Source organism: Festucalex cinctus, chromosome 3 (genome assembly GCF_051991245.1).
Source record: "Festucalex cinctus isolate MCC-2025b chromosome 3, RoL_Fcin_1.0, whole genome shotgun sequence".
NCBI lineage: Eukaryota > Metazoa > Chordata > Actinopteri > Syngnathiformes > Syngnathidae > Festucalex > Festucalex cinctus.
This window is the reverse complement of record NC_135413.1, coordinates 16,897,362-17,171,594: the sequence shown is the minus strand read 5'-3', so window position 1 is coordinate 17,171,594 and position 274,233 is coordinate 16,897,362. Positions and strand designations below refer to the sequence as shown.

At 40.2% G+C, this 274,233-nt stretch overlaps 19 protein-coding genes, 1 long non-coding RNA gene and 74 other non-coding genes across 113 annotated transcripts in view; 12 read left to right on the top strand and 82 right to left on the bottom strand.

Moving 5' to 3' along the window:
• Positions 1–3,137: 3,137 nt before the first annotated feature.
• Positions 3,138–13,359, bottom strand: gal (galanin/GMAP prepropeptide). 2 transcript variants are annotated; one of them, XM_077518038.1, is made up of 7 exons: positions 13,214–13,359; positions 12,895–12,975; positions 11,194–11,248; positions 8,032–8,103; positions 4,923–5,009; positions 4,641–4,712; positions 3,138–3,770 (listed from the first exon to the last, which is right to left on the bottom strand). In XM_077518038.1, exons 1-7 carry the CDS (start codon positions 13,298–13,300, stop codon positions 3,709–3,711), a joined length of 516 nt encoding a protein of 171 aa, XP_077374164.1. In that variant the 5' UTR covers positions 13,301–13,359; the 3' UTR covers positions 3,138–3,708. The 2 variants fall into 2 exon arrangements, with proteins under 2 accessions (XP_077374164.1, XP_077374165.1); XM_077518039.1 differs by lacking the exon at positions 8,032–8,103.
• An 11,769-nt stretch (positions 13,360–25,128) lies between these two features.
• pard6a (par-6 family cell polarity regulator alpha) lies at positions 25,129–36,860 on the bottom strand. Its single transcript, XM_077516220.1, has 6 exons — positions 36,469–36,860; positions 33,109–33,331; positions 31,178–31,467; positions 30,374–30,499; positions 27,577–27,773; positions 25,129–25,468 (listed from the first exon to the last, which is right to left on the bottom strand). Exons 1-6 carry the CDS (start codon positions 36,583–36,585, stop codon positions 25,213–25,215), a joined length of 1,209 nt encoding a protein of 402 aa, XP_077372346.1. The 5' UTR covers positions 36,586–36,860; the 3' UTR covers positions 25,129–25,212.
• Positions 36,861–42,473: 5,613 nt separating this feature from the next.
• LOC144015838 (uncharacterized) lies at positions 42,474–47,292 on the top strand. Its single transcript, XM_077516217.1, has 2 exons — positions 42,474–42,872; positions 44,911–47,292. The coding sequence occupies exons 1-2, from the start codon at positions 42,779–42,781 to the stop codon at positions 46,347–46,349; spliced, it is 1,533 nt and encodes a 510-aa protein (XP_077372343.1). The 5' UTR covers positions 42,474–42,778; the 3' UTR covers positions 46,350–47,292.
• Positions 47,293–48,142: 850 nt separating this feature from the next.
• Positions 48,143–54,811, top strand: LOC144015840 (uncharacterized). Of its 2 annotated transcripts, none has more exons than XM_077516219.1 (2): positions 48,143–48,573; positions 51,609–54,811. In XM_077516219.1, the coding sequence occupies exons 1-2, from the start codon at positions 48,468–48,470 to the stop codon at positions 52,613–52,615; spliced, it is 1,113 nt and encodes a 370-aa protein (XP_077372345.1). In that variant the 5' UTR covers positions 48,143–48,467; the 3' UTR covers positions 52,616–54,811. The 2 variants fall into 2 exon arrangements, with proteins under 2 accessions (XP_077372345.1, XP_077372344.1); XM_077516218.1 differs by having other exon boundaries at positions 48,143–48,594.
• A 4,613-nt stretch (positions 54,812–59,424) lies between these two features.
• On the bottom strand, positions 59,425–59,496 carry trnad-guc (transfer RNA aspartic acid (anticodon GUC)). The gene has a single exon. It is a non-coding gene; the product is annotated as a tRNA-Asp (tRNA).
• Positions 59,497–60,599: 1,103 nt separating this feature from the next.
• Positions 60,600–83,189, top strand: LOC144015836 (CD82 antigen-like). The gene is made up of 9 exons (XM_077516214.1): positions 60,600–60,746; positions 65,242–65,314; positions 67,817–67,889; positions 72,732–72,856; positions 75,476–75,550; positions 77,923–78,021; positions 78,512–78,685; positions 80,532–80,615; positions 81,978–83,189. The coding sequence occupies exons 1-9, from the start codon at positions 60,616–60,618 to the stop codon at positions 82,053–82,055; spliced, it is 912 nt and encodes a 303-aa protein (XP_077372340.1). The 5' UTR covers positions 60,600–60,615; the 3' UTR covers positions 82,056–83,189.
• Positions 83,190–83,691: 502 nt separating this feature from the next.
• LOC144015835 (uncharacterized) lies at positions 83,692–88,618 on the bottom strand. The gene is made up of 2 exons (XM_077516213.1): positions 88,231–88,618; positions 83,692–85,278 (listed from the first exon to the last, which is right to left on the bottom strand). Exons 1-2 carry the CDS (start codon positions 88,334–88,336, stop codon positions 84,023–84,025), a joined length of 1,362 nt encoding a protein of 453 aa, XP_077372339.1. The 5' UTR covers positions 88,337–88,618; the 3' UTR covers positions 83,692–84,022.
• A 3,548-nt stretch (positions 88,619–92,166) lies between these two features.
• Positions 92,167–93,283, top strand: LOC144016790 (protein FAM180A). Its single transcript, XM_077518108.1, has 3 exons — positions 92,167–92,577; positions 92,791–92,852; positions 92,936–93,283. Exons 1-3 carry the CDS (start codon positions 92,457–92,459, stop codon positions 93,281–93,283), a joined length of 531 nt encoding a protein of 176 aa, XP_077374234.1. The 5' UTR covers positions 92,167–92,456.
• Positions 93,284–95,055: 1,772 nt separating this feature from the next.
• On the bottom strand, positions 95,056–114,961 carry LOC144015834 (DNA-binding protein RFX7-like). 2 transcript variants are annotated; one of them, XM_077516211.1, is made up of 9 exons: positions 114,547–114,961; positions 111,784–111,817; positions 108,567–108,652; positions 107,950–108,072; positions 105,806–105,922; positions 105,305–105,389; positions 105,015–105,225; positions 102,859–103,154; positions 95,056–100,734 (listed from the first exon to the last, which is right to left on the bottom strand). In XM_077516211.1, exons 1-9 carry the CDS (start codon positions 114,672–114,674, stop codon positions 97,696–97,698), a joined length of 4,119 nt encoding a protein of 1,372 aa, XP_077372337.1. In that variant the 5' UTR covers positions 114,675–114,961; the 3' UTR covers positions 95,056–97,695. The 2 variants fall into 2 exon arrangements, with proteins under 2 accessions (XP_077372337.1, XP_077372338.1); XM_077516212.1 differs by lacking the exons at positions 108,567–108,652; positions 111,784–111,817; positions 114,547–114,961 and adding an exon at positions 108,163–108,556.
• Positions 114,962–122,960: 7,999 nt separating this feature from the next.
• Positions 122,961–124,292, top strand: LOC144015833 (uncharacterized). Its single transcript, XM_077516209.1, has one exon. The coding sequence runs from the start codon at positions 122,982–122,984 to the stop codon at positions 124,290–124,292; it is 1,311 nt and encodes a 436-aa protein (XP_077372335.1). The 5' UTR covers positions 122,961–122,981.
• A 369-nt stretch (positions 124,293–124,661) lies between these two features.
• Positions 124,662–128,034, top strand: LOC144015832 (uncharacterized). The gene has a single exon (XM_077516208.1). It carries the CDS (start codon positions 124,662–124,664, stop codon positions 127,917–127,919), a length of 3,258 nt encoding a protein of 1,085 aa, XP_077372334.1. The 3' UTR covers positions 127,920–128,034.
• A 2,670-nt stretch (positions 128,035–130,704) lies between these two features.
• Positions 130,705–142,757, top strand: LOC144015831 (transcription factor 12-like). 2 transcript variants are annotated; one of them, XM_077516206.1, is made up of 12 exons: positions 130,705–130,913; positions 133,191–133,290; positions 134,663–134,802; positions 134,881–135,004; positions 136,275–136,345; positions 136,709–136,805; positions 136,928–137,001; positions 137,881–138,057; positions 138,683–138,800; positions 138,875–139,022; positions 140,392–140,621; positions 140,689–142,757. In XM_077516206.1, the coding sequence occupies exons 1-12, from the start codon at positions 130,833–130,835 to the stop codon at positions 140,829–140,831; spliced, it is 1,503 nt and encodes a 500-aa protein (XP_077372332.1). In that variant the 5' UTR covers positions 130,705–130,832; the 3' UTR covers positions 140,832–142,757. The 2 variants fall into 2 exon arrangements, with proteins under 2 accessions (XP_077372332.1, XP_077372333.1); XM_077516207.1 differs by having other exon boundaries at positions 130,706–130,901.
• A 507-nt stretch (positions 142,758–143,264) lies between these two features.
• Positions 143,265–158,558, top strand: LOC144015826 (cingulin-like protein 1). Of its 4 annotated transcripts, none has more exons than XM_077516203.1 (19): positions 143,265–143,606; positions 145,966–146,845; positions 147,900–147,964; positions 149,224–149,329; positions 149,413–149,508; positions 149,592–149,740; positions 150,334–150,475; positions 150,544–150,756; positions 150,831–151,037; positions 152,023–152,127; positions 152,212–152,364; positions 152,449–152,619; positions 154,216–154,368; positions 156,064–156,153; positions 157,040–157,123; positions 157,385–157,509; positions 157,679–157,787; positions 157,856–158,019; positions 158,109–158,558. In XM_077516203.1, exons 2-19 carry the CDS (start codon positions 145,994–145,996, stop codon positions 158,182–158,184), a joined length of 3,060 nt encoding a protein of 1,019 aa, XP_077372329.1. In that variant the 5' UTR covers positions 143,265–143,606; positions 145,966–145,993; the 3' UTR covers positions 158,185–158,558. The 4 variants fall into 4 exon arrangements, with proteins under 4 accessions (XP_077372329.1, XP_077372326.1, XP_077372328.1 ...); XM_077516200.1 differs by having other exon boundaries at positions 147,873–147,964; XM_077516202.1 differs by having other exon boundaries at positions 143,266–143,606; positions 147,873–147,964; positions 149,224–149,323.
• Positions 158,559–158,687: 129 nt separating this feature from the next.
• On the top strand, positions 158,688–163,208 carry aqp9a (aquaporin 9a). Its single transcript, XM_077516205.1, has 6 exons — positions 158,688–158,830; positions 159,820–159,946; positions 161,085–161,222; positions 161,533–161,651; positions 162,032–162,249; positions 162,723–163,208. The coding sequence occupies exons 1-6, from the start codon at positions 158,753–158,755 to the stop codon at positions 162,937–162,939; spliced, it is 897 nt and encodes a 298-aa protein (XP_077372331.1). The 5' UTR covers positions 158,688–158,752; the 3' UTR covers positions 162,940–163,208.
• LOC144015829 (uncharacterized) lies at positions 161,331–164,164 on the bottom strand. Of its 2 annotated transcripts, none has more exons than XR_013282806.1 (3): positions 164,038–164,164; positions 162,706–162,903; positions 161,331–162,253 (listed from the first exon to the last, which is right to left on the bottom strand). It is a non-coding gene; the product is annotated as an uncharacterized LOC144015829 (long non-coding RNA). The 2 variants fall into 2 exon arrangements; XR_013282805.1 differs by lacking the exon at positions 164,038–164,164 and adding an exon at positions 163,629–163,813.
• A 1,677-nt stretch (positions 164,165–165,841) lies between these two features.
• Positions 165,842–184,648, bottom strand: LOC144015827 (disintegrin and metalloproteinase domain-containing protein 10-like). Its single transcript, XM_077516204.1, has 16 exons — positions 184,451–184,648; positions 182,470–182,620; positions 180,028–180,146; positions 178,788–178,946; positions 178,220–178,320; positions 176,493–176,642; positions 174,652–174,744; positions 174,361–174,544; positions 172,769–172,932; positions 172,484–172,667; positions 171,213–171,363; positions 170,941–171,124; positions 169,800–169,908; positions 169,497–169,717; positions 168,973–169,099; positions 165,842–168,054 (listed from the first exon to the last, which is right to left on the bottom strand). The coding sequence occupies exons 1-16, from the start codon at positions 184,515–184,517 to the stop codon at positions 167,873–167,875; spliced, it is 2,346 nt and encodes a 781-aa protein (XP_077372330.1). The 5' UTR covers positions 184,518–184,648; the 3' UTR covers positions 165,842–167,872.
• Positions 184,649–185,170: 522 nt separating this feature from the next.
• fan1 (FANCD2 and FANCI associated nuclease 1) lies at positions 185,171–191,876 on the bottom strand. The gene is made up of 13 exons (XM_077516199.1): positions 190,494–191,876; positions 190,282–190,422; positions 189,650–189,851; positions 189,341–189,574; positions 189,124–189,255; positions 187,905–188,013; positions 187,704–187,823; positions 187,475–187,639; positions 187,247–187,403; positions 187,076–187,179; positions 186,810–187,004; positions 186,562–186,690; positions 185,171–186,483 (listed from the first exon to the last, which is right to left on the bottom strand). Exons 1-13 carry the CDS (start codon positions 191,590–191,592, stop codon positions 186,346–186,348), a joined length of 2,925 nt encoding a protein of 974 aa, XP_077372325.1. The 5' UTR covers positions 191,593–191,876; the 3' UTR covers positions 185,171–186,345.
• A 1,277-nt stretch (positions 191,877–193,153) lies between these two features.
• apba2a (amyloid beta (A4) precursor protein-binding, family A, member 2a) lies at positions 193,154–206,185 on the top strand. 2 transcript variants are annotated; one of them, XM_077516197.1, is made up of 12 exons: positions 193,154–193,273; positions 195,259–196,420; positions 196,958–197,062; positions 198,207–198,246; positions 198,376–198,515; positions 198,649–198,735; positions 198,817–199,002; positions 200,180–200,359; positions 200,436–200,648; positions 202,257–202,376; positions 202,494–202,634; positions 205,529–206,185. In XM_077516197.1, exons 2-12 carry the CDS (start codon positions 195,452–195,454, stop codon positions 205,598–205,600), a joined length of 2,253 nt encoding a protein of 750 aa, XP_077372323.1. In that variant the 5' UTR covers positions 193,154–193,273; positions 195,259–195,451; the 3' UTR covers positions 205,601–206,185. The 2 variants fall into 2 exon arrangements, with proteins under 2 accessions (XP_077372323.1, XP_077372322.1); XM_077516196.1 differs by having other exon boundaries at positions 198,370–198,515.
• A 286-nt stretch (positions 206,186–206,471) lies between these two features.
• Positions 206,472–211,613, bottom strand: duox2 (dual oxidase 2). Its single transcript, XM_077516195.1, has 9 exons — positions 211,505–211,613; positions 210,678–210,758; positions 210,429–210,595; positions 210,281–210,338; positions 210,064–210,198; positions 208,384–208,591; positions 208,102–208,316; positions 207,835–208,028; positions 206,472–206,693 (listed from the first exon to the last, which is right to left on the bottom strand). The coding sequence occupies exons 3-9, from the start codon at positions 210,573–210,575 to the stop codon at positions 206,682–206,684; spliced, it is 969 nt and encodes a 322-aa protein (XP_077372321.1). The 5' UTR covers positions 210,576–210,595; positions 210,678–210,758; positions 211,505–211,613; the 3' UTR covers positions 206,472–206,681.
• Positions 211,614–211,653: 40 nt separating this feature from the next.
• Positions 211,654–263,826, top strand: duox (dual oxidase). 2 transcript variants are annotated; one of them, XM_077516194.1, is made up of 32 exons: positions 211,654–211,816; positions 245,475–245,639; positions 245,838–246,025; positions 246,462–246,663; positions 247,125–247,291; positions 247,479–247,542; positions 247,689–247,785; positions 247,932–248,022; positions 249,227–249,329; positions 249,408–249,580; positions 249,664–249,839; positions 249,903–250,021; positions 250,115–250,252; positions 250,327–250,440; positions 251,493–251,695; positions 251,775–251,960; positions 252,043–252,268; positions 252,978–253,071; positions 253,148–253,323; positions 253,408–253,477; positions 253,611–253,652; positions 254,940–255,118; positions 255,189–255,419; positions 256,761–256,860; positions 257,255–257,304; positions 257,398–257,525; positions 257,636–257,789; positions 258,672–258,904; positions 260,910–261,068; positions 261,786–261,941; positions 262,940–263,068; positions 263,142–263,826. In XM_077516194.1, exons 3-32 carry the CDS (start codon positions 245,861–245,863, stop codon positions 263,262–263,264), a joined length of 4,248 nt encoding a protein of 1,415 aa, XP_077372320.1. In that variant the 5' UTR covers positions 211,654–211,816; positions 245,475–245,639; positions 245,838–245,860; the 3' UTR covers positions 263,265–263,826. The 2 variants fall into 2 exon arrangements, with proteins under 2 accessions (XP_077372320.1, XP_077372319.1); XM_077516193.1 differs by having other exon boundaries at positions 257,255–257,525.
• Positions 213,859–213,930, bottom strand: trnag-ucc (transfer RNA glycine (anticodon UCC)). Its single transcript has one exon. It is a non-coding gene; the product is annotated as a tRNA-Gly (tRNA).
• Positions 214,336–214,407, bottom strand: trnag-ucc (transfer RNA glycine (anticodon UCC)). Its single transcript has one exon. It is a non-coding gene; the product is annotated as a tRNA-Gly (tRNA).
• Positions 214,751–214,822, bottom strand: trnag-ucc (transfer RNA glycine (anticodon UCC)). The gene has a single exon. It is a non-coding gene; the product is annotated as a tRNA-Gly (tRNA).
• Positions 214,988–215,059, bottom strand: trnag-ucc (transfer RNA glycine (anticodon UCC)). The gene has a single exon. It is a non-coding gene; the product is annotated as a tRNA-Gly (tRNA).
• On the bottom strand, positions 215,226–215,297 carry trnag-ucc (transfer RNA glycine (anticodon UCC)). Its single transcript has one exon. It is a non-coding gene; the product is annotated as a tRNA-Gly (tRNA).
• trnag-ucc (transfer RNA glycine (anticodon UCC)) lies at positions 216,436–216,507 on the bottom strand. Its single transcript has one exon. It is a non-coding gene; the product is annotated as a tRNA-Gly (tRNA).
• trnag-ucc (transfer RNA glycine (anticodon UCC)) lies at positions 216,675–216,746 on the bottom strand. The gene has a single exon. It is a non-coding gene; the product is annotated as a tRNA-Gly (tRNA).
• Positions 217,094–217,165, bottom strand: trnag-ucc (transfer RNA glycine (anticodon UCC)). Its single transcript has one exon. It is a non-coding gene; the product is annotated as a tRNA-Gly (tRNA).
• On the bottom strand, positions 217,570–217,641 carry trnag-ucc (transfer RNA glycine (anticodon UCC)). The gene has a single exon. It is a non-coding gene; the product is annotated as a tRNA-Gly (tRNA).
• trnag-ucc (transfer RNA glycine (anticodon UCC)) lies at positions 217,748–217,819 on the bottom strand. The gene has a single exon. It is a non-coding gene; the product is annotated as a tRNA-Gly (tRNA).
• Positions 217,985–218,056, bottom strand: trnag-ucc (transfer RNA glycine (anticodon UCC)). The gene has a single exon. It is a non-coding gene; the product is annotated as a tRNA-Gly (tRNA).
• trnag-ucc (transfer RNA glycine (anticodon UCC)) lies at positions 218,606–218,677 on the bottom strand. Its single transcript has one exon. It is a non-coding gene; the product is annotated as a tRNA-Gly (tRNA).
• trnag-ucc (transfer RNA glycine (anticodon UCC)) lies at positions 219,071–219,142 on the bottom strand. The gene has a single exon. It is a non-coding gene; the product is annotated as a tRNA-Gly (tRNA).
• Positions 220,190–220,261, bottom strand: trnag-ucc (transfer RNA glycine (anticodon UCC)). The gene has a single exon. It is a non-coding gene; the product is annotated as a tRNA-Gly (tRNA).
• On the bottom strand, positions 221,310–221,381 carry trnag-ucc (transfer RNA glycine (anticodon UCC)). The gene has a single exon. It is a non-coding gene; the product is annotated as a tRNA-Gly (tRNA).
• Positions 221,548–221,619, bottom strand: trnag-ucc (transfer RNA glycine (anticodon UCC)). Its single transcript has one exon. It is a non-coding gene; the product is annotated as a tRNA-Gly (tRNA).
• trnag-ucc (transfer RNA glycine (anticodon UCC)) lies at positions 222,021–222,092 on the bottom strand. The gene has a single exon. It is a non-coding gene; the product is annotated as a tRNA-Gly (tRNA).
• Positions 222,642–222,713, bottom strand: trnag-ucc (transfer RNA glycine (anticodon UCC)). Its single transcript has one exon. It is a non-coding gene; the product is annotated as a tRNA-Gly (tRNA).
• Positions 223,107–223,178, bottom strand: trnag-ucc (transfer RNA glycine (anticodon UCC)). The gene has a single exon. It is a non-coding gene; the product is annotated as a tRNA-Gly (tRNA).
• Positions 223,285–223,356, bottom strand: trnag-ucc (transfer RNA glycine (anticodon UCC)). Its single transcript has one exon. It is a non-coding gene; the product is annotated as a tRNA-Gly (tRNA).
• Positions 223,512–223,583, bottom strand: trnag-ucc (transfer RNA glycine (anticodon UCC)). The gene has a single exon. It is a non-coding gene; the product is annotated as a tRNA-Gly (tRNA).
• Positions 223,751–223,822, bottom strand: trnag-ucc (transfer RNA glycine (anticodon UCC)). The gene has a single exon. It is a non-coding gene; the product is annotated as a tRNA-Gly (tRNA).
• trnag-ucc (transfer RNA glycine (anticodon UCC)) lies at positions 223,929–224,000 on the bottom strand. The gene has a single exon. It is a non-coding gene; the product is annotated as a tRNA-Gly (tRNA).
• trnag-ucc (transfer RNA glycine (anticodon UCC)) lies at positions 224,871–224,942 on the bottom strand. The gene has a single exon. It is a non-coding gene; the product is annotated as a tRNA-Gly (tRNA).
• On the bottom strand, positions 225,286–225,357 carry trnag-ucc (transfer RNA glycine (anticodon UCC)). The gene has a single exon. It is a non-coding gene; the product is annotated as a tRNA-Gly (tRNA).
• trnag-ucc (transfer RNA glycine (anticodon UCC)) lies at positions 225,525–225,596 on the bottom strand. Its single transcript has one exon. It is a non-coding gene; the product is annotated as a tRNA-Gly (tRNA).
• On the bottom strand, positions 225,703–225,774 carry trnag-ucc (transfer RNA glycine (anticodon UCC)). Its single transcript has one exon. It is a non-coding gene; the product is annotated as a tRNA-Gly (tRNA).
• Positions 226,118–226,189, bottom strand: trnag-ucc (transfer RNA glycine (anticodon UCC)). Its single transcript has one exon. It is a non-coding gene; the product is annotated as a tRNA-Gly (tRNA).
• Positions 226,356–226,427, bottom strand: trnag-ucc (transfer RNA glycine (anticodon UCC)). The gene has a single exon. It is a non-coding gene; the product is annotated as a tRNA-Gly (tRNA).
• trnag-ucc (transfer RNA glycine (anticodon UCC)) lies at positions 226,534–226,605 on the bottom strand. The gene has a single exon. It is a non-coding gene; the product is annotated as a tRNA-Gly (tRNA).
• Positions 227,009–227,080, bottom strand: trnag-ucc (transfer RNA glycine (anticodon UCC)). Its single transcript has one exon. It is a non-coding gene; the product is annotated as a tRNA-Gly (tRNA).
• On the bottom strand, positions 227,187–227,258 carry trnag-ucc (transfer RNA glycine (anticodon UCC)). Its single transcript has one exon. It is a non-coding gene; the product is annotated as a tRNA-Gly (tRNA).
• On the bottom strand, positions 227,424–227,495 carry trnag-ucc (transfer RNA glycine (anticodon UCC)). The gene has a single exon. It is a non-coding gene; the product is annotated as a tRNA-Gly (tRNA).
• On the bottom strand, positions 227,602–227,673 carry trnag-ucc (transfer RNA glycine (anticodon UCC)). Its single transcript has one exon. It is a non-coding gene; the product is annotated as a tRNA-Gly (tRNA).
• Positions 227,839–227,910, bottom strand: trnag-ucc (transfer RNA glycine (anticodon UCC)). Its single transcript has one exon. It is a non-coding gene; the product is annotated as a tRNA-Gly (tRNA).
• On the bottom strand, positions 228,313–228,384 carry trnag-ucc (transfer RNA glycine (anticodon UCC)). The gene has a single exon. It is a non-coding gene; the product is annotated as a tRNA-Gly (tRNA).
• On the bottom strand, positions 228,934–229,005 carry trnag-ucc (transfer RNA glycine (anticodon UCC)). The gene has a single exon. It is a non-coding gene; the product is annotated as a tRNA-Gly (tRNA).
• Positions 229,399–229,470, bottom strand: trnag-ucc (transfer RNA glycine (anticodon UCC)). Its single transcript has one exon. It is a non-coding gene; the product is annotated as a tRNA-Gly (tRNA).
• Positions 230,519–230,590, bottom strand: trnag-ucc (transfer RNA glycine (anticodon UCC)). Its single transcript has one exon. It is a non-coding gene; the product is annotated as a tRNA-Gly (tRNA).
• On the bottom strand, positions 231,318–231,389 carry trnag-ucc (transfer RNA glycine (anticodon UCC)). Its single transcript has one exon. It is a non-coding gene; the product is annotated as a tRNA-Gly (tRNA).
• Positions 231,783–231,854, bottom strand: trnag-ucc (transfer RNA glycine (anticodon UCC)). Its single transcript has one exon. It is a non-coding gene; the product is annotated as a tRNA-Gly (tRNA).
• trnag-ucc (transfer RNA glycine (anticodon UCC)) lies at positions 231,960–232,031 on the bottom strand. The gene has a single exon. It is a non-coding gene; the product is annotated as a tRNA-Gly (tRNA).
• trnag-ucc (transfer RNA glycine (anticodon UCC)) lies at positions 232,433–232,504 on the bottom strand. Its single transcript has one exon. It is a non-coding gene; the product is annotated as a tRNA-Gly (tRNA).
• trnag-ucc (transfer RNA glycine (anticodon UCC)) lies at positions 233,054–233,125 on the bottom strand. The gene has a single exon. It is a non-coding gene; the product is annotated as a tRNA-Gly (tRNA).
• trnag-ucc (transfer RNA glycine (anticodon UCC)) lies at positions 233,519–233,590 on the bottom strand. Its single transcript has one exon. It is a non-coding gene; the product is annotated as a tRNA-Gly (tRNA).
• trnag-ucc (transfer RNA glycine (anticodon UCC)) lies at positions 233,697–233,768 on the bottom strand. Its single transcript has one exon. It is a non-coding gene; the product is annotated as a tRNA-Gly (tRNA).
• On the bottom strand, positions 233,924–233,995 carry trnag-ucc (transfer RNA glycine (anticodon UCC)). The gene has a single exon. It is a non-coding gene; the product is annotated as a tRNA-Gly (tRNA).
• trnag-ucc (transfer RNA glycine (anticodon UCC)) lies at positions 234,163–234,234 on the bottom strand. Its single transcript has one exon. It is a non-coding gene; the product is annotated as a tRNA-Gly (tRNA).
• On the bottom strand, positions 234,341–234,412 carry trnag-ucc (transfer RNA glycine (anticodon UCC)). The gene has a single exon. It is a non-coding gene; the product is annotated as a tRNA-Gly (tRNA).
• Positions 235,283–235,354, bottom strand: trnag-ucc (transfer RNA glycine (anticodon UCC)). The gene has a single exon. It is a non-coding gene; the product is annotated as a tRNA-Gly (tRNA).
• trnag-ucc (transfer RNA glycine (anticodon UCC)) lies at positions 235,937–236,008 on the bottom strand. The gene has a single exon. It is a non-coding gene; the product is annotated as a tRNA-Gly (tRNA).
• trnag-ucc (transfer RNA glycine (anticodon UCC)) lies at positions 236,115–236,186 on the bottom strand. Its single transcript has one exon. It is a non-coding gene; the product is annotated as a tRNA-Gly (tRNA).
• trnag-ucc (transfer RNA glycine (anticodon UCC)) lies at positions 236,768–236,839 on the bottom strand. Its single transcript has one exon. It is a non-coding gene; the product is annotated as a tRNA-Gly (tRNA).
• On the bottom strand, positions 236,946–237,017 carry trnag-ucc (transfer RNA glycine (anticodon UCC)). The gene has a single exon. It is a non-coding gene; the product is annotated as a tRNA-Gly (tRNA).
• On the bottom strand, positions 237,421–237,492 carry trnag-ucc (transfer RNA glycine (anticodon UCC)). Its single transcript has one exon. It is a non-coding gene; the product is annotated as a tRNA-Gly (tRNA).
• On the bottom strand, positions 237,599–237,670 carry trnag-ucc (transfer RNA glycine (anticodon UCC)). The gene has a single exon. It is a non-coding gene; the product is annotated as a tRNA-Gly (tRNA).
• trnag-ucc (transfer RNA glycine (anticodon UCC)) lies at positions 237,836–237,907 on the bottom strand. Its single transcript has one exon. It is a non-coding gene; the product is annotated as a tRNA-Gly (tRNA).
• On the bottom strand, positions 238,014–238,085 carry trnag-ucc (transfer RNA glycine (anticodon UCC)). The gene has a single exon. It is a non-coding gene; the product is annotated as a tRNA-Gly (tRNA).
• trnag-ucc (transfer RNA glycine (anticodon UCC)) lies at positions 238,489–238,560 on the bottom strand. The gene has a single exon. It is a non-coding gene; the product is annotated as a tRNA-Gly (tRNA).
• Positions 238,962–239,033, bottom strand: trnag-ucc (transfer RNA glycine (anticodon UCC)). Its single transcript has one exon. It is a non-coding gene; the product is annotated as a tRNA-Gly (tRNA).
• On the bottom strand, positions 239,583–239,654 carry trnag-ucc (transfer RNA glycine (anticodon UCC)). Its single transcript has one exon. It is a non-coding gene; the product is annotated as a tRNA-Gly (tRNA).
• trnag-ucc (transfer RNA glycine (anticodon UCC)) lies at positions 240,223–240,294 on the bottom strand. Its single transcript has one exon. It is a non-coding gene; the product is annotated as a tRNA-Gly (tRNA).
• trnag-ucc (transfer RNA glycine (anticodon UCC)) lies at positions 240,698–240,769 on the bottom strand. The gene has a single exon. It is a non-coding gene; the product is annotated as a tRNA-Gly (tRNA).
• Positions 241,113–241,184, bottom strand: trnag-ucc (transfer RNA glycine (anticodon UCC)). Its single transcript has one exon. It is a non-coding gene; the product is annotated as a tRNA-Gly (tRNA).
• On the bottom strand, positions 241,818–241,889 carry trnag-ucc (transfer RNA glycine (anticodon UCC)). Its single transcript has one exon. It is a non-coding gene; the product is annotated as a tRNA-Gly (tRNA).
• On the bottom strand, positions 241,996–242,067 carry trnag-ucc (transfer RNA glycine (anticodon UCC)). Its single transcript has one exon. It is a non-coding gene; the product is annotated as a tRNA-Gly (tRNA).
• Positions 242,233–242,304, bottom strand: trnag-ucc (transfer RNA glycine (anticodon UCC)). The gene has a single exon. It is a non-coding gene; the product is annotated as a tRNA-Gly (tRNA).
• trnag-ucc (transfer RNA glycine (anticodon UCC)) lies at positions 242,472–242,543 on the bottom strand. Its single transcript has one exon. It is a non-coding gene; the product is annotated as a tRNA-Gly (tRNA).
• On the bottom strand, positions 243,304–243,375 carry trnag-ucc (transfer RNA glycine (anticodon UCC)). The gene has a single exon. It is a non-coding gene; the product is annotated as a tRNA-Gly (tRNA).
• trnag-ucc (transfer RNA glycine (anticodon UCC)) lies at positions 243,482–243,553 on the bottom strand. Its single transcript has one exon. It is a non-coding gene; the product is annotated as a tRNA-Gly (tRNA).
• Positions 243,957–244,028, bottom strand: trnag-ucc (transfer RNA glycine (anticodon UCC)). Its single transcript has one exon. It is a non-coding gene; the product is annotated as a tRNA-Gly (tRNA).
• Positions 244,431–244,502, bottom strand: trnag-ucc (transfer RNA glycine (anticodon UCC)). The gene has a single exon. It is a non-coding gene; the product is annotated as a tRNA-Gly (tRNA).
• On the bottom strand, positions 244,855–244,926 carry trnag-ucc (transfer RNA glycine (anticodon UCC)). The gene has a single exon. It is a non-coding gene; the product is annotated as a tRNA-Gly (tRNA).
• A 6,413-nt stretch (positions 263,827–270,239) lies between the features above and the next one.
• The window catches only part of tjp1b (tight junction protein 1b), a 112,893-nt gene continuing 108,899 nt past the window's right edge, over positions 270,240–274,233 (top strand). For 9 of the 10 annotated variants that reach the window (XM_077516190.1, XM_077516191.1, XM_077516178.1 and 6 more), the window contains exons 1-2: positions 270,240–270,770; positions 272,176–272,287. In XM_077516190.1, the coding sequence (XP_077372316.1) occupies positions 270,326–270,770; positions 272,176–272,287 (557 nt within the window). In that variant the 5' untranslated portion in view covers positions 270,240–270,325. The remainder of the gene's footprint in view (positions 270,771–272,175; positions 272,288–274,233) is intronic. The other variant, XM_077516189.1, reaches the window with a different exon arrangement.

Genomic DNA, 274,233 nt, shown 5'->3' with positions numbered 1-274,233 from the left:
GGGCTGCGGCGGCAGCGGCACAGGCGAAGCGGCCAGGGGCTGCGGCGGCAGCGGCACAGGCGAAGCGGCCAGGGGCTGCGGCGGCAGCGGCACAGGCGAAGCGGCCAGGGACTGCGGCGGCAGCGGCCCAGGCGAAGCGGCCAGGGACTGCGGCGGCAGCGGCCCAGGCGAAGCGGCCAGGGACTGCGGCGGCAGCGGGCCAGGCGAAGCGGCCAGGGACTGCGGCGGCAGCGGCCCAGGCGAAGCGGCCAGGGGCTGCGGCGGCAGCGGCCCAGGCGAAGCGGCCAGGGGCGGCGGCGGCAGCGGCACAGGCGAAGCGGCCAGGGGCTGCGGCGGCAGCGGCACAGGCGAAGCGGCCAGGGGCTGCGGCGGCAGCGGCACAGGCGAAGCGGCCAGGGGCTGCGGCGGCAGTAGACAAGGTTCCGGAGCGAGAGGCTGTAGCAGGCGAGGTTCAGGGGCGAGAGGCTTCAGCAGGCGAGGTTCAAGGGCGAGAGGCTGCAGCAGGCGAGGTTCAAGGGCGAGAGGCTGCAGCAGGCGAGGTTCAGGGGCGAGAGGCTGCAGCAGGCGAGGTTCAGGGGCGAAAGGCTGCAGCAGGCGAGGTTCAGGGGCGAAAGGCTGCAGCAGGCGAGGTTCAGGTGCGAAAGGCTGCAGCAGGCGAGGTTCAGGGGCGAGAGGCTGCAGCAGGCGAGGTTCAGGGGCGAGAGGCTGCAGCAGGCGAGGTTCAGGGGCGAGAGGCTGCAGCAGACAAGGTTCAGGAGCGAGAAGCTGCAGCAGACGAGGTTCGGGGTTCTGAGGCCAGTCCGACCCTTCACCCCAGTCGCCACGGTCCAAAGCCATCAACTCTTTTATCTCTGCAATGACTCGGGCGATGTCTTCAAGCCTCTGCCAGGTCTCCAAGTTGGACACTCCCGCTGGGTCCATGCTGGCCGAAGTGTACTGTCACGACGTGAAGAGGTAGGACCCAGACGCAGGATAAGGTAGGCCACAGAGGCAACAGGTTTTATTGCCGGGCAGCAGCAGTCTCCTCTCACACTGAGAGGAGAAAGGGGGAATCAAAAAGGTGGAGAACAAAAAACGCTCCACTGGGGAGGAAAAAACAGGCAAAAGGTATAGGGGACAACAAAAGGCGCTCCGCTAGGGAGGAAAAAGGCTCAAGGCAAAAAGGGGTAACTCAGGGCGCTCCGCTGGGGAGGACAAGGCACAAAAACAAGACAAGGCACAAAAACAAGGCAAGGCAAGACAATACAATAAGGTACCGGGAACAAGGACTCGAGGACTGTGGGACGCTTCCATGCACTGACTGTGTGTGACACTTCGGCACAGAGGGGAGGAATCAGGTGGCTTTTATGTCCGGGTTGATTGGGAACAGGTGGTGGTGATCATGGGCGTGGACCGGTAATCAGTGAGCTGCAGGAAGGGTAAGTGACCTGGGGTGAGAGGAGAGTTAGGGTTTTCAAAGTAAAACAGGAAACATGGATAACAAAAACAAAAGCATGGGCCGTCACGCCGGTGGCGGCGTGACAATCTCTGCTGCACAGCGCTGTTGGGTGTTTGTTAAGATTCCATGCTCAAAAGTGTGCCAATCTGAGATTCAAACACACAATTTCAAAATTGCGAGTCACATCACTTGTCCATTTTGTATTATATTTTTGTATTGCTACCATATTATATTTTTAAAAATTACATTTAACTTGTTTGCATATCAATAGTGACATCTATGCAGCACCTGCTCACCCTATAACGTAGGAAATTACACAAGTAAAAATGTTTTGTGAACTTCGGGTTTCCCTGAAAATGTGTGTGAAGAATCTTTTCGGAATTTTGTCAAATTTTGAGGTAAGGCGAAATTTCTGATTATACTAGTACAGATATATGCAACTGAAATGATGGAGGGGGCCACATTTTTTTCTTCAGCGCTACTGCAGCGCCACCTAGGACCACCCACTTCCCAACCAGATGGATGAAAAAATGCTATTTTTAATACAGTATAGAAAAAAAATATATGTGACAGCCCACAAATCGAGAAAATGTGTTTTAGTTGATGTTCTTTGAAATACATTGGGAAAATTAGGTATTGCTTTTTTAAAACACCAAAAAATGCTTTTTAAAAAAAATGCTGATAAACCTCCACTATCACTTTTTCACAAGAAAAACATGGGTTGGCTCCACCAAAAAAAAAAAAAAAGCACTTTTTAAAAAAAGAAATGTTGGTAAAGATATTTGGAAAAGGAATGATGCAACTTTCACCATACTTTACAACTGTTATGTTGTGGATGAGGTGGGACCCAAAGGCTGAGAAACCAGGCAGGAAGAGGACTGACAAGAAAGAGAATAACTATTGAGTGTCACTAAATAAATGACTGGATGGATGGAACGTGGACTGACAGGGCATGACGTGAGGGAGGAAGACTTGACTTAGCATGACGTCAAAGGCTGGAGTAGACGTGGAGACTTGAGGAGCCGTGGAGACTCGAGAAGACGTGGAGACTAGGGGAGGCGTGGATAAACTTGACCAGACTTAGATAAACTTGACCAGATTGAGATAAACTTGACCAGATTGAGATAAACTTGACCAGACTTAGTTAAACTTGACCAGACTTAGTTAAACCTGACTAAACAGCAACAAAGCACCACACCAGGACAAGACAAAGGAAGGTAATGCTCCCACGACGTGTGAAACAAACACCACTCCCTAAATACAACACTAACGAGCCACTAACAATACACAGCTGGGAAACACAGCAGGCAGAGGGCACCAATTAGCAACACACACTGGGAAGGGGGATGACACACAGGTGCACCTACTCAGACATAACGAGACAGGGGAAACACACAAGAACACCAGACAACCAACACTCTCACCAAAATAAAACAAAAACCCAAACCAAACAAAACTGAAACATGACAACAGCGAGCCTGATGTTTTGATGATTGTGAGATGTGCCTTTTTATTGTCCGTAACTTTGTGTGTTCTTTAAAACAACAACTCAATTTTGGTTTAATCTATGCATACATATAGTTAACCAATTGTTGTATGGTGTATCCAGGCAGACTTTTGCCAACTTCAAACCTCTAGCAATGTAATTTGAAGAGCATCAGTTTTTGCAGTGATGTCAACCAATGACAAGCATTCATGATGTGGTATGGTATGCATTTATTTGAACTGGGACAGTGCACAACAACACATTGACCAAGACAAAATCAGGAAAGATGCTTGGTGCCAGTGAATCCATAACCAGCTGAGTTACTATAGCATAAAACCAGGTTAAATAAAATATATGTCACATCAGACTAATTGACTCTCATGTTTCATGTTCATGTTTAATATTGTTCTTATTAAAGCTTCAAATGAAGTTTAGATCAAATTTTGTGCCCAGTTAATACAGAAATTCGGGTCATTATTAAGAGTAAACATAAATATCGAAATTGTTTCAGAATTATAATTTTTTGTTGCATTACTTTCTTAGCCTAATTAGCAAATCTTTATATCAATTAAACAAATGCAATGCGGTAAAAGTTCCAAAAAGCATTCGGGTCTGCCAGGACATAATAATATCATCAGCTTTGCACAAACAAATTGTAATGTGATGCTAATGCCATTTGTTTTGATATTACATTTGACGTAACTTTGGACATCCCTGTTGAATAGTTAACAAAAAAATCTTTCAGCAAAACAAATTGTTGAGTGGCTAGCAGAGGGTGACGTGGCTATGGGTTAGCCATTTCATCTGATGTCACAGAAGAAGTCAGGCTTTGCAAGGCTCCCATTTCTGCAAATTATAAGAAGAATGGAAAACAGACTATTATTGGTTATCTAAACGTGTGAAGCTATATTTGAGAGTATGATCTAAATCCATATTTTAATCATCATTAAAAAAATAAATAAATACCTAACTGAATCAGCACCAATCTGGAAATTGAGCAGAATTAACTAAGAGTGATTTGAGTTTATTGTCTGTGATAATCTGGAGCCCCTGCAGGGGCACCATTTCTGTTTTTGGACTCTTTTTCAAGAGAAAGGATGAAAAGTCTCTTTAAACTAGACTAAGTGCAATTTCCGGAGAAATTGCGTGGGAATGCTGAGAGCTGAATGTCAAGAGCTGAATGCTAAGCTGAATGCTTATAAAATAAATTGAAAGATAAATTATGTGAAAATTACAAAGTTTTAATTGAAGTTGAAAGATAAATGAATAAAAAGAACTGAGCAGTATCACAGAGTTGATAATGATGTTCAAGTTGTATATATGGACGTGGGCATGGAAAGTGGGACTTAGAAAAAGTTGAATGTCAGTCCTATTGAAAATGAATGGGGAAAAGTTTGTAAACAATCTGGTAAATTATCCAAATGTTGAAGTCACAGTTTCTCGTAGTTTGGCGCCCAAATGAACGGTGATAATGAAGTTTGCTCTCATTTGTGTCTTTCAGTTGGTGGCTAGGCGGTCGTTTGAAGAAAAAGATGGAAGGAAAAGTTTTGAAAAACTGAAAAGGAAAAAGCAGTGTGGACCCTCGAGTTGCGGTGTGCAACTGTCCGATATTTGGAGACGCGCTTATAAGACTGTCATGGGCGTGCGTGGCCCACAAACTTTCCGGGCCTCGCAGACAAATGTATCCAACTCCCTTGGTAGAGACAATATGAATACCTTTAAATTTGAGGTATGTCAGGAAGTCAATGACAGTGTGCACGATGTCTTCCTCCGCTTTCTTTTGGCCACCTGGGAAAATAGATCAACAAATGACCACATTCACATCATTGGGTCAACAAGGAGACAAATTCATTGTACAGATGGTGAAAACCATGTCGGAGCATTACAAACAAAAACATTTTTTCTTCAGAACAACACCCACTGTTTTGAATTTGGTGGTACCATGCATGGATGGAAATTGCAAAGTCATACCTGCTAAATGATGCATAAAACACGAACCTGCTTGGAAGTTTTCCTCCCAGTCCATATCTCTCTTGCCAGCAAGACCAGCCTTATCTCCCAATATCTTGTGTCCATCTATACCATCTGGACAAGAGTAGAGTTGTTTGTAGATGTTTGCAGCCACATACGCTTTAACAATTTAAGTGCAGTTTTACAGCCAGAAAATGAACAACATGATCCACTATTCTATCACTCCGGATTCATGCCGACCAAACTTAACGTCCAGGAATCAGGTCCAGGTTACTTTTTATTGGTAAAGTAGTTGGACAATTACTGTGCATACAGTAATTATTGTTGTTTTTATTATTTGAGGTTAGACTCCTGTTTTATTAAATACAACACTTTCCTATTGCCTGAAAAGTGTTCCTTAAATAACATTTTGATTGATTGATTGATTGATTGATTGATTGATTGATTGATTGATTGATTGATTGATTGATTGATTGATTGATTGATTGATTGATTGATTGATTGATTGATTGAAAGCAGCCAAGATGCAATTTAATTTGAAGATATATCATTGAAAACTTACAATATGTTCCTGTAAATAATAATAATATGTCAAAATTTTGCAAATTAAAAATACAAGCATGCCGCAAAAGAACTTGAAAATACAAAGCAATATTGTATTGTAAGCAATTAGTACAACTAATAATTGTGAAGTGAATACTCTTAACGAGCTTCTGAAAATCTGGCCCCACCTTATCCCTCCAATTTTATTGTGGGAATGCTTCAGCATTCCCACAATATGTTATTGTGATTTTTATCCTCCACACTTTTTTTTGCCATGTAACAACTCCCACACGATACTTCAGATTTACACTGTTCAAATTCCAACTTAATTAAAAAATTCACGCCTCCCGGGGTATATATCATCTGATTCCACATTACTTAGAATATTCGCACAATTTAACGTTAAATATCAACTTTTCCCCATTCATTTGGGACAGACAGTGACCTTTCTCTCAGTATCATTTTCCATGCCCACTTCCATACATTTAACTTATAATCATTACCAGGTATCGGATACTGCTTGGTTGGTAAAGTGCATTGTCCAGTAACCAGGAGGTCATAATTTCATAATTTATTTATGCATTCAAATCTTAGCATTCAACTATTAGCGTTCAGCTTTCAGCATTCCCAAACAATTTCTCCAGAAATTGCACTTAGTCTAGTAATAATAAATCACTTTTTTACTGCTCATATACAATTTTATGATCGTAAACAGTCGACAGTTAGGTAAGGTAGCTGTTGTGCTGAATTGTAGGATTTGTAGTTTGTTTGTCATCAGCACTTCACATTGCAGCATTAAAAAATATATTGTGATGTATTAGGTCTAGTACAAACGTAAGGATTTTTTTGTTTGTTTAGTTCTATTTTTATTTGTTACAGACATCACGCATGAATATAAAACATCAAGAATTTTAAGAATTTTGAACCTACTGTGTGGTTTGCTCCGATAATCACAGCACACTTTGATAATTTAAATCAGGTATGTTGGAGGAGGGAAACATCTAAACATGCAGGACAGGGACCCTCGTGAACCTCGTGATGACCCTTGACCTAGATCTTTTGCCACTATGGCAGAGGTCTAGCTAACGGAATACAATTATGTATCAAATTTGAGGGGGAAAAAAAGGAAAACAGGTTTTCACAATAAGAGCAGACTCCAGTTTGCCGTCACACGCTGCACTCATACTGCCAAGGAAATTGTAATCATTGTATTACACACATACAGCAACTTACATACTTCATTGTTTAAAAAAAGAAAAAAAAACACCTTACTATACATGGTCATTTTCTGTACATTGTTTAAAAAAATTAAACGCCTTACCATACATAGTCATTTTTAAAATAAAAGCCTTAATATACATACTATTTTTTTTTTTAAATAAACGTCTTGCTATACATGGCTATTTTTTTTTTTTTTTAATAAATGCCTGATTATACATGGTTAGCTTTGAAAAATTGTCTTACTAGACAGTTTTTTTGTTTGTTTAATATATGCCTGACTATATAGGGTCATGTTTTAAAACAACTCCATGGTTGTTTAAAAAACACCTGACTATACATGATCGTTAAAAAAACAAACAAACAAAAAAACAACAAAAAAAACGCATTACTATACATGGTTGTTTAACTCTTTGACTGCCAAAAACGTTTAATAACGATAAGTAAAATCGCGATGTATGCCGCCATAAACGTTAAATGACGTCAACTACGTTTTTTTTTTTTTTTTTTTTTAAAGAAAATAAATACAGCAACACTTTCACTGGTCATAGTCGTCACCAACCCTGTTCTGAGCACTATCCTCATCCTCCTGGACATATACGTGCTGCTCTCAGTTTGGTGATAGATTTTCGTCCACATTGCAGCGGCTAGTTTCAGTTGTGATATAGCAAGGGAACAAACGGCACAAATGTCTCAACTAGCCTCTACACTGATGCTCTTGTGATTTCTTCACATGCCAATGCATGGTGCAGGGACCTCCGGTCTTCTTCATATTACTGTATTAACACGGTTTTAACATCCTTTGGTGTCTGTCTGTAATATCTTAGTTCAGCTTTAAAATGTGAATGTGACCAAAGTCACTCACAGACAGCAACAGTGCTATAGAGAACCCAAGCCAAAACAGTTTTGAAAGAAAAAAAAAAAAAAAAAAAAAAACGTGCAAAAAATAGCATTGAGGCTAATAAAAAAATTGGAAGTCTGCATGATGCCACCACTGTAGGTTGTGGACTGAAGAAGTGCCGACCAAATATGCTACAGAAGTTGCACCATATATCATTTTATACTTTTGTCCAAACCGGACAAAAAATGGTCACGTCGTGAAACGTGGAGAGAATGAGATAATCCTTGACTGAAGCAATTACCAATTCACTAGGAAATGTTCGATGCTAATTTTCCCTCCCACTCCCACTTTGGCAACAGCCAAACTGAGCTTATTACTCAGTCAGCATTAACAGAATATAGAAATATTTGTTCAAAACACATACAGGACATCATGTTTGTATGGATAAGATCAGAAAGCAATGACAGCTGCGACAGGATGTTTCAATGGAGCAATTCCTTAAGGTCCTGCAGACGCTGTATGTTTCTATCTTACATTGAGTGATCAGCTCGTCTCTGCCTCTGGCACTGGGTGAATCCTTTATCTGAATTAGGTGATCAATCCGACCTGTAACACAGGATGAGGCAGGGGGAGCCTTTACGTGAGCTTCACATATGCACAAACATGCTCACATTTAAGGGTGAACTGGCCAGAAAGAGCATTAACATTTGTAGTGGTGGATTTCTCATCTGGAGAAGACGGCAGGTTTGCCACATTCCTAGTGACACCTATTGGTCACACTGAGTATAGCGTGGAGTATATTCGCGTGTTGGGATGAAAATAATCGCCTAAATCATCTTTCAGATTTTTCAGGAAAAACAAAAAAAAAGAACCATTTGCATCATGAGGAGATGATTTAGGCAAAAAAAAAAAAAAAAAAAGCAAACAAAAAATGACAGGCAATTATTTTAAGAGGGTAACGGTGCGTAAGGAAAGAGAACAGTAACAGTAAACAAGATAAAGACAAGAAACACACCAGCAACACCCTCTATTTTGACTGTGTAATGAACAGTAGAACCAGAGTTTCATAGAACCATACTGATGGCTTAAATCACACTTTACGTCTCCCTTGTTAATGGTATAGTACCAAGTACATGTCTGATCTAATCACAGAAATGATCCAGTTTCAATATTATAGACATGTAGATATTGACACTTAGTTACTATGTTAGATATTACAAACGTAAAAACATCAGCAGTCTCTATTTGACTGTGACAACCCTTGTGACTGATATAGGCACACTGCTACAATTCCTTATTGATAATCCGAGAGAGGTTGTTTTAATTAGGTGGGTAAAACAAATGGGGACCCACACATTACCGTAATGTTTGTTATCCATTTGTCGTAAATTGACCACATAACTAACAGCCAGAGGTGTGCAGAGGCTTTTTGAGGTTTTGAATAGGGGACATACAGAAAATAAGCATGAACCACGCTCCAGAAACATCCTTTGCTGTGTAACTCAATGCTTTGTACCTTGACTTTGTTCCTTGACCACATCAAAACCCCAGACCGTCAATCCTCTTTTCACAATGGATTAAATAGAAATGCTGCTAATCTAGTTCACCCCCACAAAAGACACCGATTAAAATTTTGGAATGTGTTTGAATTCATTCACTCATTTCACTTTTGTTGTCACGTTCGTATAAAAGTACAATGCCCATTCCAATGAAATGAACTATGCTGTGGCCTGGCACTCTCTCAGCCCAATGTCTTGAAGAAAAGAAAAAAAAAAAGCACAATGTAAATCACACCTAAAACGTAAACACATACAGTACCATACACCAACACATATGCAGTCATACATATAGCTGAACACACTGCCTGAAGATTAAAAAAAGAAGAAAAAAAAACTGCCCCTAAAGAGAGAGGTCTGAGCCTGAATACTTTGTACCTGATGGTACTAACAACTTTCCTTCTAGAACGAGCGTTTAAATATCCTGTAGGGACTGTAGGCCAAATGATTTATTTATTTATTTATTTATTTAGTTTTTAGCTGACGGTACTACTCTAGTAAAGGCGTGTATGCTCATGTGCTTTGATGGTTGTTCTCAAACCAAACTAGTATAGACCCAGAAATGTATGACCAGGGAAAAGTGAGGAAGCACTGTATTTTAAAGTCGAACGATTCAATTCGCTTCATTTTGATATACTTCACTAGCATCGTTTAAATAAAAATAATAATAATAATAATTCCAGTCCAAACCAGTGTTTGAGTTCTTCTGACTAAAACGTAACAGGTCTCTGGAAATACTTCATAATTAAGTCTACAGGTCTTCAGTTGTTCAAACATGCAATTTAAAAAAAAAAAAAAAAAAATTGGTACAAGCAAAATAGCAGTTCTCTTGAGACAACGACAAGGTAAAAAAAAAAAAATTAGACAGGTTAAAAAAAAAAAAGCTGTAAAAACGTGAGAAAATTAAGTTGACTGTAACATGATTTAAATACTCTTGGTACAATGCAATTTGGCTCAGCATCTTTTACAAACTGCACAGATTAAACTGCACAACTTGAAGTGTCACAGAGTCCACATAAGTGACGTAATCCCTGGGGAGGCTCCTCCCACCTGTTCACAGCGGGCATAGAACCAGTTCAGCTAATCTGGGAATTTAGCAATGTTGTTTGTAAACCCACGTTATTATATTATTATTATAATTATTTCTAATCAATTAGCTAATAAAGTCATTCCACTCGCTACACTAAATATTAACTTGAAAATTACAACAGAAAATAATGTGAAAGCCCCCTTCAGTAAAGTAACAAAGTAAATATAATGTAATATGAATGACATAAACACAGTATATAAAACAATTGACTATTATTGATGTACATCATTTATATAATAGATACCACGCATAGAAAAAGATTGCAATTACTGTAATTACAATTGCAAGATGTGATGGCATTATCAACTACTGCAAATAATGTAGTTACATGTACTCATTCTCGGTCTAAAAAATGTGTTATCGGTACAGCAGGCATTATGTTTATCCTTAACCATTTACTAACATGGAATGGCCATTCACACTCACTTTCAATGGGCAACGTAAAATTTTTTAATAAATAAATAAATAAATAAATAAAAGAAATAAATAAATGAAATATAAAAAATTAAGAATATGTGAGGAAAGTGACTAAAAATAGTTCGTAGACTCATTACAAATTCACTGACCATGTCAGTGCAACAGTTCAAACACATCATATTACTGAGAACTCAAAAAAACAATATTTTAAAATGGAGTGCAAATTTCTTTTTGAGACAGTCACGCCTCTCATACACAAGGGAATATAACATGAAGAACCGCTTGCAAGCATAATTTAGACATCAAATCAATTTAGACACCCTGATTGAATTGTAAAGTATGTGCGTATAAATGTACCGGTAGGTGGATTATAAACAAATCTTGTGAAAAATATTAACTTTTTGAACGTTCCCATTACATTCATTCTTCTCTCAGCCACAATGAAAATTCCTGATTAGTAGTCTTCCGAGGGAGTATGGCAAAAGCGATAGTTCAGTATTCCTTTCGAATATAAGTACTTTTATATACTGTAGGATATTTTGATTCTTCTAAAATCCTTAAACCTTTCATGCAACTACAAAACTAAAATTTAGTAGAGTGTAATAATATGTGGAACATTAAGTTTGTACTTACGGGGACCTAAAAGGTAGCCAGCACTATTGAGAGTCCATCCCCTCTTCTCCTTTGCCTGCAGTGCAGTACAGAAAACAAGCAAAAGGGCAAAGTCAACGCCAAAATATTTTTTTACAATAATATATTTGATGCAGTCACACTAGTGTAAACACAGCATTCTGATTAATATTTGCATTTGTGGAATATGAATTAAGCTGCAAAATTCACCTGTTTTTATCCATCTCAGGTTGGCCATTTTGCCACTTGTTGCTGAAAATGACATCACAGTTGGTGAGGGATCAGGTAACGACCAATCACGCTTCACCTGTTTTTTTGTTTTTGTTTTGTTTTTTAGTTTGGTCATGTGACATTTGCAAACTGAGCGCTTGGGCACTGTGATGTCACTTTTAAATGAAGGCAAGTGGGAAAATGGCCACCCCCTGAGATGGATATAAACAGGTGGATTTTAAGCCAAATTTATTTTCCACAAGTGCAATGTTAAAAATGTATTCAAACCCAAAAATGTATAAATATGTTTTTTAATACTTTGTCCTTCACGCCCAAAAACGTATTTATATATTTATATGTTGTTGGGTTTTTTTAAATGTTTTTTTTTATGCAAGGGCATACAGGGGGCTTTGATGCAGTTTCTGACATGAAGAGGTGGCTTAAAGCAATGGTAGTGATTACAAAAACGGCCAGAAGGTGGCAGCAGAGTATGATAGGTCAGGCAGGGCCATGTTGCAACAACCTTTTTTTTTTCTTTTTTTTTTCTTTTTTTTTTTTTTTTTTATAACAGTGTTTTCACCAGGAATGTGAAAGAGGAGACTCTAATCTTTCTGTTGGTATGTTTCATGTTTTTATAGCAATAGAACACAATATTCTGTGGGCCTTGAAAAATCAGTCAAAATCCAATAAAACAGCTGTGAGCGAAGGGGTTGCTTCAGTCAAAATGGAATGAGTTACCATAATCAGAATGCCGTGTTAGACTGGTGTTGACGCATCAAACATATTTGAAAATTTTGGGGTCGACTTCTGCTTTAAGCTTGTTGGGTAGACTCAGCATGATTTCATGATAGACTACTTTAAAGTTATTGCTGAAAAACATCGTTGACAATTCTCGACATATACTGTATGTAACAAAAGTTGATCTAGAGACTTTTGTTAGCTGTTAAAAGATTTTATTAATTAAAAAACAATTATCATTGCTGATTACTTGATAGGTTGAACCATTTTTAAACAGGAATTTGATTTCAAATTGAAGTCACCTTTTAATTAATTACCAAAATGTATTGTGGGCTTTTCCGAGATGTCTGATATTAATCAAGTATAAGAAATCAAAACATTATACCGGTAAATGTTATTTCTTTATACTGGTGTATTAGCTACTATATAAAAAGACATCCTCAAACTGGCAGCAAGCAAATTATTTATTATTATTATTATTATTATTATTATTATTATTATTATTATTATTATTATTATTATTATTATTATTATTTATCATTAATGTCAGCTGTGGCATGAACCTAAATTTGGGTGGGTGCGGTAAATTTGTCAAGCACTGCATAGATATTTATATATTCCTACAAGCAATTCATGTGAATTGTTAATGTAGTCTCAAATTGGCTCCCCCCATTTTCACTTCTGAGATTGCAGTAAATATAAAAATACTGATGAATTAATTTATAAATAAATGCCATTAATTGAAAAACATCTTACCGCAATCACCAGCCCGATGGTCTCATAGAACATTGTGCAAAAGACGAGAGACACAAGCAAAATCCCAATGGACCCCTTCATCTAAAGAATGAAGTAAAGACCTCAGTAACTAATCAATAATCAAAAGAACATCTATATATATATATATATATATATATATATATATATATATATATATATATATATATATATATATATATATATATATATATATATATATATATATATATATAAATCACAATAAATCCAACTATGAAAACTCTAGATTGGCCTCTATATAGAATAAGAATGAAGCAACTTTTACAAAACAATAACTTACCTTGTATATGCCGGCAACACAGTCTCTCCTCCCTGAAGTTGCTGTATGTGTGAACACTTTGACGTCGAGATGAAATGGGCACTTCATACACCTTTTATTGTCCCCCAGCTCACCCTGGCTTCAGTCCACCTGCGTCAGCAGCCCGCCCCCCTCAGACAAGAGAAAGCAGAATGAAATTCAATTACATCATGTAATGCCCGGATCCGATTTTTCTTTAGCCCCCTCCCTCAGAGACATTGGATTAAATTTGAAAATGAGGGAAATGTTTTTCTTTCATCACCTTTCATTCTATCAGCAAGCTTGTGTCACAAATCATTATTGGGCATTTTCTTTTTACTTTCTTTTTGACTTAAGCTCTTTATTTGGTTGGGCTTAGAAAGAATCCTTATGAATCAAATAGTACATCGTTTTATGTGGAGCTTTTAATGGAAAGAACCCCCCCCCCCCCAAAATCATTTTCAACTTTGGTGGATTTGCAATGTGGAATCAATTTTCAATTCAATTTATAAACCAATAAATCATTGTTGACTAAAATAATACACAATTTGCAAATGAATGTGAGTCCTGGATTTGTTTTCATTAAAAAAAGATAGATCAACATATTCAAATAAATTACTTACTTTGACAGCATGAATGCTCATCCTGCGTCAGTGCTTCACAAATTCCATTTTTCCAATTTCCACATTTTATAATCAAACAAAGGTGGCAAAGGTGGTGACTGGTTAGCACGTCCGCCTCCCAGTACTGAGGACGCTAGGTCGAGTCCAGGCTCCGGCCTTCCTGGGTGGAGTTGTCATGTTCTCCCCGTGCCCGCGTGGGTCTTCTCCGGGTACTCCGGTCTCCTCCCACATTCCAAAGACATGCGTGGCAGGTTAATTGGGTGCTCCGAATTGTCCCTAGGTGTGTTTGTTTGCGTGGATGGTTGTTCGTCTCTGTGTGCTCTGCGATTGGCTACCCCTGACAGCGTTCTGCGACACGAGTTCTGGTCCGGTGTTGGACGAGAGGAAAATAGTCCGGCAAGTTGGCTGGGGTCACCTAAATGAAGTGTTTTTCTTCAAAAAAAACAACATTTTGTGCTCAAAAGAGTGATGCATTTGCACACAAAACTCCCTCCTGAAAAAAAGTCAGACTCCATTAACGCCAGGCACTATTTTTCTGTTTGTTCGTATCACTGCGCGGCGCCCTGCATACAGCTGATAGACGCGCACTAATCTACAAGTTGTTTGTCTTTTCGAAGGCAGAAGGCGCGCGGATCAGCTGTCTGCACCGCATCGATCTGCTGTAGGAGGAAACCGAAGTACCCACGCAGGCATGGGGAGAACATGATAACTATATACAGTGCTCAGAATATATGAGTACACCCACTTTGCAATGTTTTTATTCGAAATCTTAATGAACAATTTTCAAAACTTTGACAAAATGATTTCTGTAGAATATGCACTTAACTTACAACATGAAAGTAAGGTTGTAATATAATGCATAGATTACAAAATCTTCAGTTTAATCAAATTAACTAATGCAAAAAAAAAAAAAAAAAAATGCATCCCACAACAAAAATGACTACGTGTCGTATTTTCTATGACCTCCATGACTGTTATGGATAGCAACTTGTCTGTTAGGCCTGGAATTAACAAGTTGTCAGTCTTTTTCTCAGGGTCTATGTATTACTTTTTTGAGGGTACTAATTAACAAATCATGTTTGCAATCAATGGTCCAAATTTGTAGGAGTATTTTGTAGTGTAGTGTCCCATAGAAAATCTTAATTCTGAAAGGAAACTAAAGGGGTTCCTACAAATCTGTACATTGCCTTCTCGTTCTTTTTTTTTATCAGCAGTGGTTACTCGGAACTGCCATTTTCTGTTTTGTCTCTTCTGCATTGTTGAGTCATGAACACTCACCTTAACTGAGCCGAGGGAGGCCTGCAGTTCTTTAGATCTTGTCCTGACTTTCTTTGTGATCACCTGGATGAGTCGTCACTGTGCTCTTGGGAGAAATGTTTGCAGGCCAGCCGTTCTTTGTTTTCTTTGTTTGTGGATAATGTCCAGTCAAATTATGTGCAAATGGTGTGCATTTGGTCTTGCTCCAATTTGGAGCATTCTGCTCTCCTTATTTCTGATAGTAAGTTTAAGTTTTTTTCCCCTGAGTAATATTATCTGGTTTGTTAATAATTTTTTGCAACCTACTACATTTTGTCGTGCTGTATGTTCATTAGTATAGATTTTTTTTTTTGTAAATAGTTTTACACTTTAACTGTTTTGTAGCATTTTTGTTCCCAAGTTTGTGGTCTGTTTGACTTCACAATTTTATTTGTTAGTTAGCTTTTTGTAATAAAGACAATTGAAGCTTAGAGACACTCGATTACTACTTTGGGGACCGATCTGTCACACATATAACACAGTTTGTCAGTGGTTCTGTTTAAGTATTTTCTTGACTGAACTGCTCTGGAGGTAATCAGCCTTGGCCGTGGTCAGTGAAAATGAAGTAATCTTCCCCAAAAAATGTGACTAGCTACATTTAATTCATGATTTAACAAGGAGTGCAAAGACTTTTTCCATACAGGGCAAGGTAGTTTTAAATGGTACCCCTGCTCGCTTAATAAATATTAAACATTAAAGTGGAGAAACTATGTGAGGTGGAGAAAAAGGAATTTGAGAAGAGGGCAACTACTTAATATGTGTGTGTTTTACATTAATTATAGAGCACACTTTGTCTGTGTAAACATGTAAACGTTATACATTCCTATCTGGTTGCAATGCACTAAATAATTGTACACATGCTGGAGAAGTGCTAGCAAGCATGTACTGTAATGCGTAGTGAACAGACATCCTTTCATTTCATTTCATCCTTTTTTTCCCCCCTGGACAAGTACATGTTTTGACACCTTCAAAAAGCATATCAAAAGGATTTGTAAATCACTTTTTATTCATTTTTAAAAAAACGAATTATGTTCCACAGTCTGCTGTGGCAATCATAACTTAGCTAAACATGCATATTTCGATCTAATGTGAGCTTGCTGATAAACACAAAAACAACACAACCTGTAGATTTCTCAAAAAGGAACCTTCCTCCTCAAAGTTCACAATAAAAATGACAATTGTTTTTTTTTTTCATCTGTCATATCTGTATTTTTTTTGTGGGGGGCAAATAGTGTGTTCTGGAAAGGGTAGAATATTGTAAAATGATTTTCATTTGTAGCTCTCAAAAATAGATTGCTTAACTCATTCACTGCCTTTGACAAGTATACTTGTCAATTGTATTTTTTAGAGCGGTGCTAAATGGGGGCGAATCTGAGCATGCTCCACTGTAAATATCAAACTTGGAAACAACTTTACTGATGCCCAACCACCGGTAGATGACATCATTGCCCCATTTTATAGGAAATAAACACAGTTTCAGAGTCCATGGGAGAAATGGCTGTATTTTGGCAAACCTACATTTTTCTGCTGTCAATTATAAAAGAACGGGACGGGACAAAAAGTAGGGAGTCTATTCTGTTATTTGGTAGATTCGGTTTATATATAATTATTGAATGGAATATCACGTGAGTATTGGAAATGTAAAAATTTTCTATAATGACTGGCAGTGAATGAGTTTTAAAAGTGGATGAGAAATCTGAGGCATTAAAAGGAAGTTATGTGTCATATGTTTTCTTTGCTGCCCTTAAAATAGTTCATTTTAATACAAAATTGTTTTATGTCATGCTTAACCATTGACTCATTGTGTTAATCACGCTTACAGTAGAGGTTAATAGACAGAAGGGCAGAGCAAAAGAAGCATCCTAATTAAATTTCTCGAGTAAACTGTTGCAAGTAAGATATTCACAATGCAATTAGTATAATTAACTGTAGCTGTTGCCTGCAATGGTCAAAATATGTGTGGAGGGTCCAATTTCTTGGAAAATCTCATTCCATATTTGCTGTCAGGCATAATGGTGAAATTGACTCATGTGGCAGTTAAAGGACAATGAGAATACAGTTGAAATGGGACAGTTAGTACACCTGTCAAATTAAAATGACTACACGTTGTTTTACATGAAAGAGTTCATGGGCTACATTCCTGGGAAATTGGGAGGTAAAAATACAAATGTTTTTGTCATGATTGGGTCATGCAAGGGTTATGTTTGGGTCATGACCGTGAGGTCAAGTGTCTGTTTTGAACTGATGTAACCATCATCTGGTTTCAACTGGAAAAACGCTATGTGATGTCAGGAGCTATGTGATGTCAAGAATCTTTAAAGGGGCACGATGCAAGATTCAGAATTTTTGCACATTTGCAAACTGGCGAAACGTGGAATGGACCCCAGCGACATGCACACGGCCAGGAGCGTGTGCGACTTTTCGGGCACGAGCAAACCTCCAAATTAATCAAACAAACGTAAACATGGAGCACAACGCCATTTTCATAGGCTTAATAATGTCTACAGAGCTAAGAAACGTATTAATCTTCAAGTTACTTTGTATGTGAAAGTCATTTTGAGTGGCAAAAGCTTACGTAATTGCAACCTTCCAAACATAAATAGTGCATCCCGTGAATCCGATGACATTGAGGATAGCAGTGCGTTTCATCCCCAGGATAGCTCTTAGCTCTCTCCACCTGACGAATGCTGCTCCTATATTTATCCGCGTCCTCCCGTGACGATGGTCTGAAAGTTTTTTTTTACTTCTCCTTGTCTTCCGTGGAGTCTGCATAAGGGATTGAGACGTATCGGGTGCAGGTCTCTTCAAGTCCATCTTGAATTAGCTTTCCTGTCCGTGAAGTTGCGTGAACAATGGCGAGAGCTAACAGGGACAATAGCGTGCACGCGCATGACGTCATGCTCAGAGCAAAAGCTAAAGTTTCCGGCCCGAACAATCCAACAGCAACAGTCATTGTGCCACAGTCGTGCCTCCTGTCCATTATACAAGTCTTAAAACATGTGCGGGTGAAAAATATGGTTATTTTAAGACTCAAATTTGAGTCCAATCTTGCATTGTGCACCTTTAATCCCTTTACTTGGTCAACAGCCAATCAGATAATTCCATGTCAGTCCTGTTACCCACATGTCTAGCCACAGCCAATCCGATCAATTGACTGTCTATTTAAGACAAACCGAGAAGTGTGTGTTTGTCGGATTATTACCACTGTTCCTCTGTGCATCTCCGCAGTCCAAGGGGGCTTGGCGTCTCAGGATGTGAATAAAGAGTTAAAATCTTATTTGTGTCTGCACTTTTGGGATCCAACCTCAGATCATAACAGTTTTGGTTAATGTCTTATCCCATATAAAATATCACTATGGAATCATCAGCCATGATTTTATGACACATGCACTCCGGAATTACACAAGCCCTTCAAGGCCTCCGCCCTTGTGTTGTGTTCGTGGTCTGGCTTACTTCACGTTTGCTTTTTTTGTCAATGCAAACCCTATTGTAGGCTTGAATTTCATTAGAATGACATTTATGAGGTGGATGTCATGCACTGTAAATGAATGACTATTGAACATGTTTTTTTCAGGGTGGGTTGTGGTGCAGAACAGCTGTTATTTTCGTTGTAGAATTTCCATATGTTATCAACTCAAGTCAATTTTTATTCTCAATTTTATTCCAGCGTTTTACTGAGAGAGACACTTAATGGAACTGAAGGGGAAATTGCAAGATTATGTTTTCAAATTCGGAATCATGTTTTTGCTACATTACATGGTATGATATCCATCATTTGGACACAACCTTGGTCTTTTTTACTTCTCTCTTTACACCCACTTGGTAAAAAATATTAGATTCAAATAAAACATATTTTTTAGATAGAGTGTATATTTAAATATTTTAAAAGGGCAGACTAACCCAGAGAAAGAAACAGACAGAAATCCAAAAAGAAAATTTATGTTTGAAAACTGGACATCACCAGAACTTGACAGGATCTGCACTGAGACAATAAGCAGATATTCACAAGAAAATACTTCTAATAACTAAATGATTTTTTTGTATAAAATATCGGTATTAGTATCTGGAACGTAAGGCTGTTCATCAGCATTTGTGGTTATTTGATTGATGAAAATACAAAAGAGCATGTAAGATAATACCAAAAAGAATCATTTTGTGATGTGCTCTCTGTCTCCTCATCTACCCTCAACTTCAAATGAGCACAAAGAGCAGCAGAGGAAGGCAACAGGCACTTTCCTCTTTCAAAGCGCAGAGATCTTGCTGTGAAGAAAAGGAAAAGGGTGTGCCTCATGAGCTATTACAGCACCATTGACTAGTCCGGGAAAAAAGACACATGGCCACAAAACAGCTCCACCATGCAAGGGCTTTGACTATGTAGCCTTTGTAAGATAGCTTGTATTTTTTTTTTTTTGGGTGGGGGGAAATAGGCAAAACCAAACAAACGGTCATGAAAAGTACACAACCAGTTTCTGAATTGAAACATCTAGTATCCAATCCATATATTGAAATAAATATAGTTTACTGATGTTATGTATCAATCAAGGTTGATTGGAAAAAGTCATATAAATGCGGGCTCAGGTGAGGAAAATACAATTTGTATTTATTTACAAATAGAAACACTACAAAAAAAAGCTTGCTAGTGAGTCACAATCACAACTAGGGACAAATTTGTCACTCCACCTAACCTACAACGCATGTTTTTCGGAATGTGGGAGGAAACCAACGAAGCACGAGGAGAGCATTCAAACGCCACCCAGGAAGGCCAAAGCCTGGATTTGAACTCACATCCTCCGCAATGGGAAGCAGACGTGCTAACCAGTCAACCACCATGACACTAGAAAAAGCAGATAATGTTAAAGAAAGTCCTTATTGTTTAGTTTTGAAGCCCAAAAGTCCCCCTGCAAATTACAAAATAAAATACAAACAACTTACCCCAAATTTAGGATTAATTTACAATAAATTAACTAAATTGCAGGGGGAAAAAAAATGAAAACTTGAAGTTTCAGTCTTTGTTGAAAATAAATTGAAATGACAAATTATACAGATTAAATGTTTATTAAGTGTTATGCAAGACACTATATAAGTTGTGGACTGAATAATACAGTCAAAGTAAATATATTACGTTAGTGTACATAAATAATATACTTATATACAACGTGCATTATAATGTATGTTAAGCATTTAAACATGTCAAATTATAGAAACCTCTCTCTCTCTCTCTCTCTCTCTCTCTCTCTCTTCCGAGTACAGTTTACTCGATTTTAGCACTTCTAAAATTAAACACATTAACTGACTAAATCTTAATTATTAATTTTATTTAAAATCTATCAACATTTGCTGTAAACACATTACACATAAGAAAACAAAGTAGCACATTGAAGTACACCTAATGTTTTTAATTAACTGTGAATACTTGAAAAAGAAAATAGTAAATAGAATTTATGAAACCAAGGTAATATCTACAAGGGCAAAAAAGTCAGTTTTAACAGTGTACATACTAATATTCAACCTCTTCTATTCTGTTAAAGATTCTCAAGAAAGCAGTTGCCAGACGGTTTTATGATTTTCTGCAGAGCATCAATGTATTTGTACACTTTCTAGGTTTAGAATTTGCATTCCACTAATGAGCCTAAATACACCACTTGGTAGTCCAACCCCAAGTATATTCATGTCACAGAAAAAGTCAGCCCTGAAATTATTCACGTCACTCTATCGCCCAGTTCTGGTGCAAATTACACTTAATAACTCATCATTTAGGTCATCTTCAAAAGGAAATGCCAATTAGATTGTAAGTATGATTATGAGTTATTTGGAAGCGTAATAGCTCGTTTTCTTTGAAGGGCCATGCCATTAAAAATAATAATAATAATAATAATAATGTACTGGGCTAAACTTGTCTTCACTAATTTTCTTCCATTGTCAGGACATTCCTATTGAATACTGCATGTACAAGAAACAACACAGTGGTCTGTGTGTCTACTTACTTGTCTTTTATTTGTAGTACACTTTTCTGTAAACAATCAAAGGCTTTATAACTGTGGATAAAGGTGATTGGAACTGTTGTGTTTGTGTTATATGTCTTATAGTTAAGACTAACCTTATTATTCCCACAATGGGGAACTTCTTGAATGGAATTATGGAAATGAATAAACTTTTCCATGATATTCTGACTACATCTATACACCGATGCAGCTGGTCTAACACAATATTGATGAGTTTGAAGTAAGCGCCACACACTGCAAAAACGGATTTTTTTTTGCACTTGTAGATATTACCTTGGTTTCATAAATTATATTTACTATTTACTATATTTTTTTTCAAGTATTCACAGTTAATTAAAAACATTACGTATATGTCAATGTGCTACTTGATTTCTTCTGTGTAATGTGTTTACAGCAATTTTTTAAATACATTTTAAATGAAATTAATAATTAAGATTTACTCAGTTAATGTGTTTAATTTTAGAAGTGCTAAAAATGAGTCAATTGTACTTGAGAGAGAGAGAGAGAGAGAGAGAGAGAGAGAGAGAGAGAGAGGGAGGGAGAGAGAGAGAGAGAGAGAGAGAGAGAGAGAGAGAGAGAGAGAGAGAGAGAGAGAAGTTTCTTTATTTGACATGTTTAAATGCTTGACATAGGGCAGTCGAGTGGTTAGCACGTCCGCTTCCCAGTTCTGAGGTCTCCGGTTCGAGTCCAGGCTCGGACCTTCCTGGGTGGAGTTTGCATGTTCTCCCCATTCCTGCGTGGGTCTTCTCCGGGTACTCCGGTCTCCTCCCACATTCCAAAGACATGCATGGCAGGTTAATTGGGCGCTCCGAATTGTCCCTAGGTGTGCTTGTGAGTGTGGATGGTTGTTCGTCTCTGTGTGCCCTGCGATTGGCTGGCAACCAGTCCAGGGTGTCCCCCGCCTACTGCCCAGAGCCAGCTGACATAGGCGCCAGCAACCCCCGCGACCCTTGTGAGGAATAAGTGGTAAAAGAAAATGGATGGATGGAAATGCTTAACATACATTATCATGCACGTTGTATATAATTACATAATTTTTTTTTATTATTATTTACATCAACCACTAATATATTAGTGTGCTTTTATTAATGTAATCATTACTGAATTATTTTTCATGCTTATTGCCATCCAGGAAACATAGAACTCCATCTAAGATCGCCAGGCTTTTCGTTCTGGCTCCCTCTGTTGGTCAATTTGTATTTTGTTGTATTTCATGGTTGGGTTTTTACGGAAGTGACCAATAAACCTGATTCTGATTCCTAAAGGAACCGCGTTACCCTCTGTGGCACATCAAAACCTGACTGAAGTTTGGATGAAACATCGTAAACACAAAGATGAGTTTTGGGATGAGACCAAAGTTGAGTTTTTGGGCAGACGAGCCTTGGCTGTTTGAAAAATGAAGGGCAAGCTTTCAACCCTAAATACAGTATACTTTTCCCACAGTGAAGCATGCTGAGGGAAACGTATCACTGAGCTGCATAAGGACAGTAACATTGTTCATGTACATGGTACCATGAAAAACATATGTATTTATGCTGGTTAAGTTGTAGCTTAGCCTTTCTAACAAAATAGACCCAAAGCAACAGTTGTCCACGAGGTTGTGCAATGTCTAAAAACGTTCAGACCACATTTCTGTTGAAAATCTGTGGAGGTACAGCAGCTCAAAATGAGGGTCCATGCTCAAAGCCCAATCAGTTTGAATACATTTTTAATTTACTGTCAAAGTATGGACTTAGATCACATGGAAGGCATGTGCTAAACTGCCACAAGAGATTGTGGATCATAAAGGCTAACTATTATTTGTCAGACAAAATAGGAATGTCTTACCACCTCATGGTCACTCATTTAGAAAAAAAAAAGTATCCATTGGGGTCACAGCGATGATGTGCACAGGGAGAAAAAGGAAGTGAAGGCAGTGGCTCACCTGCTACTGAACTATGTGCAACAACTAGCTTATCTATGACATTTAGTGCATGTACCAATGTTGCTGCATCCACCCCTCTTTTACAGAAGTTACAGAAGTTAGCTGAAATGATGTTTTTAAATAGCTTGCAAAGGTTTTTTCAGAAATGCATACAAACAATGAATAAGATTCATCTAGATCACATTTTTAATTTCACATAAACCTTCAGAGGCCTGTTTCTAAATGGAAACATTTTTAATTTTCAGAATTTAATATACATTATTCATAAAACACTTTGTATACAGTTACACAGCTAACATCTGTATTTTCTTAGTTTGTCCCAGTCCCATCACACCACAGAGGTTAAAAAAAAGAAGATTTATGTACTCTTTATTATAGAAACAATATGGCTCCCCCACTTTAACAAAAATACTATTTATAAGGGTTGGGAGATGTAAGAGGGAAAAAAAATCACTTGATTACACAACATTTTGACCAAACAAACATAAAAAAAAAAAAAAGTAGAAGAAGAGAATTTGCCAGTAGTAGACTTGACCATTCAAGAATAAGGGATAATTGAAACTAAATGAATGTAGATGTTAGCTATGGATGTACAGGTACTTACTTGCTGTGGATGAAGATTGTTGAAGCTTTACTGAGTCAACCAACTAAAGGTAAGTCTAGTACTCGGTGTGCTTGTTTTAGGCTTCTGCATTGACTTCAAATGACACAGTATCCTATTATCAGAGTTTTTCTTTAATCTCACTCATCTTCTTTTATAAGGGAAAAATCATTGTGATAGCGGTTTTGGGTCAGTAGACACAGAGTTGCTAACTCATACGTCATCTGAGCGCAGCCATGAGGTATCTCCTACACTTTGCTGTGCAGCCAAATGCTCACTGTTTTACACCAGTCTGCATAATAATTCATCATCACCGTCATCATTTCAAATGCATTTGAAATTATTTTAAAGTGTTTTAGGATCATAATTTGTGGGTTATTTGTAGGGATGTAACAATATTCAAATGTCATGATACGATATCACGATATGAAGCTCACGATAGTAGTTATCACGATATTGTGGGGAAGTTGGCGACACAGGTCACAATATTGTAAAAAAAAAAAAAAAAAAAGCTAATACTAAAAAAAATAAGCACAATTATGTGCTTTTGTACGTAACATCAATGTTATGTTGTTGTTATTATTATTATTAATATTATTATGTTTTATTATTATTATGTTTTATTATTATTATGCTATTGTTATGTTAATGCACACACACATTGAGTTCCTCCACATATTGACTTACTTCACAGGCATATTACGTTCCCCTTCAGCGTAGATTTTAAACAAAGAAGGGCCAAAACATGCCCTGTTAAAATTAAACTGCACTAAAAAACTAGCCACCAGAGGGTGCTGGAACTGCACAAATGGAAATCAACCTGACTTTTTTAACATATGTGTTGCATTTAAAAATTTAAATATCATGAACATGACGACGACGATACTGTGGCAGTTTTAATATCACAATATCACGATATTGCGTTTATCGTTACATCCCTACTTATTTGTGGTTTAAACTATTGATAAGCAATCATAACACAAGCGTCAATTATTCACAGAAATTTTCTTTTCGTGGCCAGCTCGGTCCTAGTCCCAAGTGACTAGAGGAGTCCACTGTATATGTTTTTATGTTTCATTCCACTTTTCATATTTAAAATTCAGCCTACACATCTGTATGGTCATATGACAATAGTTAACAACCATACATATACTGTATACTGTAATTAATGGCTGCTAAGTGTCTGTCATACAAGTTTATGATGCACCCTGGCCAGCATGGTAAAAGAAGAAATTAATATTGCTGCCGATGATATAGGTTTGGAACAGGTGTCAGCGAATCAACCGCAGGCACCCATAAAGATTTTTTTATACAGTATATATATATATATATACATATATATATATATATATATATATATATATATATATATATATATATATATATATATATACATACATATATACATATATATATATATATATATATATATATATATATATATATATATATATATATATATATATATATATATATATATATATATATATATATATATATATATATATATGTATGGATGTATGTTATTTGACAGTCAGATAAATTCATGTCTGTATTCACAGTGTTATTATGTTGCCACCCTCTCTCATGCTCCGTTGAATGCTGTGACCTGCGTGGCCGTTTTGGTTTGATGCCATGTATTCAGGCATGGAGACGCTCTGTTGAAGGGCTCTAACCACGGGGCTGCTGTGCAATCTTTCACTGGTGAGGTTCGTATTGTGTGGTTGATAGAATGTCAAACAGTCACTTTCCAGGATGAGGTCACCTTCATCATCCTCTTCTTCATCGCTGTCACCTTCTACGATGCTGTTGCTGAAAAATATGACACGACCGACACATCATTAACAGAATTATGCTACATAAACAAGGTGTAAGCACATAGTTCAAATGAGTACAAACTATTATATAAGAATGATAATAGCACTTGCCCAGAAAACAGACCACCACCCTTCTTTAGTCACTGCATACTTGATTGTGTAGAATCCCAGACTCTCAACTAGGTGCACATTTGTAGTTGTATTCAGAATAATAGCAGTTTGTTTAAAAAAAAAAAATAGTGCAGAAAACTAAACTACTAAATGAACTCCCAGCCATTTTCACTGACTCAACCCCCTTCACTCCTCGCCGTTTTACTGGATTTTGACTGATTTTGCAAGGCCCACAGAATATTGTGTTCTATTGCTATGAAAACATGGAACCTACCAAAATAAAGATTTGAGTTTCTTCACTCATCCGGAAAAAAACGTATATTTGTATCTGTTTCCGTTTTGCAATTAGCATTAGAATATAGCTAAGATTCACATTCCTGGTGAAAACACTGACAAAAAGAGCTTGTTGCAACATGGCCCTGGCTGATCTCTTATACTCTGCTGCCACCTGTTGCCCATATTTTTGTGAGAACTAGCATTTATTTAAGCCACCTCTTCATGTCACAAGTTGCATCAAAGCCTTCTGTATGCTCTTGCATAAAAAAATGTGTAAATAAGTTTTTGGGAGTGAAGGGCAAAGTATTAAAAAACGTGTTTACACGTTTTTGGGTTTGAATGAGTTAATTACTTATGGTAGCCTTTGTTTTCAAAAATTCAAGCGTAGTGGCAACACTATAGATTATATTCCAAAATGTTTCTATAATTAAAACTCTTTGACTGCCAGGCGTTATAAAAACAAAACAAAAAAATCCACAGTGCCAGCCGCTTTTGAGCATTTTAACTCATCTTTCAAGGCTAAAAGAATATTGTTTGCCTTTACAACATATACAATGTGGCTACGAAATGAAAGATCGCATTCCATTCATTGGAATTTTACTAATCATCATGAAACGTCTTTGGCAGTCAAAGAGTTAAGGTTGTTGCGTCATGACTCATGTAATTGCTATGTCTAAATACATTTGTTGGTTTACATATTGTTTTGCTCCTGGTGCTTTATCAGTGTTTGAATTTGTCAATATGGAAGGAGGAAAGCTTTATCTACACTGCAACAAAGGTCTGTTCATGCGAGGAAGGCGACCCCAAGTGGACAACAACAGTACTTGTATCCTCACATAATTTGACAGTAACAACACCCTGTACAAATATTTCGGAACACCTTTTTCTCTTCTTAACTCATTCACTAGCAGCCTAGTTAAAATGAGGTATATCTATCCATGTGGTCTTTTTTTTTATTTTTTTTTTTATATTTTAACCAACATGACCATAAGGGAGGGTAGGAACGTAGATCAACCGGTAAATCTTCTTGACAGAGTTTGCATCACAGCAGACACTGCACCGATCCGCCTGTTGGCTCGTGAACAAGACCCCAAGATACTTGAACTCCTCCACTTGATGCAGGATCTTATCCCCGATCCGGAGAGGGTACTAAACCCTTGTCCGACTCCAGATTTGGAGGTGCCGTTTTTCATCCCAACCACTTCACACTTGGTTGTGAACCGCTCCAGTGAGAGTTGGAGATCACGGCTTGAAGAAACCAACAGCACCACATCATCTGAAGACGCAGATATAATGCTGAGGCCACCAAACCGGGACAACTCAACAGAAATAATTCTGTCCATAAAAGTTATGAACAGAATCGGTCAAAAAGGGCAACCTTGACAGAGTCCAACGCTAACTTCGCTGGAAACAAAATCAACATGTGTTCCGGGCATGTCCGACCCGCGGGCGTTTCCTGGGACGACCCAGGACACGCTGGAGAGACTATGTCTCTCGGCTGACCTGGGGACGCCTCTGGAGCAGCAAGACGAAGTGGCTGGGGAGAAGGAAGTCTAGGCTTCCCTGCTAAAATGTTGCTGCTCCCGTGACCCAACCCTGGATAAGCGGTAGATAATGGATGGATGGATTTTACCCAAAATTCCAACTGTAGTTTGGAGATGTGTTCATCAGTAAAACAACTATTAAGATTCTTTAAATTAAATTTTCATGTCAAACCTTGCAGTGATGGGAGTGCTGTGAGAGGCAGGACTCGTTGAATCATGTGACAGAGCGGAGCCTGTAGATCCATTTGAGCCAAAAGAACCCGAATTCCCTGTGGTTTTACTCCCTCGATGCATGACATTGTTCCTCTGGTTAGCTGGCTTTACAGTCACTATAAGATTGTGGCTGTTGGCCACCATCATGTCTGTCACCTGAAATGAGATGGGAAGAAAGGATACAAACAAGCTGGCTTGTGACTGTCGATGAACAGGTTTGGCATTTATCGGAATGCATACTTTACTCTTTCCACTGTGATTTTATCTTTCAGCATTAAAGCTGACAACTTTAAACTTTGGCATTTTGGTCTTTGGTTGATTTTGCTGAGAGTTAATCCATTTACTAGCTGGGTTTACTGTATCGAGCAGTGATTCTGAAATTGGTGGCACGGGGCTCCTGGTGGTACGCAAAATAATAATTGGTTATTGTTATGCTCGAAACAACGCAGTTGTGTTATGCAGTTGTGATATGCAGTTGTGATTTATGTGTATGACTCACTGGGGGAGTGGAGGGGCGGGAAGAGAGGAACCAGAAAGAGTGTGCGGTCAATAACACACATTGACTGACTGTTGTGGGTAATAAAGTACAATACTCGTTTAATCTTGTTTTGGCATGATTACAACAGACTATCATTTGTTTTGAAATGAAGAGTTTGCCCCCCTGGGGAATTTAATTACCCTGGTAATTGTTGTTGGTGGAAAAAGGCCCGAACTGAATTTTACCAAGGTAAACTGAAAAATTCTCCAAAAGTTCTGACGATGGAAAAAACCCTATAGTGATAAACAGCTTAAAAAAAAAAAAAAAAAAAAAGATGAAGGGGGGGGCGCTGTAATCCAAACATTGTAACCACAAGCACGTAGTTGGCCTTATTTAACTAGCTGAACTTGCTAGCGCCACTGAAAACTGTACATACCAGCATAAAGTTACCATTTTAGTTTAAAAAAAAAAAAAAAGTGCTATAAAAGTTAAAGTTTTAAAGCTTTAACTCACTTTAACTCCAGATTTAAAGCTTTAAAAAACATCTTTAAAGCTTTAACTCACTTTAACTCCAGAGTTAAAGCTTTAAAGTAGGGGCTGTTAGTTTAATTAATGGGTTAATTACATTAGTAGTGCGTTAAAAAACACACACAAATGATCATGAATCCGCAAGCATTTGAAATTTAGCCCATTGAGGCACCCGTAGGCTGGACATGGACACAAATGTGGCACAGGCGAGCAAGGCAAACTTACTTGGACCTAGATCTCCCAGAGCCGTCATTTTGACGGTTGTATTCATTTCAATGTACGTCTTAAACATCGCCGGGCTTCCATCGTTAGCACCATTTTGCAACTGTCATTCAGCACGGAGGCTTTGGCTTTGGATGTAGGCTATATTAGCTACTCAAAACAGCGAGTAATAACCATATTAGGCTCAAAATGACGGCTCTGGGAGATGTAATTGTTTTGCTTTAAAGCTTTAAAACTTTTAACTTTGATAGCACTTTTTTTTTTTTTTTTTTTTACCAAAATGTTAATATTATGCTGTTATGCAGTTTTCAGTGGCGCTAGCAGGTTCAGCTAAGCTAAATAAGGCTAACTACTTAATGGGCTCTTTGCACAGCTCGACTACTTCCTGAACTGAATACTACGTTTTTGTTTACTGTCTTTCATGAGAGGACAAACTGATTAATCCAGGTGTGTCTGGCCAATGTTGTTGTAGTTACTGAGATCAGGCACACCTGGATTAATCAGCTTGTCCACTCATGAAAGACAGGAAATGAAGGACTGGTGTTGAGTTCAGGAAGTAGTGGATTTGTGCAAAGAGCCCATTGTTTTAAAATTCTGGTAGTGCTCATGGTTAATTATCATGTTTATTTATCAAAAGAACAAAGACGGGACTATTAACAAGAACGCAGTGTGATTTGTACCTTCTGTAAAAAAAAAAAAATAATAATAATAATTTCATATCACAGAAGTAGCTCCAGCCTGACTTATCATCTCTTTCACTCACAGGTAACATCATACAAAAGAAAAGGGCAGCCTTACACTCAAAAAATGCAAACAAGCTTGTTTGTCTGAGCAACTTGCTCAAGGACTCAGAGAGTTAGTTGTCTGTTATCAGATCCTGTAACCTAGCTTGGAGTGGATTTTGATTTGAGGAGTTGATACTGTAAGACCCAGTTTTTCTTTTAGGTTTGAGTTGTTATGACCCAGATATTGTAGCTTTTGATTTTTGTTAACCTCTCCTTCTAACCTCTAAATTTTCCCGATTAGCAGTTTGTTAGTTTAGCTCAAAAATCACCACAGCTATTATCAGTTAAGCTCATTCCATCCATACGCCGAACCTCAGCTTGTGAAAGCTTAGATTAAATTTTGTTCAAATCAATTTTGAACAAAATTGAAGTTTAGATTATCTTTTAAAGTAATGCTTGGCCTAATTGATTTGTTGATGTGCTTAAACTTTTTCTTTTGAATTTCATTTATGAAGCACACTTCAACAATAAAAATGTGGATTTCACATCTTCTCTTCTTGGTGTATTCAATTGATCACCGGTAGTCATGTACTACAATTTTGTAATGCCCTAATATTCGAATTCTTTATTTAGGGAACTTCAGCAGATATGAGATTAAAATTGCTTAATTAGATTAATTAACTAAAAATCCTGTAATTAATTACATTAAATTGACAGCACTACTTTAAAGCTTTAGCTTTGACAGCACTAGTTGGAATTATTGTGATATTTCTGAATAATTTTGTGCCATTAGTTGCAGTTACCTGGTCTAATGATTTTCCCGTAACATCAATACCATTGACCTCTAGAATTTCATCGTTAACTCCCAAGAGCCCAGTGCTCTCTGCAAGACCACCACGCACAAGGCGGGATATGAACACTCCTGGAACCTATGGCAGAGAGAGAGATAAAGTAAATAGAACAGTAAAAAGACAAATGTGGACATCAATCTCCACCAAGTGATAACAAATTATATTGTTCACAGCTAAGGAAGGCTTTAGAGGGCTTTCTGGCAGTTGGACTCATAAAAAAGGTCAAACAATGTATTCTGATATCACATGTTGGCCCAATTGAAATGTGCTACGCCATCTAATCAGTGCAGTATGTTAACTCAACTCCCAGCCATTTTTAAAGAGGAATCCCGTTCGCTCCCGGCTGTTTTACTGGATTTTGGCTGATTTTGCCAGACCGACGGAATATTGTCTTCTATTGCTATAAAAACATGGAAGCTACCAAAAGAAATATTAAAGTCTCTTCTTTCATCAGGAAAAAAAAAGTATGTTTCTATCTGTTTCCGTTTTGCAGCAATTAGCATTAGAAGAAGGCTAAGTTTCATCAGTTTTCACAAATTTATTTAAAATTGGAAGTAATTGAGCTTTTTTTTACATGGCCCTGGTTGCTCTCCTTTGCTCTGCTGCCACCTGCAGGCCGTTTGTGTAATAACTACCATTTCTTCAACCGTTCTTTGCAGTTGAGAGGTCTTTTGTATGCGCTAGCATAAAATACATAAAAAACGTAATAATACGTCTTTGGCAGCAAATGAGTTAATATAAACTGATAAAGCTTACCTTTTCTACACCATAAGGCGTCACTCGCATACTGGCCCCATCTCGAATGTAGAAGCCCAGAGGTTTATGGGTGCCGTGCTTGTGGAGCCGTACGCGGCGATGTGTCTCAGGTAGGATATCCACGTCAATAATTGACGAAATTTGACGGAAGTTCTGTGGTCGGCCAATCATGAGACTCATTTTGCTCTTTGAGTGGTTAGACAATGAGCCAGTGGGACGTAGTCCTGTCAAACCCAAGCCTTTTTTCCGCCTCTGGAGGGAGTTGGTTGCAAAAACTACAGGTTCATCCTCTTTATGAAGACACAAAAAGATGGGAATAATTATTAGTATTTCAAATCATACTTGCTATTGGCTAATGGTTGTTGTGAAAAAGACAGAGAGCTGCTCCAATTAATTTAGAATCAGGCGTGTTCTAATTGAGGTTATGGAAACATTAGAAACAGCTCCTTTTGATGCAATACTATAGCCACAACAATGACCATATTGTTACATTAACACCGCTCTGACAAAACTGGCCGTTATGAACTTCGAAAAGGCAGAACGTTTGATCCAGCTCTTGTTGTGGATATCATTGTACTGTGCAAGTGGTCAGACTGTTGATGCTAGTATAGCAGTGTTTTCAAACTGACTGAGCGAGCCAGTCAGGATCGTGCTAAAACTTCAAAAACAGTATGACTGGTTGGATTAGTTTGGTTAGACAGGTATGTTTTTAAGTGCAACATGTCAAGTGGCTGCCATCTGATATAATTTTCTAAAAAAACAAACAAACATTTAAATAAACTTTTTTCAAACGCCTTTAAAAACAATGTCATTTTTAATCAAGCTGACACTTTATAAAGTCAGACTATAAAGTGGCAAATTCGCAAGTGTTTTTTCTTCGAATATTGCCCCCACCCTCTGACAAAAAATATTTATACGTGGCTCTAATCGTACTCCGGAACCAATCACCCGATCTTTTTTTTTTTTTTTTTAGCCTTCCCAAACAAATTCCGCATTTTGACAGACTATTGTTTTAGTTGAGATTTATCACTTTGCTTATTTTGAAGGTGTATTACCAGCAGTAGTCTTGTTTATAGTAGAACAGTCATTTAATGCAAGTGCATCTCAATAAATAGGAATAATATATAAATCTTCCGTATTACAGAAGTTCAATTCAAGCTATGAAAACATGACACTATTTTGTTAGTGTTCTATAAATTGTTCCTCTAAAGAGTGAAACAAGTTGAATAATTGGTTGAAATAAAACATTTTCATCACAATTAAAAGACGTAATGACAATATCAAGTATTGTTACTCAGTAACGGCGAGTATTTAAACGTAATACCTGTACTCGCACTCCATCTGAAAAAAGTGGTATCAGTGCATCCTTTATAAAAACTATTCTTTTTTTTTTCTTTTTTTTGATGTCGCTGCATGATTTATTAAGGAAATGTTATCAAATGCACAGCCCTTGTTTAGAGTCTGTATGAAATGATCAACTTCTGTATGCCATTTAAAAAAAAAAAAAGTCCAGTCTATAGAATACTGTACAGCGGTCCCTTGCTACTTCATGGTTCACTTATCACGGATTCAGTACAGTATATCGCGGATTTGTATTTGGGTCTGAGATTCACACATTACGGGGTTTATCTTGGGTTTTACCTCAATATTTAGTGGTGTTTTCAAAGATTATTAATCCCACAACCTCCCCGCCGCCAACCCGCGCCGCCCCCACTCCTGCCGGATTTACTGTATTCTTTATTTATGTTGCTATTTTTCTGAGTGTTTCTGAGTGTTTTCTGAGTGGGGACTTTGTGGTGACTTCGTTATGGCTCAGTGGATGCATAACTCGCCCCCCCCAAAACAAAAAAATAAAATAAACCTCTCATATCATACCACATCCACCCGCAAAAAAGTGAGGGAACACTGTACAATTATTACTCTATCCTTACCTTTCCTGGTTATAATAATGCGAAGCAAGGGATTTGCTGATGAGACAGCTTTGTGGAAGTTATCATCATTGTTGATTGGAAGAAGGTCTCCATGGTCATCTGCGTATCCCAATAACATATCCACTTCAGGGATGTGATGGATAGTTTGGAGGAGGCTGTAGAACTCTTGGAAGCCACCTGGACAGTTCCTCTTGAAAGCAAAGCGACGATATTCTGCATCAAACTGCAAACAACATTGAACAGCAAGAAATTATTTTCAAGAGGAAGTCAACTCAAAAACATTTCTTTAGAATATGTTGTAGGTGCCCCCCACTGGTCTGATTAATATGAGGAATATGTGGAATATGAGCAGAAAAATACACCGGATTGTATCCATGTCAAGGGGCGGCCATTTTTTTTTCTTTCTGTCTTTTCACTCACTCATACAAACACGCACACAATCAAACACGGTCTCCCAGGCGGGGAAGCGAACCCACGCCGAGTGGCACCGAAGGCAAGTGACGGTTCCTCTCCTCCACCCAGAGCCCGGGGGCGGCCATTTTGCCACATGGTGTTGACTGACAATGACATCACAGTTGCCCAGGCCAATCATGGCTCAGTTTCAGAAAACAGTTGAGCCGCGATTGGTCATTGCCTGAGCCCTGAGCAAATGCGATGTAATTTTCAGTCGACAGCAGCTGGCAAAATAGACGTCCCCCCCGAGACAGTAGCGTACCGAGAGATAACTCAAAACTAATCCAAATCTTGCGAGACTTTTAGAATTTGAGTTAAAAAGCTGAAGGATTCACTTTTGACAGACATTTTGTCTTTTCGTCCACTTTTTGGGATAGGCCTACTCTAAAGTGCATTTGTATGCACACAGAGGATCAGTGAAGGGCAAACCAAAACCAAAAGTTATGATGATGAAAACACAAGAGAATTGGAAAAGGAAACCACACAAACAACACACAAGCTGTCTGTGTGACGTTATACTTTAATTTTCACTTGTGTGAAAAGTGTAGTGTTTATGGTTTAACATTTTGATCGTGCTGTCAAAGTTAATTCATTACAAAAAAAAAAATTCCATAAACCATCATCTTTTCAGGTAGTTAATAAAGGTTTTATGGTGGCGACAGTTTGGGCTACAATTTGATCACCATGGTAAATGTTTGGTTTTTTTGACAGTCGACTAAATTGAAGTTCAACCAGAACCATCGTTGTAATCATTATTTAATTTATTCGTTTTTAGCATCATCTTCAATACCAAGAAACAGAAACAATGTGTAAATGTCTTTTTTTATTATGCTCTTGTAATTATGATCACTCAACAGAATACTCAATTTACACTATGATGTATATTTTTATTGCGCATTGGGTTTGGTTTGGTGTGGTTGTAGTAGCAGCCATTCCACACGGACGCAGTTGTTAGCAGTCAACTGTTTTTTTTTTTTCCAGGTTTTCTCCAGAGCTTCTCTTTACAATTGTAATTTCCTTTGTCAGCTGGTTTCAGGCTCATTTGTATAGCGCCGCATCTTCTTTGGCTTTTGCTGAGTTTGGCAGTGAACGAGGCTGCCAGGTGAAGGTTCAAAGACACCCCAGTAAGTGGGCTCCTGTTACTCTGGTAAATCGAGGTTCTACTGCATTCTTCTTTTATTTGCGGTTGACACATCTTCCCAATGTTATTGAAATTGTAATCCATTCATCCACCCATTTTCTGAAACCTTTATCCTCACTAGTGTTTGTATATACTTTGTAATTTACATGCTGAGAAGAATATGTTGCTAGACCAGAAGGCCCCACCCCAAAAAGATTGTCATAGCATTTTTGTTTACCCCTTCTTGTTTCCATTCCTCTATATGGCAACAGGAAATGACTCTGAATTACAGAGGGAGAAAATTAATACATTTCTACAAAGAGAATGACTGAAATATTGAAAGACCATGTGGGTTATTTTCCTGATTAGTTTATAAGTGTGTTAAAGGAGAAGTCAACCCCCCAAAATGGTTTTGACAATATGTTCTTTGCAGCCCCACTAGTCTAAATATAAGCATTTTGGTTGAGTTAAGCAGCAAAATCCAGCCATTTTTATCCATCATAGGGGACGGCCATTTTGCCTCTTGTTGTCGACTGAAGATGACACCAAAGTTGCTCAGGTCTCAGGTAACAACCAATCACAGCGCAGCTCCAGAAAACAGGTGAGCTCTGATTGGTTGTTACCTGAACCCTGAGCAAAATTGATGTCATCTACAGTCGACAGCACGTGGCAAAATGGCCGCCCCCTGAGATGGATAAAAACAGCTGGTTGATGCTATTTTCTATTAGCATGTCATTGGGATTTTTTATTGACTTCAAATTATGTCTTGTATTTAAATATACAATGTAGGCCTACGTAAATATTTCTTTTGTTTGTTTCATTTTACGCTAAATCTCCAACTGGGGTGACATCTTAAAGCACGTTCCGGAAGGGCAGAATCACACATACCATGTTGGCTAAAGAGTCACCGCCTGTTTTGTGTCGTGTCTAAGTACACATAAACAGACACTGCAGGTAAAGTGACATTGCTTAATAAATAGAGCGACACTTTTGGGTCACACCGTGTGTGTGTGTGGGGGGGGGGGGGTGGCCACAGGCAGGTACTGATTGAAAACTGAAAATAGTGAGGCTTATTTAATGGACAGGCCCACAGTCTGATACACTGAAAGAAGAGCCAGTTTACCCACAATTTTGGAGAGTTTTTTAATATAATGGCATTGTTTTTAATTCGTTCAAATTTGGCAGACTTAACACTTTGTGGTGTGGAAAATTTACAAAATAGAATATATAAGAGGGTGTTTATAGAGCAGAATATCAAAATTAAATTCAATCCAATGGATGAATTTGAATTGACCCCACCCCACAACGATGCTGAATTGAATCTGAATTGCAGGAAGTGGAACTGAATTCAATGTGTATATATACATATACAACCGGTCCATTAATGTCCGACATTCGGGGCGATTATTTCAAGTATAACAGGCTATACCAATTGCAATTACATTGTAACCCTGCAATAGGCTATTGTGAAGCTAGGGAGGTGATGATGAAATTGAAAATGAACACATGTTTGTCAAAATATGGACTGGATTGATTTTCAAACATTAAGGGACACACACTATTTGGCCGCTTGCCGAAGTAGTCTAGCAAAATTGTCTCAATCATGTTCAAAATATGCTCAATAAACCTGCCTCGGATATATAAAATGTAGTGTATGTTTACCTGTTTATGAAAGGAAAATATAAACAAACAGCCATCTTTTCTAAAACAGCAATCAGTGCATGCATCCAATTGTTTCCATGTCATCAAATATAAGTCGCCCGACATCATTTACACCGATCACTCACTTTACTTTTGACCTCCACCACGCTGCTGTCCGTGGCTTTGAACGACGTCTGTTGTTGCAGTCGTGACATTCTTCGCTCGGGCTGGAAGACAAACTGCGGCACTGCGGCTGAAATCATTCAGCAATATGACAGTTGTTTTCCTCGTCCGCTCGGGTTAAAGCTATTCCGACACCGACAGGCGTTAAGGGAGTCCTGGCGAAATTCACTTGTCATAACAGTCGCCTTTTGGTTTCTCGTGGTAGATAATTGTGTCGGAGGCTGATAAAATGAAATCCATGGCAGGCGAGACAGGTGGGATCTTCTGAATTTAGGGTATGTGATGCGAGTCGAGCCGAGACACCGGCGATGTGGGTGCACCTCCAATCGTAGAAGGCTGTCGGCGGAGGGCGGGGCATGGTGGAGGATGACGGCAAACGTTCATAACAATGGCATGCCAACCCTCTGCTGCTATTCGGAGAATTCCCTTCATAACCACAATACACCTGTGTGGTATTTGCGTGTGTGCGTGTGCATGTATTAGAGTGAGATTCAGAAAGAGAGGGAGTGATGAATCATTAAAAAGAATCACAAACATTGTCAGTACAGTATTGTAAAATGTATTGTAGTTTATAATTAAAAATTATCAAGGTGTAAATTCACCTCACATATGTGCTACCTTGGATATTTTTCCAACCCCCCTTCAGTGGCATGTTTCTGTGTCAAGGTGTGACAGGTGTTGTGTCGAAGAACAGGTTCTTTACGATGCTAGGCTTCTTCATTTAGTCTAGGCTGGCCCCTGGTCAAACATGTTAGGGTGATTTTTTTTTCATAGTGTTTTTCATGTAAGGGTTTAAAGGAGAGTTTAAAAAAAATGGTACATCACAGAACAAATTTGCCCACTTGTTTGGGATATTTCGTTATGATCCAATAAATTAGGGTTGAACTTTTTGACCAAAATTCCAAAATAATCAGGTTGATCCAAGTTTTCATCAAGGGGGAAATACAAATACAAAGTACTTGTGTTTTTACACAAGTTCCATTCACTGACCTGAGACATGGCACAGGTACGAAAATTTAAGCCACATGCTGTCCAGGCACCACATAAATATATACTAGCACTGAGTGACCCAAGTTAATATATATACAGGACTGTCTCAGAAAATTAGAATATTGTGATAAAGTCCATTATTTTGTGTAATGCAATCAAATAAGCAAAAATGCCATTCATTCTGGATTCATTACAAATCAACTGAAATAGCTTTTTATTATTTTAATATTGCTGATTATGGCTTACAGCTTAAGAAAACTCAAATATCCTATCCCAAAGTATTATATTTCTTCAGACCAAGTAAAAAAAAATGCCATAATCAAAAATATAAAAAAAATAAAAGGCTTGCAATATTTCAGTTAATTTGTAATGAATCCAGAATGTATGACATTTTAGTTTTTTAAATTGCATTACAGAAAATAAAGGACTTTATCACAATATTCTGAGACCGTCCTGTACACATATATATATATATATATATATATATATATATATATATATATATATATATATATATATATATATATATATATATATATATATATATATATATATATATATATATATATATATATATATAATTTGTTTATTTGCTGTGACTCTTCGTCACCTATCACAGTGATCACACGAGTCATCAATTATTTACCGACGTTTAGTTTAGTTTCCACTGTATGATTTCCTCGTCAGCAGTACGGCTGGAAGTTGTCATTTTGAGAGCTGCTTTCCCAAAATTTGAATAATTTGTTTGCTGTCCTTGACCGGACACATCTTTCATTGTTAACTCCATGCAGCACTCTGTGCTCGATTTTGTTTTGTCTTAAATTGTTGGTTGGTTGGCGTATTTGTTTCATAATTGGCACTTGTTGCATGATGTTCTGTGCTTGTCTGATTGTTCTGTGATGTATGTATAAATGTTCAATGAAATAAATAAAGAATACAAAAATAAATAAATGCTTCAATACATACTACCAACAAACATTATGAATGCAGCCCATAAGTAGGTTATCTGAAATAGAAAAAAATTGGTCACATTCTGAACAAACATTCCTTCTTGTTAAAACGGTGACGTCTGGAATGTTGTTAAGCTTGTCTAACATTCAGTCATCTCAAGTCACATGGATTCCTCCCCCTGCCACATCTGTCAAAAAAAAAAAGAAAAAAAAAGTTATTTTATTTTATTTTAGTTAGCTTCCCAGTTCTGAGGTCTCCGGTTCGAGTCCAGGCTCGGACCTTCCTGGGTGGAGTTTGCATGTTCTCCCCGTGCCCGCGTGGGTCTTCTCCGGGTACTCCGGTCTCCTCCCACATTCCAAAGACATGCATGGCAGGTTAATTGGGCGCTCCGAATTGTCCCTAGGTGTGCGTATGAGTGTGGATGGTTGTTAGTCTCTGTGTGCCCTGCGATTGGTTGGCAACCAGTTCAGGGTGTCCCCCGCCTACTGCCCAGAGCCAGCTGAGATAGGCGCCAGCAGCCCCCGCGACCCTTGTGAGGAATAAGCGGTCAAGAAAATGGATGGATGGATGGATGGAAGGAATCAAAATGCTAAATTTGGTCAACTTGTGCTGATGTTCATCAGGTTTGGAAGGTTACTTCCAATAGACTACAGTACAGTACAATACAATACAATGCAGACACACACTCTTTAAGATATTGGGACAAATTTAACCCAAATTATTTTATTTGGGTGACCCAACACATTCCTATAAAGTTAGACCGACCAAGCTCAAGGTTATTTTGGATCAGCAGGCCTGGGTTATGGGAGTAACTAGCTATGTTGTGTTGCCATAGTTTATTATACAATTGGTCAAATATGACTTCATTGCTGGGTCAATGACTTCACTGCTTTGACTCTGACTTCGTCCCTAGCAGGGTCAACTGTGTCTTTGCTTCTCGGTCAAATTTGACTTTGCTGTTGAGCCAAATTTGACTTCGCTGTTGGGTCAAAGGTGACTTTTCTGCATGGTAAATCTAATGTGACACCAAAAATGTTGTGAAAATAATGGAATAAATTGTTAATTCCACTTTTCTGGGACCCTTATGGCCTAAACATCACACGTAGAAGCTCACACTGCTATTTCTAGAAAAGTGTTTTTTGGAGTTAGCATTTCTACTTATAAACATTCAATAAAATGGTTGTTAAAGGATTTCGCCCAACAAGCAAATATCATCCATTATTGTTATTACACATACATGGGAGTCAGGCTGCAACTAACAATTGTGTTAGCACGTCCGCCTCCCAGAGCTGAGGACACAAGACTGAGTCCAGGCTTCGGTCTTCCCGGGTGGAGTTTGCGCGTTCTCCCCGTGCCTGCATGCGTAGGTCTTTTACGGGTACTCGGGTCTCCTCCCACATTCCAAAGACATGCATGGCAGGTTAATTGACGCTAGGTGTGCTTGTGTGTGTGGATGGTTGTTCCTCTCTGTGTGCCCTGCAATTGGCTGGCAACCGGCTCAGAGTGTACCCCCCCCTCTGCTGCCCAAAGCCGGCTGTGATAGGCCCCATCACCCCCGCGACCCTTGTGAGGAGTAAGTGGTTATTAAGAAAATGGATGGATGGATGGATGGATGGATGTTTCTTTTGCTTGTTTGAACGTTTTTTGAGGTGAATAGCGTCACCCAGCCTATCAATTGTGTTTACTAGCGACTCACTCGCATCAATAGACCCTTCCAGTGTGACGTCACATTTAAGTGCGCCCCTTGCGGTGGAGGGCAGGGTGTCAATGCGAGTGAATTAGAAAACAATCAGTGTGACCTAGAAAATAGGTCAAACAGTTGATAAATCAGCGACCAATGCTATGGTGAACTTGTGCGCGGCCGGCGGATGCTCTATGGCTCAAAGAGAGATGAGACTGTTTTTTCGGCTGCCGGCAGCGATTCTAAACCAGACGGAAGACAGTTGAGGAGTGAATGACGAGCACGGTGGCTAGCGTGAAACTCCGACGCAATTGCTTTGCACCCACAAGTACGAGGATATGCTTAGATCATTTTATATCAGGTAATTTTTCTCTTTTTCATATACATTGGGTAATAACATTAACCTGTGATTGTAATTTACAGGCAGACGTGATGTATGTGCCATATTATCTTTAGTAAAACAGTCATACTTTTTTTTTGCATAAGTATTAATAATTTTGAACAAATAGTTAACTATTTAACATGATTATCACAAATAACGCTTTACCTCGGACTTGATCTCTGCTGAGGAATGTGTTGTAAATGTGCGGGCTGTTTGTTAGCAGCTAGCAAGCTAAGATAGCTTGAAGACTTCGATATACAGCAAGACGACTATATCCGGACACAAACGATTTAATGAATGACAATTTACACCATGAAAGTAGTGATTGACGTACTGTTTCAATCAAAAACATCATACTTCCACTTCCACTTTGTCTTCCAACAAACTCATTTTTTTTGTAGCTAGCGGCTCCAAAACGACTGGTTTCAGTCGCGGTAATGGGAGTGTCCAACTCGGGACACTTGACATATTTCCCACCTTTTAACGAAAACGCTCGCTGAAAATCCAGCCCTGTACATTCATTTGTTATGGGATGTTTGCCCTCCGGGAGGTACAGCGGAAGCTAAGCAGTGACATCAGCTGGAAGGGTCTACTCTATAGACTATTCTGAAATGGATTTGCCTTGACTTGGTGAGCGGATTGACCAGTCAGATTTTAGGACATGCCCACCAAACTTTGATGGACAGTGACCCTGAAATAATGAAATAGATAAATAAATAAATAAATAAATAAATAAATAAATAAATAAATTTACAAATAATCATCCATCCATCCATTTTCTGAACCGCTTACCCCTCACAAGGGTCGCGGGGGGTGCTGGAGTCTATCTCAGCTGGCTATGCCACATTTAATTGATACATGAAACATTTAATTAATTCATTCATTACACTTTCATTTAATTATTTAATTATTTAAGGTTCTTCTATTTGTTTTCAAATTTCTCAATGGTCTTGCCCCACCTTATCTCGCCGAGCTCTTGCACCCCTACACACCTGCCCGGTGCCTCAGGTCAGGAGACCAGACTCAATTGGAGGTATCGAGGGCTAAGCGGAGGCATAGTGAGATCGAGCCTTTGCTGTTGCCGTTCCCTCCCTTTGGAACGACCTTCCTTTAAATATTAGGCAATCCCCCTGTTATCCTCTTTTAAAACACGTCTTAAAACACATCTGTATTCTTTGGCTTTTGGCGCACCATGAGACTTGTTCTTGGTGTTTTGTGGTGTGTATGAGGTTGATGTTTAGTCTACTGATTTATGTATTTATTTATCTATCTCTTTATTCACTACTTCTTATTTATTTACTGATGTAAAATATATTTACTTGTAAAAAAAAAAAAAAAAAAAACTTGTATTCGCACTTCAAAATGTTTGCTTTGTTCTTGTTTACTGCAAAACTAACATTTATGTTTATGTACAGCAGTTTGTATACAGCAATGCCTGTTCTTAAAGCGCTTTATAAATAACGTTGAGTGTATTTATTTATTTAACGTTGGCACTTTTGGTCTACATATACAGCTTGTAGGCAGTTAGTATAAGGCCGGAGGCAGGAGCGTAAGGTTTGTGCCGAGGTGGTCACTATTTTTTTTTTAACAAGTTAAAAAATAAATAAATTAATTAACAGGTGGACGGTATGTGCTGCTTTGAAAACCACCTTTTTCTTTTATCGCTCAGTTCCTTAGACCACCAATATTAGATTTGGTCGAAGTATCTTTTGTTGAATTACAGTTATAATTTATACATGCATTGAAGGCAAGTTGTAAAATATCTGAAGTCCTCTTGTTTAGAGAGAGAGAGAGAGAGAGAGAGAGAGAGAGAGAGAGAGAGAGAGAGAGAGAGAGAGAGAGAGAGAGAGAGAGAGAGAGAGAGAGAGAGAGAGAGAGAGAGAGAGAGAGAGAGAGAGAGAGAGAGAGAGAGAGAGAGAGAGATTTGTCCATCCGTAGTTGCCATAGATTTCACGTGACTTTGACAGAAGCTAAGCTACTCCGTTCCAGCCAGGAATTTTACGTAGCCACAGGCAAATTTAATAATTTATCCTGAATTCGTCCTGAACGAACTATCGACACTGTGCCTCCGTCACTTTATTTTAAGTCAAACATAATTGCTACATATGGTGACTGATTCAATCGTATCAGACAGTGCTCGTCGAAATCTCTCGGCCACGTTTATTTTGTCGCTTGCTAGACGCCAAAAAAGGAAAACGCGTTTGTAACCGACAAATTGGCTCAGCAGACGCCAATTGTGAGCGTAAAGTGTCGCGAACATCGTGTGAAAATGTTTGCAATAAAGAACGATGAGGCGCTTTGTGGAGCACAAGAGAACCAGCGACAACGCCAACTGCTGGAAGCTGTTTGCAAGCAGCCTCGAGGTGTGTTGAACAGAACAACTTTGTCACGCGTTTAATCAACACTTTTCAACAATATGTTCGTATGTATTTTGAAATTAATTAATTAATTCATCTGGGAACCTTGTTACGTTACAATTACAGTTTTTCCTCAGTCTCTTGTATTTTTTTTAAAATTGCAAACAGACAACACTTTCTCAAACATCAACATCAAAAGATAATCAATACAATATCAATAGCGTAAAAATATATAGGAAAAAGGGAGAAAAGAAAAAACAGCAAAATGCACATACTAGGAGCTTTAGAAGTTATAAAATATATTTAAATTAGAGCACTATTATTATTATAATTATTATTATTAACATTATTATTAATTAACTATTGTTATAATTTACAGGACGACCAGGCAAACGAATTCTCCCTACACTTGTATCTTTTGGAGCCAAAAAACAACAACTAAAAAAAACAGCATTATAATTATCCAGCCGCTTTTGGCTTTTGAAAAACATACACACACCAGACAGGATGGCTCCAAACACCTGAGCATAATCTCCAGGAATCACCTGGATAAGGTATTCTTTTGTTTGAAACAGTACGTCGATCACTACTTTTACTTTCACGGTGTAAAATTGTCATTCATTAAATGGTTTGTGTCCGGATATACTCATCTTGCTGTATGTATATCAAAGTCTTCTTAGCTTCTTAGCTGCTAACAAAACTGACCACACATTTACAACACATTCCTCAGCAGAGACTCACGCCTGAGTTAAAATGTTGTGATAAATGTGTTAAATCGTTAACTTTTTGTTCAACATTACTTGAATCCTTCAGCAAAAAAAAAAAAAAGTATGAATGGTTGTTTCACTAAAGATAATTGGCACATTCATCATGTCTGCCTAGAATTTACAATCAGAGGTTAATATTATCACCCACTGTGTATGAAAAAGAGAAAATACCTGATGTCAAATGATCTGAGCATATCCTGATTCCTCATACTTTTTGTGGGTGCAAAGCAGGGGCGTCATAGGTTTGCTAGCCACCATGCTGTCTTTGTCTGAACTCCTCACTGTCTTCTGCCTGGTTTAGAATCACTGCCGAAGAACGATCTCATCTCTCTTTGAGCAACTAAAGCATCCGTAGGCCACGCACAAGTTCACCATAGCTTTGGTCGCTGATTTAGCAACTGTAGGACCTATTTTCTAGGTCACACTGATTGTTTTTTATTTCACTCGCATTGACGCCCTGTCCTCCACTGCAAGGGGTGCACTTAAACGTGACGTCACTTGAACATGATGTCACACTAGAAGGGTCTATTAGGGCCACGTATAAAAATATATATTTTTAGAGGATGGGGGCAGTACTCCAAGAAAAAAAAACACGCAAATTTGCCACTTGATAATGTCACAAATTTAATAAAGTGGAACATTTGTAAGAAAAAAATAGTAAATTTGCGAGTTTATAGTTTTTTTTTTTTCCTCGGAATATTGCTCCCACCCTCTATTTTATATATATATATATGTGGCTTGCTCTAATACGCCATCGTACTTTGGTACGTCTTTAAGATCAGAATTGAATTTATCAGAACTACTTGTTCAATTTTGATGTCACTTGAAAACAGCAAATAGCAGTTTTTCCTGAAAAAAAGCTGTATGCAAATGATTGTGTACAATTTTCTGTTGTTTTCTTACAATATCAGTTGCTTATGTTATGTCATGTTGATCAAAATGTATTCTGAGTTAACCCTTGTCTTACACCTTGACTCCACAACATTTTTTACACTATTTCATCGTATAAAATTTGCAAAATACAAAATGGTTGAACAAGTTACAATACGTCAAGCATATTTCTATACATTGCCAGTAGACTTTTTTTTTTTCTTTTTTTTTTTCCCTAGGCAAATATTAAATTTTACTAATCAAGAATCAAGTCAGCCAATGACCAATCCGTTTTCTGAAATTGGTGTTTTCATTCCTAATATTCAATGTTCATATATGACTATTTTTTATGTCCGGGGCAATCAGTACTCAACTTTACCAAACCATGTGTATCTTGTCTCCTGCAGACATCAGTGAAAAACATCTTTGTCCCGAGCGGCAGGAGCCACAGTTACCTGGCGTGAAAGAGGAGGAGGACTTGGAGCCTGTTCAAATTAAAGAAGAGGAGCAGCCACAGGCTCCCAACGTAAAAGAAGAGGAGCAGCTACCACCATACATTAAAGAGGAGGAGGATTTCACAGAGTTGCCCGTGACTGGTGTCCATTTGCAGACAGAAGATGAATATCAATATGAAGAGAACAAAGGGGCGGAGCCTCCAAGCAGCAGCTCAAGAGAACAAATAACAGGAGATGATGAGGACCACCATGGAGGATCACAAGCAGACAGCTGGTTAGCTCCAATGTCTGATGGTGAAGACACATCACACTCTCCTCACATTGATGACTTTGAAAAGTCTGGCGGTGATGTGACATGTCACACTGACAGCAAACGTTGGACATGTTCTCAGTGTGGAAAAACGTTTGGCTACAAGTCTCAATTGAGAAAACACGTGATTGGCCACACTGGTGAGAAATCTTTTGCCTGCTCAGTTTGTGCTCAAAATTTCTCTCAGAAGGGAAACTTAAAAATGCACACAAGAACCCACACTGGTGAGAAACCTTTTTCCTGCTCAGTTTGTGGTCAAAATTTTGCTCGCAAGGGAAGCTTAAAAAAACACACAAGAACCCACACTGGAGAGAAGCCTTTTGCCTGCTTAGTTTGTGGTCAAAATTTTTCTCAGAAGGGAAACTTAAAACTGCACATGAGAACCCACACTGGGCAGCCTTTTGTTTGCTCAGTTTGTGGTCAAAGTTTCTCTGAGAAGGGGAGCTTAAAAATACACACGAGAACCCACACTGGAGAGCAGCCTTTTGTTTGCTCAGTTTGTGGTCGGAAATTTGCTCTGAATGTAAACTTAAAAATGCACACAAGAACCCACACTGGAGAAAAGCCTTTTGCTTGCTCAGTTTGTGGTCGTAAATTTGCTCTGAATGCAAACTTAAAAATGCACACACAAACCCACACTGGTGAGAAACCTTTTTCCTGTTCAGTTTGTGGTCAAAATTTTGCTCGCAAGGGAAGCTTAAAAATACACACAAGAACCCACACTGGAGAGAAGCCTTTTGCCTGCTTAGTTTGTGGTCAAAATTTCTCTCAGAAGGGAAACTTAAAACTACACACGAGAACCCACACTGGAGAGCAGCCTTTTGTTTGCTCAGTTTGTGGTCAAAGTTTCTCTGAGAAGGGGACCTTAAAAAAACACACAAGAACCCACACTGGAGAGAAGCCTTTTGCTTGCTCAGTTTGTGGTCAGAAATTTGCTCTGAATGTAAACTTAAAAATGCACACAAGAACCCATACTGGAGAGAAGCCTTTTGCCTGCTCAGTCTGTGGTCAAAATTTTGCGCACAAGGGACACTTAAATAGACACAAAAGAACCCACACCGGAGGGAAGTCTTTTTCCTGATCAGTTTGTGCTCAAAGATTCCCAAGAAATGCTAATGCTGAGCGGCACACGTGTGCTGGTGAGAATAGCAGTGATTAATGAAGCTTTATATGGTAGCCATGTATTTCCTTCAGAGGACCTCACCAGTTGTCAGCGTTTTGGAGTACAGTGTTCCCTCGTTTTCCGCTGGGGTTAGGTTCCAAAAAATACCCGCAATAAATGAAATCCGCGAAGTAGTTAGCTTTATGTTTTACAATTCTTATAAATGTTTTAAGGCTCTAAAATCCCCTACCACACAATTTAGACACTTTTCTCATTGAGGCATTTACATGTTCTCACATTTCTCTCTTGTTCAATCATTGATAATGTTCAAACCTTCATAAATTTTATAAATTGGGTATATTACTGCAAAGAAATATGCAAAATTGCACTTAAAAAAAAATCCGCGATACAGCGAGACCGCGAAAAGTGAACCGCGTTATAGCGAGGGAAGACTGTATATTTTCATCATTGTTTCTTATGAGTAGGCGTGCTCAAAAAAAATCGATTCAGCAATATATCGCGATATTAGTGCTCACAATTCTCAAATCGATTCAATAGGCAGCCAAATCGATTTTTAAACATCCATTTTTAATGGAAAAATGTTCAACAAAACGTTTTACTTTGGGTTATGATCTAATTTATGAATTTACATGTTTTGTACTTGTATTGTGTGTTGTATGTGTCTTACTCTTGACTTACCCTATTTTGAAATTGAATTTGTATTTAAAACGTAACATAAGCCTGACAAGGGGTTGCAGATTAAAACTGACGGCTATAATCTGGCATGTTTACATGTAAATGTCCATTCATATGTGCTGTGCTGTCACTATTGAATCGTTAATAAAAATGTAGAATATCATTAGGATGAGTATTTGATTTGACAGCATCAAAATTTATTAGTAAGAATCCAACGGAAATCTTTGTGTACAGTACTCCTACTAAAATTAAGTGTATGTCTTTAAAATAAATGTGTATTTGAATCACAGATTACATTGTTTAAATGTTTGTAATAATTGTATATGTTTCAACAAGATTTTTGAGAATGCACTACTAATATCAATTAGCTTGAAGTATATGTAATTATCAAACAAGTCAACTCAATTTTGTTGGACAGTAACTTATGTTAGAAAAATCAAGTACCGTCCGGATAAAATGACATCATTCCCTGGAGGCAGGCATGGCAGGGCATGCGCAGATGTGTTGGCGTGCAGAGCGGATTTCATTTGAGCATCAACTTAACCTGACCGTAAGTATTTGATTTTTCATTCCATGAATGGATGGAAGTGTGTAATAAAATCAAAATATCTATGCCTTGTTCACATTGCAGCCCAATTCTGATTTTTTTTTAACCATAAAGCATTAAGTTGACATTTGTGGCAGCCCGGCAGATAGTTTATTTATTCCAGGAAGCAATGACGTGACGTCATCTTTATTAGACGTCTCAAACTCTCCATACGTCGCCTCATTTCCCCAAAATATTTTTACCTTCTCCGCTCTCACTACTCTGGCGATATGAGACGAAACGGCACGGACTTACATGTAAATCCATGTGATAAGGTGAGCCGTAACACCACGCAGGACCATAATGTATACTTGTCACTTTCACGTCGTGTTTTGGGTGTACATCACTCAATTACGGAGCCCCTAAGGTGACATGGTAGGAAAAAAAACAAACTTTGCGTTCCCTCGCAGACATTTTTGCATTCCCTCGCAAAGATTGCGAAACACGAGATTTGTCCAACTGGTGTTACCGTCGATTGACATCACGTGACTGAAGATGCTCCATTCCAGGCTGCTTTTACTTAGCAACACGCGGCACAAATCCATAATTTATAATAATTCATCCTGAATTCGTAGTGAACGAAGTGAAACATCGATACTGTGCGTCCTTCACTTCGTTGAAGTCAAACATAACCGCTACATTTCGTGTCTGGTTTTTCGTATCAAACAGTGCTTAACTACATCTCTCGGCCCTGTTTAGCTTAGCGTATTTTAGCTTAGCTTGCTAACCACCAACAAAGGAGGTCGTTTGTTGTTGATAAATTGTCTCAGCAGACGCCAAGTGTGAGCGTAAAGTGTCGTGAATATCGTGTGAAAATGTTCGCCATAACGAAAGTAAAGTCCGAAGAAGAGCTTTGTGGAGCACAGGAGGAGAACGAGCGACAACGTCAACTGTTGGACGCTGTTTGTAAGCAGCCCCAAGGTGCGTTGATGAACAGAGCAGGTTTGTCGCTTGTTTAATCAATACTTAAAAACTATAGGCTGTACCTGTATTTATTTGGAAATGAATCTTAATCCGATCACTTTGTTTACAGTTTTTCTCAGTCGCTTTCTCAGATCAGAATTTAATTTCTCAGAACTAGTGATGGGCATTACAGTTCTTTTACGTGAACTAAATCACTAGAATCAGTTCATTTAAAAGAACCGTTCAAAAGTTTCGTTCACCGAATCGTTCACCCTCCACCTCCACCCTCACCCGGACGTAGTGACAAGATTTAAAAAAAAAAAAAAAAAAAAAAAAAAGAATTTTTTTTTTTTTTTTTTTTTAGAAAGTTAGTTTTTTATATTCAACTGTAATAATTTTAATAATAATTATGATGCTAATAATAATGATAATAATAATAATTACAGTAGACGACACCCACAGTACACAGAGAGGATAGTAAATCCTTTAAAGATATCGCCAACAACGTCATCTCCCCGCTGCTACAGCGCGGGGCACACCGTCATGTGCTGGTGAGAGAGAGACTTGTCACTCGCTCTATTTTGTTTTTATGCGTTGGCCCCCAGCCCAGTACGTGGACTGACACCACGTTAGCCGTTAGCTTGGAGAAACATGATAATAAAAGCTTGTCCCCGCCAACACGGAAGTAGTGGCGTTTCTGTGGGTAGTTCCTTCTTTGGCAAATCGTGAATCACTCATGGCAAGACGACAATCACTCACTCACTGAACTGGTATGGAAGTACGTTCACTCAATGAATCATACGCGAACGGGAAATGGAGGTAGCACGTTCACTCACTGACTCGTTTGCGAACCGAAAATGGCAACAGCCGCAACACTCATTCACTGAATCGTTCGTTCCTGAACCGGAAATGGCACACTGACTCATTCGCTTACTCAACCGGAAATGCCAACACACTCATTCACTGAATCGTTCCTGAACCGGAAATGGCAACACGTTCACCCACTGACCGTTCGCGAAGACGTGAACGGGAAGCTTCCTCAGTGACTCGTTCCTGAACACCAATAGTGAGGCTGCATGTGTAGTAAAATCCCGCCCACACCTGACGCTAGCTTCTGATTGGTCGTTCGCGAAGACTGACGGCATGAGCGTGGCTGCTCTCAAATGAACTGAGAAGAGAACGAATCACTTCAAGAAGTGACCCGTTCACTCATGTTCACTGAAAAGATTTGTTCTAAAGAACAAATCGGTCGTGACTGACACAATACTACTCAGAACTACTTGTTCAATTTTGGGCGGCACGGTTATGAGTGGTTAGCACGTCCACCTCCCAGTACTGAGGACTCGGGTTCGAGTCCAGGCTCCGGCGTTCCTGGGTGGAGTTTGCATGTTCTCCCCGACCCCGTGCCCGTGTGGGTCTTCTCCGGGGCTCCGGTCTCCTCCCACATTCCAAAGACATGCATGGCAGGTTAATTGGACGCTCCGAATTGTGTCTGGGTGTGGTTGTGCGTGTGGATGGGTGTTCGTCTCTCTGTGCCCTGCGATTGGCTGGCAACCAGTTCAGGGTGTACCCCGCCTACTGCCCAAAGCCAGCTGAGATAGGCTCCAGCACTCCCCGCAACCCTTGTGAGGAATAAGCGGTCAAGACGATGGATACTTGTTCAATTTTCACATCACTCACATTCAAAGCCCCCTTTTTGGTCAAGCTGTAGGCAAATCATTATGTACAATTTTCTGTTGTTTCCGACTATATCAGTTACTTATAAATATGTCATGTTAATCTAAATGTATTCCGAGTTGAAGCTTGTCTAACACCTTGACGCCACATTTTTACATTAGTTCATTGTAAGAGTTTGCAAAATGGTTGAACAAGTTGTTATAATACATCAAGTATATTTTTTTACATACAGTATCCAGTAGCCTTTTTTTTTTTCTAAAGGTTAACCTTAAATGAACGCAAGACTTACGAAAAACTAATCAGCTATTCTGTGAAATGGTTAATTTCAACTCTTCCCAGAATAAAATTGTCAATTTATGTTGTGTGATTCTGATTTTATAGCACTTTTTATGAATATATTTGCATTAAATACTGTATCGGCCATTTTGGACAGTCACATGATCATCGTGACGTATCGTATGCGTAAAATATACATTGAATAACATGGCTACCAATGAAAACAAAGAGACTAACGAGGAATTATCGTGTCCCACTGTGGACATCAAAGATGGAATTACACCTTATGGCAAAGAAGCACTTCTTTCAAAGCAGTACAGCCACGGAGCATTCGCCAAAGATTTGTCTCCAACCGAAAGCCGGATGAAACTGGCAGATCCACCCGGCCGGCGAAGTGGATGGTAAACATTCGGGTGACTTTTACTCTGCCAGGCTAAGCTACATGTCGTGTGCTATTCATGTCCGGAACAATCTGTGTTACAGCAGTTCCAGTTATGTGGTTATTTCTGGAACAAAATACATATAATTTGTCAGCTTTCTTATTCTTTCTAGTGCTGTCAAAATTAATCGATTATATCAAATTAATCAACTATTTTTAAAATTGAGTAATCGTTTGGAGCCATTTTTTTTATTTATTTAAAATTGTCCGAATCCTCTGATTTCAGCATATCAACAGTAATTGTTCACTGATTTATGTAGTCCTTCAAGGAAGAAGAAAACTGATTATATCTTCTGTGTTTAATCAAAATTAGGCAATTGCAAACATCTGTTTATTCTCTGGAAAACAATGATCAAACTGGTAACATAGTACATCATCAATCCCCATTTTAAAAAAAAAAATCACTATATGAATACTAAGTAAAGACTAATAACTGGTTAATAAGCAGTAATCATGGGATTTTTTTTAAATACACTTTAATGCAAAATTAAAATGTATCTTATTAGTAAATTAATCGATTGAATAATCGATAGATTCATCGATTCTAAAAAATATTCGATAGTGACAGCACTAATTCTTTCACTCATGCAGCCCATCTGATAATCTTAAATATATAACATCACAATGAAGTGATTTGACCAAACCATCTTGTGTCCTGCAGACACCAGTGAAAAATATTTTTGTCCTGAGCGGCACGAGCCAGAGTTACCCGGCGTAAAAGAAGAGGAGGACTTGGAGCCTCTTAAAGTTAAAGAAGAGGAGCAGCCACAGCCTCCCAACATTACAAAAGAGGAGCAACTGCCACCATACATTAAAGAGGAGGAGGATTTCACAGAGTTGCCAGTGACTGGTGTCCATTTGAAGACTGAATATGAATATCAGTATGAGGAGAACAAAGGGGCGGAGCCTCCAGGCAGCAGCTCAAGACTGCAAATAACAACAACAGAAGATGAGGACCACCGTGGAGGATCACAAGCAGACAGCTGGTTAGCTCCAATGTCAGATGGTGAAGACACGTCACACTCTCCTCACACTGATGACTATGAACAGTCTGACAATGATGTAACATGTCACACTGACAGCAAACACTGGAAATGTTCTCAGTGTGGAAAAACTTTTGGCTCCAAGACTCAATTGAGAAAACATGTGATTGGCCACACTGGTGACAAACCTTTTGCCTGCTCAGTTTGTGGCCAGAGTTTCTTTAATAAGGGAAGCTTAAAAATACACACAAGAACCCACACTGGAGAGAAGCCTTTTGCTTGCTCACTTTGTGGTCAAAATTTTGCTCAGAAGGGAAACTTAAAAATGCACATGAGAACCCACACTGGAGAGCAGCCTTTTGCTTGCTCAGTTTGTGGTCAAAATTTTGCTCGGAAGGAAAACTTAAAAATGCACACAAGAACCCACACTGGTGAGAAACCTTTTGCTTGCTCAGTTTGTGGTCAAAATTTTGCATGGAAGTCTAACTTAAAAATGCACACAAGAACCCACACTGGAGAGAAGCCTTTTGCTTGCTCAGTTTGTGGTCAAAATTTTCCTCACAAGGGAAGCGTAAAAAGACACATTCGAACCCACACTGGAGAGAAGCCTTTTGCCTGCTCAGTTTGTGGTCAAAATTTTCCTCACAAGGGAAGCTTAAACAGACACATGCGAACCCACACTTGAGAGAATCCTTTTGCTTGCTCAGTTGTGGCCTAACGTTCCCTTGAAAGCGAAACTTAACGATCCACACAAGAACCCACACTGGAGAGAAACCTTTTGCTTGCTCAATTTGTGGTCAAAAATTTGCTCTGAATGAAAGCTCAACAATTCACACAAGAACCCACACTGGAGAGAATGATTGTTCCTGCTCAGTTTGTGGTCAAAGATATTCAAGTACAAAGCTTAGAAGCATAAGTGTGCTGGTGAGAATAGCAGTGATGAATTGATATGATCTCATATATAAATTTACATTTAAAATGGTGCGTAAACTGCCCTGCGATTGGCTGGCAACAAGTCCAGGGTGTCCCCCGCCTACTGCCCAGAGCCAGCTGAGATAGGCGCCAGCACCCCCCGCGACCCTTGTGAGGAATAAGCGGTCAAGAAAATGGATGGATGGTGCGTAAACATTGACTAGCAGTGAATGAACAAATGATCTGTGTCTTGTATGTCTTGATTTATCCTATTTTGAAATTGAATTTGAATTTAAAATGTTACATCAACCTGACAAGGGGCTGCAGATTAAAACTGACGGCTATAATCTAACCATATATTAACGCAGATTAATCACTCCATTAATTTTTACCATAGATGATCCTTTAGCTGACAGAGGATGGTTACGTTAAAGGTAGCATAGGTTGTGTTTGAACAGTAAACATAACGACATGCATTAAAGTAAAGCATTTAATAAATGTTTGTGTATGATATTCAGAATATTTGTTCCTGTCAGTGTCAAACTATTGGGGCACATTTTTTTTTTTTTTTTTTTTTTTTTTTTTTACATTTTAAATTATGCAGGTAATTAACTGATGCAGTGTATAAAAAATGTTGAAGACGTCCTTGCAACATTAAATGTCACATAACAGGTGCTCTTTAAATTTTGGCGGTCAAAAAATGTTGATTAAAAAAGCCTTTTTAATTACGTGATTACTCGTGATTAATACTTCTAAGATGTAATTAATCTGATAAAAAAAAATGTAATCGTTTGTCAGCTCTAACATATATACATATTAGGGGTGTTAAAAAAAATCGATTCGGCAATATATCGCGATACTACAGCTCACAATTCTTGAATCGATTCAAAAGGCAGCCGAATCGATTTTTAAACATCCATTTTTGATGCAAAAATATTCAACAAAACGTCTTACTTAGGGTTAGGATTCACACCTTAAGGATGAAAGAATGTTATATTAATGGAGCATTAAGCCATAATATTTTTTATTTCAATGCTGTTAACACATGAAACAGATACAATGGCTCACAGTTAAGACTATATAAGGCAATTCACACCCCTAATACATATATATAAGGGGTGTGAATTGCTTAGTACCTGACGATTCGATTCGTATCATGATTTATCCCAATATGAATCTATAAGTCAATTATTGTGATTTTTTTTTTAATACCAAAATTTTGAAAATATTAATCAGTAAATTTGCACACTGTAAGATTTATGTGAAAATGTATTTATTTATCTGAAACTTTGGTCTTATAACTGTGAGGCACTGCATTTAACAAACAATCTGTTGCAAACAGTTTCATGTTTGAACAGCATTGAAATAAATTATTAAGGCTTAATGTTCCATTAATATAATGTTCTTCCATGCTTAATGTGTGAACCGTAACCCTAAGTAAGACGTTTCGTTGAATATTTCTATTGATAAATAAATTCGGCCTCATATTTCTTTCTTCACTCGCCTACTTCTTATTAATTCACTGATGTAAAATTTATTTACTTGTTAAAAAAAAAAAAAAACTTGTACTGTACACGCACTTCAAAATGTTTGCTTTGTTCTTGGTTTGTGTAATGTACAGCACTTTGTATACAGCAATGCCTGTTCTTAAAGCGCTTTATAAATAAAGTACATAGATCATGTTTTGTGTACGCAGTTCAGGTTTTGTGTACGTAGATCACGTTTATTTATTTGTGTGTGTTTATGGGATTTTGGCATGATTCCAACGCCATACCCCATTTGGTCCTGATGCTGCGTCATCAGTAGGTGAATTAGTAGTCGACTGTAAAGCGATTTGAGGGCCTCACAAAGTGGAAAAGCGCTATATTAATGAAGTGCTATTTACCTTCTCCAACTTCATCTTCTCAGGTGTCAGTCATGTCTTGTTTTTACTTGGTTTTCTTGCTTTTTTTTTTGCTTTTTTTTTTGCTTTTTTTTTTTGCTTTTTTTTTTTTTGTTCTTTCTGTCTGTGGACTTTGGCACGGGAAACATGACTTCTGAAGAGATATAAACCAAGTGAGTAGAACAACCAGATTCTGCATTTTATGAGTGCTGAGGAGGGTAACAGGAACCTATTTTTTTCTTATCCATATATCTTTTTATTGTCGAACGTTATTTCTTTGCTACGCGCTTACTTTGTATCTGATCCCTGGATGTGTCGGGATGGACATGATATGCTGCATTGATGAAAAATGTTGAGGATGTCGAATTTACAACTTTATAATAGCACTGTACATTAACTAAACATGTTTCCTCTTCGTCAAAATACAGTTTAAATATCTATATTTTATTCTCCAAACGAATCGTCCTTTTTTTTATTTTATTTTATTATTTTTTTTATTTATAGTTGTTTGTGACACGAGATTTGTCCAACTGAAGTCGCCGTAGATTTCACGTGACGCGAGTGTCTTCATTCACATGATTTTCACTTCGATATTTTTTTCATTATGATATATGTTCACATTTAAAGATATGGAATGATACAATATGAATGCTAACACTTAAATGTTATTGTCATCTAATCAGTGTCAGTTCACACTGTCAAGAAAGGTTGCCTGCAGAGACTTTTAAATTCCAGCAGGTGTATGTATTCAGTGACACAGTATCAACAGTATCAACAGTGTGTCATTGTGTCAACACGCTTCACAATGCCTCATTCTTATGTGCAGGTAGAGGACCCTCTTGCAAGGTGGGAAGGTGGAGAGGTCAACAGAGACACCCTTCCAGCACATAAGAAGGTTTGTCAACTTCCAGGATTGTGGCTTGACGAGGACTCGAGCATTACTCAGAGATTGTGGATTTCATATAAACAAGTAATGATGTCAGTCAGAGCTCAAGCCGTCAAAATTGCGGCTCTGTGAGATCTAATAAGTAGTTTTAAAATTCTGATAGACGAAGTGTTAAAGCAAGGAGTGGCCCCTGTTCTTTTTGAGTGGGTTAAAGATTTAGGATTAGAGTTTTACATCACATCAAACAGTGCGTTCCATTGAAGTCTCCACGCACCTGAAGGTTGGGTCTGGGTGCATTAATACGTCGAATGCGGAAGTGCTTTGTGCATAATGGAGAAGAACGTCATCCAGTGGACGTGCAGTTTCTTGGTATTCACCACGCAACATTATTTTGACTACTTCCAGTCATTCATAAATACGAAAGATCAGCAGATTCTTTGCATCTCAGATCTCACGTTGAGAGCTCAGCTTATCACCGCAGTCCTCACATTCATGATCAGAAACTGCCCTCTAGTGTTCAATATGGACAGTTGCAGCCAACATTTTTCAGAGCTTCAGCCATTTCTATTTTTTATTTTATTTATTTTTTTTAACTTTACTAAAGCTATATTGATGAGTTTGGCAGCTCAGGGCATTGAAAATGCTCCTACAGCCCTCTCAATTAACTCAGTCAATAAATTGACATTTTTCCTCTTTGTTGATAAAAGAAATCTAAGTTGGGAAACAAAATGAGTCTTCCAAAACGTGATTTACACTGGCCAATGTTTGCAGGTCCATAGCAACAGTGCCTTTGTCTATTAATAATCTTGTGATGTGTTGTGGTTTCAGTGACATCCGTCACCTTAATAGAGATTGCCAAGCTTCCCAACGCTGCCACACTGCTGCTTCTCAGCATTCTTCTTTCTGATGGTCACCTTGGCTTACTACTACCACCTGGGCCGCAAGCCAAAGAAGATCTGAGCTGATATGCTTGCTACATGGATACAGGCAGTGGACAGCTGAGCAGTCGAGCACAGATCATAAAAAGTGATTGCAAGGTTTTGAGCTTGGTTGGAGTATTATATGTTGCCAGTGGGATGCACTTCTCCATACTTCATCCGTCCAAAGAACCTAGCTTAGTGTTACCCGTAAATAGTCAACAAATGAGCATATAAGACAGTAAGGAAAAATCACTCGAATGCAGTTATTGTAAAAAAAAAAAAAAAGTTTATAATCAGCGAAGTGCTATACAGAGCAGACTGGCACAATATTTCCAAATTTACAGTTAGGCTATTGTTATTCCATAAAAGCCTTGCCTTTAGTTTAAACTAAGCTGCCACCATCACTGCATCATTACCCTCATTGGGTATATTTGTAAATAAAAGTACATATGGTGGCATTGTGAAGTGGACATGACACTTGTTCAGTTTTCTCTCAAGTGCAATTTTACTGATTTCAACAACTTGTGTCTATAAATGTCATGCATGTGATAATTCAGCAGTCCGGAAATCGCTATAGAGTAGCAGCCAATGAACCAAACGCATAAATAATGTCCACAGTGGTGGATGTGAAGTGAACATCTTTAAAAAAAAAAAGAAGAAAAAAAAGTTTTTATTTGGTGCACTTGGAACTTGTGTGCTTTTTTTTTTTAAACGGCTATTTAGCAATTTTACTCCTCCCTCCATTCAGTACAATTGTACCTCCCAGTTATTTGCCGTAATTCCTGTTCTGTTCAGGTTTTCTGAGCTCATTTTCCACACATTAGGCTCTGGCAAGTCAACAATCCAAAAATTCAACTGAAAGCAAAGCTTAAATTTGTTAATATACACAAGGTGGTCCCTTGATCACGCCCCAGATGGGAGTAGTCCTGTGGTCTGAGTGATTGCAGGTTTGCAGTTGCATGTTCTGTAGTCAGCACACGTGCTTGTTACTCGTGTCAGTCTTAACTCCAGATAGGGAATACGTGGGTGAGGTCTGCTTGACTCCTTTAAAATAGTAATTATCTCTTACCAATGTTTAATTAGATACAGTTCTCCCCAGCAACAGTGTGCTGAAGCCTAGTCTGTCCTTACTAGCATGCTAATTAAGGGGTTGGAGAAAAAACAAAATGTCATTCCATTTCCACCTAAAGGCCTCAAATCATCAGACTTGAAATGTTCAAAGGTCTGTGGAGTGTGTCACCTAAAGGCAAATTGGCTTTTTTTCTTTTTTTTCTTTTGGAAGGTAATATCAATAAGTAGGCCAACTTATCTCCTCCTGGTTCACCTCCATCCATCCATCCATCCATCCATCCATCCATCCATCCATCCATCCATCCATCCATCCATCCATTTCCTTGACCGCTTATTCCTCACAAGGGGCGTGGGGGGAGCTGGCACCTATCTCAGCTGGCTCTGGGCAGTAGGCAGGGGACACCCTGGACTGGTTGCCAGCCAATCGCAGGGTTCACCTACATTACTCCAAAATGTCACTTAAGTTGAGTGAAAGATTAATAAAAGTGTTTAAGTCTGATACAGTTCTGACCTACAGTACATTATTCTGCTCTAAATTCCCGTTTCAACTTGTAGCATTGTGCATACTGTGTAGTGAAAAGTGCAATATGAACAGAAATTGGATGTAATTGGTCTAAATAGATGAATGTCCTTCCAAACAGCCAACAGCTACATGTGCATTATTACATAAAAATAAATGGATTGGTGGATGGATGAAATAATCAAAACCATGTACAGTATGTATAACTGAGTTCTTAGGTATTCTAAATATTGTACATTATGCTAATAATGCAAAAACAATTCTATATAAAATTAAGACTAGCATATATTACTAGCAGACAATTCCATATAAAATTAAGACTAGCATATATACTAGCAGACAAAAGACTATATCATATATGGCACATTAGCTAGCATGGAGCTGTGGTGGTTTGATCTCGGATGGTTAGCCTAGTCAGCCACTCTAGAAATTAATGATTGAACATTTAGGTCAATAAATTCAATGATTTGGACAATTAAGAGGTGATATCTGTGTGAATCCCAAAAGCCTGAACTTGAACCCGAGTCCTCAGAACTGGGAGGCGGACGTGCTAACCACTCAGGCCACCGTGCCGCCCGCGGTCATATCCATTAGTGATTATAACAGCAGCCCGCCCTTTTGTTTAGTGCGTGGCTTTGTGGTGTAGTGAGGTGGCTGGGGCATTTGGTTCAGATGTCTCCTGGCACCTCCATGGAGAGATGTTCCGGGCATGTCCCACCGGCGGGAGGCCCGGGGATGACCCAGAACACGCTGGAGAGACTAGGTCTCTGGGCTGGCCTGGGAACGCGTTGAGATCCCGCCGGAGGCACTGGTTGAAGTGGTTGGGGAGAGGGACGTCTGGGCTTCCCTCCTAAACCTGCTGCCCCCTCGACCCGACCGGGAAAAGCAGTAGTAAAGATGGTTGGATGGATGGGTTTAGTGCGTATTTCCTATTTCATTAGCATGTAAGAAACGTGTGTGGTGGGGGTTGTTTATAGGCAGAAAGCACCTTATGTAGCCATGCATTCTCACCATGCTTGCGTACAGTATCTGTGTGTACATGACAAATCAAGATGGTTGTAAGATTACAGGACAGCCTCAAATGAATGCAATCCTAATTATGTTTATGATTTGATTTGAGCAATTTCATACCAATCCTCGGAGGGTGGGATTAAAAACACCAATGGGCCAAATGTGGCCCAGGGGCCGAAGGTTGCAACATTGCAAGCATCTGTAAAGTTTAGGGTCTCGTAATCTTGGAAACGCTGGGTATGTAGTATCCAAACACAAATGGAGAAAAGAGAAGAAAAAAAAAAAATGTTAACTCCCCGTCGGGGAATCGAACCCCGGTCTTCCGCGTGACAGGCGGAGATACTGTCCACTATACTAACGAGGAAGTTGACTTCATCATAATGAATATCCCTTACATTTTGTCAACCGTTTTTTTTTTTTTTTTTTTTTTTTTTTAACACAATTTGGGAAAAATCAAAGTAAAATGTGAAATGTGAGTCGTTGCTGTATGGCGGTGCATGGAGTGGAGTGGGTTAAACCAAGTCGGCCACGCGGGGGAGTGCTCGTGTCTGTGAGCAATGTGAAGGCGTGAAACTGATCTGTATATAACTGGATAGCTGTAGGCCAAGACCTTTGAACCCGCGAGGCCGCCATATTACCACTCCCAAAAAACGTTTCTCGGCATATGATCCAATACATTTACATTATAGTATCGAAGATGGAGAACATTTGACACAGTACTTACTTAGAAGAAACAGCATGATTTAAGATGTTTTAAATTTGTTAAACATAAAGAAGAGGACTTAAGACATTTTACAACTTGCCTTTAAATACCTCTATAAATTATATGCTTAATGTTGTTTACAGGAGGTATATTTGTTTAAATTAAAGAATTATACCTGTAATTCAACAAAAGATGCCTCTGACAAATCTAATATTGGGGTCTAAGGTACTGAACGATAAAAGAAAAGAAAAAAACGGGTTTGTTCAAAGCAGCACATATTTTAACACGTTAAAAATTAGTGACCACCCCAGCCCCCGGCCCTACACTAACGGCCTACGAACTGTGTATGTCTAATCTGTACGGATACTGTTCTGCTCACGAGATGGGAACAAGATGGGCGCCTTGTCGCTTGGGCTATCGGCTATCCAGTCACATATTCAGATCAGTGGAAAATGTATCAGGGTTCACCAATTGCGCTCCTTGAGGTCCAGAGTCTTGCTGGTTTTTGATGTTTCCGCCCACTAGCACACCTAATTCATATAATCAGCTCATCAGCATGCCTGATAACAATCCTGATCTTTAGTCTTGGGTAGGTGGGAACATCTAAAACCTGCAGGACTCTGGATGTTGAGGACCGGACTTGGTGAACCCTGGTTTATAGTAATCTGCTCGAGAGGTGAGAGTGGTAAGATGGCCGCCCAGTGGCTTCAACGGCTTGCACGCCCTTGTATGGACTAGCGGTTATCCAGTAATATATACAGATCAGTGTGGTTAGAACTCATGTCTCAGGACGCGCACACGCACGAGAGTGTAGCACAAGTTCCCACCATCAAACAAGCAAGCAGTTGGGAGAGTCACACGACGCTTATCCGAAGACTGTCGACAAAACTTGGTGATTTCAAACAAACTACGTAAGTGAGATTGTTGGATTGTATCTGGCTAATCATCGTTTTAAATGTGTACTGAACTCTGCAGTTTATTTGTCGTATTTTCGTCCTTCCCTGCGCGTGAATGAAACTTTTTCTTTTTTTTTCTCCCAATGCAAACACGTTGACTTTTCAAAATGCTATGTTCTCGTGAGAAAAAACAAACAAACAGTTGAAGCTCTTTTAACCAGACGCAAGATTATTAAACTCAACAAGAATGGAATTCTTAAAAAAAAAAAAAATCCCCTTCGCATCATGTTGATTGGCAAATAACGGTTTTTTTTATGCCTTAAAAACTAAACTAAACAAAAAACAAGCAAAAAAAAAAAGTTTTTTATTTATTTATATATTACTGTTTTTTTTCTTCTTCTTTTTTTTTTACTGAAAATAACGAACAAACCACTTGGTTTGACAGCACAGTTATCAAGCTGGATTCATTTATTCAACTGTTTTAAGATTACAATGTTTTTCTTTAAAAACACAATTGATACATTGATACATATTGTTAAATTAAACCCTCTTAATTTAACAATGGCTATTGTTGGTGATGTGGACATATATTGTGTCATACTACTAATTTTTGTTTTTCTAACGCCTCTTTCATGCTGCTCTTTGTCATACATGAGTGCAGTTTTGAAAGAGGTGAAGCGTGCGTGATGCATTTCTACAGTGTGGCACTGGCCTGACAATTAAGGCTCAGTTGGTTTGGGAAACTATATATATATATATATATATATATATATATATATATATATATATATATATATATTATACTACCCACCTACAGTATTTCCTTTGAGGAAACAGCAGTTTACAACACAACAAAATAGGGTTCCTGCTTCAGTGGGTGTTTTTTTTTTTTTTTTCCTTCACCCCCCCATTTTTTCCCGTTATCGGGGTTGACAAACAGAGTCAGAGGAGGAATCTAAACCATTATTCCAGTTTTGAAATTGTGTGAGAATGTAATGGCAAAACTTCTCGTAGATGCTGCCTGAAAGCGCCCCCCTTAACACCACTGATGCATCTGATGAATCATTGTCTAGAGACGAATATCCCATGACATCACATCCTTTAACATCCTCCAGATGACTACAAAAGCCTTTTGTCGCTACCTGCATTGATGCTATCTTCGTCTTTCAATGGCTTACCCTGTTTAGGGTCACCGGGAAGCTGGACTCTGTCAGTTGACTTAGTGAGAAGCTAACCCTGAACTAGTTGTGAAACTACTACAATTACTATATCAATGAAGATAACGACCGACTACAGATGTGCTAAAGCAGGATTCTAACTGTATTAAAGGGTTTATTACCAGAGTAGTGGAGGAGAGTCATACCAGTGCACAGGCTTGACAGATGTTTAAATGGGTCAGATATTGATATAACAGTAGTGGATGATGGTAGGTCAAGACCTATTGCCTTCAGGCCTGTTTTTAATCCGTGCCGGGTCCATTAGACATACTGCCATCTGCCACTCGTGCTGCTTATGATACAGGGTTCGGGAACCTTTCAAAACAAAGGCACAGGGGAATTGTTAGAAGTTGTTGCAAAAAAAAGTTTGATTGGTGCATCTTGTTTCTTATTTGTATGGCATTTAGAAGGGAGAAAGGTCCCTTAAAATGAACTTTAAAAGCACATATTTCAGCAGACCACATCCTCCACTCTTAACCACTATTGAAGAAATCTATTTCTAAATATTGATGATGTCTTAATTACATGGCAGAGGAACTAACAGACTCGTCATTTCCTGCGCTCTACTTTTTTTTTTTTTTTTTGGTTGAAGCTACACCGGTAACCTATTTAATGTGTTGCGTTATGTTTTTGGAGGGCTGTTTTCGGGAATGGGCCCTGTCTACAAACAATGTGAATCATAGCTAAACCATTTTTAATCTACTCTACTGCGGTCCATCAAGCCACAAAGAAAATCTTCTTTTAAGGATTATATACTTGCATGACTATCAGTTGTGCGATGAAGGCTTTCTATGCCAGGGTTCAGCACAAAATTGTCACTATTTGGATCATCCGGCTCAACTAGCTCGCAGATGCTCTTTTTTTACAAGTCAAATGGTGGGTTTAATAAGCCTTGACTTCAACCCGTCAGCCCTTTTTCTTTTCGGATATTGTTGATGTGGTAATTGATGTGTTGAAGGTCTGTTGTAATAACGTATCTGAAAGGAATAATAAACAAAGTAAACAAATGTTTTATGGTGATTTATAGATTTGTTTACCCAAAAAAGTACACATTTTCTGACTTGTGTTTTATGACATTTTACCACTGAAAATTATGACCAGTCAGTAAGTGACCACAGCCCATGGCGCTGAAAGTCGAGGCAAAATCATAAGCTTGTAACACGATGTTGACCCCTGTAGGACGAAGCTCCTTGGATCCTACAACTTGCAGAAAGTTTCATTCAGAATTGGCAATGTTTCTCTTACTCTAATAGCATAGCGTAGTTGGCTAAGTGATATTTGAACACTTTTGGAAACCAAGACTGACCAATACAACAAAAGAAAGGGCCAGTTGCTGTAATTGAACATTTCATTTGCTAATTACAGTTATCTTATTTTTTATTTTTTTTAAATGGCCTACACAAATGTAAAATAAAAAAAAAGGGGGGGGGGCACTCTAAAAAAGAAAAAAGAACACATTATTATTATTATTATTATTATTATTAATTAAGCACATTGTTTTTATTTATTTGTTACGGAAGCGTAGAGTTGCCAATGTGGCGTAAACATTTTTGGCTGGTGAGTATGTTTGAACATACTCACAAATATGTTTGAACATACTTGCAAATATGTTCGAACATACTCGCAAATACGTGCGAACATACTTGCAAATATGTTCGAACATACTCGCAAATACGTGCGAACATACTCGCAAATAGCTTGTAAAACTTGTAGGCTACATGCTACAAAGTTAGCATACCTTCCCATAATGCCACGGGGTATTATTTGCGCATGAGCGAGTAAAAACAAAACCCTATTTTTTTAGGCATTTGAGCCACATTACCAATTTATTCGAAAATTAAGTAGACAAAAAACAGTGTTCATTCGTAACTTTTATGATTTATTATGTCTGCCGTGCATGATATAGGTTTGTCATTTTTCGCCCCATAATGCAACAGGGTATTGTGCTTGCACAGTTGAGGACCACAGCAATCGAAATATGCGAAAATAATACCCTGTGGCATTATGGGAAGGTATGCTAACTTTGTAGCATTTAGCCTACATGTACATTGGAACATATTTGCGAGTATGTTCAAACGTATTTGCGAGTATGTTTGAACGTATTTGCGAATATATGTTTGAATGTATTTGCGAGTATGTTCGAACATACTCGCCAGCCAAAAATGTTTACTCCACATTGGCAGCTCTACGTTTCCGTAATTTGCTACCATGAGAGTAATTTAAAATGATATAGATAATTAACTAACAGAATTGACATGACTTTCCCTTTTCCAAACAGTTAATCATCTAATTTGAAAACTGTTGGCATCAAGGCATGCCATTTAATAGATTACCACATTGACTTTAACAAGTCATGTGTTAATTATTCGCTGTAAAGCTTAACCAGCCATACATTCGAGATCAAAGATTTTGTGCCTTTGAAATGAATGCTTGTACTTTTGATTATTAAGTTGTCTCTTAAGTTACCCAATGTTCACAGTTAACCACAATGATGGCTAGTTATATTTTTTTGTTGTGTGTGCTCAGTGAAGGAAAAGGCCTGGCTATGTATGGCAAATATTTATTTAGCACTTTTGGAGCACTGCCTTCTCATCCTGTCATTAGGTTGCTCCATAAAGTGTTCCTACTGTTTTAAGTTTGATGTGGTGGTGGTCTTCTTGCCTACGGCTGTTTCTCAGAAGGAAAGTATTGCTCATAGACAAGCTACTCAGATGCTGTCATACATGTAGACTTGCGCAGTCACGCTTATGTGACTGTGACAGAGAGTAGCAAACAAGCTGCGAAGCAGATGTCACCGTAACATGTCCTAACTTTGTATCGTCAGATGACTTTGGTTCCACTTTTTCAGGCTTGTACGTCATCTAGTCACACTGTTTACTGTTTTGCAAACTTGTTGCAACAAGTAAACCCAGCTTGCATTTGCTTTTGATTACATTAGCATGCTTCTTCACCACACTGTCTTCTTGCTAAGCTAGATCTTAGGGTCTTTGTCAAGAATCAACAAAAACATATCTTTGGACATGTCTGACATAAACAAAGGTGACTTGACTTGATCTCAGAATTTGTCAGAATGAGATCACACCACAGGCCCAGTATGAGATCAAAACTTTTTGTGAGTCTCTTTGGAAATTGAATCTGTGAAATTTTCTGTTCTTACAAACATGGCTTGACCTTCTCCAGGGTAACTGCCTTTGTATAATTATCTGTTTTGCATCTGTCTTTTTAAGTTTCTTGCTCACTCTGGCAATCCAAAATTAAATGTAACCGCTGCACTGTTTACTTTTGTCTCGCAGAATCGCAACCATGACGAAAGGATGCATCACTGTCACCAAGTACTTTCTCTTCCTCTTCAACCTAATCTTCTTTGTAAGTAACCACATATTCACCACCTCATTTGTTCCTGTTTCACTTGGTTTTTACTGGGACTGAAACGATTTATGATTATGTTTATTGTAACTGTACTGTATTTAGCATGTTTAGGAACTAGCTGTCAACATTGAAGCGTTAATTAATCACAAACAAGTATTGCATTAATCATGTATTAACGCAGATCAATCACACTAATAATTTGACCACAGATTATCCTTTACCTTGACAACGGATGGCTACGTTAAAGGTAGCACAGTTCGTGTTTGGGCCATAAACGTAACTACATGCAGTAAAGTAAAGCATTTAATAAATGTTTGCGTATGACATTCAGAATATTTGTTCATGTCAAATTATTGGGGTCTTTTTTTCCCATTTTAAATTATGCAAGTAATTAACTGGTTAGAAAAATGCTGAAGACGTCCTCATAACATTAAATGTTGACAGAATTAACACATAATGGGTGCTCTTCAAATTTGGCGGCCAAAATATGTTGTATAAAAAAAAAAAGCTTTTTAACTCATTCGCTCCCAGCCATTTTCACAGAAAGTAGTAGCTGTAAGTAGAAGCTGCATCAAAGCCTTCTGTGTGCTTTAGCATTAAAAAAACAACAAATAAATACATCTTTGGGACACTTAACATAAAAAAACAAGGTATTTTACGTTATTGGGAGCAAATTAGTTAATTAAGCGATGAATCATGATTAATCAAAATTCTAAGATTTGATTAATTAAAAAATGAAATCGTTTTGAAAACTCTAGTAGGAACACGGTGTTGCCTCCATGTTTCGATATTTAAAGTATTTAGAGCTCCCTGAGACTCTTCCAAAAAAGACGCTGGTCACAAATCTTGTGACTTAGTTGTAAGTTATTGGAGGCTTTTAAAGATCACTGCCAAGGTCAAGAACTTCTGGCAAGGGGATCCACCATTGTTGTTGTTGTTGTTGTTGTTGTTGTTGTTGTTGTTGTTGTTGGTAGTGGTGGTGGAGGTTTTCGTATACGGTCACACAAGAACAACAGCGTCTTTGTCTTTTTTTACGGCGCTTAAAAAAAATGATCACGTCTGGGCTCCCAGAATGTAAGTTTCATGTAGACAAAACGGAAAATATAAACAAATCCTTTGCAGATATGCTCTAACTCGTTTCCACGTGGACATGGTCTTTGGTCTTGGGCAGACATTTGTTTGATTTTGAAACTAAACAAGACAAGATTGTTGGCGCACCAAATGTTCCATTCGGCTTGCCTGGCGGGGAGCGTCTAAAGCACAGCAGATGGTTTATTAGGGTTTATTGCCACCTCACTCTCAAAGGGCAAATGAGCTCTCTGAGGATGTCTGGACTATTCAAATGAGTTTGTATTCCTCAAAGAAAGCTTTTGATGTATGTCCACATGTACATTTTAGTGGAACCCAGGGACTGGTGGGCTAATGATGACCGCCGGGGGCTCAACAGTCCCACCAAATGAACACCTCTTAACCAGGGCTCTAATTATTGTTGACATGCTGTGGAGGGGTTCCGCAAGCATTCATCTACTCCCCCCACCCCCAAACGCTGTGCCCCTCAACTGCCCAACAAGAACCATAATCATCACATCAAGAGCCTGCTCTGAACCTCATGACCTCATTAGTAGTGTTCAAGAGGTGTATGGGGCGGTTACACACAAATTCTTACCGAATTTTACTGAAGGGATCATCATAGCATGAATACACAAGACCTACGATATACTGTACACCAGGGGTGTCAAACTCATATTAGCTCAGGGGCCACATGGAGGAAAATATATTCGCAATTGGGCCGGATCGGTAAAATTGTAAAATAATTTGTAAAACATTGCCGTCAATTACATGCAGATTTTCGCTATTTGTGGGCCAGCCCTAAATTGTGGGGCGCATCTGTACAAATATTGTCCTAAATTTTTTTTGCATAAACCTGTATATTGTTCACTGATTGTGTGCCGGGTGCCGTTAATGAAGTTATACGGACGTTAATCCCTGTCATATGTGTAGTTGAATGTGTCTTATTCAGCATGTTTGTGTTTGATTCATGTTTTTATTTTTTAAACAAACTAACTTTAAATTGTGTTTAAAATAACGACATTCAGAGCAATTCCATGTACAAGATGCATTGCTCAACTGAGACTTACTTGTGTAATTATGAATTTATAAGCTTTGATTGTGGCCGGCTGATTAATTGGGCCGACAGTCTTTTTTTTTTTTTTTTTTTAACTTTACAAAACCATCTCGCGGGCCGGATTAAACCCCATTGCGGGCCTGATCCGGCCCCCGGGCCTTATGTTTGACACCCCTGCTGTACACTGTACTTTAGCATCACATTTAGAATAAAAAGGCACTGAATCTTGTGTAGCTTTAGTACTGTTTTTAGTCTAGATGTAACTGCCTGTATAAACAAGAGGTGCCTCTCTAGAAGGCACCTCAACAACAACTATTTCATTTCAACTGTAATCTTTGATAGCTGACTCTTCTCTACTGTATTTACCTTTGCAGGTCTTTGGAGCGTTGATCATGGGCTTTGGACTATGGGTTCTATTTGATAACCAGAGTTTCATTGCTGTTCTGCGTAAGTGCCTTAACACACGCACGCACAACTTCTAACCGCCATGACCTAGCGTGATAATGCTCTGTAAACATTTAGCACATTTGACCCCATTTGTCTGACTGCCTGCTCTGTGCACATATGTGGATCGCCTCACAAGTGGTTTATTGCAGAGGAACATGTAAGAATGTTCACACAAAAAAACATCCATGTGAAACATGAGGACTTCTTCAGGTCTCCTTTTTATAAGTCACATATTTTAGAAAAACGCATAACATAGTCAGTCAGCTGAGTGAACATCTCACCAGTTCAAGACATTGCAAGTTGTTTAGTCTTATGCCAGAGAATAACACCTTATTTCCATACGCAGTTGTACCTTGAATCCAGCAGCTCTCAACACAGTTTCACATCCCCACAGATGTTCCACAGTTTTATTTCTACTCAAGGACCTAAAGCTTCCACAGAGTTGCAAACAGGAACGTTATCAGCACAATGATAGACAACAATGTTAAAAAGTATAATGAAACCAAATGCGAGCATTGCCTGACAGGAAACCAGGATGCAAAGTCATCTAGTATAAATCTCCACATCTATGGTTTTGTTACATTTGTTCCAGATGTATTTTTTGCTTAGAGTGGCAAAGTTTGCCTCCCTTCTCAGTTGAAATTTTACTGTCTACACATGTTATGGTTTGAAATGTAAATATAGGATTTTTTTTGTATGTGTATCACCTGTGCTTGCATGCTAGTTTGAAAGTTCTTACAATGTCTGTTGTCAGAAATGGTGGTCTTACCTTGCTGCGGACGCTGACTCGGTTTGAGAGTCAATATTGTTTTCCATTTAAAATCAATCACCAAGAGTTGTCTGTTTCCAATATTGCACATATAGTGCGATTAGTGCTGTTGTTTTTGTGCATGAATGTATTTGGAGCCGTGAATAACAGCTGTAGCGACTACTTCCTGTTCGTGACATGCCGACACCCCCATGTAAACAAAACCCCTTAAAATGCACGAGTTTCAAAAACAGTCATGACCAATAAACAGGCGGAATGAAATTGCAGCACAACAGCGTTTATTCGGGTTTCACGCTGGCCACAGTGTGACAACGTGTCGGCAGAAAAAAATTCCATTAAGGTCGTTTCATTTTGAGTCCACGAGGTACATGAGATGCGACGATTTATAAACTGTACTTAATCTTGCGCTTCTGCTGGAATTACTTTAGAAAATAAAACATGTTAAATTGGTTCACTTGAAAATACGAGCGTGGTGTCCAATTTTATTGGAAGCGAACATACAATAAAATATGGATACATAATTTCATGCTAATTGTACACATTATTTAATTTTTTTGTGTGTGTATTCATGAGCATGAGTCAGCAGGATTTGAAAGGCGTTCACCTGCAGACATTTTGTATCTTGCAAACGGCTCGCCAGTTGATGGTGTCCACTGTCCACCATGAACCTCAAACGCAACGACCATATATGTGAGCGATTGTTTCTGTCTGTTCATTCAGAGGTAATTTTCTGCGTACTTACTGTATGTTCCCGCAAATTAAGCTTTAAATAAATTGCCTTGGGTGTTTTTCTATTTATTCATTTCCAATTTATTTCCCTATTTATTTGACTCTCTTCCTATTGTAAATCTTAACCGACTCTAAAACTGAGTATTTGGTCGCTCTCGAAACAGTCAAATTTACTCTACAGAATTTACTGTGTATTTGTTATCCCTTCAAGAGCAAGCAGCACTGTTTTGATAATCCATCCGTTCTTTCCAAAGATAGTAGTGACCCTTCATCCCTGATGCCCCAAGGACATCCCATTCTATACTGTCTTTGTGACCTCCATACATTTTTCAACACGTTTGCCCTCTCGCCGTAGAATACTATCCTCATTGAATGTATCATGCTGCTGTGCATACGAAAACAAACTTTGAAAAAAGAAAAAAAAAAAAAAAAAGCTTTGTGCAGCTATGTTTATTGATTCGCAGTTTTCTCTGGTTGCACCATTGCTGGAGCATAAACAGGATCTCTTTGTCTTCAGTTTCCATTCATTATCCGCTGTATAAATAGGCATGTGTCGCTGCTTCAATAACTAGAGGCAAATAGACATTGGGAATGTTTTGGTGTCAAAAAGCATTTTCTCGACTTCCCTCACAAACACGACTTTCCATCTCCACAGAGTGCAGCAAAACACATTTTCCGACATCCTGTACAGAAATAAATTTAGAAATCCAAACTTCATGTAATTATTTATAAGGATGTACAACCCTCACTTTTCCCTGACTGTATACATGCTGGATCACAGGTTGTATTTACAGAAGGATTTGCAATGCCAGTCTATCCTCCCTCAGCCATTTTCTCAAAAGTCCCCATAACACGTGGTGCAAGTTTGTGAAAACCACCAAAACTATTTAGAGGAGACTTGCCTGGAAGCGAGGCGCAATGCATTATGGAAGAGTGTAGTAAGAGGCCAAGAAGTTTCTGAACTGAGTTGTGTGCATGTTTTTAGCACCGAAGACAGCAGGAAATGTATAAAATATATATTACCCCAGAGATTAGATACAACTGGGAAAGGGCCTAAGAGGAAATACTTCACAAAAATTTTTTTTTAAACTTTTTCTTTTAACTCATTCACGCCTAACCCCCTTCGCTCCCGGCTGTTTTCCTAAATTTTGACAGATTTTGCAAGGCCCACAGACTATTGTGTTCTATTGCTATAAAAGCATGGAAACTACCAAAAAGAAAGATTAGAGTCAGGGGGGGAAAAAGTATATTTCTATCTGTTTCCATTTTACAGCAATTTAGCATTAGAACATAGCTAATTTTCATCATTATTCACAAATCTCTTTCAAACAATGGGGAAAAGAACTTTTTGCAACATGGCCCTGGTTGATCTCATATAAACTGCTGCCACCTTCTGGCCGTTTTTGTAATAACTACCATTGCTTCAAGCATTCTCTTCGGTTCAGAGGCTGCATCAAAGCCTTCTGTATGCTCTATCATAAAACAACATAAAAAACATATAAGTATGTCTTTGGGAGCATATGAGTGAAGAAGAGACGCACATCATCCAGTAAAATTTATTTTCTTGTATTGGGAACAGGAAATAGATGATTTCTACAGTCATGATAAAGTGCTACCCACGTTTTATTTTTTCCACGCATGTAATCCTCAGCGGTTGAATGTCTTTGTGCTTTATTGAGCTTCTTGGAGAGGTTGTTTTAGGAAAGATTCAGCAATCTGTTGCTTTGTAGGTGCAAATGCCAGTGTTCTGAAAGAACTTTGTTTGCATCGTGTTGCCAAAAAGACTTTTGACACCTTGCAGTTATCTCGCAGTTGAAATGCTTATTGCCACACTAATATCTTTAAGAGCGTCGAACTTTTAGTTTTTACCCTCAACATAAATAAAAATGAAGCTTTTCTGGGCGATAAAAGCATCCAGTAAAGATATGCTGTAGTATATGTCAGTGATTTGTGTGGGAAGATTTGTGTTAGTCTTGTATTACCGATTTAGACTATCATGCTTATTTTCATCATGTCTGCCTTAATGAAACGAGCACACAACCATGTAAAGCATCAGCAGATAATTTCCAAGAGTTGGATATGTCGTCGCTTGCCAAGAAGCAACAAAGCGCAGCCGTGGATGAGTTGTTGCAGCTGCCAGGCGCTTCTCAATGTTGTGCAGTGAATTATCTGCTTCTGAACAAAGTTTGTTCCACTCTGGATATATTCCACGGTTCTCTCTCTCCTTTTTTTTTTTTTTTTTTTTTTTTTTTACACGGATAACACATGGCCATGTTTTGGCTGCCGTTTATCTCCTCTGCAAGCCTTCAATCTTCCATTTCATTCCCCCACCGTTGCAAAGAGGGCAATCAATTCATCTCGCCACATATTTTTCTTGTCTTGGTTGAACTTTCTGCTGGCTGATAATATTAGAGAAATGTTTTTTGGGGAGAAGTATTTCACTCTTAAGTATTTCACTCTTCACTCTTTGGTCAAGGAAGATTATTATTTTTTTTGCTAAGTGTGACTAGGCATATCAAATTGGTGTGCGTGTGAATAAGGACTACGTCTGAAAAAAAATAGAAACTTCTGTGGTTATATCCGGAAAAACAAAATGTTTACGTTGTGGCCAGGGTGATAATAGTTTTTGAATTTTTCATTTTAGTTTTAAATTTAGTCAGGGTCGTTCTGTTAGTTTTGATTAATTTTAGTTGTTTAATAAATGTTTCATTTTAGTTTAGCTTTAGTTAGTTTCAGTATTAGTTTTAGTTTTTTGTTTTTTTATATATAAAATGTTTATGACTTGTGCGCAATATTTAAAAAAAAAACAACACCATGGGAGTGACGTCATCTGAAGGTACTTTTCTATTGGCTGCTGCTAGATGATGTCACTTCTTTATGACACACTTTCAAACGTGCTTATTCCAGTTAATATCCTAAATAAATCTACTTAAAATCACATTTAAAATCATCCCCAAAGGCTCATGTATTAAATTCATTACCAAAGCCTAAAACAAAGGACATTTTTGCTATAGTTTTATTGTAAACATAAAATGTAGTTTTTTGTTGTTGTTGTTTTGTTTTTTGTTTTTTTTGTAGTTTGTTAGTTTAAATTTTTTTTAAAAGCATTTTCGTTTTTATTTTATTTTCTTAACGAAATTGTTTTTTGAATTTTAGTTTTTTCCGTTAGTTTTAATGAACTAAAATAACTTTGGTTGTGGATGCTTATCTCCCAATGACATCCAGCACAGTTTGGTTGCTGACTGAGTACTTACAACTTAACTAGTTCTTTTTTTTTTTTTTTTTTTTTTTTTTTTTTTTTTTCCCAACTGTCATAGCAACTCTTGTTTTTCTGTTTTCTCCAGAGGAATCGTCAGACACCGTGAAAGTGGCTTCCTACATCCTCATCGGAGTGGGGTCCTTGTCGATGGCCATGGGCTTCTTTGGCTGCATTGGAGCCATCTACGAAATTCGTTGTCTTCTTGGTCTGGTGAGCAATTACAGACAACATTCACTTGGAGCTCAGACACTAACGGGACACGTATGGTTCCAGAGACAGAGAGATTATTATGATGTAAGATTAGAGGTCGAATGATTAATTGACAACAAATCGATTATTAAATTAATCTATAATTGCTTTTGATAATCGACTAATAGTTTAGATACCTTTTTGTCATTTAAAATTGCCTAAATCCTCAAAATTTCAGCTTTTCAAAAGTAAATATTCTACAATTTCTGTAGTCCTCCATGGAAGCAGCCTGATTATCTTTGTGTTGACTCATAATGAAACATTTGCATTTCCTTGGGACGTCAATCATCGACATCTTTTCAAGAGTTGGATCGATCACAGTTACAGTGTGGCGATGTCGCAAATTGCAGCTCATCAAACCACACATACAATAAGTTTTACATGCGATGAAAATACACTTCTTTGTTTTAAAGGGATATTTCACTTATTTAGCCCATTATAAAAAGATATTTTGTCTATACGCTCAGAAAATTATAATATTGTGATAAAGTCCATTATTTTCTGTAATTCTCTGTTTTAATATTGCTTATGACATTTTTTTAACTTGGCCTGAGGAAATATTCTAATATTTTGAGATGGGATATTTGAGTTTTCTTAAGATGTAAGCCATAATCAGCAATATTAAAATAATAAAAGGCTTGTAATATTTCAGTTGACTTGTAATGAATCCAGAATGTATGGCATTTTTGCTTATTTAATTGCATTACAGAAAATAATGGACTTTATCACAATATTATAATTTTCTGAGACAGTCCTGTAATTAATTTGATACTTTCATTAGTTTTCACGTACAATTAGTACCTTTAAAAACACATTTTGCAACTTGCTGTCAACTGAAAATGACATCACAAGGGCTCGGGTAACCAATCACAGCTCACCTGTTTTCTAGGTTTGGTCATGTGACATTCACAAGCTGAGCTGTGATTGGTTACCTGAGCCCTTGTGATGTCATTTTCAGTCGACAGGTACTAATTGTACATGAAATGAATTGTACATGTCTATGGCAAATTGTCCTCTATTCTACTCAATTCAACTCATCTGGAGAGCGATTCTCCGTGACAAAGCAACAGCAAATCGTTCATGAAATGCTGACTGTAATCTCTTATTTTTATGTTGCCTTTGGTTTCTTACTCCAAACTCAAATGTGAATATCAACAACTAGCAAGCTGTTTTCTTGTCTGGTGGCATGATGAAAGCGGGCTCTCCATGAGCATCCATGGTCAGCCTGAGCAAGTCATCTTAGTCATTTAACTTCCTGTAATTCCCTTACATTGCTCCCTGATACTGAAATAGAAAAAAACTTTAAAATACTGTTGTTGTTCCCCATATTTGACCGCAGTAGTTAATCATCCCTGCATTTTGTTCACTACTGTTATTTCAAGCTATTGTTAGAACAGAAGTTGCACATTTCCTTGCAAGAATAATGCTTGTAATTGCACCTGCTTCAAGTCCACATGCCTGGTTAAGAACACTTGACAAATGTTTGCTGACACTAAAGCCAATAGTGTCTGTACTTTTGTATGCTTGTTGCAGCATGTGTTGACCGTCGGTGTGTGGAGGGACAGGGATAAAAGCTAGTAAGCTGTATAGTATTTTTTTTTCCTCTTCTGTTGACCATTAATTGTAGAGCTGCTATTGACCTACTTCTTTCCCCAGTGACAGTGAGCAGCTGCTACAGAACCTCCAAACAATTACACAAACGTAGCACAAGCGTCAGACATAATGTGTAAAACAATGTTCCACGCAATTAAAAATTAAATGTGAAGATGTCTGACAGTCTTTAAAGCAGGGGTCTCCAAGTTCGGTCCTCGAGAGCCCCTATCCAGCCTGTTCTCCATGTCTCCGTCCTTCAGCACAGCTGAATCTAATGATCAGCTAATCAGCAAGCTTTGCAGAAACCTGATAACGATCCCGATCATGAATCAGGTGTGTTAGTGGAGAGAAACATGGAAAACAGGCTGGATAGGGGCTCTTGAGAACCGAACTTGGAGACACCTGCTTTAAAGGGATACTTGAGTAATTGAGCCATTTTCAGCAGTAAAACGTCAATATTTTGTCTATAATTAATGTAGTAAGTTGGTAAGTTGGTATTTTTCATGTACAATTGATACCTTTAAAAAGTAACTGTTCTACTTGCTGTCGACTGATGATGACGTCACCTGTGCTGAGGAAGTCGGTAACGACCAATCATGGCTCAGCTTAATGACCAAACCCAGAAAACAGGTGAGACATGATTGGCCGTTACCTACTTCCACAGCAAAGGCGATGTCATCATCAGTTGACAGCAAATAGAAAATTACTTTTTAAAGGTATTAATTGTATATTAAAAATAATGAAGTTATCTAATTCATTCTGGGAAAAATATTAACTTTTCACTGCTGAAATTGTTCAATGAGTCAATGGTCATGGTCCCTTGAAAAGTGTTATATAATCTAAGATGTTGTTGTTGTTATTAATATTATTATTAATATTATTATTATTATTATTATTCCTCTCTTGGGTTTCTTGGTTATAATTTTGCTTGACTCTTGAAAAGGTCTCAGTTGAAAGTTGTTCTCTCCATCTCCTCATCCCCACCAGTACTTCACCTGCCTCCTGCTCATCCTCATCGCCCAAGTGACCGCTGGCGTTCTCATCTACTTCCAAAGAGATCGGGTGAGACGCTTCCTTCTGTATGCTTTGAGCATCTATCAGCCTTACTTAGAATGATACCCGCCACCTTACCCTCCCTTTGCTGCATCTGTGGGTGTTTGTGCTTCCTCATGTCACAGCTGTGAGCGTAAGCCTCCCGCTTCCTGTGGTGAAACACTGTTTCATAGGGCGACAAGTGGAAAGTCACAGGATGTTGTTCTACTAATGTGATTTTGGAGGCTTTTGGTAGGCCAGGTGATGTGGTGGAAAATGCAGTGGATTGTCATTGCGCCTTCACCTGGCTTTTTCGTTTTGTTTGATTTAATGATATACCAATATGGGGTTTTTTTTTTCAAGGCCGATACAGATCATTAATAGTCAAGGAGACCGATACCCAATATTTCATGCCGATACTAATTTGCAATGAAAGAGAAAATATTAGTGCCCACATTTTTTAAAATTGCATAAAGAAGTGACAGCTTTGTTTAATTTTTTTTATTTATTTATTTTTTTTGGTTTAAAAATTCTAACAAAAATTGCAGGAAGCCGACAGGGTCATCAGCATGTATTAAGTCAAATTAAAAACTAAGCAAGTAAAAAAAAAAATAGTTCCAATTAAGATTTGTATTGTAAATGTTTTCCAAAATTTCAACATGATTTCTTAATCTTAATCTTATTGTATGTTTTTCCCGGCTGATAATCGGTCTATCGCTAGTTTGATGGTCATGTTTAATATATATTCATGTAAAGTATTTAAAAATGACTTAAACTCATGCCTTGTCTGAAGTTGTTCTTGAGAAAAATAATCGCCCAAAGTCTTTTTTGCAGCACAGTGACCCCTAGAGGGGAGAGCTGCAACTTACTGGCTTACTTGAACGTTTTCAAGTTGTCATTTACAAAAACAGAAACCTAATAATACATACATAAGTAATCCTCACCATTCACCTGATTATGAGCTCATTTTTAATTTTTTATGTTTGCAACCTGAAGATGATCTCGTCATGTGTGACATATGATCAGAGGAACTAAAGTGTAAATATTGTCAACGTTAGATAAATACCAATTAACATAATATCATTCCACACAGCATCAAGAACTTGAACAACGACATGGGGGGTGAAAAACATCACACTGGCGTGTAACTTGTGAGGCACCTGCAAGCACAGTTGGTCAAAAATAGATGAAACGCGTCATCCTTCCATATGCAGAAGCAGTGTTAATTTAGCCACTTAACCACCTAGTCACCCAAATAGCACATGGGGAACTGTTTGATCGCTATACAGCTAACCATCAGGACTACTAATACATAACATTTATCCGAATCAAGTGAAAACAGTCCGTACCTCATTAATTTAGACGGAACTAAAATAACCAGCCATAGTGTCTTTGCGCGGTGTGCGGCGGGTGTTGTATCTAAACACTCCCAGGCCAACTGACAACTTTCCTTCTCTGTACACGTGCGCGCGGCCCCATGAGCCTGGACATGCTCCTTGTGTTTAAGGCTCACCACAGGGCAGGGCGGTGCCCTCTTTCCCAGAATAGGGCGAGGTTATATCTCCAAAAGAGCTCTGAAGGCTCCAACGTTGCCACAGTTCTGTGATCTTGCACACAAGCAGGCCTATTTGCAGCTTTTCAGTGCAGCCTGACGACCCGCAACACCGTACTAATAAAACATTTAGATCACATATATGACATAAAGACATGGGTGTGTTATGTTTCTTTGCCATTCAGAATAAATTATATGCATAGTAAATTCTGTAGTCAATCTGACTCTATTTAGAGATTTTAGAGGAATATTTACACTTGAAAGAGAGTAAAATAAAGAATTGGGAAAAAAAAATGAAAATGACTCAAGGTAGGAACGAACTCACAGCCAATCAACTCCCTGAGCCACGTAACTCCTGTTTTTTGCTAATCGCTCATGTCAGCTGCAGCTGATTCCATGATTGCATGGATTCTTCCTAACTCCAACAGACCAAAAACAGTTTTTGGTCTCTTGAGGAAAAGCAAAGAGTTGAAGGAGCGCAGCTCAGGTGGTAGTGTGGCAGTCTCTCAAGCTGAGAGTTGTGAGTTTGGATTTTTTTTTATGTTATTTTCTTTCTCTACAGCGAAAATACCACAGTGTGTGGCCTACGGTTGTACCAATAAGTATAAAATAAGTGTTGGGGAATCTCTAAATGCAGATTTCATCAGTGGGCATGTGAATATATTTTTCTCTCATTTTCCGAGTGCTACTCAAAGATTGGTCTGCATCATCAGAACCAGCTATAAATAATACTCTGAATGGTTGATGCAAACAATGAAGTTTGTGCTTTGCTGTATTTATTTTTCAATATCACATCAGGAACTATGATTGTTAATTAATAAATGAATGTTCTTTTTGTTGTTTTTACTAGTTGAAACATGAGATGTCCAACATCATTAAGGGAATGATCGTCCACTACACCGGCCAGAACAAAACCACGGAGCACACTTGGGATTACATCCAGAGGACGGTCAGTTCATGATGATGGTGATGATGTTTCCAACTTTGTAAACAGTTTTTTTTTTTCGTTTTATTTTAGTTCCTAGTCATTCCCCACTGTCATCTTTGTTTTTCTTTAATATTTTAGATTTAAAACTACAGTTTTTAGTACTAATGTCATTTTTCCCCCCAGATATTCCTTCTAAAATGCTGTATAGCAAAATACGCACCAAACATCTAACGTGTTGATTAAAAACTGGTTCCCAACTGACGTTTTGCAAAAGAACAAACACAGTGTCTTGGTGGCAGCTCATTGAGACGCTCCTCTCAATGCACACAGTATTGCGTCCATTACTATAATAAGTTGAGCTTACACCTTCACTGAAGGAGCTGGAATATGTGAAAAGTGTGGAAAATGACACATGACAACCTTATCGAAAACGAGGTGTATTTTTGTCGAGCTTCAGAAAATGCTCAACTTCCCACTCGGCTCCTCTCCTCCGTCTCCTCTCTCGTCACAGATGCAGTGCTGCGGGTGGACGGGGCCTGGCAACTGGTCCGACAACATGCTGATCAAGAACAGCTCCCAGCACCTCTATTCGTGTTCCTGTCGCAACGAGTCCTTGCCTGGCACCGACGTCAAGGTGGAGGGCCTGTGTGAGCACTTGTCCTCAGAACTTCCCATCTACCAAACGGTACAGCTGCCCTCTACGATGTTTGTAAGACCTCGGCTTGCTGAGTCCGCTGATCATTTCAGACTTTTCCATGTTTTTGCTGCTTTGCTCTTACCGATGTTTGCTTTTGGAGTTTTTATTGGCTCAAGTTGTCCTGCACATCCGCTATGGCTAGCTATTTTTTTTTCCTTTCACTCAATGTCTTCATGTTATATCATAACATAGGGCTGGGCAATTATAGTTATTTGTATTTCTATTTTTAATTGCAAAAGTGACATTTTTCTAAAGGTGATCACTTTTTTTTCAATTCTGAAAAGGTAAAAACATTGATAAGAATTAATGGCTGGGAGAAAAAATGTGTCAAAGTAGTTTTGTTACGTTCTGAGGTTGGATCCCAAAAGTGCAGACTCTTTATTCACATAACATCGAGAGGCGTAGAACAAACATGACTAGACGAGAAACAATGACAATGCATCAAGAATCAGGAGACGCCAAGCCCCCTTGGGCTGTGGAGATGCACAGAGGAACCGAGGTAATAATCCGACAAACACACACTTCTCGGTTTGGCTTAAATAGACAGTGAATTGATCGGATTGGCTGTGGATAGACATGTGGGTAACAGGACTGACATGGAATGATCTGATTGGCTGTTGACCAGAAAAAGAGATTAAAGATTCTTATCATTCTTGACATCACATAGCTCATGACATCACATATCTTAAAACCAGTTGAAACTAGATATCGATTACATCAGTTCAAAACAGACACTTGACCTCACGGTCATGACCTAAACTTAACCCTGGCGTGACCCAAACTTAACCCTGGCATGTCCCAGTCATGACAGGTTTGGTATCAGGAAAAATAAAGCAAATCCCAGAAGAGAAATAAATCAAAATTTGAACAGTAAACTCAGGACCACACAGTGAAGGAATCAACATCAGCATTTTGATCCTTTTTTTTTTTTGCTACATACATACCATATATCCGTAGCACTGTCTCCTGTTGTTCTCTTGTCAACCAATTAATGGACTGCAATTAACTACTACTTTAAAGTGGTTAAAGTGGTAGTCAAGTCAAAAATTGTATTTACAGAATCCCCCTAGCCTAAGCACAGTATTCTGATTAATATTGCATTTATGGAACATTAAGCACAAAAAGCCATCTGTTTTTATACCTCTCAGGGGCGGCCATTTTGCCTTGTACAGCCACTTGCACTTGACTGAAAATGACATATCGCCTAAGGGGTCTGGTGACAATCATCAAGGCACATCATTTTTCTGGGCTTGGTCATGTGAGGTTCTTAAGCTGAGCCCTGACCAACTGTGATGCCATTTTCAGTTGACAGCAAGTGGCAAAATGGCCGCCACCTAAGTAGAATAAAAATGGGTGGATTTGACTTTTTAAGTCATATTCCACAAACACAATAGTAATAATACCACATTTAGACTAGTGTGGGCTCATAGAAGTTATTGTAAAAAAATAAATAAACAAACAAAAAAGGGACTTGACTTCCCCTTTGTGCTGGTTGTTATTGTTATCGATATATTGTTGTTAATGTCACCTTTTTTTTTTTTTTTTGACAGTGGAAATGTGACAATGAAATCTATGTCCGCTTGAGTCACTTGTCGTTTTGAAGGCTAATTTTAGTGTTGTGGTCATCACATGTATAAGTCGGGAAAGCCGTGCCGTGTTGCTAACTGGTCTGCGTGTTGCCAAAGTCAATAGTTGTGTTTTGAAACAGGCTCTGCTCATGTCCGGGTGGGATTACATTGATGTGCTGTGTGTTTGACCACCCTTTCCCCCCACCTTTGTTAACTTTTTTTTTTTTTTTTTTGTCCTCTGCTTCCTCTTCCACTTGCCTCCTCAGGGATGTATGACCAGTGTGGAGAAATGGCTCCTGGAGAACTGTGGAGTTATTCTGGGAATATGTGTCGGAGTGGCAGTCGTGGAGGTATCCATGTTCTCCTCATAGTAGTTATGAAGGAAATGCTAATGAATCTTGCTCCTGTGTATTTGAACTCTTTGACTGCCAGCCATTTTCAGAAAAGATCACTTCATAGTGCCAGCTGATTTACAGCATTTTGACTGATGTTTCAAGGCCCACAGAAAATTGTGTGTTAGGACTATGCAAACACAGAAACTAGCAAATGAAAGATTGAAGTCTCATCTTTCATCAGAAAGGAAAGAGTGTTTCTATCTTATTCCGCTTTTCCGTAATCTGCAGTAGAAAACAGGTTGGTTTGAGCGAAATTCCGTCTTTTGGGCGAAAAGTCTGAGAAGAGAGGCTTTTTGTGAAAATATGTATTTCATGCACATCTTTGATTTTGGCACTGTTGTTTTTTGTCTTTTGTACACCACAAACACCTGAAAGAGTGCTTTCCTTCGATAAAACACTAACACCGACAAAAAAAAGTGCTTTTTGATGGTATATAATTTATTTACAGTAAACAGTATAACAATTTGACTATCTTGACAAACTATGTGAATTGTATATTCACATTACCGGTAGTTAGGCAACAGTTGTTATTGTGTACATCAGCACGTTTACACCCGCTGTTTGTCAGCTCTACACAAACGTTTGACGAACTAGTGAAAGCTAGTTAACGAGCTAGATCTCAGAATGTTAGCGCTTACCTTAGCATATTTCTGGCTGGATCTGAGGATGTTGATTTGCTGTCTAATCAGATTCTTCACGCTCGGATTGTTTCCACTCCTCCAATGACGAGTTGGACTGAGCATAGAATGTCTTTGACTCGCCGAGCATCGTCTGGGATCAACCAAAGCCCGTGACGCCAACCAGATAGTCACTGCTTCAAAACAGCAGCCACTATCGTCACACCTCCCACTCTTCCCGTTGGGGGTGGGTTTTTTTTTTTTTTTTGTTTATTTATTACCGTTACTTAAAACAATTTAAAGTGGGTTTAATTTTCATTGAGCTGATTTTCTATCGTACTGCAGAGTGGACCATCTAAAGCACTTTGGAAGAATAAAAGTGAATGTATGTAATAATATGTGGAAGTGTGGTAGACTTTATTTAAGCCCGACCGTGAATGGCACAGTGAATAGCGCTGTACACTCTTTGCCTTACACTAAAGTGATAAATATTGATTTTCAAATTCTAATCAAATTCATCTGCTGTAGACATACCACCAGTGCTGTCAAAGAAAATGACATTTCACACCTGAAGAGGGAGCCCTTGAGTAGAAAAAAAAAAATGTTGCTGCCAAAATGACTTATTCCATTTAAAGTCATGTGTAAGCCAATATATTGCAAGACACTTTTTACACTTAATTGTCACTGCTTTGCCCCACAGCTTCTTGGCATGATCCTCTCCATGTGTTTGTGCAAGAGTGTCGTCCAGGAGGATTATACCAAAGTACCCAAATACTGAAGTGCCACTCAACAGACGTGTGCATGGATGGAGCCCTTTCCTCGCTCACTCCCTATCTTACATTCTTATGTGCAGACACATTGCACACATACAGGCAGAAGACTCCTGCATTTGAGCTCCTCCTGCCTTCTTGCCTGTGCAGATTTCACACTCATAATTGACACTTGTTGGTCCAGTACACAAGTTACCGTTGTTGTCTTATTATAATAATGATAATTATTATTATACTGTTTATGTATTTTTAAAGGAGACATTGTCAGACCTTTTCTTATTTTTTGGAGTTGAAGTTTATTCAATTGAAAGGATGCAAATGCTCAAGTATGCGTAAAAAATTTTTTTTTGTATGTTTTCTTTGCATTTCCTTCCGCTGACCTCAATGAAGCGCTTAACTGAGTAAACCAGAGAGAGAGCACTTTATTTAGAGTTGATGGAGCCGAGACACCAGAGACTTTCCTCACCTCGGAGCATTGAGAAGAATGGGAGATGAGAGAGTGCGAGTTGGCGTGTGTGGATTTAAAGCCCACTCTGTGATCCTGCAGCTTCTATTCCCGTCACCGTCGGGTGGAGGAGAAGAAACAAAACAAAAAGATCAGGCAGGCTCGCTGCAGTGGAGCGACCAGCCTCCTCCACCCTTGTTCATGCTCGGCATCACAGAATCAGCCTTGTTGAGCACGTCTGCCTGGTAACCGGTTAGTTGTATTTACAAAGGAGGCTTTCTGCATTTTTAATGGTAAAGAAGTTAGTGAACTGACAGACTTTTGACTCTGACCTTTCTCTGCTTGGTTTTTATGAGCCTTATGAAATGACCCATTTGACAGGTGGATGACACCTGTTTAACACTTATTATACATGTACTCATAGCCATCTCTTTGTTTTCCTGTTCATTAAAATATATATATATATTGCTAACCTCTAAATGTTGCTATTATGAGTTGATGCATTTCAAATGTTATGTTTCTTATGGCAAATTGTAACAATAATTTAACTTAAATGAGATGAAGGCTTTTTACTGTTTAAATTGTTTTTTTTACACTTTGAAAGAAAATGGACCAAATTTGTTTTGTGGATTTGTAAGCCATGTTTGAAAACAATTTTACTCTGGTAACTAGAATTAAAGGCGAATCCACGACTGTGTGCTTTTGTGTTATTTCTGTGTGCTCTGAATTGTACAAATTGGGACCAGTAGGTGGCAGCGTACACTGGGACAAAACCGATGCTAGAGATAGTCTGGCCAACTGAAAACACGGACGCCCTATTACTGGGTGTGCCCTCAAGCTTGTAGCGCATGATGGCTATCTTTTGCGTACAAAACAACTTTCACAAAATAGGTGTACAGTTTTGTTTTGTTTTGTTTTTTAAAGATTTTCCCCTTATTTAAATTTTTTAACCTTTGATGTATTTTACAAGCCGATAATATAAGGAATACACACTCCATGTATATCATACAGCAGGGGTGGTGAGATGCTGCTGGTTTTGGATATTTCCCTTCTTCAACACAGCTGATTCATGATCAGCTCATCAGCAAGCTCTGCAGAAACCTGATAACGAGCCTGTTAATTGGAATCAGCTGCACTTCGAGTAGGGAAATCTGCAAAACCTGTAGGACACCGGCCCTCGAGGACCGCAGTTTGCCACCCCTGTCATATAGGCTATTACTAGTATATATATACTTTTTTTTTTTTTTTTTTTTTTACTGTACATGGATTTTGATTTTCAAATGACGGGGACGCTACAGAGACAAGAACATTAGATTTAGGTTGAAGAAGTGTGACCCCTCCGCCCCAATTTCTTTCTGCAACTCGGTGAAATCACGAAATATTGGCCCCACCATGTAACAAAAACAAGAACATACATGCACACGCGCACACACATTTAATCACTGCTGTTCTCACCCGCACACTTGTGCCTTCAGCTCTGTCATTTGTTGAGAATCTTTTACCACAAAGTGAGCAGGCAAAAGGCTTCTCTCAAGTGTGGGTTCTTGTGTGTTTTGTCAAGCTTACTTTGTGAACAAAATTTTTCCCACAAACTAAGCAAGCAAAAGGCTTCTCCTCAGTGTGGGTTAGCGTGTGAATTTTTAAGTTTCCCTTCTGAGTAAAATTTTGACCACAAACTGAGCAAGCAAAAGGCTTCTCTCCAGTGTGGGTTATTGTGTGTACTCTTAAGGCTCCCTTCTGAGAAAATGTTTGACCACAAACTGAGCAAGCAAAGGGCTTCTCTCCAGTGTGGGTTCTTGTGTGACTTTCTAAGTTTCCCTTCTGAGCAAAATTTTGACCACAAACTGAACAACCAAAAGGCTTCTCTCCAGTGTGGATTCTTGTGTGAATTTCTAAGTGTGATTTGAGTGCAAATTTTTTACCGCAAAATGAGCAAGCAAAAGGTTTCTCTCTAGTGTGGGTTCTTGTGTGAACTTCTAAGATTGGCTTGTGAGCAAAATTTTTACCACAAACTGAGCAAGCAAAGGGCTTCTCTCCAGTGTGGGTTCTTTTGTGTTTTGTTAAGCTTACCTTCTGAGTAAAATTTTGACCACAAACTGAGCAAGCAAAAGGCTTCTCCCCAGTGTGGGTTAGCATGTGAATTTTTAAGTTTCCCTTCTGAGTAAAATTTTGACCACAAACTGAGCAAGCAAAAGGCTTCTCTCCAGTGTGGGTTCTTATGTGTCTATTTAAGTTTCCCTTCTGAGCAAATTTTTTGGCACAAACTGAGCAGGTAAAAGGTTTCTCACCAGTGTGTATAATCACATGTTTTCTAAAGTCACACTTGTTGCCGCAAGTTTTTCCACACTGAGAACATTTCCAACATTTGCTGTCAGTGTACCATGTCACATCATTGTCAGACTTTTCATAGTCGTCAGTGTGAGAAGAGTGTGATGTGTCTTCACCATCTGACATTAGAGCTAAGCGGTTGTCTGCTTGTGATCCTCTATGGTGGTCCTCATCATCTTCTGTTATTTGTTGTCTTGAGCTGCTGCTTGGAGGCTCCGCCCCTCTGTTCTCTTCAAATTGATATTCGTCTTCAGTTTTCAAATGGACACCAGTCACAGACAACTCTGTGAAATCCTCCTCCTCTTTAATGTATGGTAGCAGTTGCTCCTCTTTTTTTATGTTGGAGGGCTGTGGCTGCTCCTCTTCTTTAATTTGAAGAGGCTCCAAGTCCTCCTCCTCTTTCACTCCAGGGAACTCTGGCTCTTGCCGCTCAGGACAAATATATTTTTCACTGGCATCTGCGGGACACAAGACGGTTTGATAAAGTCAATTTATTGTCATGTTATATATTTAATAAGCCTGCACGATACACGTTTGAACATCGCAATCGCGATGCGCGCTAGCCACATCACAAGATGTGCGATTTTTTTTATTCTTATTTTTTTTTAGAGCAGTGGTGTCCAAGCTACGGCTCGGGAGCCATTTGCGGCCCGCCGTCCATTTTTCAGTGGCCCGCGACATATGCTAAAAATGGCATTTAACTCAGTTCAAATAAAATAAACAAAACAAAAATGTTTGGAGATGGTCAAAGTAAGAAGGGAGGGTATGGAAAAACAGGCGCCATTAAAGGTTATTTTAGTTAAGTAAAACTAATGAAAAAACAAACTAAAATTTAAAAAAAAATATTGTTACCGAAATTTAAAAAAAAAAAAAATGAATATGCTTTTTAAAAAATGAAAACTAACAAACTACATTTTATGTTTACAAAAAAGTAGCTATAATTATAGCAAACGTCTTTGGTAATTAATTTAATGCATGAGCCTTTGGGGATGATTTTAAATGTGATTTTTTTTAGTGGATTTATTTTGATATAAACCGGAATAATGACGTTTGAAAGTATGTCACACAGAAGTGACGTCATCTAGCAGATTAAAACATATTCACACTTTAGTATTACTTTCATATTTAATTTAGAAGACATTGAGTACCGTATTTTCCGCACTATAAGGCGCACATAAGAGCAATTTTTTCAAAAGCTGACTATACGCCTTATAACTCATTTGCTCCCAAAAACGTATAAATACGGTCTATTATAAATGTTTTAAGTGTCCCAAAGATGTATTTACACGTTTTTTTATGCTAGAGCATACAGAAGGCTTTGATGCAGCCTCAACTGCAAAGAACGGGTGAAACAATGGTAGTAATTACAAAAACGGCCAGAAGGTGGCAGCAGAGTGTAAGGGATCAACCAGGACCATGTTGAAAACAAGCAGTTTCCCCACAATTTTAAACAGATTTGTGAATAATGATGAAACTTAGCTATATTCTAATGCTAATTGCCGCAAAACAGAAATGTCCTTTTCCTGATAAAAGAAGAAACTAATCTTTTTTTTGGTAGGTTCCATGTTTTTTTGTTTTTTTTTTAATAGCAAAAGAACACAATATTCGGGGGGGAGAGGCTTGCAAAATCAGTCAAAATCCAGTAAAACAGCCGGGAGTTTAAGGGGACTGCTTCTGTAAAAATGTCTGTGAGTGAATGAGTTATAAAGTTTGACTGACCTATCTGACTGTTTTGTTGACATTCCCTTTAGCGCAGCGCCATCTAATGGATGCATAACGTAACCCAAGCCTATACTGTAGCACCTTATATATGGAAAAAGTTTTTAAATATGTCATTCATTGAAGGTGCGCCTTATAATGCCTTATAGTGCGGAAAATACGGTAATATTTTCTTTCAACCAATCTAGTCACATGCACTGAAATGTAATATGTGACTTTAGAAGTATTTGGGAGCAAACAGTTAATTGTGCTTTGAGCCAAATTCATGTCATTTGCCTCTCTGTTGATCAATTTCAATGTACTGGTATCTTAATTGAAAATAACTCACTTGATGACAACACAGTTACCTTTTTTTTTTTGCATAGTTTTTCGTACACTGTAGACAATGTGTAGATATTAGGGCTGGGCATCTTTGACTGTCTCACGATTCGATTCGATTACGATTTTTGGGTCTACGATTCGATTCAGAATCGATTTTCGATTCAAACGATTTTCGATTCGAAATTCTTTGATTGACAAATGATTTCTGCTTCAATTTACAGATATGCACAACATTGTCATGATCTGCTCCAGTCTGCCTTGCAAGACAAAATGACAAATAGAGACATTAAAGTGGCTTTTTTTTTTTGTTTAAACATTTATTAATTTTGTATTGTAAGTGCCTTTTTCCACAAAAAACAGCATGTGGGCTACAACTGCCTTTTCCCCTTCTTCATTTCTAATTTAAATAAAATCGATTTTTGGATATTAATATCGATTCGATTCATAAATGAGAATCTCGATTCTTTTATGAATCGATTTTTTGGCACACCCCTAGTAGATATATATTTATTTGTTTAATTTTATAAAAATGATTCATATGTTTGTGTACAATATTAAAATACTGACGTAAATAACACTTCAAGTCTAATTATTACTTTAACTTTTACACAGTATTTTATTCCTTTCATATCTGTCCATCTTCTAGGGCAGGGACGGATAAACTCAGTCCTCGAGGACTGGAGTCCTGCCGGTTTTGGAGGTTGCCCTCTTCCAACACAAACTGATTCCAATCAACAGGATCGTTATCAGGCTTATGTAGAGCTTTCTGATTAGCTGATCACGTCAACTGTGTTGGAGAAGGGAAACAACCAAAACCTGCAGGACTCCGGCCCTCGGGGACCGAGTTTGCCCAACCCTGTCCTAGGGGCTAAGCCCTCCCTTTCCATAAAACCTAGTGACGACCCTGGCCCCACCCCCTCCACACACACGCGCACACCCAGTAGTATCTTTGTGGGGCCATCTCAATGCCTTTCCCTAACCTCAACCATCAAAAATCATTGCCTACCCCTCCTTATCCTAACCTCAGCCATAACCCAATTCAAAGCTAAACTGTAAAACCAATTAATAATAGTAATTAGAATAAAGAGTAATTTCTTCTGCAGCCGGGTCTGCAACTCGGTGAAATCCCGAAATATTGGCCCCACCATGTCACAAAAACAAGAAAACACACACGCGTCTTCATAGTGATGTAAACATTGGACAAGTAGTTCTGAGAAATTCAATTCTGATTGGAGAAATGTACCAAAGCGACTGAGAAAAACTGTAAACAAATTGCTCGGAGTAAGATTAATTTCCAAATAAATACAGACATAGCCTATTATTGAAAAGTATTGATTAAGCAAGTGAAAAACATTCTGGGTTCAACACACCTCGAGGCTGCTTGCTAACAGCGTCCAGCAGTTGACGTTGTCGCTTGTTTTCCTCTTGTGCTCCACAAAGCTCCTCTTCGTACTTGACTTTCGTTATTGCGAACATTTCCACACGATATTCACGACACTTTATGCTCACACTTGGCGTCCGCCGAGCCAATTTGTTGATAAGAAACGCGTCTCCTTTTTTGGTGGCTAGTAAGCTCAGCTAAGCTAAACAGCGCCGACAGATTTCGACGAGCACTGTCTGATTACGAATTTAGCCAGAAACGAAATGTAGCAGTTATGTTTGACTTCAATAAAGTAGTGAAGGACGCACACACAGTATCAATGTTTATTTAGTTCGCTGAGTACGAATTCACTACGGTCGTGTGCGTCTGTGCGAGAAGTGACGCTGGCACGGAGAACGACATCTGATTTTCAAAATAAAAGATCAGGTTTCAAAAATAAAATTGAATTCAAACGCAGTTGAAATTACATTATTATTATTATTATTATTATTAACAGTTTAAAAGATTTTTCACTAGAGCACAGCACCAATTCATGTTTCACTTGTGGGGTGAATAAGTTCCATGACCTGGTATTGAGCAATAACATTGATATCTATATTAATTTAAAACGAAGGAAAGGCTGAAATGGAGAGAAATTTCCGCACACCCGCCGCTTATGAACAAACAACAGCTGAGGTTTGTTCCCAGGGCTGCCTTTATCTACTCATAGGCCCCAGGTCTAACCGTCCAATATGCGAAACTTGATGTTATACAAATGTATTCATTTCTTCAAAGTAAGCAAAGCAATTCTGGTTGGTTCGATACAAATCAAATGTCATGATGAAATGTGCTCTGCAGCAATTTGCAGCCTGCATGCGTGTACGACTCATTTTCAACATCGCACAAAAATGGAAGTGTTAATTCCTTTTCCCCTCTCCAGTGACACCTCGCCGTGGTACAGAGACTGAACAGGCAGATTCTCGTTTCGTTGCTTCCGCGCAAACTTTATTTTAGCTTTTGTGCTCAGAGCAAGCGCCTCAGCTGCCAACACCGCCCCCCTGTGCCAAATTGCGGAACTGCAGCTCTATCCCCCACAATACCACATGGGTCAAGCTTGGCACTTGGCAGACGTGCTCACAAGTTAGCCACGACATTCATAAACAATAGGGGAGCCCTAATGCAAGTATTTCAATGTATTTGCTTCACATTGACGAATTAGTTTATGCGAAGATGTACACTGATGAAGTGAATTGTTGATGTCAGTCATAGCTCCAAGATTAGGTGGCTGTTTTTATTATTAATATTATTTTTTGGAGTTGCATTAAATGTCAATGTTCGCTTTTTTCAGGGTGCAGATGACACTTTTTTTTTTTAGGGATCAGGCAGTTCTTGCGATGGTTACGTGACCTATCGTGCAAGGTCACACTGCATGCCCTTCTGAAATAAATTGCTGGAGGGGGCACCTGCATGGGACTACACCAAATTTTGATGGGGCTGTCGCGCCACCCCCGCGAGATTCTCACCTTGTTGCTGTTGTGGTGGGTGCGCGAAAGCGAACAATGTTACTTCTACTCCAATGTCAAGAAAACGTGGAAGGTGGCTCAGGACGACTGTCGCGACCGTGACGCCCACCTGGCCAGCTTGCAAACCAACTGAGAGGTTGAGGCGCCTCCCTTCGTCTTGCTTGGAAAATAATGAATTTGTATGCATTGATTGATTTCTTGCAGAAGTTTCTGTATTACCTGTATAAGGATCGGAAAACTTTCTGGGTCGGCTTGAGGAGGGACGAGCAGGTGCAGTGATTGACTAGTATCGGTGGACGGACAGAAGTCCTGTGACTTATGTCGGCGTGTAAGTGGCCTGTCATGCAGTTAGAACGCGCGAGCAGCAGCAGCAGGTGCCACAAATTCACTGTAACAAGTTTGACCCCTCTTAAACTAAAAAAGAAAAATGTAATGTAATCAATAATTATTCACTTGAACCACTTGTTGTTGTTTTTTGCCTTGATCCAAAATATTTTAACATTTTAAGTACTGAACCAAATTACCCTAGCTGTGTTGAATAGATATTACTTTCAATGATATGCTGATTTCAATCCTTTCTACAGTGTTGGCCCAAATCCAAATCTTCCTCTTTCTCACTTGTCACTAAAGAGATGAAGATGATGATTTACGGAACATTTGCTGTCTGTGCACGCAATTGTTCTGCAGGCTTTAAAGGGATCGTTCGGATTTTTTGACATGAATCTCAATTTCATCCTCACCTCCAGTGTGTGCGATCAGCACTGACTTACTGACAGCGTTCTGCGACACGAGTTCTGGTTCGGTGTTGGACGAGAGGAAAATAGTCCAGCCAGCTGACTGGGGTCACGGAAATAAAGCGTTTTTCTTCTAAAAACAATTTGTATTCAAAAGAGTGATACAATTGCATCACAATACTCCTTTTCTGGGAGGAGGGAAAAAAAAAAAAGAAAAGAAAAGAAGAAGTTAGACGCCATTACCGCCAGGCACTTCTTTTGTAGTGTTGTCCAGATTAATTAATTACGCTGATTTGTGTTTGGAAGTTACGTCCTTGAGCTGAGTATATTGATTGTAAAGTACCACGGAACACACAATTTACACCTTTTGAGCAGAAAAGGGAGAAAAAGAAAAAAAAAAGCAAACTAGTTCATACTTGTTCACATTTTTACCATGAATTACTACATTTGCCAAATACAGGATGTCCCAAAAATAAACATTTTGTTGGCCATTGCTTATATATTTTATTTTGATTTAGGTGTTTACTAATATAGATACAAATACGAGTTAAGTTAAAGAAAATCATTTTAATTAAATGCTTTACTAGTTTACTTCATCCCTTTACCCCGCCCCCTTAACTCAAAACACTTGATTCTTCTGTGGAGCTCCTGCCCGAGTAGGTCTCGCTCCTTGGATGCCCTTCAGCACCGTTTGGTTCTCTTGGGCCCGGCGCACCAGGTAGGGCAGCGTGTCGTCCACAGAGCCGCACGGGACCGACTTGTACACAGCATAACCCTCCTCCTTGGCTGTGGAGCACCTCAAGTGAGGGAAACGTGATCACACATCATCTGACCAAAACACGCTGAGACGCTTGCTTTGTCTATGCCCAGTTCTTAAACCCTGATGATAAATTCATTAAAAATACACTGCATTAAAAACAAAGTAAAAGATAACTCTCACATTCTACTTTTAAATGATGAATGTAATGCCAACATTGACTCACCATTTGGCCGCCCACCTCACAAATTCTTCATTGTGTGTGGCAATGTTGTAATGTTGCGGGTCTTGGGCGATGAGCCTTAGCATCACCTCCAATAAGCTGTTGAGTGGCAGCATTATGCAGTTGTTTTTCCTCAGCTGGAACTGGGTCCTTAGTCAAGAAATTATGAACATTTAAAAATAGCAGTTAGTCGTAGCGGGCGGCACGGTGGGCGAGTGGTTAGCACGTCCGCCTCCCAGTTTTGAGGACTCCGGTTCGAGTCCAGGCTCGGACCTTCCTGGGTGGAGTTTGCATGTTCTCCCTGTGCCCGCGTGGGTCTTCTCCGGTCTCCTCCCACATTCCAAAGACATGGATGGCAGGTTAATTGGGCGCTCCGAATTGTCCCTAGGTGTGCTTGTGAGTGTGGATGGTTGTTTGTCTCTGTGTGTCCTGCGATTGGCTGGCAACCAGTCCAGGGTCCCCCCGCCTACTACCCAGAGCCAGCTGAGATAGGCGCCAGCACCCCCCGCGACCCTTGTGAGGAATAAGTGGTAGAAGAAAATGGATGGATGGACAGTTAGTGTTAGCTAGCGCAAAACCTTCAAGCTTCTGCTTGAAACAAAACAGGAAAAGCCCGCTACAACATCTGACATTTATTTGGGGTTAATCAGATCCAGTTTAAATGGTGGCAGGTGTGTGGTGACTGGTGACTCCCATTTAACGTGAGTTTTAATGTGATTGGCTAATTCTGAACACAGCCACATCCTAGTTGGGTGTGCGCAGTTTTGCAACCACATTACCTTAGTTATTTTTCTATATTTTCACAATGAAAAGTCAAGGGGGTTAATATTAATTCTTCTACCTCGATTACTTCTGCAGAATTTGAACACTTTGGATGAGAAAAGCAAGATCCAAAATATTGCTGTTCCGCATCACGGCCATCTGGCTTTGGATTCCTTTTTCCAGGGAGGAAAAAAATGTGTGGTATTCTGACAGAGTTTCCTCTGCCTGAACTCACGAATGGACAAGCGAGAAGGGAGAAGGATGCAGTATAGTGTCATGTTGGAAATGAAGATGAAACTCCAATTAAGAATTTGGCAGCTGGTCATCATGTGGATGTGTTTCGACCAAGCACTGCAAGGTAAGTTGTCGTTGGACTGAATCTTTCAAGATGTACTGAGACTGAGTTGACGTGCATGAAACAGACTGAAAAACAAGGATGTTTGTAGTTTAGAATAACGGGCTTAATTATTAGTATGTTCTTGAATGCACCACCATTTTTATGTACTGCAATTTAAAAATCATATATATTTGTTTGAAATGAACCAAGCAAATTAAGTATTTTCTGCTTTAGATTCATCTGCAGGTAAAAGTCCAAGTGGCTCGTCAGTTGTTGATGCAAACCTGATGTTCGAGGTACCGTTGCCATGCTACATTTCAGTGAATTACAACTCTCTGGTTCCATTTATCGCAAGTTGTTTCTTCATCCCTTCTCGCAGTTTTTGCTGGGCGGTGTGGAACTCAACCGGGACAACAACATCATCCTCCTTGATGAGGAGATGGCATCGATGAGGCCTGGGCGGGCCTTCCTCTCGCAGATCAACGACAACATTCCCAGGAGTCTGAGTTCCATGGAGCAGATGCTGGACATGCTGAAGAGTCACGGGAAGCAGCCGCTGACTCAGGATCAGTTTGAGAGTCTGATCTTGAGCACGGTGCTCTCGGCGCACCGGGCCAGGAATCAGCATCAGCCCGAGGACCGGGTGGCCTGGGGCGATGTGCTTCTGCAGCTCGCAAATGTCACCGTGCATGAGCTACGTGGAAGTTATCTCTTCAATTACGTGTAGAAATACAATAAACAATTCATTTGGATGCAGAAGATTTGGCTTGTATACTTTCACTATGACGATCTTCCATTTATATAAATGGTATGTTCAGATTTACAGTATCAGCCATGCAGGCAATTTAAAAAATAAATAAATAAATAAATATATATATTAGGGGTGTTAAAAAATCGATTCGGCGATATATCGCGATACTACATCGCGCGATTCTCGAATCGATTCAATTTAAAAAAATCGTTTTGTTTTGTTTTTTTCGTTTTTTTTTTTTTTTTTCGTTAAGAGCTCAGAAATTGTTCATTCGGTAGTCTTACCGATTCAACGTCTTATCATCATTGCCTTTTTTTTTTTTTTTTTTTTTTTGTGTGTGTGTGAATCGATTTTTAAACTTCCATTTTTAATGGAAAAATATTCAACAAAACGTCTGACTTCGGGTTAGGATTCACACCTTGAGCATGGAAGAATGTTATATGAACGGAACATTAAGCCTTAATATTTTATTTTAATGCTGTTCAAACATGAAACAGATTACAACCTCTATAAGACTGAAATTTCAGATAAATAAATAATACATTTTCATATAAATCTTACACTCTACAAGCTTACTGATTAGTATTTTCTAAATTTGAATGAAAAAAATCGCAACAATCGACTTATAAATTCGTATCGGGATTAATCGGTATCGAATCGAATCGTGACCTGTGAATCGTGATACGAATCGAATCGTCAGGTACTAGGCAATTCACACCCCTAATATATATATATATATATATATATATATATATATATATATATATATATATATATATATATATATAGAAGTAGGGCTGAACCCTTTAGAAAAATAATTGCATTTTCCCTCCTCAATATTGCGATTTTATGTGATGATCTTTTTTTCAATGTAATATTCCTGTTTATTTTTAACAAACAAGTAATACATTTAATAATCTAATTGGCATTACAAGAAATACTACCAGATTTAACTTTAAATAAATAAAACCTCCAGTTTCATAATGGTGCCTTCCATTGTTCATAATGATTGATCATTATGGGGAATGTAAGGAGCCCCTATAGGTGACATGGTAAAAAACAAACAAACAAAAAAAATATTTGCGTTCTCTGACGACTATTCTTAGTCGACAGCAAGTGGTAAAATGGTCGCCCACTGAGATGGATAAAACGGGTGGATTTTGTTGCTTAATTCATATTCCACAAATGCAACATATATCAGAACACCACGCTTAGTTACTATTGGGGCTATACAAACATATTGTTAAGAGGACATTTTTGTGTTTAGTTCCACTTATTGTGTCGTTTTTGGTCGTTTCGCACGTAAAATAACAAAGATACGAATTACAGACATAACATTTGACTGCTTTACAATACTTTGATATTTGCAAGAGTAAAACAAATGACAGAACTTGTTTGAATGTCATCATCTTTGTTTTATGTTATGATGATTTAATTGGAAGAAAAACGAACAAAATATGGCCCAGTTTTTGCTGATTTGAAAAGGGCTCAGATCAACTGATTAGATTTGTTCCTAGGCCCTAGAATACTTTATTTGGCCTCAATTTTTAGACACCCAAACATTTTCTGATACGTCCATGTATTTCTTGATGTACATTGTGTTTTGGGCTTTAATATCTTTGTCAAAACAGATGCAACGCTTGCATTGAAATCTGAAGAAACATACCCATAATATCGTAGTCAATCCACCAATGCCACCAATCATACAATTTGATTTGAATGTATAGCAAAAACAGCACTCAAAACAATTCTTTAAAAAAAGTTTATTGGCTTTTAAAACCACTTTAAAAATCTCACCAGTGAGTACTTTCCATTGAAGAAAACAAAACAAAACAATGCGTTTGCAATATTAACAAGCTACTGTACATTAAGCAGTACACCAGACAACACCACAGAGGAGTTTTTTTTTTTCTTCTTCTTCTTCTACCGGTAGAAATGAATTAAAGAGTAAAACAGAGTTGGAGCCGGGTCAGTCAAAGGTAAAATTACTGCTTGATGTACCTCAGAAGAGGTGCATTTCATTTCAATTCATACATCAGTGCCTTTAAGAAAAAAAATACAGGAACATGTCTTCACAACTGAACTTTGAGACGTGTATATATATATATGTAAAAAACAAAACAAAACAGTAAAACTGTCATCAACGTAAGACAACAGAACAATGTTAACTTAGTAAACAGCAAACGACAGAAGTAGCTGACAAAACTGGCACTGCCTGTCTGGTTAACAGAACCTGCCCACATCACAGCAGACAGTGGTCACCGAGAATATATAAAGTACAACAGAAGACGTCACACATGCGTGCGTACAATCATTTATCAACAAAATGAGCACGTAGGTTTTTAAAGGTTACGTTTTTTTCCACCCCTTCAATGCTTCATATTCTCATGTATGAGAATGCGTAAGAAATGTGTATCTCACTGAGATTAATGCACATTTTGCTACAAGAGAATTAGTCATTTTCTGACAGTTAATTTCATTACTCACCTTGTCATAAAAAATATTTTCTTTTATGTTGTGGGCGTCCATCGTTACATTTGTCCGTTAAGACGTGGCAAAGGCGTGTGTCGTAAAAATTTAGTGCAATAATGACAACCTCCGAAGTTTTGTTGAAACATGAGCGAATGTTCTTATCCAGTGTCTGCTGAAAGGCTTTGGCGCAAAAATGTTTGCAACAAGCTAACAGTTATCGCGACTTTCCCCCACCCTCTCTTGTTGAAATCACACACCCTTCTGCTTCTCCTCCTCAAAAAGTCAAATAAAATCAGCAAGCAAAGACCAGACAGCATTACTTTTACGACACTCTAAGCCAGAAATGTAACACACAACATACAGTATCTTGCCGACTATACATCTGTTAAGCTTTTTTTTTTCCTTTTAAATGACACATACTTAGCTATAATGATGGCCATATTATAGTGTCCGGATACAACAAATCTCTATGTATCTATCCTATTTACAAATGGAGCTTAAACATGACTTATACAACATTGACAATTGGCAAAAACTCAAGTAAGCCTCCTACTGTATCACATAGTAGTGACGGTTTCAACATGCTTTTTGCAGGTCCATGGTTACTTGTTGGCTTGTGACCACTTCCCCAATATACATACTGTACATAGAATTGATGTAACTGAATCCTTTTCCTTAGATGCAATAAAAGGTTTCCGTATGACCACGTGTAATAATCTCTTTTCCAAATCTTTGGTATGGAAATAAGGCTGGATCGCACATTTCATTCCAGGTGACATCAACGTGTGTTTTCTGCCTCTTGGCTTTCGTCGCTTAGCCTTCTCCAAACCATTGACTATTTTATTTCTATTCGACCATGCAAAAAACAAACAAAATGAAAACCTAATGAAGTAAAGCGTGCTTGCCATTGGTTCTGTGACGGTATATCAAATTCACCTAAAAGCAACGCACAGTGTAATCGCTAGCCTGTACAAAAAAGAAAAAAGAAAAAAAAAATCATCTACACTGTAACACTGCAAAACAAACAGGTGAAGGAATAGTGCTGAAAATATCAAGAGTAACAGCTGACTTGATATGACGAAGACGCTCTGGATGGTTCTATCGTAACATTTGTCTATGTACAGTCTCTCATAAGATGGCATAAGGCCTTGGACAAAAGGAATAAGGCAGCCAGTTGTTGATTCCTTTCAAAGTTACGTCCGACAAGTGGCCTGGAATCCCATCGTCTCCCTACCGTTTCATCTACTCCCTTTAGAAGTTATTCAACAGTACGAGTGTAGGCTTTTCAGAACGAAAAATGTCAACAATGCTCAGGCGTCAATCAGTTCTCCACTGATTTGGTTTACGATAAAGTAGAAAGAATTTGTCAAAAAATTCAGCACCTGGCAGCCTGAACGGCTACCCTTTTTAATATTTCGATATGGCAGGCAAACGTCCAACAAGCGACACAACCACCGTTTTATTATCTACATTTGGTTGAACTGCACAGACGGAAAATAGTTCATAACATTTTTGGTGACGTCATATTGTGCCAAATCTCACTTCCAAGTGTTTGTTCAGTATTGCATTATTGATTTGTTCTAACATGGAAGATGGATTTTTCTCCAAATGCTCACACACAACTGCATGCTGAGCTACTTCAGTCTTCAATATCATTTCATTTAGCAATTTCATTTCTGATTGTAGAAATGGGATGGTGGGAAACGGGAACAAGGGGGAAGAAGGGTAACGGAACATCCGCAGAACAAGAGAAAAGGGTAAGCCTGGCACTTTTTTTTTTTTTTTTTTTAAACAAACCCAACGGCAAAAGTCCAGACAAATCCCAACGAAGTGTAGTTTCAAAAACAGCTATACGAGATACGCACCAAACGAACGAGCGACACAGAACAGAAGTGTTCGATAACCAAATGTTAAGATCAGCCCAGCATCTCGACTGTAGTCGGCTGGTCTTTGCTCTCCAGCCAATCGAAGCCGGAGTTCACAGTATCACTGCATATCTGCTGAAACAGCGGGTCGTTTTTCAGTTCTTCCAGTGTCGAGTCTTCATATTGTTCCTGCTGCTGATTGGGGTCGAACAGCAGGTTGGTGTCCAAGGTGTTAAGGTCAGTGATGCTACTGGACAGATCTGTGGTCAGTCGGATGTCGCTTGAAAAGTCGGACGCCACCGCGTTAAGCTCCGAGGCCACCTGGCCCACCAGCTGCGAGCTGGGGTTGAGGGTGTCGTCCCCCAGCAAGTCCTTGACGGTGTTGTTGAAATCCAGCTGCTGCTGCGCATCCTCCGCCTCCTGCTGCGTCTGCACGGGGATCTCCTGGAGCTGCTGTTGCTGGTCCGGCTCACCGGCGCCCTCTTGTGCTTGGCTGTCCCCAACGGAGAAGCTCACTTGATCCCCGCCGGCGTTGGCGAGGTAGCCGAAAGCCGCCGGGCCGGAGGCGACGGGCAGCGGGGTCTGGTGCGACGATCCCACGGCGAAGGCCGGAGCGGTTTCCAGGATTTGCGTGAGATTCATGCGCGCCGTGTAGTTGGACGGGAGGTTGTTGACCCCCAGCCCGCGGACCGACTCGTCCCCGTCCGCCTCCATCTTGCTGAGAAGGACGTTGGTGATTTTGGCGGTGTTACTCGGGCCCTGCACGGGAAGCAGCTCGCTCTGCATCATGATGCTCAGCGGCACGGACTGGCTGCGTTGGACCATGCTGTGGACGGAACCGGCGGATTGGGTGTTGGACAGGATGCTGAGCACTTCGGAGGTGATGGCCGAGTTAAACGGCGAGACGACGGTAAGGGTGGCGCTGGAGGTATTGGCGGTGACGGCGGTCGGTAGACCGGTGTTGCCGCTGGAATTCCTCTGGCGCACGGCGGGGCTAACGCTGCGGCAGCGGAACGTTGCGGATGCTGACGAGGTCGGCGCCTTGTTGTCCAACGGTGCCGGCACGGCGAAACTCTCCTGCTTAGTGGGCGTGGTCACGGCAGCGACGGGGGAGATGGGCGTCAACGTGCCGAAATGAGCCGAATCCGGCCTGCATTGTGGTTGAAACGACTGGCCGGGTATGGCAAAAGCATGCGGTTTACGAAACTGGTCGTCGACCAGGTCCTGGTAGCTCGGCAGGAGTCCGATGCTGTGATTGGACAAGGGGCCGGCGGAATTGCTGTTGTAGCGGTTGTTGATCCACTCCAGCTTAGCCTTGTCGGGATGCGTCGCCATCGGCCTCTGCATGGGCTTGACGGGGCTGCTGGAGACGATGCTGACGTCGTGGTAACCGGTGATGCTGGAGTTGATGGGCGTGAAGGCGAAAGGGTTCCGGCACTCCACCGGGCTCGGGGGCACGCTGCTGCTGCAGTTGGACAGCGGCGTGCTGATGGGGGTGTGGCGACCCAGCGCGCCGTCCACGGGGGTGATGGGAGCCAAGCGGGAGCAGGGGCTCTCCCTCGTCAGGCTGTGGCTCAGGGTCATCTCGGACGTCGGGGTGGGCGTGGGGGTCGGCGTGGGCGTGGGGGTTTGCACGGGGGTGGTACTGCCGTGGACCGAGTGGTAGAAAGCCGCGCCGGTTTGGTGGGCGCCGAGGGCGGAGCTTTGGCCGGCTGCCGGCTGGCCTTGGAGGGAGACGTCCACGCAGCTGCTAAAGAGACCCTTCAGCTTCATCTGCTCCTCCATCTGGACCAGCTCCTCCACGATGCTGTCCTGCGTCATGTCGTCGTCGTTGAACGGGAAGTAGTCCATGTTGGACTGAGAGCCGGCAAAGTCCACCATCTCCTGCGCCAAGACCAGCTGGCCCGGCGTGTCGGCAGGTTGGGCGATCAGCGAGAGCTGCTCCACAGGGGCCTGCTTGGGTATCTGCGCGTCGAGCTGACCTTCCTCCCATATTGTGCTCTTGAGTTCGCTCATCGCAGAGGCGTTGCGTGCTCCTGAGTTGTCCGCGGCGATCTGCTGTTGATCTTCTCGTTTCGCCTGCGGTTTAACGACCGTCGGGGAGCCCTGGATGTGCGCAACGGGCGAGTCGGAGAGCGCCAGGATCTGCGGCGGGCCCACTTTCGCCGTCGCTTTGCACGGGGCGCTTTCCGGCCGGGCTGGCGTTCCCGGTCGCGGGATCCTCTTCGCCGCAGCGCCAATTCCGGGTTTGGGATTGTCGGCCGCAGCGAGCGGCTGCTGGGATATAAAAACTCGCTTGACGGGAATCACGTGAGACTCTCCGGTCGGGCCCGTGCGCTTTCTGGGACTCTTGGCGTCTGCGCAAGGGTCTTTTGAATGCGGAATACTGATAGCGGAACCGCTAGCAATTGGGTTGTGATTATCAACAGTCAAGTACAAGGTGCTGTCATGGCAGTTAATGTTATTGCTGTCCTGAATCCCAGCTACAGCTACCGAAGTGGAAAGGGAGTCACTCCTCATCCTCGAGACCTTGTCCGGTCCCGGAGAACACTTAACAGAGAAGCTTGGCTCACTCGCAGCCCGGAACTTTGCCACTCTCTCCTCGTTAGCCTTCTCCGCAGCGTCAGACACCTTGATGTCAGCGGAGGGGGTAAAACTGGAGGCGACAGCTCGGACTGCGGCAGTCAGGCTCGCACCTTGTGACTCGTCTAAGGAGGCGGGCCGTACGACGGCGCTGCTGCTGGTAGCGCTGCCGCTGCTGGGGGCCAACGCGATGGCCGTCATCTTGACCACGTTGACTGAGCTAACGTGGGGAGTGGGCATCACCGTTTTGATGGGGCTGTTGGTAATGAGCAGGGTGGGAGGGGACCGGAGCGTGATGGCGCTGGTGGCGGAAGGCTTAGGTAGGATTTGAGCGTACCGGGTGCCGTGCCGTGCCAAACGGTCCGCCACGGGACTGGCTGGGATGTTTTGTGGGGTTTTGGGGGGTTGTTTCAGTGACTGGGTGACCACTAAGTTCACGGGTAGAACTTTTCCCTCTGCTGTTCCGACGGGGCTCGGAGAAGTCATTAGCTGCCTGCTTCTCTGTACCTGGGAGGACAACAAAACACAGCGGTATCTTGCCTTACTTCATTTTACTTGTGTATAAAATCAAAACCTGGCAATTTTGCTATCAAATTATTAACTGAAAGGGATACATGATTCATTGAGCCATTTTCAGCAGCAATACGTTAATATTTTATCTAGAATGAATTTGATAACTTCATTATTTTTCATGTGCAATAAACTCATTCACTCCCAGCCATTTTCACAGAAGCAACCACGCCCCTCACTCCCGGCTGTTTTCCTGGATTTTGATTGATTTTGCAACGCCCACAGAAATTTGTGTTCTCGTGCTATAAAAACAAGGAACCTACCAAAAGAAAGATTAAAGTCTCTTCTTTCATCAGGGAAAAAAGTACAGTAAGTAAGTTTATCCGTTTTGCAGCAATTAACATTAGAATATAGCTAAGTTTAATCATTATACACAAATCTGTTTAGAGTTGTGAGTGTTTGAGCTTTTTTCAACATGGCCCTAGTTGAGCTCTTTTGCTCTGCTGCCACCTGCTGGTTTTAGGACAAACTCACTACCAGAAATGAAGACAAGCCCTGATCAGTAAATTGAGAAGTAGTTTGATTGTTTAAATCCTGTATTTAAAAAGTGCCTTTTCCAGAGTGAAACCGGCATACTGGGCCTTTAAACATTTAAAATAGAACACATTTATACATTTTTGAGAGCAAATGAGTTAATACCTTTAAAAACTAAATTTTCCACTTGCTGTCAAGTGAAGATGACACCACCTGTGCTGAAGAATTGGTAACGACCAATCACGACCCACCTATTTTCTGGGTTTGGTCAGCAAACTGAGCCATGATTGGCCGTTACCCGTTTCCTGCACACAGGTTCTGTCATCTACAGTTGACAGGAAAAAAAACGAAGAAAATCTTCAGTTGACAGTAAGTGGCAAAATTAGATTTTAAAGGTATTAATTGTACATGAAAAATAATGAAGTTATCACATTAATTTATCTTCTTACTATTGAAAATGGCTGAGTTCGTCAAGTATACCTGTAAGGCAGGGGTGTCCAAACTTTTTCATCAGAGGGCCACATACGAAAATAAAAAAAAATAAAAATAAAAAAAACCCTGAAGGATGTAAGGGCCACTTTGAATTTTTGTTTTTAATTTAATTAAGTTTAATTTTTTTAAACGTTATTATTATTATTATTATTATTATTATTATTATCATTATTAATATTTAGCACACCAAAATCAGTCAAACATTTTTATATAGTGTATATATATGTTTATTAGGGGTGTGAATTGCCTAGTACCTGACGATTCGATTCGTATCACGATTCACAGGTCACGATTCGATTCGATACCGATTAATCCCGATACGAATTTATAAGTCGATTGTTGCGATTTTTTTTCATTCAAATTTAGAAAATACTAATCAGTAAGCTTGTAGAGTGTAAGATTTATATGAAAATGTATTATTTATTTATCTGAAATTTCAGTCTTATAGCGGTTGTAATTTGTTTCATGTTTGAACAGCATTGAAATAAAATATTAAGGCTTAATGTTCCGTTCATATAACATTCTTCCATGCTTAAGGTGTGAATCCTAAAAAAAAAATAAAAAAAATAATAAAAAAAATCGATTTAGCCTATTATTGAATCGATTCGAGAATCGCGCGATGTAGTATCGCGATATATCGCCGAATCGATTTTTTTTAACACCCCTAATGTTTATTGTATTTATTTATTTTTAACAGCAAATAGTTTAGGATTTACAAGATTTTGGGGCAGTCAAGACCCTGTAACCCACCAGAAAAGCTCTTGCACTGCACAGCAACCGAATCCCATCATGACATTCAGAACCAAAACAGCACCATTTTTGCTTGTAAAAATTAACTTTATTCACCAGTGTTTTGAAGAGAAATGTTTATAATTTTAAATAGTACATTTGTATATTTGCATAGTTAAAAAAGCTCTGAAGTACATAAAACAAATTCATTCATAATCATTTTAGTATATGCTGCGTGCTGCTAAAAAAAAATGAATAGCGGGCCACAAATGGCCCCCGGCACATAGTTTGTAAATATTAAGGCTTATTTTTAGTTTAATTGTATTTTTGCCTTTCTGTTCAGCTCATTCTCCAGCGTTTACCTACCGTGACTGGGCTGGGCACAGCTGCTACTACGATGCCTATGGTGGGCTGAGGGGACAGGAGGGCGGGGCTGCCACAGGGGATGGTCGGGCCCGGGGTGCTTGCTTCCGTTCGTTTGACATGCGCGTCGCTGGGTAAAGGAGAGTGGAGCTTCTGCTCTTGCTGCTTCTTCTGGATCTTTCGCTGCAGTTGCTGCTTTGCATCGACAGAGGGCGAGGGCAGGGTCTTCACCTGGGGCTGGAAGGAGTTGGCCTCGGCCGTGGGCACAAACGCAGAGGCGGGTGTTGGCGTCTTCATGCCTGGGGGGAAAGAATAGACAAAAGAATTAAGGACACATAATGAACTCTCACTGAATTTAGAGAAAATCTAATCAACTGTTGTGCGTGTTTTGTTTTTATTTTTAAATCAAAACTTTTACTCAATTTACTGGGGCAAAAAAAATATCTTGGCCAGTGGACAGTGGAAAATGCAAACATTTTAAATCTACTCATGAAAAGGCAACACAACGTCTGCAACTCTTTGACCGCCAAAAACGTTTAATAACGCTTGGTAAAATTACGACGTATGCCGCCATAAAACGTTAAATGACGTCAACTAAGTTTTTTATTTTTATTTTCTTAGTGCAACGTCTAAGTGCAGCACTGCCTGGTCAATGGGTTGTGGAATCAAAAACACTCCAACTATGGCCAGCAGATGCAAGCATTGTATCTCTCCTAGTGAATGATCAAAGCCTTTGTCATATCAAAGTTTTGGCAGTAAAAGTGTTAAAGAGAAATCTGTGTTGCAAATGGCTAGTATAGTTGCTCCTGAATGTAATGTTTTAACTCTTTGACTGCCAACGATGATTAATAATGATTAGGAAAATTCCGAGGCGAATGCGATCTTTCATTTAGTAGCCACATTGTATATGTAGTAAAGGTAAACTATTCTTTTTGCTTTGAAAGATGAGTTAAAATGCTCGAAAGCGGCTGGCACTGTGGATTTTTTTGTTTTGTTTTTATAACGTGTGGCAGTCAAAGAGTTTTAAATATACAAAATCTTGGGGTCGATTTCCCCTTTAAGTGACATTTAACAGTTTGCATGTGGTAAAAGGGTTACTAAAAGTGGATAACTAGAATAGCGTGACCACTATCTAGCAATGAGAAATTCCAATTCAAATCACAGTGGCTGTGTCTGAATGTGCACACTACTCCCTATCAGGTATATGTTACGGAGAAGGCGGGACTTCCGACTTCTGGGGTTTCACACATCAGCTTGGTTTCCGGTTCCGGTTTGCGACATGTGGGCCGCGTTCCAATACTTGCGCTTCCACCTTTGTAGTGGTGTCCGAATGTCAATGGAACGAAAATGTAGGGCGCTCAAAATTACCCACAATGCACTCTGAAAAGTAGTGAACATCGATGTTCACTCAACCGGGTTGATAGAGACCGCAATGCATTGCGAATATGAAAAAACCCGGCGCGAGCGACAGCAATGCATTAATATATACTATAGAAATAATCCATGCGTTTTAGTTGAAAATATTTACAGCAAAGGAACTAAAGTACAGTTTTAAAACATTTTCATTCACAATAGCTGGAGATTTATGCGCCTGTGCGTTGCAAAAGTTACGGTGGTCACGTGATATGTGACGACGAGAAAGTAGTTAGCTGACCGTCCGAATCGCCAAACAGAATGAGGGCACTACATATTAGGCCACTATATAGTGAGTTGCTATGTAGTGAATGCGGGGTTAGGTGGACAAGTGTTGACATTCGGACATAGCCAGTTAGTATTCAATTTCAAAGTAAGTCAATGCTTGTATCAAGTCAGCTTCTACTGCGTGTTTTTTTTTTTTTTTTTTTTTTAAACATGTTCAAATAGCCACAAAATTTGTTCCACAATAGTTCAAATAGCAACAAAAAAAATTGCAATTGTTGATCATCAAACACAACGGTTTTGTAGACTCTCCCCTTGGTGCACATTACCAGCACATGGCTGCCCCCTACAGGTTAAATGCAACTATTAATTTTTTTTTTTGAATGACATTTAAATTAAAACGTTAAATATAATACAAACATTAAATCTGGAACAGGCAGTACAATTTCAACATACAGACATGGTCTTCAAATCAACACGTCTTGCGCTTTTTTCTTCATCCACAACTCCTTCATCCGTACCTGTTGTGGGCGTTCCCGTCATAACAGTGAGCGCAGCCATGGACTTGGTACCGATATAGTGGCTATTCAGCAGGAAACGTGCCAGATCCTCCACGTTGTCAAACTGACGACTCAAGACCTTTTGGGCCCACTCGCATACCAAACCACAGGCTGCTGACCTCATTTCATCCTCAGCGCTCGGGGACTGTCCGGCCGGCTCCATCAGTTCACACTGAAATGGAAACAAAACGGACAACAGGTGAGCGAATGAAGACGTCACAATATTTGCGCATCAATACAGACGAACGTACCCCATCGCCTGATTTTTGCAGATCCAAGTTGGGTAATGACGGCATGTGAACAAACGCTTTCTTTCTTAACCCGCTATAACAATATGTTAGGAGGAGTTAAGGTTTGCATTTTAAAAAATTTTTTTTTAATGAAATTCTACTCATCTCTACCCCATTCTCCTTTTGTCTATTAATTTCAGCAAGCTGTGACCTACTAGAAATAATCAGCCACAAATAGGACTTCTAAAATAGAAAGCTGTCTAATAAATTCGTCATTCATTTTCTAAAGCACTTGTCCTCATTCACAACGTGAGCTTGAGACACAAAGACGATACCTCGATAAATTAAGGTCTGAGCGCCCTCAGGTGGTAAAACAACACCATACATGCTATTTTTTTGCTTGCTTGTCACTAATGCATCTGAAGTAATTTATCCTGAAATGTGACCACATTAATTGGAATCAGTGCTGAAACTAGTATTACATCAACTGGCGATGCAAATGGGAAATTTTTCAAAGGATATTTGGATTTTCCTCTCATTCCGAGTCGACGTGCCTTCATGTTTGGAAAGACATTTTTCATGATCTTCCCAAAGTCTGCTGCACTCAATGGATTGTAGCCGAGATTGTCACAATAGCTCCTGCAAAAGAACAAAGGCAGTCATTTAAACTGTCATTTCTTTCACCTGGCAGTTATGTTCAAAATCAAAAGACAATAACTTAATCCTGATTTGATTAACAGTAAATGCATGAACTTTTGTGTACTGAGATGAGTCACATAAGTCCTGATAACACACTTAAAACTTGCTAATAAGAAAATTACAATTTGTTGGCAAAAAGTCATGATGCACTGTAAGCAAATTGTGGCCTGTTATCATTTTTGACATCTTTGTGCTATTAGCTAGCTAGCAGTTAGTAGGATACTTTCAAAACACATTTTAATTCCCGTTGATACCTACGTCTTAATTAGTAATTAACGTGAAGCACTATCAGTTTGATACACACTTCTAAAAAAAACTAATTTGCCCTTGTTGTCGTTGCACCAGCTAGCTTGTCTCCATGAATGCTATGGTTTGGTATTGCGCTACAATATTAACTTTTTACATATACTAATGTTGTTATTATTATTATTTTTAAATATTGTATTTTCCAAAATTGTACAGAAGCAAGTCTCACTTCTCAGTAGTACTATTTTTTCTAGAATAGCACGAGTTAAAAAATATATATATAAAAAAAAAAAAAAAAAAAAATACAGAAGGCGGCATGGCGGCGGCTGACTGGTTAGCACGTCCGCCTCCCAGTTCTGAAGACTCGGATTCGAGTCCAGGCTCCGGCCTTCCTGGGTGGAGTTTGCATGTTCTCCCCGTGCCTGCGTGGGTCTTCTCCGGGTACTCCGGTCTCCTCCCACATTCCAAAGACATGCATGGCAGGTTAATTGGGCGCTCCGAATCGTCCCTAGGTGTGCTTGTGAGTGTGGATGGTTGTTTGTCTCTGTGTGTCCTGCGATTGGTTGGCAACCAATCCAGAGTCTACCCTGCCTAGAGCCAGCTGAGATAGGCTCCAGCACCCCCAGTGACCCTTGTGAGGAGTAAGCAGTCAAGAAAATGGATGGATGGATAAAAAAATACAGGTGAGCTATTTTTAGAACAAGTCTGTGGGCAACTCATGTGGTCCTTGGGGGCTACCTGGTGCCTCATGTTGTTGACCTATGCATTAGACAAAGTACTAATATAAAAAAAAAACAACTAGTGCTACCCAGCAGTATTATCGGAAGTGTTAATCTTTAAAAGATCTAAGCGACAAATATTTATCATATCCTAAAGTGTATCAAGAGTATTTTGGGTCACACTGAAATAACAATTCTTCTTAGTGATAGAGCAATTTATATCGGCCGGGCCTGTTATGAGCTGAATTGATAATCAGTGCCAATTTGGTATTGTGACGCATACTGGAATCTTTTTTTGTTTTGTTTTGTTTTGTTTTTTACCTACCAGCTGATAAGAGATCATATTATAATTGTGTATATCTCAGGGAATTATTTTGTTTGTTTGTGTTTTTTTTTCCCACTGAAAGAAGAAGTCAACCCCTCACCCATTTTTTATTTTTATATATATATATATATATATATTTTTTTTTTACAATAATATATTCTATGTAGCCCTACTAGTCTAAATATGGCATTCTGGCTAATATTGTGTTAGTGGAATATGAGTTAAGCAGCAAAACCACAGTTGCTCAGGTCACAGGTAACAACCAATCACAGCGCAGCTTCAGAAAACAGGCGAGCTGTGATTGGTCATTGCCTGAGCGCTGAGCAACTGTGATGTCATCTTCAGTCGACAGCAAGTGGAAAGATGGATAAAAATGGCTGGATTTTGCTTCATAACTCATATTCCACAAATGTAATATTAATCAGAATATCATGTTTAGACTAGTGAGGTCACATATAACATATTATTGTCAAGAAATGTTTATGGTTGACTTCCACGTTAATGGTCTAAGACAGTGGTTCTTAACTTTGGTGGAGGTACTGAACCCCACCGGTTTCCTCTGCACAGTCACCCTACCCTTCTCTATTGAAAAATAAATGTAAAAATGAAAAGTAACTCATTACCATTGTTAACCAGACATTTGCCTTCAAAAGCGAATAATGTGGTACCGCACTCACTTGTATTCATCGTACACTTCCTGTTTAGGGAGTGACGTCTCCGGGTGCTCTTCTAGGTGATTCCGTATCCAGTTGAACGCGTACATCTGCTGAGTGCGACTCGATGACATGGAACTCTGATCGCTGTCGTGGTGCAAGAAGAGAAGACAAAGTGGTGAGGCGGTGTCCTCCACTGGGACGCATCATTTCTTGTTAAGACAGAAACTTGAATACCATAATCCAGGAGTGGACGACCCCCTCTCATTCTCAGTCCAATTGGGCACAATTTGGGGGTTGGGGTGATGAATAGATATGGGGAAACAAATGAAACACAGACAGCTAGGTATAGCAAAAGTCTACATATATCAATGTTTGGGTTAATAACACAAGCTGGCATGAACGTGTGATCATCCCCAACAATATCACAAAGCAGATCAGAAGAAAAGGCTTGAAATTTCTCTTTCCGATTTTTTTGGAGCGTCTTTGATGTAGCAGAGGATCGTTTTAGACAAGGAATGAGACAACGGTGCCAAAAACATCATCGTGAGCCAAGCAGACGAAGAAGCATCGGCGGGAAAAAATGGAAACCTTGATTCGAGTGCGTTTGTTTGTGATTGAGTGTAAAATAGAAGCAGTACCTTTTATCATTGCCGCTGCTGGGACCAGAAGGCAACTTAAGGTAGAGGTAGAGCTTTTCGATGTCTGTAAACTTCTCAACATCTTGCTGTGAAAACAACACAAAACAAAACAAATGAGAACGCTGATGAGATGGATGCAGCCGTTGGTGACAAGGGTGACAATTAAAAGAAAAAAACATGCTGTATACAATATTGAATGATCATAGACGATAGTAATAACAAATACCACTCGGAATTAGACATGCACCAGGATGTTGTTGATGAGGTAATTATAGTTCATTCACAAAAACTGCCGAAATAGCTAAGACTGAAATTGAAAAATAATTTCCGTTTACAAAATAGAATAAAAATGAGAGTGCGTACAAAAAAAACAAACAAACTCAAACTACATTTTACATTTATAAAACTAACAAACTACATCTACAGCAAAAATGTCCTTCATTTTCATCTTTGTAAATTATGGTCGAACAGTCTTTGGGGAATTGTAGTTAACTTAGTTTTTAAACAATGTATAGTGACCTTTTTTTTTTATCTTGCAGTCAACAAATACTGTAGTCCATTTTTATATACGCATACAAACAAAAAATGCAACAAAACACTTCAGAAAAAAAATATCAACCCTAACTAATACACCCTAAAAAAGTCAAGCTAATAAAAACTAACTGAATTAAAAACAATTCAATACAAAGTAAAAACTAATATTTGAATGCAATTTGGTATCACGAAATCCTGATGATTTAGTGGATGTGACACTGAACAGAGTGAGAGTCACTGACAAAATTTGAGCTTCAGCGCCAGTTTCGCAAATGGCTCAAAGGAATTTTTGTTGAGAATTGTGATATACACTCACAGCACAAGTTCTGCTTCATGTAACGAGTTCCTGCACAAGAAATGATATACATAAAGTCCCTCATATGGCAAAGAACCCCATTTGGTAACATTAGCTGTTGATGGATTTCACAGGCCTCACTTTATGGGGAGAGGTAACGAGATAAGAGATACAAGAGGGGTCACCAACATGCTGCCCCCATTTGCAATTTTTCAAAATCAAATTATATTAAAATGGTAAAAGTATATTCTTCTAAAACATAGGCAAATGGCTATTAATACACTGAAATGACACATTTATAAGTACTTTGCTCCTTTGTAGTCAAAACACAATACCATATTAATTTATTTTGTTAATTGATATAATTTGTAGTTAATGACCAACTATAGCTTCTCTGGGTGTGTACAAAACAAATTCAGAGAGCTCATTCATATTTTTAGCGAATGAAAAGTAGCTCAGCTAATGAAGATGTTGGCATCTGTGCAACACCGATTTTTAATGTACTGTGTCATCACTTATTGAGCCAATATTTGTCAAGCTTAAAAAGGATCATAACTACTTTCTCTTAAAACTTCAAAAGGTTTAAAGTGAAATAAACCCTCTGGAGCACAATTTGTGCTGTCTGTGTGCTTAACGAGGACTCATCCTGCCAACCTGAATCTGTCAAACACCCGACACCCTCGCAGAGTTCAACAACAGCCCCCTTAAATGAAACAGACAAAAAACTTCTTAAGTAGCTTTGATATGACAACGTGTATGTGTGGTACTCTGCTAAATTCGCAACAAATCACATTGATGTAATTTACACATTCAAAATATTCTAAGATCAGGTATTTGATGGGCAGTAAGTTATAATAACAACGTCTATTTTTATAGCACTGCGAAGACTTCAGCACAGCACATTTAGTATGTTTGTCGGCTGCAGGGCTCAATCATTTTGAAAAATGCCTTTTACAGAAGTTAGATTACAACAATTATGAACAAATCAGTGGCTTTTTATATTTCATCAAACAACGATATGAAAAGTTGAGTGCTTTTAAGTACTGGGATTATCGAGGCATCATACTGCCGATAGATAGCTCAAGACAATAACTAGCTAGCTAGTGATAGATACATTTGCAGGTGGAGGCTAGGCTAGCTACACTATCTATCTATCTATCTATCTATCTATCTATCTATAAAATTTCGCCTACCAAAATTCAGTGTTTTTTTGTTTTCCAAATTGTAGCCTTCGTTATTTGAAAATTTCATTCTACTACAGAGTGATTTCAATTGAACTTTGATTAATTGTTCATCCCTAGTTGTCTGCCCTTTTGCCAGAAAAACGTGGAACCTCAAACGTCAAACGGGCCTGAAGTCGCGCGACTTGAGCTGTACCTCTGACTGTGCTGTGTTTTTCTTTCGTTTTAACAACACTCCAAGGAATTGCCTCATTAAGTTGAAAGCATTAAGACTGAATGTTGTCAATACAAGAGGACTTATTACGTAAAATTGGCTTTTTAATGGATTGTAAACTAATAGTAGGGTCTCCGGAGTGCGTGCCCACCATCAAGCGTGAAATTAAACAACCGAGTAAATCTTTTGTTATCTGCCTGTTTCTGAAAACGTGCCTGTGAGGGAGATGTTCTCTACTTTTGCCTCACCATTACATAAGGGGGCAAATTTACAAAATAATCAACCCCACATCAGATAGAAAATAGAAGAACCATTTCAATTTTTCCCCACTGTGACAATGAGGCGCTCTAAAGTGGTCACACCAGAGTGTGGACAGGGGCTTTACGCTAAGACTTGTACAATGTATTTTCAGGGTGTAAACATAGCAAGCTAGTTAACTTCACATTGTAATTTGGCTGGATAACCACTGATGCAAACAAAAGTACTCAAGTTCTTATGTAGCAAAGGCAGTGGGACTCCAGTGTCACTTGGCACCATTTTAGCCACGCCTAGCAAAATGAAAACTGAAATGGTGTATATATAATAGTTTAATGGCACAATGGTGTACTACGTAGTTATCAGTCTTTGCACATTTTCAGCAATTATCTTCAAACATGATAATGCATTTAAATCTCTAAATTCACTTTACAGGGTCTTTGAGTTTTTTGTTTTTTTTTAAAAACAATGGTTAACATCTTTTACGCAATAAGAGTATCATATGACAATTAAGACCATATTATTTACAAATCTTGTTTAATAATCGATTTGTCATGGCATAGGTTTGACTCTGGAGAAGACTGCATTATATCTAATTTGAAAATTAGTTTTGAGAATACAAAGAGACAAACACACACCCATCTGGAATGCATCCTGGCAAGGATTGCGTTTGACTTTGACCTGTCGTGTATGCAGCAATATGCAGGTAAACAATCATGTGACATTGTGGATACTCACCAATATGCTGTCCACTTTTGATTGTACAGATTTGCTGCAATGAAAAAGACAACAAAATAAAAATTGCATTGCAGTAACTATGTATTTAGACATTAGAACAAAAGAGATCCAAGAATATTACTCCCAGTCTAAAGGCTTGACACTGGCTTCCAGTCATCTGTAGAATACATTTTAAAATTCTGCTACTGGTCTATGAATCACTGACTTTTTTGGGTCCTGAATACATTAAGGAAATGCTAATTGAATATTAACCCAGTCAGGCTCTGAAGTCTGCAGACTCAGGTCAATTAATGGAGCTCAGAGTTCAAAGGAAACACGGTGAAGCGGATTTGAGCTGTTATGTTGCATGCAAATTGAGTCAATTGCGAACAGAAGTGAAGTCAGCCCCAAGTAAAAATGCATTTAAATACAGGTTAAAAAAATGATGCAGTTTTCCCATACCTTTGAATGGGGTGTTTTTAGCATTTATTTATTTCCTTTGCTTTTAAATGTCTTTAAATATGTTAAATATGTTGTCAGTGTTTGTCCTTTTATTAATTTAAGTAAGCTACTTTTGTTCTCTTTGCTATTGTTTGTAAATGCATTTAGGTATTGTGGTTTTGGTTGTGTGAAGCACACTGAATTGTCTTGTTTATGGAAATATATCATATAAGCAAATTTGCCTTGCAAAGATATTGTCTTTGTATTGTCATTTTACTTTGTGCTACATACATGTTACAGACTAACATGTTCTGTTGTCGTGTTCTGCTTTATTCCAAATATTGACATATAGTAATAACTGATGATGGGCCACTTTCTTAAATGTCAGCTAACCACAAATGTGATGAATCAATGTTGAGCAAATGTGTTCACAACGCAATAAAAACAGAATGATTCGGTAAAAAAAAAAAATAATGAAATAAAAAACAAAAGCAGGAGCTCTTTAGTAAAAGCAAAACTCCAAAAGCCAGAACACGGATTGTAGTTCTAATATATACTTATGAGCAACTGTTTGAGTGCAGATCCATAAAGGTTTTGACTCCCATATAGTGTCAACAGCAGATGGGCCTGTTTCAAATGACCCTCTGAGGTAGATAAAGCAGATGGAAAAAAAAAGAAAAAAAAAAAGAGCGTAACTCTATAATTTTCATGCGCAAACAGTTATTGTGTTATGGTAAACTGAAAAAATGAATATACGACGAGTAATATCAGCACAATAAATTACATGGGTTGTGCAGTTGTGAATTTACTGCCCTTTGTTCTGTGCCAGCGTTCGCACGTGCAACAGCATGAAAGGACAACATGACGGCACACCGGAGGCGACAGACGGTTCACCCTAACCCGTTTCTATTGCATCATGCGTCGTACGCTTATTTTTGTGATTCATGTCAAATTGCACTGCAGCATATCGACAGCTGTTTAAAATGTCGTGACCCCTTTTAGCTCTCAAAATGATGATAAACACTTGCTGTAGAGTGCATTTTTCTTTGCAAAGTAGCATTTTTATAATTATTATTAAGGATAACTTTAGACATGTAAGGTGGGAGTGCATTGATGGCCTGAAGCTGATCAAATGAATGATTTTTTTTTTTTTTTTTTTTTTTTTGAGGAGCACTGATTTTGTTTTGCAATATATTTCAAATTTCTTACAAGTTTGCTGTTTACACAAGCAGAATAAAAAACAAACAAAAACATCACTTTTCTGGAGAAAAAAAAAGCCATGTTAGGTAAGTTATTAACTTTGCATGGTCAAAGGAAACAAGCCATTTTCATCAACATGTTAGATTGGTCAATAATTTGTAAAAATAACAGACTCAGATTAACCAATTGTTGATTCGTAAATAAAAAAATACTATATTGAAAAAATCTGTACATGGGAGGTTTCATCCAATCCCAGTGATATACAAGTAAAAACACTTTTAGCAACTAACCAGTCTTAAATATCACAAATTATGGCAAAATATGGGGGATCCAAATTTTCTTCTTAGCAGTCAGTTGTTTTGTAAGGGTATCACTTCACTTCACTTTCACTTCACATTGTCCCCCTTAAAATCTTAATTACATATAATAACTTGTTAGTGAGATGTTATTACTCATAATAAGTAAATTTAGGTTTAAAAATACCCAAATTAAATAAGGTAATTTTAAGATAAAAATGTGTCTTTTTTTTCTACAGATTCTTTTTACAAAAAAAACTTGCAAAGTCAAAATTTCCAATTCTACTGTAAGATAATTTTGCTTATTTATACCCTAATTTCATTTCAATTCATGAAACGTATTCTCATTTTTACGCTTTGCTTTTGCAGTGTAATAACAGTAACAGTGAACCTGTGCACGCTATGACTGACTGAATCAGCGAGTATTCGTATGTACTACGCCGCTACACTCGATGGTAATTAAAATGCACAATATATGGCATGAAAATCTCTGGAAGTGATGTTTTTTTGTTGTTGTTTTTTTTCCAGATGTTGCACTTGGCTGTGACAGGTGTCACAGCCCCATGGGCGGACTGTCATCGGTAACATGGCCTCCCGTGGCTCCATGCTAATGATGCGAGCTGCTACTATTGACGAAGGCGTCGCTGGGGTGTTATTTCCATGAAAACATCCAGCAGCTCCCTTCTCTGCTGCCTCCTTTCCGTGCGAATTGTGCCAACACGCGTTGTTTATTCGGTCCTGCTTTGTGCAGCTAGTAGGTGCGCTAAAGCTAGCGTGGAGAGAGAGAAGGAGAGAGAGAGGGAAAAAAGGACACCGCAGCTACGTCGGGCTTTATTTCCATCCTTACCAAATCGAATTCTTGATTTTAAACTGTAACGCGTTCGCTTCGGGTCCCTGGAGTCCCGGCACCAGCGCTGGAAGAGAGCCGAGTCCCGAAGCAGGCTTCTGGTCAGCTTGTTGTTGATCATCAGCCATCGCGGTCGGAGGGGTGGTGGGGGAGCTTTAACAAACAGGCCGCATCCCCGGCAGAGCACAGCGCCGCACCGGACACACCGCACCGCTGGCTGGGGCGGCCTCAGGCAGCTAAGGCAGCCCGCCGCGGAGCATGGTGCCTTCAACTACTGGGCAGCGGGAGGGGGGAAAGCCAAACAGGGGGAAAAAGGAGAAAATACGGAGGTCGGCCATGCACCAGGCATTTCGCAGAGGTCCCTCCGCTACCTCCAATAGCACGCCTGCAGCAGCCAGCGGCAGCCGAGGACGAGCTGCCTGCGTCAGGTTACACGCTGGTAGCCAATCCCGACCGGAAACATTCATGATTTGCACCTTCAAAATAATTGCTGTGAGATAGCGCTAATTTGTTTCAGTACAAATAACTAAACAGAAAATAACTTTGATAATAGTAAAGGTTAGCTTGTAGGATACTACTTGAGCAAATCTTCAACCAACATTTTTCAAACTGGGGAAAACAAAGGAGAAAAAGAATAGCAACGCAAACAAATTAGGCATTTCTTACTGGTGAGCAGACAAGGCCCATGGTCACCTCATGTGGTCTTTGGGGGTGTCACGCCGCCACCAGGCGTGGCGGTTCATGCTTTTATTTTTGTGTCTCTGTTTCCCGTTTTACTTTGAAATCCTAACTCTCCTCTCACCCCAGGTCACTTGCCCTTCCTGCCACGCCATAATTACCGGTCCCCGCCCTTGATTATCACCACCTGCCACCAATCACCTACTGCAATAAAAGCCACCTGCATTCTCCCCTCAGTGCCGAAGTGTCACCGTCAGTGCATGGAAGCGTCCCACAGTCCTTATGTCCTCGTTCATGTTGCCTAGCGTTGTTGCCTTGTTTTTGTGCCTTTTCCTCCCTTTTGGAGCGCCTTTAGTTACCCCTTTTGCCTTGTGCCCTTTTTCCTCCCTAGCGGAGCGCTTTCTGTTGTCCCCAGTACCTTTTGCCTGTTTTTTCCTCCCTAGTGGAGCGCTTTTTGTTCTCCACTTTTTCCCCTTCCTGTTCTCCTCTCAGTTTGAGAGGAGAGCTCTGTTGGCCGGAAATAAACCTGCTGCCTTGGTGGCCTACCTTACGCCTGCGTCTGAGTCCTACTTGACCCCGCCTTGTCAGGGGGCTACCTACCATGTTGGTGACCCCTGTATTAAACTGTCTAAAATTTTCTTTAGTTTTGTAATTTTATGATTTACAGTAGATTGTTGTTTTGTTTTTTTTTAATCACAATTAGATTCCTTTTCAAATAAGATCTGTGAAAAGTTACCTTATAGGTACACACGTTATAACTTGATAATTTTCACATTTGAACGTGCTTGACGTTTCACATTCAGAATCAGATGTGATGAATTATCATGTCAACACGTGATAAGTTTGACTTCTACATTCAGCAAAATAAAACAAAGCCGTTTCTTTAGATTCAATTTACAGGTGGCAGGGATGTGCAGAGGACGGCTATGGGTGCCTGGACACTTTTTTTTTTTTTTTTAAGAATGTGCTTGTTTGTGAAAATCTCTTTTGGTCTACCTCACAAATCCCTCAATAATTTCCAAATGGCACAAAATTCAGATGCTCAAATCACATCACTCCAGGCCTATCTCCGTTTGGCTACTACATTTTAAAGACGTTTCAAAATCATAATTGTTTCAAGGCCATCCAAACACATTTAACTCAACTCAACTTTATTCATAGAGCACTCTAAATCCAACCTTACCATCCACAATGCCTGACATGAAGTAAAAATCAGGCATATAAAACAAAGTCAGTGAAAACAAATGAATAACAATCATATAAGTGCAAATTACAGCAAAGCGATGGCATTTTTTTTAACTGAAACATGAAAATGTCAGTGAATAATAAATGCTTGCATTTTGAAAATCCAAACAGGAATTTGGCATTTCGTTGTATCAAGTCTGACACTGTTTGTTGACTGTAATGTCGCTATCAACCAATAGAGGCGCTGTTGCAGGTAGCGCTTGAATCAGATACTGTAGTTGCAGTGATGGGCAAATAAACAGGCAGGAGAAGGGTGAAATATTATTAATGAATCACATAACCTCCTCATATTTGTACAGCCGGTGAGCATACTTCCAATATGAGGGTATCTTCTTGTGTATTTGTGACCCTGAAGTCTGGAGGTAAAAAGCTAAAAACAACAACTGGAGAGCCTTCTCCAATTTTCTTTTGTCAACACTTCAACCTGTTTTCCGCCACTTGTGTAATTTGAGAAACACTTAATAATTAATAATAAAATACTTAGGATGTAAGGTAAACTGGAATAAAAATTATACCCTACTGTCTGATCTGTTAAGCTGCTTTAAAATTAATTGCTTGCAGTAAAATAAAAATAAAAATGCATATTTAGACTCAATGTTAGAGAGCATTGAATTAAACAGTCTCAACATGTCAATAGAAACCGTTTGAGTGCAAACTCAGAATGAAGTCAGTAGGTCAAGAAAAACAAGTCCTAAATACATGACTTATTTTATAGTGCCATCTGTTGATGGACGCGGGTAGTGCTAAGAATCACAACGCATGACAGCACTTGGGGTTGGTGGGGGGGTAGGGGGGGGGGGAGTTGCATCGCATGCAAGCAGCAGTATGTTATGACTGCAAAATATCAGGAACATGAGGGAATCTATACATTCCTTCCTCCCCAGCTTGCTACAAATTGGTCAACTCCATATCCGTTTTTCAGTGTAGTTTCTTGTCATGTTTGTTCTGTGTGTGCAGGTGAGACATCAGCTTTGAGGGTCAGTCATGGATGAGCTAACTGGATGATGGCAAAACTTGGTAACATGTTGACGCTGTTGCTGCTGCATCGGGTGACATAGTAGGCTGGGCTTTTGGGCTTGAAAACAGGTAATGATGAATATCTCTTACTTTAACTTTGGAAGAAAAAAAAAAGGAAGAGGAGGTCAACCCCCCAAAAATTCTTTAAAATAAAACGTTGTATGTGCCCGCCACCCCTGTTAGTCTCAACACGGCATTGTGTTTGTTGAATATGAGTTCAGTAGCAAAATCCACCCGTTTGTCCATCTCGGAGGGCGGCCATTTTGTCACTATCAACTCAAAATGACATCATCATGGCTCAGGGCTAAGATAAAGACCAATCATGGCTCAGCTTCAGAAAACAGGTACGCCATTAGTCGTTACCGGAGCAACTGTGATATCATTTTAAGTTGACAGCAAGTGGCAGTACAGGACAAAACGGCTGCCTGCTGACTGGATAAAATATTAATATATATCTCTTTTTTTGACTGTCAGAGAGGAATTAATTCATGTCATAATATTAATATTTTGAGTACCTGACTTAACGATGAGATTTAATTATCAATTTATTGTAAAGTTGTGAGGTTCTGATTTAAATGTTTGCAAATGTACTTGGAAATTCAAAATTGTAACCAAAGAAACAAGACTTTTTAGGGGGTTCAAAATGTTTAATCTTAATCATTAGATGAATCATGCTTTTCTTCTATCGGTGTAATTTACATTTTTCTTTGCTTGAACAGATGGAAAAAAAATCAATTTATTTCACTTCCACATTATGAGGTGTGCGGCATTTTCCGTCCAAGTAAACCAAATGTGATTATAACAACCAGCCAATGCTGAGCTAATGTAGTGTTGCCTCGGTAAAGCTTGATCAGGCACTAGGCGGCTAATGTTTACCTGTTGCTTCTCCGTGTCATCAGAGAGTCCAAAGACTGATTAAAATACAACTTTCTACTTTAGTAAGCACTGGGACTTCTTGACATCAAAAAGAAAAAGGTACAAAATCCATAAAACATGGGCGCAAGCGTAAGCGTGCTACCCCTACAAAGAGCTAACTTGACTAGTGGCAGCCCCCAGTAGATGCTATTATAAAACTTTCAGCCTCATAGACTTTTGCCTTCCAGTCAGTCATTTCACAAGAAAGAGTCTTTTTATGGTTCCCGACATTCCTCTGAACGTCTGCACATTACAAAAGCGACATTGTTAGCATGTATAGCAGCACGCACATGTAGCCGTCTGAAATGTGTTGCGCATGTGTGCGACCCTTTTTCATAGAAGCGTGCTTTAGGTGCGCCGTAAAGCAATCAAGGAGTGATTTAACGCTGATTTCCAGCGTGCATTCAGTCAGAACACTCTCACTTTTGGAATGTGAAAAAAAAAAAAAAGATGATGCAGAGCCTTGACATGTGGCGACCATGAACTATTCTGGATATTGGTGCCTTTTAAGTGATGGAACGCTTCCTGTGTGCGCTCCAGACTTGACAGTATTTCCTCCTACATGTGTCCATTGGTCAGTCGGATTTTCATAACGTGTCACACTCGTTTGTCCAACCTTGTTGACTTGTGAACAACACCGCAGGTGTGAAACCATGACACTTCTTCTGAATCTCAAGAAAATGTGTTTCCCCCCTTCTCCTCCTCCTCCTCCTCCTCCTCCTCGTTTGATCATTGTTTTCTCACTCTATTTTTGACCTCGCGTCGCCGGCTATTCTGCACTGATTTATGTTACTGTCAATCACCTGTCACTTCCCATTTGGGTCGAAAGGTCGCAGCTCAGCGGTCCTTGCCCTTGCTCTTTCCTCCAAATGTGAAGATTTACGCAACACCTCTCCCAACGTGGCCGCCATGTTTGCGACGGTAACATGGCAACGTCTCGCCGTATCTCTTGATTGCAGACTGTGCGGCCGTCAGACAGCTTAGACAGACATCGGCGGCAGTCGTGGTCATTGCAGGTGCTATTTTATGTGGAGGAGATCATCCAATTAGTAAGCAAGAAACAACCCAATGAAACTACTTCACTGGTTGATGTCTTTTACTCTTTTCGTTATTCAATTCCCCCCAATGCAGTCGTTCCTGTTACAAAAATTCCACTTTTTTAAGTGGCGTGGCCTCGTTGGGGTCATGGGTGAGCTGGAGCCTATCCTAGGGCACAAATAGACAAGCATTCACATTTTCCTCAGAAATTACTCCCTTGGCTACAACTGTGTACATATGTGATAGATAAAAAATATAGAGAATATTTGGAAGTAAAAAAGTAGAGCACAAAAAGAAAAGAACCGTCATTGGCCCTACTTATCCCATTACGAATGTTGCCACAGTTACCTATAAAAGTAACTTAGTTACTTTACCGATTGCTTGCTTTAAAAATAGTAACTTAGTTACTTTACTGATTACTTGCTTTTAAAAGTAACTTGGTTACCTTACTGATTACTTGATTTACAAGTAACTAAGATTACAAGTTACTTCAATACTTACATTTAACATATACCAACAGCTATTCTTAAATAATGATGCCCGGTTTTTCCACTGAAGTGCGATTTTTAACAGAGACATTTAACAATAGTTTGTTTTTATTAAAAACCTAAAACAAAGCCAACCTTTTTGACATACCATAATTATTTTTATTTAAAAAACAATAATGACTCTTTTCTAGATTTCACTTAACATAAATGGGCTACTTGTTTTGTTTTGTTTTGTTTTGTTTTATTAATAAAAGATTTAATTGAACATAAATACAGTTTTTGAATAAATCTACAATAATATTGTAATGACAAAAAATAACATTTCTAATGTGCATTGTTTAATGATTAAATCTTGGGACCTCTTTCGATCAGGTGGGACTTTCTCAGTAAGCTTGAACGCATACTGTGCTGCGAACCATGATTTATTTATTTTTTTTTTACTTTTAATTTGGCATATTGTTATTGAAGCTAGATGCTGTATATATTTCTATATGCATCAGCATATCACCTGAGAGGTGAATGGATTCTCTCGACTTTTGTCAGACGATATCAGGTTCTTTTATTTTCAGCTCATTGTTGACGTTTTTAGCAGTTTTTACTCTATTTACTCTATCTAGGAAAATATCATTCATAACAAAATAGTAAGAGTAATAGTAACCACAGCCAGCATGTAGAATACATTTTTATTCCCCACAGGACAAAAATGAGGCTTTATTTGTGTGCAAAACATGTCACAAGTAGTAATCAAAAAGTCAGTTGAGGGAGGCGCACCTTGTTTGACAACATCCACTATTTGAGAAAATACAATGTGTGTTTTGAGAAATCACATAACAGCGTGTTCCCTGGCGCTCTCATTGGACATCAAGCGGGTCACACGATAGGCCGGCAGCGACCTAAAGCCGGCCGTCTTCCCGTCATAGGTGCGCCGCTCAATGTGGGCCAGCGAGGTCACGGCGGTGCGGCGCGGAGGTGGACGAGTCTGGCTCGCACGTGCGCTTCCATGGCGGCTCCAATCCTCTTTACAGTACAACCCCCACTTCTTAAAGCACTCAGGCCAGACTGAGAGATCAGATCACCGCCTTCACGTCTTATCCCAAAGACACCACAGATCCTCGGCGCAGAGTCACGCCAGCACGTATCAAACGTTGCCCACAACAAGGCCTCACAGAGCCTTCAGTGACACCACTTTCATACACTTGTGCTAAGAATCAAATCCAGTTCCTCCTGAATGTCACCAATACTTAAAAAAAAAAAAAAAATAGTGGATGTTGAGGGAATGGACTTATTCTCATTACTAAATTCAAATACATTTTAGACACAGTATGATGTACCACTAATGTACTGGAAAATTTAAGTACTTTAGGTTAATTTTAAAACAGAGTAAATAAAATGAGAATGCTTTGATGATGCAATACTCTCTCTACTTATGTTCACCAGGTAGACATGCACACTCCGATGAGCTGTATCAAACATGATGTTCAGTTTTAAAGCCTCTCCTTTGAACTCTGACCATATTAATATCACCATCCATCCATCCATCCATCCATCCATCCTTCCTTCCTTCCTTCCTTCCTTCCTTCCTTCCTTCCTTCCTTCCTTCCTTCCATAATAGTCATGATGAGCCATCCATCCATCATTCTTTCTCTCCATCCACCAATCCATCGCTCCTCCCTCTCTCCTTCCTTCCTTGCACTCCATTTACCCTTTATTACTGTACTGTACTTCATCCCTATGCTACTAATACCCCTAGGAGGCGTATTTGCATGCTATCTGGGGAATATAAAATATGTAGGAATGCTTTGTATTAACATTTGAATTAGGGCGGTATCGATTAAATTAATTTAATTACCTTTGTGAAGGGTAAAATTGTGTATTGGATGACATTAGACTAGGGCATTATGAGAAGGTGCGCTGCCACAACTCTTGCCTCTTCTTGCACACTTTTTGTGGACGTGCTGGTTGATTGTCTTGCCCAATGATGGCCGGGGTTTGAAATATGTATTTTGTGACATCAGTCCTTAAACTTTCCTGACACACCTTATTGGTTCATCAGATGATTACCAGTAGAAATATGGGAGACCCTTTAATTGACGTCACTCAACACAAGCACGCCAGGCCGCCCCCTGATCATTATTCTTGGCTTTCCGTGGAAGGGCGGATGGGAAATTGTGATGTCATCAACCTTGGCGCGGTGGGACGCTGGAGCATGCGGGCCCTCAGGGTGCCACGTTTGGTGCCCGTGTGTGTGTGTGTGTGTGTGCCCCGTAGATGGTGAAATAGACGGCACGGTGCTGCCCGCCTGCGCTCCACCTGCGTCCCAGCACGCTGATTGATCAGTCTGGTCATGTGGAATGTCACCATCTGCTCCCCAGTCCCACTCACCCCTTCTTGTGCGGATGCCAATCACTGGCAGGAAGATACTTATTTAAGCCATGTCAAATCAGGCGCATGACGAAGAGCAGCGTGCCAAGCACACTTGTGCATCGCGTGCACAATATCCCACACAAAAAAAAAGGAACAAGGTTTCCTTTTTAATCCGATTGTGCATGCATGAAATTGCTACAAAGGATGCGATATCTTGCCAAAATTCAACAATCTGTGATTGTAATGATGGTGACATTTTGGGAATGTGCTTTTATCTATTGTTCTTAATCCAATTTAACTGAATGCTAGCCACCACACCGTCTTTTTTACTCCCCCCGTCATCTCAGATGCTCTTTTTTTTTTTTTTTTCCCGGCCTCTTAATGGCCAGCGACGTATCAGGGGGCCATCAGGAGTGACATTCTTCAATGTAGAGCGTCATAACCAATGACATTTCAGCCATGGGAAAATAAAGATATGCAAATTTGAGCTCATTAACATTTGCATTACCTGTTTGAATAATCGCACTCTTGACAAGACTGCAATTAGCTAAGATTGATGCAAAGTTCAGGGTTTGGGGACTGTATATATTTGCTCTTGGATCATTTATCCACAAGGTTTGGGTATGTGTGTGTGTTAAGTTTAAAGCTTGGGTATACCAACATGGCATCTTGCCTCGACTCCTCTGGCCAATGCTGGTCTACGACGTGCCAATGACCACCGTCGAGTGCCTCGAGAGGAAGGTTAGCTCTTTCTTGAGGAAGTGGCTGGGCCTTCCACGAAGCCTCAGCAGCATCGCACTGTACGGGAGGAACAACAAGTTGACTCTGCCCTTCAGCAGTCTGAAGGAGGAGTTTATGGTGACCCGAGCGAGAGAGGTGCTGCTGTATAGGGACTCAAGCGACAACAGAGTCTCCTCGGCTGGCATACAGGTGAAGACCGGCAGGAAGTGGTGCGCTCAAGAGGCAGTCGACCAGGCTGAGTCCCGCCTGCGGCACAGCGAGCTGGTGGGACCAGTGGCATGCGGACGAGCAGGACTTGGGAGCAACCCAAGACCTTCCTACAACAAGGCACAGGGGAAGGAGAAGCGCCTGCTTATCCAGGAAGAGGTTCGGGCAGGGGTGGAAGAAGAGCGCTGCAGTAGGACAGTAGGAATGCGGCAGCAGGGGGCGTGGACCCGGTGGGAAGAGGCAGCTCGCCGGAAGATCTCGTGGACAGAGCTTTGGCGATCTGAGCCACACCGGATCAAGTTCCTCATCCAGTCGGTCTACGACGTCCTACCAAGCCCATCCAATCTCCACCACTGGGGCCTGGCTGAGAACCCACTGTGCCCGCTTTGCCAAAGGGTCGGATCGCTGGAGCACATCCTGAGTTGCTGCCCACGAGCACTGGGAGAGGGACGTTACCGCTGGCGTCACGACCAAGTGCTGCGAGTCATTGCGGAGACCATCAGCTCAGGGATCTCCACCAGCAAACACCAACAGCCAGCAAGGCAATCCATCGCCTTCGTTAAAGCTGGGGAGAAACCACAGCAGCATCGGGGTGAAGCAGTTGGTCTCCTGGCAACAGCCCAGGACTGGCAGTTGAAAGTCGACCTAGGGAAACAGCTCAAGTTCCCAGAGAACATCGCGGTGACCACACTCAGGCCTGACATCGTCCTTGTGTCAGAAACAACAAGGCAAGTGGTCCTGCTGGAATTGACTGTTCCCTGGGAAGACAGGATGGAGGAGGCTTTTGAGAGGAAGAGAGCCAAGTATGAGGAGCTGGCAGGTGAATGCCGAAGTAGGGGATGGAAGACCCGGTGCACTCCCATAGAGGTCGGATGCAGAGGATTCGCTGGTCAGTCACTCGTCTGGGCACTCAAGATGTTGGGGGTGAAGGGTCTGCACAACAGGCGAGCCATCAAGAACATCAGTGACGCAGCAGAGAAGGCGTCAAGATGGCTGTGGATCAAGCGGGGTGACACGTGGTCACATGCTCTTAAGACACAAGCCGGGACTTGATCAACCCCGGCTGGGTCCCCTGGGCGAGGGTGTCTGTTGTGAGACCCGAAACACCCAATGAACCCAGGTGCCAACACTGATGATGTGTCTTAAGCTGCACCAAAAGTGTATATAATAACTATTTAATCTGGCTAAGCCAGCGACCTCCGGGAAAGGCCGGATGACACCATGAATAGTATGGCGACTGCTGGAGAGACAGCTGACAACTGGAAAGACAGTAACCGGGGCAGAGAGGGCCAGCAACCCAAACTGCAGCATCCGTGAGGGTGCACCCACAAACAAGCTACGGAAAGCCATAAAGAATCATACCCCCAGGAGTGCCCGAGAGGGGGGGAGGATGAGCACTCCAATAGGACTGATAACCAGGTGATGAAACGGAACGGAACAACGACAATGAGTGCAGTCTGTCCATGTGGCAAAGTCTGCAAGAACCCGCGTGGTCTGAAGATCCACCAGACCAAAATGGGATGTCTGACGAGGACGCAGGTGGTGCAACGCACAGGTCTAGTACCTGGTGAGACGCAAGAGGAGCCCGGCCGGGAGTCAACCCACAGTGCCCAGACCCTCTACGCCCCACAAGCCCTACCTCGCTTCAGGCATTCTGAACACCGCCGGGTCTTGTGGCCTGCTGCCAATAAAGGAAGAGAGTGGCACCAGTTTGATGAGGATCTTGACCAAATTCTGGACGCTACTGCAAGAGGAGGAGCAGACCAGAAATTGCTGTCGATGTCCGCTATGATCATCAGCATAGGTGCCGAAAGATTTGGCGTCAAAGAACAACGGGCAACCAGACTCCAAGGGGAGCCAAATCGACGGGAGGTGAAAATCAGCCAGCTGCGGCAGGAGCTTAGACTGCTTGGACGGCAGTTTAAGGTGGCAAGGGAGGAGGATAAGGCTGGGCTAGCAGAGCTCCGTAGCATGGTGAGGAAAAGACTAACCACCCTCCGCCGAGCAGAGTGGCATAGGAGGAGAGGCAGGGAGAGAGCCAGGAGACGGGCAGCCTTCATCTCAAACCCCTTCGGCTTCACCAAGAAGATCCTCGGGCAGAAAAGAAGCGGCCATCTCTCCTGCACCGAAGAGGAAGTCAACAACTACCTCAATGTCTCCTATAGTGACAGTGCAAGAGAGGAAGAACTTGGGCCATGCAGAACCTTGATAACCCCGCCAGAACCCATCGTGGCATTTAACACCAAAGAGCCAACTTTGAAAGAAGTTGAGGAGGTTGTCAGGGCAGCTAGATCAAATTCAGCACCAGGCCCTAGTGGAGTGCCATATGTAGTCTTCAAGAGGTGCCCCAGACTCTTGAAGAGGCTATGGAGGATCCTCAGGGTCATCTGGAGAAGGGGGAAGGTTGCCCAGCAGTGGAGACATGCAGAGGGTGTATGGATTCCAAAGGAGGAGAGCTCAATAACTATCGAGCAATTCAGAATCATCTCACTCCTCAGCGTAGAAAGCAAGATATTCTTCAGTATTGTTGCCCGGCGCATGACGGAGTTCCTCCTGAGGAATACATACATTGACACCTCGGTGCAGAAGGGAGGAGTTCCAAAGGTCCCAGGATGCATTGAGCACACGGGAGTTGTCACCCAGCTGATCCGGGAGGCACGAGAGGGCAAAGGAGACCTGGCAGTCCTTTGGCTTGACCTCGCCAATGCCTACGGGTCTATCCCACACAAGCTGGTGGAAGCCTCGCTTGATCGACACCATGTCCCAGACAAGATCAAGGACCTCATACTGGACTATTACAGCTGTTTCAGTTTGAGAGTCACTTCTGGAGCTGTGACATCTGCGTTTCATCGCCTTGAGAAGGGCATCATCACGGGGTGTACCATTTCTGTGGTGTTGTTTTCCTTGGCTATGAATATGCTGGTGAAGTCAGCAGAAGTGGAATGCAGAGGACCACTAAGCAACTCAGGTGTGCGACAGCCCCCCATCAGAGCGTTCATGGATGATCTGACGGTAACGACAACATCAGTCCCGGGTTGTAGATGGATCCTCCAAGGCCTCGTGCATCTCATCAGCTGGGCCAGGATGAACTTCAAGCCAGCCAAGTCCAGGTCTCTGGTGGTGAGGAAGGGGAAAGTCTCAGACAAGTTCCACTTCTTTATAGGAGACACCCAGATTCCATCAGTGGGAGAGAAGCCAGTTAAGAGCCTGGGGAAGATCTACGATAGCACCTTAAAGGACACCGCAGCACTCCGTGCAACTTCAGAGGAGTTGGGGGCCTGGCTGACAGCGGTGGATAAGTCAGGGCTACCAGGCAAGTTTAAAGCTTGGGTATACCAACATGGCATCTTGCCTCGACTCCTCTGGCCAATGCTGGTCTACGACGTGCCAATGACCACCGTCGAGTGCCTCGAGAGGAAGGTTAGCTCTTTCTTGAGGAAGTGGCTGGGCCTTCCACGAAGCCTCAGCAGCATCGCACTGTACGGGAGGAACAACAAGTTGACTCTGCCCTTCAGCAGTCTGAAGGAGGAGTTTATGGTGACCCGAGCGAGAGAGGTGCTGCTGTATAGGGACTCAAGCGACAACAGAGTCTCCTCGGCTGGCATACAGGTGAAGACCGGCAGGAAGTGGTGCGCTCAAGAGGCAGTCGACCAGGCTGAGTCCCGCCTGCGGCACAGCGAGCTGGTGGGACCAGTGGCATGCGGACGAGCAGGACTTGGGAGCAACCCAAGACCTTCCTACAACAAGGCACAGGGGAAGGAGAAGCGCCTGCTTATCCAGGAAGAGGTTCGGGCAGGGGTGGAAGAAGAGCGCTGCAGTAGGACAGTAGGAATGCGGCAGCAGGGGGCGTGGACCCGGTGGGAAGAGGCAGCTCGCCGGAAGATCTCGTGGACAGAGCTTTGGCGATCTGAGCCACACCGGATCAAGTTCCTCATCCAGTCGGTCTACGACGTCCTACCAAGCCCATCCAATCTCCACCACTGGGGCCTGGCTGAGAACCCACTGTGCCCGCTTTGCCAAAGGGTCGGATCGCTGGAGCACATCCTGAGTTGCTGCCCACGAGCACTGGGAGAGGGACGTTACCGCTGGCGTCACGACCAAGTGCTGCGAGTCATTGCGGAGACCATCAGCTCAGGGATCTCCACCAGCAAACACCAACAGCCAGCAAGGCAATCCATCGCCTTCGTTAAAGCTGGGGAGAAACCACAGCAGCATCGGGGTGAAGCAGTTGGTCTCCTGGCAACAGCCCAGGACTGGCAGTTGAAAGTCGACCTAGGGAAACAGCTCAAGTTCCCAGAGAACATCGCGGTGACCACACTCAGGCCTGACATCGTCCTTGTGTCAGAAACAACAAGGCAAGTGGTCCTGCTGGAATTGACTGTTCCCTGGGAAGACAGGATGGAGGAGGCTTTTGAGAGGAAGAGAGCCAAGTATGAGGAGCTGGCAGGTGAATGCCGAAGTAGGGGATGGAAGACCCGGTGCACTCCCATAGAGGTCGGATGCAGAGGATTCGCTGGTCAGTCACTCGTCTGGGCACTCAAGATGTTGGGGGTGAAGGGTCTGCACAACAGGCGAGCCATCAAGAACATCAGTGACGCAGCAGAGAAGGCGTCAAGATGGCTGTGGATCAAGCGGGGTGACACGTGGTCACATGCTCTTAAGACACAAGCCGGGACTTGATCAACCCCGGCTGGGTCCCCTGGGCGAGGGTGTCTGTTGTGAGACCCGAAACACCCAATGAACCCAGGTGCCAACACTGATGATGTGTCTTAAGCTGCACCAAAAGTGTATATAATAACTATGTGTGTGCCGACTATCTAAGATGGGAAAACTGATCTCTGTCATTGGAAAAGGTCATTTACTAGCTGCTGGTATTCTTGGATCATTGATGAGGAGGAAAAACCAGCACAACAATAGCCAAGTAGTGTTTCGCAATGAAGTGCAGTGATAAAGATGGAAAGCTTGACCTGCTAACCCAGTTAACACTAGCGTGAAGAGTCAGGATTAGAATTTGTGGTCGACACAGCTCACCTCCTGACGAGATTGAGAGCTACGTGGCACAGTTTGATTGCAGTCAACAGTGCTGGCAAACAAAGTGCGCTTTCATTTTACCCTCAAGGTCAGTCATGGCTAACACACAAAAAAATTAATCAAACATTAAATACAGCCAGATCGAGTGACCATTGAAGTGACTTTTCGGAATGGAGTATTTCATTAAATTTCTTTTATTGTAAAAATGTTTGATAAATTAATCCATTTATTGTTATTCTTTATGTATATTATATTAATGGGATGGGAGTATGTCATAATCGCAGAAATATTTTGTTAGGCTATGCCCAGGCCATTTGAACTGGGAATGTCACAATATTTAATACAAAATACCAATGTGCTCGCCAAAAAACAAGACAACTGGACTCTTTTTGTTTGCTTAATTTGTTATGTTTTATTTGGTTTTCTGAAATGTTAAAAAAATAAATAAAAATAAACCAAATCCGCTATTTGCATAAGGATTTGAATGGAAAAATAACCTCTGAACTGTGAGGCAGGATTGCTACAAATGAAAAACTGTAAGCATGCTACATATAGCAACATATTGTTGCTGAAATTATTTCAATATGTGCAGTTCGTAACCTTGAAACATCGTATTTTGGTGCCATCATAAACTATAGTATAGTGCAAAATGAAAGAATAGAACACGTTTTTTTTCTCGGGTGGTCCAAAATACTCATTCGGATAAAACTGAAACATAATTTTTTTTTAATTATTGACCAATCGGAAGTGTTGAAAATGGCTTGCTGTCTTGGATGATGCAATCTTACTGATTAAGCAAACATACCGTTTTTGGGGTCTCCTGTAAAATGACAATTTTGGAGGTACAAGGTTTTGGCCTGATGCCAGCAACATGCAGTATTATAACATTGGTCAGGATTTTAACACATTTAATATATTTTATACACATTGTCTTGACGATATTATTGTTTTTTGTTGCTTTCAATTCAATTCCACTCATGAGTATGGCTGTTTGAAATGCAGTGATCTTTTAAATTACATCCTGCCTACATGATGTTTGGTTGATTGATAATACATTTAATTTGATTCCAATGCAAAAATGTATTCATTATCATCCCGTGACAAGAAATTTACAAACGAGACACGTCATTGTACATTAGAACAAGTCATCAGACTTGAGGTTTAACCTCCTTGCGGAAGTCTGCGTGTTAATGTGCCTCCCATTTGCCGCTCACCCAGACAGCGTGCGGCACCTTTAACCCAGCCGCCACACACGTGCCTACAACCCGGATTCTATTTGGAAATGTGGGTCAGACAAGGCTCCCGTTTACCTGTCTAAAAGGGGCTAATCTTTGTGTCGTCATCGCTGATCTCTGCTCTCGGGGCAGCTTTCTCAAGGTTGATTTTGATTTTGTAAGGCTGAGTAACTCAATGTGATATTTTGCTAACAATGCACTAATTTAATACAACATATTTTCCCTAACGTTGTTATGTATTAATAATCTTATCAATGTCTGTTGTGTTTTTCTAGCAATGTGAAAAGTGTCTTCCATAAAAGCACTTTTTAAGTAGTATTCAACACTGACAATGTAAATCTTGGTCCATTCATCACTGTATATTGTTTGAGTTGTTTTGCATGTTTTTAAGAGTGTACACTTGAGGAAAGTCTGAACCTGATTATGTACACTGTGCTCCAAATTATTTTGCTGGTAGGATTTGAGTGACATTTTTGCATGTGTTGTTTCTTTAACTATATGTCAAACTTACTTTTGTCATGGGCCATGTCATAGTTAGTTCCCATCTAACGGGCCGTTATGAAACCATATAAAGGCATGATCGCTTTATGTTATCACATATACACAACAAATAACTAGTTAGTTTTAATTCAGAAGCCAGTAAATTGTTCGTTAACAATTTCAAATTTATTTTAAACCACAAATATATATACTTTATATATATTTTTTATATTTATTTATATTTATATTCGTTTTTTATACTTGCAATATCTCTTATCTCAGTGTTGTTAAAAGTGAAACATTAATTTGACAGACATGGCATTGCTTTCACAGGCCACTTAAAATGATGTTGCGGGTCCTTGGGCCTGATGTTCAGTGATATCAATCTAACGCAAGTTTGATATTTATAATGGAGTCAAGGTGTTTATCATATTTAGGTAGCGCGTTCCATCATTATGACATAATGTATTATTTATATTATCACCACAAGCTGCAATTTAGTGTAAATCTAGTTATTTCACTCACTGTACTCATGCACACCTAAACTAAAAGATGTGCATGTTGCTATGGAAGCCTGAAGAGGGGAAAAAAAACAGGGGAATGTTGATCATAGTCCCAACCATGCATCAACTGAAGTAATAACGTCTTCTCTTGGCCACCCCTCTTTACTCCCCGCAATGGTCCAGCCCTTATTTGCATACGTCTGCGAGTAGCTGCACGACCAGCACGGGTAGATTAGGGGAGGGAAGTGCAAGAGGACTGTATACACATGAGAAGCGGCACCGAGAGACTGACCGACTGACGGAACTGACACTGTGTGGACTGTACTGTGAAAACCAGCAGAGTTATGTACTGTGCTCATCCTGTCTCAGGCGCAGGCGGCAACTCACTGATGTATTGCTACAACATGAAGCCCGTGAGTACATATGTGCGTCGACTCTTCACCTGGGACGAGCCAGTTATGTGCATGTGTGATGTTGATGTTGGTTAGTGTACCGTTGTGATTATTTACTGCCTTGTTCAAGAGCTTTGTTTGTTTCAGTTATAACCTCATAACACAATGTGGTCTGCAACTGGTGTGATGGAATTACTATGACTCACAAGTCATGCATGTTTAACATGTTGGAAGTTGGGAACAACATATATATATATATATATATATATATATATATATATATATATATATATATATATATATATGTATATGTTTATTTATATATACTTATATGTATGTGTGCATCTCAGCTTCAATCTGGCACTACTGAAACTGTAACTGAACACTTGTGGTGTTTGCATATTGACAAACTTGAGTTTTGAATGCACTTGCAGCGCTCCTGCTTCCTGTTAGTTAAGGCAACAGTCTGGCAGCAGCAAGCATCTTGACATGAAGCAGATTGCTCGCTATTTCTATTTGATTTAGGCCGTCCCTCCATCGCTTCAGCCATTATCAAAGGCAGCTTTGATCTCGCTGAGGCTAGCCATATCCAGACATCATGGATCACAGAGGCAGAAAATTGGTTGCATGTGGCTGCTTGAGGAGCGCAGCGGAGCCCCCTCAAGTGCAAGTTGATATTACTCTCATCTAACATGATAATGTGATACCGTAACAAAATCTTGTAGTACTTGCTTGTTTACTAGTTTCCATGTTAGTATGGGACACTTATTGTTCATTTGAAATAGTTGGGAATTAAAAATGTAACCTGAAATGTGCTAGTTTTTAACTTTCTCTAACTTAAGAAATGTAAAACAAAATCTTATTGTGTAGTGGTATATCATTAATGTAATTATTATATACAAATACCACTGCTATTAGGTGTAAATACATTTTCATAATTATCATTATCATCATTTTTGACATGGCATTTCACATGGTGTTTGGCATTCATTTAAGTTAGCAAATATTGTTAGCCTATTAGCATACATTAATTGCTAGTCATTTTTTAACTGAATAGGCTATAACAAATTCACCAGCGTGAAGAATAAAGTCTCAATGTAATCTTTGTGCATTATGACTGGAAAGACTTAGAATCTAGACAAACAAAGAAAAAACAGAATTTTTAACAAGCACATTCGTTGGTTGGTTGGTTGGTTGCTATTAGGCTAACTTAGAACAAGCTAATGTTAAAAACACTTTTACAAATCATATATTGACAACAATGAAACATACTTTCATACTATTCCTTTCCTATTGAAGGCCTTTAATTGCTGCAGAAAAAAAAAGAGAGTCCCTTATCGTTTGTGATGCCATGATTGATGGCTTCTAAATCAATGCTACGCTAAAAAAGGATGCCATGGTGACGGCCCTCCTCTCCAGCGGGGGCCAGAGGAGGCGTGCTGGGGCGGGGGTGTGACCATTATTAACGGGTCGCCTGCTATGCTGATGGTAAGGAGGACAATTGGCTTTATCCTTCGCCATATGCTGCCCGCGGCGGCTCAGACGGGCCCAGTGTCGGCAGGGGCTCCTCTGTTTGGCCTGGCCCGCAATCACCATGGGACTCGTGCCAACCAGGGTCACGGCTCTGTGTGTATATGCGTGCGCGCGTGTGTGTGTTGTCGCGCAAGCGTGCTCAAGAGAGTCTTTAATAGCCTTCTTTACAGGACTTGTCGTCCGGGTAACTGACACCCCATTGATGCTGCGCAGGGAGTTTTATTTTCATTTCCTGGGCCACATCAAAGCACTGGAGGGAGGTGCAGGTGCAGCCCAGACCTCTCGGTGTGTGTGCGTGCGTGTGTGGGGGTGCGTTTGTGCGTGAATGAGGAAGCATGTGTTGTGTGCGCGCATGTGCGTAGTCCTGAAGCATAGTAAAAACCCAATACAAGTGGAAGCTTAGATGAATTTGCAATTAATTTCTCCTTGGATGAGAAAAGGTTCAACGAGGTCAGATCAGTTCTTACTTGGTTTTCTCATTGACGTCTGTAACTCAGTTTCATTAAGAAGGGAATTGTATCTCAGCCCTCTGAAGCAAGTAGAACTGATCACGATTAGGGCAGGGATTTCTCATGCTGAATGGTTCCTAAATCCGGGTGAGGAGGTGCACGGATCTGCAGCTTATGGATTATCGCAACTGCTCTAAGTGTGCATCAGCTCTCTGCTTTGTTTTGAATATACTGTTGCTTCAGCTCATAGTATTCACGCACCCGTGTGGCTAGGTTTACATTCCCCAACTTGAACACACTGTCCGTTTTTGTTTTTTTTGTTTTTTAGATTTATGGGCAGTCCCCAGGTAATGACGACTTCAGCCAGAACTCATCTTTACATCCGTCCAGCAAGGCCTCCAGCAATGTGTTTGCCAGCACTTTTTTCGGTAAGCAGAATGATGACGACTGTAGATCTATTCCAAGCAGTGATAAGAACACTGCTGTTGGCCAAATACTTTATTTTTTTAATTTATTTATTTTTAATTTTTTTTTAAATACAAATATAATCCAAATAAATTAAGATCACCAAATGCTTGCTTGTTAGTAGATAAAAAAGGTTGTTTATTTTTCTTATGTACCTTTCATATCTTTTATGTTATAGCCTATACATTAGGGGTGTGCAAAAAAAATAAATTCATAAAAGAATCGAGATTCTCATTTATTAAGATTCAGAATCCATGTTTAATATCCAAAAATCGGTTTTATTTAAATTAGAAATGAAGAAGAAGGGGAAAAGGCAGTTGTAGCCCACATGCTGTTTTTGTGGAAAAAGGCACTTACAATACAAAATTAATAAATGTTTAAACAAAAACAAAAAAAACTTTAATGTCTCTATTTGTCATTTTGTCTTGCAAAGCAGACTGGAGTAGATCATGACAATTTTTTGTATATCTGTAAATTGAAGCAGAAATCATTTGTCAATCAAATAATTTTGAATCGAAAATCATTTGAATCGAAAATTGATTCTGAATCGAATCGTAGACCCAAAAATCGTAATCGAATCCCATCGTGAGACAGTCAAAGATTCCCAGCCCTACTATACATGTAATAGGGATTTCAAATTTACTCTTTTATACTTGTCATTTAGCATTAGCATTAAGCTAGCAGACTGAAAGGATCAGCTACGTAGACGTCACATTTAACATTAGCATTAAGCTAGCAGACTGAAAGGTTAAGCTATGTAGTTATTTTAAATAAACAAGGTGCAATTCTCATTTTTAATGTTTTGTTTAACACTAGTAAACAAGGACTGGGTGTGGAAATAAACAGGTTGAAGCTTCTTATTTGAAAAATTATTCACTAATAGTATCTGCCAAACTGCTGGTGATTATAAAGTGATGTAAGTCATGGCCACCATACTGTGCTCATATCTCAGCTCAATGCAAAAAAAAATAAAATAATAAATAAATAAATAAATGAATATATATATACACCCCTAACAATGGAGAAATTGAAAACAAACCAACAAACTAGCTATTTTCGTTAAAAGACCAATTTTCTGCATTGAAACAGCTTTTTATGTGAATCCAATCAAGTTCTTTTTTCCCAATCCTCTAAATCAGCTAAACACATTCATGGATGTCATCCAGCCTATGCTCTTGATTATAAAGTTAATTAAGTTTTGAAAACAGACTCTTGTCTGTGAAAGTGATAAATAACGCTTAATTAATGTGACACCCGTGCAGGCTGCTCTCGAGACTAATGTCTGTTTGAGATGCTGCTCCAGTGCTACATGCAACATATTGTCATCCATTTTAGAGGGCGCAAGCAATTTGCCCGACATCTGGAGTGCAGTAAACGGGCTGAACCAGCATGGCTATGAAGGTGCACTGGGACAAACCGGCAGCCACCAAACGCAGGCGGGGAACTATAGCAGTCTGCAGCCGCACGGCCACTTGGTGAGATTTACACCCGGGTCGTGACGTATCGTCTTTTAGAACCCGTCACTTCAACTGCGTGTTTTTGTTCATGTTTAGAACTATTCTCCACAATCCGTGATGGCAGCAGACATGAATCGGGCTCTCCCTCCCATGTCCACTTTTCACCGCAACAATGCATCATCACACGCTCCGTCGATCAACACAACAGACAATTCCAGAGGTGAGGCAGTGGACGGGTAGTCATGACAACTAGTAGAGCTAAAGGTTCTCCTTCAAGGATGCACAAAAATTAAAGGAAAAATTTAAGAGTTTTAAGACAAAAGTGGATTTTACAAATTTCTGATTCCAGGTTAAACCTAAAAAGAAATTATTCAGGGTATTTAAGTTCATATAAATTAAGCAATTAGGCTAACTTGGAAAAAAAACAAACTTTTACTGAAACTTACTTTTGAAGAGCTCTTTGATAGGGCTGCTCCATTATGGAAAAAATAATAATCCCGATTATTTTAGCAATAATTGAAATCATGATTATTCAAACGATTATTTTTTTATTTTTTTGGTACAAAACAAGAAAATGTTTAAGCATTTAAAAATATTAAGACCAATTTAAAAACTAGAAACACTATAATTATGTAAGTTCCTTTTGGACCTCTTGTGCACTGTGCAGTGGGATGATCATTTTTATTTTTCAACGTTAAAAAAAACAAGACAAATAAAATTCTTTGAAACATTATAATTATGCAAGTTCTTTTTGAATGAAACAAAATTTATAATGTAATGTAAAAGTGCAATTGTATAAATTTAAACAACTTAAAAATTAGTATTTTTTACGATTAGGCTCATTTTGTAATTGTCGAATGTAATAATTGAAATTTTAATTGAATTTCAATTAATTGCACAACCGTACTCTGATGTAAATTCATCGCAAAACCAGACAACTTCAAGAAAATATTTAGTTCAAAAATACGCTTTATATGAAATGCTAAGCGTTGTGCTTTGTAAATAAATATATATTAACAGTTGTTGTTTTTTTTACATTGTACTAGAACTACGATCTCTTGAACTATTTTCGTCTCTGGTGAGGCATGTTAGACCATTTTTATAATTTCGTAGACTGGCGGACCTGTGAGCGGGAGGGCTGCACTGCTGTGGGAGTGGTCACAGCCGTCTTCAATCAAAGCAGCAATAAGAATGAAATATGTTGCATTAGATCAACTGTTGACCCTGCGCCGGTTCTTAAAGTGTTCTGAGAAGACATCCGGTTTAGATCAACTTTCTTCCACCAAATTGGCACTCCGCCAGGTGCATCTCTTAAGACATTCCGGCCTCTCAGCTTGACATAGGCCTGCCAAATTGTCAAACACGCACAAGCTTTTCTCTTATACGAAAATCAAGATCCGCTGGTATTTGTGACACAGCGGAAGATATAAATGGAATTGCACGTAATCACTTACCGGTACGCCATTTTAACACATTCTGATGTTTGTCAGTCTCAGGAAACCACCCGAATGTGCCGGGAGGGTCACAGACCGGCGATACATTGGGCAAAGCTCTTGCTTCTGTAAGTATGCGGCACCACTGTCCCATTGCATCAATTCATTTGTTCCCAGTTACAATCAGACATTCAAAACAAGACTATAAAACTAAAGCGAGGGCCCCAGGGGTGCAATGCAAACAGGAAATAGTAGGTCTTTCTTGGCAGTAGCAGGCGAGTGTGTATCGGGAAAGGGCCACTACTCTCACACTTTTTATTAGCTGCTGACTAGTAATATGAGCACAATTGATGAGTTAGTTTGGGTTATGAGGCTGCTCGAACGGCAGCCGGTGCAGAAATGACAAGTGCCTTTAAAATGATCCATGCCCTCGTCCCACTCCTCCTCTTCCTCCTCCTCTTCTTTTTCTCTCCCTCCGTGCCTGCTGCCAGATTTATTCCCCTGATCACACCAGCAGCAGCTTCCCTTCCAGCTCGTCCACGCCTGTGAGGTCCCCGTCGCCTCTGCCAAACGCCAGCGAAGCTGCAGGTAAACTATCGGCTCAAATCTGCTCCTCCCAGTGGGAGAGTGATTTATTTATTTTTTTTGCATGCCATTTTACTGTTCTGTGTTTGTGTTTTTAATCTGTCCTTGCTTTGCATGTATTCCAGGAACCAATATGTGGCCCCGTAGCACAGCACACACACCTGTGTCGCCACATTATGAGTCCTCACTTATATCCATGGTAAGACCTGTTTATATAGTTGAGTCAATATCACCATAAAGTGCCTTTGAGAGATTTTTCGATAAACTTCATATTCATTTGTATAAGGTAGATGTTAGAAATTAATATTAATGGAGGTCCCATCTTTTTTTAAAATGAATTAACTGCAAGCAGACACTAGGTGACAGGGAGGACAATGACACAGTGGACATTTTTGTCTGTTTTATGAGCACATAGTGGACATGTTAGGCATTAAATGGAATGAGAAGAGCCACTTCCACTAGTTGGGAAGCAAGTCAGCTTTATTCACTCCCATATCTCCCAGTTTCTAACTGTGCACATCTATGAAAGTACAAAAAAACAAACAAACAAAAAAACACCCATGCACACAGACTGCATAGGCTATGCATTAGGTCCCAAAATGTACCTAATGAAGGGGTCATCAAGTGTACATCAAGTATGTTGCCTTAAAACAATTTATATTATGAATAGATGACATTAAACTGACCTGACCCCAATAATGATATAGCTAGCATATTAGCATCTGCCAGATAATTAAATTCCCATTTATAACACTCTCTAAAATATGTAAACATATAAGAATTTAGTCATTGTTACAAAATGCTAAGCACTGTTACAATTATTCATTATGTTCAACGTTTTTATACCATGGTAATCTAAGCTAAATGAGGCTAAAGCTAAACCAAGCATAGCTAGTTAGCTCGATAGCTAGCTCGATAGCTAGCTCGATAGCTAGCTCGATGGATAGATAGATAGATAGATAGATAGATAGATAGATAGATAGTGCTTTTATTTTTTTAGATTGGAGCAATACAAAAGATTTCCTTGTTTTTTAGCTCCGTTAAGTTATAATTAACCAAATTTTTTCCCCCTTTTAAGTCTCAGGTAGAAGACAGACTGGACAGATTGGACGACGTGATCCACGTTTTAAGGAACCACGCTGTCGGTCCCATGCCCAGCCTGCCCGCTGACATCCACAGCCTGCTGAACCAGAACCTCCATAGCCGACCAAACCCCGCCAACACGCTGCCACTCACCTGCAACACCTCAACCATGGTTAGACTTTGAAGCATTTAGTCATGGAGCTGCGTGTATGCAAATGTCATCTTGTGTTTGTGTGTGCTGTTCAGCTACTGGACTTTTCCACTATGTTGTTATCGGCAAAATAGGAAGTAGAACACAATGGGCCGGAGTAGGGACACGTCACCTTTGTATAGGAAGTGTAATGAATGTGGAAGGGGATGGGGTTTGTCTCAGATATGGCATGTTTTCCGTTTTAGTTGAGTGGGAGGATTTGGGCCGAGCTGGAAGGAAAGTATATACTAATCCCCTGGGGGAGAGCAGTATTACATTTCATACTTTGGATGTGTCGATTAGTAGTGAATCATTCCTGAAGAGAATTACTGGTGTTAATAGAAAGTGTATAGCAGTTTTGAGGGGGGGGGTTGGGGGGGGGGGGGGGGGGGATTAAGATTGGGTCTGTACGGAAAGTGATCCACACATGAGTGCGTTGGGTACAAAGAAGCAGATGTGGGTTTTGTGTCCAGTCCGGATGAGTTTAAAGCGCCGTACTGTAGCATCATTTACCATCATTATTGAAAGGATTCTCATGTGCTGTACTAAATGAATACATATTGCAAATATCGGTCTTATCTCATCAAGTTCTTTGTGTGCCGCAAAGGTTGAGGCCGTCACCATGAATAACAACCACTCAGCCTTCCAGGGCCGCACACAAAATGGACACCCGTACCCCGCTAGACAGGGGACCACGTTGGAGCCCATGCCGGGCGGATGCAGAGGTGGCTCAATTGTGTTTACAATTGTTTGAGCAACAATGATGTCACAGTGTGTAACATTCCTTCTTCCCTTGCAGGGAATTTGGGAATTCCAGCAAACGTGGATCTGAAGATGGAAAGCAGCGAGAGGGAAGACATGATGCACACCAGTCACAGCTCCGACAGTCAAAGGTCAGATGAGGAGAGCGAAGTCAAGACACAAGGAGACAGCAGCACGAGGGACAGGTAGAGCCTAAAGCTTTCAGTTCACATCTTTATTAACCACCCATCCATTTTCTTGACCGCTTATTCCTCACAAGGGTCACGGAGGATGCTGGAGCCTATCTTAGCTGGCTCTGGGCAGTAGGCGGGGTACACCCTGGAGTGGTTGCCAGACAATCGGAGATCTTTATTAATTTATATTGTAAAACTTAATGGAAGATGAAAAGAGAGCATCGACTAACACAGGGGTCTCATATGCCTCCCTGTGGATCTCTAAAAAATATATATTTGTAGAAATTAATATTATTAACCCTAACCCATAAAATAATTTTAAAATAAATCAATGATTTAGATAAAGATTGAATAATTAAATATCCAATAAATGTCAGAGTCCAAATTTCTAAGTTGTCAGAAAAAGAAAGATGAAAGGTAGATGAATTTTTTTTTTTTTTAATTATCTAAAAATTTCCAAAAGATGTCCATAAAACAGGGGCGGGCAACCTCGGTACTCGAGGGCCGCAGTCCTGCAGGTTTTGGAGGTTTCCCTCTTCAAAGCCGATTCCAATCAACAGGATGATGATCAGCAGAGCTTGCTGATGAGATGCTCATATATCAGCTGTGTTGGAGAAAGAAAACATCCAAAATCTGTTGGACTCCGGCCCTCAAGGACCAAGTTTGCCCACCCCTGCCATAAAATGTCCAAAAAGGAAGAGGGAAAGCACAATTTTTTTTTACCATAGAATGTTTATGAAATTGCTGAAAATGTCAGAGAATTGAGTAAAGAAGGCAGAAAAAAAATGTTCTAAAAAATGTCCAAAAACAAAATAAGAAATCCCCAAAATTAAATGACAGTAAAGGTTGCTGACCCCTGGACTAACCAGAGACATCATTAGATACAGCTGAACAATATAATACAAGCGCTTGTCACCAACACTTTCACGTCACATTTATAAAACACATTAATAGAAAAAAAAATGCAAAAACACATCTAGTAACATAAAATAAGCATTATACATTAAAATAAAATACATCATTATGCTGGCAAACATTAATGGGAAAAGATTTAAAGATTTGCTAGTTTAACGTTGCTTTCTCTGATCATCCAATCAGCGGATGGAAAAATGATGATAATATTATGAAGTGAATCTGAAATCCGAAGCGTCCCATTGATGGTATAATACTCATTCTGAAGGCTGGGCAGAAGGAAAACAAAAAGATCAGTGCAGACAATAGAAACGCTATTAAATTTAAAGAATAGACTGTTGGGAACAAATTGGTATATTTTTATGGAACATAGGTTTGTTCTCCTCAATGGTCAGTAGAGGGCAGTAAAATCCACATTAAATCCCACTTCCTCCCCCTGAAACTCGTCTCATCTCATCCAACGCTAAAGTATCCACGAGGATGAAGACCTGAGCCCGGAGCAGAAGGCCGAGCGAGAGCGCGAGAGGAGGATGGCCAACAACGCCCGGGAGCGTCTGCGCGTGCGCGACATCAACGAAGCCTTCAAGGAGCTGGGTCACATGTGTCAGCTGCACCTGAAGAGCGAGAAGCCGCAGACCAAGTTGCTGGTGCTGCACCAGGCTGTGGCCGTCATCCTCAGTCTGGAACAACAAGTCAGAGGTGAGCAGATGATCGCAAACGCTCGCCGGGAGCCGTCTTCATCCTCAAACCACTGCTCGTCTCTCAGAGAGGAACCTCAACCCGAAAGCGGCGTGTCTGAGGAGGAGAGAGGAAGAGAAGGTGTCAGCCGTCATGACGGATCCGCAGTCCATGCATGTCGCATTTCATCCAGGTCTGAGTGACCCTGCAAACGCAATGGGCCATCTCTGAGGCGCCAACAATTTTCCAATGTGGACTTTATGCTTCCAAAACGATCTTTAGGATGATATATTTTTATTAACGATTGATTGTTGACACAATGTTAAAGGAGCTCTAAATTGTGTGTAGGAGGCTATATCAAGTACATTCCTCACAAAAAGTTAGGGATATTTGGGCTTTTGGGATGAAATTGAAGAGGAATTGACAATAATGTGATCTATGCAGCCCCACGAGTCGAATGGTATTCTGGTTAATATTGTGTTAGTGGATTATGAGTTAAGCAGCTAAATCCACCAGCTTTTATCAATATCAGAAGGCGGCCATTTTGCCACTTGCAATCGAATGAAAATGACATCACACTGGCTCAGGTCTCAGGTCACAACCAATCACAGCTCAGCTTCAGAAAAGAGGTGAGCTGTGATTGGCCATTGCCTGAGCCCTGAGCAAATGTGACGTAATCTTCAGTCGACAGCAAATGCCAAAATGGCCGCCCCCTGAGATGGATAAAATCAGATGGATTTTGCTTCATAACTCATATTCCACAGGTGTAATATTTATCAGAATGTCATGTTTAGACTAGTTAATTATTATTGTCAAAAATGTTTAAATTGACTTCCCCTTTCAAGATTACGGTAATCTAAAATGCACTACAGATTAATTTGACCGTCTCAAACAAAATCGCAAACATTGCACAAATGAAAACAAATTCAAGGGAACCCAGTTGCAATCATTTTAGCTATTTTTCAAGCATGCTTGCTTTCTTTGTTAAAGATTAATTTATGAAATTATTTAAAAAATGTTGTCTGCATTTCTTCCATAGAAAGCGACGCCACAAGGGGGCGCTATTTCCCCATACAATAGAAAACCATTTCCCGCAGATTATTATTTTTTTTTAAATTTGTGACAACTTTTCATCCTACCTTACATAATGTTGTCATTCAGTTTCTTGTTAGAGAACAGCAAGTTGTGCAAAAACTTACTGAAACATTCAACCGTGAACATTTAAATGCAGTACGTTCACCATTAAAGGTGAAAGTGCATTTTAGGTCACGCTAGAAATTTCACCCAAGAAGCCGACTATTCCAAAATTGTTGTGAGTAGTGTACTTTATGTGAGCATATTTTGATCAATAAATATTTTCTTCTGGATCTCTGGCTAAAATAAAGAGCATCAGAGTCTCTGTAAAATGTTGATGCAGTTGAACAATCATCTTCTCCAACACACTTCTAACTTTGTGCCTAAAAGTATACTTCGAACAGACAAATGCATTGTAACTCGCAGATGTTTTGTACATTTTTTTTTTTTTGTTGCTATATTTATTTATCCTTCCTGGATGGGTGAAACTCAGTTGCGACGACGTGTCATGTCATCTGCATTTTGGCAGACACTTTGATAGTGTATTTCTGTCAATGGCAGACATGACATTTGCGTGTGTGCTGAGACAGCTGATTTGTTTGTTCTGTGGCGTTGTGAGTGTGCAAGGTGATGTGTGTTTGCTGCGTGTGCGTGTGCGTGCGTGTTTCAGGAGTTGGCCCATTCTGTGAATGAACAAGATCTCCAAGAATGTTTTAATTAGCGTCGTATCTATTGAAGCTATTCTTTTATTTGTATGCTTAGCACTGAGCAACATTGGTGGGCAAAAAGAAAACATTTGTCACTGACATCATTCCTTTTCAGTTCTAGCCAAATGTGTTGTTTCTTTTGCGTGTTTAGGACATTTTTTTTTCTAAGTTATGTAAGTTATCTTTTATACAAATGTCTGTAAATGATTTTGTCACTCATAGACACAATTCATATTTTAAGCAATGCAGAATGTTGTGTTTACTGCTTTTATGAACAAATCTCAAATAATCATACAAAGTTCTGCTATCATGTACAGTACGTGTACAGTTTAAAGTTTGTGTCTGCATATAGCAATACATGTTTTTCTTGCTCTTGCTCTTTTTTTCTGCTTCTAATATCTTGGATTTTAGCGCTATCATGGGTTACTATACATTTTCAATTAATGAAGACATCTTTAATGAGAGCGCCAAAACTCAGAGGAGCTGTGTCGTTTATAGCACTCACAACAAAATTGTAAATAATGCACAATAGTACACTTGACATCTAAGACAGGGATGCATGCAACTCTCAAAATATTGTAACTTGATATAGAAAGCACACAAAATGATTGATTGTTAATAAACTAAAATACATTAGAACACATACAAAGGAATTTTTTTTAAATAAATTATGTCGTACTACTAAAGGAATTACTTTTTTTTTTTTATAAACTAATGCTTACTTTGTAGATTTAATATTTCAAAGCAATTCATTGTATTTTTTAAAATTCACTTGTTAAAATATGAATACCCTCATTAAAAGTTTATTGTTAAAGTGACAACTTTACAGAAACATAATTTTAGTTTCTCAATGTTACATTTTCTCTACAATTGCACTTTTTTTTGTTTTTGAAAACAGGAAAAATAACATTTTTGTGGCTTTTATTAACACAGGGGAGACCGACAACCAATGAGCTCACCTTTCTGTTTAAACTTAAAAAAAGAAAAAGAAAAAAAAACATACACGACGCAAAACAGTCTTTCGGAATGATTGGATTTCGTAATTTTAATTGAAAACGCATTAATTTAGCGAAGTATCCTCTTGTCACGTGACAGTGTGATGTCGGACACCGAGGCGTCATTGAACGCCTCATTGGGCAGAGGCAGCACAGCGGGACAGTTCGGAGGAAGAGGAGGACTTTAACACACTGGACTCGCATTTCACTCACTTTCACGCTCACAGCGGGTACGTTTCCCTCTTTATTACGATTTTACACCTTTACATTGTGAAAGAAAAGCAAGGAACGGTTTAGACGTGTTTGTGGTGAGTTTAAGGAACCTCGGTAAAGTTCTTTTATTTATTTTTTTTCATCCGTTCAAAGCCGCTTGCTTTCTGTGACAGACAGCCTCTCCTTTTTAATGTTGCTGTCCTGTCCAGTCAACCCTGCCCTGCCTTGTTCTAACGATATGCGTGCTTGTTGTTTGCATAGTTGTTATTTTATCTGTGGAACACGGTAACTAGCTAATGCTAACTAACATAAAAGCTTAAGAAAGCACTCAGAATAATCACAATGGTTGATTTGAATGTCAATTTCCATTGCTGCTAAAATCGGTGTTTTTTTTTGTTTTTTGTTTTTTTTTAAGAATAACATTAAGAATAACATTTTGCAACTTTTATGTTGACTCTATGATATAAATTCCATAAGAACACATGGTTTTACTTACCTTATGTTGTAAACTAGTACACTTTGAGGGAAACCTATTTTTTCATGTGCTAAAGGTGGATTTTCCCAACCTAGTAACCCCAAAGTTTTTACCTCAAAATAAAGCCATCAGTTTAAAAAATGTGTAAAAATGTAGAAAGTGTCTCTTGTTTTATAGTAAATGTATCTTGCACATACATTAGTCAAGTAAGATCAAACTGATGAAACATAATTCTGTAAGAGAGGTATTAAACAATTTCACTTTTTATTACCGGTAATATGATAGTACAGTGGTACAGAATTCACTCCATCATAATGAATGGCATTCATAATATTTTGGTTAAATTATTCACTTGCATAGCATTATTTTACAAATATAATGCGATCAAACGGGTATTATTTGACTATACCGCATAATTATTAATATGGGTAATTAGTTATTGATTGCAGTGATGTAGAATGCACTCTCATGTGAGAGCAATTTATAATATTTTGGTTATCTTATTCATCAATGAAGACATAAACTGTATGGCAGATATGTCTCTACATTTTAAATTGAGTATAATAACGATGACAATGCCTCCAGTGTCGACATCTCTCTTGACAAATATTGCTCCTTTATTCCATGAAGTGGGTGACGACACCCCGCAGACCTCATCCAGTTGTAAGTCGTCATGCAGTTGGCTAAGCGTTGTTGGTACAATACGACAGTGTCATTAACACACAGAGTGAGTTGTTTGCATTGCGCAGCAAAATCGAGCTCTTGTGCATGAATTGTGTCTTCGTGTTGGGTGGTGAGCGCAGCTGTGTGTGAGTGTGAGAGAGGAGAGGAGACCCTTGGGTGGCCTTATGTCAGTCACTGTGTCCTATTCCCACTACAACTCCAATGTTGTGTAAACATGTGTGTGCGACTTCCCATGCTGGATCAGCGTTCATCGCTGTAACATGGGCCTGATTTGGGTACGCTCTCAAGTTTTCCATCTTTAAAACTATTATCCCACTCATTTCTATATGAGGAAATTTTTTACCACAATTTTTCTACCCAGTGGCCAAGACTGTCAGAACCAACGTCAACCAAAAATGACATCACAAGGGCTCAGGTAACCAATCACAGCTCAGCTTGTGAATGTCACATGGCCAAACCTAGAAAACAAGTGAGCTGTGGTTGGTTACCTGAGCCATTGTGATGTCATTTTCAGTTGACAGCAAGTTGCAAAATGTGTTTTTAAAGGTACTAATTGTACGTGAAAAATAATGAAAGTATCACATTAATTATAGGTAAAATATTAACTTTGTATTGCTATAATGGGCTAAATAAGTGAAGTATCCTTTTAACGTAGGGGTGGGCCTCGAGGGCCGAAGTCCTGCAGGTTTTGGAGGCTTCCCTCTTCCAACACAAGCTGATTCCTATCAACAGAATCCTTATTAGGCTTATGCAGAGCTTGATGATGAGCTGATGATATATCAGCTGTGTTGGAGAAGGGAAACATCCAAAACCTGCAGGACCGAGTTTGCCCAGCCCTGCTTTAACGTAACCATTCGCTGTCAGCTAAAGGATAATTTGTGGTCAAAATTAAGGGTGTGATTAATCTGTGTAATACATGATTAATTCTATATTTTTTTGTGATTAATTAATTAGTTAACACTTAACACATTAACTTTGACAGCACCAGATAAAACATGGCATTTTTGGTACATCAGCATCAGCAATTGTAACACTGTACATCTGCGATTAAAATTTCAAATTGACTGTTGATCACTCGTCATGAAAACTTGATGTAGAACTGCACACACTGCTTGACACCTCTTGCTCCAACTGTGGCGCAATTTAACGTGAACACACAATTTAGTGCCTCCTGTTTGGAATCTTTGTATATCAGAATCTCTTATTTCCCCCTTTAGTTCATCTGTTTATGCAGCAGGAGCCACGATGGCTGGACTCGCTGGCTCCCCAGAAATGAGGATGCAGAAGAGTTGTGTTGATCCACACAACCCCAGGGGCGGCCATGACAGTGTGTTTGGGGTTCGGGTGCAGGTTCAAGGGATTAAAGGTCAACCTTTTGTAGTTCTGAACACTTCTGGCGAGGAAAGCCACCGAGACGTATCGGTCATCACTCACCAGACCGGGTACAAGCCGGGCATGGTGAGGAGGTCCGTGGATCAGACGAGCACCTCGTCAGAGTTTCATTACCAGAAGCATCCAGAGATCCTGAGACCGTACGACCCCAGAAGCAACAACCTCAACCATCTCAACCCTTCGCAAACCTTTCCAGGAAGACCGGCGGACCAGGTCAAAGCTCGGATTCCGCTTCCAGCGGAAGGCCCGACAGATGACCAGAACGCGCCTCCCGCGGACGTTCCCGCTAGATCCCCAAACTCAGTTGACTCGGAACCCTTCGTGTCCGTGGGCAAGCTGATCAACCAGTTCAACAGCAGCCAGCGTCGAGGGAGGGGCGGCCCCAGGAGTCGGCTGGACCCGGAGGAAACGCGGAGGTCACGCAGCGTGGACAGCGGCCGAGCTTCCGACTCGTCTTCCTCTTCATCCAGCAGGACGTCGTCTCTGAAGGGGTGCGGCGGCGCCGTGACCTCTGGCGGGGTGTATCCCCCGGGGTCGGCCAGGGCTCGGCTGCTGGGCGGAGAGGCCAACAAGAGAGAAGAGAACAAACCCAGCGTGCCACTTAAAGGTCATCATGGGATTGACGTGGCAGCAAAAGTGCTTCGCAGAACAAAAGAATCGCCGCAGAGCGCCTGCACAGATGGCGCTGAGGAAAGAGACGCTCAGGTAAAGTGATGTTCTCGCACACATGTTTCTCGTTTAAAAGGTTCTACAGTGTTCCCTCATTTATCGCGGGCGTTATGTTCCAAAAACTACCCGTGATAATGGAAATCCGGGTTAATTAAAAACAAAACAAAACAAAAAATCCTGTTAATTCTATATTTTTTTTCATTTATTATATGTACTATATATGTTTTTTCATTTTGGTAGGATTTTTACTTTATTATAAATGCTTTTTCGTTCATCATATATGTTCTTTTTTCATTTACATTATTTTTTTTCCATTAAAAGTATGGCTTTTTTTTTTTTTTTTTAGTTTTGCAGCACAGTATTTTTTTTCATTTATTATATATGTTTTTTTTTGGGTATGATTTGTATTGTAGTTTATTATGAATGCTTTTTCATTCATCATTTTTTTTCCATTTACAGTCAATTTTTTCCCATTAAAAGTCTGTTTTTTATTTAATTTACTTATTATACAGTATGGTATGATTTTTAGGTTATAATGAATTATTTTTCATTCATCATTCATTTACAGTATTTTTTTTCCATTAAAAGTATGTTTTTTGTTTTTTTTACTTATTATACAGTACAGTATTTTTTTTTCATTTATTATGTTTTTTTTTGTTTTGGTATGATTTTTAGTTTATTAGGAATGATTTTTCGTTTATCTTTTTTTTTTCATTTACAGTCATTTTTTTCCATTAAAAGTATGTTTTGTTTTGTTTTTATTTACTTATTATACAGGACGGTATATACAGTATTTTCTATCTCCAGAATGCAATATTGTGGAGCGACGAGACAGACACTGTTGGAAAGGTCTCGTTGAGAGAAATCAGCAGATGCCCCGTATGTCCCCGGTCGGACATGGGGTTCAAGAGATCCTGTGCAAAGACAAAAATAAACAAATACCAAAAAGCACACTGTAAGAAAACAAAGCACACTGTAAAAAAATCCACGAAACAGCAAGGCCGCAAAAGATGAACCCGTGATAAACAAGGGAACACTGTATTTAATTATGCTCTCTAACCAGGTCACTCCTGATCTTCTGAAAGGACAGCAGGTGTCGGTCGACCCGAATGAAGACGCAGCGAAACAAATGCTCTTCACCTACCTCAAGGAAGGGTGAGCGGGCCACAGTTTTTCATCAGCTGTCCTGGGGTCCCTCATGGGACCACACTTCCGAACCAATTACATGACAAAAAAAAGCTACTTTAAATAAGGACAAAATGTTTTTGTTTTTTTTAATTGAACCAATAATGTACCAAATATTACCTTAATATATTTTAATGCTCAAATTCATAAAAAAAAGAAACACTATTGATAGTCTGCCAGTTAGCAGTTAGCTAGGTTGCTACAGATAACAAAGGGGTTCATGAAACATTTTCCATTTTATTTCTCATCTGCTGGAAAACTGCATTACTAATGCCAATGCGCAGCCAGCCGCATATAACTATAACTACATGTTCCAATTAGTTTGCTCTTAATTTGAAAAGAAAAATGTACTGTTTCAATGTCCAACATGAAACACCAATGCCACCTAGTGGCAGACAAATGACTACCACAGATCTGTGACTCAATGTTTCACACTCCTTTTAATTGTATAATATATATTTTTAACTTCAAATAACTTTTTTTTTTCTTAAAGAAATACAGTACTATAAAATTACTGTATCAGTGACCTAAAAGATACAACCACATAGTTGGCTTGAATTGTATTAGGTAAACATATTTGTCTTCTTTATTGTTAATTAACAAGAGTGTAAAACTTGAAAAAAAAAATTACATTTAAAATAGATATAAAAATGTGTGATTAATTTGAAATTAATCTCAAGTTAACTCTGGAAATCATGGGATTATTTAAGATAAAAAATTGTAATCGACTGACAGCCCTATATGCATCTATGTATGTATGTACGTGTGCGCATGTATGTGGGCGTTAAATTTATTTTAAGCTGCATTCAAAACAGCATTAAAAATCATAAAATTAGATTTTCCGATGCCTACAGAAACCCCACATTTATTAGTAGCAATTCTTAGTCTTTTTACAGTAAATCTTAAAAGCCTCAGCAAAACAGCATTTTGATGATAGAATAGTGTAAGAATTAAGTTTTTCAACTTAAAATATTGTGATAGTGTGATAACAGGGTTGCTGGCACAGCTGCTCACAAATACACACACAGTCAGTCATTCAGGAATGTAGAGCGTGATCTTTCTTTTACAGATAAAATGACTCCTTCCCTTGGAATGTCTTTAAGATCTATCACCTATTTCGACACAAGTGGTCATACAATCGTCTTTGTGGCAGGCTGTGAAGTTCGGCCAATGTTTTCATCTCAAGCAAGAAGATAAACGTGTTCAGAAAACTTTGTTTTCTTTCTCAGGACCACTGACGAAGTATCCGTCACCAGGAGGAAAGTCAACCTTCTGCTTGAAAGGATCAACAGACTTAAGTGGAAAACAGCTGAGAATGTGGAGGAGGAGGTAAAAGTGAGCAGAGGAGTGAAATGTTCCCCATTGTAGCTCACTATTGACTCATGTAGCATGTTGGACTGTAACCTCCCCTTCTGTAGGATCAGACAGCAGAGGTGAAACAGCTGCTGGAGAAACGGCAAACCCTGGAGTCACAAGTGTGTGACTTGAAGCAAAAACTGGAAACGGAGATGAAGGTTTTGGGCAGTTTTCGTCGAAAACTTGCTACAACCAAATCACTACAACCGTCATCACGAGACAGATGTATTTTTTCCCTCAGAATGAAAAAACACTTGCCAAAGCCTGTGAGAAGGCCCGGACGGAGAAGAAGAAGCTACAGGAAGAGTTGGCCAACAGTCAGGTTGAGCTCTCACAACTCAGGAACAAACTGATGGAAATTGAGGCACAACTTCAATCTACCAAAGACGAGTGAGCATATGCTGTTCATTGCTTATTTGTTAAACTGTAAATCACCTAAAGGGGAAGTCATCCTTGAACATTTCTTGACAACATGTTGTATGTGACCTCACTAGTCCAAACATGACATTCTTATTATTACATTTGTGCAATACGACTGAAAAAACAAAATCCAGCCATTTTTTTTCAGTCAGGAGGATATAACTAAGTTTCATTATTTACAAATCTGCTTAGAGTAGTAGGGAAACAGCTTGTTTTCAACATGGCCCTGGTTGATCTCTAATACTCTGCTGCCACCTGCTGGCCGTTTTTGTTATTACTACTTTTTCACCCATTCACTGCAGTTGAGAGGCTGCATCAAAGCCTTCCGTATGCTCTAGCATTAAAAAATAAATAAATGTACAAATACGTGTTTGGGACACTTAAAACATTTAAAATAGAACATATTTATACGTTTTTGGGAGCAAATAAGTTATTACATTTCTTGTCAGATTGGATGTCATTATAATGTCCAGGTGTACCTAATATTCCGACCCATGTAAAACTGTAGCAAGCAAATGTCTCTTATAACCTGAAGTGTGTACTGCACATTTTATATTTCCCAGGTTGACTCAGATGATCTCAGACAGGGAACGTTCTAAAATGCAGATGAAGGACCTCCAGCAGCAGCTTTCTGACATGCACGATGAACTGGACCAATCCAAGAAGACCGAAATGATCAATGCGAAGAAAGAAGTCCTTCTGAAGGTAACTTCCGTCTCCCAATTCGACATTGAACGCCAACCAGACAGTGATGAACCCGTGTCACGTCTCAGGATATGGCCCAGCTGCGCGCAGACTTTCAGGAGGTGCTGCTGGTGAAGGAGGAGCATGAGGAGCTTCTACAACAACGGGAGAAGGAGCTCAACGACTTGAAAGGGGCCATCAAAGATGAAGTGGAGACCCACGATAAATACATTGCTGCTCTTAAGGAAGAATACGAACTTGAACTTCAACATCTCCTGAGAGATTTGGAGAAGACCAAAGAGGTAAGTCCGAGGCATTTTTTTTTTTTTAAATCGTTCTCCTTCACTCGATCTTCACTTGTCGTTGAAACTTTTAGAGCAACAACGTGCTGGGCCGCGAAAAGGTAGAGGCGTTAGAGGAGGGTGGCGCAGCCAAGGAGAAGGTGCAGGAGCTTAGTCAGCAAAGAGACCAACTCAAGGGGAAAGTGCAGGAGCTGAGTAGCAAGGTGGATCAGCTGAGCCGGGCCGTTCAGGAGTCCAAAGCGTCGGAGAGACTGCAGGAGCAACGAGCGAAGCAGCTGGAGGTTTGTTACCTCCACTGAGGAAAATGATTTTCTTTTCGAATATATCTCAACCCGCATAGATGGAAGTTACTCAAGGCAGAATGGTGGCCTCACTGTTCTGAAATCATTGCGTGTGTCGTTTCTGTTTTCTTTGTGCATGAATTTGTTTTCCTTACAGTTTAATTTATTGCATCTGTTTGTTTAAAAAAGCACATGGGAAGAGGAAAGTTTTGAGGGGGGAAAATAGATTTGTCAAAATCATTCAGACCTACTAAAAAATCAATTTAAAGGGATACTTTACTTATTTATCCATTTTTGGCAGTCTAACGTTAATATTTTGTCCAGAATAAATTTGATATTTTCCTTATTTTTCATGTCTAATTAGTACCTTTAAAAACAGATTTTCCAACTTGCAGTCAACTGAAAATGACATCACAATGTGCTCAGGTCTCAGGTAACCAATCACTGCTCAGCTTGTGAATGTCACATGACCAAACCTAGAAAACACTGAGCACATGTGATTTCATTTTCAGTCGACAACAAGTGGCAAAATGTGAATCTCTGATTCCTTCCTCCACAGCTACTCTGGCCACATGAGTGGTGAAAATGATGATGTCACTGTCTCAGACGGATACCAGAGTTTCCCTTTCTTACATGTTATTTGCTTAGTGACTTTAGTGATCATAAGCAGTGTTAGGAATCAGATGTTTATTTTGTATTGTTAATTAGTTTTTCATTAAAAACATGCATGATGGAGTGCTACTCACTGCCTGTAGTAGTAGTAAAATGTGCTAATAGCTCAAATGCTGATGTTACTTGAATGTAGAAGATAGAAGATTTAAAGTAACTTTTAATGATATTAGAAGAGTAACTATACTCCAATTACGTTCGTAATGTATTACCAGAATCACTGGTGCTTGCTAATTGTTTTTACATGTTTCATTATTGTTGACAGAGTGAAATGATGTCATGCTGCCCGTTTTCCTGTCGTTTGTTTGCTCTAAAGAGGGAAAAGCAGCATTTGGAGGAAACACTGCAGGATGTGAGGAGGAATGAAGAGGAAATGTGTCAGTCCAACCGCTCGCTGCTGACACGTCTGGAGGAAGTGCAAGTAAAAAAAAAAAAGAAAAAAAATGGAATACTTTGTGAACGTATCTTGGCATGGATATAGAAGTTACACTCTTGGTTGTTTTAGAGTAAGCTGACCAAACTCAACCACGAGCACAGGGACATGAAAGAGAAGCTCAGGGAGGAGCGGAAACAAACTGAGGGGTTATGGAAGAGCAAAAGTGAGCTGGAGGATGAGAGAAGGCTGCAGGACAGGACGGTGGAACAACTTCAGAGGAAGGTACGAGCCTCCTCGGGGTGGGATTGTCCGAACCTTATTGGGGCAGTTTCACCTCTCTGCTTGTAAATCTGCCCGCTCGCTCAGATGAATAGCATCATGGAGGACTGCGAAGCGTCTACAGATGTTCTTCAGAGCCAGGTCGACGAGGCCAAAGAGAAAAGTCAGAGGGAGTTGGCCGAGCTGCGCAGGCAGCTGCAGGAAAAGGGAGCTGAGCTGGAGAAATCCCGACTGGCGGCCAAAAAGCTTCAGGATGAGGTGTGGCTCTCGCAAATCATTTTGCTGACTCATCAGAACGTGAGTTCAGATGTCAAAGTCACAGATGAAATAGACAAGGGGTCAGCAACCATTTTAGGCCAAATAAATAACAAAAAATCTGGAGCTGCAACATATTTAAAGATTGTTTTGAAGAAAACAGTGTGTTAGTATTAGCCTCGTGTACTGAGGGCGCAAGAGCTAATTCGAGCTGCACCGTAACACAAAATTATGCAGCATCCAATACATTCATTTTCTTCAACCTTTCGTCTTTCTTTTTTTTTTTTTATTAAAATTTTCATTCTTCATTTTTCATACATTTTTAGTTTTTTTCTGCCTTTCTGTCCATTTTCTGCCATCTTTTATATTTTATGGACATATTGTGGTCATTTTATGCCTCTCTTCTTCCTTTTTGGACATTTAATGGCAATGTTTGGACATTTTTTTCTGCCTTTTTGCTAGCAATTTTCTGACATTTTTGGCATTTTTTTTGACATTTTATGATAATTTTGGGGGTTTAGTCTTTTGTTTGTGGAATTTTTTGAATGTTTTTTCTGCCTTTTTTAATTTTATTAATATGTTTTCTGTTTTTGTGTGTGTGTTTTTTGCAATTCCAAAAATATTGTATGGTAACTTTCAGCTTATTTTCTTATATTTTTTAATTTAATTTCATGTATTTATTTTTTTTTACATTTTATGTTACTTTTTAAACATTTTCTTTTCTGCCTTTTTTGCTAGCAACTTTCTGACATTTTTAGCAATCTTTCAACATTTTATGGTTATTTTCGGGGGTTTCTTCTTTTATTTTTGGACTTTTAAAAAACAAAAATCAGCCTTTTTTTTTATTTATTATTATTAATACATTTTCAGATTTTTTTGGCAATTCCAAAAATATTTTATGGTAATTATCTGCTTATTTTCTTATTTTTTAATTTTTATTTTTATTATTATTTTTGGACATTTATGTTACTTTTGTAACATTTTCTTTTCTGCTTTTTTTTTTTTTTTTTCAATTCTTTGACATTTTCGGGATTTCATGAACATCTGATGTTTTTTTTCTGCTTTTCCTTTTTGGACATCTTCTGGTCACTTATTGGACTTTTTTTCTGTAATTTTAAAAACACGTTTTCATCGTTTTTCTGATAACTAAAAGGTATGGTTTAGGGTGTCCCCCGCCTACTGCCCAAAGCCAGCTGGGATAGGCTCCAGCACCCCCGCAACCCTTGTGAGGAGCAAGCGTTTCAGAAAATGGATGGATGGATGGATGGATGGATAAAACATATGGACTCTGACATTTAAAAAAAAAAAAATTAATTATTCATTTTTATCTAAAGCATTAATTCATTTGAAAAATATTTTATATAAAAAAATACAAATAAATATGTTAAAAAAATTATATACATTTCTACTTTTTTTTGTTTTTGTTTTCGAGTTCACAGGGAGTCACAGAAGAGAGACTAAAGAGCCACATGTGACTCATGAGTCGCAGTTTGCAGACCCCTGAAATAGTCCAAAGGGAATTTGAAGCTCCAATGGAAAGTAGTCAGAAGTATCACTTCTTTAACATTTCCTAATCTTCATGTTTATGTCTGTGCTCAGCTGCTTCCTCTGGAGGAGAATCTGCGGCGGTGTCACAGGGAGCAGCAGGAGGCCCAGTCCAGGGCCCGGCAGCTGGAGCAAAAAGTGGACGAGCTGGAGGAGAGGAACGCCGCCACGGTGGAGGACCGCGAGCGGCATGTCAAACTCTTAGAGGTACCGTAAACTTCTTTTTCAAAATGTTTACTATCTGACAGACTGCTGCTTGTTGTGCAATGAGTTGTTACAACTCTCAACATACTGATGAGCCCGTGAAGGCATTCACACGAGCACACCAGATATCGCACTTGGTCACATGCCGTGGGGCGTTTTTGTGTCCTGGCACCACTATTTGTCTTTGCCTCGTCCCTGGGAGTAATGAGGGTACCGAACGGCGCCACTGCAGCAGCATCTCACGTCTCGCCACTGTTTGTCTTTGCTGATGACAAAACATGACACAGTGTGTTGACACTGCGCGTCGAGCGAGGAAGCCTCGTGTTTACTGGGGAAAGTTCTCCAACCTGTCCAAGTGTAACACCTACACTGGAACATTTTACAATCACCGACGCCCTAGGGAGAGGCAATCTCTTTTTTTTTTTTTTTTTTTTTTATATATATTTTCAAACTAGCTGGAATTTTGTTTCAATACTGAAGTGAGCAGCCGTCTTGTGTCAGCTTACTCATATACAAACAGTGATGAATATAATACACTGGAGTCTTTAAATCATTTGCTACCAAAAACATATAAATACGTTGTATTTTAAATGTATTAAGTATCCCAAAGACGTATTCATACGATTTTTACGTTTTTTTTTTTTTTAATGCTAAAGCATACAGAAGGCTTTGATGCAGCCTCTCAACTGCACAGAACAGGTGAAAAAAAAATGGTAGTAATTACAAAAACAGCCAGCAGGTGGCAGCAGAATATAAGAGATAATAAGCCGTTTCCCCACGATTCTAAGCAGATTCGTGAATAATGATGAAACTTAGCTATATTGTAATGCTAATTAGTGCAAAACGGAAACCGATAGAAATATACTTTTTTTCATGATGAAAGAAGAGACTCTAAACTTTCTTTTGGTAGGTTCCATGTTTCATATATTATTATAAAAACAATATTCTGTGGGCCTCAGTCAAAATCCAGTAAAACAGCTGGGAGCGAAGGGGGTTGCTTCTGTGAAAATGGCTGGGAGTGAATGAGTTAATATAAATCATAAAAAGATACTGGTCAAGTCTAATTTTTTCATTTTTTGAAACAGTCACCCTCATAAAACTTAATTGTCTGTACAGGTGTCTTCCTAAGTAATATGCCATTTAACATAAGTTTGAATGTGATTGGTTCTCATCCCCCAGTCATAAGAGGGTGTGTACACTTATGCAACCACTTTAGATCTTTTTTTTTTTTTTTTTTTTTTTACTTTGCCTCTTGAAAATATGTTTTCCCATCAAGTAGTACAGGTCTAAGTCACATTAATGGCATAAAATGATTTTGAAATGCTTTGTCTTGGTGTATTATTTTTACTAATCACAAAAATTATCCTACTTTTTGCAGATTTTTTTTTTTTTTTTGGTCGGGGCATTTGAATGTCATTATCTCAACTTAAAAAAAAATAATCTGATTTTAAAGGTGCCAATATCAGCTAATTAAATGTTTTTTATATGACTCCAAATAATTAAAATGTTCATAATAGTCATATTTATTGTTTTCAATCCAATCCAATTTTCCTAACCCCTTATCCTCACAAAGTTAAATGTATTGCTTTTCAAAAGGAAAGTCAGTGTGGTATGTGTTTACCATAATTGATGAAAATGTATGAAAATAATCCATGCACTAAAGTTTAAAAAAAAATAAAATTCTTTTTTCCTTTTCAGGGCCGCATCGGTCAGCTCGAGGAAGACGTTAACGATGAGCGCAGCACTGCTGACCGCCTGATGGAGCGATTAGACAAAACCAAAGAACAGGCAAGTTTACACGCTTTTTACATCGAACTCTGACCTTTATTATTTGTGTAGATCCAGTCAAGGGTCAACCTGCCCATTGTACAATTATTATCTCAAGTTGTGCTTTTACCATAAACAGATGTGCGGGGCCGCATACTCAGATTTCCCCACAGCTGTCTGGTCGTCTCCTAAAAAGAGTGTTTTTGTTTCATCGTTTCATTTTTTGTTCACTTTGTAGCCACGCTAATGTATGCCTCCACCTCACAATATGTTTCTTATTATGTTAATGTCAATCAGAAAGGGAAACTCTTTTCCCTTTTTTTTCTCCTTTTTTTTCAAAATAGGCCACTGTTAGAAGCAAAGCGCAGGGGCCTAATTGACACAAAACACTGTTTTGGGTGCAGCGCAAAGACACAAAACAGCAAACTATTGTGTGTGGCGATTCACTTTCCCTTCACTGGGCCTCTGGATGTTATTAGAGAGGAGAGGCTGCTAAGACTAGACAGTATTTCCTTTTTTTTTTTATGAATTCCGTTTAAACTAAAAGTGACCTTCTTCATTAGGTTTTTTTTTTGTCAATATGGGAGGTAGCACAAGCCCATCCAGCCGATTTCAGGGATACATTCTATCTTGTCATTGCATATCTATCTATCTATCTATCTATCTATCTATCTATCTATCTATCTATCTGTCTGTCTGTCTGTCTGTCTGGTTAGCTAGCTATCTATCTGTTGAGATAGCTGAAATATAAAATCTATGTATATGTATGCCACCAGAGCCTCCATTTTTGTCCATCGTACATCTTGTTTTGCACCATTGCACTAGACAATCTTATATTACAATGCAATGTGATTGTATTGTGCCAAATTGTGCATTTTGATGTGTAGTCCTATGTGGTGTGCGTCAGGTGGATCAGATGAGGAGCGAGTTGATGCAGGAAAGAGCAGTCAAGCAAGACCTGGAGTGTGACAACATGAGCCTGGAAAGACAGGTAGGGCGGACCCAACATTAAAAGAAAAATATGTTGTGTACGTGTAGCCGTTGGCTGATGACCATCCATTCTAGTTCATCCTAAAGGTGGTTGAAGAGGTTAAGCATAGATTTTGCTATTCTTCACTGATGCCTTTATGTATTAAGTGATGTCTCCTCATTATTTTGTGTATGTGACCGGACTCTGACCTGCACTGGAAATCCAGCATTAATTTAATTTTGCCTCATTTGTGACAGTCCTCTGTTTCATTTCCTGCGTCAGAATAAAGACCTGAAAAGCAGAGTGACTCATTTAGAAGGCTCGCAGAGGACCAACCAGGATTCTCTCATTTCCAAACTCAACAGCCGCATCCAAGAACTTGAGGAGCGGTTGCAAGGGGAGGAAAGGTAAGCACTCGGCTTCATTTCACTCGGTCTCTAGGCAGTATTTTTATGTCTTTTATTTATTTATGTAATGTCTAGAATAAGTTCCGTGCTATTACAGAGGACATGTTTTATATAATAGTTCTGTGGTGATCCTCACCCTTGCTGCATCACTTGGCGCATCTCCTCTCAGGGACAACAACAACTTGCAGCAAGCCAACCGCAAGCTGGATCGCAAGGTGAAGGAGATGAAGATGCAGGCCGACGAGGAGCACGCCAACCTGCAGACGCACAGGGACCAGGTACGAGCGCCGCGTCGCGGTCGCTCACGCTCGCCTCGGGGCCGTCTGACTGGTTGCGAACGCCGCAGTTGACTCAGAGACTGAAGACGGCCAAGAGGCAGATGGACGAAGCCGAGGAGGAGATCGAGCGCCTGGAGCACGCCAAGAAGAAGCTGCAGAGAGAGCTGGAGGAGCAGCTGGAGGCTAACGAGCAACTTCACGGCCAGATTGACACCATGAGGAAAGACATGAGGTGAATGCTTGCTGTCGGTTTACACGCAAATGGCAAAATACTGCTCAACTTTGGGATTGTTTTGTCTTTTTTTTTATTTGCATCGCCAGGCGCAAGCGGAAATCGCCTTCTGTAATTAAAGTGGCGGAAGATGGCGACGGCCTGGATGACACCGGTTCTGATTAACTGGATAAATAAATCAGGAGGAGCTTCTTTCAGTAATTCAGCAACAACTCCTATTACCCTGGCGTTGTATTAACACTGACCTCTAGTGGCGATATTTTTAATTACATGATGTTGTATACAAAGCCACAACAAAAGTGGTGAGACTTACCAACAACCCATCTATGAATCTAATGAACTAAAACTGAAATTTTACATTCTGTAAATTCATATCCAGTTCCACTAAGGTTTATATGAAATATTTCCCAACTAATGGTTCTGTAAATTCATATCCAGTTCCACTAAGGTTTATCTGAAATATTTCCCAACTAATGGTTCTATGTATTGTACTGTACTTTTCAAAATATGTATTGATTAAAAATCAAAATACAACAGTGGCTTGTCCATGTCAATCACTGTGCCTGGAAACTTGCTGATGATACACGAGCAGATCAATCCTGCTTGCTGAATGGCTGCGTTGGAGCAGAGGTGGAGATCTGACATGACATCCACTTGTCAGAAGTTAATGCAGCAGGGCGTCGAGGCACTTTTAATCACTGTCAGCACAGGAAAACGTTGAAAGAAGAGAAGCATGAGGAAACACTGTGCGATCAAACATGGAATACTGAAGGAATTCCTGGCAGAATTCCTCGGGACCTTTGTTTTGGTTGTAAGTAACACTTTGCATTAATAATTTTTCATTATTTTCCCTGAGTTCTAGTTTCACTTCAATTGAACGTTTCAGTTCGATACGACAGCCATAAAAAAAAAAAAAGGATTTAGAGGGAGTTTCTTGTTGAAAGTAGACAATCATTTGACAGCACGCTGTAAAGAATTGACTGTAGAATTTACAGTAAATAATTGGCAAAAAAAATTGCCAGTTAATTATTGTAAAATATTAGTTAATTACTGTAAAAATATCTTGCATATTACTATAAATAATTTACATTTTTTTACTATATATAAATTACACTTACTGTATTCTAAGTAACTGTAATATATATATATATATATATATATATATATATATATATATATATATATATATATATTACTGTATATAATTTACATTTTACAATAGTTTTTTTTTTACTGTATATAAATTACAGTTATTGTATGCTAACGAACTGTGATTTATACAAATTTTGACAGTCTATAAATTATAGTTACTGTATTCTAACTGTAATGTATAGACAGTCAAAAATAAATGAAAACATGCCTATTTACTGTAAATTCTACAGTCAATTCTTTACAGAGCATGAATTCACTATGTGGAATTTTCTTCAAAGACATTTATCAAACATGAAAAAGTGTATTTTGTAGCTTTGTCATGTTTTTGTGGAAAAGGCCTACCAAGGAATGGCCAAAATGTAAAAGCCTTCTAAAGACAAACTATTCAAGTGAAATAAATAACCCGAAAACAACAAATCAAGAGCAACATCAAACCAATTTGTACCAATTTATAATTTTTTTTAATCGTTTTTTTATTTTTTATTTTCCTACTTGAAGCTATGTTGAGAATGAGACAAACATAGTTTATGTACCAATGCACTCATATTCTTTTAATTAAAATTAAAATTCTGATTTAAATTGCTTTTCATCACAATCCACAACACTAATATACATGCACACACAGACTGAGTGTGTTCTATGTTTCAGTTGTTTGGTTGCGGCTCTGTCGCCCAGACGGTCCTCAGTCGAAACACTTTGGGTGAGCCACTCACCGTCCACATCGGCTTCTCTGTCGGACTGATGATGGCGGCTTACGTGGCCGGTGGAGTATCAGGTAAATATGATTAGGATTCAATTATCATATATGACGCACGATACGTTGCCAGACCGGAGGATGTCCAGTGAACGTTTGCAGTGGAGGGCCCAGCAGGAAGGAAGGAACCATCTCTCGGACAGTAGTCAATGAGTGTGCACTGGCCATTGATTTGGTAGCGTCATGGCGCAGCCTCTCCGGGGTCATCCATAACCCGGGGCGCTGAATGTCCTGCAAACATCGATTGTGGGCCCACGACCGTGTGTCTGTGGCAAACACTGGTTTCAAAACGTGACCGCCTGTCATTTGAACAGCAGGCTTGAAACATGCCAGAACATGTTATTTGTTTAAAAGAAAGTCGCTAATGCTAAGGTTGTAATTTATGGCCATTATTGTGTGTGTCTGTGTGTTGTTTCTCAACTAACCATAATGATGGAGAGGATGTCATGCCAGCCTATGAGGTGCTCTACGTTGGGACATCAATCAACATTGCCTCACACAACTCAAACACTATCATACATGCTACTAGCTGAACCACTCGTCTGATACCCCCCCCCCCCCCCACACACACACACACACACATACACACATATATACACTAGTACTGTTAGTTTGAGCGTTGGACTCACACCAAAAATTAGCCTTTACTATTTGTTTACCATTTAAGCGACTCCCGAATCAATTTGAATGGGTTACTAATTCCACTTTTGCTATTTAGCTTGCGCTAAGCTAACCTGCGACGGTTCATCACTCCGGTCCACGTTTGCAAACTCCCTTGGTGCTATTTAGTGAATGAGAGTGGAAAGAAATTCAGTAGTGTGTTCGAGAACATTTCATTTGTGCATGAGTAAAAAAATAAATAAATAAATAAAATCAAGTAGTATGTATGAAAGCTTTTCAGTAGTGTACATGAGTAAATTAAAATGCAGTTGTGTCTATGAGTGTTTCAGTTTTGTGTATGAAAGAATTTCAAGTGTATGTGAGAGAAAAAAAATCTGTGCAGTATATGGGAGTTTCAGTGTGGGGTATGTGAACCCAAAAAAAGTTTCAGTAGTACGTATGAAAGTGTGAATGTGATTTCAGTATTGTGTGAGTATTCCTGATTTATGCACCTTTTACCTCGTCATTCTCTCATTCTCGCCTTTGTCCTCCATCCCAGGAGGCCACGTGAACCCTGCCGTGTCTCTGGCCATGGTGCTTCTCGGCAAACTCAAGATCTGGAAGTTTCCTATCTACGTCATTGCTCAGTTTCTCGGCGCATTTGCCGGAGCTGCGGCCGTATTTGGATTATACTATGGTGAGATTACTTGCGTGTTAGCCATGTCCTCCATTTCTCAGCATTTATTGAGCCAAGACATGTTTGATACAAATATCTGACACCATGCCACTGAACAAAAATGTCACAAAATGGTTCCTCGCTAAATCGTGGTCCATCATTCATGACCACGCTATAATCGCAGATTTTTAGGTGCTTATTTGTTATGAATTTTACTGCATACAGGGGCAACTTTCTGCGTCACGGGACCTAAATGAATCACTCACATAATCACAAACTGCACATTTGAAAGTTAGATCTTTGACAAGTGAGAACTCTGAACCCTCCACAGATGCTTTCATGGACTTCACCAGCGGGATTCTGTCAGTGACGGGAATCAATGCGACCGGTCACATTTTTGCATCCTACCCCGCGAGACACCTGTCGATTCTTGGCGGATTCATTGATCAGGTGAAGTCCGCTCACAATGGCCCAATCACCTACCTATTGTGCTCCTAATTCCATTCAGGTTCGAAATTCAGAAAAATCTAGGAAATGTGAAATTGATTGCCCCATTTAGCCAGAGAACAACCCCCTTTTTTGATTTGCTTGGTTGTGGTTTAATGACCCGGTTCACCGGAAGGTCAACACCATTTCCACTCTGTTAAGTTGGTGCACTGATCCAAAAGTAACATGTTGCGGCTAGAAGTGTTGAAAACTACAAGTGACCAACTCATTTAAATTTAGATTATGCTCAGAGCAGCTAGTTAGCCTAGCCAAACAGTAGTTTGCATGAATAATGAAAGCGCACAGTTCCGTATTTCCATCCATCATTATCGTTCTCCTTGCAGGTGGTGGGCACCGGCATGCTGGTTCTGTGCATTCTTGCCATCATTGACGGAGGAAACATCGGCGCTCCGAAAGGTGTGGAGCCACTAGCCATCGGGCTAATCATCATGGCTATTGGGGTGTCGATGGGACTGAACTGTGGCTACCCCTTGAATCCTGCCAGGGACCTCGGACCTCGACTGTTCACCGCTGTGGCTGGATGGGGGATGGAGGTCTTCAGGTGACTGCAGGACACATTTGGGACATTTGTGCTTTGAGATGCGAGTGACCTGACTTAAGGGTTTTGGTTGTAAGAAGGACAAATAAATTATTGTTGAACTGTGGCCTATAGTGCATCCAAACCAGTGGTAAAAGGCGTCAGGCTACTTTCTGTTCGGTTGCTAAGCAACCAGTGCAAATATGTGACAGGCCGTCCTGCGGCGTACCCCACGTTGGGCGCCAGGAAAAAAAAAAAGTACAGTTTTGTTGTTGTTGTTGTTGTTGTTTTAACAATATAGTCACTTGTAAGATTAAAAAAAAAAATGTCCGCCATCAACCACATGTGAGTGGTTAGTGGACAAACAAACATATTGATTGAAATAAATGATTAGGCAACAAGCTTTGTTGGCTTATTATATAATGTCACATGCGCTCCACAGATGTGATCGATGCAGGTTTTTTTGTTGATCCAACCTACCATTTGTTTCTATGCAGCACGGCAGACTACTGGTGGTGGATCCCAGTAGCGGGGCCCATGGTGGGAGCAGTGGTCGCAGCCGTCCTGTACTACCTGCTCATTGAGCTTCACCACCCCCACATCGAAGCCGTGAAGCCTCATGAGGAGGAGGGCGAGGAGGAGGAGGAGGAGGAAGATGAGGAGGATGAGGACTGCAGTCTGAAGGACAAATATGAGATGATCACCATGAGTTAAACTGTTTCACTCAATGAGTATCTCCTCTTTTCTAACCAACAAGAAGAGATAGTCGATAATCTGCTCGTGTTCAAACACGACTTCATGAAAATGTAATGACCACTATGAATGGAAGAGTTGTAAATATTGTACTGTCTAATATTAGATATAGCAAATATGATAATCTCTTTCACATTTGCCCCTGTTTTCTGCAGTAGATGAAGTATTTTTACTTGTGTGTGTGTGTTTTTTTTATGGTGTTTCATTATCTTAAAACAAACCAGATGTATTCCTGTTATTTAATTAAAATTTCTACAAACTACTTACCGGTATTTTACATCTTCATTGGTTATTTTGTGTAATAGTGAGGCCAGACCACCCACGTAATAAGTGAAATACATAAATCACTATCAGAAATACTTTCTTTTTATTTAAATTGTAAACCGAATAGTGTGCTGCCACCTAGCAGTCAGCAGTGGAACTACAAATCAGAATCAGAATACTGTAGAATTTATTGCCATGTAAGAGATTAAATTTCACCTTACTAGGAATTTGTCTCGGTGACTGGTGCATACATGGGACAGACAAGCATCAAAAAGACAACACAACATTTAGGTTAAAAAAGAAATGATGAAACAGTAGTATAAAATAAACATATACACATGTAAAACATATAAAATCAGGGCACAGTAGAATATAGTTTACTTAACCTGCAGTTGAAATTAGTTTTGTTAAAAAGTTTCCCAAGGCTACACAGTGGACTAGCTAGCACATCTGCCTCACAGTTTTGACATTTGGGGTCCGAATATTGGTTCCTGTTCTTCCTGCGCTTCCATTCGTTTTCTCAAGGTACTCTGGTTTTCCCCCACATTTTCAAAACATATTTGTCAGTTTCACGGACTCAAGTTGAAATCTCTAAATGGCCCAACACGAATCACCTGAGTGATCCAGGGTCGTCATGACAACAACATGGAACAGCTAGTGTAGCCTATAACGCTACACTATAAACTCATGTTTACATTTTCTGACATTGAATACAATTAACATCGGACAAACGTCTCAATAATAATTTACAACGTAGCCTACGCTATGCATGTATATTAGTGTAAATACTATTACCAGCTTTGAATGGGGTGAGTGCTTGGTTATGTGTGCGGCAGCAGCTTGAGGGTACAGATTGAAAATCGATGCAGGCCACATTCCATTGCATGTGCAAATGAAGTCATGGCCTGACACACTCTTCTTTCCTGGTTGGGTATGATTGCATCATTACGTTCATTTGGAAGATAAATAGGCTACACACCCTCTGCAGGTGCTGAAAACGCGTTGGGTGTCAACACAATGTAAAATAGTAAACACCCCATGCTATATAAGAGACGGAAATAATACAAAAATAATGTGTTGTACAGACAAATGTTAACATAAAATTTACATTAACATAAAAAATCCCGTGTAGTAGACATAAAAAACAATGCACTGAAGTTTTATTCCTAAAAAGTACATTTAATATTGTTCGCAGTTTGAAAATTAACACCAGATGATATTAAAAGTGGGTGGCACAGTGGATTTCTGGTTAGCACGTCCGTCTCCCAGTTCTGAGGACTCGGGTTCGAGTCCAGGCTACCGGCCTTCCTGGGTGGAGTTTGCATGTTCTCCCCGTGCCTGTGTGGGTCTTCTCCGGGTACTCCGGTCTCCTCCCACATTCCAAAGACATGCATGGCAGGTTAATTGAGCGCTCTGAATTGTCCCTAGGTGTGTTTGTGAGTGTGAATGGTTGTTCATCTTTGTGTGCCCTGCGATTGGCTGGCAACCAGTCCAGGGTGTCCCCCGCCTACTGCCCAGAGCCAGATGAGATAGGCTCCAAACACTCCCCGCGACCCTTGTGAGGAATAAGCGGTCAAGTAAATGGATGGATGATATTAAAAGCTTTTTAAAATTTTTGATTATTTTCCTGATTTTTTTCTCAATTCATTAAGACAAAGATAATGACATTCAAACACCCCTCTCCCCCCAAAAAATCTTAATTACGTTAAACTAAAGCACAAAGTACTGCAAAACAGTCAATGTTCTCCCTGCAATTCCGATCTTTTTTGTTGTAAGCATTAAGAGACCAAAATATTAGTTTTTTTTTTTGTTTTTGTTTTTTTATTAATTACATATATTTTTAATTAATCAATCCATTAATTTTATTCTGCCAAATATTGGAATTGGCATTGGCCTAAAACATATCGGTCGGGCCCTAATTAACTTAAATACAGGACATTTTTAAACTGATTTAATTTCAGTATATATATCACATCAGTTATTTTTTTTTAACCGTATACTAGATTTGTAAAAACAAGTTGTAAATACAACGGTAAATACTAAAATACTATTGGTGTACCTAGTGATTCATTTGTATAACACTAGAGGGCGCTCATATACCACAAGTAGGACCAATAACACACTTTTTAACACTCAAATACATGCATGGACAAAATATGTCCGTTTTTAATTCTGTCCCAAGGATTTTTACATGACGGTATTTAAAATCCTGTAATGTTTGTTAGATTCATCCACCAGTGACTGCAAAATGCTGAGGAGGTATTTTTCACAAACGCCATATTTGACTGACGCTATCAGAAATGTAATGATTGTTATTGTGGCTTGCGTGGTTGGGTTATCACATACGCTTTACTTATTTTTGTTAATGAAGGAACCCCTAAAAAGGAAAAAGTGACGACCTATAGACTAGATAGCAGCTGACAGTAAACAGTGGTCTATTTTATTGAATGATTCATTTAATTAATGCATTTCAAGTACTCCAAAAAATTACATCTCTTTGCACAATACAATTGATTTTTTTTTTTTTTTTTTTTTTAGTAAAAATGTTCAAAGTGAACAAAAATTTCCAATACTGTATAAAACACAGTGAACATTAAAATCAGACAGTAGTATTACTTTTTTAATCGTGTGTTCTTTCGGCCTACATCACCTAACAACATTTCAAAATCAATTTGGACATTGCAGTGCACGTTTATCTAAAATCCTTTTTTGTTTATTTTTTTTAATTTTTAAACCAAGACTACAAAATAAAAAGAAAAGTAAATTTACAGGCATTATTCTTCTGCTCTTCTAGCCAAACCATGCCACAGGATAACAAAGACTAAAATGAGAATGTCACATTAAATCCATCACACTCAATTGTTTTTATATCATCGATGACAGTGGAGAAAAAGTATCAGAAGCAAACTCCAGTTGAACTAGCACATACAAGAACAAAAATAACTTAAGAGCTTTGTCACATATGAACATCTTTGAATTGGAATAAAGTAAAATAGAAAAAAAAAAAAGATTTATCAAAATTAATTTTCAATTTTCAATGAAATGCAAATTTTCAAAGTACTGTACAAGTTTACATGTTAGATTCTGGAGCCAAGAATATGACATTGTTTTAAAAAAAAAAAATTTAAAAAAAAAAAATTCTTGGACAGACAAACAAGCCTGATTCATCTTTTCCTCACCCTCAACCCTCAGGACAGTGTTGTAAGACATTAGTCGTGATTTCAACTGCATGCACTCTAAACGGAATAATGCCAAGATCAACGCAATTCAGACCAGTAGGCAAAAAAATTAATGCATGTAATATATAACGCAAACGTGATGTGCTTTATTGTTAGTGTCGAGCAAAGACTGAACCGTGCAGAGATGCCGGCCTCAAGTGTTATGTTGTGAAAAGAAAGAACGCCTGAGGTGAAACGTGTCCTTCCAACGACGCACGCAGGTGCAAAAAATAAAAAATAAAAATAAAATAACATCACAAGCGACGCAAACTGGAAAGTGTCCGTCTGGGAATGGTGAAGTAGCAAAGTGTGAAAATCTACCTCAACAAGCCTTCCAAAACATTAAGTGTCAGCATTGTGTTGAAATACATCACAGACCAAAGTCAATTTATGACACTCACATTTGATAAATGCCTCTGCATGCCCATAAAAGTTCTTCCGATTTGAGCAAATAGAATGATAAGTTTTTTTTTTAAAAATACATCCACACCGAGTCATTTTAAACTTAACGCTCTCTTCTAAACTATGCTGCAACTTCTCCTTCTTAGCTTCAGTCCGAGGTTATCCATTCTTTATATAGCTAAATGAAATTGGTAAAAGGAAAAAATAAATTATGACAAAGCAGAGCGATCCTTCGCTTAGGTGACATGTTATCAAGAAATAAAACAATGGAATGATGACCTTAAAAGGGGGGGGGGGGATATGGTAACTGTTCAAATTGAGAACAAGCAACCCAACGTGATTGGACGACCGCATCAGATCATCAAACTCCTGGCGACCGTCATTCCTTCGTTTGTGTGTTCAAAGTCCTGAGAGCGCTAACCGAAAAATAAAACCAAAAGAAGAAGAAGAGTGAAGAATTACACATTTACAGTAGAAGAAATAGTTCGTTTTGACTTTATGATACACTAAATATGTACAGTCACATGCAGGAGACTGTCTGCACAAGAAACCGGAGCATGTGTGTCCTTTTGGGGGACAAAAAGTGGCGCCGATCCCCCCGCCGAGTGTCTCGACTCGCTCTCGTGTGGCCGGAAAAGCACGCGGCCGCTCGAGACGCCGCCGCCACAGAACCCGAACGCGTCGCTAACGTGGACTCGAGCTACAGATGGTTCCTCAACTCCTTGGCACTCCTTTGAAATAAATCAAAATAAGATGGCAGAAAAAAAAAGAAAGAAAAGAAGCTAGAATGCCAAACGAGTCGCTGGATTTTTCTCTTCTTTGCGTGTCCGTAAAGATGGAGGCTGCGGTGGTGACGAGCAACCGTGTCGAGCTTTTCTTTGGATGGAGTGACGCTTTTAAGTTTCCCACTGTAGGCACAAGGAGAAGCCAAGGCATTGGAGGGGGGTGGCAAAGGGGGGGATGGGAAGGGTCTTGGCGGGGTGAGGCGGGTGCGGGTCGGGGAGGTTGTCTCAGCGTCTCATCTGCCCCATCTGATAGTTCTCTCGAGGTTGACGGTGGTGTCGCTGGTGCTGCTGCTGGGCCTGCCGCTGAGGCTGCCTCTGCGCCTGCCGCGGGCCGCCGCCGCCGTGCCCCGACTGATGCTGCACCTGCGAGCTCGCGTGCTGCTGCGCTCGCCGCCTCTTCAAAGTGCCTGGCGGGGGCGAGGAGACAGGACGCAGGATGTGTAAGTCATACAGGAATGAAAACAACTTGGGGCTTCATTATTTATTCTTATTCTTCTTATTATTATTAGTATTATTACGTCAAGGTGAGCAAATCCCAATCATGATTGACTAAGATCCTCAAGTAATCTGATTTAAAACGTGTCATCTTATTACAGATTACTCTTGAATATTTTTAGAATTGATTATATTATCAATTATTCAATCAATTAACCGACTAATCAGATTTATTTTAATTTTACATTAAATGTATTTAAAAAACAAAAAATCCCCGTGATTACAGTTTTTTTTTTTAAATCAGTGATTGGTGTTTATTTTGTACTTCAATTTATTTCATTCCTTAAAAAAAGGGACAGAAAACCCCCCCCAAAAAAACCTTCTTTCTACTTCATATAGTTTGATTACAATTAAAAAAAAAGAAAAAGAAAAAGTGGGGCTGCTGTATTGTTCCCGGTCTGGTCATTGTTTTCAAAAGTAAAAACAGATGTTTGCAAATGTCTTATTTTTGATGAAACACAGAAAATAATCTGTTTCTTTCATGAAGGACTACAGAAATTAGTGAACAATTACGGTTGAAATGCTGAAATCATAGGATTTAGATCAATTTAAATTAAAAAATGGCAACAAACGATTACTCAATTATTAAAATAGTTGTTAATTTGATAATTGATTACTTTTATTAATATTGACAGATTTTTACCACTACTTTTAAAATCGGGTTTTTGAACATCTTGTTCTTGCACTGTACTTTTTAAGAATTTCAGTAAGTTATTTGGTTTATATTAGTGTTTTTTTGTTTGTTTGTTTGTTTTTTACAACCCCTAGGTATTTGCCTAGGTGCTAGTAAACATCTAAATGCGTGAGGAGGAAAAAAAAGGAAAACTCACCTGGAAGTGGTTTAGGGGGCGGAAGCTTGGGGTTACTGCTGGGTGTATGAACGCTACAGATTTTAATGAAGCCCGCCATGAGCATGATGAGAGCGATGCCCATCAGCAACACTGCCCACCAGTGGGCCTGCAAATAAACATCAAGAAAACACAAAACCTTAAAAGGTGCACCAAACAAAAATCTGTCTGCAGTCTAATAACTAGTTGTAGTACAAATGATTTCAAATTTGAATCAGATGTGTGGAAACAGAGTTCAGTTTTAAACTTAAGTTCAAGTATAAATCTAGTCCTGTATTTATACATTTTTTTTAATGACATTCACTTGCAATTTGTGTGTTTATAATATCCTTGAACAGTCAAACAACAGCATGCTGGCTACAGTATATTTCCCAGGAAATTCCATAAAAAAAAATACACCAGCTAGATAACATAAAGACAAACTTATCGAAGAAGAAATCAAAAAGGAAAATGTATAAATGAGTATATCTGTGCATCAGACAGAATCACAAGTCAAGCTTACGTACCACAATCCACTCGGCAATATTCTCGTAGAGCTCCGGGTTGAAAATGGCCTTCTTGAGTCGAGCGAGCGGCCCGTCGGCGTCCACCAGACGGCACTTCATGAATACGTCGCAGTAACCCTTGAAGTCGTTGCACGGCGAGCCGGCCGGCAGGGTGGTCACCTTCTTGTTGAAGAAACGGGTCAGGCGCTCCGAGCCCGTACTGCTGCACGTGCTGGGATTCACTGCACAGACCAAGGCGGAGTCAGTTTGGACACGCAGGGCGGATGAGACGCGGACCTCAATCAAGCGCCAGACGTGACTCACTCTTCTCCATGCAGCACACGTGACAAAGCTCCGTCTCGTCTTTTCCTTCCTGGCTGGCGCATGTGCACGCTTCGAGTCCGTACTTATCGCAGATGGAGCCGGAGCAGCCCTGTGGGTGAGGAACGGGAGGAGGTCAGCCACGGAATGACGGCCCACAATCTCCATGATGTCTTTTCGACGCAAGCGTGGAACTGTTCATTTTTGACTGACAAATATATTTGCACACGAGTTCAAACGTACTTGCGAATACATTGAAATATATTTGCAAATATGTTCAAATCTACTTGTAGGCTAAATGCTAAGAATGTAGCATTTTTTCCCGCATGCCACAGGGTATTGACTTTCACATGGACAAGTAAAAAAGAAAAAAGAAAAGAAGAAAAAAAAAAAAAAAAAAAAGGAGAGTGAAATTTTTTAGTGTTTGGCCTGCATCATACCAATGTTTATTCTGAATTTTTATCATTTATTATTATTTCTGCAGTGCATGGTTTCCATTTGTCATTTCTTCCCATGCACATGTGGAAGTCAATATAAGTGATTAAAAAACAATGTTTACTTAAAGCTACTGAACACAGAAAATTCAACTTGGAATCACTACTGCTACCTGTGGACGAAAAATGAAACTGCACACACCCTTCTTCACATACGCAAATGCGCACATGACATCACGTCCGCAAACAGAGGGCGGGAAATTCGTACCTGGATCCAGTTTGACAACTACTGGCCAGAGGCTTGCAGGAATAACTAAAGTGTTAATCTACTAAATTAGAAGATTTTTTAAGTCATAAATAGTCAAATAATAAAGCTATTGTTAAGATATATTTGGCCAAATTGTTCCAAAGAGCAGCTTTAAATTTCGAACAAACAGATGCTAAAAATAATAATAATAAAAAAAAAATTTTTTTTTCTTAACCTGCACAAGTCAATAAAAAAGAAAATCCACTTAAAAAAAAAACACAAAAAAAAAACCCAACTTAATACTCTGTGGCATTATGGGAAAAAATGCTAAATTTGTAGCATTTAGCCTACAAGTTTTTTTAGTACCATCGCCGTACTTGCCAGTCAAAAATGTTTACCCAACATTGGCAGTTCCACACTTTTCCACTAGGCCAGCTGTATGCAAAAGTTGCCGGTCACTCACCCCGTTCACACAGACTTGCGTCTCGCCGTGACAAGCGGTGAAATTGGCCTTGGGTTCGGACGACGGGCACTGAGGGCTCACTCCATTGCACATGCCTTGATGAGCGCACTCGGACTCGTCCCTGCACTTCTCATTGCGCCCCTTGTAGCTGCACTCAGGGGTGCAACAGGGACCCTGGCTGGGACTGAAGGGCAAAAGTGGAGTTGGCGCGACAAGATTGCAAACGATGGGTGGAAAACTACATAACGGACGCATTCTGCGTTGCGACGTACCTGCACACTTTGCCGGGCTTTAATTTGCATTTCTTGTTATCGGCCTGGTTGGCGTCATAGCAGCACTGATCCCTGCATTGATCACTGTAGCCGCAGTCGCACTCCTCTCCTGGCTCCACAAGGCCATTGCCGCAGATGGGCTGACCAGACTCTGGTTGGAGGAGGGAAAAAAATAATAATAATACAAACATGAAGTTTGTCCACCTTATGCATCTACGACGGCGTATTGGGGCACGTATTGATATTTTTTTAGAGGGCGGGGGCAATATTCCGAGGGAAAAAAAAAAAAAAAACTCGCAAATTTTCCACTTTCTAAAGTGGCAAATTTACGACTTTATAAAGTAGCAGATTTGCGAGAAAAAAACTCAGGAACGAGAAATACGTAGCTATAGTCGAATCATTTGAGGTTTCGTTGGTGGTTAATGGGACTGTTCATAAAATGAAAAGGCAGGATGGAGATAAATTTATTCTTAATTTAAGCTTTACTCACCATACACGGCAGCGAGAGCGTCAAAACTTCCTGATCTCCTATCAGCTGACTAGCACTAACCAATCAGAAGCTAGCGTACTTTAGGTAAATGCAAGTGAATGACGGCGAGCAGCAGATTTGACATCAAGTTATTGTAGATGATTGTACAAAAAAAATACCAAAATGTATGGATGTGTAAATAATTAGAAGTAAAATTAAGTAGAAGTAAATATACATTTTAACAAACTAACTTAAACACTTGATCCTAAGGGTGTGGACCTTCGCAAAGCGACGCGTCTGTCGCTGGCCTTATTCAATGCTTCAAAGAGCGAATGCTTAACATCACATGGTAAATCTCTGCCTGCTATCTCCTTACTTGAAAACACATTAATTCAATTTTGGAAAGTATTGGCGCAAACACTCAAGTAGTACGCTGTCTATTTCTCTTAAGTTCCCGAGATTTTTTTCTCGAAAATCTGTCACTTTATAAACTCAGTTTCCTCGCAAATTTGCCGTTTTAGAAAGTCACCAATAAGTTTTTTTTCTTCTCTGACTATTGCCCCCACCCTCTAAAATACATATATTTATACGTGTCCCTAATACGCTGTCGTATGTATTCTGTGCCTCAGAGAAATTGTGCATTTGAGAGCGAGACAGAGCAAGAGCGAGAGTGAGAGAGAGAGCGAGAGGGGGGAAAAAAAATCTCCGTCTGGTATTTAGAAATATGTCAAATGAGGCCAGTAAAAAATAGCACAAAATAGTAATGCCAATATTGCTTTCATACGATAATTTGCATACATACCAACAAAGCAGTTGCTTCTCTTTTTCTCCAGCACCTGGCTGATGTTGCGCACACTACAGATGGAGAACTTGTTGTTGTTCAGCTTGTCGCCCGACGTGGCTCTGGCATACATAATGTAATTGCCCTTCTCCTTTTTGTCCTGGCTCTTGGACTCGCCCGGGGTGCACTCGGATCCAGAGTCATGCTGTGTATGAAGAAGGAAAAAAAATGAAAACAATGGCAACGATCAGGAGCCAAAAGGGGACCCTTCTTGCTGCGAGTGAATGTAGTACACGAGTTACTCACCGGGGAGCCAAAGTTGTGCCCTACTTCGTGCGCGAAGGTGATGTGGGAGACTTTGGGAGGTACGTGGGAGGCGTAGTTCTGGACTGTGATAATCCCTGTGTTGAGAGACTTCTTCTTCCCATCCGAGTACAACTTGCTTTTTTCACAGATCCCTCCAGAACTCCCTGAAGATATGCACATTTTTCAACAAGCCACCCTTCAAAGTATGTAAGTCATGTTATGAGATAAGAAAACAGGATTTAAAATTGGATTCATGTTTGATGAGGAAAAACACCCCTGATTCTTTTTGATGTTTGACTCTGGTTCCCATAACAACCCGAGTCAATTGCGGTCTGAAGCACCAACACCACATATTTATTTATTTATTTTTAGCAGCAATGATACATTGCTCACTGGGTAGTCAGCTCACACTCTTTGAGTCGGAAATTCTTGACCACTGACCACAATTAAAAGATACATGTGATGTCTGTGCGCAAAAAAAGAACTATTTTTTTGTGTGTGCCTCTCCTATTCTAAACATATTTTGATTATTAGTATTGCTGTTATAGAATAAGGCTTAAACGGCAGATCAACCCATCCATTTTTTCAGGTGGCTGCCATTTTGACCTTATACTGCCTTCTGCTGTTGATTGAAATAAACAAACTGCCCTCGGCCTCGCATTGTGAATGTTACAGGATAAAAATGGATGGATTAATTTGCTTAATTCTTATTGCACAAATGCAATAATAATCTGAATACCACATATAACAAACTATTGCAAAGGAATGTTTTGCCTAGAATTGCCCTTTAAACGGGGAATTAAACACCCCCCAAAATTCTTAACAATATGTTCTATGCAGCCCCATATTTTGGTTAATATTATATGAGTGGAATATGAGTTAAGCAGAAAAATCAATATCAGAAGGCAGCCATTTTGCCACTTGCTGTCGAGTGAAATTACATCATCAGTTGCTCGGGTCTCAACCAATCACAGCTCAGCTTCCGAAAACAGGTGAGCTGTGATTGGTCCTGTGATTGACCCCTGAGCAACTGTGATGTCATCTTCAGTGGACAGCAAGTTGTAAAATGGCCGCCCCCTGAGATGGATAAAAATGGTTGGATTTTGCTTCATAACTCATATTCCACAAATGTATTACAGTCTTCCCTCGCTATAACGCGGTTCACTTTTCGCTGTCTCGCGGATTTTTTTTTTTAAGTGCAATTTTGCATATTTTTTTACAGTAATATACCCATTTTATAAAATTTATGAAGGTTTGAACATTGTCAATGTTTGAACAAGAGAGAAATGTGAGAACATGTAAATGCCTCAATGAGAAAAGTGTATAAATTGTGCGGTCGGGGATTTTAGAGCCTTAAAACATTTATAAGAGTTGTAAAACATAAAGCTAACTACTTCGCGGATTTCATTTATTCATTGTATTTTTTGGAACCTAACCCCAGCGGAAAACGAGGGAACACTGTATAACCAGAATGTCATGTTTAACACTAGTGAGGTCACATACAACATATTATTGTCAAGAAATGTTTAAAGTTGACATCCACTTTTCAAACCATGGCCAATTGTTTCCAATACACGACAGCTGTGCAGTACCTGAAGGCGCTCCCACCCAGGCCAAACCCAAGACGCCATCATCAAAGTCTCTGTCGGTGAAAACGTATGCCAAACAGTAGTCGTCGTGGTTCTGCTCCGAGTTCAGCTCCAGGAACTTCTCCACGCCGATGTTACCAAAGCGAAACGGGTTGGACTTGTCCCTCTCATCACTGGTGGTGTTTATCTGTGGGGGAGGAAGAAAGCTTGTTTAGAGGAAACACTATGACAGAGTATTTTTAGCATAAACAAAGAGGTAGAAAGAAAAAAAAAAAAATGCAATCGAAGACTCACTCTGATTCGTTTCACCATGAAACTGATGTTGCGAATCCCTAAAAAGTCTGTGCCCTGATAGATGGCATTAATGGCCTTGACGTGGCTGGAAATCTGAAATGGTAAGACAACAACATACAAAGACATAAGCAGAAGAATATATTATTCCAAATATCCAAGATGATATTTTGATGCTTTCTCTACAGCAACTCGATTTCATTAAAGGAAAATGTGTGACCCCCCAAAAAAAAAAAAAAAAGTTTACTTTTAACTATATCGTAGCTGTATGTTGTTTTGAAATAGGGGTGGGTGATATGACCTAAAAATTATATCACAATATTTCAAAGAAATTTGCGGTGACGATGTTTGTAATAATTACTGAACAACAGATTTGTGATTGACACTTCGGAATAATAGCACTTTTATTGCAGCAACAATATTTAAGCCACCATCTTTTTTTCAGAATTGAAATGTAAACAAAGTCCAAATATACCAACTGTAATGGAATAAAATGGAAATAAAAACAGGCCAGATAGTGTTTACCCTGCGCCAATGATACAGTAGCCAATGATACGGTAGCAGCCAGTTTGTGGCGTCATGCTTCATACATCACGGGCAAGTATATTGGTAAAAAAATGGTTTTCCCTCTGCGATTCTTTTGGCAGTGGTTATTTGCTGCAGCAACGCCCCTCCTTGCCGTGAATGGCTTTGACTGCTTAATCAGAGGAGCGAGAAAATACCGCGTTTCCTTGTAGACATTACTAGCGGGTATGAATAACACAAGTGTGCACTTTTAGGGCGCTGCGCGATAGAAACGTGCACGCCTTCTCGTCAAGAGCATATTAGCTTAGCGGTCGATTTGCATCACGTGAATTAGATGGCGAATTATCGGTCACGGTAAAATAAACACCGCGGATTGTTGATCTTGGCCAAACGATACGCGACCGCTTCAGTATTTTTTTTCCCCCTCTCCCATAAGGAGTGAGTCTAATGAACTTTTGTTCACCCCCAACCACACGAGCTGCTTATATGTTTACGGCAACAGTTTTCCTGCATGATTTGCAAACGATTGTTTTTTTTTTTTTAATAATTATATCTGACCTCTTGCAGCAAAACAGCCTCCACACGACGAAGCTCACTCCCACTTTGTCGAAGATGCGACAGAACTAAGCTCTTGCAGCCTCACACGCTCCTACATTGGTTTTTGTGCCGCAGCGAACAACGCGTGTACGTCCAAGTTGACGCGAAGACGTATAATGTTACGTATTACGTCACCACATCAATTTTGCGATATGTCAAATTTTTATCATCTAAAAAAATACACCAGTAATATCGCAGACGATATTTTTTGGAACATCCCTATTTTGAAGTATATATAGATTTTATAGAGTACAATTTTTCCTCATTATACATCTGAATGTTTTTCTTTTTCTTTTTTGAAGGCGAGTAGATTAATGGCATTTCCATTTATGTCAATGGGGAAAGCGTGAATAGAACTGCACATCTGAATGGGATACATGCACTGAAAAGAGCTAAATGCAAGGACCTCATTTTCTAATAAATGTGCTTCTGACATTTGGCTGCGCATGTGCGGGGTTGTCAGTGTACATTTATCTACGGTGGAGTAGAACTAACATCATTTTTGCCATAAGGGTTGTTATGATATTGCATGAGGCGCATGAACGTGTATCGACTTGCCGTTTCTATAGTGTGATGAACGACTTCCAACAAAGACAGCTCGACATGCTAATTAGCATGCAGGAGGTGCGAAGAGCAAGTGTCGTGAGTCATTAGGGCGTGTTACACGATCAGCAGTGTGTTTGAGTGGCAATCGCACCCTTAATCCCACGCGTGCATCTCACCTGAGCGATGACGGCCTCTCTTGTCTTGTAATACTTGAAGAAGAGGTGATCTGTTTGGATGAAGAGCTGGCATGTGTTTTTCTCAGCCTGCGCCATCCTCTTCTTTCTCAACATCACAGATTCATTAAGGAGCGCCTGACTGTGGAGTGCCTGGTGTGACAGAGGAGGAAATAGACTGCAGTTGAATTAAACATAGTATACTATAAGGGCATTTACAACCCAACAGCAGATGAATAAATCATGTCTGATATTTCTGGCTTCTAGTTTTAAAAGGTAAAGAACCTTTATGCAACACGCATTGTTACCATATAAGGTCCATGAAAGGAAGAAATAATGACAAGTACATTTCATAAAAACAAATTAAATGTGAATTGAAGGTGATGAAATTAAGTAATTGTCTTGTATTATGACCACATGAATAACATAATGAGATCCAGTACAAGTGTTGTATCTAATATTCAGCCCGCCTATGGAATTTATTGTTTTATTTTATTTTTTTTAAATACAAGGCGTTGGTTGGTCGATTTTATTTGCTTTGACTTTTGAGCAAAAAATTGAGATACATGTGTTAGATGATGACCACAACCAAAACTAAATTCATTTCATAACAAGCAACAGTTCGGCAGATTAACAATTGTTCAAAAAAAATAAAAAATAAAAAAAATAAATAAAAAAAATAAAAAGGCTTTAGTTTGTCATTCCCAGTTGAAGTTTATTATCAAACTACTGTAAACGTAAATATAATTACACATTTGCGTTTAAAACAACCAAAATAACTTTTCCTGCAGAGATTCCACTAGCTTAATATTAATACACAATGTAAAACACAATAGACAGGCTAAAGAATAGCATCTGTGCTGCAATGTTCTAACCATTTAAGCAAAGGATATTTCAACATAAATTCTATAACTAACTTCAACTTATCAAAAACATCTGTCAACTTATCAAAAACATCTGTCTGACGGGTCTATAGTCTTTATTCTCAGAGAGAGAAAAAAAAAATAAAAAATAAAAAAAACTATTAAAGCATCTTATTCAGCCACTTATGGTAGTGTTAAAGTCTTCGTATGTGAATGTATTCCTGCGTTATACTGCCCCTTGGTGGCAGAGGCACTCACACCAGAAGGAAAATGAATTAATCATGACAAATTGCTAAAATAGTTACTTATTTAATTATGTCTAGGGATGTAACAATAAGCACGATATTGTGATATTAAAACTGCCACAATATCATCGTCGTCATGGTCACGATATTTAAATGCAACACGTCTGTGAAAAATAGGTTAATTTCCTTTTGTGCAGTGCTAGCACCCTCTCGTGGCTCGTTCTTTAGTGCAATTTAATATTCATTAGCCATTAGCAATGTTTTGGCCCTTCTTTGATTAAAATCTACACTAATTATCAGATAAAAGGGAACGTAATATGCGTACCATGAGTTTTATATCGTGATATCGTATTGTGACATTCGGATATTGTTACATCCCTAGGTGTTACTGTATTTTTATTTTTATTTTTAATAGAGTGCAATACTATAGAGTGCTATTTCCAAAAACTTAAGTTACATAGATTTGTTTTTTTTGTTTTTTTGGTAGCAACAGATTAATGGCATTTCCGTTCAACTTGGTCAGTGTAAAGCTCTTGAACTGGATCTCATTATGTTATAATGGTTTAAATTTCCCCTTAAACATATCAGATCTCTTCTGCTGCAAGAGTGTGGTGAAGTTCACCTTGGACGGCTCCTCCACAGCGGAGGCCTGGTACTTCTTCATCCTCTCAAGCACCGAGCTATCGGCACAGCCTCCTTCCGAGCCGTACTTGTGAGGATAGTCTAAGTGAAAGCGGCCGACACAACACTGTCAGGATTATGGAGACGTTAGCTACTTAACCCCCTGAGTCACTCTGTTTGCGATGCTATTCATGATCAGCTAATGGGTGTCCTTACGCGCCACCTGAGACTCCGTCACTCTGTATATACTTACTTGATTTACCAATTCCTCTCATATTTAACACAGTGTATACGGAAAGGGTGATTACACATGCAAGTGCTGCTCACGATCTCTACCAATGTTGTATAGACAGCTTTAATGAGCCAGTACCCTGAGAGAAAGATCATGTTACTCAGCTAATGAGCACCCCGAGTAGCTCCGCTCTTCAGGGGGGTGTTTCACACCAATCTGCCGACATCAGCTCAGCTAGATTAACCTTACACTTTCGGATCACACCTACCCATATGCAATTAGTAAATTACACAGGAGCGCTTAAGTAATTGTGAGCGTGTGGCTGTCATGGACTCACGTATGTCGTCCTCGTGGTACATGACAGAATGGAAAGGCACGTCTTTGCCCTCCAGGTATCGCTCAGTGGGCTCCACGTAGTAGTTGCCGTGGTAACTCTGAATGAAGCCCTCAAATTTACCATCCACGATGGAGCCGTGAGCAAGTGTACCTTTCTCACCTGGAGAGACAAATTACAGGCAGACATTTTATTCGAGAGTGAAGAAAACAGACCACAGGAGATAAATGGAGAATAAAAATGGCAACATTCAGAGCGAAGGCACAGCAACAAGCATGTATTTATTTTTGTCAATTGTAGCTCACGTTACAATCACGACGTGAATACACTGACCAAACCAAACACAGGGCCTTTTATCAGTTTCTCCCTGCAGTAACGATGTCAATTTCTATAGAAAGAAAATGTAATGTTTGTTGATGTATTTATTTTTTGCTTTCCACTAATGCCTGCTTATTAGCGGTGCTTTCCTACCATCTTCTTTCGAGTTACTTATTGGGCAACATTTGGTGCTTTCTGTCTCCGTTTCTAATGATGAAATAATCTGGTTGCGCTACTCCCTTTGGATGCAATAGCCTTTAAACATATTTCGCAGCAGACTGTTCCTTGATTGTCTTGCGTTGCAAACACGAATCAATTCCAAATGTCTGCCAAAACTTGGTCTCTTTTGTATTAAAAACAAACAAACAACTCATCTCTTTTTGACACTCCTTTGAAATAGATAATCAAGTTTTCTTTTCTTTTTTTTTTTTTAAATAAATTAACAAAAATCAACCTGACCCCAATTTCAAGTTAATCGATTACTCGCACATCCTCACAAGTGGTTTACTTATCTTTATCCCAAAATATACAGTGCACCTGCCAACCAAAACATCAACATGATCACTTGCACAAGTCATTGACATCAAATAAAAGAGCAGCATCTTTCCAAACTTAATAAATCAGTCTGGATTGATACTGTCAAACAGATATTATTATTGTTATTGTAGTTTGCAGTGGTGTTCAACTATACTGCATTACACTACAGATGAGATGTGTTTATACATTTAGTTACCTCCATTAGTAATGAGAGTCAATAACAGCTCTCAGTACAATTATAAAACTACAACCACATTAATGAACATATTGTTAAACGACTAACCCACTGACAGCATCAATCAAACTGAACATGAATGTTTTTGTAAACGCAGAATATTTCATTCATATCTATTTTGCAAGTAGTTTCTTTCAGGGAGACTTTTCTCACCGTATATTTCTCCAGTGTAGATGTGAGAGGTATCATATGTCGACTCTTCTCCTGAAACATCCACCTTCATGTCCGGTGTGAACAAGCTAGCATCTCTCTTCATGCGTAAATTAAAATTCCTGAAATAAAATAAAAAGAGAGTGAACAAAACACTTCATCAGCATATTTATAGCAATGATCTAGAATGCTTGATATTATGCAGAGATGTTTGTGGATTCAAATTGGGCCTCACTTAACGAGATTGACAACATCCAGACCGTCTTTGAGTAATAGAGCGAATGCAAATGAGAGGGAGACATGAGAACATGTTTTGTCTGTTGAAGAGAATTGTGTTCCAAAAGGAGGGAAGAAATAAGAGTAAACACTGGGTCTGTACTTTGGACATTTACAAGCGGTCTTTAATAGCTGGTGTTTAGCTGGCAAATTAACACCTAAACTGAGTAAAATAAAAAACTCTGAAGTTAGTAAATTACCACCATGAAGCAAATTAAAACATCTCCACTATACAGCTTTGTTCTAATTTGACAGCATGCAAAAACATTCCAGAATATTAATTACATATTCTGTCATTTTTAAAACAAGCAGTGGCACTCTGAATACGCAAACCAGTATGTAACAAAATACTGAATATTCTGTGAATGTTTAAACATTATCCATTGGTTGTGGATGTTAACATACGTGAAACTTCAGGGGGACGATTTTGTGGCCTAGCTTTGTCGGGTACAATTCAAACAGGAAAAGAAGCTGACACATCATTGCTTTTCAAGGAAACAGGCGGGCGTCTTCCTTCCGTGTTGTGCACAGCTCTTATCGTTCTCCCGCCTATTTAACAGCATCTGAGGTTGGCAACAGCAGGCTTTGCTCCACACAGGATGATAAACAGTCTTTGCCGAGCTCTGAGCCAGATGGTCATGGAGAGTGTGGACATGCTCGTTCGTACAAAACACCACCTCCTCATCGTACCAAAGGAAGAACAAAACATCAACATATTTGGTTTCACATAAAGGCTTTATTTTTTTATTTCCTAGACATGCTTATTTCATAGCTACAATGTATTATACCCACCCCAAAGCCTCCATTTCTCATATATGGACAGTAAAAAGCCTGTTCAATTGACTTGACAAGAACAAGGTCTTGAATCAAAATAACTGCCCTTAAGACTATTTTAAAAGCTCAGCTTTGACTGACACCATTATATTAGTATTAATGATGCATGCTAATACTATTAGACATCACTTCAATTGCAGATGACAGCAGCAGCAGGATTATTCAATAGATTTGTACTCAAAGAGCAAATCAGATGGCCCATTAAGCACTTTCTCAGCCCAAACAAACAATACTTCTCCGGAAAGATTAAAGGACGATGTTATGACTTGACACAAACCTAATTAACACCCAGTCACTTTGCTCTGATGTCATCTTAGATACAGTTCACAGTCCTGACTCCTGATGCCACAGAGCTTATTTTTTGCCCTCTTTTCATCGGCAGCATAGCGGCTCAGTTCTACTTGCCTCAATTTGAGGTGGTCAGTTTTCCATTGCTATATATTACTGCATCAGTAGTCACACAAAGTGTATCTCCAAAAAAAAAAAAAAAAAACACCTTGAGACTACTGCAGCAAAGAGGAGACTGGGGAATATAATACTGCAGCATTTAAAGCTGAAGGTGAAACAGAGTAAGATAATATATTTGAGATGATTGTAAAAAGTACCTAGTAGTGCCCGCTTTTGGCAGTGGAAATCTGTCAGTGGTGACGCTTGCTGCACTGTTGTTAATGTGCCAATGGAAAGGGACAATAAAAATATGCAGATTGGGATGCGTTATAGTGCCCAATTCTTGTAGTTTTGACATTTCAGAACCTTTCTACCGCGTTACCGCTAAACTTGTGTAAACTACTTCAATAAAAACATAAGTACAGCACAGTAAACAAGAAATAAGTGTTTAAAATAAAAGAACACAGCATGTCACAATCATAAGCAATGATCCAGCAATGATATGCTGTTGTTGAAGTTCACAGTGCTCTGTTGTTCAATTAAATTCTTCTGATGTCGTTACATATATTGCTCAAAGGCTCTCTGATATGCTGCGATCAGTGTGATATCTCGACCAGCGATAAAGTTCACTATTGCTTTCATTCTTTCATATGAGCAACAGCACCTCTCATCAGTCACACCCAATTTCCGAGGTGAATCATAGTGCTCGCGAACAGCATGAATTTAGCGTTTATCTCTTCACAGTAGCACATTAAACAACAAGAACTAAAGATTTGTAGAGACAGAATATCATCAGTTATTTTTATACTAGTAGTATGGTAAAGTTATCAAATAAAGAATCAGAACTGTGTGACCTATAGACATATTTTTGCCCGAAAAGGCAAAGACAACACAAGTATGTATTAAAACATAAAAACACAAAACATCTCACTTTCAAAGATGACCAACCTTCCATGAGCGTGAAAATCTAAATGAAGAAACTGCTCTTCGTGGGTGAGTGCCCTTTTGGCCCTCTGGTGGTTGCTGTGTACCAGCTCTGTGTCATAAGAAAGGCCTTCATAGTGCCGAATGTACTTGTTGAGGGGATTCCGGTAGTGTCCTGTGTGGAGGGAAACAGGAAGTCACAGTTGAAAGTTTCTGGAAGTAGATAGATGCTTGTAAAATGTTTAAGGCAGTGGTAATCTCAAGTTGTTGCTGTTGTTTTGTTTTGAATACAAGATTACATATATGTCACTAAAAGGAGCCGTCTTCGTGGCAGTGCTCAACAACAGCTTCCAGTGTCACAGTATAATTATTTCTCCACATGAAGAGTGGGTGGTGGGCATGAAGGAGAATGTTGCTCGAGCACCTCCACCCGTTTGTGCCACTGCTTCACCCTCCAAAAGCAGCCTGAATTGCATTTGCACAAAACACGACAACAATGCAACTCTCTGAATTGTGCTGCACAAAATGACAGCAATGCAAACCCCTTGCCGAGCACTGCCCTGTATTTGCTGGGTCATATTATGGCAACAGAGCTAAAGCAGCAGGAGGTATTTTCAGTAAAAGCACTATGTGATTCTCTGTAATTACGCCTGAGAGGCGGAATTTCCATCATCCGGAGTAACAACGTTAACAGAAGGTACAAGAAGACTGAGCTAGTTTACCGCTCATGTGCATTATGAAAAATTTAGGTGTTAACATTAAATTTTTCATTGAGGTGAGTATGAGAAGTAAAAGCCGTGACTATTCTGGAATATTCACAATTCTACAACCAAGATATTCATGCCAGAGTACATACATTCGAATTTGAAAGTTCACAACTGCAGACTGAGCTTTTAAATTAGAAACTCCATTTACAGAAAAAATGACTTCAGTGTTGACTACTACTTTTTTTTTTTTTTTATGTTTGCCAATTTTCCAAGTCATATTTAACTTACAATATCAATAAAAATACCAATGTGCTTGCGAGGTAAACAATGCTTTAGGTCTATGTAAGACATGGTTTTCCGCAAAAATTGGGTCGTGGCATATGAACTCTTCTTGTTTTGCCATTTGTGAAAAACTTATTTCAGCCTAATAGTATAATAACCTAAGCCATTTTTAGTCTGTCACTACAAAAATATTCTTTTAAAATTTCTGTATAAGTCATTGTTATTGACAAAACATGAGTTGGCAACTGGACTCTTCTTGTTTGTTGAATTGATTTTTTTTTTTTTTTTTTTTTTAACATACACTATGTAGTTGACTTCCCAGTTCTGCAGTCATGTAACAAATGCTCAACGACAATCACACCCACACACCAGCAGTATACTACGACACTTAAACGTGACAAATAATCGAAAATTAAATGTTTTCAATTGTGCATCGCCCTAAAGTTGATTTATGTATCGCGTTAGCTAGAGAAATATTCTTTTGAATGTGAGCAGTTCCGAGATAAAATACAAGCTTAAAAATAACCTTCGTGTTAATTGATCTAATGTAGCGTGACTACTTAAAAAATAAATAAATAAATAAGTGTACACTGACTTTAACGGCGATGTTGTAAACGAATTAGAAACAGTGAGCTATAGGTAGCATAAAGCTAACGGTCCTTTGAAAGCAGTCAGTCGGCATCTCCCATCTTTTCACAACAATGGACGTCGGCGAGATAAGCACAGCAATACAACATAAACCTGGCGATAAGACTGGTGACAACACGCGGATATACACGGAAACATTGTCATTTTTCAACGCGTGGCCCGAATCCGTACAAGACTTTACGCTGTGTCTCGTTTTTCGGCGAGAACACGGCGAAAAGGGTGCAGTCCCCTTCACAACAACCAGGCCCCGTGGATCCCGAGCGTTAGCCGTGAAGCTAGATAGCTAGCTAGGCAGCTTTTTCGGCATCAGCCTTTCCACATCTTTTATCCGCGTAGTAATTTTCCTCCCACAAAAACGCCGTGCTCACCTTGAATGTCGCGCAGCAAGTAGGCGAAGAGGACAAGTTTGAGGAGAAGCATATCGGATAGCTCCATTGTTAAACCATTGATGCCGCTTGCACTTTATTGTCCTAGTTAGATAGGCGCAGACGCCCTGTGTGTTTATTGCAGCTTCCACTCATCGCCCCCTCGCTCCTGCGCGGTGACGTCACACGCAGCGCAGTTGCTATCCCTTCACTCGAATGCGTCCAGGATCCGGGACATATAATTAGGTTTTATACGCACTACAAAAAACAGGAAAGCGAAAATCCACGTAAAATTGACGCACATTATAAATGCATTCTTTAAAACCACAACAATTGTGGAACCTACAAAAAAACAACAACATTCTAAATACGCAAATATGGCACTTTATGGGGCCTATGTTGTTTGGGCCCCACAGGAACTCTCGCATTTATCTCCCCCAACTTACACATGGCTCAAAAACAAGTTATACCACCGAGCTGTGAAACAGCCGTAGTTTGTGGCAGACTCAACTCACTTCAAAAGCAGCAGTTTGTCAGAATTAATATATATTTTTCAAATAATACACTTCAAGCTCTTTGTTGTAATAAATTGAAATGTACTGTCAAACATAACGGAAGATAATTAGGCATTGTGTATTTAAAAACAACAACAACATAACTTTGCCTTTTAGTCGCTCGCTTAATGATAATGCTAACATAATGAGAAACAACGTAGACACAAGCTAATAGTTAGCCTTTAATGGCAGTGTGGATATTTGAATACAAATTGTACACAAAGTCATATATTCCTTATTCGTTTGTGAAGAATTACTCATATTGCTGCAGAGGAATTGTGACTTCTCTATGTATAGTGGAGCCTTGAGATATGACTAATTTCTTCCTTGACCACACCTAACTTAAAAAAAAAAGAAAAAGAAAAAAAAAAGCCAACAACAACAACTGAGAACTCAAATACTCAAATCACTTTTCCGCATTATAATAATGGAAATACCATTAATTCATTCCATCCTCCCAAAGAAAACAAAGTTGTTGTTGTTTTTTTTTTTTTTATCATAAAATAAACCATCTTCACTTTAGGTCTTCTCCCGGTAAGACATGCATGGCAGGTTAATTGAGCGCTACGAATTGTCCCTAGGTGTGCGTGTGAGTATGGATGGTTGTTCGTCTCTGTGTGCCCTGTGATTGGCTGGCAACCAGTCCAGGGTGTCCCCCGCCTACTGCCCAGAGCCAGCAGACTCTGTATATATATTTTTTCCCCTCTTTCCCAAGCTCAGGGGTTTCGTCAAGGTGACCTCAAGACATGAACAACTTCAAGATTCCCGTGATGACTGAGCTGTGTCGGATCCGGAAGAATCCTTACAGGAGTCAAGTCAAAGTATGGTAGAGAAGGCTGTGGGGAAAAATACTCCAGGGGTGCTACTTCGTATTTGGATTAAAATATATTTTTTATGAAAGTTCTAGAATATTTCTGACATACATTGTAGTATTAATACATTTTAATTGAGCAAAGTATGACATAAATATAATAATGCCATATTTGTTTTTCTCATCTGTGTTGCTATTTGTTTCAAGCAGAAATATCTGGGCCACAATGTCAAAGCGAAGAGAAAAACACCATCAGCTTTGTGTGAGCTCTGATTATCTCGAGCTGAAAGCTTTTTGCGATCCCGGCTGTACTGAGCGATGATGCTCCTTTTTTTTGGTGCAAGCAGTAGTTTCCTCGATAAATAATGGCACTAGGTAGCACATTATACTCCACTTTCACTCTGCAATTCATCCCCTGTAGCTGAGATAAGCAGCACAGTCTAGATTAACAGAGTCGAAAAAGACATTGAAGCATTGCACTTCAGTTTGTGAGTGTTTCTTTATCACTTTGGTCTGCTGGTTTTCTTTTCCTTTTATTCCGCGCGGGATCCTCTGGCACCAGTGGCCACCACATGACACACCTCCACATCGGCACCCAGTTTCTGGAGCTCATCCAGCCAGATTTGCTGCTTCTGGGACAGACGGTCATTCGGCCCCTTCACCTCCACCAGCTAAAACGGCAAACGTCACCGACTTGAAGCAATCAGAAATCCCAATTTTTACAACTAAAAAACAGTGAAAGCGCCCACCTTGTAAGTCTTATCAGATGAATTCCACACGACAAGGTCAGGCAAACCTGCACGACAGTGCCTGAAATCTTTGGCCATCCGTACTATAACTCCTGCTAAGAAGGCTCCACCCATGCATGACACAAGAGACTGCAAATAAGCACCATTTGGATTTGATTATCATGACGTAACACACAACAGACTTTTATTATGACAAAATTAGACATCATTTCCAATGTGTGACTTCAGGATATTTGAAAATGAAGTACCTGGGCTTGACTAAGCTCGGAGAATACCTCCCAGTTGGCACATGAGCACACTTTACCCTCTTGGGAAGTCCAAACATCCTCTAACATATCGTGCAAGGTTTCTACAGAAGCTTCGCTAATTAACTGTACACGGTGATCCACTGCTTCTTTTCGGTTCTCATAGAAACAGTCAGTGTAAAAGTCAAGTGGGCACGTCTGTGACAGAAAGGGAAAAAAAACATGTAGAGATGTCCAGATATTCTTGTTTGGGCTTATTAATACTGTACCTGGTACAAATTTCGGAAAACATCTGGTATGCCGTCCATAAAAATGATGTCCCACAACAGAAGGGCCAAGAGTGTTGAGAATGTTGAGCCTTCTCCGTGGATTCCTGTTAGATTCAAACATTTTTTTTTCACTTTACCAAACATTTAAATCATAAATCTTATGATGCTTACCTTGGTCAAAGCCTTGCTGGTGGTAATGTGCTAAACACAGGTCTTCCACTGAGCATATTACAGTGCCATCAGTACAATCGTCCCCATTTGATGGTATTAGAAACCGGGATTTCCCCATACCACCTTCATGGGGAAACAGCTGTCCTCGGATGGTCACCTGAAGACAGACATCCAGCATGTTCACGACAAGTTTCAAATTTACGTTCATATTGATATTATATTACCCACATGTTTGACATCCTGGACATCAACGGTGGGCAGATCTCTGAGCTGCAGACGGTACTTCTTGAAGCTGGCGGACTCTCTCATCCTCGAAGCTCTCTGGTAGAGGGACAGCTTATGCCCCGTTCGCACGAAAGGGTCAGACAGCCCATCTCTGATAGCGCAGATAGCCTGCAAGGCATCAGAGACAACTAGTCGAGACTCAGTGTGACAAGCCTCAACCACATGCACTGACTTGTTCGGGTTTTTTGAGGTGTTGTTGAAGGTTCAGCGCCAGTCTGTCAAACCAGCGCCCTCGACTGTCAGGACAGTAAACATCCTGCAGAAGTAAGGACCGCAACTCGTTGACAGCCTCCTGGGATTTAAAAAAAAAAAAAAAAAGATTTGTATCCACAGTTGATGATGGTTAAGTTAAAAAATACTAGATGACAAAAACCTCATAGCGACGAAGCCTCTGTAAGATCTCCACCCCTCTTGATAATATACGTGTGAAAGCCCATCCTGTGGTGAAGCTGCGTAGGAATACTGGGAGCTCCTTTTGGTGACTAGAAAACAACATGGTAATTATGCCACAAGGACCATGGACACTAAGTTTGTGTCAAACGACACTTAAAGAGGAAGTTCGCCTTAAATATTTCTGGACAATAATGTTGGACAATATGTGGCCCCATTAGTCTAAACACGACATTATAATTAATATTACATTTGTGGAATATGAGTTGTGCAGCAAAATCAAGCCGTTTTTAGCCATCTCAGGGGGCGGCCATTTTGTCACTTGAGATCCGCTGAAGATGACATCACAGTTGCGCAGGACTAAGGCGACCAATCACAGCTCATGTGTTTTCTAAAGCTGAGCTATGATTGGTTGTTAGCTGTGACCTGAGCAAAAGTGGCAAAATGGCCGCCTTCAGACATTGATAAAACTGACAAGTGGGGCTGCATAGAACATATTATTGTCAAGATTTTTATTTTATTTTTTTGGGGGGGGGCTTACTTAACTAAGTATACTTAAAAAAAGCTGTATCAACAATCTGTAGTCTTTGATACTATTGTGCAGTACTCATACCAACAAGTGTTTCTCATATTTCTGGTAACTAATTTAACTAGAGAGGCAAAACAGTAAATGCTGTATTTCTACATCACTTTTGATTTTCCTCAACATTGTGATATCAGTTATATATATCAATTATATATATTTTATATTACTGCAATGTTGATTAGAATTTGATTAATTTTTCAGTCCTATTGCAAACTACACCACAACAACAACCAAATTATTAAATGATTAATTTTCAGTGAGTGTATTGGATCTCATTAGATCATTAGATAAGAACATCGTAGCTCGTTTGGATTTATCAGTACCCAGCAATTAGATTTTTTTTTTTTGTTGTTGTTGTTGAAAAGTTGAAGTTGAAGACCTCTGCTGTAGATGTGGCTAGTGGGGGCATGACACTCAAACAAGTTTATAAAATTAGCAAATAAAAAACAAAAAAACAAAAAAAAACATAAGAATTAAAGATGACTAAGTTAATTCTTTTGGAATATCTGACGAACATGATTTTACACCACCAAGTAAAATTTATGGAAAAATCAATAAATAGAAGGGGTAGAAAAAAAAATGCCATTTTCTTTTATTTTCAAAATGCCGTTCCAACCTGAGGTCACAACTCATCTTCAAATCCTGCCATTCATTCTTAGCTGTAGTATACAGATCCAGAGCCTCTTCCCAGTGACCTCCTTGCATAGCCAAGGTCACCTCCTGTAAGGCACGCATGGCTGCTTCATACCTGAGAGGAGTCACACAATAATAGAAATAATAGAAATAATATAATATTAAGATTAAATCTACCAGAGAATGCACAATAGGCTAACCTGATGAGGTCATCTCTCTCCCGGAACACCTTTGACGTGCGCTGCACCGTGTAATCAGGGAACGCCAGTCGTCCTGAATTGACTAGCAGGATGGTATAAAGCTGGCTTTGTCCACCTGCTGCCATCTCATCCTCATCCATCGTGTCTGTCAGCGAGAAGAGCAGAAGGATGCGAGAAAAAACAGCCCGAGGATCGTGGTGCAGACGCACACAGGAACCTGCGAGCTGCTTTGCCCTGTAGGGGTAGAAAGAAAGTGATCGATCACATCATTATTCCGGCACAACTATGGCCGTCTTTATTGTATCTTACCTTTTCAAGATGACAGCCCCGATGTTGTTTTGCACCTGGCTCAGAGAGAAGAGTGACTTCTGCTTGCTCAGCCGGAGAAGCCCGTCCAATAGCTGTTGTTTTTGAGTCCCAGCATTGCCCAGATGAAAAGTCTTTGCCAGCGCTTTGAGCTCAGGGGCAGGTAAGAGATCAAGAGCTTCTTCAATGTTGCATAGGTCATTCTCTTTAAAAAAAATAAAAAATAAATTAAAGTAAATGCTTAAAAATTGCATTGTTGGAGAAAAATACTAATATAAATACGCATGTGAGGTGCAGGTATTATTCACTGTCCACTTTGGAGGTGCCATCTTCAGATTCTACACTGTAGTATCTGTGACTTTAAATGTGTGTGCCTAACAAAGGCAGGGCCCTGACTGACTCAAATAGTGTTCACCACAATTATGTACTGCCATTTAGTGGCCAAAAGCGGAATTGCATTCCAAAATAAAGAACACAATTGGACAAAAAAATAGGACCGCAATCCCAGAACCCACAATGGAGGGGTGTTTATTGAACAGTGTAATGTCATACCTTGAATATGTATCAGTGCATTTCAGCAGCAGATATGAAAGATAATGGTAATCATATCCTGATCAGTAACAGCATGCAGTTACCTGTCTGCAGAAGACCCCCTTGCACCAGCTCCTGAGCAACAGGCCGCAAATCACTGCATATTTCTTCATAATCCAGTTTCTCCACTTGAAGCCACTTCAGTTTCCGCTGGAACAGTCTTACATATAACTTCTGTCCCATGACTACAAAAGGCGGTGGGACAAATATGTTAGAAACATGACATTAAAGAGGATATGCAACATTTCGGCTATACCTGAGAGTTTCTGAAAGGCTTGCACAGCCATCATGTCATCATCGTTGAACAGGGCTTTATCATCCTCGTTATCCAGCACGGCGTGTAGAACAGTCTGGAAATTCCGGAGGTAGTAGGGCAGTCTTTGTGGGGGTGAGGTGTTGCCTCTCTGGTCACTGCTGCTTTTGTCAGCCACACTCACTGTCTGTAAAACGTTGCTAGTACAAGAGGACTTGTCTGCGCTAGAAAGGGGATCATAATCCGCAAGAGAGGGTACTTCGATTTGAAGTTCATCTCCTGTCTCTTTACCAGACAATGCTTCCGTAAAGTTGGTCCTGTCATGTTTTGGTTTCTTTCTTAAACTAGACACGTTACTTTTAACAGGTGTATACGTCTTTCTCTTAACTAATTTAGAGGAAGAGGAGAGCGACACCTTTGGCCACATCTCTGTTTTAAGGTCTTTTTCCAAACATGCTGTTGTAAATGTCCCTCCGTTGGTTGTTAACTCGACAGCTCTTATTGAGTCTCTATTGCTTCCTGTAGCCTGAATGACAAGATTTTCTTTCTGTGAGTTGCTAACATCATCCAAATTGTCTTCGTTCAGATCAGCAATTGCATGTTTAACATCCGTGTGGGTTCTATCATTTGTCTTTTGGCATGTTCTAGATAACTTAGCAGACAGACTTCCAATATCGAGCTTTCTGACGACAGTCTTGCTGCTTATTTCCCGAGACACATTCGGAGAGGTTATCGTCTTGAAATAAGGACTTGTCTTAGTTTCTTCTTCCAGTACTGGATCTAGCTGGGACTTGAAGGAACTCCTGCTTGGTGACACGACAATATTACTTGCTGATGAGGCACTGCAGTCTGCTCTCTCAAAATTCTTGCACTGCAAATCAATGTGTTCATTGATCCCGAATCTAGTAACCATCTGACCACAAAGAGGGCAGGGCAGCTTGAGAGGCTGCGGGCTGCTGAAGAACGACGTGATGGGAGTTGTGTTGACAGCCTGAGCGCCGCTTCGCTTCTTGTTCTTGGACAACGACAAATTCCGCCTGGTTTTCTGTTTGTCTCCTTTGCCTGCCATGCTCAACGACAAAAGTGAAAAACTATATTTCATCTATATTTTCCGACAACTTCACGAGACGTACCCGCTGCTAACTCGCTCATTTCAAGATAGCGTAGATGCTAATTTAGCTTATTTAAAAAAAAAAAAAAAAAGGTAACGACGCGTTGAGAACGTGCGCCTGCAACAGAAATGAAGACACGTCTCTACGAATAAAATCAATAACACGCAAAACCTAGGTAGAACACTCAAAACCGATACTCTCATTTTAGCACCAGCTACATAACAAACCTTACCCGCCTGAGACTGTTTCAGACTAGACAAGCAGAAGAACGAATGCATTTCAGACCATAGCAATCGATTCCAAACGCATCGATATGTTTATCATCCCATGTACTCGACGTTACGTCTTAAAAGGTGGAAGTGGAAGCTGATGATGATGATGATGATAATAATAATAATAATAATAATAATAATAATAATAATAATAATAATAATAATAATAATAATAATAATAATAATAATAATAATAGAGGGCGGCACGTTTCCTGGGTGGAGTTTGCATGTTCTCCCCGTGCTTGTGTGTTTTTTCTCCGGGTACTTCTGTTTCCTCCCACATTCCAAAGACATGCAGGTTGATTGAACACTCTAAAATTGTCCCTAGATGTGATTGTGAGTGTGGATGGTTGTAAAAGCAATAAAAGCACACAGTAAAAACAGTCAATAAAAAATCAGAATAAAAAAGTCAAGACTAAAATCAAAACTCAAAATCAAAATTAATCAGGGAAAGCTTTTTTTTTTTTAAGGAAGGTTTTGAGTCTTTTATATATACATATATATATATATATATATATATATATATATATATATAAATAAATAAATAATCATAAAATAATATTCAAACTGGACGAATAAGAAACATTTAGTTCCTGTGCAGTGTTGTTTCAAACTGAACATCTTCTGCAAACACTGTTTATCATTGCATCGTATCACGTTCATTCGTGACATGCGGTGATGCGCGATAAAAATATATGTCGTTATAGATGAAAGGGGAGATTCAAAGTCTCCTTTCGCAAGAATACTGTACTTATCATCATTGGATCTCAAAGTGCTGCTGGTTAAATGTTTTTATTTATTTTCTCCAGATGTAAACTTAAAAAAAAACACAGCATCCAAAGAAGCTACTGGTTAAAAAACAAAACAAAAAGGGAAAATATAAAATAAAATTCCGACATCAGTATTTAAGGCTGTTATGGAAGTTCAATTTTAGATTCCTGCTGTGAAACATCGTGAATTAATTGTAATTATGACTTAAGTATCTCATTATTTTTTAGATAACGTCTCATTATTAGGACTTAATATCTTGTAATTCTGACTTCGTGCATGATCTCATTATTATGACTCAATGAATGTGGCTTAACATTTTTTGTAGTGTTTTTTTATTTATTTTTTTAATAAATATGCGTATAATTGTAACAACTACAACTGTAACAGAATTGATCACGTTGCATCTGTATAATGTTACGTTAAGGCGTGAATGTGCTTCATCACCTATTCTGCATAATATCAACGTTGGGGACCCGATGTGGTCACGTGACACATTCAGTATCTTCTATATACACATTCCTGGGCAGCTGTGCGTGTGCGGCTTTTATTCAAAAATCACCATCCCGGAGAGCAATCTGATCTGAACAACACGTTCACAAGGGTGAACCAGGCGACCCTACCGATGACGGTAAGTGCACTGATGGATGTTTACTATTATATTTGGGTGTAGGCCTTCGCTGATTTGATAAGACACCAAGCTGGACGTGCTCATCTGGTAGCACATCAGTGGATGTCAACATGGTGCAGTCTTTAAATCAAGGTCGATGTGCAATTTTGTATGAGAAGATTGGCTCGATTGAGATGGTAAACCCGTTTGCCGGGCCTCATCAATAAGCACGAACGTACACAATATTTAAATCAATTGTCCGTTGTATAATGCGACTTTCACTGGCGGAACGATCACAACAAGCATCCCCTGCAGCTGCGGCAAAAGTTGGCCATAAAAACGGTTTCGAAAATAGCTCTCGGAACGCGTCAAGGGCAGGGCGAACAGCTCACACGCCTTTTTAAATGCTCGGTTTGGCTCTTTAATTGGCAGTTCAGCACCATGGAGAGATCAATCGACACGGGAGGATCCCACACGAGTGACTGGATTCTATCATCGCGGCTTTCAAACCATTTGGTCAGAATAACACGACGAAAAAATAATGAGGAGTTAACAATTTCCTCATCTTAATCGTGTGCTGATCTGAAGATCAGTGTCGTCGGGTGTCACACTGCTCGTTGCCATTGCTTTAGTGCACAGTATAGGTGCCAAATCGTGTGCGTAGTATTTTCTATCCTTCTTATAGTTTAAGGGAAATGAGTGGATTTGAAGTTTAGTAGTGAAATTACACTCCAGCAACATGGTGCACTAGTCTGCATCACAATTCTGAAATTTGAAATTCGAATCTTGACTACCTATGACCTTCCTGTATGCATGAGTTTGTAGGTTTATTCCTTAAACATTAAAATAACAACAACAACATGCATGTTGGGTTCACACACTAAATTGTCCGTATGATTTTTTTTTCTTCTGATTTTATATTTAGAACAGAGTGTCAGTTGTTTTTCAAAGACATTAAAATGATGTTGTGTCAACTTTAACATGAGTTATCAGTTGAAGGAGCAGCTGCCTCAGCTTCAGATAGGTCTGCGATTTTATAATGTGCTCAACTACACAGAGAGTAAATTAGATGTTTTCCAAGTCCTCAAATGCATTCTCACTAAACAATAGCACTATCTACTTTGTAATACAGTAGTCTTTGTGTATACGTTGTGATGTTGTTCAGATGTAGTAGGTGAGCATTGCATTAAACCACCATCGTTGTTGCGACTAGCTTGTTGGAAGTGGAACAGATTTGAGAAGCCAAAATGTTGGGTCTTGTTTGTGAAAATGTGTCACTGATCTTATAGATTGCACACGTTTGCTGCAGTTCCCCCGTTCCTCAGGACACCATGACATGATTAGAGCTGACACAACAAAGCAAGACTATCAGTCAACATCATTAGTAGCTAAAAGCTCCATGGTGTTGCACTGTGGAATACAGTATGACATTATGCTGGGGTAGAATCATTTTGAAAAATAACCTGGGATTTTTATTTCACTCATTACGACTGTGAATATGCAAATTTTTTTTTTTCAAGGTCCTCTTCCAATGTATTTTTTTAAGCAAACACAAGCAATAAATAAATCAATTTTACTATAAACAATATAAAAATTATTATACATAAGTGTTTTGGTGTGCATAGGTTCAGCTTGTGCTAAAATAAAAGCAAATGAACCTTGAAATAACTGAAAAACAGTTTATTCATCTAATTCAGTTAGTGTTGACTTCATATTCTGACGTTGACGTTTAAATTAAGTAAATGAAGTTTGATGCAGCTTTTGTACTAGATCTCATTCCATAGTGCACCCATTGTACCTAATGTTGTTGTTATTGCTTGTGTAGAATGTAGTTCAGAGAATACCACTTGTAATTTCCTGTACGGCTTGGAGTGATGGAAGAAAGAGATTGCCAGTATGGAAATATATGAATCAAACGTCTTTCACATAGATAATGCTTTTCATGGTACAGAATACATAATGCAATAATCTCAGCAATTTATTTTATTGTTTTTATAAATTCACAGGTAGAACATGCATCTGATTTAATGAGCCAATAATGGCTCATAGGAGTAGACAAGACCCAATTTCCTGGGGGAACTAAACAGAACCAAGCAGATCACAGAAATTTGGTGAGGGGGTGTCTGTGCAATCATCCTCCACCTTGAAGGATGATACCAATGACCAGCTGACTCCTACCGTGAACCAAGAGGCGAAGACATGGAGGACACGTGCTCCGAATACGACAACGTGGGATCTGACGTGGAGCAGGACTATGACGAGGTGCTGCATTTGAACAGGGAGGGCGTCATGGACACGAGGTACTACAAGCAGCACTACCCCGACGGAGGCGGCTACGTAAAGAACGTAGGCGGTAAAAACGGAAACGAAAGCAGCGATGCCGCTGACCAGTTCACAGCCACATCTTGCCAAAGCACAGAAAGACGCAATGGATCTCAACGGGACGCGAAACCTCTCAAGGCAGGCCGTCCCTTTAGGTCGCGTTGCACCCCTGTTGCAAGGGAGGCAGCGGAGGGGGAAGAAGCCGGAAAGGGCCTGGAGAACAGATTCTTCTTTTGTGACGGAGATGAAATCGAGGAGGTACTGGATGGGGCCAGATTTATAGAAGATTTAGAGGACACAGAAGACAGCGATCAAAGACAGGCTGGCATTTACCAGGACAATGAACGGATTAGAAAGGGGCGTGATGAGAGGGATAGAGAAGACGACTGCGGAATTAGGAGAAACTATACCATACCAGGAGCCAACAGAAATTGCGAGCCATCACACATGAGCTCGAAAGAGGAGAGACAAGCGAAAGGACGAGGAAGGAGGGCAGCTGGACAGGACATTGAACATATTACCTCTGGGGTTAAAGGTTGCACAACCAACAAAAATGATCGAGTGAAGACATCATCCAAGGAAAACAGAAAAGCTCCTGCGAGGACCAAAGCGAAATCCAACAAGCAACACCCATCCCCTCGTCATCCTCACGGCCAAGCACCTCCAAACAGCCAGAAGGCCCAACCTCGAAGAGAGGTCGCTTCTGTTCCCAGACCCAGCTCCTCGAGTAACAACCAGGAGAGCGAGCCGAATATCGCCAAGCAGTCTTCGACTCTCTGTCATGTACCTGAGCAAGAAGAAATGTCACCTGAGGAGAGCCAGAGCCAACCACAGAAACTCCAGCAGGTTTGTAAGATTCATTTGCAGTGACAATCTACAAACAAGGCGGCACGGTAGTCGAGTGGTTAGCACGTCCGCTTCCCAGTTCTGAGGTCTCCGGTTCGAGTCCAGGCTCGGACCTTCCTGGGTGGAGTTTGCATGTTCTCCCCGTGCCCGCGTGGGTCTTCTCCGGGTACTCCGGTCTCCTCCCACATTCCAAAGACATGCATGGCAGGTTAATTGGGCGCTCCGAATTGTCCCTAGGTGTGCGTGTGAGTGTGGATGGTTGTTCGTCTCTGTGTGCCCTGCGATTGGCTGGCAACCAGTCCAGGGTGTCCCCCGCCTACTGCCCACAGCCAGCTGAGATAGGCGCCAGCAGCCCCCGCGACCCTTGTGAGGAATAAGCGGTCAAGAAAATGGATGGATGGATGGATCTACAAACAAATCGGGTCATTCAAACCAAAGTGAGAGAGAGAGAGAGAGAGAGAGAGATTAATTAAATAGGTAGTCTCTTCCTTGGTGGAGGTAACAATTTAAAAAACTCTTCCCCTTTCGTAATATCAGGATGAGGAGCCAAGCCCAGCTGTGATGCAGGAGCAAGGTCCCGATCAGCCGAGGAGTCCTCAAAGTCCAGAACTCCCCCCAGATGACGAGAGCGGGTCCCCCAAGGTTAAAACTTACATTCATTTTCAATACACATCCAATACCAGATTGTTATGTAAAACATGGCAATCTGTACAATAAATTTTATTTCTAAATTTGGAAAAAGTATAACAAAGCTACATTTTCAATAATAATTGCATGTGTATGCACACAGTGTACTTTTGTAAACATACTGTAAGTATTATGAAATCAGAACAGTTAACAATAGGACAGTTATAATTAATTAATTAATTATAATTAATTAATTATAATTAATTAATTTCACAAAAAAAAAAATCCAATCAAATTTTCACAAAACATTGTAAACGGATGAACATTGCTCAAGGAAGAACTAATTAATTTTTGGTAAGAATATAGACAAGGTTCAAATACCGGTACATTTATTTATTAGTCCCTCGGGCGTTGAATCAACGAAAATGCTGATTTACTTGTTGTCTTTATGAAATAGCTTGCAAACCTTTACAATTACATATATTCCACAAAGCAAGTTGTTTAACAACAAGCTCTAAACCAGGGATGGGCAAACTCGGCCCTCGAGTGCCAGAGTCCTGCAGGTTTTGAGTGTTTCCCTAGTCCAACACAGCTGATATATGATCAGCTCATCAGCAAGCTCTGCATAAGCCTGATAACGATCCTGTTGATTGGAATCAGCTTGTGTTGGAAGAGGGAACCCCCCCTCTTTTTATTTATTTTGTTATTTTATTTTATTTTATTTTATTTTTTTGTTATGTAAGAACACTTTTCGTTACAATATTCCTACACTGGTAGGACAATATTCAATTATGAAAAAGAGCCTTTCTTTCATTTTAAGCAATCTGTTAAGAATGTGTAATTAACTGATACATAATATTTTATCTTTAAATTACTTTTTGACGTTATTCACAACCAGTGTGCCGGTATCTTTGTTCTTCTGTAAAATATGTACTTGGCGCAATAAAGTTTGGGAAACACTGCAATAGATGAATGAGGCAGTTGATATGATAACTAATGTATTTATTCTTTATGTATTGCTTTGTATTTGGTGAATTATAGCCTGTTATTCTTTTTTTTTTAACTCTGCCTATTGAGATGGCCAGTAAGTACAGTACTACAAGTAGATATATCAATAATATTAGACAACTGACCAAAATCAACATTTTTTTTTCTTAAGAAAACGCAAGAAGCTGCTTCCTTCCCCAGCTTTGAAGACGGTAAGTTTTTCAGAATAATTCTAAATTGACCGTTCAGTGTGTTGTATATCAATACAAGTCGTCTTGACATATTTTCAAGTCTTACATTGGAAGCTTTGTTTTCTTTGTGGCTGTTTCACAAAGTCCCAGGTCCCTGTGAGCCAGAAGATCTGATTGATGGGATCATCTTTGCCGCTAACTACCTTGGCTGCACTCAAGTGCTGTCTGACAAGAATCCATCCAAGGCTGTCCGCATGTCGCAGGCTCATGAGGCCGTCAGTCGTATTAAGGTAGCTGATCTCTTTTGGAGATATGTTTACGTTTACTTAGATTTAAGAGCTGATGTAGTTTTCCAATTTTACCACATGATGACACTGTTGCACATACTCGTTTGAATTAAATAACCCTTTTTTGGTGTATAAGAGCCAAGATGAAGATTCCCAAATGATGACTGAAGTCGACCTGTTTATCTCCACCAAAACGGTGAAGGTGCTCAATGCTGACACACAGGTGAGGAAGCGTGTGCGCTGGATCATCTTCCAGTTTTGCTTGAATTCTTATGCAGGAAATTCATCCTTTTTCTCCCTCCAGGATACAATGATGGACAGCGCCTTGCGTACCATCTCCTATATCGCTGACATTGGCAGTATTGTGGTTCTGATGGCACGCAGGCGCTTGTCTCAGGCGTCATCGGAGGATTTCGCTGAATCTGTGGAGTCCAGCGGCGAAGGGACCAGTCAGTACGGCATGATTTGCTATGTCTTTGAGTCAGAGGATGTAAGTAGCCGTTAGCATTGCCCTTCTAAATCATCAGGCATTGTGTTGCGTTGGTAGCAAATTATGGAGGACCAAAACTGTCAAAATTCAAAATAAATAAACGACTATATAAATAAATAAATAAATGACTAAAAGTGAAAATAAAAATGGATATAAAAATATGATTTGAAAATTGTTAAAAAACATATATAAATGTAAATTAAAAAAGCAAAAACATTATAAATAAATAATAAATACATTCATATTTAATTTTTGAACTATATATATTTTTTATATCCGTTTTTATTTTCACTTTTAGTCATTTATTTATTTATTTATTTAATCATTTATTTATTTTGAATTTTGGCAGTTTTGGTCCTCTATAGCAAATAAAGCCAGGTCTATAAATAGCATGCTTTGGAAGTGTGATGGAGAAGAACTTCTGGGATAACTTATTTTGATCCTATCAAAAAGACACATATGGCCACTGGCTAGAGGCTATGGTGGTGTCTTGAGATACAGGTGACCAATAATTAACACGTTTTTCGAGATAGAAGCCGTTGTTTGGTTGATTTATTATTATTATTATTTTTTTTGCTTTGACTTGCAGGCAAAAAAAATTCGAGCGCTGTATGTGTGGTAGTGAACACTTTGGCTGACAGCCTCTGCAGCATCATATAATAAATATGAGAGCGTAGCCTTTTTATTTAATGGTTGATATTGAAATCTTTGTACAGTATATATTTATTTTTGTATTTATTTCCACATTTCTTTTTATATTTTTATTTTTTCAGTCTTATTTATTTTTTATTTTTTAATAATAATAATAATAATAATAATAATAATAATAATAATAATAATGATGATGATGATAACAACAACAACAATAATAATAATAATAATAATAATAATAATAATAATAATAATAATAATAATAATAATACTTGCCATGAAAAATAAAAAGCTTGCAGAAAAATGTTAATAAGCAAGGGATTGGCTAAAGTGATGTATGGGGAAAGGTGATTTGAGTTCTGAGCATGTTTACATAATGAAATATCATGTATATTGTAAAAATATACATAATATTAATAAATATTGTACCTCAAGGCGCCATTCTATTTGGTTATGTGTTGTTGTCAGCTATGAATGCGTTTTTTTTTTTTTTTTTTGGCTGAGTCATGTCCGATCTCTCCCACAGGCCCAGCTCATCGCACAGTCCATCGGTCAGGCCTTTAGCGTGGCCTACAGAGAATTCCTGCGAGCCAATGGCATCAATCCGACAGACTTAAGTCAGAAACAATACAGCGACATCATCAACTCCCAGGAAATGTACCACGACGACCTCATCCACTTTTCAAATTCGGACAACTGCAAAGAGGTGTGTGTCAACGTAGGATTGTTGTGAATCTAAGATGAGGAGGAGGGAGATTTTGAATACAACCTATGTGTTGTAGCTGTGTGTGGAGAAGCAGAAAGGGGAGAACCTCGGGGTGGTGATCGTCGAGTCGGGCTGGGGCTCCATTCTGCCCACGGTCATCCTCGCCGGAATGCTCAACAGCGGCCCAGCGGCACGCTCTGGCAAACTCAGTGTCGGTGATCAGATTATGTCCATCAATGACACCAGCCTGGTAGGGCTGCCTCTAGCTACCTGCCAGGGCATTATCAAGGTATGCAGATCATCTTCATTGACACTTGATATTTGCCGATGGATGGGTGGATGTTGGATTAATTTTCTCATAATGCACCAGTGATAAGATGTCTGAGATTGATGGGCAACCATTCAAGGAACAAACAGGATAGGCGATCAAGAAAATGGAGAGATGAATGAGTCTGATATGACAGGACTAATGAATGTCACTATTGAATCTTTTTCGAATCAATTAAGATTCCCAGACACTTCTGGTCCCAAACTTGGATGAAAAATGGGCGGGCATCCGGTGTAAAAACAGCCAAACATATCATTGCTGTGGTAAAAACTGACGGGGAATTTCTGACGGACTTTTTCGAGTATGTATTTCATTGCTTGGCTGCAGTATCAACTTTCCACCAATAGAGGGTGCTAATAGACAGTTTCATGAGGATAAGAATTGACTACACTGGAAACATAAAACTGGAAATATCTGTGTGGATGTAGTCAAAACACCAATCAGAATTGAGGCTTTATGAACTTCTATTGTTAACATTTGCTTTTAAATTATGCACAATGAACAGAATCACAGCCATTTCAGTAACTTAATGTGCAACACCCCTAACACTACAGTAGAGTGAGGAAGACATACCTGTGGACGTGTGGACTTCCTGGCTCTTCAGCCATAACCAATCTAAATGTGCAGAGCCCGTAGGGATGTTACGATAACGGCAACATTAAAATTTCCACTATATCGCGTACTCGTCATGTCACGATATTAAAAGCAGCACATCAGTTCAAAAGGCGAGGTTATATTCCATTTGTGTAGTTCTAGCACCCTCTGGTGGTTCGTTTATTAGTGCAGTTTAATTTTAATAAGCGAAGTGCGCAGTAAGTTTGCACATGCGCGAGGGAAAAAACGAGGCTACCAACTACCCTGTCAATTTGAATGGCGGAGATTAGAGTGGTGACAATCTTTGCCTAACTGTACACTTTAAAGCTTGCAAGTCAACTTCCCCGATGTCAGTAAACCACATGCTATGCATGTTAATAAAAAACAGCAACTTTCCAGCCGTTGAAACGTTTCTATCAGAGCCGATTACATCGGATCCAATTAATTTTCAATTACCGTTTGGTAGTTTCGCCTACCTACAATGCACCACGCCGCTACCCATAATGCACCTTGAATTCGAGATGCGCACTTCGCTTATTAGGAATGGTTATCACTCCTATAAATTGGTCATACCAGCAAATATTTTTCAAAATCTTCATAAAAAAAACATTACTCTTCATCCGCTTCAGTCGAACACAGAATTGTGAATTACATAGACCATGATGCTTTGTGCCGCTGAGTCAATAAGAGCACATGACAATGGCGTGACATGGGGAGCTGTTATGTACAAAAACACAATGAGCTTTTTTTTTCTTTTTACATCGTGAGGTTTTATACAGTATCGTGAGCTTTTTTATATATTGTCAATCTCTCCATCCTATCGTGATAATTATCGTATCATGTTTTTTTTTTTACGTGATATTTAGCGTATCATGGTTCTTGTATATCGTTACATCACAGTCATATGTCTTGGCATTTTCTACAATGGAGCTTTTTTCACTTCATTTATGTTCTCTTACATGTGGTGTCTTCTAGGGATTGAAGAATCAACTGAAAGTAAAAATGAGTATTGTAAGCTGCCCTCCTGTGACCACTGTCCTCATCAAGCGGCCTGATCTTAAGTTCCAGCTTGGCTTCAGTGTTCAAAATGGCATAGTGAGTGTACAGAAAAAAAAAATAAAAAATTAAATTGTGTCGCGATGGACAGACATGCACATGTAAAAAAAAAAAAAAAAAAAAAAAAAAAAAGATGGATCTTCTTGTCATTTTCAGATCTGCAGCCTGATGCGAGGCGGGATCGCCGAGAGAGGCGGCGTTCGCGTTGGACATCGAATCATCGAGATAAACGGTCAAAGCGTGGTTGCTATGCCGCATGAAAAAATCGTGCAGACCCTTTCCGTGTCGGTGGGTGAGGTAAGAGATCATCGTCTGCAGGAGTACAATAACAATTTCCCGTCCCCGTTTTGCAGTCTTTATGCTCACATAAACAAACTGGTTGCTAGCAGCATTCTAACATCTGCTGTGAGCCATCTGCTCCAAATAGAGCACTGCATAGTCATATTTAAAAAGAAAGAAAAAAAAACGGATCATCATCACTTCTCATTCTCGTCTTTTGTTGTCGCTTTAAACAAAAAATGGGTTTATGACATCTTGAGAATTTTTATGTTGAAAAAACATTGTAGGACAAAATGCGCTCTCTTGTTTGATGTTCATTTTTATCTCATTCATCTCTTATAAATATTGTAGCATACAAGATAAATCTCTTTGTGATTAATTATTAATTTAACAACTTAAATCTGTAAACCGGAGTATGCGGAAAAAAACCTAAGCAAGCAAAGAGAGAACATGCAAACTGAATACACAGGAGGGCACATGCTGAGATTCAAACTCACTACGTGCCATTCACTAGTCCACCCTGCTGGGAATCAATTAATTTCAATTGAATTCTAACTATTTTTGTTGTTGTTTAAAGTCCCTGTAAAATGTCCTCCAATTATGACACATCATAGAGATGAGAGTTGATAAATGGATGTTAGCATCTAGCATGTTTGTTATGCCTACACATAACTCTGTTTGAGCCTCGAAAATCTGTTCGCTGAAAGCTTCCTGTGGTTGGAAGATTCCAACATGTCGTCGTGGGCCTTTTCCATGCAGCAACAACCAGGCTTTAGAGAGTTTATAAAATATATTTTATCCATCTGTGTTTGGAAGAGAAATTTTGTTATTTTAAGTCAAATACCGATATTTGCATCTCTGATTATTTAGACACATGAAAAACTATATAACACTTTTTTTTTTTTACTAGTAGTGTCACCTCTTTTTTTTTTTGACATCTTCACATCACACTCTGCCTTCCCCCAAATTTTAGTTTTTGTTGTTGTTATTGTTTTTAAACTTTATTTTAATTTAAAAAAGAAAATGCTAATAAACATTTAATCTTAATGCACATTTTTAAACTTTTAAATTTTTTATTCTTTAAAAAATGCTAATAAACATTTAATCTCAAACATTTGAAAACTTTTTTTAATTCTTTCAAAAATGCTAATAAACATTTAATCTTAATACTCATTTTTAAGCTTTTTTTTATTCTTTAAAAAATCGCTAAGAAATATTTAATCTCAATTAACATTTTTAAACTTTTTTTTAATTCTTTAAAAAAAAATGCTAATGAACATTTAATCTTAATACACATTTTTAAACTTTTTTTAATTCTTTAAAAAAAATGCTAATGAACATTTAATCTTAATACACATTTTTAAACTTTTTTTATTCTTTAAAAAAATCGCTAATAAAAATTTAGTCTCAATAAACATTTTACAAATTTTTTTTTAATTCTTAAAAAAAATGCTAATAAACATTTAATCGTAATGCACATCTTTAAGTTTTTTTTTTTTATTCTTTACAAAAATCGTGAATAAACATTTAATCTTAATATATTGTTGTTATGGTCATGTCGCGGGCCACTGAAAATGAATGGCGGGCCGTAAATGGGCCCCGGGTCATAGTTTGGACACCACTGCTCTAACGCAACCGCAACCATGCCAGTGTGAAAGCGCTGTCCAAACATTAGCTCTCATGTTTGACTTCCCCGCCTCTTTACATGCCTTATACAAACTCACTACTGACAAAAGAGGCCACGCCAATGCTCTATTTGAAGGGAGTTCACATTTTCGGGGTGTAGGCTTAGCTAACTAGCTAATTGCAAGTTGCATTTACTCTGAATAAGCACTGATGAGGATGAAGGTGCCTAAGTTTAACATTTTGAGTATAACAGCACTCAGTATTTGCACATTTCCAGAAGTTATCTTCAAATATGCTTAAAGTGGAAGTCTTCCTTAAAGAGATACTTGACTCATTGAGCCATTTTCAACTGTAAAAAGTTAATATTTCGTACATAATTAATGTGGTAACTTAATTATTTTTCATGTACAATTAATACCTTTAAAAAGTACATTTTTTTTCTACTTGCTGTCATCTGATGATGACGTCACCTGTGCTGAGGAAGTAGGTAACGACCAATCATGGCTCAATTTGCTGACCAACCCCAGAAAACAGGTGAGGCATCAGTCGACAGCAAGAGGAAAACATAGTTTTTAAAGGTATTAATTGTACATGAAATATAATGAAGTTATCAAATTAATTCTGGACAAAATGTGAACTTTTCACTGCTGAAAATTGTTCAGTAAGTCAAGTATTCTTTTAAACTTTTCTTGACAATCATATGTTACATGTGACCTCACTAGTCTAAACATGGGATTCTGACTAATATTACATTTGTGGAATATGAGTTAAGAAGCAAAATCAAGCTGTTTCTATCCATCTCAGTGGGGCGGCCATTTTGCTACTTGCTGTCGACTTAAGATGACATCACAGTTGCTCACAGCTCAGGCAATGACCAATCACAGGTCACCTGTTTTCTGAAGCTGCGCTGTGATTGGTTGTTACCTGAGAATGAGCAACAACAGTAAGTGAAAAAATGGCCGCCCCCCGAGATGGATAAAAACGGCTGGCTTTTGCTGCTTAACTCACATTCCACTAACACAATATTAACCAGATTACCATATTAGGCTTGTGGGGTTGCATCGAACATATTATTGTCATAAATATTTTTGGAGGTTGACTTCCCATTTAATGTGTTTCGAAAGAAATCTCCAACTTCACTTCACAGGGTCTTCCATTGATGTTTTTGTGTTTATTACCCAGTTTTCTCGGTTCTACTCGTCATATCCTTCCTTATTTTGTGACAAAATCTTTTCTGTCTGGTGTTTGTGAAATTAATTAACACATTCTTCTTAAATCTGTACCAGATCAACATGAAGACGATGCCGGCTGTGATGTTCAGACTGCTCACAGGACAGGAGACGCCATCCTACATTTGAAGACGCAGCATTGATTGAATAGTGATGAGCAAAGTTTTATTTTTCTATCATTTTAATATCATTTGGGGGCTCTCGTTGCAATTCTGTAAAGAGGGTCCTGTTGTCATTTCAGGTTTAATCTTGAATTACATTCTCATAATGGCCTTACAATGTGAATTCTGTAGTCATGTGTGTGAGTGTGGAAGAGAAGTAGCTTAATCGTCACTTTTATTTTCCTATGAAAAGAAGTGCATTTTATTTTAGTTAGTCATTTTTATAGTGTCTCTGTAATTGTACTGTAAATACTGTGGGTTACTCAAGGACTGGATTGGGAAGGCCATATTACTCGTACAGTATATGCATGGTCTAATGACACATTTCTGACCAAGATTACATGATACTATTACAGAAAGTATTACATATGTATTGTATTACACTGTATAAAGCCACTAAATTATGTGTAATTATGGAGACGCTGAAGGCCAAAGACACCCCCTTCATTTTGAAATGCAGTTTTAAGAGATAACCTTTACAAGAGCGTACAAGAATGTACATTACGGAATGAATGTAATAATGTAACACAAATAATACACTCTCACTGCTTCATTCTTGTTGTTTGCTTTCTTTTTATTAAGGTGTCATTAAAAAAACTGACAAGTACATTGTAGGTATGTCATAAAACACATTTACCAAATAGTTTGGTGTTAATTCAACCTCTCTTCATTTTTCCAGATCAAAAGATACTCTTGCTTGAATACCATAACAAGACATATAGCATACTGTTTTTTTTTTCTTTTTACTAGCAATATATTTGCCACAATCCTACAGGATCTACATATTTTAGTCTTTCATGGCCAGTGAAAATAACATGGGCCAATGCCAGACTAAAAAAACAAAACAAAACAAAAAAAAACTGCTGTGTTCATTAACACTACAGTGCATGGATCCCATACAAAATAAATCTGTATTTACAAATACAATACAGTTAAATCACTAAATAAATACATAGACATTTGACGCAGACACGAGTGACATTCAATATTGTCTCGCACGTAGGATAGTAGTTCTTCAAGTATTGACGGCAAAAGTTGTAGAGAGGGAGTCATACATGTTCCTGAAAAACAAAAACAAAATGGATGTTATTTCCAATTAATCAGTGCTTTCTTTCTTCACAAAGAAAACAATGATTGACACAGTCATACTTAAAAAGTGATCAATATATACACACAGTGGTTGTAGTTTGCAAAAATGTACAATTACACTGTATCATGTTGAGAGCTGCTTATTTTTTTTTTTTTTAGCTGCATCTTTTTAAATTTTACACTCTGAAAGTGGCAGACCAAATTTACAACCAAGTAAACTTTTTAACATTAAAAACCAATTTAGCACATTCATGCAAGTACTTTCAATGTTCTAAATTTATAGTTCGTATGCGAAATTTGTTTCAGATAAATTTCCATATAATGCAATGCAGTATTTTTTCCCCCTGAAATGTGTCCAATAATATCAGGGATCTGAACTTTTTTTATTTTTTTATTATTAAAAGCCATGAAAATTGCGAATGTATTTTATGTATTTATTCTTTCAATTAATGTCTTTAAGGTGGCTGACTCTCGGCCACTAGTTTTGCTGTGATTTGAAATTTGAATCATAGTTATAATTTTTTATGTAGCTAGCCTGTGGTCAAAAAGCTACATCTCTGTCGACTGTCACTGAACTACAATCAATGAATAGAACCAGCAGCCTGTCAAATACCCACACTCTCTCCTTCCGCCTGTTACCTCTTTTTGTATTATTGTATCGCTACAGGCACCAGGAAAAGCTGCTTCTTCTTTGACAATCATGCCATGTTGCTGCTTGTTTCAATAAAATAAAAGTGGCGCCTCAAAACGTTTTTACCCGATAAGGACACTAGGGGTCGCAGTTTGTCCGCTGAAGCGATTTGGTATATTGTTGGTGTCCTGCCAAAACTTCTGAAGTCACAATTTGGTAAATTTCAGATTATTATTATTATTTTTAAACTATACTATTGGTCAGTCCACATGTGTTTGTCATTTTATTTTATTTTATTTGAAAATTGATGATGCAATGTTAAAGGTTGAACAAACATCTATTTTTGGGATCTCCTAAAACGTGACAATTTTGGAGCTACAAGATTTCAGCCCGATGCCTGCGATATAATTCTGTTTCATTTTCAAATGTCAAATAGAACTGATATTATCATGTGATCAATATATAAGTGAATGTATACTGACCACTGTGCCCTCTGTGGATGTGCATGATGAGACTATTACATCATCAAGGAAGGCTGAATTCAGGTACGTCTCCCCATAAGAAATGTCCTCGTCTTCAAAACTGTCGACACCCTCGCTGAAAGCCTCCTTCATCTTCTCAGGTAACATAAAGTTCATTATCACCACCAGAACCCCGATGACAGTACAGAGCACACCTAGGAAAGATTTCAGTGTTGTCAAATTCAAGCAAATCTCATGGAATCAGTCAGCAAGTCCTTCAATAGTTACCGGTAGCCAGAGCAAGCCAAAATGAAAGGCTGTATTCCGCTTCAAAAAAGACAGTTCCAATGGTGAAAACACAGTTGGGTGCATGCATGATGGCGGTGAAAGCAGCCGCAGAGATGAAAATGAAAGCGGCTGTAGCCAACATCATGTAGCCGGCGTATAAAACAACTGGCATGCAGAAGAGGATGTTGGCCAGCATCCAGCAACAAAATGCCACCCTGGTTGGAACAGTCAGTTAATTAACGCATTTCAACAAAAGAAGCCCACAAGTTCATATTTACATACCAGAGGGTTGCAGATGCGTATCGGCCAGAGTGTCTATAGTGAAAGATGAGGCCGCACGGGCTGCTGAGAGTGAATTTCTCAGCGATGTATAGGATGGGGTTCGGTAGCCCTTTCTCCAACGCTTCCTTATAATCGTCCTCAATAGTGTCACGCCAGGTGAACATCTCATTGTAGTCGATAGTCTCGTTCAACTGAACAACAGGATTGCCTGCAGAGTGAAAAGGGGGCACCACACCAATTAACAAAAGTTAACATCACTGGTAGTATACTGGTTCACATAGCCAACAGAAATCTGTGATTTATAGTGTTTGTATTGTTTTTCTAAGTTTGGATGTCAACATAATTACTGAAAATAATTAATATCGAATAGATGCAGGAAATGTTAGTTTATATTCACAAGCAATATCAGAACAGTATTTCTGCTTCCTTTTCAACATGACTGAGTGTAGAACGCCACTAGTTGTATGTGGGCTCCCTCCAGTGGTGTGCGAAAGAATCACTGAATCACATGTTCAAATTGTACATATTATAGTAGGGATGTAAGGATAAGCGCGATGTTGTGATATTAAAACTGCCACAATATCATCGTCGTCATGTTCACAATATTTAAATGTAACACATCTGTTAAAAAAAAAGTCAGGTAGATTTCAACTTGTGCAGTTCTAGCACCCTCTCGTGGCTAGTTTTTTAGTGCATTTTAATTTTCATTAAGGATGTTTTGACCCTTCTATGTTTAAAATCTACACTAATTGTCAGATGAAGGGGAACGTAATATGCCTGTGAAGCAAGTCAATATGTGGAGGAACTCGTGTGGTGTGTGCGTGCATTAACAACATAACATCATAATAATAACATAATAATAATAATAATAATAATAATAATAATAATAACAACAACATAATGTTGATGTTATGTACAAAAGTATAATATTGTGCTTTTTTTGAGTGTGAGCACATTTGATTTTTTTACAAAATTGTGACCTTTTTTTAAATATCGCCAACCTCCCCACAATATCGTGATAATTATCGTATCGTATTGTGACGTTTGGATATCATTACATCCCTAAATTATAGTGGCTACAAATTTTTTCTTTTTTTCTTTCTTTCTTTCTTTCTTTCTTTCTTTCTTTCTTTCTTTCTTTCTTTCTTTCTTTCTTAATTCAGTTCAGAACATACAATATAACATATAAATACAATTCAGGTGTATTTAACCTTTAAGTACAATACATTTGCATTTTAATATTTTCATTTTTTAAGAATTTGTTTAAGTATAGTTTTATTTAAATTATGTGATATAAATTTTAAGTGATTTCTTGTTTAAGCACAGCTTTTATTTTCCTATATTTTATTATGTTCAAGCTCTGCATAATATTCCAGTACAACAATGGACATTTTTCTGATGATAACTTGGGCCTTTTGGTTATTAGTGTGGCATTTTTTGAGGTGGTACTTGGTGTAAATGGTTTGAGAATCACATCTGTTTCTCTATACTGTACATTTTATGCTTGGGGAAAAAAAAGGTTGAAAAGGATAACATTTCAAAATTGTTAAATTATAATCCATGAGAAGAACACTCAAATAAAATACTTTTTTAGAACATTATCTACTCTAAGTGTTCTGATTTTACTTTTTTTTTTACACCCACCAAAATATGGCATCACTCACAGACGCCATAACTCACCTTTTAGTGTAACATTGATGCCGTACAGGCCAACATGTAAGCCAACGTCAGCGTGAACCACCGCGTTGCTGAAAGACTTGTAGGTGGCGTTCGTGGTCATACGAGCCTCAGCCCAGTTGTCAGTAAAGTTGAGTGCTGCGGGAGAAAGAAACGACGAGAAACACAATTTAAATGCTAGATTTCCAAAAAGATTTTGTGAAAAAAGCGGTGCACTCACCCACAATGACAGCACCGATAAACAAGCTGAGTATGATCCTCAACAGCCAGAAAATCCGCTGATTGCAAAAGAAAACATACAGAGAAATTTGTTTTAAGGGAGATGGTGATTTTAAGGCTACAGACTAATTTGAGAGGCTTTCACTCACCGACTTTCCTCGAATCCCTGGCAGAATAAGTAGTATACAGAGTGTGAGCACAAGGAAGCAAATGATAACGGTGAGCAAGCGGCCACTGAAGATGAAGGCTGTCCTTCGCATATGGTAGAAAGGATAAATGTCATCGTAGAAAGTCATGTCGGCTTCGGTTCTTGTGTCTGCAGACAGAAGTTAACACATGTTGCAGGGGCAGCGCTATGATAAAGATGAGAAAATATAAAATCCTTCATGTATCCAAACCTGATTCTTGGAGTGAAGCAGCAAGTGTATCTTATGAGGAAACATGTGGCTGTTTTATACACAAGGAACAGGATGGTTTGACTGGAGGAAAATGGGAAAGAGGTGTGATTCAGAGCAAATGACCAAGCCCATCTGGGAATTCCAGGTCACGTTTTTGATGAAGCAGAAGACACTTCACCGCTTCTCAGAGCTGCTCCTGCACTGCAGATCAACCTGCTGCACTCGCTACCTTTCATCACACAGGTAAGCACTGTCTCGCTCTCTTTTTAATGAATATATTAAAACAGTGCAGTGATTTTCAACCAGTGTGATGAGAAGGAAAATATCCAATTTCACTTAATTGAGCTAGAATTTGTACCTACTATAATGCACCTTTATGAGTACTCCATATTACTAAGTACTTTTTTTTAAGCAAATGACATGAGATCATGGGGACTTTTTGTTTGCTGTTATGCAAATAGTCTTTTTTTCTGCTTTCATAGAAAACTAGTGGAATGTTTTTGCTAGTCCTACAGTAGCCTATATCAAAATTTTAATACAATCTAGAATCTTGAGGTAAAGGTTCAGTGATGATCAAACATAACCTTACATAATGTAAAACTTGATCATATTAGCTGTGTCAGTGAAGCATGTTAAATAAAAATATTTACATTTTGAGACGGCATAGAAAACTGTGCTCAATAGCACATCCATTGTAGCAATTTCCTCATATGAACACGTACTTACCCATCATAAAAATAATAATAATATAAACTCCCAAGTTCTTAAAGGAAGTGATACACACACACAATCTCTGCAGAAGGTAAATGCGATAATCTCCACTTTACCTGAACTTTTCAGAAGCCCTCCACGGCTCTTGGCTGCAGCTCAGGAGCCCATCCATCCATTCATGCATCCAGTTTCTGCATCAATGGATTTGCGTAAGCGGGTTTGGAGTGTTTGCGCAGTGCTCGGGTTGCTACTCATCGTGGGTGAGTAGACGACGAAGTGAAGCAAGCTCGAGACCAGAGTGGACAACGTGGACGGTAAAGCGTCTTTTCTGAACATTTGAACAGATTTGCGATGTGAAATAACGTGGGAAGTTCCTCGTTTTGACGGCTGGTACAACAATTTAGGGTGTCCTAAACGTGGAGCAGTGGGTGAGTAAGAATATATATAATTTTAAATTACGATATTTTCATTACAAGCCGCTCGGTTTTCTCAGCACATGCAACCTCTTTCTTTCTTTCTTTCTTTCTTTCTTTCTTTCTTTCTTTCTTTCTTTCTTTCTTTCTTTCTTTCTTTCTTTCTTTCTTTCTATCTTTCGTTTTATTGACACAATTGGATGTTATAAATACATTAAAAAAAATCTCATCTCATTTTGTACAACAAAAGGTTGAACAGCAATACACAAACAAAAACCAAACGCGCATGCTCGTTTGACGTCACTGGGTATTTACATACCTTTCCGCAAACATTACAAAGGAACTGAAAATTCTGTACTGGTAAAAGATGGCACTCATTTGACCCCTTTACGTAAGTAAAAGCAGAAAAGACTAGACTAAAGACTCAAAAGTAAATTGTACAATTGGATTTTTACCGTCAATACCTCTTTTTATGATGTTTAACAGCTAAAATTATGTTTTCTTTTGTTCTGTTTGTTTGTTTATTTGTTTGTTTGATTGGTTGTTTAATTGTTTATTTGTTTGCTTGTTTGTTTTTGTGCGTTTTTTAGCCCCCGATACCAATACCGATACCTAGCTTTGTAGTATCTGCCGATACCGATACCATACCAATACTTAAGTTTGTTTTTTTTCCTCAACATGAAAAAGCTGTCCTGCTATTGGTTCAGAGCATTCAAGGGCCAATAGGATATCTTAGATCGGCATGCAGTGAACATGTCACATATCAGTGAACGTCGTGCACGAGCAAGACACAAGATGCTGCATCCAAAATCCTATATTAGCATTGGAATTAATGGTATCGGCATGTTACTTGTGAGTAGTCACCGATACCGATACCACTGTTTTAATGCAGTATCGGCACCTTTGCCGATACCAATATCGGTATCGGAACAATACTAGTTATGATAATAAAGGAAGTCCTAGCATAAATTTTACAAAATCCGCAGTGAATGGCATGCAAAGTAACGCGCCAAAGCCGTCAATGGAGGGAAATGCTATGCCACCGTCGTCACCATTGGAAGATTGCTGGGGACTCCAACTTTCAGGGAACAAGATCCAAAGAAACATGCGTCGGCCGGGCATCAAACCTGAGTCAACTGCTTGAAAGGCAGCTATGCTTACCACTATACCACCAACGCTGATGAAAAGCTAAACAGTTATGCAAACCACAATACAAAATCCGCAGTGAATGGCGTGCCAATAAAGCCAAAGCCGTCAATGGAGGGAAATGCTATGCCACCGTCGTCACCATTGGAAGATTGCTGGGGACTCCAACTTTCAGGGAACAAGATCCAGAAAAACATACGCCAGCCGGGAGTCGAACACAGGTCAACTGCTTGGAAGGCAGCGATGTATACCACTATACCACCAACGCTGATCACAAGAAAGACCGTTATGCAAACCACAATACAAAATCCGCAGTGAATGGCATATCTCGCAAACCGCCAAAGCCGTCAATGGAGGTAAATGTTACGCCATCGTCGTCACCATTGGAAGATTTCTGGGGACTCCAACTTTCAGGGAACAATATCCAAAGAAACATGCGTCGGCCAGGAATCGAACCCGGGTCAACATCTTGGAAGGTAGCTATGCTTACCACTATACCACCAACTCTGATGAAAAGCGAAACAGTTATGCAAACCACAATACAAAATCCGCAGTGAATGGCAGCAAGTAAACCGCCAAAGCCGTCAATGGAGGTAAATGTTATGCCACCGTCGTCACCATTGGGAGATTTCTGGGGACTCCAACTTGCAGGGAACAAGATCCAGAAAAACATGTGTCGGCCGGGAATCGGACCCGGGTCAATTGCTTGGAAGTCAGCTATGCTTACCGCTATACCACCAGCGCTGATGAAAAGGGAAACAGTTATGCAAACCACAATACCAAAACCGCAGTGAATGGCGGGTTAAGTTAACCGCCACGGCAGTCAATGGAGGTAAACGCTATGCCACCATCGTCACTATTGGAAGATTTCTGGGGACTCCAACTTTCAGGGAACAAGATCCAGAAAAACATGCTTCGGCCAGGAATCGAACCCAGGTCAACTGCTTGGAAGGCAGCTATGCTTACCACTATACCACCAACGCTGATGACACGAAAAACAGTTATGCAAACCACAATACCAAAACCACAGTGAACAGCGCACCAGGTAACCGCCACAGCCGTCAATGGAGGTAAACGCGATGCCACCTTCGTCACCATTGGAAGATTACTGGGGACTCCAACTTTCAGGGAACAAGATCCAGAAAAACATGCGGCGGCCGGGAATCGAACCCGGGTCAACATCTTGGAAGGCAGCTATGCTTACCACTATACCACCAACACTGATGAAAAGTGAAACAGTTATGCAAACCACAATACCAAAACCGCAGTGAATGGCGGGTTAAGTTAACCGCCACGGCAGTCAATGGAGGTAAACGCTATGCCACCATCGTCACTATTGGAAGATTTCTGGGGACTCCAACTTTCAGGGAACAAGATCCAGAAAAATATGCGTCAGCCGGGAATCGAACCCGGGTCAACTGCTTGGAAGGCAGCTATGCTTACCACTATACCACCAACGCTGATGAAAAGCAAAACCGTTATGCAAACCACAATACCAAAACCCCAGTGAACAGCGCACAACGTAACCGCCACAGCTGTCAATGGAGGTAAACGCGATGCCACCTTCGTCACCAATGGAAGATTGCTGGGGACTCCAACTTTCAGGGAACAAGATCCAGAAAAACATGCGTCGGCAGGGAATCGAACCCGGGTCAACTCCTTGGAAAGCAGCTATGCTTACCACTATACCACCAACGCTGATCACAAGAATAACGGTTATGCAACCACAATACAAAATCCGCAGTGAATGGCGTACCAATAAAGTCAAACTCCAACTTTCAGGGAGCAATATCCAAAGAAACATGCGTCGGCCGGGAATCGAACCCAGGTCAACTGCTTGGAAGGCAGCTATGCTTACCACTATACCACCAACGCTGATGAAAACCAAAACAGTTATGCAAACCACAATACAAAATCCGCAGTGAATGGCAGCAAGTAAACCGCCAAAGCCGTCAATGGAGGTAAATGTTACGCCACCGTCGTCACCATTGGAAGATTTCTGGGGACTCCAACTTTCAGGGAACAAGATCCAGATAAACATGTATCGGCCGGGAATCGAACCTGGGTCAACTGCTTGGAAGGCAGCTATGCTTACCACTACACCACCAACACTGATGACAAGTAAAACAGTTATGCAAACCACAATACCAAAACCACAGTGAACGGCGCACAAGGTTACCGCCACAGCCGTCAATGGAGGTAAACGCAATGCTCCCTTCGTCACCATTGGAAGATTGCTGGGGAATCCAACTTTCAGGGAACAAGATCTAGAAATACATGCGTCAGCCGGGAATCGAACCCAGGTCAGCTGCTTGGAAGGCAGCTATGCTTACCGCTATACCACTAACGCTGATATCAAGTACAACCGTTATGCAAACCACAATACAAAATCCGCAGTGAATGGCGTACCAATAAAGCCAAACTCCAACTTTCAGGGAGCAAGATCCAAAGAAACATGCGTCGGTAAGGTCGGATTTTGTATTGTGGTTTGCATAACTGTTTTGCTTTTCATCAGCGTTGGTGGTATAGTGGTAAGCATAGCTTCCTTCCAAGCAGTTGACCAGGGTTCAATTCCCGACCGACGCATGTTTCTTTGGATATTGTTCCCTGAAAGTTGGAGTCCCCAGCAATCTTCCAATGGTGTCGACGGTGGCATAGCGTTTACCTCCATTGACGGCTTTGGCGCGTTACTCGGCAAGCCATTCACTGCGGATTTTGTATTGTGGTTTGCATAACGGTCTTTCTTGCGATCAGCGTTGGTGGTATAGTGGTATGCATCACTGCCTTCCAAGCAGTTGACCTGGTTTCGATTCTCGGCTGGTGCATGTTTTTCTGGAACTTGTTCCCTGAAAGTGGGAGTCCCCAGCAATCTTCCAATGGTGACGACGGTGGCAAAGCATTTACCTCCATTGAAAAGCAAAACAGTTATGCAAACCACAATACAAAATCTGCAGTGAATGGCAGCAAGTAAACCGCCAAAGTCGTCAATGGAGGTAAATGTAACGCCACCGTCGTCACCATTGGAAGATTTCTGGGGAATCCAACTTTCAGGGAACAACATCCAGAAAAACATGCGTCGGCCGGGAATCGAACCTGGGTCACTTGCTTGGAAGGCAGCTATGCTTACCACTATACCACCAACGCTGATGACAAGTAAAACAGTTATGCAAACCACAATACCAAAACCACAGTGAACGGCGCGCAAGGTAACCGCCACAGCCGTCAATGGAAGTAAACGCTATGCCACCATCGTCACTATTGGAAGATTTCTGGGGACTCCGACTTTCAGGGAACAAGATCCAGAAAAACATGCGTCGGCCAGAAATCGACCCCGGGTCAACTGCTTGGAAGGCAGCTATGCTTACCACTATACCACCAACGCTGATGACAAGGGAAACAGTTATGCAAACCCCAATACCAAAACCACAGTGAACGACGTACCAATAAAGCCAAACTCCAACTTTCAGGGAGCAAGATCCAAAGAAACATGCGTCAGCCGGTAATCGAACCCGGGTCAACTGCTTGGAAGGCAGCTATGCTTACCACTATACCACCAACGCTGATGAAAAACAAAACATTTATGCAAACCACAATACAAAATCCCCAGTGAATGGCATGCTAAGTAACGCGCCAAAGCCGTCATTGGAGGTAAACGGTCTGCCAACGTCGTCACCATTGGAAGATTTCTGGGGACTCCAACTTTCAGGGAACAAGATCCAGAAAAACATGCATCGGCCGGGAATCGAACCCGGGTCAACTGCTTGGAAGGCAGCTATTCTTACCACTACACCACCAACGCTGATGACAAGAAAAACAGTTATGCAAACCACAATACAAAAACCACAGTGAATGGCGGGTTAAGATTTCTGGGGACTCCAACTTTCAGGGAACAAGATCCAGAAAAAGATGCGTCAGCCGGGTATCGAACCGAGGTCAACTGCTTGGAAGGCAGCTATGCTTACCACTATACCACCAACGCTGATGACAAGAATAATGGTAATGCAAACCACAATACAAAATCCGCAGTGAATGGCTGGCTAAGTTAACCGCGACGGCAGTCAATGGAGGTAAATGCTTTGCCACCGTCGTCACCATTGGAAGATTGCTGGGGACTCCAACTTTCAGGGAACAATAACCAAAGAAACATGCGTCGGCCGGGAATCGAACCCGGGTCAACTGCTTGGAAGGCAGCTATGCTTACCACTATACCACCAACGCTGATGAAAAGCTAAACAGTTATCCAAACCACAATACAAAATCCGCAGTGAATGGCATAGCAAATAAACCGCCAAAGCCGTCAATGGAGGTAAATGTTACGCCATCGTCGTCACCATTGGAAGATTTCTGGGGACTCCAACTTTCAGGGAACAATATCCAAAGAAACATGCGCCGGCCGGGAATCGAACCCGGGTCAACTGCCTGGAAGGCAGCTATGCTTACCACTATAACACCAACACTGATGAAAAGAGAAACAGTTATGCAAACCACAATACAAAATCCGCAGTGAATGGCAGCAAGTAAACCGCCAAAGCCGTCAATGGAGGTATATGTTACGCCACCGTCGTCACCATTGGAAGATTTCTGGGGACTCCAACTTTCAGGGAACAATAACCAAACAAACATGCGTCGGCCGGGAATCGATCCCAGGTCAACTGCTTGGAAGGCAGCTACGCTTACCACTATACCACCAACGCTGATGAAAAGAGAAACAGTTATGCAAACCACAATACAAAATCCGCAGTGAATGGCGTCCCAATAAAGTCAAACTCCAACTTTCAGGGAGCAAGATCCAAAGAAACATGTGTCGGCCGGGAATCGAACCCGGGTCAACTGCTTGGAAGGCAGCTATGCTTACCACTATACCACCAACGCTGATGAAAAGCTAAACAGTTATGCAAACCACAATACAAAATCCGCAGTGAATGGCAGCAAGTAAACCGCCAAAGTCGTCAATGGAGGTAAATGTAACGCCACCGTCGTCGCCATTGGAAGATTTCTGGGGAATCCAACTTTCAGGGAACAACATCCAGAAAAACATGCGTCGGCCGGGAATCGAACCCGGGTCAACTGCTTGGAAGGCAGCTATGCTTACCACTATACCACCAACGCTGATGAAAAGCAAAACAGTTATGCAAACCACAATACAAAATCCGCAGTGAATGGCGTGCCAAGTAACGCGCCAAAGCCGTCAATGGAGGTAAATGGTCTGCCAACGTCGTCACCATTGGAAGATTTCTGGGGACTCCAACTTTCAGGGAACAAGATCCAGAAAAACATGCATAGGCCGAGAATCAAACCCGGGTCAACTGCTTGGAAGGCAGCTATTCCTACCACTATACCACCAACTCTGATGACAAGAAAAACAGTTATGCAAACCACAATACAAAAACCACAGTGAATGGCGGGTTAAGTTAAGATTTCTGGGGACTCCAACTTTCAGGGAACAAGATCCAGAAAAAGATGCGTCAGCCGGGAATCGAACCGAGGTCAACTGCTTGGAAGGCAGCTATGCTTACCACTATAACACCAACGCTGATGACAAAAATAATGGTAATGCAAACCACCAGCTGTCAATGGAGGTAAACGCGATGCCACCTTCGTCACCAATGGAAGATTGCTGGGGACTCCAACTTTCAGGGAACAAGATCCAGAAAAACATGCGTCGGCCGGGAATCGAACCCGGGTCAACTGCTTGGAAGGCAGCTATGCTTACCACTATACCACCAACGCTGATGAAAAACAAAACAGTTATGCAAACCACAATACAAAATCCGCAGTGAACAGCATGACAAAGCCATCAATGGAGGTAAATGCTCTGCCAACGTCGTCACCATTGGAAGATTTCTGGGGACTCCAACTTTCAGGGAACAAGATCCAGAAAAACATGCGTCGGCTGGGAATCGAACCTGGGTCTACTGCTTGCAAGGCAGCTGTGCTTACCACTATACCACCAACACTGATGACAAGTAAAACAGTTATGCAAACCACAATACCAAAACCACAGTGAACGGCGCTCAAGGTAACCGCCACAGCCGTCAATGGAGGTAAATGGTACGCCACCGTCGTCACCATTGGAAGATTTCTGGGGACTCCAACTTTCAGGGAACAATATCCAAAGAAAAATGCGTCGGCCGGGAATCGAACCCGGGTCAACTGCTTGGAAGGCAGCTATGCTTACCACTATACCACCAACGCTGATGAAAAGAGAAACAGTTATGCAAACCACAATACAAAATCCGCAGTGAACGGCGTCCCAATAAAGTCAAACTCAAACTTTCAGGGAGCAAGATCCAAAGAAACATGCGTCGGCCAGGAATCAAACCCGGGTCAACTGCTTGGAAGGCAGCTATGCTTACCACTATACCACCAACTCTGATGAAAAGCAAAACAGTTATGCAAACCACAATACAAAATCCGCAGTGAATGGCAGCAAGTAAACCGCCAAAGTCGTCAATGGAGGTAAATGTAACGCCACCGTCGTCACCATTGGAAGATTTCTGGGGAATCCAACTTTCAGGGAACAAGATCCAGAAAAACATTCATCGGCCGGGAATCGAACCTGGGTCAATTGCTTGGAAGGCAGCTATGCTTACCACTATACCACCAACGCTGATGACAAGAATAATGGTAATGCAAACCACAATACAAAATCCGCAGTGAATGGCGGGCTAAGTTAACCGCGACGGCAGTCAATGGAGGTAAATGCTTTGCCACCGTCGTCACCATTGGAAGATTGCTGGGGACTCCAACTTTCAGGGAACAAGATCCAGAAAAACATGCACCAGCCGAGAATCGAAACCAGGTCAACTGCTTGGAAGGCAGCGATGCATACCACTATACCACCAACGCTGATCACAAGAAAGACCGTTATGCAAACCACAATACAAAATCCGCAGTGAACAGCATGACAAAGCCATCAATGGAAGTAAATGCTCTGCCAACGTCGTCACCATTGGAAGATTTCTGGGGACTCCAACTTTCAGGGAACAAGATCCAGAAAAACATGCGTCCGCTGGGAATCAAACCTGGGTCTACTGCTTGCAAGGCAGCTCTGCTTACCACTATACCACCAACACTGATGACAAGTAAAACAGTTATGCAAACCACAATACCAAAACCACAGTGAACGGCGCTCAAGGTAACCGCCACAGCCGTCAATGGAGGTAAATGGTACGCCACCGTCGTCACCATTGGAAGATTTCTGGGGACTCCAACTTTCAGGGAACAATATCCAAAGAAAAATGCGTCGGCCGGGAATCGAACCCGGGTCAACTGCTTGGAAGGCAGCTATGCTTACCACTATACCACCAACGCTGATGAAAAGAGAAACAGTTATGCAAACCACAATACAAAATCCGCAGTGAACGGCGTCCCAATAAAGTCAAACTCAAACTTTCAGGGAGCAAGATCCAAAGAAACATGCGTCGGCCAGGAATCAAACCCGGGTCAACTGCTTGGAAGGCAGCTATGCTTACCACTATACCACCAACTCTGATGAAAAGCAAAACAGTTATGCAAACCACAATACAAAATCCGCAGTGAATGGCAGCAAGTAAACCGCCAAAGTCGTCAATGGAGGTAAATGTAACGCCACCGTCGTCACCATTGGAAGATTTCTGGGGAATCCAACTTTCAGGGAACAAGATCCAGAAAAACATGCATCGGCCGGGAATCGAACCTGGGTCAATTGCTTGGAAGGCAGCTATGCTTACCACTATACCACCAACGCTGATGACAAGAATATTGGTAATGCAAACCACAATACAAAATCCGCAGTGAATGGCGGGCTAAGTTAACCGCGACGGCAGTCAATGGAGGTAAATGCTTTGCCACCGTCGTCACCATTGGAAGATTGCTGGGGACTCCAACTTTCAGGGAACAAGATCCAGAAAAACATGCACCAGCCGAGAATCGAAACCAGGTCAACTGCTTGGAAGGCAGCGATGCATACCACTATACCACCAACGCTGATCACAAGAAAGACCGTTATGCAAACCACAATACAAAATCCGCAGTGAATGGCGTGCCAAGTAACACGCCAAAGCCGTCAATGGAGGTAAATGCTATGCCACCGTCGACACCATTGGAAGATTGCTGGGGACTCCAACTTTCAGGGAACAATATCCAAAGAAACATGCGTCGGCCGGGAATTGAACCCTGGTCAACTGCTTGGAAGGAAGCTATGCTTACCACTATACCACCAACGCTGATGAAAAGCAAAACAGTTATGCAAACCACAATACAAAATCCGCAGTGAATGGCAGCAAGTAAACCGTCAAAGCCGTCAATGGTACGCCACCGTCGTCACCATTGGAAGATTTCTGGGGAATCCAACTTTCAGGGAACAAGATCCAGAAAAACATGCGTCGGCCGGGAATCGAACCTGGGTCAATTGCTTGGAAGGCAGCTATGCTTACCACTATACCACCAACGCTGATGACAAGTAACACAGTTATGCAAACCACAATACCAAAAGCACAGTGAACGGCGCGCAAGGTAACAGCCACAGCCGTCAATGGAGGTAAACGCAATGCTCCCTTCGTCACCATTGGAAGATTGCTGGGGAATCCAACTTTCAGGGAACAAGATATAGAAATACATGCGTCAGCCGGGAATCGAACCCGGGTCAACTGCTTGGAAGGCAGCTATGCTTACCACTATACCACCAACGCTGATGATATAAAAAACAGTTATGCAAACCACAATACCAAAACCACAGTGAACAGCTCACAAGGTAACCGCCACAGCCGTCAATGGAGGTAAACGCGATGCCACCTTCGTCACCATTGGAAGATTACTGGGGACTCCAACTTTCAGGAACAAGATCCAGATAAACATGCAGCGGCCGGGAATCGAACCGGGGCCAACTGCTTGGAAGTCAGCTATGCTTACCACTATACCACCAACTCTGATCACAAGAACAACGGTTATGCAAACCACAATACAAAATCCGCAGTGAATAGCATAAGTAAACCGCCAAAGCCGTCAAACGAGGAAAATGGTCTGCCAACGTCGTCACCATTGGAAGATTTCTGGGGACTCCAACTTTCAGGGAACAAGATCCAGAAAAACATGCGTCGGCCGGGAATCGAACCCGGGTCAACTGCTTGGAAGGCAGCTATGCTTACCACTATACCACCAACGCTGATGAAAAGCAAAACAGTTATGCAAACCACAATACAAAATCCGCAGTGAATGGCGTGCCAAGTAACGCGCCAAAGCCGTCAATGGAGGTAAATGGTCTGCCAACGTCGTCACCATTGGAAGATTTCTGGGGACTCCAACTTTCAGGGAACAAGATCCAGAAAAACATGCATAGGCCGAGAATCAAACCCGGGTCAACTGCTTGGAAGGCAGCTATTCCTACCACTATACCACCAACTCTGATGACAAGAAACACAGTTATGCAAACCACAATACAAAAACCACAGTGAATGGCGGGTTAAGTTAAGATTTCTGGGGACTCCAACTTTCAGGGAACAAGATCCAGAAAAAGATGCGTCAGCCGGGAATCGAACCGAGGTCAACTGCTTGGAAGGCAGCTATGCTTACCACTATAACACCAACGCTGATGACAAAAATAATGGTAATGCAAACCACCAGCTGTCAATGGAGGTAAACGCGATGCCACCTTCGTCACCAATGGAAGATTGCTGGGGACTCCAACTTTCAGGGAACAAGATCCAGAAAAACATGCGTCGGCCGGGAATCGAACCCGGGTCAACTGCTTGGAAGGCAGCTATGCTTACCACTATACCACCAACGCTGATGAAAAACAAAACAGTTATGCAAACCACAATACAAAATCCGCAGTGAACAGCATGACAAAGCCATCAATGGAGGTAAATGCTCTGCCAACGTCGTCACCATTGGAAGATTTCTGGGGACTCCAACTTTCAGGGAACAAGATCCAGAAAAACATGCGTCGGCTGGGAATCGAACCTGGGTCTACTGCTTGCAAGGCAGCTCTGCTTACCACTATACCACCAACACTGATGACAAGTAAAACAGTTATGCAAACCACAATACCAAAACCACAGTGAACGGCGCTCAAGGTAACCGCCACAGCCGTCAATGGAGGTAAATGGTACGCCACCGTCGTCACCATTGGAAGATTTCTGGGGACTCCAACTTTCAGGGAACAATATCCAAAGAAAAATGCGTCGGCCGGGAATCGAACCCGGGTCAACTGCTTGGAAGGCAGCTATGCTTACCACTATACCACCAACGCTGATGAAAAGAGAAACAGTTATGCAAACCACAATACAAAATCCGCAGTGAACGGCGTCCCAATAAAGTCAAACTCAAACTTTCAGGGAGCAAGATCCAAAGAAACATGCGTCGGCCAGGAATCAAACCCGGGTCAACTGCTTGGAAGGCAGCTATGCTTACCACTATACCACCAACGCTGATGAAAAACAAAACAGTTATGCAAACCACAATACAAAATCCGCAGTGAACAGCATGACAAAGCCATCAATGGAGGTAAATGCTCTGCCAACGTCGTCACCATTGGAAGATTTCTGGGGACTCCAACTTTCAGGGAACAAGATCCAGAAAAACATGCGTCGGCCGGGAATCGAACCTGGGTCAACTGCTTGGAAGGCAGCTATGCTTACCACTATACCACCAACACTAATGACAAGTAAAACAGTTATGCAAACCACAATACCAAAACCACAGTGAACGGCGCGCAAGGTAACCGCCACAGCCGTCAATGGAGGTAAATGGTACGCCACCGTCGTTCACCATTGGAAGATTTCTGGGGACTCCAACTTTCAGGGAACAATATCCAAAGAAACATGCGTTGGCCGGGAATCGAACCCGGGTCAACTGCTTGGAAGGTAGCTATGCTTACCACTATACCACCAACGCTGATGAAAAGAGAAACAGTTATGCAAACCACAATACAAAATCCGCAGTGAATGGCGTCCCAATAAAGTCAAACTCCAACTTTCAGGGAGCAAGATACAAAGAAACATGCGTCGGCCGGGAATCGAACCCGGGTCAACTGCTTGGAAGGCAGCTATGCTTACCACTATACCACCAACGCTGATGAAAAGCAAAACAGTTATGCAAACCACAATACAAAATCCGCAGTGAATGGCAGCAAGTAAACCGCCAAAGTCGTCAATGGAGGTAAATGTAACGCCACCGTCGTCACCATTGGAAGATTTCTGGGGAATCCAACTTTCAGGGAACAAGATCCAGAAAAACATGCATCGGCCGGGAATCGAACCTGGGTCAATTGCTTGGAAGGCAGCTATGCTTACCACTATACCACCAACGCTGATGACAAGAATAATGGTAATGCAAACCACAATACAAAATCCGCAGTGAATGGCGGGCTAAGTTAACCGCGACGGCAGTCAATGGAGGTAAATGCTTTGCCACCGTCGTCACCATTGGAAGATTGCTGGGGACTCCAACTTTCAGGGAACAAGATCCAGAAAAACATGCACCAGCCGAGAATCGAAACCAGGTCAACTGCTTGGAAGGCAGCGATGCATACCACTATACCACCAACGCTGATCACAAGAAAGACCGTTATGCAAACCACAATACAAAATCCGCAGTGAATGGCGTGCCAAGTAACACGCCAAAGCCGTCAATGGAGGTAAATGCTATGCCACCGTCGACACCATTGGAAGATTGCTGGGGACTCCAACTTTCAGGGAACAATATCCAAAGAAACATGCGTCGGCCGGGAATTGAACCCTGGTCAACTGCTTGGAAGGAAGCTATGCTTACCACTATACCACCAACGCTGATGAAAAGCAAAACAGTTATGCAAACCACAATACAAAATCCGCAGTGAATGGCAGCAAGTAAACCGTCAAAGCCGTCAATGGTACGCCACCGTCGTCACCATTGGAAGATTTCTGGGGACTCCAACTTTCAGGGAACAATATCCAAAGAAACATGCGTCGGCCGGGAATCGAACCCGGGTCAACTGCTTGGAAGGCAGCTATGCTTACCACTATACCACCAACGCTGATGAAAAGAGAAACAGTTATGCAAACCACAATACAAAATCCGCAGTGAATGGCATTCCAATAAAGTCAAACTCCAACTTTAAGGGAGCAAGATCCAAAGAAACATACGTCGGCCGGGAATCGAAGCCGGGTCAACTGCTTGGAAGGTAGCTATGCTTACCACTATACCACCAACGCTGATGAAAAGCAAAACAGTTATGCAAACCACAATACAAAATCCGCAGTGAATGGCAGCAAGTAAACCGCCAAAGTCGTCAATGGAGGTAAATGTAACGCCACCGTCGTCACCATTGGAAGATTTCTGGGGACTCCAACTTTCAGGGAACAAGATCCAGAAAAACATGCGTCGGCCGGGAATCGAACCTGGGTCAACTGCTTGGAAGGCAGCTATGCTTACCACTATACCACCAACACTAATGACAAGTAAAACAGTTATGCAAACCACAATACCAAAACCACAGTGAACGGCGCGCAAGGTAACCGCCACAGCCGTCAATGGAGGTTAATGGTACGCCACCGTCGTTCACCATTGGAAGATTTCTGGGGACTCCAACTTTCAGGGAACAATATCGAAAGAAACATGCGTCGGCCGGGACTCGAACCCGGGTCAACTGCTTGGAAGGCAGCTATGCTTACCACTATACCACCAACGCTGCTGAAAAGAGAAACAGTTATGCAAACCACAATACAAAATCCGCAGTGAATGGCCCCCCAATAAAGTCAAACTACAACTTTCAGGGAGCAAGATCCAACGAAACATGCGTCGCCCGGGAATCGAATCCGGGTCAACTGCTTGGAAGGCAGCTATGCTTACCACTATACCACCAACGCTGATGAAAAGAGAAACAGTTATGCAAACCACAATACAAAATCCGCAGTGAATGGCATCCCAATAAAGTCAAACTCCAACTTTAAGGGGGCAAGATCCAAAGAAACATACGTCGGCCGGGAATCGAAGCCGGGTCAACTGCTTGGAAGGTAGCTATGCTTACCACTATACCACCAACGCTGATGAAAAGCAAAACAGTTATGCAAACCACAATACAAAATCCGCAGTGAATGGCAGCAAGTAAACCGCCAAAGTCGTCAATGGAGGTAAATGTAACGCCACCGTCGTCACCATTGGAAGATTTCTGGGGACTCCAACTTTCAGGGAACAAGATCCAGAAAAACATGCGTCGGCCGGGAATCGAACCTGGGTCAACTGCTTGGAAGGCAGCTATGCTTACCACTATACCACCAACACTAATGACAAGTAAAACAGTTATGCAAACCACAATACCAAAACCACAGTGAACGGCGCGCAAGGTAACCGCCACAGCCGTCAATGGAGGTAAATGGTACACCACCGTCGTCACCATTGGAAGATTTCTGGGGACTCCAACTTTCAGGGAACAATATCGAAAGAAACATGCGTCGGCCGGGACTCGAACCCGGGTCAACTGCTTGGAAGGCAGCTATGCTTACCACTATACCACCAACACTGCCGAAAAGAGAAACAGTTATGCAAACCACAATACAAAATCCGCAGTGAATGGCCCCCCAATAAAGTCAAACTACAACTTTCAGGGAGCAAGATCCAACGAAACATGCGTCGGCCGGGAATCGAACCCGGGTCAACTGCTTGGAAGGCAGCTATGCTTACCACTATACCACAAACGCTGATGAAAAGCGAAACAGTTATGCAAACCACAATACAAAATCCGCAGTGAATGGCAGCAAGTAAACCGCCAAAGTCGTCAATGGAGGTAAATGTAACGCCACCGTCGTCACCATTGGAAGATTTCTGGGGAATCCAACTTTCAGGGAACAACATCCAGAAAAACATGCGTCGGCCGGGAATCGAACCTGGGTCAATTGCTTGGAAGGCAGCTATGCTTACCACTACCCCACCAACACTGATGACAAGTAAAACAGTTATGCAAACCACAATACCAAAACCACAGTGAACGGCGCGCAAGGTAACCGCCACAGCCGTCAATGGAGGTAAACGCAATGCTCCCTTCGTCACCATTGGAAGATTGCTGGGGAATCCAACTTTCAGGGAACAAGATCTAGAAATACATGCGTCAGCCGGGAATCGAACCCAGGTCAGCTGCTTGGAAGGCAGCTATGCTTACCACTATACCACTAACGCTGATATCAAGTACAACCGTTATGCAAACCACAATACAAAATCCGCAGTGAATGGCGCACCAATAAAGCCAAACTCCAACTTTCAGGGAGCAAGATCCAAAGAAACATGCGTCGGCCGGGAATCGAACCCGGGTCAACTGCTTGGAAGGCAGCTATGCTTACCACTAAACCACCAACGCTGATGACAAGCAAAACAGTTATGCAAACCACAATACAAAATCCGCAGTGAATGGCAGCAAGTAAACCGCCAAAGCCGTCAATGGAGGTAAATGTTACGCCACCGTCGTCACCATTGGAAGATTTCTGGGGACTCCAACTTTCAGGGAACAATATCCAAAGAAACATGCGTCGGCCGGGAATCGAACCCGGGTCAACTGCTTGGAAGGCAGCTATGCTTACCACTATACCACCAACGCTGATGAAAAGAGAAACAGTTATGCAAACCACAATACAAAATCCGCAGTGAATGGCGTCCCAATAAAGTCAAACTCCAACTTTCAGGGAGCAAGATACAAAGAAACATGCGTCGGCCGGGAATCGAACCCGGGTCAACTGCTTGGAAGGCAGCTATGCTTACCACTATACCACCAACGCTGATGAAAAGCAAAACAGTTATGCAAACCACAATACAAAATCCGCAGTGAATGGCAGCAAGTAAACCGCCAAAGTCGTCAATGGAGGTAAATGTAACGCCACCGTCGTCACCATTGGAAGATTTCTGGGGAATCCAACTTTCAGGGAACAAGATCCAGAAAAACATGCGTCGGCCGGGAATCGAACCTGGGTCAATTGCTTGGAAGGCAGCTATGCTTACCACTATACCACCAACGCTGATGACAAGTAACACAGTTATGCAAACCACAATACCAAAACCACAGTGAACGGCGCACAAGGTAACAGCCACAGCCGTCAATGGAGGTAAACGCAATGCTCCCTTCGTCACCATTGGAAGATTGCTGGGGAATCCAACTTTCAGGGAACAAGATATAGAAATACATGCGTCAGCCGGGAATCGAACCGGGGCCAATTGCTAGGAAGTCAGCTATGCTTACCACTATACCACCAACTCTGATCACAAGAACAACGGTTATGCAAACCACAATACAAAATCCGCAGTGAATAGCATAAGTAAACCGCCAAAGCCGTCAAACGAGGAAAATGGTCTGCCAACGTCGTCACCATTGGAAGATTTCTGGGGACTCCAACTTTCAGGGAACAAGATCCAGAAAAATATGCGTCGGCCGGGAATCGAACCCGGGTCAACTGCTTGGAAGGCAGCTATGCTTACCACTATACCACCAACGCTGATGAAAAGCAAAACAGTTATGCAAACCACAATACAAAATCCGCAGTGAATGGCGTGCCAAGTAACGCGCCAAAGCCGTCAATGGAGGTAAATGGTCTGCCAACGTCGTCACCATTGGAAGATTTCTGGGGACTCCAACTTTCAGGGAACAAGATCCAGAAAAACATGCATAGGCCGAGAATCAAACCCGGGTCAACTGCTTGGAAGGCAGCTATTCCTACCACTATACCACCAACTCTGATGACAAGAAAAACAGTTATGCAAACCACAATACAAAAACCACAGTGAATGGCGGGTTAAGTTAAGATTTCTGGGGACTCCAACTTTCAGGGAACAAGATCCAGAAAAAGATGCGTCAGCCGGGAATCGAACCGAGGTCAACTGCTTGGAAGGCAGCTATGCTTACCACTATAACACCAACGCTGATGACAAAAATAATGGTAATGCAAACCACCAGCTGTCAATGGAGGTAAACGCGATGCCACCTTCGTCACCAATGGAAGATTGCTGGGGACTCCAACTTTCAGGGAACAAGATCCAGAAAAACATGCGTCGGCCGGGAATCGAACCCGGGTCAACTGCTTGGAAGGCAGCTATGCTTACCACTATACCACCAACGCTGATGAAAAACAAAACAGTTATGCAAACCACAATACAAAATCCGCAGTGAACAGCATGACAAAGCCATCAATGGAGGTAAATGCTCTGCCAACGTCGTCACCATTGGAAGATTTCTGGGGACTCCAACTTTCAGGGAACAAGATCCAGAAAAACATGCGTCGGCTGGGAATCGAACCTGGGTCTACTGCTTGCAAGGCAGCTGTGCTTACCACTATACCACCAACACTGATGACAAGTAAAACAGTTATGCAAACCACAATACCAAAACCACAGTGAACGGCGCTCAAGGTAACCGCCACAGCCGTCAATGGAGGTAAATGGTACGCCACCGTCGTCACCATTGGAAGATTTCTGGGGACTCCAACTTTCAGGGAACAATATCCAAAGAAAAATGCGTCGGCCGGGAATCGAACCCGGGTCAACTGCTTGGAAGGCAGCTATGCTTACCACTATACCACCAACGCTGATGAAAAGAGAAACAGTTATGCAAACCACAATACAAAATCCGCAGTGAACGGCGTCCCAATAAAGTCAAACTCAAACTTTCAGGGAGCAAGATCCAAAGAAACATGCGTCGGCCAGGAATCAAACCCGGGTCAACTTCTTGGAAGGCAGCTATGCTTACCACTATACCACCAACTCTGATGAAAAGCAAAACAGTTATGCAAACCACAATACAAAATCCGCAGTGAATGGCAGCAAGTAAACCGCCAAAGTCGTCAATGGAGGTAAATGTAACGCCACCGTCGTCACCATTGGAAGATTTCTGGGGAATCCAACTTTCAGGGAACAAGATCCAGAAAAACATTCATCGGCCGGGAATCGAACCTGGGTCAATTGCTTGGAAGGCAGCTATGCTTACCACTATACCACCAACGCTGATGACAAGAATAATGGTAATGCAAACCACAATACAAAATCCGCAGTGAATGGCGGGCTAAGTTAACCGCGACGGCAGTCAATGGAGGTAAATGCTTTGCCACCGTCGTCACCATTGGAAGATTGCTGGGGACTCCAACTTTCAGGGAACAAGATCCAGAAAAACATGCACCAGCCGAGAATCGAAACCAGGTCAACTGCTTGGAAGGCAGCGATGCATACCACTATACCACCAACGCTGATCACAAGAAAGACCGTTATGCAAACCACAATACAAAATCCGCAGTGAATGGCGTGCCAAGTAACACGCCAAAGCCGTCAATGGAGGTAAATGCTATGCCACCGTCGACACCATTGGAAGATTGCTGGGGACTCCAACTTTCAGGGAACAATATCCAAAGAAACATGCGTCGGCCGGGAATTGAACCCTGGTCAACTGCTTGGAAGGAAGCTATGCTTACCACTATACCACCAACGCTGATGAAAAGCAAAACAGTTATGCAAACCACAATACAAAATCCGCAGTGAATGGCAGCAAGTAAACCGTCAAAGCCGTCAATGGTACGCCACCGTCGTCACCATTGGAAGATTTCTGGGGACTCCAACTTTCAGGGAACAATATCCAAAGAAACATGCGTCGGCCGGGAATCGAACCCGGGTCAACTGCTTGGAAGGCAGCTATGCTTACCACTATACCACCAACGCTGATGAAAAGAGAAACAGTTATGCAAACCACAATACAAAATCCGCAGTGAATGGCATTCCAATAAAGTCAAACTCCAACTTTAAGGGAGCAAGATCCAAAGAAACATACGTCGGCCGGGAATCGAAGCCGGGTCAACTGCTTGGAAGGTAGCTATGCTTACCACTATACCACCAACGCTGATGAAAAGCAAAACAGTTATGCAAACCACAATACAAAATCCGCAGTGAATGGCGTGCCAAGTAACGCGCCAAAGCCGTCAATGGAGGTAAATGGTCTGCCAACGTCGTCACCATTGGAAGATTTCTGGGGACTCCAACTTTCAGGGAACAAGATCCAGAAAAACATGCATAGGCCGAGAATCAAACCCGGGTCAACTGCTTGGAAGGCAGCTATTCCTACCACTATACCACCAACTCTGATGACAAGAAAAACAGTTATGCAAACCACAATACAAAAACCACAGTGAATGGCGGGTTAAGTTAAGATTTCTGGGGACTCCAACTTTCAGGGAACAAGATCCAGAAAAAGATGCGTCAGCCGGGAATCGAACCGAGGTCAACTGCTTGGAAGGCAGCTATGCTTACCACTATAACACCAACGCTGATGACAAAAATAATGGTAATGCAAACCACCAGCTGTCAATGGAGGTAAACGCGATGCCACCTTCGTCACCAATGGAAGATTGCTGGGGACTCCAACTTTCAGGGAACAAGATCCAGAAAAACATGCGTCGGCCGGGAATCGAACCCGGGTCAACTGCTTGGAAGGCAGCTATGCTTACCACTATACCACCAACGCTGATGAAAAACAAAACAGTTATGCAAACCACAATACAAAATCCGCAGTGAACAGCATGACAAAGCCATCAATGGAGGTAAATGCTCTGCCAACGTCGTCACCATTGGAAGATTTCTGGGGACTCCAACTTTCAGGGAACAAGATCCAGAAAAACATGCGTCGGCTGGGAATCGAACCTGGGTCTACTGCTTGCAAGGCAGCTCTGCTTACCACTATACCACCAACACTGATGACAAGTAAAACAGTTATGCAAACCACAATACCAAAACCACAGTGAACGGCGCTCAAGGTAACCGCCACAGCCGTCAATGGAGGTAAATGGTACGCCACCGTCGTCACCATTGGAAGATTTCTGGGGACTCCAACTTTCAGGGAACAATATCCAAAGAAAAATGCGTCGGCCGGGAATCGAACCCGGGTCAACTGCTTGGAAGGCAGCTATGCTTACCACTATACCACCAACGCTGATGAAAAGAGAAACAGTTATGCAAACCACAATACAAAATCCGCAGTGAACGGCGTCCCAATAAAGTCAAACTCAACTTTCAGGGAACAAGATCCAGAAAAACATGCGTCAGCCGGGAATCGAACCCGGGTCAACTGCTTGGAAGGCAGCTATGCTTACCACTATACCACCAACGCTGATGATATAAAAAACAGTTATGCAAACCACAATACCAAAACCACAGTGAACAGCTCACAAGGTAACCGCCACAGCCGTCAATGGAGGTAAACGCGATGCCACCTTCGTCACCATTGGAAGATTACTGGGGACTCCAACTTTCAGGAACAAGATCCAGATAAACATGCAGCGGCCGGGAATCGAACCGGGGCCAACTGCTTGGAAGTCAGCTATGCTTACCACTATACCACCAACTCTGATCACAAGAACAACGGTTATGCAAACCACAATACAAAATCCGCAGTGAATAGCATAAGTAAACCGCCAAAGCCGTCAAACGAGGAAAATGGTCTGCCAACGTCGTCACCATTGGAAGATTTCTGGGGACTCCAACTTTCAGGGAACAAGATCCAGAAAAACATGCGTCGGCCGGGAATCGAACCCGGGTCAACTGCTTGGAAGGCAGCTATGCTTACCACTATACCACCAACGCTGATGAAAAGCAAAACAGTTATGCAAACCACAATACAAAATCCGCAGTGAATGGCGTGCCAAGTAACGCGCCAAAGCCGTCAATGGAGGTAAATGGTCTGCCAACGTCGTCACCATTGGAAGATTTCTGGGGACTCCAACTTTCAGGGAACAAGATCCAAAAAAACATGCATAGGCCGAGAATCAAACCCGGGTCAACTGCTTGGAAGGCAGCTATTCCTACCACTATACCACCAACTCTGATGACAAGAAAAACAGTTATGCAAACCACAATACAAAAACCACAGTGAATGGCGGGTTAAGTTAAGATTTCTGGGGACTCCAACTTTCAGGGAACAAGATCCAGAAAAAGATGCGTCAGCCGGGAATCGAACCGAGGTCAACTGCTTGGAAGGCAGCTATGCTTACCACTATAACACCAACGCTGATGACAAAAATAATGGTAATGCAAACCACCAGCTGTCAATGGAGGTAAACGCGATGCCACCTTCGTCACCAATGGAAGATTGCTGGGGTCTCCAACTTTCAGGGAACAAGATCCAGAAAAACATGCGTCGGCCGGGAATCGAACCCGGGTCAACTGCTTGGAAGGCAGCTATGCTTACCACTATACCACCAACGCTGATGAAAAACAAAACAGTTATGCAAACCACAATACAAAATCCGCAGTGAACAGCATGACAAAGCCATCAATGGAAGTAAATGCTCTGCCAACGTCGTCACCATTGGAAGATTTCTGGGGACTCCAACTTTCAGGGAACAAGATCCAGAAAAACATGCGTCGGCTGGGAATCGAACCTGGGTCTACTGCTTGCAAGGCAGCTCTGCTTACCACTATACCACCAACACTGATGACAAGTAAAACAGTTATGCAAACCACAATACCAAAACCACAGTGAACGGCGCTCAAGGTAACCGCCACAGCCGTCAATGGAGGTAAATGGTACGCCACCGTCGTCACCATTGGAAGATTTCTGGGGACTCCAACTTTCAGGGAACAATATCCAAAGAAAAATGCGTCGGCCGGGAATCGAACCCGGGTCAACTGCTTGGAAGGCAGCTATGCTTACCACTATACCACCAACGCTGATGAAAAGAGAAACAGTTATGCAAACCACAATACAAAATCCGCAGTGAACGGCGTCCCAATAAAGTCAAACTCAAACTTTCAGGGAGCAAGATCCAAAGAAACATGCGTCGGCCAGGAATCAAACCTGGGTCAACTGCTTGGAAGGCAGCTATGCTTACCACTATACCACCAACGCTGATGAAAAACAAAACAGTTATGCAAACCACAATACAAAATCCGCAGTGAACAGCATGCCAAAGCCATCAATGGAGGTAAATGCTCTGCCAACGTCGTCACCATTGGAAGATTTCTGGGGACTCCAACTTTCAGGGAACAAGATCCAGAAAAACATGCGTCGGCCGGGAATCGAACCTGGGTCAACTGCTTGGAAGGCAGCTATGCTTACCACTATACCACCAACACTAATGACAAGTAAAACAGTTATGCAAACCACAATACCAAAACCACAGTGAACGGCGCGCAAGGTAACCGCCACAGCCGTCAATGGAGGTAAATGGTACGCCACCGTCGTTCACCATTGGAAGATTTCTGGGGACTCCAACTTTCAGGGAACAATATCCAAAGAAACATGCGTTGGCCGGGAATCGAACCCGGGTCAACTGCTTGGAAGGTAGCTATGCTTACCACTATACCACCAACGCTGATGAAAAGAGAAACAGTTATGCAAACCACAATACAAAATCCGCAGTGAATGGCGTCCCAATAAAGTCAAACTCCAACTTTCAGGGAGCAAGATACAAAGAAACATGCGTCGGCCGGGAATCGAACCCGGGTCAACTGCTTGGAAGGCAGCTATGCTTACCACTATACCACCAACGCTGATGAAAAGCAAAACAGTTATGCAAACCACAATACAAAATCCGCAGTGAATGGCAGCAAGTAAACCGCCAAAGTCGTCAATGGAGGTAAATGTAACGCCACCGTCGTCACCATTGGAAGATTTCTGGGGAATCCAACTTTCAGGGAACAAGATCCAGAAAAACATGCATCGGCCGGGAATCGAACCTGGGTCAATTGCTTGGAAGGCAGCTATGCTTACCACTATACCACCAACGCTGATGACAAGAATAATGGTAATGCAAACCACAATACAAAATCCGCAGTGAATGGCGGGCTAAGTTAACCGCGACGGCAGTCAATGGAGGTAAATGCTTTGCCACCGTCGTCACCATTGGAAGATTGCTGGGGACTCCAACTTTCAGGGAACAAGATCCAGAAAAACATGCACCAGCCGAGAATCGAAACCAGGTCAACTGCTTGGAAGGCAGCGATGCATACCACTATACCACCAACGCTGATCACAAGAAAGACCGTTATGCAAACCACAATACAAAATCCGCAGTGAATGGCGTGCCAAGTAACACGCCAAAGCCGTCAATGGAGGTAAATGCTATGCCACCGTCGACACCATTGGAAGATTGCTGGGGACTCCAACTTTCAGGGAACAATATCCAAAGAAACATGCGTCGGCCGGGAATTGAACCCTGGTCAACTGCTTGGAAGGAAGCTATGCTTACCACTATACCACCAACGCTGATGAAAAGCAAAACAGTTATGCAAACCACAATACAAAATCCGCAGTGAATGGCAGCAAGTAAACCGTCAAAGCCGTCAATGGTACGCCACCGTCGTCACCATTGGAAGATTTCTGGGGACTCCAACTTTCAGGGAACAATATCCAAAGAAACATGCGTCGGCCGGGAATCGAACCCGGGTCAACTGCTTGGAAGGCAGCTATGCTTACCACTATACCACCAACGCTGATGAAAAGAGAAACAGTTATGCAAACCACAATACAAAATCCGCAGTGAATGGCATTCCAATAAAGTCAAACTCCAACTTTAAGGGAGCAAGATCCAAAGAAACATACGTCGGCCGGGAATCGAAGCCGGGTCAACTGCTTGGAAGGTAGCTATGCTTACCACTATACCACCAACGCTGATGAAAAGCAAAACAGTTATGCAAACCACAATACAAAATCCGCAGTGAATGGCAGCAAGTAAACCGCCAAAGTCGTCAATGGAGGTAAATGTAACGCCACCGTCGTCACCATTGGAAGATTTCTGGGGACTCCAACTTTCAGGGAACAAGATCCAGAAAAACATGCGTCGGCCGGGAATCGAATCTGGGTCAACTGCTTGGAAGGCAGCTATGCTTACCACTATACCACCAACACTAATGACAAGTAAAACAGTTATGCAAACCACAATACCAAAACCACAGTGAACGGCGCGCAAGGTAACCGCCACAGCCGTCAATGGAGGTTAATGGTACGCCACCGTCGTTCACCATTGGAAGATTTCTGGGGACTCCAACTTTCAGGGAACAATATCGAAAGAAACATGCGTCGGCCGGGACTCGAACCCGGGTCAACTGCTTGGAAGGCAGCTATGCTTACCACTATACCACCAACGCTGCTGAAAAGAGAAACAGTTATGCAAACCACAATACAAAATCCGCAGTGAATGGCCCCCCAATAAAGTCAAACTACAACTTTCAGGGAGCAAGATCCAACGAAACATGCGTCGCCCGGGAATCGAATCCGGGTCAACTGCTTGGAAGGCAGCTATGCTTACCACTATACCACCAACGCTGATGAAAAGAGAAACAGTTATGCAAACCACAATACAAAATCCGCAGTGAATGGCATCCCAATAAAGTCAAACTCCAACTTTAAGGGGGCAAGATCCAAAGAAACATACGTCGGCCGGGAATCGAAGCCGGGTCAACTGCTTGGAAGGTAGCTATGCTTACCACTATACCACCAACGCTGATGAAAAGCAAAACAGTTATGCAAACCACAATACAAAATCCGCAGTGAATGGCAGCAAGTAAACCGCCAAAGTCGTCAATGGAGGTAAATGTAACGCCACCGTCGTCACCATTGGAAGATTTCTGGGGACTCCAACTTTCAGGGAACAAGATCCAGAAAAACATGCGTCGGCCGGGAACCGAACCTGGGTCAACTCCTTGGAAGGCAGCTATGCTTACCACTATACCACCAACACTAATGACAAGTAAAACAGTTATGCAAACCACAATACCAAAACCACAGTGAACGGCGCGCAAGGTAACCGCCACAGCCGTCAATGGAGGTAAATGGTACACCACCGTCGTCACCATTGGAAGATTTCTGGGGACTCCAACTTTCAGGGAACAATATCGAAAGAAACATGCGTCGGCCGGGACTCGAACCCGGGTCAACTGCTTGGAAGGCAGCTATGCTTACCACTATACCACCAACACTGCTGAAAAGAGAAACAGTTATGCAAACCACAATACAAAATCCGCAGTGAATGGCCCCCCAATAAAGTCAAACTACAACTTTCAGGGAGCAAGATCCAACGAAACATGCGTCGGCCGGGAATCGAACCCGGGTCAACTGCTTGGAAGGCAGCTATGCTTACCACTATACCACAAACGCTGATGAAAAGTGAAACAGTTATGCAAACCACAATACAAAATCCGCAGTGAATGGCAGCAAGTAAACCGCCAAAGTCGTCAATGGAGGTAAATGTAACGCCACCGTCGTCACCATTGGAAGATTTCTGGGGAATCCAACTTTCAGGGAACAACATCCAGAAAAACATGCGTCGGCCGGGAATCGAACCTGGGTCAATTGCTTGGAAGGCAGCTATGCTTACCACTACCCCACCAACACTGATGACAAGTAAAACAGTTATGCAAACCACAATACCAAAACCACAGTGAACGGCGCGCAAGGTAACCGCCACAGCCGTCAATGGAGGTAAACGCAATGCTCCCTTCGTCACCATTGGAAGATTGCTGGGGAATCCAACTTTCAGGGAACAAGATCTAGAAATACATGCGTCAGCCGGGAATCGAACCCAGGTCAGCTGCTTGGAAGGCAGCTATGCTTACCACTATACCACTAACGCTGATATCAAGTACAACCGTTATGCAAACCACAATACAAAATCCGCAGTGAATGGCGCACCAATAAAGCCAAACTCCAACTTTCAGGGAGCAAGATCCAAAGAAACATGCGTCGGCCGGGAATCGAACCCGGGTCAACTGCTTGGAAGGCAGCTATGCTTACCACTATACCACCAACGCTGATGACAAGCAAAACAGTTATGCAAACCACAATACAAAATCCGCAGTGAATGGCAGCAAGTAAACCGCCAAAGCCGTCAATGGAGGTAAATGTTACGCCACCGTCGTCACCATTGGAAGATTTCTGGGGACTCCAACTTTCAGGGAACAATATCCAAAGAAACATGCGTCGGCCGGGAATCGAACCCGGGTCAACTGCTTGGAAGGCAGCTATGCTTACCACTATACCACCAACGCTGATGAAAAGAGAAACAGTTATGCAAACCACAATACAAAATCCGCAGTGAATGGCGTCCCAATAAAGTCAAACTCCAACTTTCAGGGAGCAAGATACAAAGAAACATGCGTCGGCCGGGAATCGAACCCGGGTCAACTGCTTGGAAGGCAGCTATGCTTACCACTATACCACCAACGCTGATGAAAAGCAAAACAGTTATGCAAACCACAATACAAAATCCGCAGTGAATGGCAGCAAGTAAACCGCCAAAGTCGTCAATGGAGGTAAATGTAACGCCACCGTCGTCACCATTGGAAGATTTCTGGGGAATCCAACTTTCAGGGAACAAGATCCAGAAAAACATGCGTCTGCCGGGAATCGAACCTGGGTCAATTGCTTGGAAGGCAGCTATGCTTACCACTATACCACCAACGCTGATGACAAGTAACACAGTTATGCAAACCACAATACCAAAACCACAGTGAACGGCGCACAAGGTAACAGCCACAGCCGTCAATGGAGGTAAACGCAATGCTCCCTTCGTCACCATTGGAAGATTGCTGGGGAATCCAACTTTCAGGGAACAAGATATAGAAATACATGCGTCAGCCGGGAATCGAACCCGGGTCAACTGCTTGGAAGGCAGCTATGCTTACCACTATACCACCAACGCTGATGATATAAAAAACAGTTATGCAAACCACAATACCAAAACCACAGTGAACAGCTCACAAGGTAACCGCCACAGCCGTCAATGGAGGTAAACGCGATGCCACCTTCGTCACCATTGGAAGATTACTGGGGACTCCAACTTTCAGGAACAAGATCCAGATAAACATGCGGCGGCCGGGAATCGAACCGGGGCCAATTGCTAGGAAGTCAGCTATGCTTACCACTATACCACCAACTCTGATCACAAGAACAACGGTTATGCAAACCACAATACAAAATCCGCAGTGAATAGCATAAGTAAACCGCCAAAGCCGTCAAACGAGGAAAATGGTCTGCCAACGTCGTCACCATTGGAAGATTTCTGGGGACTCCAACTTTCAGGGAACAAGATCCAGAAAAATATGCGTCGGCCGGGAATCGAACCCGGGTCAACTGCTTGGAAGGCAGCTATGCTTACCACTATACCACCAACGCTGATGAAAAGCAAAACAGTTATGCAAACCACAATACAAAATCCGCAGTGAATGGCGTGCCAAGTAACGCGCCAAAGCCGTCAATGGAGGTAAATGGTCTGCCAACGTCGTCACCATTGGAAGATTTCTGGGGACTCCAACTTTCAGGGAACAAGATCCAGAAAAACATGCATAGGCCGAGAATCAAACCCGGGTCAACTGCTTGGAAGGCAGCTATTCCTACCACTATACCACCAACTCTGATGACAAGGAAAACAGTTATGCAAACCACAATACAAAAACCACAGTGAATGGCGGGTTAAGTTAAGATTTCTGGGGACTCCAACTTTCAGGGAACAAGATCCAGAAAAAGATGCGTCAGCCGGGAATCGAACCGAGGTCAACTGCTTGGAAGGCAGCTATGCTTACCACTATGACACCAACGCTGATGACAAAAATAATGGTAATGCAAACCACCAGCTGTCAATGGAGGTAAACGCGATGCCACCTTCGTCACCAATGGAAGATTGCTGGGGACTCCAACTTTCAGGGAACAAGATCCAGAAAAACATGCGTCGGCCGGGAATCGAACCCGGGTCAACTGCTTGGAAGTCAGCTATGCTTACCACTATACCACCAACGCTGATGAAAAACAAAACAGTTATGCAAACCACAATACAAAATCCGCAGTGAACAGCATGACAAAGCCATCAATGGAGGTAAATGCTCTGCCAACGTCACCATTGGAAGATTTCTGGGGACTCCAACTTTCAGGGAACAAGATCCAGAAAAACATGCGTCGGCTGGGAATCGAACCTGGGTCTACTGCTTGCAAGGCAGCTCTGCTTACCACTATACCACCAACACTGATGACAAGTAAAACAGTTATGCAAACCACAATACCAAAACCACAGTGAACGGCGCTCAAGGTAACCGCCACAGCCGTCAATGGAGGTAAATGGTACGCCACCGTCGTCACCATTGGAAGATTTCTGGGGACTCCAACTTTCAGGGAACAATATCCAAAGAAAAATGCGTCGGCCGGGAATCGAACCCGGGTCAACTGCTTTGAAGGCAGCTATGCTTACCACTATACCACCAACGCTGATGAAAAGAGAAACAGTTATGCAAACCACAATACAAAATCCGCAGTGAACGGCGGCCCAATAAAGTCAAACTCAAACTTTCAGGGAGCAAGATCCAAAGAAACATGCGTCGGCCAGGAATCAAACCCGGGTCAACTGCTTGGAAGGCAGCTATGCTTACCACTATACCACCAACGCTGATGAAAAGCAAAACAGTTATGCAAACCACAATACAAAATCCGCAGTGAATGGCAGCAAGTAAACCGCCAAAGTCGTCAATGGAGGTAAATGTAACGCCACCGTCGTCACCATTGGAAGATTTCTGGGGAATCCAACTTTCAGGGAACAAGATCCAGAAAAACATGCATCGGCCGGGAATCGAACCTGGGTCAATTGCTTGGAAGGCAGCTATGCTTACCACTACCCCACCAACACTGATGACAAGTAAAACAGTTATGCAAACCACAATACCAAAACCACAGTGAACGGCGCGCAAGGTAACCACCACAGCCATCAATGGAGGTAAACGCAATGCTCCCTTCGTCACCATTGGAAGATTGCTGGGGAATCCAACTTTCAGGGAACAAGATCTAGAAATACATGCGTCAGCCGGGAATCGAACCCAGGTCAGCTGCTTGGAAGGCAGCTATGCTTACCACTATACCACTAACGCTGATATCAAGTACAACCGTTATGCAAACCACAATACAAAATCCGCAGTGAATGGCGTACCAATAAAGCCAAACTCCAACTTTCAGGGAGCAAGATCCAAAGAAACATGCGTCGGCCGGGAATCGAACCCGGGTCAACTGCTTGGAAGGAAGCTCTGCTTACCACTATACCACCAACGCTGATGACAAGCAAAACAGTTATGCAAACCACAATACAAAATCCGCAGTGAATGGCAGCAAGTAAACCGCCAAAGCCGTCAATGGAGGTAAATGTTACGCCACCGTCGTCACCATTGGAAGATTTCTGGGGACTCCAACTTTCAGGGAACAATATCCAAAGAAACATGCGTCGGCCGGGAATCTAACCCGGGTCAACTTCTTGGAAGGCAGCTATGCTTACCACTATACCACCAACGCTGATGACAAGAATAATGGTAATGCAAACCACAATACAAAATCCGCAGTGAATGGCGGGCTAAGTCAACCGCGACGGCAGTCAATGGAGGTAAATGCTTTGCCACCGTCGTCACCATTGGAAGATTGCTGGGGACTCCAACTTTCAGGGAACAAGATCCAGAAAAACATGCACCAGCCGAGAATCGAAACCAGGTCAACTGCTTGGAAGGCAGCGATGCATACCACTATACCACCAACGCTGATCACAAGAAAGACCGTTATGCAAACCACAATACAAAATCCGCAGTGAATGGCGTGCCAAGTAACACGCCAAAGCCGTCAATGGAGGTAAATGCTATGCCACCGTCGACACCATTGGAAGATTGCTGGGGACTCCAACTTTCAGGGAACAATATCCAAAGAAACATGCGTCGGCCGGGAATTGAACCCTGGTCAACTGCTTGGAAGGAAGCTATGCTTACCACTATACCACCAACGCTGATGAAAAGCAAAACAGTTATGCAAACCACAATACAAAATCCGCAGTGAATGGCAGCAAGTAAACCGTCAAAGCCGTCAATGGTACGCCACCGTCGTCACCATTGGAAGATTTCTGGGGACTCCAACTTTCAGGGAACAATATCCAAAGAAACATGCGTCGGCCGGGAATCGAACCCGGGTCAACTGCTTGGAAGGCAGCTATGCTTACCACTATACCACCAACGCTGATGAAAAGAGAAACAGTTATGCAAACCACAATACAAAATCCGCAGTGAATGGCATTCCAATAAAGTCAAACTCCAACTTTAAGGGAGCAAGATCCAAAGAAACATACGTCGGCCGGGAATCGAACCCGGGTCAACTGCTTGGAAGGTAGCTATGCTTACCACTATACCACCAACGCTGATGAAAAGCAAAACAGTTATGCAAACCACAATACAAAATCCGCAGTGAATGGCAGCAAGTAAACCGCCAAAGTCGTCAATGGAGGTAAATGTAACGCCACCGTCGTCACCATTGGAAGATTTCTGGGGACTCCAACTTTCAGGGAACAAGATCCAGAAAAACATGCGTCGGCCGGGAATCGAACCTGGGTCAACTGCTTGGAAGGCAGCTATGCTTACCACTATACCACCAACACTAATGACAAGTAAAACAGTTATGCAAACCACAATACCAAAACCACAGTGAACGGCGCGCAAGGTAACCGCCACAGCCGTCAATGGAGGTAAATGGTACGCCACCGTCGTTCACCATTGGAAGATTTCTGGGGACTCCAACTTTCAGGGAACAATATCGAAAGAAACATGCGTCGGCCGGGACTCGAACCCGGGTCAACTGCTTGGAAGGCAGCTATGCTTACCACTATACCACCAACGCTGCTGAAAAGAGAAACAGTTATGCAAACCACAATACAAAATCCGCAGTGAATGGCCCCCCAATAAAGTCAAACTACAACTTTCAGGGAGCAAGATCCAACGAAACATGCGTCGCCCGGGAATCGAATGCGGGTCAACTGCTTGGAAGGCAGCTATGCTTACCACTATACCACCAACGCTGATGAAAAGAGAAACAGTTATGCAAACCACAATACAAAATCCGCAGTGAATGGCGTCCCAATAAAGTCAAACTCCAACTTTAAGGGGGCAAGATCCAAAGAAACATACGTCGGCCGGGAATCGAAGCCGGGTCAACTGCTTGGAAGGTAGCTATGCTTACCACTATACCACCAACGCTGCTGAAAAGCAAAACAGTTATGCAAACCACAATACAAAATCCGCAGTGAATGGCAGCAAGTAAACCGCCAAAGTCGTCAATGGAGGTAAATGTAACGCCACCGTCGTCACCATTGGAAGATTTCTGGGGACTCCAACTTTCAGGGAACAAGATCCAGAAAAACATGCGTCGGCTGGGAATCGAACCTGGGTCAACTGCTTGGAAGGCAGCTATGCTTACCACTATACCACCAACACTAATGACAAGTAAAACAGTTATGCAAACCACAATACCAAAACCACAGTGAACGGCGCGCAAGGTAACCGCCACAGCCATCAATGGAGGTAAATGGTACGCCACCGTCGTTCACCATTGGAAGATTTCTGGGGACTCCAACTTTCAGGGAACAATATCGAAAGAAACATGCGTCGGCCGGGACTCGAACCCGGGTCAACTGCTTGGAAGGCAGCTATGCTTACCACTATACCACCAACGCTCCTGAAAAGAGAAACAGTTATGCAAACCACAATACAAAATCCGCAGTGAATGGCCCCCCAATAAAGTCAAACTACAACTTTCAGGGAGCAAGATCCAACGAAACATGCGTCGGCCGGGAATCGAACCCGGGTCAACTGCTTGGAAGGCAGCTATGCTTACCACTATACCACAAACGCTGATGAAAAGCGAAACAGTTATGCAAACCACAATACAAAATCCGCAGTGAATGGCAGCAAGTAAACCGCCAAAGTCGTCAATGGAGGTAAATGTAACGCCACCGTCGTCACCATTGGAAGATTTCTGGGGAATCCAACTTTCAGGGAACAACATCCAGAAAAACATGCGTCGGCCGGGAATCGAACCTGGGTCAATTGCTTGGAAGGCAGCTATGCTTACCACTACCCCACCAACACTGATGACAAGTAAAACAGTTATGCAAACCACAATACCAAAACCACAGTGAACGGCGCACAAGGTAACCGCCACAGCCGTCAATGGAGGTAAACGCAATGCTCCCTTCGTCACCATTGGAAGATTGCTGGGGAATCCAACTTTCAGGGAACAAGATATAGAAATACATGCGTCAGCCGGGAATCGAACCCGGGTCAACTGCTTGGAAGGCAGCTATGCTTACCACTATACCACCAACGCTGATGATACGAAAAACAGTTATGCAAACCACAATACCAAAACCACAGTGAACAGCGCACAAGGTAACCGCCACAGCCGTCAATGGAGGTAAACGCGATGCCACCTTCGTCACCATTGGAAGATTACTGGGGACTCCAACTTTCAGGGAACAAGATCCAGATAAACATGCGGCGGCCGGGAATCGAACCGGGGCCAACTGCTTGGAAGGCAGCTATGCTTACCACTATACCACCAACGCTGATCACAAGAACAGCGGTTATGCAAACCACAATACAAAATCCGCAGTGAATAGCATAAGTAAACCGCCAAAGCCGTCAAACGAGGAAAATGGTCTGCCAACGTCGTCACCATTGGAAGATTTCTGGGGACTCCAACTTTCAGGGAACAAGATCCAGAAAAACATGCGTCGGCCGGGAATCGAACCCGGGTCAACTGCTTGGAAGGCAGCTATGCTTACCACTATACCACCAACGCTGATGAAAAGCAAAACAGTTATGCAAACCACAATACAAAATCCGCAGTGAATGGCGTGCAAAGTAACGCGCCAAAGCCGTCAATGGAGGTAAATGGTCTGCCAACGTCGTCACCATTGGAAGATTTCTGGGGACTCCAACTTTCAGGGAACAAGATCCAGAAAAACATGCATAGGCCGAGAATCAAACCCGGGTCAACTGCTTGGAAGGCAGCTATTCCTACCACTATACCACCAACGCTGATGACAAGAAAAACAGTTATGCAAACCACAATACAAAAACCACAGTGAATGGCGGGTTAAGTTAAGATTTCTGGGGACTCCAACTTTCAGGGAACAAGATCCAGAAAAAGATGCGTCAGCCGGGAATCGAACCGAGGTCAACTGCTTGGAAGGCAGCTATGCTTACCACTATACCACCAACGCTGATTACAAGAATAATGGTAATGCAAACCACCAGCTGTCAATGGAAAGTAAAGTAAGAATCAATGGGGACGGGTTATTTCTACCGATCAGGAGTCAGCACTCCTTTCGGATATCAATGTTGCAAATGATGTGATCGATTTAACCTGTTGGAAAACCGTGTCTGAAAGGAAAAATTAATAAAAACAAAACAAAGCAAAAGATGGCGGCAACGTCCAGTAAAACATACGTTGGCCAACTAGCAACTTACCTGTTTGACAAAGTAAGGAAGAGAAAGTGCTTTTACGTAATGTGTCTGTCTACAAATGTAAAAATAAAATGTAAAAAGTCAGAAAATGAAATACCTAAGTAAAGTACAGATACCTAAAAAATCAGACTAAGAAGAAGAAAAAATAAAAGTAATGAAATGAGGCTATGCCATTTTTGAGTTTGCGACTTTTGTCTTGTCCCATTAACTAGAAAATTAAACTTATCGTGCTTGGCTGGGGTTGAATAAAATTTGCTAAATCTTGCAACACACTAATTTGGCATCAATGTTTGTATTTCTGCAGGCTCACACCTTGTACGGCTGGTGCCCGCAAACTTCCGGGATGGTGTCTACCAAGCAGAAAACGAGCCCGAGCTGCCCAAACCGAGACGCCTGAGCCACACTCTCAGTGTCGGCCCTTCTGGGTTGCCCTCCACTCGAAACAACACTGTTTTATCTTTGATTTTTGGTAAATTTCACAGTCCTTTTTTTTTTTTGCCCAGATGCTTTTTTCTTACAAATTACTGTTAACATGCTTTGCATGTAAGTCGTTCAATAATATTTGTCTGTATTGTTTTCTCCGAGCATAGCGCGTGGTGAGCAATATATGATCAATATATAGATCTACATATACTACTTTTTAATGAACAAATGATTTACTTTTTAGGGTATCATGTCGCATTTGAGATCATGAACTCACGGACTCCCGGGTGCCCTCCTGAATTCATGAGCATCCAAGTGCCTAAAGGTGACCCTATTTTTGACCCGAATGGCACCGGTGAAGTTCTGTTGCCTTTTCAACGAGGACCATGGGACAAAGACACAGGCCAGAGCCCCGGCAACCCTCGCACACAGGTAATAATAAGTAATACTCACTAGTGAGTGAGTGAGTGAGTGAGTGAGTGAGTGAGTGAGTGAGTGAGTGAGTGAGTGGAAAAAAAAAAATCCATGCGTGCTGTCAAGTTGCTGTCGGGAGTGACGTCACGCAGCCGACAAATGCGCACGGCCCCGTTTGCGACACGCCACCCCCCGCTGGATTGGCTGGAGGGGTATAAACACTGTCTGTCCAGAGAAACGTCCCGCTGTTTACAAAACAAACACAAAATGGCAAAATACAGGCTGTGAGGGTGGGGGTTTAGGAAAAAAATCACCACCAAACATTAAAATAAGCCCAGATGTGTAGACTGAGAAAGAGTTAATGTGTGTACATCCTGTATTTAAAAAGTGCATTTTCCTGAATGAAAACGACAGACCCTGCCTTTAACCACTCTATTTAAAACTATTCTTGCAGATCAACATGGTCACAGCTTGGATTGATGGCAGCTCCATCTATGGCCCTTCCACTTCCTGGTCAGACTCCCTGAGAAACTTTTCTAATGGGCTGCTCGCCTCCGGTTTGGAATGGAACATGCCAAGACAGGCGTCCGATCACAGTCTCATGTGGAGCGCTCCGGACCCCACAACAGGTGATCATGGACCTCAGGGCCTCTATGGTAAGATGTGTTTTATTATTTAGAGTAGGGGTGTCAAATCCATTTTTGAACATGGGCTGCATCGTAGTTATGTCTGTGAATCCATATAAATGTATGATCGCCTTATAAATTGATGGATAACTTGTTAAAATCAGAAGCCAGTAATTTGTTTCTTCAACTGTTTCTCAATTGCTTTTAGTGGGATGAGAGTTGTAAACAAAAATAATAATATTGACTAATGGAGCAAAATCGTGGTTTGTCATAAATGTTTTCAAAGGTGTGTTTCTGTCAAGTGTGTTGGAAGCAGTGATCTAATTTGTCACTGCTCTGTTGTTACGCAGTTGAAACAAACATCAGGATTAACTTTCTGTCATTTAGTTGTCCTATTTTATTGTAGGTGAAATGGCGTCATTTTCTGTTCTATCTTCTTTAAAATGTAAATGTATTGGAATGAACGAAAGAACTCCATCTTCTGCTTCCAGAGTTGGGAAACGCTTGGGGAAATGAGAATGTGTTAACAGCAGCAGAAGGGATCATCTGGTTTCGTTACCATAACTATTTAGCCTCAGAACTGCATGAGGAGCACCCGCAGTGGTCAGACGAGGAGTTGTTTCAAAATGCTAGGAAGGAAGTCGTGGCCACATTTCAGGTAGAGGCAAAAGTCTCGTAATCTTTTCTCAATTAAGAGATGTTTTTAAAACGGATGCACCAATTTTTGGTGGTTGTGTATTTGCATTATTATTTGATGTTCACCATACAGACCATTGTAAATTGCATACACTATTTAATGATATTATAAGATCCAATAATGTTTTATCTATTAAAAACAACAACAGAATATTGCTCTTTACGAATGGCTGCCGGCATACCTGGGAGACAGAACTCTTCCGCCTTACCCAGGTAAGAATTTGATTCAAAATGAGTGCGCAGCCGCACACACACCCTTAGAAAATTAAAACAGTCAATGCTCACAACATCATTTATTACTAAAAATTTTACGTGAATGTTGTCTTTTTTTGAAATATTACATTTTTTATTGTTTATAGGATATCAGAAGTTTGTTGATCCAGCTATCTCCCCTGAGTTTCAAGCAGCTGCTATGAGATTAGGTATTACTATGGCTCCACCCGGTGTTTACATGAGGTGGGGCTTTTTTCTCTTTCTTTTTCTTTCTTTCTTTCTTTCTTTTTTTCTTTTTTTTTTTTTTTTTACAATTCATTTCCTTCTTAAATGATCGAGTCATCCAGTTTCATAAGTCACATGCTCAATGGCTGCTTTGTTTTGTACAGAAACAGAACCTGCCATTTCCGAAAGACTCTCAACACCGATGGCAGTTCATCTTCAGCCTTGCGACTTTGTAACAGCTTTTGGAAACGTCACGTATGTATGACTCACTGCTCAGTTCATCTTCAATATACTGTGGTGCCTTGACATGGGCCCATCTCACTTTATTTATTTTTTTAAGACATGAGTCTGTCGAGGTTAGATAATTGTTATGCTCAGACTTTTTTTTTTTTTTTTTAAGTAAAGAATTGTAGGCGTATTGGTGCAGTAAACTCAACTCAGCTCATTTCACATTTCAATACATGGTGAACAAATTTCAGAAAGGAAGATTCCAGATGTTTAATGTCATTCCCAATGTAAGTTTGCTGTCAAAGCAAATATAAAAATGTCATGTGCTGAGGTTTGATCCCAAAAGCGCAGACACAAATAAGATTTTAACTCTTTATTCACACAACTTAACTAAACAAAAACGAGAATGCATCGAGAATCACAAGACGCCAAGCCACCTTGGGCTGCGGAGATGCACAGAGGAACAGAGGCAATAATCCGACAAACACACACTTCTCAGTTTGGCTTAAATAGACCGTGAATTGATCTAATTGGTTGTGGCTTGACATGCGAGTACCAGTACTGACATGGAATTATCTGATTGGCTGTTGACCCAGTAAAGCGATTAAAGATTGTCGACATCACATAATTCCTGACATCATATGGCATCACATAGCCTAAAACCAGTTGAAACTAGATGCCGGTTACATTAGTTCAAAACCGACACTTGTTACATCAGCACAACACAGACACTTGACCTCTCGGTCACGACCCAAACTTAACCCTGGCGTGACCCATTCATGAGTCAAGACCCAAACGTTACCCCTGCATGACCCGAGTCATGAGAAAAAAAGAGAATTACTGGTATACATTTTTTTTTTTTCAATAATCACATACTAGCTTAATGCTAACATATAATAGCAAACACCATAGATGGGCTAACACTTGTAAACAGACAATATAACAATACTCTCATGTATAAATTTGTGATCTTCTGAGAAAAATGACAAATAATACTGTTGATTACAGTCGCTTACAGTTGGTGAGTGAAACTCTCCTTCATTTGTCTGCAAGACTGTATATTGCCAGCCGGTAGCTGAAAAACACATTACAAAGTTTTTGCTGTTTGTTTGGGGGGCGGAGGCAAGAACGTATTCATGGCATTTATATTTACAGTAGGAAAATATTATTTTGTAAGGGATGTTTGAGGAGTCAGCTTCTTTTTTTTATGCTCTTCCCATTTTGTCAACAGGAGATTAATGTGAACGCAAGCCAGGATGTGGACGATCTCCTCATGGGCATGGCCTCTCAGATTGCAGAGGAAGTTGACCACATTGTTGTGGAGGACCTAAGAGGTGATGCAGCCTGCAAACTCCATGTATCATGAGCACAAATAAAATAATACATTTTTAAACAATGTAACCCTCTCGCAGACTTCATGTACGGACCTCTTAAGTTCACACGCACAGATCTGGTGGCGCTGACTGTTCAGAGAGGACGAGACTTCGGCCTTCGCAGTTACACGGAGGTCAGACAAGCTCTGGATCTGTCTCCTGTAAAGACGTTTGAAGACATCAATCCTCAGATCAACAGAACCAACCCACAGGTAAAATCCAGAATTTTCCTTTTGTAGGCAACAATCCAACATAAGAAGCAAACTTGTGTTTAATAGCATGCCTTGTTTAACAGTTGCTCCAAGAAATTGCACAAATTTATGATGGAGACGTATCCAAATTAGAGCTCTTCCCTGGAGGACTGCTCGAGTCAATGGGTGGTCCAGGTCCAGTTTTTTCTGCTATAATCTTGGATCAATTTGAACGCATAAGAAATGGCGACCGCTTCTGGTTTGAGAACAAACAGAATGGGTGAGTTCCTCCTATTAGGATGTCACCCATGCCGTGTCATCATGAATATTTTTGTTGTCTTAGTTTGTTCTCAGATGACGACATCCAAAGAATCCGCAGCGTGACTTTTCACGACGTCCTTGTTGCGGTCACGAGTGCAGAGGATTCCGACGTGCAAACAAATGTATTCTTCTGGAAGAGAGGTAAACTGTGATTCTAAATCCCAAACTACAACGTGATTATGATCGTCAATGACTGAATATACAGTAAGAGAATGATCTCATTGTTGGCCCTAGGCGATCCTTGTCCTCAACCCACTCAGCTAAAAGCATCAATGCTCCATCCCTGCACTAATGCCACCAAACTCAATTACTTTGATGGGAGCAAAGTTGGCTTTGGGATATGTATTATCATTCTGTTCCTCTTTCCTGTTGGTCAGTATCATCATACATTCACCTCTGCCTATTTTTTCACTGTATTGATATTGATCATCAAAATGCCCTCACAGTGAGTTACATAGTGGCCTGTACGGTTGCGTATCACCGCAAGTGCCGCTACAGAAAGTTCCAGAAAAGAGGGAATCCCATTGGAAGAACAGAGACAACAGTTTCAGGATTTGCTGGTAAGAATTTTAAGGGCCTATCTCACTGGCATAGACATAGCTGCAACTGATCAGATGACTCAGGAGATAAAACTTTAGTTAGCCCCCGCAATGTCTCGAAGACCTGCTGGAGATTTGAAAAAATCCTCAAAAGATCTCCCGACCCGCCAAAAATTGAACATTTGAATTTACGGCGACTCCCTTGTATAGTCGCCATGGGGGGTCCATTTCACAAAACAGGTTTAGTGAGAGTTTGTTAACCCTGAAATGCGGGAAAATCTGCGGTTTCCGTTTCAGTAAGCGACACCAGAGAAAGAGAGGGAACTCTAGCCAGTTTCATAAAAAGAGGTAACTTAAGATCTCGGTCAGTTACCGTAGTAACATACTCTATGAACCTAACCTGGTCGGTACCAGGTTTATCGCAATGAAACTCGAGTTTCTCTCTGTCTCCGCCTCCTTTCAGCCACACACGATTTGATTTGCTCATTCATTCAGTCAGCTGGTGAGTTCTGGTCTATATTAATTTATATATTAATTGGCCTATATTAACAGTCCACTATTTTTCACAAACATGGCATGACCTTTTGACAATGATACAGTTGATGAAGGTTCACTCTAAAAAGAGAATTGTTGCACCAAATTAAGATTACAAATTGAATTGTTGACCAACTTAATAAAACATGATTTAAATAAATTAATCCAAAGTGAATATATTAAGTTTAATTCGTTTTGAGTTCATTAAACTTAATACTTAGGATTACTTTTGAGTTAACTTATTTCAAGTGAATATTTTAAGTTCTAATTTGGATTAATTTTGAATTAAGTTAATTCAAGTGAATATATAAAATGAATCCAAATCAAATATAGAATATTATGTTTAATGAACTCATAATTAATTCATTATGATATAGTCACTTTGGATTAACTTAATTCAGTCTCAGAGACTCATGTCGACATGAGGTCACCAACTAGTCGCGAGGCCAGTGAGATACAGTAGGCCCTTCCATCATTTTCACTACATTTCTTGTGGTGCTAGTGGGAGAAATTGTCTCAGCTATTTTTTCCCTCCTTAGCTTATGAGTGGCAGAACCATAAAAGGCCTCTACATCCCGTTAGTGTAGAGGTCATAGAGGAGAGGAAACTGCAGATATTGGACCGATCTGGATCCACTCTCCGCTGCCTGAATCTGAACAGACAGCATTGCCTTGACGTGCTCCTCTCGAACGACCGCCATCAGAAATCTCTCCTGCTCAAAGTGCCACAAGAATACGACCTGGTTAGCAGCTATTGCTAGAATCGGTAAGCACTCTTGAAAGTTTTCACTGAAACAGCTGAATATTGTCCACCAATTCCAGGTGCTGTTTTTCGATGATGAGAGCAAACGTGCTGCATTCCTCAAATGTCTGCAACCGGAGGTGACTGACAAGAGGCTTCGAGTTCGATTGAGGGAGTTGAGTGAGAAGGAGCTTCTCAAGGATGCGTTAACAGGAGAGCAAAGGGCACAGATTGTGGAAACTTTCATCCGACACGCTTTCTCCAAGGTAAGCTAAATAGCCGGTTAGCTAAATAACTAGCGAGCTAAATAGATCTGGCCTAATGATGCACTCTCTTCATCTGGCTCAGGTTTTGGGAATAGAGAAATGTGATGCTGGGGACATGGGCAGTGTTTCATGTAAGAAAGCCAAAGAGGTTCTGCGGTGCGAGTTGACAGCTGCAGAGTTTGCCGATGCGCTCGGCCTCAAGCCTGACTCCCTGTTTGTGAACTCCATGTTCACGCTGGCTGATAAAGATGGCAATGGCTACCTCTCCTTCCAGGAGTTTCTTGATGTCATTGTCATTTTTATGAATGGTAAACCATGTGACTCTTTAAACTCCACTATTAGTACTCATTAAGAATTGCACTGTTGATTTGGTGTCATTAACTCATTCACTCCCAGCCATTTTGACTGAAGCAACCCTCTTCGCTCTTTGTATACAGCAATGCCTGTTCTTAAAGTGCTTTATGAATAAAGTTGAGTTGAGGTGTGTTTTGTTTTACTTTACTTTACTTTACTTTACTTTACTTTACTTTACTTTACTTTACTTTATTTGGACTGATTTGGCAAGGCCCACAGAATATTGCGTTCTATTGCTATAAAAACATGGAACCTACCAAAAGAAAGATTCTCGTCTCTTCTCCGATCAGGAAAAAAAAAGTACATTTCTATCCGTTTCCGTTTTACAGCAATTAGAATTTGAATATAGCTAAGTTTCATCATTATTCACAAATTTGCTAAGAATTGTGGGGAAACAGCTTGTTTTCATCATGACCCTGGTTGATCTCTTATACTCTGCTGCCACCTGCTGGCCGTTTTTTCACCCATTCGCTGCAGTTGAGGGGCTGCATCAAAGCTTTTATGCTCTAGCATAAAAAAAAAACATATAAAAAAAAACCCGTATAAATACGTCTTTGGGACACTTAATACAAATAAAATAGAACGTATTTATACGTGTTTGGGAGCAAATGAGTTACTAATCCGCTTCTAGTGTGAGTTATTAGTATGTGTTTGTTTGCACAGGAACCCCTGAAGAAAAGTCCAAGCTGATGTTCTCCATGAATGACATCAGCGGAACTGGTTCTCTATCAAAACAAGACTTTGCCAGGATGCTCAGGTCAGTTTTATTACATTTTTCAAAAGTGATTCTCTTTATGTAATATTTTGCTGTTGTCCATGCTATTCACTTAAAGGTCGTTGATTGAAATCTCCAACGGTGCGTTGTCAAAGTGTCAGACCGACGACGCCATCAGAGCCATGATGCAGGCGGCGGGGTTTGATAACAAAGAGAACATCACATGGGAAGACTTCCATTTCCTGCTGCGGGACCATGAGAAGGAGCTGCAGTTTGCCCAGCTTAATGTTAAAGGTTGAAGAAGTTTTTTTTGTGTGTCTTTTTCCTCCTTCCTTGAACATCATACCGATTGATTAATCGACTGTATTGTCAATACAGGGGTGCAGAATCGAGGAAATACATTGTTTAATCGAGACCAGAGAGTTTCTTTTATCTGCCCAGTGAGAAGGTAAGTGACAAGGAATGCAGAAACAAAGATAGCTGGTTATAATATTTGGACAATCATGACCTGAAGGGGAACTGTTGATAACCCTCAGCTTACAGACTATAACTAAAATATATTTTTTTATTGTTGATTACAGCAGTGAGAAAACAGATGGACTGGATATCCGCAGACGAAAAAAGTGTGTACACATTTTCTTATTGATAACCATTTATGAATAAAAAATGGTGCCTTGAGATATGAGTGAATGGACTTAGAAGTTTTAGACTTACGAGCGGTCATCGGCTGATTTTCTTTTTCTCTTCATGGTGGAAGTGAACTGAAATCAATTTACTTGACATAAGTGGCAGTCTGGCAGTCGTGAACTATTCTTTATACGTGTTCCACCACCATATGTATTTAAAACTACTGTACATAGTTCTTCTTTTTTAGCTTAATGTTAACGCTATTTAATAATATAATAAACAAAATGTGGGCATATATTTAATAAACAAGGCTGTAAAGATCTAATAAATAGCTAGTATAACATCAACAGCCTTTCCAAGCTAAGAAACACATCAGCTCACAATATACAACCATGCCCAAACATGTACATTATAAAATGAAACAGCTGTTTCTTTCCGTTTGCATAAAAAGCAGGTTTGAAAGGGTTTGTCATTTAATAATCTACAGAGAAAAAACAATAAGGTCAAGTGTGTTCACTGATGAGAATATAGGACTGGATAGCCAATTGCCCATACACGCCCATGCAAGCCGTTGAAGTTACAGGGCGGCCATGTTGCTCCTCCCACCTCACGAGCAGGTTACTGTATAAACTATGGCATACGTACAGACATATGCAGCTCGTAGGCAGTGAATATAAGGCCGGGAGGTGGGCAATGGTCACTATTGTCTAACAAGTAAAATAAAAAAAAATAAAAAAAAACAACAATTGGATGGTGTGCTGCTTAAAAGACCCCCTTTTTCTTTTATCGCTCATTTTCTTAGACCCCAATATTAAAGGCAAGTTGTAAAATGCCTGAAGTACTCTTAATTATGTTTAATACAAGATTTAAAACATCATAAATCATGCTGTTTCTAATTACTGTCTCAAATGTTCTCCAATTTCGATACTGTGAACGTACAGTATCGTAAGTCTTGCCCTATCGGCTATCCAGTCATATATTTAGATCAGTGGGTGGGTTGGAATACTTCCTGTTTTCATTTTTCTTCTTTCATCAAATTTACAGGGTCAAACAAAATAGTTTGCCGTCATCTAGTGGTCATGAGTAGAATTACACCAAAAATAAACAAGGCATTTTTATTAAGTATTAAGTACAAAATTATCGAGTGTTATTTTCCCCCCCTCTTTTTTGGGGTGAATGGAATGGATTAGTGGCATTTCCATTCATTTTAATGTCTCAGGGCACCACTATTTGGAATTCTTGAAAACAACTTTGGTGGTTGTAATACATTTGGTTCAATACAGGTTTGACCTAAATACTCCCAAAGTGTACGTGAAGCCCAAGCGTGACTCCTACATAAGAAACCCCATCCGGCAGAAGATCCAGCAGTTCAAACGATTCATTGAGAACTACCGCCGGCATATCGTCTGCTTCATCGTGGTTTACGGCATAACAGCCGGCGTGGCGCTCGAGAGATGTTACTGTCAGGATAAATCTGTTTGTTTTTTTCTGATGCATCGTGACGTCTCATTCTATTCAAATGTTCTCCTCAGACTACAGTTTGCAGGCCACGTCAACAGGCTTGCCAGAGACTTCAGCGGTGGGTCTGGTGGTGTCCCGCGGCTCGGCGGCTGCCATTTCGTTTCTCTTCCCCTACATGCTCCTCACCGTGTGTCGCAACCTCATCACAATGTGCAGAGAGACTTTCCTCAACAGATACGTCCCCTTCGATGCCGCCATCGACCTTCATCGCTCCATGGCCGTGACCGCCGTCGTTCTCGCAGGTTGCCAGACAATATACTGTAGATGATATATATTACGCGCAAAATTATTGGGCTTTTGCGTGACCTTGTTAGGCAACACCATGTTGTGCAAAGAAGTTGGACATGTGCATACAAAAGTTTAAAGACGGTCAAATTTAGGTTCCCCTGTAAAGTTTATAGTGCCTTTTTGGTTTACCCTAAAAGTTCACCAAATATTTCTAACATTTTGTGAATAGTGCATTGGTCATTTTCATATAGTTTGATCAATAATGGTAAAGACACTTTTTTATTTTTTTAATTCAGCAATTTTTAATGCTAATTACTAGGGGTGTCAAAATTAATGCATTAATTTTGAGTTAATTTATTTTAAGTTCCTTTAACGCCACTAATTTTTTCAACGTGAGATTAATAACCATCCCTGACTTGGAAAGTCTGTAATGGCGGAATTCCAGTCCACATGTCCATGTCAACATTTTTCAGTATTAAATGTGATATAATGCATATATTTGTGGAGACTGGGGTCAAGTTGTATTTTACAATTTTAAAAATGTGCACAATTTCACAAGTGACTTCATGTTAAAGATTACATAGCTCTTAATATGAAAAGAAAAATGCACTGAGCTGTCACCAACGTCTTACAAATACAATTTTGCCATCTAGTGGCAGAAAATTGGCCCCAACATAAATCAATATCACACATTTATTTAATTTTTATGAATAATTATGAAATTTCGGTCTGAATGACTAAAAGATGCTGCTGTATTTCTATTAGTTTCACCTTTTTCCCCACTTTTATGTTTACAAGAGTATGAAAACAGAAAATTTATTTTTATTGTCCATTTTATTGTACATTTAGAACAAATATAACATTTGCGATTAATCGTGAGTTAACTATCGAAGTCATGTGATTAATTACGATTAAAAATTTGAATTAACGGTAAAGAAAGCTTGAGTGACAAAGACACACCACCAACCCAAAAAAAGCAACTCTTCACACATGAAGATGCATTTGCGTTTGTTTTCATAGAAAATGCATATTAAGCAATAGGCGAAACCTCCTCTATAGCCCCAAAATAGAATTAGCATCTAAAACTTGTTGAAAATCATACAATTTTATTTGGGACACAAACAGTAATGACAGTTTGCATTAAAAGTTTGAGATTTTTTACTGTTTAAATGATAAAGAACTGACAACAATTCTAATATCCATACCACTAAAATTAATTAATTTTCAAAAGAAAATTCAGTGGTGTTTATTTTTACCATTATTGATAAAATGGGAAAATTGTATACTTGTACACTAAATGTATTTATTTACATAAAAAGGTTATTTATTTATTTATTTATTTATTTATTTTGTAGTGGTTCACAGCTTGGGTCATGTGGTCAACATCTACATCTTCTCCATCAGTAACCTCAGCATCCTGGCCTGTTTGTTCCCGAAAGTTTTGACCAACAATGGGTATGGCGTTCACTTTTTTTTTTTTGCCTCGAGTTAATGGTGTGAATGTTTAGACTCATTTATTTAATTGATAATTTTTTCACAAGGGCCACTTTTAATTTGTAATCCCCACATTTGTAGACAAGGTAAAAAAAAACAAAAAAAACAGTTTGTGTGGAAAAATATTGTTTATAGTTTATTCTTATAAACGAATAATGCTTGTTCATTTTTATGTTATTCTAATGTGTTTGATTTATTAATAAATGAATAAAATGAAATCGTATTTATGAAGCATTGTGTCAAATTTCATAGATGTGACTACCTAGACTTGTAAATAGATAACTTCGGGTTGGTGACATTCGCTGATAAAATCTTTTGAATAGTTTTTAATGTGTTGTGTGTTTTCTCAAAATAGGTCAGAACTTCCTCTCAAGTGGTCTTGGTGGTTCTTTCAAACTGTTCCAGGTACTGTATTGTGGTTGATTCAGATGTCACAAAGCATGTGTTTCTTGTTCAAACTGCGCCATGACTCCATATTTTATTTGTGTTTGTTCTCAGGACTCACCGGTGTGCTGCTTCTTTTCACTTTGGCATTCATTTACGTTTTCGCCTCTCGCTATTTTCGCCGCATCAGTTTCCGAGGGTTCTGGATCACTCACAACCTTTACACTGTTGTGTATATTTTAGTAAGTGTTTTTCCCGATTTGATAAATACACAAAATGAAATGTCCCCTTGTCAATAGTTTTTAACATATTTTAGTACGCGTTGTGATTCTGGCATGTTTACATCCTACAGACAATCATTCATGGCAGTTTTGGTCTACTGCAAGAGCCACGGTTCTACATCTTCCTCATCCCGCCTGCGCTGCTCTTCCTGCTGGACAAACTAATCAGTCTGAGCAGGAAGAAGGTGGAGATTCCTGTAATCAGAGCAGAGCTGTTGCCTTCAGGTGAACCATCAGTCTGTTTGTTACTTGTTAAAACGTTAATAGATTAATTCATCACAGAAAAATGTCGCATTAATCACGTATATATTAATCGCACTATTTTTTTGGACCACACTTGAGCCTTGAACGTAACCGTGGATGGTTACATTGAAGGCTGCACAGGTCAATGATTAGGTCAATGCACGGCATTTCCTACGCCTGTTGTTCCAAAATGAGTGGGGTGACTCCAGTTGGTGTGCTCGGTGGTAAATGTCGCTTTAAAAAACACCCCGACGGGACTTTAGATAAAACAAAAGTAATTTGCATTTAATTAATTAATAATCGCTAAATTGCACCCAGTTGATATGATGCTGTTACGTTTTGAGCAATGCACGCATGCATGCAATTGCGTACATGCATTTAATCAATGTTTGCAAATGACATTCGATAATAAAATGCGCTAATGTCAAAATATTACGGTATTTTGTATTTATTTTATATTACGGAAGTAATTTAGCTGATTAATCATGATTAATCAAAATTAAAAAGTGTGATTAATCAGATTAAACATTTTAATCGTTTGACAACGCTATTTGTTATTTAACGTCCATTTGCCTTTTTGGTTAGAAAATAGTTCAAACTGAACTCAGGCCCTCTATTTCTGCTACTGATAATTATTATTGATCATTCACTGTTGGACTTCAATGAACTAAATACATTCTAAGAACAGACTTTTTTTGTTCTGTTACACTCTTCTTCCTCAATACTAAAACTACTGCAGTACTCCAGGCTCCTTTGACTGTAAATTGCGCCCTAGTGGTCACATGGCCCAAAGCAGTTGCTTAGTAGTACCAAATAAACTGCGCCATTAATTATTGTTGTCTTGCCTTAACTCACTCCCTGCAGGCGTAACTCATCTGGAGTTCAAGCGACCAAAAGGCTTTGTGTATCGTTCCGGCCAGTGGGTCCGCATTGCGTGCCTGATGCTGGGCACAGATGAGTACCACCCATTCACGCTGACATCAGCCCCTCACGAGGAGACCCTCAGCCTGCACATCAGGGCCGTGGGGCCTTGGACCAGCCGCCTCAGAGAGCTTTACAGTGAAGAAAGTCTGATTGAGCTTGGAGCTTATCCAAAGGTAAGACATCAGTTCTTTTTTTACTTACCTTTGGAATTTGGTCTTGAAAACAATTTATTTGTGAGTTTCTTTTAAAAAAAACCTACACACTCAGAAGAGGTGCTGTGGGAAATGAAACCAATTAAAACATCATTAATGGGTTAGTTTGAAATAATTTGATTCTGTTAATCTTAATTATTCATTTTACCAAGACTAAGATTACAGTTTCATTTTCAATTGCCAGACTTCCTTTTATGAGTTGCATTTACCACAAACAGTCTGCAGATACCAATTGTAAATATGATACCACTAAAAGATGATAATTATGGTGGCACAACAAACCAAAAATAAACCCATTATCATACATCATGTGATTATTTTAGAGCTGTCAAATGATTACATTTTTAATCACATCTTAGAATTTTGATTAATCATGATTAATCGCTAAATTAAAAAGGCTTTTTATCAACATTTTTGCCCACCAAATTTGAAGAGTGCTTATGTGTTAATTCTTCCAACATTTACATCTTCAAAAAAAAAAAATGTATCCACTGCACACGCTCATCCTCCTCATTTTCTACTCAATTAAATACTTGCATCATTTAATTAAATAGAAAAAAATGATCCCAATATTTTTACATGAACAATATTCTGAATGCTAACATTTATGAAATGATTTACTTTAAATCATGTAGTTATGTTTATTGCTCAAACACAACCTTGTGCTACTTTTTTTAACGTAACAATCCGCTGTCAGATAAAGGATCACTCAAAATTAATAGTGTGATAGCAGCATGGATGAGGATGAGACTTACTTCTTCAAGCATGCCCTGTTTAAAACAAAAAAACTGTTCCCATAAAGTTGGAAGCGAACAGATGACCTAAATGTCTCGATAAGATAAAGAATAAAGATTATTAATCATTTAACTGATGAAGAGAGTTTTCCATTTTCAGCATAGCTTGGAAACTAATAATTAACCGTAGACGACATCAGTGTTGTGCCGTGATCACCAACATTGTGCACGGGTAGCTCGTGGGAAGGTTCTCAAAATAGCTCATCAGTGATGGGATTCCCCAGGAACGTTGTAGAAGTCATGGAGACACTTGCAGAGATTTATACAAATAAATTGTTGCATATTGATATTTATTTAAATTATTCAATTAATTTTAAATTAATATATTCCAGTTAAATATTTTTTTAGGATTATTGTGAAATCACTAACGTTTAGTGTCTTCTCATAATTTTTAATAACATTTAACTCATTCACTGCCATTGACGGAAAAAGACGTCAAATGATGCATTTTTTGCCGGTCTGGCAATGAATGTGTTAATTAAAGTAAAATTTTGTAATTGTGTATCAAGCTGATGAGTATTTAAGTTATTAGAACCCCTGATGGCTGGGATAGCGTGTGCCCACAATCTGTGCTGTTATATAAGGCCTGCGTACGAATACATTTCAGTACTCGCCGATACAAATACTTGATATTGTGGTTACGTATTACAATTGTGATAAAAATGCATTTTATTTCAAAAGCACAAACTTTTCTTGAGAATGATACTGTACATGTTTCATTCCAAATAATACTTAAAAGTTAATTTGTCATTACTGGCATTTTAACATCCAGCTGCATGTTCTCAATCCATCACTACACAAAATCAAATTTCTTAGTTCTTTTTGTTTGTTTGTTTTTAATGTAGGTTGTTTCACTTTTTTCATATCGTCACTGTCCTGTGAAAGCGTTATATAAATAATGATGACTTGACTTGACTTGAGATGGTTGTTCGTCTCTTTGTGTGCTGCTATTGGCTGCCAACCAGTTCAGGGTGTACCGTGCCTGCTGCCCGAAGCAAGCTGGGATAGGCTCCAGCACCCACCGCTACCCTTGTGAGGAGCAAGTGGTTAAGAAAATGGATGGATGGATGACTTGACTTGAAAAACACGTGTCCATTATGTCCACTGACTCCAAAACAAACATCTCACTAAAATGTGATCATTGAGCTTATGTTCTGCCCTTTTCATCACAGCTGTATCTGGACGGCCCGTTTGGAGAGGGACACCAGGAATGGACGGACTTTGAGGTGTCTGTTTTGGTGGGGGGAGGCATCGGCGTCACGCCATTTGCCTCCATCCTCAAGGATCTGGTGTTCAAGTCCTCCATCAAGTCAAAGATTCAGTGTCAAAAGGTGCGCTTCTCTCTAATAATATGGATTCATCGTTTAATACTTCCTTGGACGTGCTTACCGGAGGTGTGGGAGTCGAGTCACGTGACTTGACTTGAGTCCAGTGAGTCTTATGCACACCAGAATGAGCTGCAATAAATGATGATGCACAAACTTAAATTCTTTATATTCTATTTACTGTATGTTTTTATACAGCACAATATTATACATTGTGGGGGGGGGGGGGGGGACACACTTTTTATTATTATTTTATTTATTTATTTTTTACTGAGGACTTAACTACTAATTAAAACTAACTGAAACTACGTTTTATGTTTACAAAACTAACTGCTATAATTATAATTATAGCTATAATTATAGCATAAATGTCCTTAGTTTTAGTCTTTAGTAATTAATTTAATGCATGAGCATTTGGGGATGATTTTTAATGTTACATTTATTTCAATATTAACCGGAATAAGAACATTTGAAAGTGTGTCACACAGAAGTGACATCATCTAGCAGCAGCCAATAGAAAAGCACCTTCAGATGGCATCGCTCCCATGGTGTTTTTTTTTTTTTTTAAATATTGTGCTCAACTAATACACATACTAAAAAAAAAAAAAAAAAAAAAAAATACTGAATAAAAACTAACAGATCCACACTGAAAACGAAATAAAAACTAACTAAAATGAAAATTCTCAAACTATAATAACCCTGATATGTAATCACGATTTTTAGGTGTACTTCATCTGGGTGACACGGACGCAGCGTCAGTTTGAGTGGGTGTCAGACATCATCAGGGAGGTGGAGGAGATGGACTCGCTGGAGCTGGTGTCAGTTCACACTTACATCACGCAGGTGGCCCAGAAGTTTGACCTGCGCACCACCATGCTGGTGAGAGGACCATACAGCTTTTCAAATCGGAAATATGTGTATTGTGTATATATTAGGGATGTAACGATAATGGCAATATCGTGATATTGTGATATTAAAACTGCCACAGTATCGCCGTCATCATTTTCACGATATTTAAAAGCTACACATCTGTGAAAAAAAAAAGTCAGGTTGATTTCCATTTGTGCAGTTCTAGCACCCTCTGGTGGCTAGTGTTTTAGTGCAGTTTAATTTTCATTAGGGATGTTTTGGCCCTTCTTGTTTAAAATCTACACTAATTGTCAGATGAAGGGGATTGTATATGATTGTGAAGTGAGTCATTATGTGGAGGAACATAATGTGGGCTTGAATTAGCGAGTAAGTGCCTCAATATTAATCAATCAATCAATCAATCAACTTTATTTATATAGCACCTTTCATACATTTAAAATGCAACTCAAAGTGCTGGACATCCATAATACAATAAAATAAAAGAAATTAAAAGCCCCCCCCATCCCCATGATCGTACCCACAGACACACCCAAAACTCAACAAACACATGAAAACCACAACATGGCGGGGCACAGAAGTACCCTGTACCCTCGTATTAAGTGTTATTAGAGATTGGAGGTAGTTTGTACAAAAGCACAATATTGTGCTATTTTATTTTTTATTTTATTTTTTTTAACAATATTGTGACCTTTTTTAAATATCGCCAACCGCCCCACAATATCGTGAGCTTCATATAGTGATAATATCATATCATGATATTTGGATATTGTTACATCCCTAGTATATATAATGCTGATGTAGTGTAGATATTCATTTCACATTATACAATGTATTATTATTGTATTACATTTTCAAATTCCTTTCTGTTTTCATATTGCACATCATAATTTTCAACATTTCATGTGCAATTGTAAATCCTCAAAATTACGAATATTCTTGCCGCTGAATACATACCTGGGTGCGATATGATGATAGTACCGCATTTCTTGTTTTTCATGTGTGAACAGTACGTGTGCGAGCGTCACTTCCAGAAAGTGTGGAACCGCAGCCTGTTCACCGGCCTGAGGTCTGTCACCCATTTTGGCCGGCCTCCCTTCGTGTCCTTTTTCAGCTCGCTGCAGGAGGTTCATCCAGAGGTCAGTCCGTTTTGAGCCGCTCTCGCTACGCCCACACAGAGCGTAGGAGTGAATAAGTCTTATTTTACTGCAGGTGTCGAAGATCGGCGTGTTCAGCTGCGGACCACCGGGACTGACCAAGAATGTGGAGAAAGCCTGTCAGCACATGAACAAGAGGGACCAGGCGTTGTTCATGCATCACTATGAGAATTTTTAAATGTCCCACGTGGATGAAAAGGGTCTTTTATTGACAATTTGGGTGAATGAAAGGTTGTAATCTATTTTATTGATCATCAAGCAGGCTCCCAGAGAATTTGTGAGTGTTTTTTGGTAATAAAGTCATGTCTCTACTGTGTTCTCTTCTTGTATGTATAATTGTACATGAGGCGTTTATGTACTCGCCTGCAAAAGAGTACCATGTATCTACTGTATGAAAGACAAGGTGTGTATTAGGAGGCAAGCTTTTTTTTTTTTTTTTTTATAATGATGACATATTTATTTTGTAATGGTGTTTTTTTTCCACATCATTGAAATGTGTTTAATAGGGTGGAGGTCAAATTGTATTGCGTATAATGTATATTGATGGTGATACATGATTTGTGCTTTAATTAGTAAGTTTGCGTCATGAGCTGAAAATCAGATCTAAATCACTCTTTTTATTCTTTAATAAATCATAGCTCTTAAAAATGAGATTTGAATTTTATTTTCATAGTTTCAATGACTGCTTGAAATGTAGTTTATTGTGTGCTCTTGAATAAATTTAATCTACTGACAAGTGAGTTTTTTTTGTTTGTTTTTTTAATTTAATAACTGAAAATTAGCCTGTGTAAAGAAGATCAGTAGTATTTGAAGAGCTCGCGCCCTATTTTTGTTGATAGTCGCATGCGTGCTCGGTATAAAAATTGACACATTTTCATTATTGTGTAAAATTCTGTGTTTGGGAATTTGGCAGACCAATTCACTGAAAAAAAAACAACTTATAAGATTTACTTTAAAAAAATCTTGCAAGTATTTGCACTCACTCCAACTAAGTAAATTATACTGCTCAATATCAAGCACATCACACTCAACAGAATTAAATAACATTTACATGCAACTATCTAGGAAAATATGAAGTAAGTCTTACTAAACATAATTATAAAGTTTCTCCCTGTAATATAGTAATGTGTAGTTATGGTAAATAGGCCGCATAGCCCTTGCTTATTTAGTAAATCTTAAAAACATGAAATGATAACCAATATGAAAAAAATAAGTAATTATATTAACTTTTTCTATTTGACTTTACGTTATATTGAACTCTTAACCCAATATATCTTAGTACTATCTTGGAGTAAATTTGTTGAAATAAATATAAACTCAGAATCACACTGAGGGACAATTTAGTCACTTCTAATCAACCAAAAAGCATGTTTTTGGGAAGTAACTAACGAAGCACGGGGAGAACATGTAAACTCCACCAAGGAAGGTCAAAGCCTGGACTCAATCTCACATCCTCTGCAATGGGAGGCAGACGTGCTTACCAGTCAGACACCAGGCCTCTAATAAACTAATGACAGATAATGTTCAAAAAAGCCCTTTTGTGTAGTTCTGGAAAAAAAAAAAAACAGTCACTGCATTAGAGATTCAAATTGCAAAATAAAATACAAACAACTTACCCCAAATTTAGGATTTATTTCTAATAAATTAATCAAATTGCAGAGAAAAAAAATGAAACTTCAATTTTCAGTCTTTGTTGAAAACAAACTGAAATGAAAAATTATACAGGTTAAATGTTTGCTTAAGTGTTAGGCAAGACACTATATAAGTTGGGAACTGAATAATACACACAAGATATTCAATAAAAGAATTCAATAAAGATTAAATTAATTAAAAACACCCTAATATATTATGTTAGTGTACATACATAGTGTAATTAGTGTACAACATGCATTATAATGTATGTTAAGCATTTAAACGTCAAATTATAGACAAATTATAGAGTTTAGTCAGTTTAGTCAGTTTTAGCACTTACAAAACGAATAACATTAACCGAGTAAATCTTAATTATTAATTTAATTGAAAAATTATTTCAATATTCGCTGTAAACACTTTACAGAAAAAAACAAGCAGCACATTGAAATCTGAATTTTTTAATTAACTGTGAATAACTGAAAAAAAAATAGTAAATATAATTATGAAATTAAGGTAATATTAACAAGGGCAGAAAGTCATTTTTATCAGTGTAGACTGAGGGAATTTTCTATTTTTATTTTTTTTTTAAAGGGAATTTTCTATTATACGGCCTAACAATTTGGTGACAGAAAGTAGACTGGCTGAAAGCAGTTCTATGTTTGTGGCACAGGTGGTGTAACGCAATGTTGATGGTTTTGATCCATCCACAAAAAGTGTGTTTTTGTGTGCACATTGACAAATATCATCTACAATCAATTTCCCCCATTGTGGCAGTATTTTTTTTTAGTATATACAGTATGCCATAAAAAACATTTTAAACTAATCTGCTGGTGTGTAGTATTTGGTGAGTACTATAATTCAGTAACTCAAACTCATTTTTAATTTGTTGTTTCAAAGCCACACACCTCAGATGCAGCAAAAAAAAAAAAAAAAAAAAAAAAAAAACAATAAGAAATTATTTTCTACAAGCAGTCAGGAATACAGAAAAATACAATAAATGTTAAAACATGAATTTAAGGTATACAGCATCTCTATGATGTGTTGCACTTTTCACATTAGATTTGCCCGTGAATTCTTCATAGTTATCAATATTAAAATTAAAAATTGCCTCTCCGACAGTGTAATTGGTTATAATTTTTTTGGTAATATATGGTTCAATTGATGACAAATGAATTTGTCATGGGTGTGAATTATCAGCGTTATCTAAGGTGGTGGTGCAAGAAAATGAAACTTGACAGCAGGTTTAAAGATTTGACTGTGTTACTTCCTTTTATGGGCTGTTAAAAGTTTTTCAAATAGAAGATTATGAAAGTGGCGTCACTCGTAGATAAAAACGATGGTAACAAACAAAACAAAAAACACCCCACTTTATTTTCCGTGTGGTCACTTCCTTTATGTTGAATATGAGCATACAGGTTGAAGGGTGGAGTCGTGGTTTGACTGTAAGATTGATCCCTTCAGACAAGCCCATGCTGTCATAAAGGAAACTAGTGCATGAATTTACCTCGCTTTTGAAAAGCTTTACGTAACGTATTGTTTTATGGGTCATGATTCATTTACTGTCTTGACATAAGCGTGCAAGTCCTACAAGGAAGTAATAATATGCTTCCATTTTCTGTGAAAAAGAGCCTTATCAGCCACTATGAACAACATTAAACATTAATGTTATTCCCGTAATGCCAAACCCTTTGAGGGGAAAACAGCTCACCTGCACACTCAAAGGTTTTTATTTCCTGCACCATTTGTTTACACATTTCTGTCAAGGACATACATGAAACCACTTCTCCATAAAATCAATAGTACACCTCTCAATGTCTTTATCCACCGTCATTAATAATGCATACTAAAATTGCACTTTGAAGTTCCTACTGCCACAATGTCGTTGCCTGTTCATTTGACAAGAAACTTCTTGAATCCTGAATAGAGTCATAATTATATCAAGCAGAAGGGAGAGCAGCTATGCTTGTAAAAACATGACTGACTGTCTGACTGATAGGGTTTTATTGTCTTTGATGGCAAACCATAAAGACCGGAAGTGGAAGCGTTGCCAGAATTGTTTACATCGGTTTGGATCCTGTGCTATCAGAAGCTTAGAGTAGGGGAGTAATTACAATTTACGCTTTGTGATTATTAGTTGACTTCAAGGTAACCTTTTGGGCCTTGAAGGTTGAGATACATTCACACATATGGACAATTTAGTTTTCAATCAAACTAACATTGGGGATTTTTATCCAACTACCAAAACTTTAAATGTATCTTAAAAGAACAACAATTAATTTAAATGAACAAGTAAAATGATAATTTAGGAAAAATCATTGAAAAAGACAACAACAACAAAAACACAATACCTCCTGCTGTGCCCACTATGGCCTCATGGGGCAGTGTTTTGCACTCATGGAGATACACTTACTTGGAGCTAAAAGCAGAAGAAGAAGAAAGTGGCAAACTTTATTAATATAACGTGTTTTTCACAGATTAGGAAGAATAAATGCCCGTGAGTATTGTTATATTACCTATCTGTATGTCTTACCACAGGATTTGTGTGTGAATATTTATTATTTGAAGGCAAATTCCTTCTGTGATGTCTAATGCTACATTTTGCTAGCCGGCCCCTAGGCTTTTCCATTTAGTGCTAGCATTAAGCTAGCGATTGTATTTAAATGTCCAATGTGTGTAATAATAACGATTGCATTATGATTAATTGCCCATCCCTAACATGAACAAAATGATTTTGGAATCTGGGATTTGTTACATAAGCTCGGAGAGAACATACAAACTCCTCACAGGAAGGGCATAGTTATAATTCAAAACCTGAATCACAAAACTGCGGGGCAGATGTACAAACTGCTAAAACACTGTACTGCCAATCATGAATAAGACAAGAACTTAAGTTAAAGAGCTCCTCTTTAAAATAAACGTAATACTAGATATAATTCACACTCACACAGTCAAATATAAATCCGACTCAAGTCAGAAACGTTGCAGTAATTAGTGTTGAGTAATATAGAAGTTTAGTGTAGTTAGATTAGTCTGATTAGCTTAATGCTAACTGTTAGCAGCTAACAGAATGAGAAACTGTTTAAGCTACATATTTTTGTTATCCTCTGCAAAGAATAATAAATATTAGTGTCGGTGTCTCGGTGTTTAACTGTGCGTATTATACTGGCCTCAGGTGGCCACACACGCCAAAAGAGTAGCACTATGGCCACTGAATTGAAGCAAAAATATGGCAAAACCTGTTTATACTTTACATTTTCCCAGGGACACATAATTATCCAAGTTGTTGATGATGCCATAATTTGTTTGTCCTTTACACTTGAATTACAGTAAGGAATGTACAAATATCACTAAAAACGTGGCCTAGTTTGACTCTGAATCTGATTATTTAAATTTACATTATTTATTTGGGGGGGGAACATAAAGCTTGACTTTTTTGTCCCAACTTTGAAGGTCCACTCTATTGATCCTCGCTGATCAAATGGCTCCCTCTCCTGGTAAAGAGTGAGCTGCCTTCATCTAATGATCTTCACAAGGACATCCTATTTTATGCTGCATTACCTTTTTCTATAGATTTTCAATACAACACATTAAGCTGTCCTTAAAGTGTGTCCTCCTTCAGTCTACTCCTTCTTTCTCCTGACTCAGGCCTGATGCGTTCAGAAAAGAAAACATTGTAATCACATCTTAACTGGGGTCACATTCACGGCACTAATTTAGAGCCAGAGGCAAGGGTGCATTCTCTTTCCTTTAAAAAATAAATAAATAAATAAATAACACCTAAAATTTGGACATACAATAACACATTTTTAACACTCTCTTTGCTAGACATTTTTTATTGACGCTGATTTATTTATTTATTTATTTTTTTAATTATTTTTGGAGTTTATAAAAACTTTACAAGCAAGACAAGACACAGGAATACATGACAAAATGTGAAATAAAACTAAATCTAACCAAAACAAAGTCAACAAAAACATCATGACACATTTAGCTGAAATGATGGTTAAAAAAAAATAATCAGGAAGGTGCTATATCATTTTGAGTTAGTATTATTAGCTTACAATTCTGAATATGAAATTTAGAGTTTCATAACCAGGACTGATGAAAATTGAAAATAATGCAGTAGTAAATGAGAAACAAATATGGTAATATATGTACATTTAAGAGTATTTGACAATGTTAGCAGTGGCCCTTTTTGGCCACGAAAACTTTTTTTTTTTTTTTGTTTATTCTGACACTGCACAAGAAATAGCATTGACACTGCTAATTGACAAAAGTATCAACAATTCTGCTATGTCTTTTTCAGGGCCGATGCAGATACCCATTGTAACCAAGGAGGCCGATAACTTATACCGAACCAATATTGACTTTCACCAAAAGGGAAAATATTGGCATCCAAATTTTTTAAAATGCAAACTCAAATTCTTAACTTTGTTGACATTTCTTTAAACATATGTTTATTGAATCTCTTTTCAGATTTGCCCTGCAATTGGCTGGCAACCAGTCCAGGGTGTCCCCCGCCTACTGCCCAGAGCCAGCTGAGATAGGCGCCAGCACCCGCTGCGACCCTTGTGAGGAATAAGCGGTCAAGAAAATGGATGGATGGATGGATGGATGGATTTTCAGATTTGCAAAATGTTGATATCTTTTTTTGGGATGGTTTTTATTTCTATTAATTAATTAATTAATTAATTAATTTGTTTATTTTGTAATTCTTAGACAATTGACATCTTACCTTTAAAATCCTAACAAAAAGTTTAGGGACTTCCAGGGTCATGAGAATGTTGTAAAAGGTTAAATGAAAAATGAAACAAATAAATAGCTCCCTTTTGTTTTCTAGAGGAAATAAAGTTTTCCAAACTTTCAAACTATCCCAAATGTTAAGTTTTCACTTGTCTTAGTTTTAATTTCAAACAGAAGAATATGCCGTTTCCAGGGTCTCTTATAATGTTAACTGAATATTTAAATAAATATTTCGATGAAGTTAACAGTTTAAATTGACAGTCAGACTTTTCTTTGAAAACGCTAATAATCGGTCCTTTCCTATTCAAAACAAAAATTGATGTTATTCATTCCTCCCTTTGTAAAACAAGAGCCCTGTAACAAGCATTTAAAGTGTTAATTTTGAATTTAAATAATAAGATAAATGGTAAATATGGTGAATGTAAATTTAACAAAGCACATTTTGAAAGTCAAATTTTTTTTTAAAAAAATTGTAAAATGTATCATTTTATTATTTTAGCAGAGATGTCTTTTTTTTTTTTTTTCTGTCACTGCAAAATAAATAAATAAATAATGCCATACTTTCCGCTTGAAAGTATAGCAAAATTGGGCTCCTGTCAGTTAAGATGTTAGAAAACCTGTTGCGCTCCATTATCATCAATAACAAAGACCGTATTGGGATTGTGAATTACATTGTGTATGTCTGCTCACTGCGTTAGCTGTTTGCATCGGTGTATTTAAGAGTCTGATAATCTTCTTAGTCTTGGTAAGTACCCAGCTAGAAGTCAGCTAGTGTCCAGATTGTCTCATCCTCACTTGGACAACAACAACAACAAAGTATCCTTCTGCAAACGAGGTGGCATGGTGGCTTCTCCGGCATGAAATATGCACCTGCCTTCCTTTGGCAAGTGTGCTGACAGAGCTGTGGAAGAGGTGTTGGAGGGCCTGCTCAGCTTGAAGATGTTTGGCAGCGGCAAGAAGAAATGGTTTGTGAGGAAGCACAAGCGGCAGTATCAGCAGCAGACGAGGTCCGCCAGGAGGCCGTGCACCAAGCAGAAGCAGCGGTGGGCCGCTAAGATCCTCAAGCAGCACCGGCAGAAGCTCCTTAACGAGCTGGACGTCAACGCCGTGCTACCCTACTTGGTCTACGATAAGGTGTTCTCGCTCGGGGAGTACAAGGAAATCCTGGGACAGGAGTCCAACAAGAGGCGCACTGAGGTATTCCTGGACCATCTGTCTTCCAAAGGACCCGCTGCGTTTTGCTCCTTCTGCTCGGTCCTGGAGGAGACGTGTCCCCACCTGCTCACCTGCTTTCTCTTGGATGGAGAAGGTATGTTGATGACATCACACTTACAAACTCCTGGTCATTTCAAACAAAGAAGTGCCTTTCTTTCTCTTGCGTTTACTCAAGAGAAACCAAAAGCATTCAATCAATAATAGAAATTGCATATCTCGAGCGGGAAACTTTTTATTGAGCAAGCACCGCAGACTAAGAGCCAGCAAAAAATAGCCTCTTAAACCGGCGATGGCTGAGGGGATTACTGAGCCGACATCCTTTATAACTAGCATATGGCCGACGTGTCTGCAGTCTGCGGCACTCACTCTGTCTGTGGCGTACAAACGTCCTAATCAATCTGATACCCCTGAGCCCTCAATTACAGTTTCACACATACAGTACCCTACAGAAGTACTAACCATGAGACAACCATGCTAACTATAGCAACAATATTGTCATTCCATATGTTTCCGCCTGTGAGAATCTACCTAAGAATTTATGTGAGAAACTGTAGCTGAGAGCCAACGTAACATTGTAAGTCATTTAAAAAAAAAAAGCCGCTCTGATTGTGGTGTCTTGGAAGGTCGGATCGGCCCCAAACCATTTCTATAAATCTTAGGGTGGATTTCCGCATCCGTAGTAGACAGTATACGTCCAGTGCAGTAAGTAATGCACTGATATTTGGGGGAAAACCTTTACTTTGTACCTGCACCTCAATGAGAAACAAAGCTCTTTTGAAGACAGAGAAAACAAACGGTTTGAAAGAGGAATGAGGGAGAAACCGTCGCTTACAAAGAAGGGGGATCATGACATCAGTGCTGTCCTTTCATCCCTTCTGAAGAGATTTAGTAATTTTGAATCTAACTTCAAAAAAAAAAAAGCCACTTTTTGCCTTCAGGTGCCTCCATGACCATTGCTACAGCTGAATGGAATATTAATGAGGATGATTCCACTCAAGCGATTGTCATTGGCTGGCAAAAGCCTCTCTCCAATATATCTTAAAAAAAAAAAAAAATCCAAAAGAGTGAAACCATTCTTGATTGAAATGGGCCTCAATGTGTAAAGTGCCTTGAGACAACTTCTGTTGTAAGATGGCATCATGTAATTAAAATTGACTTGTTTGTCTTAAAGCAGAAAATTCAATTTTGAATCTCTGCTGCCACCTGTTGACAAAAAGTGAAACTGCACAAACCCTTCTCACATACACAATGCGCACATGACATCACATCCGCATACGGGGTGGGAAATTCGAACCCAAATCCAGTCTGAAAATGATTGGCCAGAGGCTTGCTATGGGTGTTAATCTACTAATTAGAAGATGTTTCAGTCATAAATGTTCAAATAAAAAAGCCTCTGTAAAGATATTTTTGGGCAAATTGTTACATAGAGCAGCTTTAACTCGTATTAAAATAATGTATATTCACGACAACTTGGCTGATGGATCAATCTGCTCGAACAGATGGCCCTCCAAGAGAGGGGATGAAAGGGGGGCTCCCCGTGCTCCCAAACACTTCTGGAGAGGAACCGCTTTGCTCGCCTCCCATGTACATTGACCCTGTGTTTGACTCCAGGTAAGATTGTGAATTCCTATCAGTCTCTCGATTTCGCACTTTTATCAACTTCATGGAGCTAATTTCAAATTCGCCATTGTTTTGTTGGGTATAAGATGCATTCAGGAATAACTTCACTCCAGCTCCATATGTATGAGCATGATCCTCCTTACAGATAGGGGTCAGTGCGCCACATGATGCTTCGTTAACCTGTAAACGCATGTTCATAAGAACTTTAAGCAGATTTGTGGAGATCCCCAAATGTGATTATTTTTACCAAGTTAATTCATTCATGGTGACTGACTGGTTCGCACGTCCGCCTCCCTGTTCTCCTCCCACATTCCAAAGAAATGCTTGGCAGGCTAATTGGGCGTTCTTAATTGTCCCCAGGTGTGCTTGTGAGTGTGGATGGTTGTTTGTCTCCATGTGCCCTGCGATTGGCTGGCAACCAGTTCAGGGTGTACCCTGCCTACTGCCCATAGCCAGCTGGGATAGGCTCCAGCACGACCCTTGTGAGGAGTAAGCGGCTCAGAAAATGGATGGATGGATAACTCATTCACTCCCAGCCATTTTCACCAAAGCAACCCCCTTCGCTCCCGGCTGTTTTACTGGATTTTGACTGATTTTGCAAGACCCACAGAATATTGTGTTCTATTGCTCTAAAAACATGGAACCTACAAAAATAAAGATTAGAGTCCCTTCTTTCACCAGGACAAAAATATATTTGTATCTGTTTCCATTTTGCAGCAATTAGCATTCGAATATATAAGTTTCGCCATATTCACATTGCTGGTGAAAACATTGTCAAAAAGAGCTTGTTGCAACAAGGCCCTGGCCGGTCTCTTATACTCTGCTGCCACCTGCTGGCCTTTTTTTGTAATAACTACCATTGCTTTAAGCCACCTCATCATGTCAGAAGCTGCATCAAAGCCTTCTGTATGCTATTGCATTAAAAAAAATATATAAATATGTTTTTGGGAGTGAAGGACAAAGCATTAAAAAAAAACATGATTTACATGTTTGGGTTTGAATGAGTTAATAATGTTCAAGGGCATTAGAGTAGCACAGTGTAATAGTGGCTAGCTCTCCTGTCTTCTTCTGTCTCTTTGGAGTTCGTGGTTTCGACGCTCGGCCTTCTGTACTTGAGCGAGTTTTTACTAGATACAGAGAGTGCCTTCCACATTTCAAGAAACAGCATTTTATGTTAATTGCAGTCTAAAGATAAATAGTCTTGTTGTGAATATGAGTGAATGGTTGTCTATATGTGCTGAGTGTTTAGTATGTTATATTGGCACATACTTTCTATAGTGCTGTTCGTCGTTAAGATTATGGTGGTTGAGATGGAGCCTGTCACAGATAACTACGGGCGGCATGAATATTTGATTTTGCTCCTCTTGATGTATGAATGTGAAACAAACATCTTGCATGACTGTGAATGGGGTCAATCTGATGTACAAGATAGAAGTCAGAGCATCCACACTCAAGCCTTGCGAGTGCGTCACAGCTGAGTGATGGCGTAGTGCTGCGTGAGCGTGGACCCCCGGAGAGTACCCTTGGCCCAGCTGCCACCGAAGGGGGAGGGGTGAGCGAGGCCGAGTGGATACTGCCGGGGTGTGTGTGCGTGTGTGTCTACGTGTGCGTGAGGTGGGGCGGGCGGGTGGCGATGAGCTTAAAGTGACGGGACAGACAAGCTGATATGCTCTCCAGACCGTTAAGGAGGCCTCTTTAATGTGTGACAGCTAAGTCAGCATTGAGACCGAAAGCCCAGTGGTGTGGCCCTGGGCACGCACACACACACATGACAGGATGACAGCAACACACACATTGCAGCACACGCATCACAGAGTGGCCACAGAGCCGCCCAACAACACGCAGACCACTTGCAAGGCGATGTAAGTCCTCTTGAAATTATTTATGAGCTTGCATATGATGATTTTCTTGGACATGTTCCAACTGCTGGAGTTAGA

What these genes read in the sequence shown, in the direction of transcription:
- gal (XM_077518038.1), bottom strand. Translation starts at nt 13,300, where the DNA reads ATGAAGTGCCCATTTCATCTCGACGTCAAAGTGTTCACACATACAGCA. An exon ending in TGGCTACCTTTTAGGTCCCC is followed by an intron (nt 8,104 to 11,193) that starts GTAAGTACAAAC and finishes CCTGTGTTACAG; the next exon opens with GTCGGATTGATCACCTAATT. An exon ending in GGAGGAAAACTTCCAAGCAG is followed by an intron (nt 4,713 to 4,922) that starts GTTCGTGTTTTA and finishes CTATTTTCCCAG; the next exon opens with GTGGCCAAAAGAAAGCGGAG.
- LOC144015832 (XM_077516208.1), top strand. Translation starts at nt 124,662, where the DNA reads ATGAAACGGAACGGAACAACGACAATGAGTGCAGTCTGTCCATGTGGC.
- fan1 (XM_077516199.1), bottom strand. Translation starts at nt 191,592, where the DNA reads ATGAAATATAGTTTTTCACTTTTGTCGTTGAGCATGGCAGGCAAAGGA. An exon ending in AGGGGGTCTTCTGCAGACAG is followed by an intron (nt 189,852 to 190,281) that starts GTAACTGCATGC and finishes TTTTTTTTAAAG; the next exon opens with AGAATGACCTATGCAACATT. An exon ending in CCAGCAAGGCTTTGACCAAG is followed by an intron (nt 187,180 to 187,246) that starts GTAAGCATCATA and finishes TGAATCTAACAG; the next exon opens with GAATCCACGGAGAAGGCTCA.
- LOC144015834 (XM_077516211.1), bottom strand. Translation starts at nt 114,674, where the DNA reads ATGGCTGATGATCAACAACAAGCTGACCAGAAGCCTGCTTCGGGACTC. An exon ending in CAAAAGTGGACAGCATATTG is followed by an intron (nt 108,653 to 111,783) that starts GTGAGTATCCAC and finishes TTGTTTTCACAG; the next exon opens with CAAGATGTTGAGAAGTTTAC. An exon ending in GACGGGAACGCCCACAACAG is followed by an intron (nt 103,155 to 105,014) that starts GTACGGATGAAG and finishes CTTTCCCCCCAG; the next exon opens with GCATGAAGACGCCAACACCC.
- LOC144015838 (XM_077516217.1), top strand. Translation starts at nt 42,779, where the DNA reads ATGTTTGCAATAAAGAACGATGAGGCGCTTTGTGGAGCACAAGAGAAC. An exon ending in TGTTTGCAAGCAGCCTCGAG is followed by an intron (nt 42,873 to 44,910) that starts GTGTGTTGAACA and finishes TGTCTCCTGCAG; the next exon opens with ACATCAGTGAAAAACATCTT.
- LOC144015835 (XM_077516213.1), bottom strand. Translation starts at nt 88,336, where the DNA reads ATGTTCGCAATAACGAAAGTCAAGTACGAAGAGGAGCTTTGTGGAGCA. An exon ending in TGTTAGCAAGCAGCCTCGAG is followed by an intron (nt 85,279 to 88,230) that starts GTGTGTTGAACC and finishes TGTGTCCCGCAG; the next exon opens with ATGCCAGTGAAAAATATATT.
- duox (XM_077516193.1), top strand. Translation starts at nt 245,861, where the DNA reads ATGAACTCACGGACTCCCGGGTGCCCTCCTGAATTCATGAGCATCCAA. An exon ending in TTTGAGAACAAACAGAATGG is followed by an intron (nt 249,840 to 249,902) that starts GTGAGTTCCTCC and finishes TTGTTGTCTTAG; the next exon opens with TTTGTTCTCAGATGACGACA. An exon ending in TGCCCAGCTTAATGTTAAAG is followed by an intron (nt 253,324 to 253,407) that starts GTTGAAGAAGTT and finishes TTGTCAATACAG; the next exon opens with GGGTGCAGAATCGAGGAAAT.
- LOC144015836 (XM_077516214.1), top strand. Translation starts at nt 60,616, where the DNA reads ATGTCTCAGGACGCGCACACGCACGAGAGTGTAGCACAAGTTCCCACC. An exon ending in TCTTCAACCTAATCTTCTTT is followed by an intron (nt 65,315 to 67,816) that starts GTAAGTAACCAC and finishes TTACCTTTGCAG; the next exon opens with GTCTTTGGAGCGTTGATCAT. An exon ending in GAGTTTCATTGCTGTTCTGC is followed by an intron (nt 67,890 to 72,731) that starts GTAAGTGCCTTA and finishes TGTTTTCTCCAG; the next exon opens with AGGAATCGTCAGACACCGTG.
- LOC144015827 (XM_077516204.1), bottom strand. Translation starts at nt 184,517, where the DNA reads ATGGAGCTATCCGATATGCTTCTCCTCAAACTTGTCCTCTTCGCCTAC. An exon ending in GTACCACGAGGACGACATAC is followed by an intron (nt 178,321 to 178,787) that starts GTGAGTCCATGA and finishes GCTTTCACTTAG; the next exon opens with ACTATCCTCACAAGTACGGC. An exon ending in GAGAGGCCGTCATCGCTCAG is followed by an intron (nt 174,745 to 176,492) that starts GTGAGATGCACG and finishes TTACCATTTCAG; the next exon opens with ATTTCCAGCCACGTCAAGGC.
- LOC144015826 (XM_077516200.1), top strand. Translation starts at nt 145,994, where the DNA reads ATGGCTGGACTCGCTGGCTCCCCAGAAATGAGGATGCAGAAGAGTTGT. An exon ending in CTGAGGAAAGAGACGCTCAG is followed by an intron (nt 146,846 to 147,872) that starts GTAAAGTGATGT and finishes CTCTCTAACCAG; the next exon opens with GTCACTCCTGATCTTCTGAA. An exon ending in ATTTGGAGAAGACCAAAGAG is followed by an intron (nt 150,757 to 150,830) that starts GTAAGTCCGAGG and finishes TGAAACTTTTAG; the next exon opens with AGCAACAACGTGCTGGGCCG.
- LOC144015833 (XM_077516209.1), top strand. Translation starts at nt 122,982, where the DNA reads ATGCTGGTCTACGACGTGCCAATGACCACCGTCGAGTGCCTCGAGAGG.
- apba2a (XM_077516196.1), top strand. Translation starts at nt 195,452, where the DNA reads ATGGAGGACACGTGCTCCGAATACGACAACGTGGGATCTGACGTGGAG. An exon ending in TGCTCAATGCTGACACACAG is followed by an intron (nt 198,736 to 198,816) that starts GTGAGGAAGCGT and finishes TTCTCCCTCCAG; the next exon opens with GATACAATGATGGACAGCGC. An exon ending in TTTCCGTGTCGGTGGGTGAG is followed by an intron (nt 202,635 to 205,528) that starts GTAAGAGATCAT and finishes AATCTGTACCAG; the next exon opens with ATCAACATGAAGACGATGCC.
- aqp9a (XM_077516205.1), top strand. Translation starts at nt 158,753, where the DNA reads ATGAGGAAACACTGTGCGATCAAACATGGAATACTGAAGGAATTCCTG. An exon ending in CGTGGCCGGTGGAGTATCAG is followed by an intron (nt 159,947 to 161,084) that starts GTAAATATGATT and finishes CCTCCATCCCAG; the next exon opens with GAGGCCACGTGAACCCTGCC. An exon ending in TGGGGGATGGAGGTCTTCAG is followed by an intron (nt 162,250 to 162,722) that starts GTGACTGCAGGA and finishes GTTTCTATGCAG; the next exon opens with CACGGCAGACTACTGGTGGT.
- pard6a (XM_077516220.1), bottom strand. Translation starts at nt 36,585, where the DNA reads ATGATTTCAGCCGCAGTGCCGCAGTTTGTCTTCCAGCCCGAGCGAAGA. An exon ending in TGGTGGAGGTCAAAAGTAAA is followed by an intron (nt 33,332 to 36,468) that starts GTGAGTGATCGG and finishes TGTTGTTTGCAG; the next exon opens with TTTGATGCAGAATATCGTCG. An exon ending in CATTATTATAACCAGGAAAG is followed by an intron (nt 31,468 to 33,108) that starts GTAAGGATAGAG and finishes GTCTTCATAAAG; the next exon opens with AGGATGAACCTGTAGTTTTT.
- LOC144015840 (XM_077516218.1), top strand. Translation starts at nt 48,468, where the DNA reads ATGTTCGCCATAACGAAAGTAAAGTCCGAAGAAGAGCTTTGTGGAGCA. An exon ending in TGCGTTGATGAACAGAGCAG is followed by an intron (nt 48,595 to 51,608) that starts GTTTGTCGCTTG and finishes TGTGTCCTGCAG; the next exon opens with ACACCAGTGAAAAATATTTT.
- duox2 (XM_077516195.1), bottom strand. Translation starts at nt 210,575, where the DNA reads ATGACTTTCTACGATGACATTTATCCTTTCTACCATATGCGAAGGACA. An exon ending in TATCGGTGCTGTCATTGTGG is followed by an intron (nt 210,199 to 210,280) that starts GTGAGTGCACCG and finishes TTTCTCCCGCAG; the next exon opens with CACTCAACTTTACTGACAAC. An exon ending in TTGGCTTGCTCTGGCTACCG is followed by an intron (nt 208,029 to 208,101) that starts GTAACTATTGAA and finishes AATCTTTCCTAG; the next exon opens with GTGTGCTCTGTACTGTCATC.
- LOC144016790 (XM_077518108.1), top strand. Translation starts at nt 92,457, where the DNA reads ATGGACAAGCGAGAAGGGAGAAGGATGCAGTATAGTGTCATGTTGGAA. An exon ending in TTTCGACCAAGCACTGCAAG is followed by an intron (nt 92,578 to 92,790) that starts GTAAGTTGTCGT and finishes TTTCTGCTTTAG; the next exon opens with ATTCATCTGCAGGTAAAAGT. An exon ending in ATGCAAACCTGATGTTCGAG is followed by an intron (nt 92,853 to 92,935) that starts GTACCGTTGCCA and finishes CCCTTCTCGCAG; the next exon opens with TTTTTGCTGGGCGGTGTGGA.
- LOC144015831 (XM_077516206.1), top strand. Translation starts at nt 130,833, where the DNA reads ATGTACTGTGCTCATCCTGTCTCAGGCGCAGGCGGCAACTCACTGATG. An exon ending in AGTCCTCACTTATATCCATG is followed by an intron (nt 137,002 to 137,880) that starts GTAAGACCTGTT and finishes CCCCCTTTTAAG; the next exon opens with TCTCAGGTAGAAGACAGACT. An exon ending in GACAGCAGCACGAGGGACAG is followed by an intron (nt 139,023 to 140,391) that starts GTAGAGCCTAAA and finishes CCAACGCTAAAG; the next exon opens with TATCCACGAGGATGAAGACC.